At 56.2% G+C, this 275,083-nt stretch overlaps 4 protein-coding genes, 2 pseudogenes and 47 gene segments (V, D, J or C); 51 read left to right on the forward strand and 2 right to left on the reverse strand.

The window, feature by feature from the left end:
* The first annotated feature begins 979 nt into the window (after window positions 1–979).
* On the forward strand, window positions 980–1,454 carry LOC103305066 (immunoglobulin lambda variable 8-61-like). The segment is given in 2 exon segments: window positions 980–1,034; window positions 1,135–1,454. Coding segments are annotated over 2 exon segments (366 nt in total).
* Window positions 1,455–4,653: 3,199 nt separating this feature from the next.
* Window positions 4,654–5,266, forward strand: LOC129148197 (immunoglobulin lambda variable 8-61-like). The segment is given in 2 exon segments: window positions 4,654–4,708; window positions 4,809–5,266. Coding segments are annotated over 2 exon segments (504 nt in total).
* Window positions 5,267–7,052: 1,786 nt separating this feature from the next.
* LOC129148198 (probable non-functional immunoglobulin lambda variable 11-55) lies at window positions 7,053–10,374 on the forward strand. The segment is given in 3 exon segments: window positions 7,053–7,106; window positions 7,182–7,483; window positions 10,303–10,374. Coding segments are annotated over 3 exon segments (420 nt in total).
* Window positions 10,375–10,503: 129 nt separating this feature from the next.
* On the forward strand, window positions 10,504–11,030 carry LOC129148199 (probable non-functional immunoglobulin lambda variable 11-55). The segment is given in 2 exon segments: window positions 10,504–10,549; window positions 10,651–11,030. Coding segments are annotated over 2 exon segments (426 nt in total).
* Window positions 11,031–13,294: 2,264 nt separating this feature from the next.
* Window positions 13,295–13,928, forward strand: LOC129148200 (probable non-functional immunoglobulin lambda variable 5-48). The segment is given in 2 exon segments: window positions 13,295–13,340; window positions 13,441–13,928. Coding segments are annotated over 2 exon segments (534 nt in total).
* A 3,009-nt stretch (window positions 13,929–16,937) lies between these two features.
* On the forward strand, window positions 16,938–17,579 carry LOC129148201 (immunoglobulin lambda variable 1-40-like). The segment is given in 2 exon segments: window positions 16,938–16,983; window positions 17,110–17,579. Coding segments are annotated over 2 exon segments (516 nt in total).
* A 2,690-nt stretch (window positions 17,580–20,269) lies between these two features.
* Window positions 20,270–25,951, forward strand: LOC129147081 (immunoglobulin lambda variable 8-61-like). The segment is given in 3 exon segments: window positions 20,270–20,324; window positions 20,425–20,740; window positions 25,873–25,951. Coding segments are annotated over 3 exon segments (441 nt in total).
* A 450-nt stretch (window positions 25,952–26,401) lies between these two features.
* On the forward strand, window positions 26,402–26,876 carry LOC129148203 (immunoglobulin lambda variable 8-61-like). The segment is given in 2 exon segments: window positions 26,402–26,456; window positions 26,557–26,876. Coding segments are annotated over 2 exon segments (366 nt in total).
* A 2,354-nt stretch (window positions 26,877–29,230) lies between these two features.
* On the forward strand, window positions 29,231–29,857 carry LOC129148204 (immunoglobulin lambda variable 1-40-like). The segment is given in 2 exon segments: window positions 29,231–29,276; window positions 29,403–29,857. Coding segments are annotated over 2 exon segments (501 nt in total).
* A 2,664-nt stretch (window positions 29,858–32,521) lies between these two features.
* On the forward strand, window positions 32,522–32,996 carry LOC129148205 (immunoglobulin lambda variable 8-61-like). The segment is given in 2 exon segments: window positions 32,522–32,576; window positions 32,677–32,996. Coding segments are annotated over 2 exon segments (366 nt in total).
* Window positions 32,997–37,770: 4,774 nt separating this feature from the next.
* Window positions 37,771–38,249, forward strand: LOC129148206 (immunoglobulin lambda variable 8-61-like). The segment is given in 2 exon segments: window positions 37,771–37,825; window positions 37,930–38,249. Coding segments are annotated over 2 exon segments (366 nt in total).
* Window positions 38,250–41,598: 3,349 nt separating this feature from the next.
* On the forward strand, window positions 41,599–45,754 carry LOC129148207 (immunoglobulin lambda variable 7-46-like). The segment is given in 3 exon segments: window positions 41,599–41,644; window positions 41,728–42,036; window positions 45,414–45,754. Coding segments are annotated over 3 exon segments (696 nt in total).
* A 1,646-nt stretch (window positions 45,755–47,400) lies between these two features.
* On the forward strand, window positions 47,401–47,949 carry LOC129148208 (Ig lambda-2 chain V region-like). The segment is given in 2 exon segments: window positions 47,401–47,446; window positions 47,561–47,949. Coding segments are annotated over 2 exon segments (435 nt in total).
* A 4,921-nt stretch (window positions 47,950–52,870) lies between these two features.
* Window positions 52,871–54,570, reverse strand: LOC103300362 (zinc finger protein 280B-like). The gene has a single exon (XM_008157252.3). It carries the CDS (start codon window positions 54,562–54,564, stop codon window positions 52,969–52,971), a length of 1,596 nt encoding a protein of 531 aa, XP_008155474.3. The 5' UTR covers window positions 54,565–54,570; the 3' UTR covers window positions 52,871–52,968.
* Window positions 54,571–64,877: 10,307 nt separating this feature from the next.
* PRAME (PRAME nuclear receptor transcriptional regulator) lies at window positions 64,878–71,849 on the reverse strand. 4 transcript variants are annotated; one of them, XM_054712527.1, is made up of 6 exons: window positions 71,831–71,849; window positions 69,877–69,998; window positions 68,697–68,762; window positions 67,859–68,178; window positions 66,864–67,469; window positions 64,878–65,732 (listed from the first exon to the last, which is right to left on the reverse strand). In XM_054712527.1, the coding sequence occupies exons 3-6, from the start codon at window positions 68,730–68,732 to the stop codon at window positions 65,156–65,158; spliced, it is 1,539 nt and encodes a 512-aa protein (XP_054568502.1). In that variant the 5' UTR covers window positions 68,733–68,762; window positions 69,877–69,998; window positions 71,831–71,849; the 3' UTR covers window positions 64,878–65,155. The 4 variants fall into 4 exon arrangements, with proteins under 4 accessions (XP_054568502.1, XP_054568503.1, XP_054568501.1 ...); XM_054712528.1 differs by lacking the exon at window positions 71,831–71,849 and adding an exon at window positions 70,732–70,864 and having other exon boundaries at window positions 69,877–69,977; XM_054712526.1 differs by lacking the exon at window positions 71,831–71,849 and adding an exon at window positions 70,732–70,864.
* Window positions 71,850–76,733: 4,884 nt separating this feature from the next.
* LOC129148209 (immunoglobulin lambda variable 2-18-like) lies at window positions 76,734–79,090 on the forward strand. The segment is given in 3 exon segments: window positions 76,734–76,782; window positions 76,894–77,257; window positions 79,069–79,090. Coding segments are annotated over 3 exon segments (432 nt in total).
* A 1,507-nt stretch (window positions 79,091–80,597) lies between these two features.
* On the forward strand, window positions 80,598–81,588 carry LOC129148210 (immunoglobulin lambda variable 2-18-like). The segment is given in 3 exon segments: window positions 80,598–80,643; window positions 80,755–81,146; window positions 81,550–81,588. Coding segments are annotated over 3 exon segments (477 nt in total).
* Window positions 81,589–84,445: 2,857 nt separating this feature from the next.
* Window positions 84,446–87,318, forward strand: LOC129148211 (immunoglobulin lambda variable 2-11-like). The segment is given in 3 exon segments: window positions 84,446–84,491; window positions 84,604–84,995; window positions 87,292–87,318. Coding segments are annotated over 3 exon segments (465 nt in total).
* Window positions 87,319–89,080: 1,762 nt separating this feature from the next.
* Window positions 89,081–89,617, forward strand: LOC103300364 (immunoglobulin lambda variable 2-8-like). The segment is given in 2 exon segments: window positions 89,081–89,126; window positions 89,247–89,617. Coding segments are annotated over 2 exon segments (417 nt in total).
* A 1,478-nt stretch (window positions 89,618–91,095) lies between these two features.
* LOC129148212 (immunoglobulin lambda variable 2-14-like) lies at window positions 91,096–91,714 on the forward strand. The segment is given in 3 exon segments: window positions 91,096–91,141; window positions 91,252–91,610; window positions 91,709–91,714. Coding segments are annotated over 3 exon segments (411 nt in total).
* Window positions 91,715–97,093: 5,379 nt separating this feature from the next.
* On the forward strand, window positions 97,094–97,648 carry LOC103300365 (immunoglobulin lambda variable 2-14-like). The segment is given in 2 exon segments: window positions 97,094–97,139; window positions 97,251–97,648. Coding segments are annotated over 2 exon segments (444 nt in total).
* Window positions 97,649–99,714: 2,066 nt separating this feature from the next.
* Window positions 99,715–102,589, forward strand: LOC129148213 (immunoglobulin lambda variable 2-11-like; annotated as a pseudogene).
* Window positions 102,590–107,434: 4,845 nt separating this feature from the next.
* LOC129148214 (immunoglobulin lambda variable 2-18-like) lies at window positions 107,435–109,819 on the forward strand. The segment is given in 4 exon segments: window positions 107,435–107,507; window positions 107,619–108,035; window positions 109,442–109,496; window positions 109,810–109,819. Coding segments are annotated over 4 exon segments (528 nt in total).
* Window positions 109,820–109,983: 164 nt separating this feature from the next.
* On the forward strand, window positions 109,984–114,937 carry LOC129148215 (immunoglobulin lambda variable 2-14-like). The segment is given in 3 exon segments: window positions 109,984–110,029; window positions 112,819–113,216; window positions 114,815–114,937. Coding segments are annotated over 3 exon segments (567 nt in total).
* Window positions 114,938–115,164: 227 nt separating this feature from the next.
* LOC129148063 (immunoglobulin lambda variable 2-11-like) lies at window positions 115,165–115,956 on the forward strand. The segment is given in 2 exon segments: window positions 115,165–115,210; window positions 115,313–115,956. Coding segments are annotated over 2 exon segments (429 nt in total).
* A 1,682-nt stretch (window positions 115,957–117,638) lies between these two features.
* On the forward strand, window positions 117,639–118,178 carry LOC129148216 (immunoglobulin lambda variable 2-11-like). The segment is given in 2 exon segments: window positions 117,639–117,684; window positions 117,796–118,178. Coding segments are annotated over 2 exon segments (429 nt in total).
* A 4,860-nt stretch (window positions 118,179–123,038) lies between these two features.
* On the forward strand, window positions 123,039–125,028 carry LOC129148217 (immunoglobulin lambda variable 2-11-like). The segment is given in 3 exon segments: window positions 123,039–123,084; window positions 123,196–123,558; window positions 124,907–125,028. Coding segments are annotated over 3 exon segments (531 nt in total).
* A 1,787-nt stretch (window positions 125,029–126,815) lies between these two features.
* LOC103304677 (immunoglobulin lambda variable 4-3-like) lies at window positions 126,816–130,359 on the forward strand. The segment is given in 2 exon segments: window positions 126,816–126,858; window positions 129,920–130,359. Coding segments are annotated over 2 exon segments (483 nt in total).
* Window positions 130,360–133,747: 3,388 nt separating this feature from the next.
* LOC129148218 (immunoglobulin lambda variable 3-25-like) lies at window positions 133,748–134,222 on the forward strand. The segment is given in 2 exon segments: window positions 133,748–133,793; window positions 133,915–134,222. Coding segments are annotated over 2 exon segments (354 nt in total).
* A 3,402-nt stretch (window positions 134,223–137,624) lies between these two features.
* Window positions 137,625–138,395, forward strand: LOC129148219 (immunoglobulin lambda variable 3-9-like). The segment is given in 2 exon segments: window positions 137,625–137,670; window positions 138,013–138,395. Coding segments are annotated over 2 exon segments (429 nt in total).
* Window positions 138,396–140,537: 2,142 nt separating this feature from the next.
* On the forward strand, window positions 140,538–141,021 carry LOC129148220 (immunoglobulin lambda variable 4-3-like). The segment is given in 2 exon segments: window positions 140,538–140,583; window positions 140,699–141,021. Coding segments are annotated over 2 exon segments (369 nt in total).
* A 3,185-nt stretch (window positions 141,022–144,206) lies between these two features.
* LOC129148221 (immunoglobulin lambda-1 light chain-like) lies at window positions 144,207–148,033 on the forward strand. The gene is made up of 4 exons (XM_054712865.1): window positions 144,207–144,249; window positions 144,452–144,754; window positions 147,073–147,361; window positions 147,919–148,033. Exons 1-4 carry the CDS (start codon window positions 144,207–144,209, stop codon window positions 148,031–148,033), a joined length of 750 nt encoding a protein of 249 aa, XP_054568840.1.
* A 2,777-nt stretch (window positions 148,034–150,810) lies between these two features.
* Window positions 150,811–151,579, forward strand: LOC129148222 (immunoglobulin lambda variable 3-9-like). The segment is given in 2 exon segments: window positions 150,811–150,856; window positions 151,197–151,579. Coding segments are annotated over 2 exon segments (429 nt in total).
* A 2,129-nt stretch (window positions 151,580–153,708) lies between these two features.
* On the forward strand, window positions 153,709–154,830 carry LOC103305011 (immunoglobulin lambda variable 4-3-like). The segment is given in 3 exon segments: window positions 153,709–153,754; window positions 153,870–154,158; window positions 154,716–154,830. Coding segments are annotated over 3 exon segments (450 nt in total).
* Window positions 154,831–157,590: 2,760 nt separating this feature from the next.
* LOC129148223 (immunoglobulin lambda variable 3-9-like) lies at window positions 157,591–160,977 on the forward strand (annotated as a pseudogene).
* A 2,928-nt stretch (window positions 160,978–163,905) lies between these two features.
* On the forward strand, window positions 163,906–164,932 carry LOC129148224 (immunoglobulin lambda variable 3-25-like). The segment is given in 3 exon segments: window positions 163,906–163,951; window positions 164,103–164,452; window positions 164,816–164,932. Coding segments are annotated over 3 exon segments (513 nt in total).
* A 1,968-nt stretch (window positions 164,933–166,900) lies between these two features.
* On the forward strand, window positions 166,901–167,654 carry LOC129148225 (immunoglobulin lambda variable 3-9-like). The segment is given in 2 exon segments: window positions 166,901–166,950; window positions 167,290–167,654. Coding segments are annotated over 2 exon segments (411 nt in total).
* A 2,172-nt stretch (window positions 167,655–169,826) lies between these two features.
* Window positions 169,827–170,319, forward strand: LOC129148226 (immunoglobulin lambda variable 4-3-like). The segment is given in 2 exon segments: window positions 169,827–169,872; window positions 169,988–170,319. Coding segments are annotated over 2 exon segments (378 nt in total).
* A 3,470-nt stretch (window positions 170,320–173,789) lies between these two features.
* On the forward strand, window positions 173,790–176,705 carry LOC103300369 (immunoglobulin lambda variable 3-25-like). The segment is given in 4 exon segments: window positions 173,790–173,835; window positions 173,956–174,251; window positions 175,971–175,999; window positions 176,513–176,705. Coding segments are annotated over 4 exon segments (564 nt in total).
* A 913-nt stretch (window positions 176,706–177,618) lies between these two features.
* Window positions 177,619–178,367, forward strand: LOC103300368 (immunoglobulin lambda variable 3-9-like). The segment is given in 2 exon segments: window positions 177,619–177,664; window positions 178,003–178,367. Coding segments are annotated over 2 exon segments (411 nt in total).
* A 2,166-nt stretch (window positions 178,368–180,533) lies between these two features.
* LOC129148227 (immunoglobulin lambda variable 4-3-like) lies at window positions 180,534–181,009 on the forward strand. The segment is given in 2 exon segments: window positions 180,534–180,579; window positions 180,693–181,009. Coding segments are annotated over 2 exon segments (363 nt in total).
* A 3,340-nt stretch (window positions 181,010–184,349) lies between these two features.
* Window positions 184,350–187,589, forward strand: LOC103305020 (immunoglobulin lambda variable 3-25-like). The segment is given in 3 exon segments: window positions 184,350–184,392; window positions 184,592–184,894; window positions 187,267–187,589. Coding segments are annotated over 3 exon segments (669 nt in total).
* Window positions 187,590–197,727: 10,138 nt separating this feature from the next.
* Window positions 197,728–226,590, forward strand: LOC103304675 (immunoglobulin lambda-1 light chain-like). The gene is made up of 6 exons (XM_054712867.1): window positions 197,728–197,773; window positions 202,187–202,479; window positions 216,999–217,044; window positions 218,494–218,809; window positions 221,410–221,444; window positions 226,127–226,590. Exons 1-6 carry the CDS (start codon window positions 197,728–197,730, stop codon window positions 226,444–226,446), a joined length of 1,056 nt encoding a protein of 351 aa, XP_054568842.1. The 3' UTR covers window positions 226,447–226,590.
* Window positions 222,613–223,071, forward strand: LOC129148143 (Ig lambda chain C region-like). The segment is given in 1 exon segment: window positions 222,613–223,071. A coding segment is annotated over 1 exon segment (459 nt).
* A 2,252-nt stretch (window positions 226,591–228,842) lies between the features above and the next one.
* LOC129148228 (immunoglobulin lambda constant 1-like) lies at window positions 228,843–229,893 on the forward strand. The segment is given in 2 exon segments: window positions 228,843–228,855; window positions 229,555–229,893. Coding segments are annotated over 2 exon segments (333 nt in total).
* A 936-nt stretch (window positions 229,894–230,829) lies between these two features.
* Window positions 230,830–233,338, forward strand: LOC129148229 (Ig lambda chain C region-like). The segment is given in 3 exon segments: window positions 230,830–230,838; window positions 231,681–231,720; window positions 233,000–233,338. Coding segments are annotated over 3 exon segments (369 nt in total).
* A 502-nt stretch (window positions 233,339–233,840) lies between these two features.
* LOC129148230 (Ig lambda chain C region-like) lies at window positions 233,841–236,977 on the forward strand. The segment is given in 3 exon segments: window positions 233,841–233,888; window positions 235,139–235,178; window positions 236,520–236,977. Coding segments are annotated over 3 exon segments (408 nt in total).
* A 411-nt stretch (window positions 236,978–237,388) lies between these two features.
* Window positions 237,389–240,462, forward strand: LOC129148231 (immunoglobulin lambda constant 1-like). The segment is given in 3 exon segments: window positions 237,389–237,417; window positions 238,609–238,712; window positions 239,999–240,462. Coding segments are annotated over 3 exon segments (453 nt in total).
* A 2,829-nt stretch (window positions 240,463–243,291) lies between these two features.
* LOC129148232 (immunoglobulin lambda constant 1-like) lies at window positions 243,292–243,848 on the forward strand. The segment is given in 2 exon segments: window positions 243,292–243,298; window positions 243,510–243,848. Coding segments are annotated over 2 exon segments (327 nt in total).
* Window positions 243,849–245,057: 1,209 nt separating this feature from the next.
* Window positions 245,058–247,361, forward strand: LOC129148233 (Ig lambda chain C region-like). The segment is given in 3 exon segments: window positions 245,058–245,099; window positions 245,667–245,706; window positions 247,042–247,361. Coding segments are annotated over 3 exon segments (402 nt in total).
* A 2,408-nt stretch (window positions 247,362–249,769) lies between these two features.
* Window positions 249,770–250,957, forward strand: LOC129148235 (Ig lambda chain C region-like). The segment is given in 2 exon segments: window positions 249,770–249,839; window positions 250,524–250,957. Coding segments are annotated over 2 exon segments (390 nt in total).
* Window positions 250,958–251,395: 438 nt separating this feature from the next.
* On the forward strand, window positions 251,396–254,344 carry LOC129148236 (Ig lambda chain C region-like). The segment is given in 3 exon segments: window positions 251,396–251,424; window positions 252,652–252,722; window positions 254,012–254,344. Coding segments are annotated over 3 exon segments (420 nt in total).
* A 957-nt stretch (window positions 254,345–255,301) lies between these two features.
* On the forward strand, window positions 255,302–257,750 carry LOC129148237 (Ig lambda chain C region-like). The segment is given in 3 exon segments: window positions 255,302–255,328; window positions 256,105–256,213; window positions 257,431–257,750. Coding segments are annotated over 3 exon segments (456 nt in total).
* Window positions 257,751–275,083: the final 17,333 nt, after the last annotated feature.

Here is a 275,083-nt window from a genome sequence, read left to right on the forward strand (position 1 = left end):
AACTTAAATTGATCATGCCAGTTTTAATGCATAGATAATTGGCTAGTGATTCCAACATAAATACCATAAATCACAGTGTCATTTCCCCTCTGATGGACGCCAGTGTGTGTACTACCTTCCCCAACGACTGGAGACATGTTATCCCCTGCTCATCCCCTTCCATTTCTCCATCCCTCCCATTCTTCCTGCCCCTCAGGGAGAGGGACTGTTAAACTGTTCTGTGATGTTCACACCGATTTGCTCACACTCAGCATTGATCTAATTTCAGATCATGTGCTCTATGCTCCATTTTTTTACTTCAGATGGTAATTAGTTTCTCGCAATAACATGGTGACACTGTGACATTTTATATATAAAACCCTATTTAATTAGGAGACACACCATAGAAGTGATGGCTTCTTAGGACAAAAGAGAGTGGCCATCCGTGCCTGGCAGGGCAGCTGTCAGCATCAGGACCCCAACTCTGGTCCCCAAATCTCTTTTCCAGGGACAGGTATTAACACAGCTGTACAGAGGACACAACGCTGGAGGCAGGACTGACTGCTAAGATCCTCCAAAGAAGACAAGAAGGGGTATCGCTGAGGAAGGAAGCAGTGACCCAGGGAAGGAGTTGGATTTGGGGTGAACTAGATTGCTGGGGTCAAGAAAGTGGAGGACACCCCCACCTCATCGTTCAGCCTCAGACCCTCCAGGGAAGGAAGTTAGGGCTGAGGTCACCAGGACTCCAGGGCACTGACTTGGATTCAGAATCACCTCCTCCCTCAGTGTCTCAGTTAATGTGGAATCTATTGGTCTGTGTGAGGGCCCAGCATCTGCCCCTTCAAAATCCCCCAGGAGACAGCAGGGTGACCCTGGGCAGGACTAGAGGGGAAGCTGATTTGCATGAGGCACCTTCTCCCCTAATGGGGGTGGGAGGCATGAAAAGGCCCAGGACTCCCCACTGCAGCCCAGGAGCCTGAGGAGGCCACATCCTGTGAGTGTCCCCACCATGGTCTGGACGGTGCTTCTGCTCCAGCTCCTGGCGCACAGCTCAGGTCAGAGGAGGGGACTCTGCATCCTTGGGGGACACAGAACAGCAGGGTCTCAGGTGACCTTTGTCCCCCATAACCCCTGTCTCTCTCCTGTTGGTTTCAGGGGTGGATTCTCAGACTGTGGTGACCCAGGAGCCGTCCATGTCAGTATCTCCAGGAGGGACAGTCACACTCACCTGTGGCCTTAGCTCTGGGGCAGTCTCTACTAGTAAGCTCCCCAGCTGGTACCAGCAGACCCCAGGCAAACCTCCACGGATGATCATGTACAGGACAAACAACCGCCCCTCTGGGGTCCCTGCTCGCTTCTCTGGCTCCATCTCTGGGAACAAAGCCGCCCTCACCATCTCGGGGGCCCAGCCTGAGGACGAGGCCGACTATCACTGTGCTCTGTACATGGGTAGTTACAATTACACGGTGATGTAAACCCACGGGGAAGTGCAACCAAAACCTCCTCCTGGGCTCAGACTGGCTCAGCCTGAGATGCAGAAGGAAAGTGTGAGGGTGGAAATGGCCGTTCCTTTCTGCCCTTCTCTCTGAAAATCAGTAGAGAAAATATCATCAGGTGAGGATTAGCAACAACAACCAAATTACAAGTAAAACTGCCCAGGACCCAGTGACTCCACATCTGGGTGTATTTCCGAAGAAACAGGAAACACTGATATGAAGGAGTACCTGCACCCCATGTTCCCTGCCGCGCTCCTTACAATGGCCAAGCTATGGGAGCAACTCAGTGCCCGTCAGGAGAAGGAGGTGGAGAAGTGGTGGTAGCTCTATATAGTGGGACATTACCCGGCGATAAAAACAACAATGACATCCTATGGCACCATGGATGGGCCTAGAGGCTATTATGAAAGTCAAGTAGGTCAGACAGAGACAAACCAACCCCACATCATTCCACCCACATGTGGAGCCTAAAGAACAAAGGAAATAAATGAACAAAATTGAAACAGGCTCATAGATGCAGAGAACAGAGGGATGGTGGCCAGGGGAAAGGGGGATAGAGGAGTGAATGAAGACGCTGAGGGGAGGAAGAGGTACAAATTGGTGGCTATACAACAGCCGCAGGCATGTAAGTACAGCACAGAGAACACACTAACACTGTAGGAACTGTGCCTCTTCCATGTGGGTATTGGAAATATCAAGGGGACACGCAGTAAAGTATATGATTATCTATCCACCAGGTTACACCCATGAAACGAATACTAAGAACATTGACCGTAACTGTAACTCAGAAATAAAATTCAATAAAAAAGCAAAGCTTAAGTGTAGCTTCTGTGACCTGGGAGCATCAAGCAGCCCCTGCCACACCCTGCCCGCGCCCTGCTCCTGGCCTTGGCTGGGATGTGTGTTCTCTGGATCCCGCCCCCTCAGGGAAGCTGGGTATGGGTTTCCCTGGAAATTGCACTGTGAGGAGGGTGTGATCTCCAGGTTCCGGGACCCTCCCATGAAGGACACGGCTCTCAGAGGAGGCCCACGTCCCACAATTTATACTGATGACTCTCATTCTTTGCCTCTTGTCGTTGGGATGACATGAGAGGGATGCTGACTGACTTGGGCCTGGACTTTAGAAACTCAATTCCCATTGAATCAATGGAGCTCCTAACAAATATACTTGATGAGGCCACTGAAGATGAGAGAACAGGAAATGAGGACTTCTAAATCCCAGGAGGGAGAAAACCTTCTAAAAGGGGTAGTGTTTCATTCATAATAGTATTCATTTTATATCAACCCTTGTACTGAAGAAAAAAAAAATTACACGAATAGAAAAACACATTTTAACACCTCAAGAGCGTAAAGAAGGTATTGCCTGTGTAACCTTCAAGGATAAACCAGAAGCTACCGGACTGACCTGGAACACAGACATTTCTCCCTTGACATCATTAGAGTCTCCTGGCAAAGGCAGAGGCAAAAAGCCAAGACATGCCCACGGGGGCCCGGAATGTCACAACCGCCACAGACACAACAACCACGAACACAACCAGGAATTTCACCCTAAAGGATCCCCAGGTGGAATCACGACCAGGTAGGAACTGACGGGCTGTCTGAGGAACCTTAAGCCTCACACTTTGCTCCCAAGGCTGAGGCACCAGAAATGAACCCAGCGGCCAGGCAGACAGGGGGAAAGTCAACAAGCAGGGTTCCTTTAAGGGCTGGGAACGTAGCGTGTCATTTACTTTTGTGCAGGTCCTGAGTCCCCTGAGAAAATCACGGGTCACCCCAGCACCAGAGGTGGGACCTGCTCATTCTCCTGCCCTGGGGAGTGGCCTCAGGAAGACCACAGAGCCCCTCCAGGAGGGCTGGGGGGGAGGAAATGGGCTGGAGGACATGTGCTGTGGGACCAGCAGGGGGCGCTGGTGCACTGGGACTGAGAGCTCAGGGCTCTGGGCCAGGCAGGCTAGGCTCACACTCTACTGGCTCCTGCACACTTGGGCAGGCAGGTCCTCACTCAAGTGTGACCTCCCTGCACCTGGGCCCCAGGAGCCCCATGAGCCCTCAGCTCTGACACCCACACTTGTCTCATAGCCCACCCTCCCCTCATGGAGTCACTGTCCAGCCTGATTTACAGGCAAAGAGAGATAAGCAATCACACAACAAAAAATATCTTAGTTGAAGAAACATGACCTATGAGAAATTTAAATTGATCATTCCAGTTCTAATGCATAGTTCATTGGCTAGTGATTCCAAAACAAATACCATAAATCACAGTGTCATTTCCCCTCTGATGGACGCCAGTGTGTGTATTACCTTCCCCAACGACTAGAGACAGGTTATCCCCTGCTCATCCCTTACATTTCTCCATCCCTCCCATTCTTCCTGCCCCTCAGGGAGAGGGACTGTTAAACTGTTCTGTGATGTTGACACCGACTCGCTCACACGCAGCCTTGATCTCATTTCTGATCATGAGCTCCATGCTCGATTTTGTCATATCAGATGGTAATCAGTTTCTCACAATATCATGGTGACACTGTGACATTTTCTCCTCAAACCCTATTTAGTTGGAAGGCACACCCTATAAGTAATGGCTTCACAGGACAAAAGAGAGTGGCCATACCTATTGGCAGGGCAGCTGTCTGAGTCAGGACCCCCAACCCTGGTCCTTTGACCATTTCTCCTGGTTCAGGGACTAACAGGGCTGGACAGAGGACTCACCGCTGGAGGGAGGACTGACTGCTAAGATCCTCCAAAGAAGACAAGAAGGGATATCACTGAGGGAGGAAACAGTATTCCCAGGAATATGGTTGGATTTTGGGTGAACTAGATTGCTGGGCCAGGAGGGGGCATTCTACCACCTCATCCTTCAGCCCCAGACCCTCCAGGGAAGGAAGTTAGGACTGAGGTCACCGGGACTCCAGGGCACTGACTTGGTGAAAGACCGCAAAGCCCTCCCTCAGCGTCTCAGTTAATGTGGAGTCTATTGGTCTGTGTGAGGGCCCAGCATCTGCCTCTTTCAATAACTCCCCACCACCACCCCCTCAAGGGGACCTCAGGGTGACCCTGGGCAGGACTAGAGGGGAAGCTGATTTGCATGAGGCACCTTCTCCCCTAATGGGGGTGGGAGGCATGAAAAGGCCCAGGACTCCCCACTGCAGCCAGGAGCCTGAGGAGGCCACATCCTGTGAGTGTCCCCACCATGGTCTGGACGGTGCTTCTGCTCCAGCTCCTGGCGCACAGCTCAGGTCAGAGGAGGGGACTCTGCATCCTTGGGGGACACAGAACAGCAGGGCCTCAGGTGACCTTTGTCCCTCATAACCCCTGTCTCTCTCCTGTTGGTTTCAGGGGTGGATTCTCAGACTGTGGTGACCCAGGAGCCGTCCATGTCAGTATCTCCAGGAGGGACAGTCACACTCACCTGTGGCCTTAGCTCTGGGGCAGTTTCTAGTGGTAACTACCCGGGCTGGTTCCAGCAGACCCCAGGCAACCCTCCCCGCCTGCTCATCTACAACATAAACAACCGCCCCTCTGGGGTCCCTGCTCGCTTCTCCGGCTCCATCTCTGGGAACAAAGCCGCCCTCACCATCTCGGGGGTCCAGCCCGAGGACGAGGCCACCTACCACTGTCTCACGCACCTGGGCAGTAGTTTGCATTCACACGGCGATGCAGGCGCACGGGGAAGTGCAACCAAAACCTCCTTCTGGGCGCAGAGCGGCTGGGCTTTAGCTGCGGGGCCGCGGGACCAAGACATCGGTGGGCTCCCGCGTCCTCCCCCGGGACGCTCTTCCGAAGCCCCGGTCTGAGGTCCCCTCCTCTCTCCTGCGCGGGGAGCAGCAGACCTGCTGGTCGCGAGGGCTCCCGGGCTGACCTCTGACCTGGTGAGCTGGGACAGAGGTGACTGACGCTCAGGGGTGCCGCCCTGTTTCCTGGCTCCTGGCTTGTGCCATGACCTCCCTGACCTCCTCTGGACTCGACCTCCCCCAGTGCAGTCGGGAGGCTGATGGTCACAGTCACCTATGTCATCACAACCTGGGGACACGCGTGGCCCTCCGTCTGTCATGCCCTGGGCCTCAGCACCCTAGCTAGAGTGGCGCTCGGGGCAGTGTGGGACCCAGATGGGAAACCGGGTCCTGCACCTTCACTTCACAGAGTGCAGGGACAGATGTGATCACGTGATACGGGGGTCACATGACCAGAGGCCCCTGAGATCCAGCCCAGTCTGGATGCTGAGGCCTCATTGATTATCTCCTTTCTCTTCAGTCCTCCAGGGGAGAAAAATCTGCAAATAATATAATAGAAATTTGCTCAGGAAAGAAAAATCCCAGTATCTTAGGTTCCAGAAGGAGCGGTAAGGGCGGGATTAGAAAGGAGTGCTGAAGGCAAACCCATTTCTTCCCCAAGGACCACGTCCCTCGATGCCTCGTGTTCCTGTTTTATATTCGTCAAGTTCATGGTGTCCTGAGGCGTTTTGGTGCCACGCGACTGCGTGGATTGCATTTAAAATCATTTTTAAGCCCTAGCCCCGTGGTCGGCAAAAGGTGTGCCCAATGGGCAGTTCACAGGTAATGTGGCTGGAGATTTGCAAAGGCCTGTGGGTAAGCAAAGGGCTGTGGGTAAGCAAAGGCCTGTGGGTAAGCAAAGGCCTGTGGGTAAGCAAAGGCCGGAGTCTTCAAAGGGCTGGCGGCTCTGGGTTCTGCAGCCAGGCTGGCCATCTTTCCATGGTCACAGGCAGCTCCCTGGTGGGAAGGATGGGCCGCATTCCGGGGTGAGCTCCCGGGTCCCACCTGCCTTCTTCAACCAGAACAAAACCGCAGCGAGCAGAGCAGGGTCCACTTCTCCCTGGTGTTCTGGTCCTGCCCCACCCCCTGCTCTGGCAGGCGAGCACCCCTCCCCCTCCAGCTGCTCCTGTGAAGGACTGTGGTCCCTTCCGCTCAGCAACCAGAGCGCGCCCTCCTCTGAGCCCCCCGCAGGGACAGATCCACTTTGCTCTCTGTTCCCCTCCCTGTGTCTGCAGCTGCACAGCAGCCTCAGCTGTCCTGGGTCAGGGTTCCTGCGCCCGAATCAGGGGCGGTCCCCCAAGGCCGCACCTGGGTCGCCCCCTGGAGGAGGAGTCTCGGGTGCTGGAAGCACAGGGTTCAAGGACTCTGTGAAGCAGGCTCTGGGGCAGGCTGACAGCAAAGGGGCACCTGGGACCGGCAGAGGGCGCAGCAAGACCGGCTATGGGGGTGTCTGCAAAACAGGGGCTCCCAGCTGGGCAGCCCTCCAGGGACCCCAGGCCCCAGGGCTGGGCCCTTTGATTCCTGTGAGAACTGGGCCGGCCTGTGGTCTCTGGGCCTGAGTCCCCTGCACGTGGCTGTGTGCGGCCCAGCAGCTGCTTCCTCCCAGCCCCCTCCCGCCCTGGGGACACTAGTGCACCAGGCGGGCCTCCCTGGGCAATGGCCCCGGACCCCATCTGTGCCCCTGGGAAAAGGGCGGGGGGGGGCACATTTGCATGAGCAGCGCCCCCTCTGCGAAGCCAGCTGGGCGGGGATAAGAGAGCCTGGAGCCCGGAGCAGCTCAGCCTCCGCTCTGAGGACCGAGGATCAGCTGTGAGCACCATGGCCTGGGCCCCTCTGCTCCTCCTGCTCCTCGCTCACTGCACAGGTAGCCTCAGGCCTCAGGGACCCGGAGAAGCTGCCTCTTGACCTTCTTCTCACCCCCATGTGTCTGTGTCCGCAGGGTCCCTCTCCCAGCCTGTGCTGACCCAGCCGCCCTCCCTCTCTGCATCTCCGGGAGCCACAGCCAGACTCCCCTGCACCCTGAGCAGCGACCTCAGTGTTGGTGGTAAAAACATATACTGGTACCAGCAGAAGCCAGGGAGCCGTCCCCGGTATCTCCTGTACTACTACTCAGACTCCAGCAATGAGCTGGGACCTGGGGTCCCCAGCCGCTTCTCTGGATCCAAAGACGCCTCGACCAACACAGCGCATCTGCTCATCTCGGGGCTGCAGCCTGAGGACGAGGCCGACTATTACTGTCAGGTGTATAAGAGCGGTGCTAAGCACAGTGACACACACAGATGGGGAAGTGCGACAAAAACCCGACCTCCTGCCCCAAGCTCCTGACACATGTACGGAGGCAGCACATGCCTGACTGGTACCCACAGGCCCACGCCCCGGGTGTGGTTTAAGTGATGCTGTGAGCGGAGGTGCCACATACCCACAGAGGAGGAGAGCCAGGGGGCCAGACGCTGTTCAGCACAGAACACGCGGGACAGAGCCGCTGGCTTCCCTCGGAAGTGACCGCCTCACACAGTCCCGGGAACCGCTGGTCCGTTCCCGCAGACCATGGTGAAGGGATAGGCCAACCAAGGGGGCGGTGAGCACATGCGCCATGGGAGCCAGGATGGCACAGAGAGGCGGGCAGTCCACCTGGGAAAGGATGATGGGAAGAGCCGCATTCCCCGAAGATCCAGAGACGGGCTGGGTACGGGGGACCCATCAGCCGCCGGGAAAGCTTGGGAAACCGGCTGGTCAGTTTGCAAAGGCGCCTGGTCCTTCCCACGGGGGAGATGATACATCAGCTTAGCAGAGAAGTGACCCCTCCCCCTCTCTCCGTCTCTCTCTGTCTCCCTCTGCCCTGTGCTCTCACTCACACATTCCCTCTGCAGCAGCCGCCTGGGGCCCACGGACCACCGGGCCCCAAGGCTGAGCTTTCACACGGCAGAGTCTGGCGTTGGCCCCAGTTCTGGCCCCGATGAGGACAACAGTGGCCTTTTCGAAGGGGAATGGACTGAAATGGGACTCTGGGACCTGGGACAGCCAGCTAAAGCTCACCACGCCACAGTCCCTGTCCCTGGGTCCTGGGGTGTTTTCCTTGAAACAACACAGTTTCCACCGGCAAGGATTCCACTCTGACTCCTCCCCCTTTTTGTGTGAAATATTCATGATGACTCTTTAAAAGTTAAGATGAACTAAAATGTACAGCAATGTAACAAGGACAATGCCAGGCAAACACAGGCAGAACTGACAGCCCCTCTTCCATAGCAGCAAACCAACGGGCTGAAGGTGAAGTCCACCCGCATGACAACCCAGAGGCCCCGATATTTCTTAGGAAAGATCAGCTTCACCGCCGTGTGTGTGTGTGTGTGTGTGTGTGTGTGTGTGTGTGTATGCCTGTGTGTGTGTGTGTGTGTGTGTGTGTGTCCCTGTGTGTGTGTGTGTGTGTGTGTATCCCTGTGTGTGCCGTTGTGTGTGTATCCCTGTGTGTGTGTCTGTGTGTGACTCTGTGTGTGTGTCTGTGTGTGTGTCTGTGTGTCTCTGTGTGTGTGTCTGTGTGTCTATGTCTGTGTGTGTGTGTCTGTGTGTGTATGTCTGTGTGTGTGTGTCTGTGTGTCTATGTCTGTGTGTGTGTCTGTGTGTGTGTGTGTGTGTCTGTGTGTCTATGTGTGTGTGTGTCTCTGTGTGTGTTTGTGTCTGTGTGTGTGTGTGTGTGTGTGTCCGGCAGAGAGTAACCAGGGGATTATAGATCCTATGATTACAGCCCCCAAGCCTTGCTTGTTTCTCCAAAGGACAAAGCTAAACGCAGAGAATCCACCTTCTGGCCTGTGGTTCCTGCAGGAATCAGATTTCAGCAGAGACCAGGTCAGCCCCAGGGACCAGCCTCGGGGCCTGGATGTGCCCTGACTGCTTCCCGTCTAAAACGAATGGCCTCCTGCAGTCAGACTGTGAGTGCCTTGGTAGCTGTGCAGACTGCGCCCACACAGTGACCTTCTCAACCGACTACCAATGGTGCGCACCAACCGGAAATTACCGCATTTCTTATAAAAATCATTAGGAGGCTTGAAAATCAGCTGTTTTTACGGGACTGGACACCACTTTGGAGTCCAAAGAAATACCCCTGTCCCTTATGAGGTCTTTCTGAAGCATGATCTTAATTTCAAATTAAAATATGCAAAAACCTTCCAATGTGAGACTAAATCCAATCTATTTTCACTCATGACACTGTAAAATGTGTTTAAAGATTACTCTACTTTTTTACACTCATCAGTTCTCCTAAGGGTTTACTTTGTAATTGTTCTCAATTACAGCTTGTATTCAATATTACTTTGTATTAATTTCCGGTGTGTGTGGTAGCATAGGGTTAGGCAGATGTAGATTTACAGAGTTCCCCCAATATTCCCCGAACCCCATGGGCACCCCACACAGTTACTGCAATATTATTGGCTGTCTTTCCTACGCTGCTCATCCCACCCCCAAATTCTTTCCCAGCTTCCAACCTGTCCTTCCCCTCCCCTCTCACCCCGTCTTCTGAATCCCTTCGTTTCTGGCCGCCATCAGCCTGCTCGCCATACCTCTCCGTCCCTCTCTGCTTTGCTGGGTTGTCTACATGGTTCTTCACGTTCCCGGGTCTTCTCAGGCCTTTGCTCCCAGAGCCCCCTGCGCGCTCACCCCGTTAGCTCTGGCCCATACAGGGGCCACGTTTCCCACTCCTCTCGCCCAGCAGTCTAACAGTCCCTCGGGGCACGGGCTGCTAATGAATGTCCGTCACCTTGGGCCGCTGGAGGCTGAGGCCCATGGATGGTGGGGGAATGACAGGGACCTGGCCATCAGGCCTACATCCTACCACCATCCCACTGAAGAGACTGCAGTTGGGACAGTGAGCAGCAGGGGGCGCTGTGGGCCTGCCTCAGGATCCAGGTGCCCTCAGCTGTTCCATCCCCCAAAGTCCCAGGGCTGAGCCCTGGTGCCTGTGTTTGCTGCTGGGGGCTCAGGGGCTGTGTCCTCTGGGCTGGGCAGGGGCCCCTGCTCACAGGCCCGGGGAAGGCCCCAGCAGCTGCCTCCTCCCTCGTGTCTCCCAGGGGGACACTCTGAGACTCACCCTAGAGCTGTGGTCTGTGTACCAGCCCAGCTCAGGCTTCGGGGGCATCTAGGGTGGTGCAGGCTCTCCAGGAAGGAAACAAATTTGTGTGAGCGGCCCCTCCCCTGGGAGGCCCGGGAAGAAGATAAGAGAGGCCTGGACCAGGGGCTGCAGCTCAGGTCACAGCCGGGTTGTGAGCACCATGGCCTGGACTCCTCTGCTCCTCGCGCTCCTCTCTCTCTGCACAGGTAGGGCCAGGCCTGGGACCAGGCTTCTTCCCTTCCTGCTCAGTCTCCTGGGAACCTGCCCCTGGTCCCTGCCCATCACTGACCAGTGTCTGTGTCTGCAGGGTCCCTCTCCCAGCCTGTGCTGACCCAGCCGCCCTCCCTCTCTGCCTCTCCGGGAGCCACAGCCAGACTCCCCTGCACTCTGAGCAGCGACCTCAGTGTTGGTGGTAAAGACATGTTCTGGTACCAGCAGAAGCCAGGGAGCCGTCCCCGGTTTCTCCTGTACTACTACTCAAGTACGAATTTGGGTTCTGGGGTCCCCAGCCGCTTCTCTGGATCCAAAGACGCCTCGACCAACACAGCGCATCTGCTCATCTCGGGGCTGCAGCCTGAGGACGAGGCCGACTATTACTGTCAGGTGTATGAGAGCGGTGCTAAGCACAGTGACACACACAGATGGGGAAGTGGGACAAAAACCCGACCTCCTGCCCCAAGCTCCTGACACAAATACGGAGGCAGCACATGCCTGACTGGTACCCACAGGCCCACGCCCCGGGTGTGGTTTAAGTGATGCTGTGAGCGGAGGTGCCACATACCCACAGAGGAGGAGAGCCAGGGGGCCAGACGCCGTTCAGCACAGAACACGCGGGAGCAGAGCCGCTGGCTTCCCTCGGAAGTGACCGCCTCACACCGTCCCGGGAACCCTGGTCCGTTCCCGCAGACCACGGGGAAGGGATAGGCCAACCAAGGGGGCGGCGAGCACATGCGCCGTGGGAGCCAGGATGGCACAGAGAGGCGGGCAGTCCACCTGGGAAAGGATGATGGGAAGAGCCGCAATCCCCGAAGATCCAGAGACGGGCTGGGTACGGGGGACCCATCAGCCGCCGGGAAAGCTTGGGAAACCGGCTGGTCAGTTTGCAAAGGCGCCTGGTCCTTCCCACGGGGGAGAGAATACAATCAGCTTAGCAGAGAAGTGCCCCCTCCCCCCCTCTCCCTCTCTCTCTGTCTCCCTCTGCCCTGTGCTCTCACTCACACATTCCCTCTGCAGCAGCCGCCTGGGGCCCACGGACCACCGGGCTCCAAGGCTGAGCTTTCACACGGCAGAGTCTCTGGCGTTGGCCCCAGTTCTGGCCCCGGTAGGACAGCAGTGGCCTTTTCCACGGGGGAGCAGAGGGAGATGGGTCGCTGGGAGCCTGGGCAGCCAGCTAAAGCTCACCACGCCACAGCCTCCCCCACCCCCGCCCCGTCCATGGGTCCTGGGATGCTTTCCGTGAGACTCCGTGAAACAACAGTTTCCACCGGCAAGGATTCCACTCTGACTCCTCCCCCTTTTTGTGTGAAATGCTCATGATGACTCTTTAAAAGTTAAGACGAACTAAAATGTACAGCAATGTAACAAGGACAATGCCAGGCAAACACAGGCAGAACTGACAGCCCCTTTTCCATAGCAGCAAACCAATGGCATAAGGTGAAGTTCACTGCCATGTCTGTGTGTGTCTCTGTGTGTGTGTGTGTCTATGTGTCTCTGTGTGTGTGTGTGTGTGTGTGTGCGTGTGTGTGTGTGTCTCTGTGTGTCTCTGTGTGGGTGTGTGTCTGTGTGTGTGTGTGTGTCTGTGTGTGTGTGTGTGTGTGTGTGTGTATGTGTGTCTCTGTGTGTGTGTGTGTGTGTGTGTGTGTGTGTGTGTGTGTGTGTCCGGCAAAGAGTAACCAGGGGGTTAGATGATCCTATGATCACAGCCTCCAAGTCTTGCTTGTGCGAGGCTGTGCCCTGACTGCTTTGCATTTAAAATGAAATGACCTCCTTCAGTCAGACCTGTAAGTGCCTCTTTCAAAGCCCACCAGAATGTCTACCGTGGCAACCGACTTCCAATGGTGCGCACCAACCAGAAATTACCGTATTTCTTATAAAAATCATTAGAAGGCTTTAAAATTAGCTGTTTTTATGGGACTGGACACCACTTTGGACTCCATAAATACCCCTGTCCCTTCCCCTCACCTCTCACCCCGTCTTCTGAACCCCTTCGTTTCTGGCCGCCATCAGCCTGCTCTCCGTAACTCTCCGTCCATCTCTGCTTTGCTGGGTTGTCTACATGGTTCTCCACGTTCCCGGGTCTTCTCAGGCCTTTGCTCCCAGAGCCCCCTGCGCGCTCACCCCGTTAGCTCTGGCCCGTACAGGGGCCACGTTTCCCACTCCTCTCGCCCACAGCAGTCTAACAGTCCCTCGGGGCACGGGCTGCTAATGAACGTCCATCACCTTGGGCCGCTGGAGGCTGAGGCCCATGGATGGTGGGGGAATGACAGGGACCTGGCCATCAGGCCTACATCCCACCACCATCCCACTGAAGAGACTGCAGTTGGGACAGTGAGCAGCAGGGGGCGCTGTGGGCCTGCCTCAGGATCCAGGTGCCCTCAGCTGTTCCATCCCCCAAAGTCCCCAGGGCTGGGCCTTACTGCCTGTGTTTGCTGCTGGGGGCTCAGGGGCTGTGTCCTCTGGGCTGGGCAGGGGCCCCTGCTCACAGGCCCGGGGAAGGCCCCAGCAGCTGCCTCTTCCCTCGTGTCTCCCAGGGGGACACTCTGAGACTCGCCCTAGAGCTGTGGTCTGTGTACCAGCCCAGATCAGACTTCAGGGGGGGCCAGGGTGGTGCAGGCTCTCCAGGGAGGAAACAAATTTGTGTGAGCGGCCCCTCCCCTGGGAGGCCCGGGAAGAAGATAAGAGAGGCCTGGACCAGGGGCTGCAGCTCAGGTCACAGCCGGGCTGTGAGCACCATGGCCTGGACTCCTCTGCTCCTCGCGCTCCTCTCTCTCTGCACAGGTAGGGCCAGGCCTGGGACCAGGCTTCTTCCCTTCCTGCTCCGTCTCCTGGGAACCTGCCCTGGTCCCTGCCCCTCACTGACCAGTGTCTGTGTCTGCAGGGTCCCTCTCCCAGCCTGTGCTGACCCAGCCGCCCTCCCTCTCTGCATCTCCTGGAGCCACAGCCAGACTCACCTGCACCCTGAGCAGTGGCTCTGTCGTTGCGGGCTACCACATTGTCTGGTACCAGCAGAATCCGGGGAGCCCTCCCCGGTATCTCCTGAGGTTTAATGGTGACTCAGACAAGCACCAGGGCTCCGGGGTCCCCAGCCGCTTCTCTGGATACAAAGACACGTCGGCCAACGCGGGGCTCCTGCTCATCTCGGGGCTGCAGCCCGAGGACGAGGCTGACTATTACTGTGCGACTTACCACGGCAACAGCGGCACTCACACGGCGGCCCAGGGCCATGGGGAAGTGAGCCTCAAACCCTCAGGGGGCCCTTCCTGCCTGGGCTGTCACCCCTGCCCTGCCTGGAGCCGCGTCTCACTCAGGGAGACATCCCTTGTCGCTCGCTCAGGGGCCATCTCTTTTCCTGGGACCCAGGGCTGAGCAATGTTTACCGTCTCGTCCTTAGTGAACAAGTATCCACTGGTAGCATCTTCTCAGCCTGGTCATGTCCACACGGACAGACATCAGGTTATAAGGCTACGTAGCCCTCCAGGGGGCTGATGGGTAAGGAAGGAGGTGGCTCAACCTGACAGGGGCAGCAATGGAATGGTGGGGACCAGCTGGAATGGTAAGAAACATGAATCCTGCCCTGTTCACCGTGATTGCTCTGTTCCTTTTATAGGAGGCGCCTTCTGGCTGGGAGTTAAACATGGGACCCGGGAGCTCACCCCGGAATGCGGCCCATCCTCCCCACCAGGGAGCTGCCTGTGATCATGGAAAGGTGACCAGCCTGGTTGCAGAACCCAGAGCCGCCAGCCCTTTGCTTACCCACAGCCCTTTGCTTACCCACAGGCCTTTGCTTACCCACAGGCCTTTGCTTACCCACAGCCCTTTGCTTACCCACAGGCCTTTGCTTACCCACAGCCCTTTGCTTACCCACAGGCCTTTGCTTACCCACAGCCCTTTGCTTACCCACAGGCCTTTGCTTACCCACAGCCCTTTGCTTACCCACAGCCCTTTGCTTACCCACAGGCCTTTGCTTACCCACAGCCCTTTGCTTACCCACAGCCCTTTGCTTACCCACAGCCCTTTGCTGACCCACAGGCCTTTGCTTACCCACAGGCCTTTGCAAGTCTCCAGCCCCAATTACCCGTGAACTGCCCATTGGGCACACCTCTTCCTCTTGTCTACGTCCCCTGTAATCCTTGTCCTTCTACCCAATACAAGCAGCGGGCTTATGGGGGTGCAGAGCAGATGTCTGTGGGTGCCCTGCTGCTCTCCCAGGCTGCCGGCAGGACGGGAATCAACGCTCATATGATGCCTCCCTGTCTCCGCTGAACTGGCTCCTGTAGGGACAGGCAGCGCGGGCCCAGGGTCAGGCGTGCGTCCGAGGGTGGGTGGTCTGAGTGTTCGGGTGGGTCCCCGGGCCCGGCGTGAGCTGACTGCGGCCTGTTTCCCGCCGCTGTTGCCGCCTCCTGAGGCCCCGGGGACGCAGGCGTCTGTGGCTCCTGGGAGGCCGAGCAAACAGAATCTCCTCCACGGGGGAGGATGACTGGTGACCTCTCCGTGGGCCCCAGGCACCCCCAAAGGCTCCCTCAGCACCGAGGCAGGGTCGGCAGTCCCCACCTTTCGACTTCATCCCGGGCCATGCCGAGATGCCAGGGAGGCCGGGCACGCTCAGCGACTGGGGCCACTCACTGCAGCAGACCCACCCCATACGTTTGAATGCGGACAGGGGTTTGGGGGGGAGGGGGATCTTCTGAGAAGGGGAGGGCTCTGAAGGCTTCATGCTGCGAAACAGCTCTTGGGCGCTCCAGGGATGCGGGAAACGTGAAAGTTCGTCTGAAGGACTTACACGTCCCTTCTGAATCACAGGCAAACACGAGGCAATGCCAACGTTGTATTAAAAGCTCCATATCTGCGTTGGCCGGTGTGGCTCAGTGGATAGAGCACAGGCCTGCAGACTGAAGGGTTCCTGGTTGGATTCCCATCAAGGGTACATGCCCGGTTGCCGGCTTGATCCCCAGTAGGGGGCGTGCGGGAGGCAGCCGATCCATGATTCTCTCTCATCATGGATGTTTCTCTCTCTCTCTCACTCCCTCTCCCTTCCTCTCTGAACTCAATAAAAATATACTTAAAACATAAATACTAAAAGCTCTGTATCTGCTCCTTACCGGCCCCTGAAGCTGTGCTCTGAGAGAAAAACTAAAGCGGCACGAGGAGCACCCCGGTGGACGGGGCTGGCGGGGGGTGGGGCTGAGGGGCGGGGTGGGGAGGTGGGCAAAGAGGTGGAATCAATAGGGGTAATGTCCAATTTGGGGGATTTCCAAAGTAAGTAGGAGTGAGATGGACGTAGGCGAGGCCCCCAACGCTGAGATGCTCAGGTGTTCTCGGCCCTCGGGGATCCCCGATCGCACCTCTGGCTCCGACGTGGGCAGCACAACCTACCTGACCATCAGGGCCCCCAGCCTGAGGACGAGGCTCATGGCTGCCGTGCAGCGTCGGGTGGCAGCACCGAGGCTGGCAAAGAGGGGGCGAAGCTGCGAGGAGGTGCTCAGTGTGAGGACATGAAGTCCCCGGTGCCCTGGCTGAGCCCTCCTGTCGCCGTCCTCGGCGTGTGTTTCCTTACTCAGCAGCTCCTGCTCCAGAGCGTACGTGTGTCAGACTCAGTCTGCTCATGTGAACAATAGGAACCCCAGTATTTCCTTAGTGCCCTAACCGGACCATGTCTGTGGGAATACTGCCATCACATGGATTGTGTATATTTTAATATGTAATATATAAAAATGGATTTTTAAAAATATATATTTTAAATTAATTTCAGAGAGGAAGGAAAAGGGGGACAGAGAGAGAAAGAGCAATGATGAGACAGAATCAGTGATCAGCTGCCCCTGCACGCCCCCTGCTGGGGATTGAGACCAAACCTGGGAGCCAAACCAGCCAGGGTGAGGTCCTGTCTTTAGAGTAAGGAATAAGAGGGAGGGACAACTGCAGTAAAATCAGGGATCCCTGGGGGGTGAGAAGTCCCTGCCCTGAGAGCCAGGGGGTGGGAAAGGCAGGGCTGAATTCCAGAGCCTCAGTCTGTCCCTGCTCAGCTCCAGGTTAGCCATCTGCTCATAAGTGAACCTGGACCTTGGACCAGCAGGGGGCGCTGTGGGCCTGTCTCTGGGTCAGTGAGGGCCCTCAGCTGGGAAGCCAGGGTGGGGAACCTGCCCTGTGCCCTCTGCTCTGTGCTCACTGGGGACCAGCAGCTGTGACCTCCCAGGGCCCCACGAGAGGCCGCCCCTCCCCAGCCACACAGCGTTCACCACATTTATCCCCGGGGACCTCAGGGGGAGGGGGCATTTGCATGAAGGGTCCCGCTGGGCCCTCCCAGGAGGGACAGGATAAGAGAGACTGTGGGGGCCGCTCAGGTCTGAGGCTCAGAAGCAGAGCTTGGGCGTCTCCACCATGGCCTGGGCCCCTCTCCTCCTCGCCCTCCTTGCTCACAGCTCAGGTGACTGACTGAGGGAAGCGGGGCACGTGAGGATGGGGGCACCCGGATACACTGGTCCCTCCTCCTGAGCGCCCGCTGGGAGAGTGACCTCAGCCTCACTGTCTGTGTCTGTGTCCTTTGTTCCAGGGCCCGGGGTGCAGGCTCGGCTGACGCAGGAAGCCTCGCTGTCAGGGTCTCTGGGCCAGAAGGTCACCCTGACCTGCAAGGGGGACAGCAACAATGTTGGAACATATACTGTGGGCTGGTACCAGCAGGTCACAGGTGGGGCCCCCAAAACAGTGATGCTCGGAAGCTCCCGGCCCTCGGGGATCCCGGATCGGTTCTCTGGCTCCAAGTCAGGCAACACGGCTTCGCTGGACATCACAGGCCTGCAGCCCGAGGACGAGGCTATATATTTCTGTGCATCATGGGACAATGGCATCAGCAATCACACACTACTCCACCCCAACGGGGAACTGAGACAGAAACCCGCCCTGGTCCCCCTGATCGCCCATGAACGCCGAGAGACAGAAGCGGTGGCCGCGGCAGACCCTACAGTGTCCCACTCGAGAGTCACTCTGAGCACAGGCTCACTTTATTATTTTATTAATTTCTGAATCCTCACCTGAGCATAGTTTCCCATCAGTTATTAGAGAGAGAGGGAGACAGAGAGAAACATCGATGTGAGAGAAGCACATGGATGGGTTACTTCCTGTAGGAGCCCCGACTAGGGCCCCAGGTCGCAGAGGAGCCTGCAACCGAGGTACATGCCCTTGACCAGGATCGAACCCGGGACCCTTTGTCTGCAGGCCAACGCTCTATCCACTGAGCCACATCGGCTAGGGCACACAGGCCCGCTTTAAATAGGTAGTGAGAGGTGATCTCTCTCAAATTGTTTTTTATCCCAGCTTTATTGTGATGTAGTGTGCATGCCTTAAGTTATCTGGTTTAATGTGCACCACAGACCGGCATTCAGTGTATTTGCAGAGTGGTGTCAGCATCCCATATGCTAGTTGCAGGCGTTTTCCTTATCCTCAGACAAGGTCCCACGCGTCCTAATCACGCCCATCACACACTGCCAGTCCCGGGTGACTGCTGACCACTCTCTGGATTCACATGTTTCCTATGAGGTGCATTTCACATGGATGGAACTGGAAAATAGGTAGTCTTTGTGTTTTTTTAAATTATTTTTTAAAATATATTTTCATTGATTTCAGAGAGGAAGGGAGAAGGAGAGATAGAAATATCAGTGATGAGAGAGAATCATTGATTGGCTGCCTCCAGCATGGCCTCCACCGGGGTTGAAGCCCCCAACCCCGGCATGTGCCCTTGAACCTGTGACCCTTCAGTCCACAGGCTGACGCTCTATGCACTGAGCCAAACATTCTGAACAATGTTCTTGAGGCCCATCCACACTGGGACATGGGGCAACAGTCCAATTATTCTTCCTCCAATAACATTCCCATGTCTGAGCACAGCAGCGTTTGCTGAGGCTCCCTCTGCTGGGCACCTGAGGGTTTGCATCTGTGGCTGCTGTGCTCAGCGCTGCGGGGACCCGGGCGCCAGGACGGCTTGTGCTCTCAGGCGAAGTGTGTTCCCATTTCTCCTGGGAGACACTGAGGAGGGGGATGAGGAGACGTATGGTAACTTCACATGACAGCTCTGAGTCACTGGTGGACGTTTTCCAATATGGCTGCGCTGCTTGACGTTTGTCCCAGCAATGACCAGGGATCTGGTTTCTCCAAGGCCTCACCCACCAGGGTCTTTAGGGCTCAGGTCACAGGGCCCTGCGGGCCTGGGGCGGTGACGTCTCACTGCAGTTCTCACTGGTCCTTCTCCGAGGACCAAGGACGTTGAGCATCCTTCCCTGTGCTTCCTGCTCCCCTCAAGTCAGAGCATCCGAGGGTCTGCGGTGCTTTCCCTGAGTTCCTGCTGAGATCTCACAGCCAGGCTGTGCTCCTGTCTGCACAGCAGGAGCTCTGGAGGTCCTCAGGGACCATGGGGTGGGCGGCAGGAGGCCCGCCTTCTCCCGTGAGGACCAGGAGAGGGGAAGGTCGATGGGATCGGCCCTGATGGGCCCTGCAGCCTGAGGACTCACTGGAGCCCCCTGAGCGCGCCCTCTCCCTCACAAACTCGCCTTGTATTTTATCACACACACCCCCTCCTAGAGGTGTTGTTCTCGCCTGACTTCCAGGTAGAGACCTATGGACAGTCACAACCTGGACACATGAGATTGAAGAAACATGGCCGATGCGTACCTAGGACACAGAGTCACGGCCACTTGGGGATGGGAGACTCAGTTCCCACACCGAGGCCTGAGCCCGCAGAGCTCTGGGGTTCCCCATCGTGACCCGGATCCCTCTGCTCTTCCCCCTCCTCCCTCGCTGGACAAGCGGTTTCATTGGGGGACGGGAAGGATGTCAGTTTGGGACAAGTGCACTGCTTACCCCCTTACATCCCAATCCCCTGCTCACCCTCCCCTTCTTCCTGCCCCACAGAAGAATGGAAAGAGAGAGCGAGTGCTAAAATGTCCTATGGGATATTCATGCCAACTTGTTCACACACAACATTGGTCATAGTTTTGAAAAAGCTCCTATGTTCTTATATCAGGTGTGCGTAGGTATCCCATAATTCCATTTTCTGCTCAAAACGCCATTTAATATAAAACTACCCCATGTAACTGATGGCTTCTTAGAACAACAGAGAGTGGCCAACCCTGCCTGGCTCTACAACTGCACGGTGAGCACCCCAGCCCTGTCCCCCGACACTGCTAGTGGGACAGGGTCCAGGACTGAGTCGGGGAGACCCCAGGCCCTTCAGAGCCCAGACATGAGATCCCTGACATCCTCCTGACTCACCGCTGGAGGGAGTGGACTGCTAAGATCCCCAAGGAAGACAGAAAGGGGTTTCTGCGGAAGGATCAGTGTTCCCAGGGGTGGGTTGGATTGGGGTGAACTAGATTGCTGGGTCATGAGGGAGAGGACACTCCCACCTCATCCTTCAGCCTCAGACCTACCAGGGAAAGAAGATAGGACTGAGGTCACCAGGACCCCAAGGAAGCTGACTTGGTGACAGAGTCAACCCTCTCCCTCAGCGTCTCAGTCCCCATGAAGCCTGGACTGTCTGAGGGCCCAGCATCTATCTCTTTCGGGACTTTCCCCAGGAGACAGCAGGGTGACCCTGGGCAGGACTAGAGGGGAAGCTGATTTGCATGAGGCACCTTCTCCCCTAATGGGTGTGGGAGGCATGAAAAGGCCCAGGACTCCCCACTGCAGCCAGGAGCCTGAGGAGGCCACATCCTGTGAGTGTCCCCACCATGGTCTGGACGGTGCTTCTGCTCCAGCTCCTGGCGCACAGCTCAGGTCAGAGGAGGGGACTCTGCATCCTTGGGGGACACAGAACAGCAGGGTCTCAGGTGACCTTTGTCCCTCATAACCCCTGTCTCTCTCCTGTTGGTTCCAGGGGTGGATTCTCAGACTGTGGTGACCCAGGAGCCGTCCATGTCAGTATCTCCAGGAGGGACAGTCACACTCACCTGTGGCCTTAGCTCTGGGTCAGTCTCTACTAGTAACTACCCCGGCTGGTACCAGCAGACCCCAGGCAAGCCTCCCCGCCTGCTCATCTACAGCACAAACAGCCGCCCCTCTGGGGTCCCTGACCGCTTCTCTGGCTCCATCTCTGGGAACAAAGCCGCCCTCACCATCTCGGGGGCCCAGCCTGAGGACGAGGCCGACTATCACTGTAATTTGTACATGGGTAGTAACATTTACACGGTGATGTAAACCCACGGGGAAGTGCAACCAAAACCTCCTCCTGGGCTCAGACTGGCTCAGCCTTTGATGCAGAAAAAGCTGAAGTTGGAAATGGCCTGCACACCGTGGGAAGGGGGCTCCCTGGCCCCATTCTGTTATACAGGCATTCTTGGTCATGTGCCTCCGCAGTCTCTCCCAGGGCATGTGCATTTCGTCATGTGAATGGGCTTTCCCTGTTCCTCTCTGCCCATAGTTACAGGGACGGGCTCAGCTCCCAACCAAATCAACCTACAGTGAGACTCAGAGACCCCGCTGTGCGGCTGTGAGTCTCCTCTGACCCCAAAGGCATTGACGACACACCCCCATCATGAAATTGACTGTGGGGACAATGACATTTATTTTGGCCTCGACATGGAGCCTTCCTGGCGCTTGTTAGAAATGCCATTCCCATGTTAGAGCCACTGAGTCAGGGACTGGCGTTCTTGTCCCGGAATCTCCATGTGAACAAGCCCTGGGGGAGGGGGTGAGCATGAAGGCTGGGGTGTGGGGAGCACGGGGCTTGGTGGGAAAGTCTGTGCGGAGGATTCTCCGAAAGGTCAGGGGCCTCTGAGGGGACCTGGCCAAAGGCGGCAGCCCCTACCTTGACTTTCTCAAACACGTCCGCTCCCGGGTGCTCTGCTGGGGTCTCTCTGTTTGGTCTGTAAGACCGACCTTGTAGAAGCGCGTGCCTCTCAGGATAGCTCCCTGCTGATGCATCTAGAGGTTCATTACAGTTCACGCTGTTTTCGCACTAAAACGTCCATGAGGCAGCGAGCAGGACGGCTGTTACTCCTGAAGTAAGAGCCCCTTCGCTCTCTCCTTCACAGAACCCTGCGTCAGAGCGTCTGCTCAGCCCTCGCTCAGGGTCAGCGGGTCGGCCACGTCCCTGGGGAAGCCATTCTCCTTCTCCTGGTCCCTTCCTTCCTCCACGTCCAGCATAACCCGGAATCCACTAAAGACTGAAATGTAAACTTGAAATCAGAAAACTCCCCTCCAACAAATGTAGCCAGTAACATCTCTGACATTTGTGTTACCAACATTTTCTCTAATACATCTCCTCAGGCAAGGAAAGCAAAAGGAAAAATTAACCAATGGGATTCATCAAACTAAAGGGTTTTTCACAGCAAAGGAAACCATCAACACAACAAACAGACAGCCTCCAGTGACATAACGGAAGTACATGTTCACCAATGATCCTCCCATAGAGGGGTTCCTGTCCCTCATCTATAAAGAGCTCACACCGCTCAACACCAAGAGGAGAAAGCAAACCCACTAACAATCCACACAAACAATGGGCAGAGGACCTGATAGACTCCCCACAAAGAACACACTGATGACCAATGGACATGGGAAAACCATAGGAACTTGGACCCCTTACTTCACACAATACCAAAATTTATTCCATATGGATGATTGGTCCAAATGTGAAAATCATCAATAAATCTTCTAAGAAACCACGAAAGACTATTTTTATAATCTTGGCAAACAGAGGCACAAAAATCCCAAGATGAAAAAATAAAAAAAATAAAATAAAAATAAGGGGTATATTGCACTTCATGAAAAGCAAAAGCGGCTGCTTAACAAAGACACCCAGAAGAGAGGGAAAGGCAAGCTGCAGGTCGTAGAAAGAAAAAATCAAAGAAATTGAAACAATGGACGACCACTCGCTCTTCCTATTTCCCATCAGCCTCCTCTCCAGGAACCCACCAGGCGGTGCACACATTCTCTCAGAGGGGAGCACAGTGTGACAAGCTCAGAGCCTCAGACTGAAGGGGCTCCGGACTCTCGAGCCCCTTGCAAGGTTGCTTCCCCAGGAAACTTGTTCCTGGTTAGGGGAGCTGCTTTCTGAGCCCAGGACACAGTGGGAGGAGTGGGACAGAGCAAATTCCCACAATGCACCACACAGCCCTGCTCTGAGAAAAGTGGGTTGGAAAGGCAGGGCTGAATACCAGAGCCTCAGTCTCTCCTTGCTCAGCTCCAGGTTAGCCATCTGCTCATAAGTGAACCTGGACCCTGGAACACCAGGGGGCGCTGTGGGCCTGTCCCTGGGTCAGTGAGGGCCCTCAGCTGGGAAGCCAGGGTGGGGAGCCTGCCCTGTGCCCTCTGCTCTGTGCTCACTGGGGACCAGCAGCTGTGACCTCCCAGGGCCCCACGAGAGGCCGCCCCTCCCCAGCCACACAGCGTTCACCACATTTATCCCCGGGGACCCCAGGGGGAGGGGCATTTGCATGAAGGTCCCGCTGGGCCCTCCCAGGAGGGACAGGATAAGAGAGACTGTGGGGGCCGCTCCGGTCTGAGGCTCAGAAGCAGAGCTTGGGCGTCTCCACCATGGCCTGGGCCCCTCTCCTCCTCGCCCTCCTTGCTCACAGCTCAGGTGACTGACTGAGGGAAGCGGGGCACGTGAGGATGGGGGCACCCGGATACACTGGTCCCTCCTCCTGAGCGCCCGCTGTGAGAGTGACCTCAGCCTCACTGTCTGTGTCTGTGTCCTTTGTTCCAGGGCCCGGGGTGCAGGCTGGGCTGACGCAGGAAGCCTCGCTGTCAAGGCCTCTGGGCCAGAAGGTCACCCTGACCTGCAAGGGGGACAGCAACAATGTTGGAAGCTATGGTGCAGCCTGGTACCAGCAGGTCACAGGTGGGGCCCCCAAAACAGTGATGCTCGGAAGCTCCCGGCCCTCGGGGATCCCGGATCGGTTCTCTGGCTCCAAGTCAGGCAACACGGCTTCGCTGGACATCACAGGCCTGCAGCCCGAGGACGAGGCTATATATTTCTGTTCAACATGGGACCATGGCATCAGCAATCACACAGTGCTCCACCCCAACGGGGAACTGAGACAGAAACCCGCCCTGGTTCCCCTGGTCGCCCATGAACGCCAAGAGACAGAAGCGGTGGCCGTGGCAGACCCTACAGTGTCCCACTCGAGAGTCACTCTGAGCACAGGCTCACTTTATTATTTTATTAATTTCTGAATCCTCACCTGAGCATAGTTTCCCATCAGTTATTGGAGAGAGAGGGAGACAGAGAGAAACATCGATGTGAGAGAAGCACATGGATGGGTTACTTCCTGTAGGAGCCCCGACTAGGGCCCCAGGTCGCAGAGGAGCCTGCAATGGAGGTTCATGCCCTTGACCAGGATCGAACCTGGGACCCTTTGTTCTGCAGGCCAACGCTCTATCCACTGAGCCACATCGGCTAGGGCACACAGGCCCGCTTTAAATAGGTAGTGAGAGGTGATCTCTCTCAAATTGTTTTTTATCCCAGCTTTATTGTGATGTAGTGTGCATGCCTTACATTATCTGGTTTAATGTGCACCACAGTCCGGCATTCAGTGCATTTGCAGAGTGGTGTCACCATCCCAGATACTAGTTGCAGGCATTTTCCTTATCCTCAGAGAAGGTCCCATATGTACTAATCACGCCCATCACACACTGCCAGTCCCGGGTGACTGTTGACCACTGTCTGGATTCACATGTTTTCTATGAGGTGCATTTCACATGGATGGAAATGGAAACAGGGAGCTCTCTGTGGCTATTGTTGCTTTTAATTCTTTTTTAAAATACATTTTTATTGATTTCAGAGAGGTAGAGAGAAATAGAAACATCAATGATGAGAGAGAATCATTGATTGGCTGCCTCCAGCACGTCCCCCATTGGAGAGGGAGCCCAGAACCCAAGCATGTGCCCTGAACGGGAATCGAACCTGTGACCCTTCAGTCCACAGGCTGACGCTCTATGCACTGAGCCAAACATTCTGAACAATGTTCTTGAGGCCCATCCACACTGGGACATGGGGCAACAGTCCAATTATTTTTGACCAAATCATATTCCCATGTCTGAGCACAGCAGCGTTTGCTGAGGCTCCCGCTGCTGGGCACCTGAGGGTTTGCATCTGTGGCTGCTGTGCTCAGCGCTGCGGGGACCTGGGCGCCAGGCCGGCTTGTGCTCTCAGGCGAAGTGTGTTCCCATTTCTCCTGGGGAGACACTGAGGAGGGGGATGAGGAGACGTATGGTAACTTCACAGGACAGCTCTGAGTCACTGGTGGACGTTTTCCAATATGGCTGCGCTGCTTGACGTTTGTCCCAGCAATGACCAGGGTTCTGGTTTCTCCAAGGCCTCACCCACCAGGGTCACTACGGCTCAGGTCACACGGCCCTGCGGGCCTGGGGCGGTGACGTCTCACAGCCGTTCTCACTGGTCCTTCTCCGAGGACCAAGGACGTTGAGCATCCTTCCCTGTGCTTCCTGCTCCTCTCAAGTCAGAGCATCCGAGGGTCTGCGGTGCTTTCCCTGAGTTCCTGCTGAGATCTCACAGCCAGGCTGTGCTCCTGTCTGCACAGCAGGAGCTCTGGAGGTCCTCAGGGACCATGGGGCGGGCGGCAGGAGGCCCGCCTTCTCCCGTGAGGACCAGGAGAGGGGAAGGTCGATGGGATCGGCCCTGGTGGGCCCTGCAGCCTGAGGACTCACTGGAGCCCCCTGAGCGCGCCCTCTCCATCACACACTCACCTCATATTTTATCACACACACCCCTCCTAGAGGTGTTGTTCTCGCCTGACGTCCAGGTAGAGGCAGATGGACAGTCACACCCCGGACACACGTGCATGAAGAAACATGGCCTATGCCTACCTTGGACACAGGTTCAAGGCCACTTGGGGATGGGAGACTCAGTTCCAACAACTGGACCCAGATCCCTCTGCTCTTCCTCCTCCCCCTTCGCTGGACAAGCGGTTTCATTGGGGAAGGGAAGGATGTCATTTTGGGACAGATGCACTGCTTACCCCCCTCACATGCCAATCCCCTGCTCACCCTCCCATTCTTCCTGCCCCACAGCAGAAGGGAAAGGGAGACGGACTGTTACAATGTCCTATGTGATGTTCATGCCACCGTGTTCACACACAACATTGTTCAAATTTCTGAAAAAGCTCCTATGTTCTTATGTCAGATGTGTGTAGGTATCCCATAATTCTGTGGAGACACTGTCACATAATCTGCTCAAAACCCCATTTAATGTAAAACAACCCCAGGTACCTGATGGCTTCTTAGAACAACAGGGAGTGGCCAACGCTGCCTGGAGGTACAACTGCACGGTGAGCACCCCAGCCCTGTCCCCCAACACTGCTAGTGGGACAGGGTCCAGGACTGAGTCGGGGAGACCCCAGGCCCTTCAGAGCCCAGACATGAGATCCCTGACATCCTCCTGACTCACCGCTGGAGGGAGTGGACTGCTAAGATCCCCAAGGAAGACAGAAAGGGGTTTCCTGAGGAAGGATCAGTGTTCCCAGGGGTGGCGTTGGATTGGGGTGAACTGGATTGCTGGGGCCATGAGGGAGAGGAGACTCCCACCTCATCCTTCAGGCTCAGACACTCCAGGGAAGGAAGTTGGACTGAGGTCACCAGGACTCCAGCGCACTGACTTATGAATCAACCCCCTCCCTCAGCGTCTCAGTCCCCATGCAGCCTGGACTGTGTGAGGGCCCAGCATCTATCTCTTTCGGGACTTTCCCCAAGGGACAGCAGGGTGACCCTGAGCAGGACTAGAGGGGAAGCTGATTTGCATGAGGCACCTTCTCCCCTAATGGGGGTGGGAGGCATGAAAAGGCCCAGGACTCCCCACTGCAGCCAGGAGCCTGAGGAGGCCACATCCTGTGAGTGTCCCCACCATGGTCTGGACGGTGCTTCTGCTCCAGCTCCTGGCGCACAGCTCAGGTCAGAGGAGGGGACTCTGCATCCTTGGGGGACACAGAACAGCAGGGCCTCAGGTGACCTTTGTCCCTCATAACCCCTGTCTCTCTCCTGTTGCTTCCAGGGGTGGATTCTCAGACTGTGGTGACCCAGGAGCCGTCACTGTCAGTGTCTCCAGGAGGGACAGTCACACTCACCTGTGGCCTTAGCTCTGGGTCAGTCTCCACTAGTAACTACCCCGGCTGGTACCAGCAGACCCCAGGCAAGCCTCCACGCACGCTCATCTACAGCACAAACAACCGCCCCTCTGGGGTCCCTGCTCGCTTCTCTGGCTCCATCTCTGGGAACAAAGCCGCCCTCACCATCTCGGGGGCCCAGCCTGAGGACGAGGCCGACTATTACTGTGTTCTGTACAATGTTGGTGCTCTTTACACGGTGATGTAAACCCACGGGGAAGTGCAACCAAAACCTCCTCCTGGGCTCAGACTGGCTCAGCCTTTGATGCAGAAAAAGCCTGAAGGTGGAAATGGCCAGCACACCGTGGGAAGGGGGCTCCCTGACCCCATTCTCCTGTCCAGGGATGGTGGTCATGTGCCTCCTCAGTCTCTCCCAGGGCGTGTCCATCTCGTCATGTGACTCCTGCAAGAATGGGCTTTCCCTCTTCCTCTCTGCCCATAGTTACAGGGACGGGCTCAGCTCCCAGCTGGATCAACCTCCAGTGAGACTCAGAGACCCCCCTGTGCGGCTGTGAGTCTCCTCTGACTCCAAGGGCATTGACGACACAGCCCCGTCATGAATTCGACTGTGGGGACAATGACATTTATTTTGGCCTCGACATGGAGCCTTCCTGGCGCTTGTTAGAAATGCCATTCCCATGTTAGAGCCACTGAGTCAGGGACTGGCGTTCTAGTCCCGGAATCTCCATGTGAACAAGCCCTGCGGGAGGGGGTGAGCATGAAGGCTGGGGTGTGGGGAGCACGGGGCTTGGTGGGAAAGTCTGTGCGGAGGATTCTCCGAAAGGTCAGGGGCCTCTGAGGGGACCTGGCCAAAGGCGGCAGCCCCTACCTTGACTTTCTCAAACAAGTCCGCTCCCCGGGTGCTCTGCTGGGGTCTCTCTGTTTGGTCTGTAAGACCGACCTTGTAGAAGCGCGTGCCTCTCAGGATAGCTCCCTGCTGATGCATCTAGAGGTTCATTACAGTTCACGCTGTTTTCGCACTAAAACGTCAACGAGGCAGCGAGCAGGACTGCTGTTACTCCTGAAGTAAGAGCCCCTTCGCTCTCTCCTTCACAGAACCCTGCGTCAGAGCGTCTGCTCAGCCCTCGCTCAGGGTCAGCGGGTCGGCCACGTCCCTGGGGAAGCCATTCTCCTTTAATTGGTCCCTTCCTTCCTCCACGTCCAGCATAAACCCGGAATGCACTAAAGACTGAAATGTAACCTTGAAATCAGAAAACTCCCTTCCAACAAATGTAGGCAGTAACATCTCTGACATTTGTGTTACCAACATTTTCTCTAATACATCTCCTCAGGCAAGGAAAGCAAAAGGAAAAATTAACCAATGGGATTCATCAAACTAAAGGGTTTTCTCTCAGCAAAGGAAACCATCAACACAACAAACAGACAGCCTCCAGTGACATAACGGAAGTACATGTTCACCAATGATCCTCCCATAGAGGGGTTCCTGTCCCTCATCTATAAAGAGCTCACACCGCTCAACACCAAGAGGAGAAAGCAAACCCACAAACAATCCACACAAACAATGGGCAGAGGACCTGATAGACTCCCCACAAAGAACACACTGATGACCAATGGACATGGGAAAACCATAGGAACTTGGACCCCCTGCCTCATACAACACAGACAAGGTATTCCCCTTGAATGACTGGTACAAATGTGAAAATCAATCCAATAATGCTTCTCGGAAACCACGAAAGACCATTTCTATAATCTTGGCAAACAGAGGCACAAAAATCCCAAGATGAAAAAATAAAAAAAATAAAATAAAAATAAGGGGTATATTGCACTTCATGAAAAGCAAAAGCAGCTGCTTAACAAAGACACCCAGAAGAGAGTGAAAGGCAAGCTGCAGGTCGTAGAAAGAAAAAATCAAAGAAATTGAAACAATGGACGACCACTCGCTCTTCCTATTTCCCATCAGCCTCCTCTCCAGGAACCCACCAGGCGGTGCACACATTCTCTCAGAGGGGAGCACAGTGTGACAAGCTCAGAGCCTCAGACTGAAGGGGCTCCGGACTCTCGAGCCCCTTGCAAGGTTGCTTCCCCAGGAAAGTTGTTCCTGGTTAGGGGAGCTGCTTTCTGAGCCCAGGACACAGTGGGAGGAGTGGGACAGAGCAAATTCCCACAATGCACCACACAGCCCTGCTCTGAGAAAAGTGGGTTGGAAAGGCAGGGCTGAATACCAGAGCCTCAGTCTCTCCTTGCTCAGCTCCAGGTTAGCCATCTGCTCATAAGTGAACCTAGGCCCTGGACCAGCAGGGGGCGCTGTGGGCCTGTCGCTGGTCAGTGAGAGCCCTCAGCTGGGAAGCCAGGGTGGGGAGCCTGCCCTGTGCCCTCTGCTCTGTGCTCACTGGGGACCAGCAGCTGTGACCTCCCAGGGCCCCACGAGAGGCCGCCCCTCCCCAGCCACACAGCGTTCACCACATTTATCCCCGGGGACCTCAGGGGGAGGGGCATTTGCATGAAGGGTCCCTCTGGGCCCTCCCAGGAGGGACAGGATAAGAGAGACTGTGGGGGCCGCTCAGGTCTGAGGCTCAGAAGCAGAGCGTGGGCGTCTCCACCATGGCCTGGGCCCCTCTCCTCCTCGCCCTCCTTGCTCACAGCTCAGGTGACTGACTGAGGGAAGCGGGGCACGTGAGGATGGGGGCACCCGGATACACTGGTCCCTCCTCCTGAGCGCCCGCTGGGAGAGTGACCTCAGCCTCACTGTCTGTGTCTGTGTCCTTTGTTCCAGGGCCCGGGGTGCAGGCTGGGCTGACCCAGGAAGCCTCGCTGTCAGGGTCTCTGGGCCAGAAGGTCACCCTGACCTGCAAGGGGGACAGCAACAATGTTGGAAGCTATGGTGCAGCCTGGTACCAGCAGGTCACAGGTGGGGCCCCCAAAACAGTGATGCTCGGAAGCTCCCGGCCCTCGGGGATCCCGGATCGGTTCTCTGGCTCCAAGTCAGGCAACACGGCTTCGCTGGACATCACTGGCCTGCAGCCCGAGGACGAGGCTATATATTTCTGTGCATCATGGGACATTGGCATCAGCAATCACACACTACTCCACCCCAACGGGGAACTGAGACAGAAACCCGCCCTGGTTCCCCTGATCGCCCATGAACGCCGAGAGACAGAAGCGGTGGCCGTGGCAGACCCTACAGTGTCCCACTCGAGAGTCACTCTGAGCACAGGCTCGCTTTATTAATTTATTAATTTCTTAATCCTCACCTGAGCATAGTTTCCCATCAGTTATTAGAGAGAGAGGGAGACAGAGAGAAACATCGATGTGAGAGAAGCACATGGATGGGTTGCCTCCTGCAGGAGCCCACACCAGGGCCCAGGCCACAGAAGGCTGCAACTGAGGTACATGCCCTTGACCAGGATCGAACCAGGGACCCTTTGTTCTGCAGGCCAACGCTCTATCCACTGAGCCACATCGGCTAGGGCACACAGGCCCGCTTTAAATAGCTACTGAGAGGTGATCTCTCTCTAACTGTTTTTTATCCCAGCTTTATTGTGATGTAGTGTGCATGCCTTACGTTATCTGGTTTAATGTGCACCATAGACCGGCATTCAGTGTATTTGCAGAGTCGTGTCACCATCCCATATGCTAGTTGCAGGCGTTTTCCTTATCCTCAGAGAAGGTCCCACGCGTACTAATCACGCCCATCACACACTGCCAGTCCCGGGTGACTGCTGACCACTCTCTGGATTCACATGTTTCCTATGAGGTGCATTTCACATGGATGGAACTGGAAAATAGGTAGTCTTTGTGGCTGTTTTTTTAATTATTTTTTAAAATATATTTTTATTGATTTCAGGGAGGAAGGGAGAAGGAGAGATAGAAATATCAGTGATGAGAGAGAATCATTGATTGGCTGCCTCCAAAATGGCCTCCTCTGGGGTTGAAGACCCCAACCCTGGCATATGCCCTTGAACCTGTGACCCTTCAGTCCACAGGCTGACGCTCTATGCACTGAGCCAAACATTCTGAACAATGTCCTTGAGGCCCATCCACACTGGGACATGGGGCAACAGTCCAATTATTTTTGACCAAATCATATTCCCATGTCTGAGCACAGCAGCGTTTGCTGAGGCTCCCTCTGCTGGGCATCTGAGGGTTTGCATCTGTGGCTGCTGTGCTCAGCGCTGCGGGGACCCGGGCGCCAGGATGGCTTGTGCTCTCAGGCGAAGTGTGTTCCCATTTCTCCTGGGGAGACACTGAGGAGGGGGATGAGGAGACGTATGGTAACTTCACAGGACAGCTCTGAGTCACTGGTGGACGTTTTCCAATATGGCTGCGCTGCTTGACGTTTGTCCCAGCAATGACCAGGGATCTGGTTTCTCCAAGGCCTCACCCACCAGGGTCACTACGGCTCAGGTCACACGGCCCTGCGGGCCTGGGGCGGTGACGTCTCACAGCCGTTCTCACTGGTCCTTCTCCGAGGACCAAGGACGTTGAGCATCCTTCCCTGTGCTTCCTGCTCCTCTCAAGTCAGAGCATCCGAGGGTCTGCGGTGCTTTCCCTGAGTTCCTGCTGAGACCTCACAGCCAGGCTGTGCTCCTGTCTGCACAGCAGGAGCTCTGGAGGTCCTCAGGGACCATGGGGCGGGCGGCAGGAGGCCCGCCTTCTCCCGTGAGGACCAGGAGAGGGGAAGGTCGATGGGATCGGCCCTGGTGGGCCCTGCAGCCTGAGGACTCACTGGAGCCCCCTGAGCGCGCCTTTTCCCTTAAACACTCACCTGGTATTTTATCACACACACCCCTCCTAGAGGTGTTGTTCTCGCCTGACGTCCAGGTAGAGGCAGATGGACAGTCACACCCCGGACACACGTGCATGAAGAAACATGGCCTATGCCTACCTTGGACCCAGGTCACGCCACTTGGGGATGGGAGACTCAGTTCCAACAACTGGACCCATATCCCTCTGCTCTTCCTCCTCCCACTTCGCTGGACAAGCGGTTTTATGGGGAAGGGAAGGATGTCAGTTTGGGACAGTTGCACTGCTCACCCCCTTACATGCCAATCCCCTGCTCACCCTCCCGTTCTTCCTGCCCCACAGCAGAAGGGAAAGGGAGATGGACTGTTACAATGTCCTATGTGATGTTCACGCCAACTTGTTCACACACAACATCGTTCATAGTTCTGAAAAAGCTCCTATGTTCTTATATCAGGTGTGCGTAGGTATCACATAATTCCATTTTCTGCTCAAAACGCCATTTAATATAAAACTACCCCATGTAACTGATGGCTTCTTAGAACAACAGAGAGTGGCCAACCCTGCCTGGAGGTACAACTGCACGGTGAGCACCCCAGCCCTGTCCCCCGACACTGCTAGTGGGACAGGGTCCAGGACTGAGTCGGGGAGACCCCAGGCCCTTCAGAGCCCAGACATGAGATCCCTGACATCCTCCCGACTCACCGCTGGAGGGAGTGGACTGCTAAGATCCCCAAGGAAGACAGAAAGGGGTTTCCTGAGGAAGGATCAGTGTTCCCAGGGGTGGCGTTGGATTGGGGTGAACTAGATAGCTGGGGCCACGAGGGGGAGGACATTCCCACCTCATCCTTCAGGCTCAGAGCCTCCAGGGAAGGTTGTTAGGACTCAGGACACATGGACATCAGGGAGCTTACTTAGTGTATCAACTCCCTCCCTCAGCATCTCAGTCCCCATGCAGCCTGGACTGTGTGAGGGCCCAGCATCTATCTCTTTCGGGACTTTCCCCAGGGGACAGCAGGGTGGGCCTGGGCAGGACTAGAGGGGAAACTGATTTGCATGAGGCACGTTCGGCCCTAACGGGTGTGGGAGGCATGAAAAGGCCCAGGACTCCCCACTGCAGCCAGGAGCCTGAGGAGGCCACATCCTGTGAGTGTCCCCACCATGGTCTGGACGGTGCTTCTGCTCCAGCTCCTGGCGCACAGCTCAGGTCAGAGGAGGGGACTCTGCATCCTTGGGGGACACAGAACAGCAGGGCCTCAGGTGACCTTTGTCCCTCATAACCCCTGTCTCTCTCCTGTTGGTTTCAGGGGTGGATTCTCAGACTGTGGTGACCCAGGAGCCGTCCATGTCAGTATCTCCAGGAGGGACAGTCACACTCACCTGTGGCCTTAGCTCTGGGTCAGTCTCCACTAGTAACTACCCCAGCTGGTACCAGCAGACCCCAGGCAAGCCTCTCCGCATGCTCATCTACAGCACAAACAGCCGCCCCTCAGGGGTCCCTGACCACTTCTCTGGCTCCATCTCTGGGAACAAAGCCGCCCTCACCATCTCGGGGGCCCAGCCTGAGGATGAAGCCGACTATCACTGTAGTTTGTACATGGGTAGTTACATTTACACGGTGATGTAAACCCACGGGGAAGTGCAACCAAAACGTCCTCCTGGGCTCAGACTGGCTCAGCCTTTGATGCAGAAGGAAAGAGCAATGGTGGAAATGGCCAGCACACCATGGGAAGGGGGCTCTCTGAGCCCATTCTTCTGTCCAGGGTCAGGTGACTCCTCCGTCTCTCCCAGAGCGTGTCCCTCTTGTCATTTGACTCCTGCAAGAATGGGCTTTCCCTCTTCCTCTCTGCCCATAGTTACAGTGAAGGGCTCAGCTCCCAACTGGATCCACCAACAGTGAGATTCAGCAAACTCAGCAGTACCTATAAGACCCCTAATTTAAGGAGCAATAACACGATATCCTCGTTTATGAATTTGACTGTGGAGACCAAGTTAATGTGTATTTTGGCCTTGAAATGGGAGCATTGCCTGAGGGCTGTCAGAAATGAAATTCCCATGTTAGACCCACTGAGTCACAAACGTGTTGTTGTCCCGGAATCTCTCCGTCCACAAGCTCCCCGGGAGGTGGTTCCACAGGAAAGCTGGAGAAGCTCCTCTCCTCCTGTTGGTACCTTCCTTCCTCCGCGTCAAAGAATAACCTCCAAATGCTTAAAAGACTGAAATGTCAGACTCAAAACCATAAAACTCTGAATGAAATGCAGGTACTAAAATCTCTGGCCGTTATCTTACCTACATTTTTGCTAATATATCTCCTCAGGCAAGGAAAGCAAAAGGAAAAATTAACCAATGGGATTCATGAAACTAAAGAGTTTTTGCACAGCAAAGGGAACCGTCAACAAAACAAAAGACAACCTACTGAGTGGAAGCAGATATTCACCAATGATGCATCCCGTAAAGGGGCTCATGTCCCACAGTTATAAGCAGCACATACAACTCAACACCAAGAAGGGAAAGCAAACCCACAACACAGTCCAATTAAAAAATGGGCAGAGGACCTGCAGAGACTCCCAAACAGAATACACAGAAGCCAACAGACAGAGGAAAAGATACTCAATGTCAGTGATCGTCACAGAAATGGAAATGAAACCCACAATGCAATTCCATCTCACATGCTCAGAATGGCTGTCATGAAATCCACACACAAGTGCATTCCCACCAATAGTGCATGAGGGTTCGAAAAGGGAACCCTCATGCACTGTTGGTGGGAATGCAGGCTGGGGCAGTCACTCTAGAAAGCTGTATGGAGGGGCCTTACAGCATTACAGGCCAAACTGCCCCATTCCCCAGCGACTCCCCATCTGGGTATTGACCTGAAGAAACCCAAACTCTGATGTGGAGAACTGCAGGCTCCCTGTGTTCACTGCAGCATCATTTGCAATGGCCACGCCATGGAAGCACCCAGGTGCCCAGAGGGGCCTAGAGGGGATGGCGCTGTGTAACGTAGGTCAGACAGAGAAAAACACACACCATAACATTTCACTCATATGTGGAAGGTAAAGGATAAACAAAATAAGAAAAAAAAAAATTGATAGGAACTCAGAGTACAATCAGATGGTTTCCTGAGGGCAGGGGGTCTAGGAGGCTGAAGGAAAAAGTTGGAGGGAGTAAAGTACCAATTGCTGTTTCCCAAACAGACACGGGAATGCTGAAGCACAGCACAGGGACCTAGACAATGACCTTGTGGTAAGTCTGTGTGGAGCCAGGGGGGCCCAGGGATCCCAAGGGAACACTTTGTAAAGCACAGGATTGCACAACACTATGCTGTGCACCTGAACCCAACACAAAAGAATATTAAATGTAAAAAAGGTGAAAAATAAAAGGGTTTATTAAAGCAGAGGTCCAGCTGCTGTGGCCTGGGAGGCCTTAGGGAGCTGGGCATTGGTTTCCCTGGAAATTGCACTGTGAGGAGGGTGTGATCTCCAGGCTCAGGGACCCTCCCATGAAGGACACGGCTCTCAGAGGCCCACGTCCCCCAGTTTATCCCAGGGCCTCTCCTCCTTTCCCTCTTGTTGGTGGGATGACATGTGATCGATGTTCACTGACTTGGGCCTGGACCACAGAAACCCAATTCCCATTGAATCCATGGAGCTCCTAACAAATATACTTGATGAGGCAACTGAAGATGAGAGAACAGGAAATGAGGACTTCTAAATCCCAGGAGGGAGAAAACGTTCTAAAAGGGGTAGTGTTTCATTCATAATAGTATTCATTTTATATCAACCCTCGTACTGAGAAAATAAATACATCAGCAGATACACACATTTTAACACCTCAGGAGCCTAAAGAAGGTATTCCCCGTGTAACCTTCAAGGATAAACCAGAAGCTACAGGACTGACCTGGAACACAGACATTTCTCCTTGACATCATTAGAGTCTCCTGGCAAAGGCAGAGGCAAAAAGCCAAGACATGCCCACGGGGACCCGGATGTCACAACAGCCACAGACACAACAACCACAAACACAACCAGGAATTTCACCCTAAAGGATCCCCAGGTGGAATCACGACCAGGTAGGAACTGACAGGCTGACTGGGGAACCTTAAGCCTCACACTTTGCTCCCAAGACTCAGGCACCAGAAATGAACCCAGCGGCCAGGCAGACAGGGGGAAAGGCAACAAGCAGGGTTCCTTTAAGGGCTGGGAACGTAGCGTGTCATTTACTTTTGTGCAGGTCCCCAGTCCCCTGAGAAAATCACGGGTCACCCCAGCATCAGAGGTGGGACCTGCTCATTCTCCTGCCCTGGGCAGTGGCCTCAGGAAGACCACAGAGCCCCTCCAGGAGGGCTGGGGGGGAGGAAATGGGCTGGAGGACATGTGCTCTGGGACCAGCAGGGGGCGCTGGTGCACTGGGACTCAGAGCTCAGGGCTCTGGGCCAGGCAGGCTAGGCTCACACTCTACTGGCTCCTGCACACTTGGGCAGGCAGGTCCTCACTCAAGTGTGACCTCCCTGCACCTGGGCCCCAGGAGCCACATGAGCCCTCAGCTCTGACACACACACTTGTTTCATATCCCACCCCTCCCCTCATGGAGTCACTGTCCAGCCTGATTTACAGGCAAAGATAAGCAATCACACAACAAAAAATATCTTAGTTGAAGAAACATGACCTATGAGAAATTTAAATTGATCATTCCAGTTTTAATACAAAGATGATTGGGTAGTGATTCCAAAATAAATACCATAAATCACTGTGTCATTTCCCCTCTGATGGATGCCAGTGTGTGTATTACCTTCCCCAACGACTGGAGACATGTTATCCCCTTCTCATCCCCTTCCATTTCTCCATCCCTCCCATTCTTCGCACACCACAGGGAGAGAACTTTTAACCTGTCCTGTGATGTTCACATCAACTTGCTCACACTCAGTGTTGATCTCACTTCTGATCATGAGATCCATGCTCGATTTTGTTACATCAGATGGTTTCTCGCAATAAATGGTGACACTGTGACATCTAATCTAATAATAGACAAATATGCAAATTGACCGCACCTTCGCTACACCTAAGCCACGCCCACCAGCCAAGCCATGCCCACCAACCAATCAGGACGAGTATGCAAATTGCCCCAACAAAGATGGCGGCTGATTTGCATATCAAGACAGTGTCGAAAGAAGCCAAGAGCTGCAAAGGGGAGTAAAGCTTCGAAGAAGCAAGCAAGCCAGGGGGGCGGGGCGGGCGACAAGAGCGGAGCGGAGGCGGGGCCGGGGGCGAAGGGAAATGCGGGCGGGCAGGAGGAGAAGGCGGGGCTGGCGGCAAGGGCGGAGCGGAGGCGGGGCCGGGGGCGAAGGGAAACCCGGGCGGTCTGGAGGAGAAGGTGAGGCGGGTGATAAAGGCGGGCTGGAGGCGGGACCGGGGGCGAAGGGAAACGTGGGCGGGCTGGAGGAGAAGGCGGGCCGGTGACAAGGGCGGGGCGGAGGCGGGGCCGGGGGTGAAGGGAAACGCGGGCGGGCTGGAGGAGAAGGCGGGGCCGGTGACAAGGGCGGGGCGGGGCGGAGGCGGGCGACAATGGCAGAGCAAAGGGAAATGCGGGCGGGCTGGAGGAGAAGGTGAGGCGGGTGATAAAGGCGGAGCGGAGGCGGGGCCGGGGGCGAAGGGAAATGCGGGAGGGCCGGAGGAGAAGGCAAGGCGGGCGGCAAGGGAGGAACAGAGGCGGGGTAGAGTGCAGCAGGAAATCCCATTGCAGGAATTTTCCTGCAACGGGAAAGCTAGTTTTATATATAAAACCCTATTTAATTAGGAGACACACCATAGAAGTGATGGCTTCTTAGGACAAAAGAGAGTGGCCATCTGTGCCTGGCAGGGCAGCTGTCTGCATCAGGACCCCCAACACTGGTCCCCAAATCTCTTTTCCTGGGACAGGGATTAACACAGCTGTACAGAGGACACAACGGTGGAGGCAGGACTGACTGCCAAGATCCTCCAAAGAAGACAAGGAGGGCTTTCGCTGAGGAAGGAAGCAGAGACCCAGGGAAGGAGTTGGATTTGGGGTGAACTAGATTGTTGGGGTCAAGAAGGTGGAGGACTCTCCCAACTCATCCTTCAGCCTCAGACCCTCCAGGGAAGGAAGTTAGGACTGAGGTCACCAGGACTCCAGGGCACTGACTTTGCGCCAGAATCACCCCCTTGCCTTGGGGTCTCAGTTAATGTGGAGTCTATTGGTCTGTGTGAGGGCCCAGCATCTGCCTCTTCAAGATCCCCCAGGGGACAGCAGGGTGACCCTGGGCAGGACTAGAGGGGAAGCTGATTTGCATGAGGCACCTTCTCCCCTAATGGGGGTGGGAGGCATGAAAAGGCCCAGGACTCCCCACTGCAGCCAGGAGCCTGAGGAGGCCACATCCTGTGAGTGTCCCCACCATGGTCTGGACGGTGCTTCTGCTCCAGCTCCTGGCGCACAGCTCAGGTCAGAGGAGGGGACTCTGCATCCTTGGGGGACACAGAACAGCAGGGCCTCATGATGACCTTCATCCCTCATCATAACCCCTGTCTCTCTCCTGTTGGTTTCAGGGGTGGATTCTCAGACTGTGGTGACCCAGGAGCCGTCCATGTCAGTATCTCCAGGAGGGACAGTCACACTCACCTGTGGACTTAGCTTTGGGGAAGTCTCTATGGGTCACTCCTCTGGCTGGTTCCAGCAGACCCCAGGCAAGCCTCCCCGCCAGCTCATCTACGACACAAACAGCCGCCCCTCTGGGGTCCCTGACCGCTTCTCTGGCTCCATCTCTGGGAACAAAGCCGCCCTCACCATCTCGGGGGTCCAGCCTGAGGACGAGGCCGACTATCACTGTGCTCTGTACATGGGTAGTTACAATTACACGGTGATATAAACCCACGGGGAAGTGCAACCAAAACCTTCTCCTGGGCTCAGACTGGCTCAGCCTTTGATGCAGAAGGAATGAGCAATGGTGGAAATGGCCAGCACACCATTGGAAGGGGGCTCTCTGAGCCCATTCTCTTGTCCACGGTCATGTGCCTCCTCTGTCTCTCCCAGAGCGTGTCCGTCTCGTCATGTGACTCCTCCAAGAATGGGCTTTCCCTCTTCCTCTCTGCCCATAGTTACAGGGAAGCGCTCAGCTCCCAACTGGATCGACCTACAGTGAGATTCAGCAACCTCAGCAGTACCTATAAGACTCCCCTAATTTAAGGAGAATAACACGATATCCTCGTTTATGAATTTGACTGTGGAGACCAAGTTAATGTGTATTTTGGCCTTGAAATGGGAGCATTGCCTGAGGGCTGTCAGAAATGAAATTCCCACGTTAGACCCACTGAGTCAGAAACGTGTTGTTGTCGGAATCTCTCCGTCCACAAGCTCCCCGGGAGGTGGTTCCACATGAAAGCTGGAGAAGCTCCTCTCCTCCTATTGGTACCTTCCTTCCTCCGCGTCAACGAATAAACTCCAAATGCTTAAAAGACTGAAATGTCAGACTCAAAACCATAAAACTCTGAAAGAATTATAGGTTCTAAAATCTCTGACATTCATCTTGCCAACATTTTTCTCAATACATCTCCTCAGACAAGGAAAAGTAAACCAATGGGACTAAAGTTTTTTGCACAGCAAAGGAAACCATCAACACAACAAACAGACAGCCTCCAGTGACATAACGGAAGTACATGTTCACCAATGATACATCCCATAAAGGGGTTCCTGTCCCACATCTATAAAGAGCTCACACCGCTCAACACCAAGAGGAGAAAGCAAACCCACAAACAATCCACACAAACAATGGGCAGAGGACCTGATAGACTCCCCACAAAGAACACACAGACATGGGAAAAGATGCTCAACGCCACTAACCATCACAGAAATGTAAATGAAACCCACAATGCAATGCCACCGCACATGCTCAGAATGGTGTCATCAACTCCACACACAACAAGCGTTGGCACAGATGTGAAGAAAAGGGAACCCTCATGCACTGTTGGTGGGAATGCAGGCTGGGGCAGTCGCTCTAGAAAGCTGTATGGCGGGGCCTCACAGCATTACAGGCCAAACTGCCCCATTCCCCAGCGACTCCCCATCTGGGTATTGACCTGAAGAAACCCAAACTCTGATGTGGAGACCTGCATGCCCCCTGTGTTCACTGCAGCATCATTTGCAATGGCCACGCCATGGAAGCACCCAGGTGCCCAGAGGGGCCTAGAGGGGATGGTGCTGCGTAAAGTAGGTCAGACAGAGAAAAACAAACACCATACCATTTCACTCATATGTGGAATGTATGCTAAAAAACAAAATAAAGAAACACACAAAATAGAGTACAATCAGATGGTATCCTGAGGGCAGGGGGTCTAGGAGGCTGAAGGAAAAAGTTGGAGGGAGTAAAGTACCAATTGCTGTTTCCCAAACAGACACGGGAATGCTGAAGGGACCTAGACAATGACCTTGTGGTAAGTCTGTGCGGAGCCAGGGGGGCCCAGGGACCCCAAGGGAACACTTTGTAAAGCACAGGATTGCACAACACTATGCTGTGCACCTGAACCCAACACAAAAGAATATTAAATGTAAACTAAAGGTGAAAAATAAAAGGTTTTATTAAAGCAGAGGTCCAGCTGCTGTGGCCTGGGAGGCCGAGGTGCCCTCTTCCAAGCCATGTGGGTCCCCTGCGCCCTGCCTTGGCCTGGGTATTTATTCTCTGAATTCAGACACCCCAGGGAAGCTGGGTGTCTTTTTCCTGGAAATCACACGGTGAGGAGCTTCTGATCTCCAGGCTTTGGGCCCCACCCCAGGAAGGACAAGGCTCTGAAATTAGGGCTCACGTCCTCGGTTTCATACCCATCACCTCTCCTTCTTCCCTCTCTGCGTTTTGCTGTTGTTGTTGGGATGATACATGAGACATATTAACTGACTTGGACCTAAACCTTATAAACCCAATTCCCATGGAATCCATGGGTATCCTAAAGAATATACCCGAAAAGCCCAATGAAGTTTAGAGAACAGAAAATGTGGACTTTTAAACTGCCTAAGGGGAGGGGAAAAAAAACTCTAAAAAGGGGTAGAGTTTCATTCATATTAATATTCTTTTTATGTCACCCTTTGTATTGCTAATATAACATTCACGAAATTCACGAATACATGAGACCCAGCCACCCTGGATCAGTGGTTGAGCATTGACCTATGAACCAGGAGGTCATGGTTTGATTCCCTATTAGGGCACATGCTTGGGTTTGGGGCTCGATCCCCAGTGTGGGGTGTATAGGAGGCAGCCAATGAATGATTTCCTCTCATCATTGATGTTTCTATGTCTCTCTCCCTCTCTTTTCCTCTCTGGCATCAATAAAAATATAATTAAATTTTTAAAACAGAACCTACAGAAGTAATCAATGAACACAAGACATTTGTTCCCTGACATCGGTATAATCTCCTGGCAAAGGCGGAAAAAGCTAAGATGTCCACAGGGGGCTGGGACTCTGACAGAAGCCCCTCACAACAGCCACAGAGACAACATCAACAACAACCAGGAATTTTACCCTAAAGGATCCCCAAGTGGAATAATGACCAGGTAGAAACTGGCGGGCTTTCTAGGGAACCTTAAGCCTCAAACTTTGCTCCCAAGGCTCAGGCACCAGAAATGAACCCAGCGGCCAGGCAGACAGAGGGAAAGTCAACAAGCAGGGTTCCTTTAAGGGCTGGGAACGTAACGTGTCATTCACTTTTGTGCAGGTCCTGAGTCCCCTGAGAAAATCAAGGGTCACCCCAGCATCAGAGGTGGGACCTGCTCATTCTCCTGCCCTGGGCAGTGGCCTCAGGAAGACCACAGAGCCCTTGATTGTTGAAAGGAAAAAGGGCTACCATTCCTGCTGGAGAGTTCCCAGCACCATGCATAATTTCCGGAGGATGTCACCAGGGGTCGCTGTGGACCTTCTCAGAGCTGCCAGGCCTGAAGCCAACTCTAATGGTTCTAACTGAGTGGGCCCTGCGCCCATGCTCCTGGCCTGGGTGTGAGGTGACAGCAGGTGCTTCCCCTCAAGGGACAGACTCAGAGCCAACAGCCGCCCCGTCCTCCTCCTCACAGTGAAGCTGCCAATGGGGCCCAGGACCCAGAGCAGGAGGGTCCTGTGGGCGCACATTTGCATAATGACCAGCAAACACCCCTGTACCCAGGAGGCCGGGAGGAGATAAAGGGACACCGAGCCCAGCACGTGCCAGAGACCCAGGCACCTGGGAACGTCTCCACCATGAGCTGGACTCCCCTCCTCCTCCTCCTCCTCGCTCTCTGCCCAGGTCCAGGGCCATTTCAGAGACCAGCCTGTGGGGGGTCCCTCTGCCTTCATTCTTCATTCCTGATTGTGTCTGTTTTGTTTCAGGGTCCAGGTCTCAGGCTGTGGTCACTCAGGAGCCCTCAATGACTGTGTCCCCCGGAGCGACGGTCACTCTCACCTGCGGCTCCAGCACTGGAGCACTCACCGATGGCCACTACCCGTACTGGATGCAGCAGAAGTCTGGCCAGGCCCCCAGGACACTCATTTATAACACAAACAAGAAACACTCCTGGACGCCGGCCCGGTTCTCAGGCTCCATCCAAGGGGGCAAAGCTGCCCTGACCCTCGCAGGGGCGCAGCCTGAGGACGAGGCCGAGTACTACTGCTGGCTATACTTCAGTGGTGCTCGGCACAGTGAGCGACCCTGATGGGGAACCAGGACATAAACCCGAGCTTGGCCGAGTGTGGGTACAAACATCGTCCTGTGATATTGGCGTCACGTAACAGACATCTGAGCTCTCAGGGGAGCTTAAACCTTAACCATCCATAAAGAGACAGTGAGGGGAAGGGTCTGAATGGATTCCCTTCCTGTTTTAACCCTAAAATGAAGGGAATAGAGATGAGCAACTGAGGCCCAAAAAGCAGAATTCATTTATTTTATTTTATAGAAGAAACAATATCTGCTGGATCAGAACTAAGGACTAAGGTCAAACACATTTCCTCCAGATAAAAGCATCTCCAAAGTTCATTGCCAGCTACGAGCAAAGGAAAGAAACACTCCTCTCATATATAACTGAAGTTGTTTCAGTTTAATACTAGAGGCCCGTTGCACGAAGAGATTTGTGCAATAGGCCTTCCTTTCCTTGGCTTCCAGCACTGGTTTTCCTCTGGCACTCGGGACCCAGGCCTTCACTCCGGCCAGAGTCTGCCTCCTTTGTCTTTACTGTAGACCCCAGCAGGAGTCTGCCATCTTCGTCTTCGCTGCTTTGCTTCAGACCCCGGCCAGAGACTGCCGTCTTGGTGTTCGCTGAAGATTCCGGAGTCTGCAGTCTTCGTCTTTGCTGCGCCAGAGTGCCGCTCCTGTAGATCCTTTGGCCCCCCGCCCTCCCTCTCATAGCAGGTGTCCTGCCCTGCCAGGCCACTCTGCACCTGGAGCAGCTGGGCAGCTGCCATCTTTGTCCTTCTAATTTGCATATTCCCTCCTGATTGGCTGGTGGGTGTGGCGGAGTGATGGTCAATTTGCATGTTTTTCTTTTATTAGTGTAGATAATGCATACATTTAATAACTATATTGCATATATTTAAAATATATTGAAACATATACAGCCTTAGACGGTTTGCAGTGGATAGAGCGATGGATGGCCTGTGGAGCAACACAGCCCCATGAAGACACGGGGAGCACTCTGAGGAGATGGAGGCAGAAACTGGGTGATGCAGCTGCAAGCCAAGGAAGGCCCAAAATTGCTGGTGTGGCTCAGTGGTTGAACCTTGACCTATGAACCAGGAGGTCATGGTTCAATTCCTGGTCAAGGCACATGCCCGGGTTTCAGGCTCAATCCCTAATGTGGGGTGTGCAGGAGGCAGCTGATCAAGGATTCTCTCTCATCATTGATATTTCTCTCTCTCTCCCTATCTCTTCCTCTCTGAAATAAAAATATAATTTAAAAAAAATAAAAGTTTGGTAGAATTCAGAAATAAAATAAGCTTAGCATGAAGTTTTCATTTCTGGATGGTGTTTTACCTAACAAACTAAGTTTCCTTAATAACCATAGGACTATTATTTGGGTTATCAATTTTAAGTGAGTTTTGATCATTTTAACCCTTTGCACTCACTTGCTTTTTTCTCGATTCCTTTATTCTAATTTATTTTTTATTTTTTTTTTAATATATTTTTTACAGAGAGGAAGAGAGAGGGATAGAGAGTTAGAAACATCGATGAGAGAGAAACATCGATCAGCTGCCTCTTGCACACCCCCTACTGGGGATGTGCCCGCAACCAAGGTATATGCCCTTGACCGGAATCGAACCTGGGACCCTTCAGGCCGCAGGCTGACGCTCTATCCACTGAGCCAAACCGGTTTCGGCTCGATTCCTGTATTCTAATGCTAACCGTGTTGAATCACACTCGACATCCGAGTGCAAAAGGTTAATATTTACCATGGTTATGTAAGTTGTTAACATCAGGGGAGATTTGGTGAAGGTTGTGTGTACTATCTTTGCAACATTTCTGTGCATCTAAAATTACTCCAAAACAAAAAGTTGAAATAAGCCTATCTCATTCCCTTCCCCTGAATTTATTCACTAACACCTGTGTTGAACTAGATCCGAGGTCTGGCTATAAAACTTTCCACATTCAATCTTTGAGCGTTTGTATTTTCCAGGTAGTCTTCTCTAAATAAAAATATAAAAAGCTAGTGGCCCTGCACGTGAATACATGCACAAGTAGCTCCCTGCTGCTTGCCTCAGCTGGCCACCCCGCCCACGGCCACTCATAGCTCTCCGCTGCACGTAGCTCACTGCCCCGCCCTCCTACTGATCGGTCGGTATGTGACAGTGTCCCGACCAATTTGCATATTACCCTATTATAAGTATAGATCATTCTCACCTTATGCCTACTTTTCGTTGGTACAATGAACCCTAGCTGAAGCTAGGAATTGAAAATATATACCTTCTGATGAAAACTAGTCAAAGGAAGAGGCCCACGAGGAGGGCCCGCAAGAATTCCAAGTACAAGCTTCCCCGGTCTCCTCACAGTGGGGTAAGTCACGGACAATGGGAACTCCTCCTGACATCCATGTGCGACCCTCTGCACGGAGTACTGCCCACCAGGAAAGTTCACCCACGCTCGGTGTCCAGAGGCTTTTTGGGGAGGAGACTTGGTCATGTTGACCATTCACACAGATGACTTTAGTCTCCACCCATTTGGCCGTAAAACATTTAATCCTTGGTCTTTGGTCATTTTCTTTTCATTCTCTAACGTAAATTATTAAGAATAATTCTGACTAAAACCAGCTGTCTATTCAATGTAAGCCTCAAAATAAATAATGTCAACAGAGTCAGTTGGCCATGAAATCACTCCTTGAGTCATGCAAAACACTCAGATAAGAAATGAAGGCCTTGTAACAGTGACACTGACACTGGGGCAGGATTTCAACAACAACCAGAGGAAGATGTACCAACAGGAATGAGCCAAGAAGAGACGAGCAATGAATGCGGAATGGCCTGGGAAACAACAGCTGCGATGGTCAACAGTTACGTTCATAACTGAGAGGAGACCACACACTCTCAGCCCAAGAAGGCCATCAGGGGGCGCTATGGATCTTCTCAGTGGCCTTGAATATCAAGTGGCTCAAATGTAACGGACCCTGAACGGTTGCTCACTGGCCTGTAGAACAGCTTAGAGCAGCTGTTTCCTCCCACAGGGTAGACGCACAACCTCCACCCACCCCTGGCTTACCCGCTGACCGTGTAGCTGCTCCCAGGGCTGAGGACCTGGGTGGTGGATGGGAGTGGTGACAGGCTCAGATTTGCATAAGGCGACCCTCCAACACACCCCTTCATACAGCAGCTCAGTAGGAGATAAAGAGTCAGCAGAGAGCCCAGCCCCAGCTCAGAGCCAGGGGGCCCTTCTAACGTCTGCACCATGGCCTGCACTCCTGTCCTCCTCCTCCTCTTCCTCCTCTTCCTCACTCACTGCCCAGGTGAATATGGACCCCCGATACCAGCTTTGGGGGGGGGGTGTCACTCTGCCTTTATTCTTCATTCCTGATTGTGTCTGCTTTTGGTTTCAGGGTCCAGGTCTCAGGCTGTGGTCACTCAGGAGCCTGAAAAGACCGTGTCCTCAGGAGGGACAGTCACTCTCACCTGTGGCTCCAGCACAGGGGCTGTCACCGATGGCCACTACCCGTACTGGTTCCAGCAGAAGTCTGGCCAGGCCCCCAGGACATTCATTTACAACACGAACAACAGACACTCCTGGACGCCGGCCCGGTTCTCAGGCTCCATCCAAGGGGGCAAAGCTGCCCTGACCCTCGCAGGGGCGCAGCCTGAGGACGAGGCTGTGTACCACTGCTGGCTGGTGTACAGCGGTGCTCGGCACAGTGAGAGATGCAGATGGGGAACCAGGACATAAACCTCCGCTGGGGCCTGTGATAAGGGGATCACGTGACCAGACACACCAGCTCTCAAGTAGTAAATGTGGATCATCCATTGAAAAGTAAAGGGAAGGGTGCCCAGCTGGCATGGCTCAGTGGATGAGCATTGACCTATGAACCAGGAGGTCAGGGTTCGAGTCCAGGTCAGGGCACATGCCCGGGTTGTGGGCTCGATCCCCAGTGTGTGGTGTGCAGGAGGCAGCCGATGAATGATTTTCTCTCATCATTGATGTTTCTCTCTCTCTCCCCCTCTTCCATCCTCTCTGAAATAAATATATTTTTAAAAAAGAAATGATGCTATATAATTAATCTTGTTTTTATTTCTTTTTAATTTTTTAATCCTCACCCAATGAGTGAGAAAATTTTTTCCACTGGTTTTTAGAGAGAGTGGAAAGGATGGGGGAGGGAGAGAGAGAGAAAGAGACACAAACATCGATATGTCAGAGACACATCAATTGCTTGCCTCCTATTCGCATCCCGACTGGGGGTGGAGGATTGAACCTGAAACCAAGGTCCAATCCCTTGACTGGGAATCGAACCCAAGACCCTTTGGTCCATGGGCCAATGCTCTAACTGCTGAGCCAAACTGGCCAGGGCTAATTAATCTTTAATAAAATACTCCTGTTCCATGGTGTGGCTTTTGTGAAACCAGGGGGTGATGCCTGCTATTTTCCTTAGGAAGCTTTTGTTTGCATGTGGTGTGGATTAGTGTGACCCCCCTACTTAGGGCCTCGGACTCAAGTCAGGACAACTGTCTAAAGCAGCGGTCCCCAACCGGTGGTCCGCGAGGTCCAAAACGTTGGCAACCGCTGGTCTAAAGAACGCAGCCCCGTCCTCCCGAAGTTGTCCCTCAAAGGGCGCCCTTGTCAAATGAAGTTCACAATCCCAGTGGCAGTGTGCCCTGGAGAGAGAGTCTTAATGAGCCAGTTCGGAACAGGGACCGAGTCCAGCTGGGTCCCCCTCAGGGGAAACCACCGATGCGGAGGTCTGTCCGTCCTTACGTGTTCCTGACCATGTGCTCTGTGCCAGGCTCGCGTCTAGAGCTCAGAGCACAGCACTGACAAGACAGACGGGGTCCCATCCTCCTGGGGCTGACCCCTACAGGGAAGTGAGGGACAACCAGCCCATGAGAATAAGGCATATGGTGCGGTGTGACAAGAGGTGACATTGACAAGAAAGGGGTGGACAACAGGACGCCCTTAGAGGGTTTTAAGCAAGGAGGAGATAGAATCTGAGTTCAGCTTCTCCAAAAGATGAAATGGGAGGGGCAGAGTGAAGGCTCAGAGCCACTGAGAGAACTAAATACTCCCGACCAGAGCGAAGAGGGCCTGCAGGAGTGCATCTGCCCATTGGTGGTCTCACTATGGACACTAGAGGGGGCTGTGGGCCAGCGCCTGGGAGGCAAGCTCAGCTGTGACATGGTCCTTTATGCCTGGGTCCACCTGTCACTGATGTGGAGCAGCTCAGGGCTGCCATGATGGGGCCACATTGCTGAGCGCCCCTGGGAGGGGAGCTCATTTGCATGAAATGCCCACCCCCGATGGTGGAAGGAGCTAAAATGAGAGCGGTGCAGGCTGACTCTGTGCTGAGGGGGCTCGAGAAGCACAGCGGGGGCGTCTACACCATGGCCTGGGCTTCGCTCCTGCTCGCACTGCTGGCTCACTGCACAGGTCAGGGGGGACTCTCTGGGCTGCGGGGTGGGGAGTGGGAGTGAGAAAGACCACAATGCTCCTTCATGACCCCTGTCCCCGTTCTTGACCTTTGGTCTCTCACCTATTTTTCAGGGGCCACTTCCCAGACTGTGACTCAGCAAAACTCACTGATCACAAACCGGGGGGGGACGGTCATACTCACCTGTGGCTCCAGCGCTGGGGCCGTCACCACCAGTAACTATGCCAGCTGGGTCCAACAGAAGCCCTACCAGGTACCCAAGGGTATAGTAGGTGATACCACCAACCGGGTTCCCGGGGTTCCTGTCCGATTCTCCGGTGCCCTGGCTGGAGACAAGGCCACCCTCACCATCACGGGGACCCAGCCCGAGGACGAGGCAGAGTATTACTGTGCTCTGTGGCTCGGCAACCATTTGCACAGTGACAGATGCAGGCGGGGAAGTGAGACAGAAACCCCGGCTCAGTGTACCCTCCCTCGGCGGCTGCAGATTTCCCTTGAATAAAGTTTCCCTTACTATCTTTAAGTGTCAAGAATAAATTTTCTTTAACATTTTCAAATTTTGTTACTAGTAATTATTCTCAAATGAATATTTTCATACCTTTTTCTTTTATACTAGATTCATTTTGAGGGATCTAGTTTCAGATTAAAACATTTCATATGTTTACTATAGAAACAAAAAAATATATCCTTTTTTAGTAACTCATTTGTAATTTGAAAAGGATATATTTATATAAATGGACATGTCAGTGTATAACAAACACACCCCCTCAAAGCCCCAAGGAAAATTTTAATTCTCAGCAAAACTACACATTCAGACTAAAAACAGTCAGCCTGCAAATTTCTAAATCTTATAATTAAGTTACTATAAAAGTATGGAGAATTAAAACTTTAATAAAAATGAAAATTTGCATCAAAATATTTGGGATTCAGACAAAGCTATAAACAAAGTCAGGCAGTCTTAAATCCTTTAATACAGAAAAATGAACTTTTAAAATGTAAAGCCATAATAAAGAACAATCCTTTAAAAGTAGGTGTATAGCCAAAACCGGTTTGGCTCAGTGGATAGAGCGTCGGCCTGTGGACTGAAAGGTCCCGGGTTCGATTCAGGTCAAGGGCATGTACCTTGGTTGTGGGCACATCCCCAGTAGGGGGTGTGCAGGAGGCAGCTGATCGATGTTTCTAACTCTCTCTCTCCCTTCCTCTCTGTAAAAAAATCAATAAAAAAAATATATATATATATTTTTAAAGTAGGTGTATAAAAGCCCTGGCCAGGTAGCTCAGTTGGTTAGAGCATCATCCCAATATGCTAAGGGTGTGAGTTCAATCCCTGGTCAGGCACATATAAAACTCAACCAATGGGTAAGTGGAAGAACAAATAGATGTGTTGGGTGTTTCTCTCTCTCTCTCTCTCTCTCTCTCTCTCTCTCTCTCTCTCTCATCAATTAATAAATTTTTTAAAAAGCAGAAAAAGTAGGTATATAATGAATCAAGACCAAAAATAGAGAATAAAAACAAACAACTTGGGATAATAAATCAAGAATTGCTTCTGGGAAAAAGTAAATCAAAAGCATTGATAAAACTGTGGCAAACTAATGAGGGGAAAAGAAAATGCATTTCAATATTAGAAATAAGAAAGGGAATGACATTCTGAATACAGAGGATAATATTCACCCTCAAGTAGAACTATTTTTTGCTTCAAGAAAAGAAAGTTTCTAATAGAAAAGTTGTAAATCCAGCCAAGCAAAACCTTGGATCAGTAATGAAAAAGTAAATTATTAACTCAATAGATGGCATAAACTATCCAATAAAACTAATTAACAATTCTCTTTAAATATTCTAAAGATAGAAATTCATTAAGCAGTATACTCATTACTTTTCATGGTAAAGCATTTCTCATCGAAACCCAGAACAAGAAAGCCCATTTTCACATCTTTTTGAAGTTCTGGCCAATACAGTAAGATTAAAATTAAACACAGCCCTAACCGGTTTGGATCAGTGGATAGAGTGTTGGCCTGCGGACTCAAGGGTCCCAGGTTCGATTCCGGTCAAGGGCATGTACCTTGGTTGCGGGCACATCCCCAGTGGGGAGTGTGCAGGAGGCAGCTGATCAATGTTTCTCTCTCATCGATGTTTCTAGTTCTCTATCCCGCTCCCTTCCTCTCTGTAAAAAATCAATAAAATATGTTTTTTAAAAAACACACACACACACAATTGCCCTAGCCGGTTTAGCTCAGTGGATAGAGTGTTGGCCTTCAAACTGAAGGGTCCCGGGTTCCATTCCAGTCAAGGACACATGCCCGGGTTGTGGGCTCGATCCCCAGTTGGGGGCGTGCAGGAGGCAGCCAATCAATGGTTGATTCTCTCTCATCATTGATGTTTCTATCTCTCTCTCACACTCCCTTCCTCTCTGAAATCAATAAAAAATATATTTAAAAAAAGAAATAAACACAATTGGAGGAAAGGCAAAGCGTTTACATAGTAGTGCTAAAAAAATTAAACTAAACTATAAATATGCCATGTTACTAATGAAAAGACAAACAAAAATGTTTTTTCAAAATAACATTTTATTATAATAATTTTATTTAGAATTTTTGGCAACAATAATAAAATAAAATTTATCTGAAAGAACAAGCAAGCCAAATAGACATGGACATTCATGAGGGGTAATAACAAAATAGTAATCTTGAAAGCTATTCAATATATTTGTAAACAAAACAAAGTGGCATTGCTTTAAAAAATATAGCGATATCGATAGAAAACCAGAGAAAGCTCCTGAAGGAACTCAACTCACTATATTAATTTTCTTTTGGTTGCAGGCACAGAAATGGACTTGAGGAGCTCCATTCTAAGAGGGGAGCAAAGTCCTTAATAATGATCCCTTCCTAGTTTTCTGTGAAAACCTAGGAAATTTAACTAGATTAGAGAGGGAAGAGAGTAGAGGAGATATAAAGTGTCCCTTTAGGAGAAGAAAAGGGGTGGGGGCCGAATTTTATTGTCAGTGTCATTTTAAGAACTTTAATGAAACTCAATGAATCAAAGGAAATTCCAACAATTAATTGAGGTAGAAAGCCATGCAGGTATAGGGGAAGAGAATGCTAAGATAAAGAACAGCAGTTGCAAAGTCTTTGGATTAGGAAGAAATGTGATTTTCTTGAGGAAAAGCAAGGCCAGTGCGTCAAAAACAGTGCCTCAGTGGGGGAAACGGTAGAGTAGCATGGTACAGAATGAAAAAGAGAGAGGAGGTATATCAATGAAACCTTGGCAGTAGTAACGATTTGTACTCCTTAGGGGCATATTTTAGTGAAATAGCAAACAACAGTAACAGTTGATAAAACCAAGTAACCACACATAGAATAAAAACATTTCATATTTTTACCATTGAAACCGAATAAGACAGAGAAGTATGCAAAGTCTAAAGATCTAGTTATACCCAGAAGTTTCCACTTGACACCAGAACATGAGGCATACACACACACACACACACACACACACATACACACACACACACATTTTTCTACCCCTAAAGAAAGGAGTTCAGGCTAAAATTTTAGCAAAGTGCCTTGGCCCAAGCAAACAAATTGAAAAGGCCTAGTAAAATGTTCAAAGTGCAAATCCATCAATCAATTAGTCAAGCATTGAAGAAATACAACAAGAATCCACACCAAGGATATTATCTAAAACATGGACAATATACGCACAGCTACTTTACTGTCTAGTCCTTCAAACTCTTAAGAGGGACACTAAACCCTTGGTGATTATCACTTCTCAGGTTTTTGTGAAAGTTTACGGAATTTAAATAGATTGAGGAGGGAAGAAAGGAGTAAGGAGATATAAGGTGCCTTGAAGGAGAGAAAGCAAGGGGAAAAAAGATTTCCCTGGCTTGGATCTCTAGCCAGGATCCCAGATTCCTTGAGTGGAGCACAGAGGCTGCTAGGTACCTGGGCGAGGGTAGAAGAAGAAGGGCTGGCACTATTATGCACTGAGGGAGACTCAACCCTGGGAACCCACAGAAGCAGCCAAGGCTGCCAATGTTCAGAAATCAAACTCGGAGAGTATTCCACAGTTGTGTGAAAGGACCCTAGGAAATGGCAGGGGAAGGTCTCCTCATAGTATATTCACATAATAGATAGGTGGATAGATTAGAATAAGGGCAGTAACTCTACGACCTAATACTTATTGAAATAAAAGGAACATTACTTGCACATTGGAATGTGTTAAGTAAGACCCAAAAAGTATTAATTCCATAAAATGGGAAATTACACACACAAGACAATAATAACTGTTAACTGTAATACATTCATGCCCAACAAGGCAAGATACAAAACTGCAAACTTCACATGTTCAATTAGGGGAAGATACACGAACATAGAAAAATAGAAGGAAAAGCCCTATGACAAGCTTAATTTTAGGAAGCCACCTGGGCTATTTGTACCCACTGTACCTACTGTTCTTGGACAATGCCCATTCCAGCTTAACAGAGAACTAAACTGAGCTCAGTCCAGGAACTGGACAGATACAATTCGGCCCTTTTCAGTTAAAAATGACGGGTCCAGTACAGTTCAAACCATGGATGTCAGTGCTTCTTTGTCAGGGGAAACTTTACTTCTTTCCTGCTGTGGCTGTAAGGGACACGGCTCATTCTGACTAAAGGCCAGCCAGAAAGGAGGGCAGGGAACAAATCGAATTTCCTTGTGGGGTCACTCAACAAGAGGCCCATTGGCATCAGGCCCCATTCTATTAGCTTCCTCTGCTTAAGCCGATGATACACTGGTTGTTTGATGTCTGCAGGGGCCCCTCACCAAACATAGGCATTTTATTGTAATGACTTTGCCTCCTTGGATGTACTTGGGCTGGATAACGACACTGACACAGTATTCTTTCTGTCTTGGCTCCAAGACAAGTGAATGCGTGCCGCTCTCTCCATTGGGAAAAGAGCCTCTGCTCTCCATTGACTAACCTCCCACTTCCCGGTCCCATTCATGCCATAGCTTCTCCCTCAACTTCTCCACATCCGGATGTTCAGAGGCAGGTTATTTTAGGCCAGCACAACAGAGGCACTTCTGGGACTTCAGCAGTAAACAGGACCATGCCATACCAAAGCCATTCCAGTTTGACTAGAGTTAATATAATCTTCAAGGCATGTAACTCTACAGATTCTATACACAGAAAAAAGAGCGTTCACACCCACAAGTAACATAAAATAGAAAAATAATAAATAGATTTCTGGCTTTTCTTTCACATACATATACATACACAAGCACCTTTTATGTGTTAAGCCAGATACAGTCACAGAAAAAAGCAGTTAGTATGTTTTTTAAATAACATCTCAAAACTCGTATCAAATAACACTGAATTTCCTAAAAAACTCACAAATGACCCATTGGTTTCACTATTTTTAAGTTACTAATGTTTTGTATTTTTTTTATTTATGAGGTTTCTCACTTCCATTAAAGTACTTGCTTTAGATTTCCTGAAAATGGGATTAACCGTTGTTGTTGTTGTTTTAATCCTACTTTTAAGTCTAGAATGACGGTTCAGAATCAGACGTGCTCACAATAATGGATGCTACTTCCATTGACCCTGGTTGAAGAGGCTCCAGTGATACCTGAATAACAACTTTAGTTTCAGGAGGCAATCCTTCTAGCTGCTCAGGCTTCTTAAACATTTGATGACACCGGGTCTTGTGCTCCATTTTCTCCTTGAAAGTTAAAAACTGTAGCCGGCATTTGGAACACTGATGAATAAACTTTTCCCAGTGTCCTCTGTAATGATACATGTAAGGTGCTGCCAGTTTGAAAATTTTGAGACAAAACGGACAAAGCAAATTCTTAGTGTTTGCATGCCAGGTTCTGAAATGCGTTTCCACATCAGCAAAGGCTGACGATCTGTAACTGCAAACCTGGCACACATAGGGCATTTCGCCAGGCTTATGATTGTCCTTCATATGCTGTAGGAGAACCTGATCTGTTTCAAATGACAATTCACAAATTTTACAGACAGCAGAGGGCTCCTGGGCAGTGTGCACACTTTCAATGTGACGCTGCATCTGGAAGGGAGTGGGAAACGGCCGGTGGCAATGCTGGCAGGTGATGTGGTTTTTCCAGTTGTCATCTCCCTGCTTCTCAAGTTCCAAATGGTGCTTCACGTGATTCATAAACTTGACATTTTTTAGAACTTTCCTGCAGCTGAAGCATTTAAAGGTTGTGTGAGTCTTCTGTTCTGGCTGCCCATCTCCTTGATGCTGGCCGTAGTAAAAGTCATGAAGTAACACAATCAGATTTCCTTTCTTGAGATCGTCAGTCTTGTTTTGACTTGGTAGGCTCAAAAAATCTGTTTTTGTCAGTCTATTTTCTCCAACAGGATTTACAGTCTTGAAATGGACATTGCCCTTTGGAAAAGCTGTTGGGAAAGGTGCTCCGTTCTGAATAGGACTTAATGAGGTATGAACACCATGTGAGGGTGTGCTTTGCTGAGGAATCATTGTATGAAAGATTCCTGAAGAGGACACAACTGAAGACTGTCCCCCTGTGATTTTGTCACTGAGTTTAGGCCTTTTGGGATTTATGCTGTTTACTTCAGAAGTGCAAAGTCGCTTTGATGCCCCAGGACCTTTATTCAGACCTCCTACAGAAAGTGCTGATCCCACTGGCTGCTGCAATGAACTTGTGAATGTAATCAAAGGAGAACGTAACTCTGAAGAGCTATTAGGCACAACTTGTGGTGAATTACTTCTATAATCAGGTTCAGACAAAGGCTCAATAATAATAGGGCTATCTGATAATCTTGATTCAGACTCAGGAACTGGCAAGATAGTCACTGCTTCTGATGTAGGGGTCACATGACTTGCAGGCTGCAATCTGTGAGTAGTATCTTTTCTGAGCTTACCATACTTTTTTCTCCTTGAACATGAACCCGGGGTGACTCTGTTCAAGATGTGGGAAACGACTGGTTTTGAATGTGAAGTCACCCCAACAAAGATCAGCTCAGCATCTTCATTGACATGCTCCACCCCAACAAAGATCAGCTCAGCATCTTCATCTACTTGTTTGTTTTCTTCTATGCTGTTCTGTGGTTCTGGCTCTTGTTTTTCCTCACATACCGTATATGGTGGCCCCATTTTCTAACTTTTTTTATTCTTGAAGGGTGTGGCCACAAGTCTTAGTGTTTCCTTTATGTGAGCTGCCACCTAAGTACAAACAACACTACACATCAGTAAGTACAGAAAAAAATGTATCTCATTTAATTTTTTCCAAAACTCAAGCTAGTTATAAACATCCATTATTTTACAGATAAGGACACAGACTCAAAGAGAATAAATGACAGCTTCAAACTATGATCACAAGTCTGTGAGACTCTAGAATCATAATCATAGTTTTGTCCTGTGCTGATTATGAGCTCTTCTGTTGCCTCAACCTGCAAATGCCAATGGCAATCCCCTAGCGGTGGCAATCAAAAATGTTCTGTGGGAGAACTTCTTCCTTAAACTAACCTTCGAAAGATCACTTCCACATTCCTAGTAACTACCTTCTAGGTAATTCTACATTTATTCTCTAACATCCTCTCTATCAAAAAAAAACCTAAATCGAAAGTATTAATTTCTTCATAATACCATAAAACTCAGAAGATAATCTGACAAGTAATATGACGATTAGAATTATCTCAGGATGGACGTCTAAAGGCAAGAGAAGTTTGTGGTTCAGCTCAAGTTATATGTGGGTTTGGAAACAGAGCTAGCACAAAAATGTGTGACTCCTGAATTCTGGTTCTGTGTTCTTCCCAACAGAACTCTAATTTAGTGCATGTCTATTTCTGATGATGGTGCTATTAATTGCTTAGTCTCTAAGGATCAAAGAGCCTCACTGGATTCATTTTTACTCTCCTTCTACTTTATAAAACCTGTTCTAACCTCCCCTAGCTCCCATCAAATTAATCACAGAAATGTATTAGTGATTCTAAGTAACTTTTTAGAGCACTGTTCATACTAAATACATTTCATTTCCGTTTCTATTAAAGCACCTTCCCCCAACATCTAAGTTTAGGACCCCTGGTTACTTCATGTTTGTGCATCTGTAATAGGCTCCTAATTGTTCTGTCTTACCTCTCTAGCCTTCAAATTATACAGCACATCGCCACTATCTGACTCTTAAAATACCACTGTAATTATATTGTTCCTTTATTCCTAAATGGCTGGGGGGGGTGTTAATCCGCAACTGACAACATTTTTCCCATTGATTTTTAGGAAGAGAGGGAGGGAGGGAAGAAGAGAGAGAGAGAGAGAAAGAGAGAGAAAGAGAGAGAGAGAGAGAGAGAGACATCAATGTGAGAGAGAAACACATTGAATGGTCGCCTCCCACACGACTGCAACTGGGGCTGGGAATCCAACCTGCAACCCAGGTATGTGCCCTTGACCAGGATTTGAACCTGTGACCCTTTGGTCCTTGGGTGGATGCTCTAACCACTGAACAAAATTGGCCGAGGCTTTATTCCTAAATATCAAATGATTCCTCCAAACTCTTGGCAATATATTCTAGGTACTGTGGACTGAACTATATCCTCCTAAAGTTCATGCTCTAAACCCCAATGTGATTGTATTAGAGATGGGGGGGTCTTTGGGAGATAATTAGATTTAGATGAGGGCATGAGGGTGTGGCTCTCATGATTGGATTAGTGCCCTTAGAAGAAGAGACTAGAAAGCTTGCTTCCTCTCTATCCACTCTCCCATCTGAAGACACTGCTCTTCTCCCTTCCTCCATTAACCCCCACACATTTGTGCCTTAGAATTTAATATCAATTAAACACAGGTCCTTGGGGAAAACAGGAGCTTCACAGGATCCTTAAAACTGCAGTAAACGTTTGCATTCCATCCTAGGGCAACTAAGTAAAACAAAGATGAATTTTTCATCAATATTTTTGACAAATTTTTTCATAAGAAAGCTCAGAATGGTAGAGGAATGCACAAATAGGACCTAATCTAGCCTGGGAGTCCAGGATGAAAACAACTACTAAACCAAGGGTTGTTCTTTGTCAAAAGACATGACTATTTTAAAGAATGGACTAAGAGAAACATTAAGGATTTATAGACTCTCACCACCATTTTACTCTTGGTACCTCTCTGACCTCTTCTCCCACCATTTTAACATTCATTCACTGTAATCCAGTCACAGTGGCTTCCTTGCTGCTTCTTAAACATTCCTTTCAGACTTTCTGCCTAATCTCTTGTCTCCCAGATATCACCATGGGTAACATTTCTATCTCCTTCAAGTCCATGTCCAAACTTACCTTTCCAGGAGACTTACTCTTACTCTGAAATGATATCAACATACTAATCATCAGAGAAATGGGAATCAAAAATATGATCATGTATCACCTCATATTCATTAGGATGGCTACTATAAAAATAAACAGAAAATAACCACTGTTGGCAAAGACATGGAGAAACTGAAATCCTTGTCCACTAGGATTGGACTGTAAAATGGTGCAACCGTTATGGAAAACAGTACAGAAGTTCCTAAAAAGTTTAAAAATAGAACTACCATATGATCCAGCAATCCCACACATATATATATACATAGCCAAAAGAAATGAAAACAGGATCTTCAAGAGTTATTTGTACACTCATGTTCACAGCAGCACTATTCACAATAACCAAGAGGTGGGAGCAATCCAAATGCCCATCAACTGATGAACAAATTTTTAAAATGTGACATATACATACAATGGAATATTATTCAGCCATCAAAAGGAAAGTCTGTCACATGCTGCAACATGCATGAACCTTGAAGACATGTGGTAAATGAAATAGGCCAGCCACAAAAAAGACAAATACTGTATGATTCCACATATGTAGCATCTAAAGTAGTCAAAGCAACAGAAAAGATACAAATAGTAGAATAGCAGGATGAATACCAGGATCTAGGGAGAGAATGAAAAGGGGAGTTTGTTGTTTAATGAGCAGAGTTTCAATTTTGCAACATGAAAAAGTTCCAGAGAGCTGTTTCAAAAGACTGTGAATATACTTAACATTTAAAAATGGTTAAGGTGGTAAATTTTATGTTATAGGGTTTTCAGCACAATAAAAAAATTCATTAAACAATGGGCAAAGGATGCAAATAGACATTTCTCCAAAGAAGATATATATACATAGCCAATACGCACAAAAAATACTGCTCAACATGTTTAGTTATTAGGAAAATGTAAATCACAATTGGATACTACTTCACACCCACTATTGGCTATAATAAAAAAAGAGGAACAATAATAAGTGTTGCAGAAGTTGTGGAGAATTTGGAATCCTCATATATTGCTGGTGCAATTACTGTAAAATGGTGCAGCCACTTTGAAAAACTGTTGGCAGTATCTCAACAATCAAATATAGTTACCTTTTTTTTTAACTTCAGAGAGAGGAAGGGAAAGGGAGAGAGAGAGAGAAAACATCAATGATGAGAAAGACTCATGGATCAGCTGCCTCATGCGTACCCCCTACCAGGGATGGAGCCCACAACCTAGGCAGGTGCCCCAACCAGGAATAGAACTGTGACCTCCTGGTGCATGGGTCAATGCTCAACCACTGAGTCACACCAGCCAGGCAAAATACAGAGTTACCATATGATCCAGCAATTTTACTCCTAGGTATTTATTGCAAAGAACTGAAAACACAAATCCACACAAAAACTTGCACAACAATGTTCAACATCATTATTCATAGTAGCCACAGAGTGCTAACAATTCAAATGTTCATTAATTGATGGATGGATATACAAACTGTGGTAATACAATGGAATTATTATTCAGCCATTGAAACTAATAAAGCATCACGGTACATATATGATAGGAATGAACCCTGTAAACATGCTTAGTGAATAAAGCCAGACACAAAAGTCCACATAGGTTATGATTCCACTTACAATACATAAAACATCCAGAAAAGGCAAATCCATACAGACAGAAATAAACTAGTGGTTGTCATGGGATGGGGGGAAAAGGAATAAGGAAGGAAAGTAGGTTGAATTAAAAGAAAAATAAAATATCAGGTCCTAATCCCTGAAACATGTATATGTTACCTGATTTGGAAAAAGGATCTTTGCAGATGTGATCAAATTACAGGTTCTGAGATTGAAAAAATATCCTGGATTACACAAATGGGCCCACAATGCCATATATGTCCTTCAATTTTAAACCCTAAAGAGTGAATTTTACCATATGTGAATTATAGCTCAAAGAAAAAAAATACCTATCACCTCTCTCCCCCAGATCCCAGCAACTGATACTGAGACAGGCTAGTAAGCCAGGACAAGTGGAATAGGAAAACGGAGACAAACTGGCCCAGCAATTTACAGCCAGATACAGAAGGTCACCTCCTTAGAATTAACATCTAGGCCTCAGTTGTATTTCAGCTCCACGCCCAGAAAAGAAGCAAAACCAGGTGGGGGATGCCAGGACCAACTACAAAGACTAAGGACCCCCTGCCCTGAACTAACTAATCAGTAGAGACCATGACCTTGAAAGAACACACCTGGAAAACTGATGAATATTCCCTGACACCTCCCCTAAGATTCCTTCTTGCAAGAGAGATAAAAGCCTCAAGACAAAGGACTCGGTGTTGGCTCTCCCTCCCCAGAGTACTCCCTTGTCTTTCTCCTCCCCCTCCTCTTCCCCTACAGGCATGCGTCCCTAAACTGTAAGGGACCCCACTGGGCTTGCAACCAGGGAGCAATGGGCAGTGGCAGCTTGTCCTGAGCTAACCCCCTGACCCTGTCCCCAAGGCTCAGTTTCCTATGACTACTTAGTGAGCCAAAGCAGCCCAGCCTAGGCTCATTTCCCCACCATGTCCCTCTCCTTCTCCTCCTAGGCCCTTCCTTGTTTCCCTGTCCCCAGCTTTAATAACCGTCCTCTAAAAATCCCCTGGACTTGTATTGTGAAATCTTTTCTGCACAAAGCCAAGGACCTGCACACTACCAGCCAGCCCTAGGCAGACCCACTCAGGGCCAGGTCCCCTCTCCAGTAACAATACCAAATTCAAAGTCCCTTTATTTGGAAAATCAGAGGTAGAAGAAGAAATTCATAGAAGAAATAGGCTTAGAAAACAAGTTATAGAGATGAAGGAAGGGCCCTTGGAGCCTGGGAGTGAGGAAGGTGATGGTAATGTACCGTGGGGGTGGGGCGAGGGGAGAAGGGAAAGGGAAAGGCGTGGGCATGCTCTGGGAAGGGAGAGTGTGCTGCGTCTTCCATCCCAAGAGAAAAGGTTGGAACAGGGTACAAACAGGGGTGGTAGCCGCCTCCAAGATGGGCCCAAATGAATCCCACCTCCTGGCATTCACTCTCTTGTGTAGCCCTCTCCCACACTGTCACAGGGTTCGCCTGTGGGACTAAGCAAATACAGCGCAACCGGACTTTTGAAAGAGTCTGCACTTCTCTTAGGTGAAAGCTCGCTCTTGAATCACTCACTCTGGGGGAAGCCAGCTGTCATGACATAGAGAGCCTCATGGAAAGGCCCACAGAGTGAGGAACTGAAGCTCCTTGCCTACAGCCAAGTGAGTGAGCTTAGACCAGTGGTCGGCAAACTGCGACTCGCGAGCCACATGCGGCTCTTGGGCCCCTTGAGTGTGGCTCTTCCACAAAATACCACGTGCAGGCGCGCACGTACAGTGCGATTGAAACTTCGTGGCCCATGCGCAGAAGTCGGTTTTCGGCTCTCAAAAGACATTTCAATCGTTGTACTGTTGATATTTGGCTCTGCTGACTAATGAGTTTGCCGACCACTGGCTTAGACGAAGATCATCTGACAAAAGTCAGGTCCGCGGACACAGACAAAAACTTGACTACAACCTCATGAGAGACCCTGAGCCAGAGCCACCCAGCTAAGGCACTCTGGATTCCAGACCTTCAGAAACTATGATAATAAAGATTTATTTTAAGCTAGCAAGTGCTGAGATACACAGTGTTACACAGCAATCCATAACTAATTAAACAATCGGTCACAGGAAGCTGTATGAGCAAGTTGCTATAACTTACCTGTAACTTACCTGTAAACGTGACTACTGGCATAAAATAAATTTAGACGGCCTCCCTTACCCAGCCACATTCAATGACAGAAATAAAGCCCTTATGGAAAAGGGTATAGAATTAAACTAACCCCATGCAATCATTTTAACCAATACACATTCACCTTAAATGAACCACTTATTACTTTAATAGCTGAAATCTTACAGTATGTGTTATCAGTCCATTTTAGATGCATACTACGCTAAAAGAAATAGATTTACATAGCTTAAAACCTATGGTGCTCTTACTTTTCTTTTTCCTTTCAAGGGATCAAGTAAAATAATGTCATCCCTCCCTCCCCTTGTTTAAAGAAGCAGTTTATAAGGTTCCAAAATTACCTAAATCAATGACTGACCTGAATTTATCACACATATGCAGATTCAGATCGCATACACTCAGGAAACACTGTCTAAGTAGTACTGTTTAGCACGGAAGAGAAGACTTCCTCCTCTTACCTTGGGTGTGCACTGAAACTTCTAAGAATTTGACATTTTCCAGGCAGGAGAAGGTCCGATCCTTGAGGCAACCAGAGAAAGGGATTAAGGTTATTTACATGTTACAGACGTATTTTCTACCCGCTGTCCACCTCATACTGTCATTCAGCTGTTCCTCAAGCATCTCCCCTTTCACCAGAAAAGAGACTTCCTTTCTTCAAACCTATTCCTCAAAAAACTAAATTTTGGCCGAAACCGGTTTGGCTCAGTGGATAGAGCGTCGGCCTGTGGACTGAAAGGTCCCAGGTTCGATTCCGGTCAAGGGCATGTACCTTGGTTGCGGGCACATCCCCAGTAGGGGGTGTGCAGGAGGCAGCTGGTCAATGTTTCTCTCTCATCGATGTTTCTAGCTCTCTATCCCTCTCCCTTCCTCTCTGTAGAAAATCAATAAAATATATTTTTTAAAAAAAACAACTAAATTTTGAACTGTGTGTAGGCTTCCTATCATCATAGTGTTTCTTTTTCCACACTAGTTATTTTAACCTACATTTTAAATGCTTGTAAAAGGTTAACTGTCGCCCTTACTGGTTTGGCTCAGTGGATAGAGCGTCGGCCTGCGGACTGAAGGGTCCCAGGTTCGATTCCGGTCAAGGGCATGTACCTTGGTTGCGGGCACAACCCCAGTGGGGGGTGTGCAGGAGGCAGCTGATCGATGTTTCTCTCCCATCGATGTTTCTAACTTTCTATTCCTCTCCCTTCCTCTCTGTAAAGAATCAATAAAATATATTTTTTAAAAAAGGCTAACTGTCCCACATCACGCTTCTATAAAAGAAGTCCATCCACTTGTGAAGGGGGAGGACACAGAAGAGGTGGAACCTGGGCACTCGCTCATATGCCTAGGAGTGGATAACACACAAGTAATGCCCCGTGTGGAGTTGGTTATCTTGAAACAGGATAACAATCACCCCTGAGGGGAAACCACTCTGTTAACGGGATGACCACAGGGGACGCCCACCATCCTTCTCGGCACAGACCGTGTTGTTTGTACCGGGGGGCCCATGGGTCAACTGAGAGGGTGCGGGAACCGCACTGAGATTCTCCGGGAAAGAACCCGCGGAGACATCGACGCAATCCCTCGACCTCCCGTGTTTATCTGGGAGAGAAGTGCTGAAACCAGGGGCCCGCCAACTGCAAGGCCCCCCCAAAAAAGCGAACCCCTGGGAACGCGGGTGTGTGGGGTGGGGAAAAAGCCGAGACTTGTGGAGGGAATAACTTTTAAAAAGACGTGAATGGCTGCGTGGACTCGGTGCGGTTAAGAGGGAACCTGTTGATTTTAACATTGCTGTCACCTCAGAAATAAACTTATGGAAGGTTCTGGAAAAAAAAAAAAGAAAGAAAGAAAAAGAACAGAAAAAAGCCTGGGAACTGCCCAAAACAGGAGCCTCAAAACCCGCCCTGGCCGGGCTCTCAGGGGCGCCTCGTTAGGGCCCCAGACCCAGCAGCGAGGAGGGGGCGCCGGCGGAGGGGGCCAGGGCCCCTCAGACAGGAGGGAAGTGCCTCCGGCCCCGGGGGGCTCTGCACCTACAGTTGTTCCTCCGGGGGCGACGCTGGCCGCGAAACCGGTGTCGGGTTTTCACCGGAGAAAGCTCCACAGGAGACCCCGCCGAGCAGAGGGAGGGGCTCAGGCGCCCGGACAGGCCCTTTCTCAGGCCTGGGGGTGGGGGCCCCGCCAGGGTGGGGGAGGGGGGCCGGAGAGCGGCGCCTGAGGAGACGGGGGCGGCGAGTGTGTGGGAACCGGGTCCTGAGAGACGCGGGGCCCGGGACAGGCCGCTGGCAGCGCGAGGACCGGCGCGGCGGCCGACTCGTGCAGCCGCGGAGTCCCGTTCCTCTCCCCTCGGGGCCGCCCGGCCGCGCCACGCCCCGGCTTACCAGTCCCCGCGCCGCCCGCCGCGCTCCCGGGCGAAGCCTGAGGCGCCGCCGTCTCCTCAGGGCCCAGCGCCGCGGCCGCAGCCTCCGCGCGAGCGCCCCCGCGAGCACTGACTGGCAGCCAGGTGCGGGCGTGAGGCCGCGGCGCCGGCGCTGCGCTCTGATTGGCCGCGCGGGTGGGCCCGGCGCATGCGCGCGCTGGGCTCCGAGTGGGAACAGCTGAGGGCGCGCGGGCCGGCGGAGGGGCTGCGGCCGCGAAACACGGGTCCCTGGCGGGGTCTCGGCGGTCAAGGTTGGCCAGACGCCCAGGGTTCGGGGCGGGGAACAGGCTGCAGGTCCACCAGGGAATGGGCCTGCCCACCTGGCCTCCATCTCCTCGTCCTCAAGTGTGAAGTGTGCTCTGGCCCAGGAGACGCCGGCGCGGCCCTCTGCTAAGGAGCTTGGCCATGCTGCTGCCCTGGCCGCCCCTTCTCTCGTTGAGCCTGGGGCCAATCCAGTCCAGCCTGCAACCTGGTACAGCTCACAGCAAGCTAAGGATGAGCTTTAACTTTTAAAAAGATGTTTAGAGTGAGGGAGAGAGAGAGAGAGAGAGAGAGAGAGACAGAGAGAGAGAGAGAAACATCAATGTGAGAGCCAAAGCTGCCTCCTGCACACCCCCTACCTGGGATCCAGCCGGAAACTCCGGCATGTCCTTGACCAGGAATCCAACCGGCAATCTTTTCAGTGCAGGGGTCAGAGGTCCAACCAACTGAACCACGTCTGGGGGCGAGCTTTACATCAAGGGCTGAAAAACCCACAAAGAGGATATTGTCTTGGGACATGTGAAAATTAGATGAAATGCAAGTTTTGGTGTCCACAGGTTTTTTTAAAAATATATATTTTTATTGATTTCAGAGAGGAAAGGAGAAACATCAATGATGAGAATCATTGATTGGCTGCCTCCTGCATGCCCCGGACTGGGGATCAAGCCCGCAGCTGGGGCATGTGCCCTCAACCGGAATCGAACCCAGGACCTTTGAGTTCGCAGGCCGATGCTCTGTCCACTGAGCAAACCGGCTAGGGCAGTGGTGGGCAAACTCATTAGTCAACAGAGCCAAATATCAACAGGACAATGATTGAAATTTCTTTTGAGAGCCAAATTTTTTAAACTTAAACTTCTTCTAATGCCACTTCTTCAAAATAGATTCGCCCAGCCCATGGTATTTTGTGGAAGAGCCACACTCCAGGGGCCAAAGAGCCGCATGTGGCTCGCGAGCCGCAGTTTGCCGACCACGGGGGTAGGGAAAGCCCCCTTTTCATTGCTACCTGGGATGCTGCTGGATTAGTGAAACACTTAATAAAGCCAATTAGATGTTCAAATTTACTCAGCTGAATTTTACCAATGTAGATTTTAATTGATAATGTATTTTGGTGCAGAGAAATACAAGGAGGCAAATAAAAAACTTACAAGCATAAAATGGATCACATTGTATAAAATCCTATGAAGTGGACTAGAAAGGAAGATTAAAGGAGCAGCAGAAAAATTCTGACCACTAAAAAGAGCTCATTCTTGTATTTCTTAGATAATTCTGTGTATCAAAACGCTAAGCTATTTACATACTTCTGGATCTATACTTTTGTCTTGATTCAGGAGGAAGGGAGAGGGCAGGAGACAGAAACATCAATGATGAGAATCATTGGTCAGCTACCTCCTGCACGCCCCACTGGCTCTCCGTGGGGAGGAATAGGGCCTGGGCAGTGAGGGTCCCTGAGAACTTGTACTTCAGTGGCTCTCACTATCAGCCACTTAGTACGTTCCAGACGCCATGGATGCACCTTGTGTGTGCTGGCTGACGGAACAGGCACAGAGGTAGTGTGGAGAGACTGATGCACCAGAAAAAATAACCCAACAGGAAGTGCTAAATGGTGATGTGAACTCCTGGGACCCAACCTCATCCAGCCGAGAGTGTCTGGGCATCATGGATGCTCATTTGACCAGTAACTGCAGATTGGACAATTGGGTTAACATGTCATAGAGGACACCAGATGGTTAACACTCAGGTTCCCTTTATTACTGACATTTCTTCACAACCATTCAAACAAAGGTAACTCCCACATGTACTTCCCAAATCGGAATCCCTCCCCGCTAGAGATACAGATTCGTATGTCTAACATATCTCCCCAAAGAAACTATTAGCTCCCCCTGTCAACATTTCCCCCCACACTGAGTAGTCTGAAACTGAGGCTGCTGTGTTCCTTTAAGATACACTTATGTCTGGGCTTCAGTGTCCGAGTGCCCAGAATAAAGCCTGTGAGATGTGCACCCAGCTAGACAGACACATAACAGGGACACAGAATGGGCTCTGGGTCATAGAAGGTTCTATCGCCACAGCGAGGACAGGGGCTGGCACAGAGCCAGATCATGTCGGGCCGCCCCAACTTCTGCAGCAATTGCTTCAGCACGGCATGCACCTGGGCAAGTTTGCCCAGGTGGAGGGTGCCACTGGATTCCTCGTAACTCTCCAGGGGCGCAGCGTACAGCACGCGGGTCAGCTTGCTCAGCCCGACGGTGTGGCGCAGCAGGTCCTCCAGGACCGTCATGGAGATGGGGTTTTCACAGAAGCTCAGGGTCTTCAGCTGGGAGCAGTGGCTCAGGGCCGACAGGATGTCCATGAACTGGGGGTCCAAGATCCCACACTCATCCAACTCCAGGGCCTGGAGGGTGAGGGAGGCTTTCTCTATCAGAACTTGGAGCGGCCCCGACCTGATATGGGTCAGGTTGAGCCCGTTGAAACTCAGGCCTTTCAGCTGGCTGACGTTCAGGTGCCGGGACAGGTGTCTCAGGTCTCTTTCTAAAAACAGGCAGTTAGTGATGGACAGGGTCTGCAAGGGGCTCTTCAGGCACCTGGGGAGACACAGAGCAGTTAGTTCCGGGGGTGGAGCTGGTGGGCAGCGGGAGGTGAGGGTGGCCCAGGCCTTAAGGGAAAAGAGGCCCATCTCCCCAAACCTAAAGCTTTCCAGATAATGATCAACCCCAGGATGCTGCATGGTGCAGGCATTGAAGCAGCGCAGATTGGAGTGGCATCCTTCCCCCATCACTTATTTGCTGTGTGACTGGATCAAGTGAATGAAACCTCACACTGCCTCTGCTCCGCTGTCAAGCAGAGTGCATCATAACCCTCTGACTGCCCCCCCCCCCCCGCCCTCCGGAGTTTGTGAGGATGAATGAAAGCAAAGGTGGGAGGTGCTCAGAAAGGAGCCTGAATGCCTCAAGCAGGAGGGAGTCAGTAAATCTTAGTAATGGGAGACATGATCCTAAATGCCTTCAACTCTGGCTTCCTTCCAGCCGCAGCCTGGACCCTCCTCACTCTTATCTCTGAGCCCAATGAGGCTACTGGCAGACGCGCAGAAAGGACTCACCTGGGCAAGGTCTGCCAACACTAGTGGGGGCTGCCAGCCCGCGGGAACTTAGATCACTGCATCATCCACAAACCATCTATCCCTTTTCAGAGCTCCTCACTCCAGAGCCCTGCATTTCCCACGAATCCCCTCAGCTGGCGCCTAAGGCAACCCTTGGCAGACAGGCAATTGGAGGCAGGTTTGGAGTGAAGGGCTCCTATGGACCAACTGCTGAGTGCAGAGCTTAGCCCTGGAACCTCACCTCTGATGGCTTTCCCTTCGTCACTGCCACCCTCACCGGGCTCTCTTCCATCACCTTCACCCAGACATCCCTTCCTAAGGGAGGAATTCCCCAAGCTACCCTCACCCGGCCTCAAGTGCCATTACATCGATTCCTAGCAAGGAGTCTCTTTAATAGCATCTGTCCTAGTCCATACCTCCAACCTTTGTCTGGGGGGGAAGGGGGGGGAGGTGACAACATGCAAGAGGCAGAGCAGTGAACGTGACACTGACTGCGTGGACCAACTAGTAACACATACACTCCAGCAGGGCTGACGGCGGCACAGGAGACCCCGTCACTGTGGGCTGAGATGAAGGGGCTCGCTCTGGCCTGCGGAGAAAGCGCGCCCCCCCTCACCTGAGGATCTGGTCCAGGCGGCCTTTGAGGAAGGAGACAGAGTCCAGACAGAGCTCCTGGAGGCAGGGCAGGCTGCGGAACTGGGCGGTGACCTGGCCAATGCACTGCTCCTCCTGCTCCAAGGTGGTGCGAGAAGACGTAAGGATGTGGGAGAGGAGGAAGCGGCGCAGGTTGCCCATCTGGCCCAGGTACGGAGCGAACTTCTTCAGCGTGGACAGCTTCCAGGTACAATTCAGTTCCAGATCCTGGACAGAGTCGAGCTGCACCATGCTGAGGATGTTCATGTTTTGCTTGGACACGGCGAAGACCTTCAGCTTCTTACAGCACAGGTGCAGCGAACCTCTCCGCTCGGTGACTTTCTTGATGAGGTAGCTGAGGGACTCATCAGGGATCCCTTCCTTGAGGCAAAGGTCTACGAACACCTGCACGGGGGCCACGGGTGGACTCGGCCCCGCCCCGGGACTGTGCCCTTTCCCTCTCTTCCTCATGGGCAGGGGGGCCTCCGGCTCCAGCAGCGAGCACACGTCGGCTCTGGTTCCGGACCACACGGTCCAGAACTCCTGGTGAACTTTCTTCTGTAAATTCAGCAGCTGCAGCTTCCATCTCCTGCGGGGAAAACGGGAGGTGGACGGGGGTGCGTGAAGGTAACAGGGAATAAGACCATGACCGTGAGTCTAGGGATCTGGGCACCTGGGCCAGACACCTGAAGGGACTTTTACTCCACACCCCAGGTATCAGGTGCTCCTTGCACTACTGGGATCCTTCCTGGTCCCCATTCCTGGGACCTTTAAGTGCCACCATAGGGGGTGGCTCATGTTCCTCAGGTCACCCTCTGCATCCTAACCAGCCCTATACACCCAAAGCCTCTTCCCAGAATGACCGCAGCAATGGCTCCAAGGCCTCCCTGAGCTCTCCCTTAGGCCCAGCATGCTCCCTGGTCCCCGCTGTGTCTGCTCAGACCCCCAGGGTCCAACCAGGCTACTGAGTCCCGTCACCTGGGGCGAGTCTCCCGGGCAAGCAGGGCATCGAGCCCATCGAGCGCAGCCTGGAAAATCTCGTGGTCCGGCTGCCGATCCTTCATCAGGGCCCCCAGCGGCAGGCAGGGGAAGGGCCAGGCCTGCACCATCATCTTCAGGACCGTGCTGTGCTTCCCGGCAAAGGCCGCCATGAACAGTGGCGGGAAGAGCTCCCTGGGCAGCAACTCCAGAGCAGCGATGGCCGAGGCCTCGTCCTTCAGCAGGCTCTGGCAGGCCAGCTCCAGGAGTCTGCGCGGGGCCGGGAGGCTCATCCTGATGAAGCTGCCCTGATAGTGATCCTGGGAGACAGCCGGGAGCAAGGCATCCTTGTCAGGCTGAGCACGAGCAACCCCCGTCCCTCCACCCTTGAGGGGAACCAGCTGAGGGCCAAAGGCTCTGCCCTGGCAACAGGGGGAGCGACCTCCATTTACCCCGACTCCATTTTCTGCGTGGGGGCCACAAGGCCACAGCTCTGCCTCTGCCGGTGGCAGGACAGCATCTCGCCAGGCACCCGAGGAGGGGTAAGAACCCCGGCCCCCTCCCACTGCTACCCACTGGCAGCATTGAACTCTGCTGTGCAGGGAGTACTGGGAAAAAAGTGTCTGATTTCACTCAAGGACTGAAAACAAGTAGAATAAGGGGAAGCTCATGGCCAGCACAGCCTCTTTATCAGCTCCAACAAATAATCTAGACCAGTGGTCGGCAAACTGCGGCTCGTGAACCGCGGTTTGCCACTCTGTTGACTAATGAGTTTGCCGACCACTGACCTAACCGAATCCTACGTCCATTCATGAGAGAAAAAGAAACTGAAACCAACCTGGGAGGAGGCTTGATGGGGGCGTTTGCGCCACATCAAAATTCCCGAATGTCCGCGTTAAGACAGCTTTAGGCAGACAGCGGTACCATCCCCAAAGAAAAAGAAAGAAAAAACATTATTGAATATCAAATCGTGTCTTACACTTTGTTACCTAAATGCAAATCATGTGCCCATTCAGAGGAACCGAGCTACAACCGAGGGACCGTTGGTCTCCCAGGTTTTGAGGGTCAAGGCTTCCCCAAAGGAGGTCAGGCCAACATCACAACCAGGAGTTGGCCAGGGGAAGGGAGGGGCCGCTCGTTCGTAAGGGACAAGGGAATTACCCAAGACAGGGGAAAGTATGTTTTGTTCGGGAAATTCAAAGCTTTTGATCTGGAGATACCGGAGAATTAAAGGGGTAGTGGTTAAGAAGGAAACCAGGGGTCTTCAGAATGCTGTTTTCCCTCTCCGGTCTGTGCTGACTTGGGAGCCGCTTTCTGCATCAAACTACTCTGGAGTCATGGCCTTGACCTCTCCTCTCAGGGTCCTGGGCCCCGTCTGCCCTGACATAGCCATTCTCAGCGCAGCTGAGTCAGAAGTAACACCGGTGTGTGTGTGTGTGTGTGTGTGTGTGTGTGTGTGTGTGTGTGTCGGGGGGAGGAAGGGGTTAATAACTAGGTGTCCTAGTACCAACAGCATCTGTGTGCAGCCCCATGCTCCCAATGCCTGAGGTCGTCCTCTCTCCTGCCCCATCTCCAGCTCCGAGGGCCCCCCGACCTTCCTGGCTGCAGCCGGAGGACAAGCTGTGCGCTATTGCTGCTTTCTCTCCAGAGGCACCCCTGTCCCCCAGTGGTCCAAGCTCACGGGAAGGGAGACCAAAGCCTACTTGACACCAAACGTGAGCCAATCTGGGGGTCTGGCGGCAGCCCTGCTCCTTCACTCCGAGCAGAGCTTCCAGCGGTGACCGTGGCTTTGGGAAGGGGGTCCCTCACGCACCACAGCGTCTGCTCTTCTGCTTCCTATAGCAAGGCAGCGGGACAGATGCCTTCTGGGAGAAATGACTTGGGGATACAATAGCTGCTCCTGTTCCTCCTCCCCACGGGGGACCTGGGGATGCAGATCCACCTACTTCCTGGATGGTGAGAACGGAGGGGCCACGGGGCTTCTCCCGACCCCCAAGAGGGCTCAGGAACGGGCTCACCTGAAGATGTCTCCCTGCCACTGGGTGCAGCTCAGGCTGGCCCAGGTCCTCCAATGGTCTCCGAGGGCTTCTCTGGTCTCGGTCACCGTGTCCGCCCAAGCCTGAGAGTGAGAACCAAAAGGCTCCAAAAACAAGGAGACAGCAGGTTAACACGACTACTTCGGGAAACGGACAACGGGAGGCGCCCCTGGACGGCTGGGCATCGTCCTGTGCGCTGTGCACCCAAAGGCACATGGTGGGCGTGGCAGCGGCCAACCAATGTCTCTCTCTCTCAAATCGACTAAAAGAAATATATGTTAATCATATATTAAATGGTTAAATGGAAAGCACAAAACCCCTGGAGGCAGGATCCTCCCTTTCGGTGGGCATCACCTCTCACCTCCAACCCGACCAATGGTTCACCGGCGGGACCCGAGGGCAGCCTTGAGTGACAGGCCTTGTGCCCGGTGAGAAGCGGCCTTTCTCTACCCCGCCCCCCTCCCCCCCACCCCCCACCCCCACCCCGCAGCCACATCCCTGCCCTCCCCTGCCCCCGGGGCCCTGGCGCGTCCAGCGGGGCGCCTCCCTGGCCAGCGGAGCTGGAGCCACGCGTAGGGGGGTTGGGGGTGGGAAGGTGGGGGGGGGAAGGGGGGGGGGGAAGGTGGGGGGGGAGGGGGGCGGAGGGGGGGCGGCGCCTGAAGCTCAGAGCAGCGGCCTCGCGCGCGGGAGGCGCCTTTCCCTCAGGCCTCACTCCCCCCCCCCGCCCCCCGGGGGAGCCCCTTTCACACGGGACATGGGGGGGGTCGAGGGTCACGCGTGAGCAGCGCCAGGCCGCCCAGCGGGACGAGCAAGCGAAGGAGCGGAGAGTGAGCTTACGTCTCCCAGGCCGCGGGGCCTCGTGTCCGGCGCTGGCGGAGGGAAAGGAACAATGGCCGCGGGCGCTCGCTGCTCTCCCACCGGAAGCGGCGGCCCCGGCCAATCCTGCCTTCTGGTTCCTTCCTTCTCGGGCGAAGTCTCGCGAGATCCTGATCTCGTGAGCGGGGTCTCCGAAGGGGCCCAGAAGGGGTTTAACGGACAGAGAGACGATGGGGGAGGGGTGGTGCCTGTGGCCACGCCCAGCAGGCTGCCAGGGGGTGGGGAGGTGGGGGGGCTGCTTGGGGGGCCGGGTGGGTTGGGGGGTGAGGATGGGATAGGGTGGGGGTGGGGGGCCGGGTGGGTAGGGGGGTGAGGATGGGATAGGGTGGGGGTGGGGGGCCGGGTGGGTTGGGGGTGAGGATGGGATAGGGTGGGGGTGGGGGGCCGGGTGGGTTGGGGGGTGAGGATGGGATAGGGTGGGGGTCCGGGTGGGTAGGGGGGTGAGGATGGGATAGGGTGGGGGTGGGGGGCCGGGTGGGTTGGGGGGTGAGGATGGGATAGGGTGGGGGTGGGGGGGCCGGGTGGGTAGGGGGGGTGAGGATGGGATAGGGTGGGGGTGGGGGGCCGGGTGGGTTGGGGGGTGAGGATGGGATAGGGTGGGGGTGGGGGGCCGGGTGGGTTGGGGGGTGAGGATGGGATACGGTGGGGGTGGGCTGGGATGTAGAGAGAGAAAAAGGAGGCCCCGGACACCCCAACTCACGTCCCACTCTCCCCCGGGTCTGTTTTTCCGGGGACCCCTTCCCCTCCGCCCCTTTTCCCCTGCGGTTGTGGGGTGCTACTGTCGCCTCCCGGGGTCCCTGATTGAGGGTTCTCGCCCCCCCTTCCCACCTCCTTGTCTAGAAAAGGGCTCCCCGCCCTGGGCTGGTCCCATGTCCCCACGCCCTGGAGGCGGCCATTGCCGCCCCCCACCCCCCCCCCCCCCCGCAGAGGGGCGCCCAGCACAGCAATGAGCCTGTCCTCTCCCCAGGGGGCTCCTCAGTCCTCCCCGGGGTGGGTGGGCCAGCTCCTTCCGACGCCCCAGATCCCCAGACCCCCAGATCCCGGCGTCCGCCCTACTCACCTCCCCCAGGCCTCCAGGTGGTCGCAGCGGCCGCTCCCCGAGGCGAAGGGCTTCTCTTCTCTTCTCACCAGCACCCGCTTTGGACAAAGGTCCAACTGGGCCTGAAACAAAATGGGGCAGAGCTCCAAGGAGGGGGCCGCCAGCCACGCTGAGGGGAGCCCAGCCGGGGGTGCGCAGCCTCTCTCTCTCTGCGCTGCCTCCTACCCGGGGCTCTCCGGGCCGCCACCAGGGGGCGCTGGGGGCCGGGCGTCCTCAAGGGGCCAGGTTGGGGCGCCCCCTTTTGGAAAGTCTCTTTAGGAGAGAAAAGTGGGGCTTCCGGGGGATCCTTTCCCGGGGAGGAGGGGGGAGGCTAAGAGCAGAGCGGAGGCCCCGGCCTGTCACTCCAGCGGGCCTCGGGGGGCGGGGCTCCGTGGGGACTTTTGAAACCACGTCCTCACTCAGCCTCCTCCAACTGCGGGTCATTTCTGGAAGGGACCGTGGGCAGTGGACACTGTGTCCCCGTCATGCGAGGGACCCTGGATCTCTCAACGGCAGGCTCTGGGAAGTGGTGGTGGCTGAGAGCAACAAGCAGGGTGGTGAGGCTGGCCATGTGTGTGTGCGTGTGTGTGCATGCCTGTGTGCATCCTGTGTGCGCCTGTGTGCGTGTGTGCCTGTGTGTGTGCGTGTGTGCGTGCCTGTGTGTGCGCCTGTGTGCGTGCGTGTGTGTCTGTGTCTGTGTGCGTGCGTGTGTGTGTCTGTGCCTATGAGCCTGTGTGTGTCTGTGTGCATGTGTATGCATGTGTGCACCTGGGTGAGTGTGTGTGCGTGTGAGTGAGTGTGTGTGTGTGTGTGTGTGTGTGTATGTGTGAGTCTACCCTGCCGTCCCTCCAGGCACTCCTCATGCCTATGAGCTGGCAGAGTTTAAGGTTTCCAGCTACATGGATGAATGAATGAGTGCAAATGAGGCCATCGCATTGATCCCCAGCGGATCTGGGACGGTCCCTAGAGCAGAGCTGGTGAAAAACCTCCCTTTTTTCTCCTTGGAACTGGAGGTCCCGCTACCCCTCCCTCCCTCTCTAGCCTCCTTCAGCAAATATTTGTCCTTGAGTGGCTGCTCACGCCGTGCTCGGAGATACACACGGTATCTCCTCACAAGGCTTAGGATGAAAATAGAAAAACAAACCAGCCACCCGGAGACAAGAAGGCCGTTGTCCTCACGGGGCGATTGTAAGGAGGCCTCTGAAGAAGACAAAGGGGCCGGTGTGGGACGTTCCCAAGGCGGCAGCCTCCTGTCTGAGGCCGGAGCCGGCCGGAGCCTCTGGGGCTGAGAGGGCCCTGCTGTGGGCATGAGGACAGACCTCGCACTTTCTGAGACAGTCAAGTGCGTGGCTAATCTGAGAACATGAAGGAGACCGGGGCAGAGGGGCGGGTGATAAGCGACAGAGAGGATAGCGGGTGCATCTGTGGAACTCGGAATTAAAAGGGAATCCATGAACCTCAGAGGGAAGGCAGGGGAGGGGGGTGGGAAGAGATCAACCGATGAACTTGTCTGCATAGATGCATCACCCGTGGACCATGGGGTGGTGAGGGCCTGGGGGGAGGAGAGGATGGGAGCAGGCTGGAAGAGGTTAGTGGGGAAAAAAGAAGAACACGTGTAATACTTTCAACAATAAAGATTTATTTTAAAAAGGTAAAAAAATAAAAGGGAGTCTATTTGAAGATTGCCTGCCCTTATTTTCATGATCCCGTTGCTTGTCATACTTGCTGGGATTGATACACGAAAAAGATGAGGTCTGTATATTTGAAAGCAAAATGCAGGTCTCCCAACTGACTATATAATGCAACCCTATTTGTGTAACAGTAAATGTGAATATAACATCCACTTATTTCATTGCTTCAAGTCATGCCTCACAATGTTTACCGAATTCCTGGGCTACGCTAGGCCTGGATATGGAAGAGGGACTGAGAGTTACAGGGCCCGCCCTCCTGGGAGAGATGTAATTCATCTTTGTGAGCATCTCAGAAAAGCAGGTTAGTGCCCAGAAGGTGGTCACTAAAATGATCAGGTTGGTTTTCTTAAAACCCTTTTCTGTATTTTTTAAATGTTTTCTATCATTTTTTTCCTTGACTAGCAATGGAAATAGAGCTATTTTCATTTTGGAAATATTGAAAGGTACAGTCAACCTGCACTGCATTGTAATGGTCACCATGGAGACTTTAAAACCCTTCAGTGAGGGGAGGGAGGAGGGGGATGCTTTTGTAGGAGCTGTTTTGTGTGTGTGCAGCTGATAGAGGCTGAGTCTCAGCTAATCTGTGAGGGGATGAGAAAGAAATGAACTGAAAGAGGAAAATACTTTTTAATACACATATTTTTTAATTGATTTCAGAGAGAAAGGGAGAGGGAGAGAGAGAGATGTCAATGATGAGAGAGAATCATTGATCAGATGCCTCCTGCATGCCCCACACTGAGGATCAAGCCACAATCCAGGCATGTGCCCTTGACCGGAATTGAACCCAGGACCCTTCAGCCTGCAGGCCGACGCTCTATCCACTGAGCCAAACCAGCGAGGGCGGACTATGCTTTCTTCTATGATCACCTAAAGTAAGCCCGAAGGAGGAAGAACCTGCATTCTCGACCTAACCATGCGTGACTTGGTATAACGGTCATAGAGCGCTTACCAACGAATGGAAACTTAGTCTTGATTTTCTAGCCTGACGCACGCAAGGGTGCTGGGAACTTGAATGCGGCCTTAGTGATTCTCAGTGGACACACTGAGACAGGAAAGGACAAGCCGCTCGTCCAAAGCAGAGTGGACAACTCAAGAAGGAATTGAGCCCTAACCAGTTTGGCTCAGTGGACAGAGCGTCGGCCTGCGGAGTGAAGGGTCCCGGGTTCAATTCCGGTCAAGGGCATGTACCTTGGTTGCAGGCACATCCCCAGGAGGGGGTGTGCAGGAGGCAGCTGATTGATGTTTCTCTCTCATGGATGTTTCTAACTCTCTATCCCTCTCCCTTCCTCTCTGTAAAAAATCAATAAAATAGATATTTTTTTAAAAAAGAATGAATTCAGGGCTGTGGAGTCCTGGCGGGGGCTCCTTGCCCCCAGAGTGGGGTTTCTGTGAGTTGTGCTTCCATGACACCCAACACACAATAGGCTCCTGATTTGAAAACACGCACCTAAAATGGCCTCTGGACCCCGGTCTGCTGCAGGACCAAGCGGATGTGAAAGGTCTTGGAGAGAATTCCGGGTGGCTGCTCTGCGTTCCCTAGCCTGTGTGTCATGATTTGGGTGAACCACAGAGGAAGGGAGAGGAAGAGAGAGACAGAAACATCAATGATGAGAAAGAATCATTGATCAGCTGCTCCTGCACACACCCCACTGGGGACCGAACCCACAACCTAGGCATGTGCCCCACCAGGAATTGAACCATGACCTCCTGATTCATAGGTCGATGCTCAACCACTGAGCCACGCTGGCCCGGCTATATAAGGCATTTTTGAACAAAGGAGAAAATGGGGGGAAATGGGATATTAGATTTCAGCTGTGAGAACGGGCGGTTTGCAGGTAGTTGAGGAAGAACAGAACACACATGTCAGGAAAATTCAGACACAATGAGACCCAGGTTATCTAGCTAAGAGATAAGCTCTAGAATAACTTTGTCCATTCAAGAGGAAGCGGATGGCCAGAGGGAGATGGGCTGAGAGGGAGACAGAAGGGACCGGGGCCTGGTACTGAGCTGAATGGGAAAGGACAGAGATGGGAAGGAAGTCAACAGGGATTCCAGGGTCCCACTCTGCTGCCTTCCCCAGTGCTTGGGGTGCACCCTCTTGGGCCACCAGGGGGCAGCAAGAGCCTGGGTTGTGGGCAAGGTACTTGCTGTGGTTCATGCTGGCCCTCCAGGAAGTTTGAAGAGCTGCTTCCCTCTGAGGTCCTTGTGTCCCAAAACAGCTGTGCCCAACAGATCGCCTCTTACCCATTAGGGCTAATATGTCTAGGGCTCAGCTTCAGCCTCAAGCCACGGCAGAGACAGAGGATGGAGCCATGGGGAGGAGCCATGCTGACTAAGGGGGATGAGAGGGAGCTGAGGGCCATACTCAGTCCCAGCTCTGCCATTGGTGTCTGGGAAATGGAGCAACCGGATCTTTGTCAGCCAACCTGTCCTCCCCTTTGCACACACAGTGCAGGGGGGAAGTCCTGGGATTTCTCACCAGGAACCACCATGACGCCCACAAAAGAAAGGGTAGGGATCCGCCTGGCTGGCTCCTTTTCCGCATGCTGTCCTAGCTCAGTCTGATATTACTAAGAATATCTTACAGAGTTTGGTTCTTCCTTAAAAAATTATTGATTGATTTGAGAGAGAGAGAGAGAGAGAGAGAGAGAGAGAGAGAGAGAGATGTATATGTTGTTCCATATATCAATGCATTCATTGGTTGATTCTGACTGGGGATTGAACCTGAAACCATGGCACATTGGGACTATGCTGTAATCCAGGGGTCCTCAAACTTTTAAAACAGGGGGCCAGTTCACTGTCCCTCAGACCATTGGAAGGCCGGACTATAGTTTAAAAAAAAACTGTGAACAAATTCCTATGCACACTGCACATATCTTATTTTGAAGTAAAAAAAACAAAACGGCAAAAACACCCGCATGTGGCCCTTGGGCCATAGTTTGAGGACGCCTGCTAATCAATTGAGCTACCCAGCCAGGGCAAGAGTTTAATTCTTGATAAAGCTCTTCTTTCCAGGGATGCAGGCCTGTCTAGACTCCAGGTCAAGTCAGAGTGGAGGGAGGAGAGGCAGGTGCAGGAAATGGATTTGCATGGAGGCCCCTCCCTCCGTGAGGCAGGGGGAGGGGATAAGAGAGGTCTGGGGGAGCCAGGCTCAGGCTTGGGGTCTCAGAAGGCAGCGCTCTCAGGGCACCTCCACCATGGCCTGGGCTCTGCTCCTCCTCAGCCTCCTCTCTCAGGGCACAGGTGAGGCTCCAGGGAAGGGGCCCGGGGACACCTGGGCTCACTCTCTGCCTCCTCCTCAGGCTCCCCGGGCCCAGCACTTAGCTCACCAGAGTGTGTTGTTGCTCTTTTCAGGGTCCTGGGCCCAGGCGGCCCTCACTCAGCCTCCCTCCATGTCCGGGAACCCGGGACAGTCAGTCACCATCTCCTGTGCTGGAAGCAGCAATGACATCGGGCGTTATAATGAAGTATCCTGGTACCAACAGCAACCGGGCTCGGCCCCCAAACTCCTGATTTACGAAGTCACAAAACGGCCCTCGGGGATCCCTGAGCGCTTCTCTGGCTCCAAGTCTGGCAACACGGCCACCCTGACCATCTCTGGGCTGCAGGCTGAGGACGAGGCTGACTATTACTGCTGCTCATATAGGAGTGATGGCACTCTCCACAGTGGTGCAGGCTCATGGGGAAGTGAGACCAAAACCTCCTTGAACTCCCTCAAGTCCCTTCACTCCTCAACTCAGGCTTTCATTTGTTTATCCTTTGCTATTATCTTATTTTTAAATAATTGCAAACATAAACACAAATTTACAGATGATATAAAGAAATCCTCTATAATCTTTTCCCTGATTCACCACTTTTTAACATTTTACCATATTTACTTTTCAATTTGTTTTCTTATTTTCATCTCTCTCAGCGTATATGTTTATGAATGCATACATGTGAGCAGAGGTATATACACACACATGCGTATACATACATAACACAGACACAATGACATTCATTTTCTGAATCATTGGAGAGTAAGGTGTGTCCACCAGCACCTACTTTTAATATCTTTTTCCCCAGAATTCACATTCAATAACGTACATCATTTCAAGGTGTATCATTCAGTGGCTTTTATTATATTCACAAGTATGGGCATGCATCACACTCTGTAATTCCAGAACGCTTTCATTCCCCGGAAGCAGTCCCTCATTCATTAGCTGTCACTGCCAGGTTCCCTCTTCTTTCACTGACTCCCTCACAACTGTGGACACTGCCCATAGAAGGCATCACCCACGACATGGGCTTTTGTGTGTGATTTTTCTCGTTTATTGAAGGTTTTCAAGGCTCATTCATGCTGAAGCATACATCAGGACTTCATCCCTTAGCATGGCCGAATAATATTGCATCATATGGATAGGCCTCATTTTATTTATCCACGAATCGATTGATGGGCTCCTTTAATTGATCTGTCTCTTCTATCACAACCCAAGGGCAGAGAAATGGTTTTGGGACCGAGGGCATGAACACCTTAGGTTCACATCATTCACACGAGGAAATAAAATATAATTCTCACTCCCAGGGAAATCCGTAGGCTTCCTTTTCCTCTGCCTCTTAGAGCTTCTCATTCTTCGAGTCCATCGGGGTGGCCCCGGGAGGGTTTCCTGTTGAGTGGCATCTTCCCTTCTCTCGACCTGTTTGTGGGACATTTCCTGGATGAACTGGGGAGGGCAGGGAGGGGACTGGGCCTCAGCTTCATCACTGGGCAGGGGCTTCATCCGTGCACGGGCGCTTTCTCTCTCTTTTCCGGCGTCCGTCAAATGTTCTGCATGACTTTCCTCTACCTCCAAAGGCTAAAAGGACCGGGGTTCACCTTCTGCTTGTGGTTTGTCATAAAATGTCCTCCATGAACATTCACAATGTAAGAAGGAGTAACACATAGAAACCTCATCTACCTCTGGCTACATCTACTCACCCAAAATATGTCCATCCTTACCACTCCCCAAAGAGCCACTGTGCTGACATTGGGGTTAATCCCTCTATTATTTGCTTTTCATTCCTTCTCTGTACCTTCTCACAACTGCATCCTCAAACTACATAGTTTTGAAACAATGAGAATAAGCTAGCCCTAGCCGATTTGGCTCAGAGGATAGCGTGTTGGCCTGTGGACTGAAGGGTCTTGGATTTGATTCTGGACAAGGGCACATGCCCAGGTTGCAGGTTTGATCCCCAGTGGGCAGCCTGCAGGAGGCAGCGATCCATGATTGTCTCTCATCATTGATGTTCCTATCTCTCTCTCCCTCTCCCTTCTTCTCTGAAATCAATAAAAGGAAAGTGTGTGTGTGTGTGTGTGTGTGTGTGTGTGTGTGTGTGTGTGTGTGTGTGTTTTAAAGCAGGAGCTGTGGCCACCAGGCAGAGATTGGAGTCATGTAGCTACATCCATGGAATGCCAGCAGCCTGGCAGCTGGAAGAGCCAGGAAACAGACTCTCCCTGGAATCTCCAGGAGGAGCCAGCTCACCTGACACCCTGATTTCTGCTATTCTAAGCCCCGGGGGCATCTCCATTTGACAAGAGTTTTTCCTTCTTTGTGCAATATATTTTCTTCCAACTTTCTGAGAAGTCAGTCTGTCTTCGCCTAGTCCCATGTTCCTCATCCAGCCTTCCTGTTTGGGTTTTATTGAATGTTCCTCAGCCTTGAGCCAAGAGCTGCTTCATAAGCCATAACCTTGTGCCAAGTCCATGGTGGGACGTGCTAAATAGTCCTGAGATGAGCAGCGGGGCCACCTGGTGGGGCAGGCAACACATTCCATTCTAGAGGAAGCGGGTGGCCAGAGGGAGATGGGCTGAGAGGGAGACAGAAGGGACCGGGGCCTGGTACTGAGCTGAATGGGAAAGGACAGAGATGGGAAGGAAGTCAACAGGGATTCCAGGGTCCCACTCTGCTGCCTTCCCCAGTGCTTGGGGTGCACCCTCTTGGGCCACCAGGGGGCAGCAAGAGCCTGGGCTGTGGGCAAGGTACTTGCTGTGGTTCATGCTGTCCCTCCAGGAAGTTTGAAGAGCTGCTTCCCTCTGAGGCCCTTGTGTCCCAAAACAGCTGTGCCCAACAGATCACCTCTTACCCATTAGGGCTAATATGTCTAGGGCTCAGCTTCAGCCTCAAGCCACGGCAGAGACAGAGGATGGAGCCATGGGGAGAAGCCATGCTGACTAAGGGGAGTGAGAGGGAGCTGAGGGCCATACTCAGTCCCAGCTCTGCCATTGGTACCTCGGAAGTGGAGCAACCGGATCTTTGTCAGCCAACCTGTCCTCCCCTTTGCGCACACAGTGCAGGGGGGAAGCCCTGGGATTTCTTACCAGGAATCACCATGACGCCCACAACAGAAAGGGTAGGGATCCTCCTGGCTGGCTCCTTTTCCGCATGCTGTCCTAGCTCAGTCTGATCTTACTTAGAATATCTTACAGAGTTTGATTCTTTCTTAAAAAATTATTGATTTATTTCAGAGAGAGAGAGAAAGAGAGAGAGAGAGAAAGAGAGAGAGAGAGAGGTATATGTTGTTCCATATATCAATGCATTCATTGGTTGATTCTGACTGGGGATTGAACCTGAAACCATGGCACATTGGGACTATGCTGTAATCCAGGGGTCCTCAAACTTTTAAAACAGGGGGCCAGTTCACTGTCCCTCAGACCGTTGGAGGGCCGGACTATAGTTTAAAAAAAAACTATGAACAAATTCCTATGCACACTGCACATATCTTATTTTGAAGTAAAAAAAAAAAAAACGGCAAAAACACCCGCATGTGGCCCGTGGGCCATAATTTGAGGACGCCTGCTAATCAATTGAGCTACCCAGCCAGGGCGAGTTTAATTCTTGATAAAGCTCTTCTTTCCAGGGATGCAGGCCTGTCTAGAAACCAGGTCAAGTCAGAGTGGAGTGAGGAGAGGCAGGTGCAGGAAATGGATTTGCATGGAGGCCCCTCCCTCCGTGGGGCAGGGGGAGGGGATAAGAGAGGTCTGGGGGAGCCAGGCTCAGGCTTGGGGTCTCAGAAGGCAGCGCTCTCAGGGCACCTCCACCATGGCCTGGGCTCTGCTCCTCCTCAGCCTCCTCTCTCAGGGCGCAGGTGAGGCTCCAGGGAAGGGGCCCGGGGACACCTGGGCTCACTCTCTGCCTCCTCCTCAGGCTCCCCGGGCCCAGCACTGAGCTCACCAGAGTGTGTTGTTGTTCTTTTCAGGGTCCTGGGCCCAGGCGGCCCTCACTCAGCCTCCCTCCATGTCCGGGAACCCGGGACAGTCAGTCACCATCTCCTGTGCTGGAAGCAGCAATGACATCGGGAGTTATAACCTTGTGTCCTGGTACCAACAGCGCCCGGGCACGGCCCCCAAACTCCTGATTTATGGTGTCAGCAATCGGCCCTCGGGGATCCCTGAGCGCTTCTCTGGCTCCAAGTCTGGCAACACGGCCACCCTGACCATCTCTGGGCTGCAGGCTGAGGACGAGGCTGACTATTACTGCTGCTCATATACCAGCAGTGGCACTCTGCACAGTGGTGCAGGCTCATGGGGAAGTGAGACCAAAACCTCCTTGAACTCCCTCAAGTCCCTTCACTCCTCAACTCAGGCTTTCGTTTGTTTATCCTTTGCTATTATCTTATTTTTAAATAATTGCAAACATAAACACAAATTTACAGATGATGTAAAGAAATTCTCTGTAATCTTTTCCCTGATTCACCACTTTTTAACATTTTACCATATTTACTTTTCATTTTGTTTTCTTAATTTCATCTCTCTCAGCATATATGTTTATGTATGCATACATGTGAGCAGAGGTATATACACACACATGCGTATACATACATAACACAGACACAATGACATTCATTTTCTGAATCATCATCCACCAGCACCTACTTTTAATATCTTTTTGCCCAGAATTCACATTCAATAACGTACATCATTTCAGGGTGTATCATTCGGTGGCTTTTATCATATTCTCGAGTATGGGCATGCATCACACTCTGTGATTCCAGAACGCTTTCATTTCCCGGAAGCAGTCCCTCATTCATTAGCTGTCACTCCCAGGTTCCCTCTTCTTTCACTGACTCCCTCACAACTGTGGACACTGCCCATAGAAGGCATCACCCACGACATGGGCTTTTGTGTTTGATTTTTCTCGTTTATTGAAGGTTTTCAAGGCTCATTCATGCTGAAGCATACATCAGGACTTCATCCCTTAGCATGGCCGAATAATATTGCATCATATGGATAGGCCTCATTTTATTTACCCATTAATCAATTGATGGGCTCCTTTAATTGATCTGCCTCTTCTATCACAACCCAGGGACAGAGAGATGCTTTTGGGACCGAGGGCATAAACACCTTAGGTTCACATCATTCACACGAGGAAATAAAATATAATTCTCACTCCCAGGGAAATCCGTAGGCTTCCTTTTCCTCTGCCTCTTAGAGCTTCTCATTCTTCGAGTCCATCGGGGTGGCCCCGGGAGGGTTTCCTGTTGAGTGGCATCTTCCCTTCTCTCGACCTGTTTGTGGGACATTTCCTGGATGAACTGGGGAGGGCAGGGAGGGGACTGGGCCTCAGCTTCATCACTGGGCAAAGGGGCTTCATCCGTGCACAGGCGCTTTCTCTCTCTTTTCCGGCGTCCGTCAAATGTTCTGCGTGACTTTCCTCCACCTCCAAAGGCTAAAAGGACAGGGGTTCACCTTCTCCTTATGTTTTGTCATAAAATGTCCTCCATGAACATTCACAATGTAAGAAGGAGTAACACATAGAAACCTCATTTACCTCTGGCTGCCTGTACTCACCCAAAGCATGTCCATCCTTCCCACTCGCCAAAGAGCCACTGTGATGACATTGGGGTTAATCCCTCTATTATTTGCTTTTCATTCCTTCTCTGTACCTTCTCACAACTGCATCCTCAAACTACATAGTTTTGAAACAATGAGAATAAGCTAGCCCTAGCCGATTTGGCTCAGAGGATAGCGTGTTGGCCTGTGGACTGAAGGGTCTTGGATTTGATTCTGGACAAGGGCACAGGCCCAGGTTGCAGGTTTGATCCCCCGTGGGCAGCCTGCAGGAGGCAGCGATCCATGATTGTCTCTCATCATTGATGTTCCTATCTCTCTCTCCCTCTCCCTTCTTCTCTGAAATCAATAAAAGGATAGTGTGTGTGTGTGTGTGTGTGTGTGTGTGTGTGTGTGTGTGTGTGTGTTTTAAAGCAGGAGCTGTGGCCACCAGGCGGAGATTGGAGTCATGTAGCTACATCCATGGAATGCCAGCAGCCTGGCAGCTGGAAGAGCCAGGAAACAGACTCTCCCTGGAATCTCCAGAAGGAACCAGCCAATCTCTCACCTTGACTCCTGCTATTCCAAGCCCCTGGGGGCATCTCCATTTGACAAGAGTTTTTCCTTCTTTGTGCAATATATTTTCTTCCAACTTTCTGAGAAGTCAGTCTGTCTTCGCCTAGTCCCATGTTCCTCATCCAGCCTTCCTGTTTGGGTTTTATTGAATGTTCCTCAGCCGTGAGCCAAGAGCTGCTTCATAAGCCATAACCTTGTGCCAAGTCCATGGTGGGACGTGCTAAATAGTCCTGGGATGAGCAGCGGGGCCACCTGGTGGGGCAGGCAACACATTCCATTCTAGAGGAAGCGGATGGCCAGAGGGAGATGGGCTGAGAGGGAGACAGAAGGGACCGGGGCCTGGTACTGAGCTGAATGGGAAAGAACAGAGATGGGAAGGAAGTCAACAGGGATTCCAGGGTCCCACTCTGCTGCCTTCCCCAGTGCTTGGGGTGCACCCTCTTGGGCCACCAGGGGGCAGCAAGAGCCTGGGCTGTGGGCAAGGTACTTGCTGTGGTTCATGCTGGCCCTCCAGGAAGTTTGAAGAGCTGCTTCCCTCTGAGGCCCTTGTGTCCCAAAACAGCTGTGCCCAACAGATCGCCTCTTACCCATTAGGGCTAATACGTCTAGGGCTCAGCTTCAGCCTCAAGCCACTGCAGAGACAGAGGATGGAGCCATGGGGAGGAGCCATGCTGACTGAGGGGGATGAGAGGGAGCTGAGGGCCATACTCAGTCCCAGCTCTGCCATTGGTACCTCGGAAGTGGAGCAACCGGATCTTTGTCAGCCAACCTGTCCTCCCCTTTGCGCACACAGTGCAGGGGGGAAGCCCTGGGATTTCTCACCAGGAACCACCATGACGCCCACAACAGAAAGGGTAGGGATCCGCCTGGCTGGCTCCTTTTCCGCATGCTGTCCTAGCTCAGTCTGATCTTACTTAGAATATCTTACAGAGTTTGGTTCTTTCTTAAAAAATTATTGATTTATTTGAGAGAGAGAGAGAGAGAGAGAGAGAGAGAGAGAGAGAGAGAGAGGTATATGTTGTTCCATATATCAATGCATTCATTGGTTGATTCTGACTGGGGATTGAACCTGAAACCATGGCACATTGGGACTATGCTGTAATCCAGGGGTCCTCAAACTTTTAAAACAGGGGGGCAGTTCACTGTCCCTCAGACCGTTGGAGGGCCGGACTATAGTTTAAAAAAAAAAAACTATGAACAAATTCCTATGCACACTGCACATATCTTATTTTGAAGTAAAAAAAAAAAAAAACGGCAAAAACACCCGCATGTGGCCCGTGGGCCATAGTTTGAGGACGCCTGCTAATCAATTGAGCTACCCAGCCAGGGCGAGTTTAATTCTTGATAAAGCTCTTCTTTCCAGGGATGCAGGCCTGTCTAGAAACCAGGTCAAGTCAGAGTGGAGTGAGGAGAGGCAGTTTCAGGAAATGGATTTGCATGGAGGGCCCTCCCTCCGTGGGGCAGGGGGAGGGGATAAGAGAGGTCTGGGGGAGCCAGGCTCAGGCTTGGGGTCTCAGAAGGCAGCGCTCTCAGGGCACCTCCACCATGGCCTGGGCTCTGCTCCTCCTCAGCCTCCTCTCTCAGGGCACAGGTGAGGCTCCAGGGAAGGGGCCCGGGGACACCTGGGCTCACTCTCTGCCTTCTCCTCAGGCTCCCCCTGGCCCAGCACTGAGCTCACCAGAGTGTGTTGTTGCTCTTTTCAGGGTCCTGGGCCCAGGCGGCCCTCACTCAGCCTCCCTCCGTGTCCGGGACTCCTGGGACTTCAGTCACCATCTCCTGTGCTGGAAGCAGCAATGACGTCGGTGGTTATAACCTTGTGTCCTGGTACCAACAGCGCCCGGGCTTGGCCACCAAACTCCTGATTTACGAAGTCACAAAACGGCCCTCGGGGATCCCTGAGCGCTTCTCTGGCTCCAAGTCTGGCAACACGGCCACCCTGACCATCTCTGGGCTGCAGGCTGCGGACGAGGCTGACTATTACTGCTGCTCATACCGTTATGCAGGCAGTAGCACTCTGCACAGTGGTGCAGGCTCATGGGGAAGTGAGACCAAAACCTCCTTGAACTCCCTCAAGTCCCTTCACTCCTCAACTCAGGCTTTCATTTGTTTATCCTTTGCTATTATCTTATTTTTAAATAATTGCAAACATAAAGACAAATTTACAGATGATATAAAGAAATCCTCTGTAATCTTTTCCCTGATTCACCACTTTTTAACATTTTACCATATTTACTTTTCATTTTGTTTTCTTATTTTCATCTCTCTCAGCATATATGTTTATGAATGCATACATGTGAGTAGAGGTATATACACACACAAGCGTATACATACATAACACAGACACAATGACATTCATTTTCTGAATCATCCACCAGCACCTACTTTTAATATCTTTTCCCCCAGAATTCACATTCAATAACGTACATCATTTCAGGGTGTATCATTCGGTGGCTTTTATCATATTCTCGAGTATGGGCATGCATCACACTCTGTAATTCCAGAACGCTTTCATTCCCCGGATGCAGTCCCTCATTCATTAGCTGTCACTGCCAGGTTCCCTCTTCTTTCACTGACTCCCTCACAACTGTGGACACTGCCCATAGAAGGCATCACCCACAACATGGGCTTTTGTGTTTGGTTTTTCTCATTTATTGAAGGTTTTCAAGTGTCATTCATGCTGAAGCATACAACAGGACTTCATCCCTTAGCATGGCCGAATAATATTGCATCATATGGATAGGCCTCATTTTATTTACCCATTAATCAATTGATGGGCTCCTTTAATTGATCTGCCTCTTCTATCACAACCCAGGGACAGAGAGATGCTTTTGGGACCGAGGGCATAAACACCTTAGGTTCACATCATTCACACGAGGAAATAAAATATAATTCTCACTCCCAGGGAAATCCGTAGGCTTCCTTTTCCTCTGCCTCTTAGAGCTTCTCATTCTTCGAGTCCATCGGGGTGGCCCCGGGAGGGTTTCCTGTTGAGTGGCATCTTCCCTTCTCTCGACCTGTTTGTGGGACATTTCCCGGATGAACTGGGGAGGGCGGGGAGGGGCCTGGGCCTCAGCTTCATCACTGGGCAAGGGGGCTTCATCCGTGCACGGGCGCTTTCTCTCTCTATTCCGGCGTCCATCAGATGTTCTGCGTGACTTTCCTCCACCTCCAAAGGCTAAAAGGACCAGGGTTCACCTTCTCCTTGTAGTTTGTCATAAAATGTCCTCCATGGCAGCATTTGTTCTGAGTTCTTGTCTGTGGAGCTAAGGGAAGGAAAAGAATTCACGTGCATTTCCGTTTATTTTTCTAAATTCCCTCTGTTATGAAATGCATCATCCCCAAAGAAGCGTGTGAGAGATGAACATTCACAATGTAAGAAGGAGTAACACATAGAATCCACATCTACCTCTGGCTGCATCTACTCACCCAAAGCATGTCCATCCTTCCCACTCCCCAAAGAGCCACTGTGTTGACTTTGGGGTTAATCCCTCTAGTATTTGCTTTTCATTCCTTCTCTGTACCTTCCCACAACTGCATCCTCAAACCACGCAGTTTTGAAACAATGAGAATAGATTAGCCCTAGGTGGTTTGGCTCAGTGGATAGAGCCTTGGCCTTGGAACGGATTCTGGTCAAGGGCATATGCCCAGTTTGCAGGCTCAATCCTCAGTGCAGGAGGCAGCCGATCCATGATTGTCTCTCATCATTGATGTTTCTCTCTCTCTCCCTCTCGCTTCCTCTCTGAAATGAATAAAAATATTTTTTAAAAGAGAATAAGCTGCTAACCAGCGGAGTGAGGAAAGGAAAGGACAGTGTGCCCATCAGGGGCTGCCTGCCAGAGGCTCAGGCTCATACTTGGGCAGAGCTCCCCACAGATTTACTGCCCTCCTCCCAGCCCACCCCACCCCCTCCCCCTGAAGAAGACAGACACGGCCCAGAGGAAAGAGAAGGGATCCTAGAGTTGGGTCTGGTCTTGCCGGATGTGGGCCAGGCCCTGGCTCTCCAGCAGGATCTTGGCGGGGGCTGAGGGGCTGTAGATTTCCTGTTGCCTAGTTGAGCCCGGACTCCAGGAGAGTCAGAGAGCGCTCACTGGGTGACAGAAGAGACTAGTCTTGGCTGCTCAGGACACTGGCAGTGGCTCCTGGCAAGACAACGTTGGCGCAGACAAGCAAGTGCCAATCGGAATCCAGGCCGCACGCTCCCAGACATGGCCGGGCGGTGCCAGAGCTGCTTGCACCTGGGACACGCCAGCTTCCTCACAGAGGCCTCTTTCCACCCGTTGCCATCAGTGGGCGGTGACCATGAGGGCGTGGTGGGCAGAGCAAACTGTACTCATGAGGCCCCCAGGGTTCTCCTGATGCCCTCAGACCCAACTCTGCCTGGCTCCCCTCAGCCAGAGACGTGTGTCCACTGCTGCTGAGGACACACCCGTGCAGGGAGGGGCTGAGGGGCTGAGGGGCTGAGGGACTGAGGTGCTGAGGGGCTGAGGGGCTGAGGGACTGAGGGGCTGAGGGGCTGAGGGGCTGAGGGGCTGAGGGGCTGAGGGGCTGAGGGGCTGAGGGACTGAGGTGCTGAGGGGCTGTGGGGCTGAGGGGCTGAGGGGCTGAGGGACTGAGGGGCTGAGGGGCTGAGGGACTGAGGGGCTGAGGGGCTGAGGGGCTGAGGGGCTGAGGGGCTGAGGGACTGAGGGGCTGAGGGGCTGAGGGGCTGAGGGGCTGAGGGACTGAGGTGCTGAGGGGCTGAGGGGCTGAGGGGCTGAGGGGCTGAGGGACTGAGGTGCTGAGGGGCTGAGGGGCTGAGGGACTGAGGTGCTGAGGGGCTGAGGGGCTGAGGGGCTGAGGGACTGAGGGGCTGAGGGGCTGAGGGACTGAGGGGCTGAGGGGCTGAGGGGCTGAGGTGCTGGCAGCAGGGCTCTCCGGTCCTCACCAGCAGGAGGGAGAGAGGACCTGGACAGCCACCCGCTTCCGGAACAGCCCGCACTTCTAACGTGTCCTCCATCTCAGCTCATCACTTCACACTCCTCACTGGTTGGGAAGAACATGTGATGTTTCTGGTGGGAACCTTTGCAGACCAGGGACTGGGCTCTGTCAGGCCTGCGTCAGTTGCCACTTGTCAACATGCATCCTGGCTTCCGAGTGTGTGTTGTCTTTTTTGCCCTGTTCCTTGGTCTCTCGCCTAAAGCCCTGGCCCAAGGCAATAATGCTCAGCCTACTCTCAGTGAGTTTAGGAAGAGAACGTAGTTGTACAGCCGCTCCGTTGCAGCCACATTCATCGCATTCGTGGGTCGCTTCTTGCATGTGGCCTGACTGGAGATGGAACCTGAAACCTCGGCGTGTTGGGATGACACTCTAACCACTTGAGCGACCCGGCCAGGGCTTCCAATACCTTTGTTAAACAACATCCAACAAATGCACCCCAGGCTCAGACTCAGGACCCAGGCTCGGGCCAATGCACAGGCAGGGGGCGGGTCAACCCATCCTAAGAGGAGAAGCGGGGAGGTTTGAGGGGCGAGAAGTGCCCAACGTTGCATGTTGCCCCTGGAAACTGAGCGATGGGCCCTCTCCAGCCTGCCTTGGACCCTGTCCTCCCCTTCATCCCTCAGAGCAGGAAGTGGAAGTCCCAAGATTCCTCAGGAGCCACAATGGCTCTTACAACAGGAAGGAAGGGGGCATCCGAGATTGTCTCCATTTCCTGGGCCCTGTCACCGGCTCAGCCTATCCTGCCTCGGAAAATTCCACTCAGAGACTTTTCTAAAAAATATATTTTATTGATTTTTTACAGAGAGGAAGGGAGAGGGATAGAGAGTTAGAAACATCGATGAGAGAGAAACATCGATCAGCTGCCTCCTGCACACCTCCTACTGGGGATGTGCTGCAACCAAGGTACATGCCCTTGGCCGGAATCGAACCTGGGACCCTTCAGTCTGCAGGCTGATGCTCTCTCCACTGAGCCAAACCGGTTAGGGCCCGTTCAGAGACTTTTAACCCCCAGGGAGCTCTCTGCCCAGAGTGCAGGGTATCTAGACTCCAGGGCCAAGTCTATGGGGTGGAGATGCAGGTGCACCAGGCATATTTGCATGGAGGCCCCGCCCTCCTCAGAGGCACAGGGGAGAGGGGTTAAGAGAGGTCTGGGGGAGCCAGGCTTGGGGTCTTAGAAGGCAGAACTTTTGGGGCATCTCTGCTATGGCCTGGGCTCTGCTCCTCCTCAGCCTCCTCTCTCAGGGCACAGGTGAGGGCGCCTGGGAAGGAACCACGGGGCCATCCGGGCTGATGGAGGCCTCTGTCTCCTCTTTGAGACTCACCTGAGCCCCAGGACTGAGCTCACCAGAGTGTGTTGTTGCTCTTTTAGGGTCCAGGGCCCAGGCGGCCCTCACTCAGCTGCCATCAGTGTCCGGGAACCTGGGACAGTCGGTCACCATCTCCTGTGCGGGGAGCAGCAATGACATCGGGCGTTATAATTACGTCTCCTGGTACCAACAGCGCCCGGGCACGGCCCCCAAACTCATGATTTCCTACGTCAACGCTCGGCGCCCGGGGATCCCTGAGCGCTTCTCCGGCTTCAAGTCCAGCAACACAGCCTTCCTCATCATCTCCGGGCTGCAGGCTGAGGACGAGGCTGACTACCACTGCTTCTCCTATGTGGGCAGCAACACTCTCCACGGTGGTGCATGCTCATGGGGAAGTGAGACCAAAACCACCCAGGCGCCCGCCATGCTCTGAAGATGCTCCCCTCCCTGGGCAGGGGGCTCAGGCGGCTTGGCCTGGAGGATTCGTCCTCTGCCCCTTCCTCCCTTCTCTCCCAGAGCCTTGAGAATGCAGTGTGTTTTCTCAACTCTTCTCCCCTCTCCCAGGAAGCCCACAGGAGCTGGGGTTCACTGCCTTTTCTTGTGTTCTGTGCATCCAGAAGGCCCCTCATTCCAAAGCGTTCATTACAACAGCCACAGGGAGGCCCCTGCTGGGCTTGCTGGGTCCATTTCCCACAATCCTCTGGGAAATCCTCACTTCAAATCGCTGGGCCTCTCACACCTTTGCAGACCAACCTGGATCCAGTTCTCCACTAATGAAGTGAGAAAGACAATAAAGAAAGTTTTAATTTCCCTTTATTTGTCCCTCCCTCCATCCCTACCTCCCTACCTTCCTTCCTTCCTGCTTCCTTCCTTCCTTCCTTCCTTCCTTCCTTCCTTCCTTCCTTCCTTCCTTCCTTCCTTCCTTCCTTCCTTCCTTCCATTTCTGGATCGCAATACTTTCCATGACCAAGGAAGGTGTGAGGTGGGGATCTGAGGGAAAGGGTGTGTCCTCTCAGAACTGCCCTCTGCTCAGGTCCCTGCATGGCTCTCCCAGGAGACAAGGGTCCAGTCCGCTTAGTCATCAGGCCCAGCTGATGGGCTTCTGAGCAGACCAGTAACTCCCACCATCTCACTGTTACCTCACACTGAGGCCAGTATTATTTAAGCTGCCTTCTCTAGGGCTCGGCTTGCACCATCCGAGGCCACCAGGGGGCAGCGTTGTCTGCATTTGGGGAAGGTGCTGGCTGGGGTGCAGCCCTGACCTGTAGGAACTCTTCCTGGGTGCTTACCAGGACCTTGCCCTGAGTGGGTGGGCGGTGCAGGGGGATGTCCTGTATCCATTGTGTCCCAATGTTGCCACTTCTGGGGGTGGCAGGAAATGTGCCGGAGCCTCAGACTCTGCAGAGATTGGGACAAGGGACAGGTGAGGACTCATTTCAACTGAGGAACATCAAGGGAAGGAGGAGAAAGACTGGGAGAAACCAGCTTTGCCAGTGGATCCTGGGCAACAGAGTGACTGGAGTTCTAAAAGCCAACCTAGAGCCTGTCCTCCCTCCTCCCAGTGTCTCAGAGGGGAGTCCCCGTCCTCCTCAGCCAAGAACCGCATGGATGCCCAGGAGTAGGGACAGGGACCTCCAAGGTGGCCTCCGGTCCCTCTCCTGTGGTCTCAGTGGGTGCCGGGTGAGGAAAACATGTCCGGCATAACCTCTCAGGTCACCTCTGCTGTCTGGTGTGCAGAAGCCTCTAGATCAAGGGTCAGGTCAGAGTGGAGTGAGAAGAGGCAGGTGCAGGAAATGGATTTGCATGGAGGCCCCTCCCTCCGTGAGGCAGGGGGAGGGGATAAGAGAGGTCTGGGGGAGCCAGGCTCAGGCTTGGGGTCTCAGAAGGCAGCGCTCTCAGGGCACCTCCACCATGGCCTGGGCTCTGCTCCTCCTCAGCCTCCTCTCGCAGGGCACAGGTGAGGCTCCAGGGAAGGACCTGGGGACACCTGGGCTCACCCTCTGCCTCCTCCTCAGGCTCCCCGGACCCAGCACTGAGCTCACCAGAGTGTATTGTTGTTCTTTTCAGGGTCCTGGGCCCAGGCGGCCCTCACTCAGCCTCCCTCCGTGTCTGGGACTCCAGGGACTTCAGTCACCATCTCCTGTGCTGGGAGCAGCAGTGATATCGGTAGTTATACTTATGTCTCCTGGTACCAACACCGCCCGGGCTCGGCCCCCAAACTCCTGATTTATGGTGTCAGCACTCGGCCCTCAGGGATCCCTGAGCGCTTCTCTGGCTCCAAGTCTGGCAACACGGCCACCCTGACCATCTCTGGGCTGCAGGCTGAGGACGAGGCTGACTATTACTGCTGCTCATATACCACCAGTGCCACTCTCCACAGTGGTGCAGGCTCATGGGGAAGTGAGACCAAAACCTGCCCTGGGTCCGTCCGTGCTCTGAAGATGCTCCCCTCCCTGGGCAGGGGCCTCAGGCAGCTTGGCCTGGAGGATTCATCCTCTGCCCCTTCCTCCTGCCTCTCCCACAGCCTTGAGAGCACAGCGTGTTTTCTCAGCTCTTCTCCCATCTCCCAGGAAGTCCACAGGATCTGGGGTTCACTGCCTTGGCTTGTGTTTTGTGCATCCAGAAGGCCCCTCATTCCAAAGCGTTCATTACAACAGCCACAGGCAGCCCCTGCTCGGCTTGAGGGGTAGATTTCCCACAATCCTCTGGGTAACCCTCACTTCAATTCCCTGGGCCTCCCACACCTGCGCAGACCAACCTGGATCCAGGTCTCCACTAATGAAGTGGGAAGCACAATAAAGAAAAAGTTTAATTTCCCTTCCTTTGTTCCTCCCTCCCTCTCCCTTCCTTCCTTACCTTCCTCTTTCCCTTTCTTCATTCCTTGTCGGGCTCCCAATACTTCACATGACCAAGGAGTGTGAGGTGGGGATCTGAGGGAAAGGGTGTGTCCTCTCAGAACTGCCCTCTGCTCAGGTCCCTGAATGGCCCTCCTGAATGGAGGCACCTGCACGTGGAAGGTCATCACATTAAGATGAATCTTGCACTCACTCAGTTTCGCAACTGTGCCGCCCCCGCAGGCCGCCCGGCCCGGGGCGCTGGGGACGCCGCGGCGGCAGCGGCGCCCGGAGCCCAGCGGCCTACCAGCGCACATCCCTGCCGCGAGGCCCCCGCGCGCGCCTGGTTCCGCGGGCCGCGCGCCCCGCACACCGGACGGAGGCCCGGGCGCCCTCTCCGTGCACCTCCCGGCGCCACTAGACCTCAGTAGAGTTGACTGAATTCAAGGGATTAAGAAGAACAAATTGGGGAATTCGAAAAAGATGACGGCGGAGGTGAAGGCTGATGTGTTGCCTCGCATGGCAGTTTCGGAAATACAACTGGAACATGGACTAGTGAGGGTGGCGACTGCTGCTCGCGTCTCCCCAGACCGGGCGGCTGCTCCTCTCAGTCAGCACCGCAGCCGGGGCCATGGGCTCGTGGGCGCCGCAGCAGCGGACTCGGCGCAGCGGCTCTCTGTGAAGGAAGAGACCATCTTTCTGCAGGAGGGGCGCATCCGCGCCACCGACCTGGCCGAACTGCGCAGTGAGATCCTCGAGGCCCCGGAGGCCGCCAACACCGATTTGGAGGATTCTTAGGAGTTCTCATCTTACATTCAAGCCCTTTAAGCCATTTTGACAGAGGAGAATCAAGAAGGCGGCTAAGTTAAACAAAGGAACTGCGAACTCCGCCGCGCACAGCAATTTCAGGGGCACGAATGGAGGACAGAGCCTCTACCATCCAGAACTACAGGAGAGATGGCTGAATGGTAGATTTATAGCTAAGAGGGAAGAGGAAACCAGCGAAATCGGAGGGGATGAGGTGTGGAGGGGCGTGGGTCTGGTTGGTGGCGGGGGAAAGGGGCTTTTGTTCCAAACCTAGGGGAGATTAGCTCTCCATCACCCTGAAATCCAGCTTCTGGGGACCCGTGGGAGACCCAGATGCCTGCGGGGAGAGGCGGGACTCTTGCGGAGGTGCCAAGAGCCCCTGGGTCTGGGGGAGGCCGCGCTCCCCTGGGTCCGAGTGAGGCCAGGTGTCCATAGATCCAGTTGAGGCCTCGCGCACCTAGGCCCAGGTGAGGACACGTGCCCTTGGGTCTGGGAGAGGTCACGTGCCCCTGGGTCTGGGAGAGGCCACACACCCCTGGGTCCAGGTGAGACCATGTGTCCCTGGATCCGGATGAGGCCTCGTGCACCTAGGCCCGGGTGAGCCCAAGTGGCCCTGGGTCTGGGAGAGGCCAAGCGTCCCTGGGTCCGGGTGAGACCATGCGTCCCTGGATCCGGGTGAGGCCTCGTGCACCTAGGCCCGGGTGAGCCCAAGTGGCCCTGGGTCTGGGAGAGGCCAAGCGTCCCTGGGTCCGGGTGAGACCATGCGTCCCTGGATCCGGGTGAGGCCTCGTGCACCTAGGCCCGGGTGAGCCCAAGTGGCCCTGGGTCTGGGAGAGGCCAAGCGTCCCTGGGTCCGGGTGAGACCATGCGTCCCTGGATCCGGGTGAGGCCTCGTGCACCTAGGCCCGGGTGAGCCCAAGTGGCCCTGGGTCTGGGAGAGGCCAAGCGTCCCTGGGTCCGGGTGAGACCATGCGTCCCTGGATCCGGGTGAGGCCTCGTGCACCTAGGCCCGGGTGAGCCCAAGTGGCCCTGGGTCTGGGAGAGGCCAAGCGTCCCTGGGTCCGGGTGAGACCATGCGTCCCTGGATCCGGGTGAGGCCTCGTGCACCTAGGCCCGGGTGAGCCCAAGTGGCCCTGGGTCTGGGAGAGGCCAAGTGTCCCTGGGTCCGGGTGAGACCATGCGTCCCTGGATCCGGTTGAGGCCTCGTGCACCTAGGCCCGGGTGAGCCCAAGTGGCCCTGGGTCTGGGAGAGGCCAAGCGTCCCTGGGTCCGGGTGAGACCATGCGTCCCTGGATCCGGGTGAGGCCTCGTGCACCTAGGCCCGGGTGAGCCCAAGTGGCCCTGGGTCTGGGAGAGGCCAAGCGTCCCTGGGTCCGGGTGAGACCATGCGTCCCTGGATCCGGGTGAGGCCTCGTGCACCTAGGCCCGGGTGAGCCCAAGTGGCCCTGGGTCTGGGAGAGGCCAAGCGTCCCTGGGTCCGGGTGAGACCATGTGTCCCTGGATCCGGGTGAGGCCTCGTGCACCTAGGCCCGGGTGAGCCCAAGTGGCCCTGGGTCTGGGAGAGGCCACACACCCCTGGGTCCGGGCGAGACCATGTGTCCCTGGATCCGGGTGAGGCCGCGTGCACCTAGTCCCGGGTGAGCCCAAGTGGCCCTGGGTCTGGGAGAGGCCAAGCGTCCCTGGGTCCGGGTGAGACCATGTGTCCCTGGATCCGGGTGAGGCCTCGTGCACCTAGGCCCGGGTGAGCCCAAATGGCCCTGGGTCTGGGAGAGGCCACACACCCCTGGGTCCGGGTGAGACCATGCGTCCCTGGATCCGGGTGAGGCCTCGTGCACCTAGGCCCGGGTGAGCCCAAATGGCCCTGGGTCTGGGAGAGGCCACACACCCCTGGGTCCGGGTGAGACCATGCGTCCCTGGATCCGGGTGAGGCCTCGTGCACCTAGGCCCGGGTGAGCCCAAGTGGCCCTGGGTCTGGGAGAGGCCAAGCGTCCCTGGGTCCGGGTGTGACCATGTGTCCCTGAATCCGGATGAGGACTCGTGCACCTAGGCCCGGGTGAGGCCACGGGCCCCTGGGTCTGGGAGAGGCTAAGCGTCCCTGGGTCCGGGTGAGACCATGTGTCCCTGGATCCGGGTGAGGCCTCATGCACCTAGGCCCGGGCGAGGCCACGTGCCCCTGGGTCTGGGAGAGGCCAAGCGTCCCTGGGTACGGGTGAAGCCAGATCCTGGTTCCGGGTGAGGCCGTGTGCCCCTGGATCCATCCGGGTGAGGCTGGGTCCCAGGCCCGGGTGAGACCACGCGCCCCTTGGGTATGGGTGAGGCCACGTGCCCCTTAGTCCGGGTGACGCCGTGCCCCTGGATTCGGCCGAGACCAAACCAGAGGGAGTCGGACCTCCGTTACCGCCATTTGTCCACCATCCAGAGCTGGGGGGTCAGTGCTGACATGTACACATAAGGAACTACTGGACATTGAAATTGGGTCTCAAAAGAACTGGTGGTCCAGGGGGAAGCTCGCTACAGACTGATTCATTTGCCTGTCAGCATAACTATTATTGCTCGTCTCACATTCAGTGCTTATTAGTATATATCTAGTGACATATGATCTCGCTCATCTAGGGGAAATGATGAACAACATAGACTGAGGAACAAGAACAGAACCAGAAGCAAGGAGGCATTGATCGGACTATCGGGCCTCAGAGGGAGGATAGGGGAGGGTAGGGGGAGGGTGGGGGGGAGGGGGAGAGTTCAACCAAAGGACCTGTATGCATGCATATAAGCCTATCCAACGGTTAAGTTCAACAGGGGATTGGGGCATGCGTGGGGAGAGGGGTGGGATGGGAATGGGGGGATGAGGACAAATATGTGACACCTTAATCAATAAAGAAATTAAAAAAAAAAAAAGATGAATCTTGCAAGTCAGCTGCTTGGTTTTTCAAAATGTCTGTTGGCAGGATCCCCCATGCCTCAATGATCCCTAAAGTTTTTCACGATGATCCACGTCATTTCCAGCCACAATCCCAGTTAAAAGGAATCAAAAAGTACAAATACACCTAAGCATGAGGAAGAGAAGTCTTTCGTATGATTTTCTCCGTCTAAGTTATTGGTTGAAATGAGTCACTCCCCATGCAATCAGCATGTAGCTGGGATTAAATATTAGCGTCTTTAATTTATATGCTTGGCTTTATTGGCCATTAGTCATAGATGTGGTGGCTGTCATGCTTAGAATTTCTATGACATGTCTTATCACGTGGGCACCGTGTGCAGAATGAGTGTAAATGAGAACGGGGACCCCTGCAGCATGGGCTCTGAGTCCTTGTGGTCCTAATGGGACGAGGAATGAGAACAAGGTGGGACCTGGTGAAGGTCAGAGGTCTGCTTTCTGCAGGAAGGATGAGGATAACTGGAATGTGCCTGGGCCTCGCCATGGTTTCCCAGGAAACAAGGATTCAGTCTGCTTGGTCCACAGGCCCAGCTGATGGGTTTCTGAGCAGATCAGAGACTCCTACCATCTCACTGTTACCTCACACTGAGGCCAGTATGGTCTATGCTGCCTTCCCTGGGGCTTGCCTTGCATCATCCGAGGCCACCAGGGGGCAGCGTTGTCCGCACTTGGGGAAGGTGCTGGCTGGGGTGTAGCCCTGACCTGCAGGAAGGCTTACTGGTGCTTACCAGGCCCTTCTCCTCAGTGGGTGGCGGTGCAGGGGGAGGTCTTGTATCTTGAGTCCCAATATTTACACTTCTGGGGGTGGCAGGAAATGTGCCCGAACCTCAGACGCTGCGGAGACTGGGACAAGGGATACGTGAGGACTCATTTCAACTGAGGAGCATCAAGGAAAGGCAGAGAAAGCCGGGGAAAAACCAGCTTTGCCCGTGGTTCTTGGGCAACAGAGTGACTGGAGTTTTCAAAGACAACCTAGAGCCTGTCCTCCAGTCTTCCAAGTGTCTCAGAGGGGAGTCCCAGCATGTGGATGCCAAAGTAGGAGGGACAGGGACCTCCAAGGTGGCCTCTGGTCTCTCTCCTGTGGTCTCAGTGGGTCCCGGATGAGGAAACCTGTCCAACATAATCTCTCAGATCAGCTCTGCTATCTGGTGTGCAGAGGCATCTAGATCAAGGGTCTGGTCAGAGTGGGGAGAAGAGAGGCAGGTGCAGGAAATGTATTTGCATGGAGGCCCCTCCCTCTGTGAGGCAGGGGGAGGGGATAAGAGAGGTCTGGGGGAGCCAGGCTCAGGCTTGGGGTCTCAGAAGGCAGCGCTCTCAGGGCACCTCCACCATGGCCTGGGCTCTGCTCCTCCTCAGCCTCCTCTCTCAGGGCACAGGTGAGGCTCCAGGGAAGGAGCCCGGGGACACCTGGGCTCACTCTCTGCCTCTTCCTCAGGCTCCCCGGACCCAGCACTGAACTCACCAGAGTGTGTTGTTGCTCTTTTCAGGGTCCTGGGCCCAGGCGGCCCTCACTCAGCCTCCATCCGTGTCCGGGAACCCGGGACAGTCAGTCACCATCTCTTGTGCTGGGAGCATCAGTGATGTCGGTTATTCTAATTACGTCTCCTGGTACCAACAGCGCCCGGGCATGGTCCCCAAACTCCTGATTTATTCTGACAGCTCTCGGCCCTCAGGGATCCCTGAGCGCTTCTCTGGCTCCAAGTCTGGCAACACGGCCACCCTGACCATCTCTGGGCTGCAGACTGAGGACGAGGCTGACTATTACTGCTGCTCATATAGGTTTGGTAGCACTCTCCACAGTGGTGCAGGCTCATGGGGAAGTGAGACCAAAACCCGCCTTGGGCTCCCAGGCACCCTCCTTGCTCTGAAGAGCTCCCCTCCCTGAGCAGGGGGCTCAGGCAGCATTGCCTGGAGTATTCGTCCTGTGTTCCTTCCTCCCGCCTCTCCCAGAGCCTTGAGATCCCAGTGTGTATTCTGAGCTCTTCTCCCCTCTCCCACAAAATCCACAGGAGGCATGCACTCTGGTTTACTGTCTTTGCTTGTGCATCCAGAAGGCCCCTCATTCCAAAGCGTTCATTACAACAGCCACAGCGAGGCCCCTGCTGGTCTTGCTGGGTCCATTTCCCAGAATCCTCTGGGAAATCCTCACTTCAAATTCCTGGGCCTCCCACACCTGCGCAGACCAACCTGGATCCAGTTCTCCACTAATGAAGTGGGAAAGACAATAAAGAAAAAGTTTAATTTCCCTTCATTTGTCCCTCCCCCCTCCCTCTTTTCATTCCTGCCTTTCCTCCTTCCTCGTTTCCTCCCTCCCTTCCTTCTTCCTTCCTTCCTTCCTTCTTTCCTTCCTTCCTTCCTTCCTTCCTTCCTTCCTTCCTTCCTTCCTTCCTTTCTTTTCGGGCTCCCAGTACTTCCCATGACCAAGGAAGGCGTGAGGTGGGGATCTGAGGGAAAGGATGTGTCCTCTCAGAAATGCCCTCTGCTCAAGACCCTGAATGGTTCTCCTGGTGCAACCTGCTTGTTGAAGGCCATCCCATTGGATAGATCTTTCCAGAAGGCTGCTTGGTCCTTCAAGATATCTGCTTGAGGGAGCCCACATTCCTCAGGGATCCCCAAAGTTTTTCATGATGATCCAACTTATATCCAGCCGCAATCCCAGTTAAAAGGAATGAACAAGTACAAATATACCTAAATATGATGAAGTAATGTCTTTGTTATCATTTTCTTCATCTAAGTTATTGGTTGAAATGAGTCACTCCCCATGCAATCAGCATGAATCTGGGATTAAATATTAGTGTCTTTCATTTATATGCTTGGCTTTATTGGTCATTAGTCATAGTTGCAAGTGGCCCTTTTGCCTCCTGTGGTGGCTGTCATGCTTAGCATTTCTATGACATGTCTTGTCACGTGGGCACCCATGTGCAGAAGGACTGTGAAAGAGAACAGGGACTCCTGCAGCATGGGCTCTGAGACCTTGTGGTCCTAACAGGACGAGGACCAAGTACAAGGTGGGACCCGGTGAAGGTCAGAGGTCTGCTTCCTTAGGAAGGATGAGGACAACAGACATGTGCCCGGGCCTCCCATGGTTCCCCAGGAGACAAGGGTCCCATCCACTTGGTCCACAGGCCCAACGGATGGGCTTCTGAGCAGACCAGTGACTCCCACCATCTCACTGTTACTTCACACTGAGGACCTCATAGTAAAAGCTGACTTCTCTGGGGCTCCACTTGCATCATCCGAGGCCACCTGGGGGCAGCGTTGTCCGCATTTGGGGAAGGTGCTGGCTGGGGTGCAGCCCTGACCTGCAGGAACTCTTCCTGGGTGCTTACCAGGCCCTTCTCCTGAGTGGGTGGGCGGTGGAGGGGGATGTACTGTTTCCTTTGAGAGTCAATGTTTCCACTTCTGGAGGTAGCAGGAAATGTTCCCAAGCCTCAGACGCTGCAGAGATTGGGACAAGGGATAGGTGAGGACTCATTTCAACTGAGGAACATCAAGGGAAGGCAGAGAAAGCCGGGGAAAAACCAGCTTTGCCCGTGGTTCCTGGGCAACAGATTGACTTGAGTTTTCAAAGCCAACCTAGAGCCTGTCCTCCCTCCTCCCAGTGTCTCCGAGGGGAGTCCCCGTCCTCCTCAGCCAAGAACCGCGTGGATGCACAAAGAGGAGGGACAGGGACCTCCAAGGTGGCCTCTGGTCCATCTCCTGTGGTCTCAGTGGGTCCCGGGTGAGGAAAACATGTCCGACATAATCTCTCAGGTCAGTTCTGCTGTCTGTTGAGCAGAAGCATCTAGATCAAGGGTCAGGTCAGAGTAGGGAGAAGAGAGGCAGGTGCAGGAAATGGATTTGCATGGAGGCCCTCCCTCCGTGAGGCAGAGGGAGGGGATAAGAGAGGTCTGGGGGAGCCAGGCTCAGGCTTGGGGTCTCAGAAGGCAGCGCTCTCAGGGCACCTCCACCATGGCCTGGGCTCTGCTCCTCCTCAGCCTCCTCTCTCAGGGCACAGGTGAGGCCCCAGGGAAGGGGCCCGGGGACACCTGGGCTCACCCTCTGCCTCCTCTCAGGCTCCCCGGGCCCAGCGCTGAGCTCACCAGAGTGTGTTGTTGCTCTTTTCAGGGTCCTGGGCCCAGGCGGCCCTCACTCAGCCTCCATCCGTGTCTGGGAACCCGGGACAGTCAGTCACCATCTCCTGTGCTGGGAGCAGCAGTGATGTCGGTGGTTATAGCGATGTCTCCTGGTACCAACAGCGCCCGGGCTCGGCCCACAAACTCCTGATTCATGATGACACACAACGGCCCACAGGGATCCCTGAGCGCTTCTCTGGCTCCAAGTCTGGCAACACGGCCACCCTGACCATCTCTGGGCTGCAGGCTGAGGACGAGGCTATTACTGCTGCTCATATAGGAGTGGTAGCACTCTCCACAGTGGTGCAGGCTCATGGGGAAGTGAGACCAAAACCTGCCCTGGGTCCCCAGCTGCCCTCCTTGGTCTGATGATGCTCCCCTCCCCCCTCCCTGGTGTGGGGGCTCAAACAGTGTGACCTGGAGGGCTCATTCTCTACCCCTTCCTCCTGCCTGTCCAAGAGCCTTGAGAGCACAGCGAGTTTTTTCAGCTCTTCTCCCCTCTCCCAGGAAGTCCACAGGAGCTGGGGTTTACTGCATCCGCTTGTGTTTTGTGCATCCAGAAGGACCCGCATTCCAAAGCATTCATTGCAACAACCACAGGGAGTCCCCGCTTGGCTTGCTGAATCCATTTCCCACAATCCTCTGGGAAATCCTCACCTCAAATCCCTAGGCCTCCCACATTGTGCAGACCAACCTGGATCCAGTCCTCCACTAATGAAGTGGGAAAGGCAATAAAGAAAAAGTTTGAATTTACCTTCCTTTGTTCCTCCCTACCTCTCCCTTCCTTCCTTCCTTCTTTTCTTTCTTTTCAGGCTCCCAATACTTCCTATGACCAAGGAAGGTGTGAGGTGGGGATCTCAGGGAAAGGGTGTGTCCTCTCAGAACTGCCCTCCCCTCAGGTCCCTGAATTGGCTCTACTGATGCAGCCTGCATGTCAAAAGCCATTCCATTGGATGGGTCTTTCCAGTCAGCTGCCTGGTCCTTCAAGATGTCTGTTGGCGGGGACCCCATTCCTCAGGGATTCCCAACGTTTTCATGATGATCCAAATCATTTCCAGCCACAATCCCAGTCAAAATGAACCAAGAAGTACTAATACAACCTAAGTATGGGAAAGTGAAGTGTTTGTTATCATTATCTCCGTCTAAGTTATTGGTTGAAATGAGTCACTCCCCATGCAATCAGCATGGATCTGGGATTAAATATTAGTGTCTTTAATTTATATGCTTGGCTTTATTGGCCATTAGTCATAGATGTGGTGGCTGTCATGCTTAGCATTTCTATGACATGTCTTAGCACGTGGGCACACGTGTGCAGAATGATTGTAAATGAGAAAGGGGATCTCTGCAGGTTGGGCAGTGAGTCTCTGCGGTCCTAACGGGATGAGGACCAGGACAAGGTGGGACCTGGTGAAGGTAAGAGGTCTGCTTCCTTAGGAAGGATGAGAATAACTGGCATGTGCCCGAGCCTCCCCATGGTTTCTCAGGAAACAAGGATTCAGTCTGCTTGGTCCACAGGCCCAGCTGATGGGCTTCTGAGCAGACCAGTGACTCCCACCATCTCACTGTCACCTCACACTGAGGCCAGTATTGTCTAAGCTGCCTTCCCTGCGGGGCTTGCCTTGCATCATCCGAGGCCACCAGGGGGCAGCGTTGTCCGCATTTGGGGAAGGTGCTGGCTGGGGTTCAGCCCTGACCTGCAGGAAGTCTTCCTGGGTGCTTACCAGGCCCTTCCCCTGAGTGGGTGGGCGGTGGAGGGGGATGTCCTGTATCCGTTGTGTCCCAATGTTTCCACTTCTGTGTGTGGCATGAAAGGTGCCCAAGCCTTAGATGCTGCGGAGATTGGGACAAGAGACAGGTGAGGACTCATTTTAGGTGAGGAGCATCAAGAAAAGGTGGAGAAAGACTGGGAGAAACAGGCTTTGTGGTTCTTGGGCAACAGAGTGACTGGAGTTCTAAAAGCCAACCTAGAGCCTGTCCTCCCTCCTCCCAGTGTCTCCGAGGGGAGTCCCCGTCCTCCTCAGCCAAGAACCGCGTGGATGCGCAGGAGTAGGGACAGGGACCTCCAAGGTGGCCTCTGGTCCCTCTCCTGTGGTCTCAGTGGGTCCCGGGTGAGGAAAACATGTCTGACATAACCTCTCAGGTCAGCTCTGCTGCCTGGTGTGCAGAAGCATCTAGATCAAGGGTCAGGTCAGAGTGAGGAGAAGAGAGGCAGGTGCAGGAAATGGATTTGCATGGAGGCCCCTCCCTCATTGGGGCAGGGGGAGGGGATAAGAGAGGTCTGGGGGAGCCAGGCTCAGGCTTGGGGTCTCAGAAGGCAGCGCTCTCAGGGCACCTCCACCATGGCCTGGGCTCTGCTCCTCCTCAGCCTCCTCTCTCAGGGCACAGGTGAGGCTCCAGGGAAGGGGCCCGGGGACACCTGGGCTCACACTCTGCCTCCTCCTCGGGCTCCCCGGACCCAGCACTGAGCTCACCAGAGTGTGTTGTTGCTCTTTTTAGGGTCCTGGGCCCAGGCGGCCCTCACTCAGCCTCCCTCCGTGTCCGGGAACCCGGGACAGTCAGTCACCATCTCCTGTGCTGGGAGCAGCAGTGATGTCGGTGGTTATAGCGATGTCTCCTGGTACCAACAACGCCCGGGCTCGGCCCCCAAACTCCTGATTCATGACGATACACAACGGCCTACAGGGATCCCTGAGCGCTTCTCTGGCTCCTAAGTCTGGCAACACGGCCACCCTGACCATCTCTGGGCTGCAGGCTGAGGACGAGGCTGACTATTACTGCTGCTCATATAAGAGTGGGTTCACTCTCCACAGTGGTGCAGGCTCATGGGGAAGTGAGACTAAAACCTACCCTGGGTCCCCAGCTGCTCTCCTTGGTCTGATGATGCTCCTCTCCCTGGTGTGGGGGCTCAGGCGGCGGGGACTGGAGGATTTATCCTCTGCCCCTTCCTCTGGCCTCTCACAGAACCTTGAGAGTGCAGCGTGTTTTCTCAGCTCTTCTCCCCTCTCCCAGGAAGTCCACAGGAGCTGGGGTTTACTGCCCTGGCTTGTGTTTTGTGCATCCGGAAGGCCCCTCATTCCAAAGCATTCATTACCACAGCCACAGGCAGGCCCTGCTCAGCTGGCTGGGTAGATTTCCCACAATCCTCTGGGAAATCCTTACTTCAAATCCCTGGGCCTCCCACACCTGCGCAGACCAACCTGGATCCAGTTCTCCACTAATGAAGTGGGAAAGACAATAAAGAAAGTTTTAATTTCCCTTCCTTTGTTCCTGCCTCCCTCCCCGCTTCCTTCCTTCCCCCCCTTCCTCCCTTCCTTCCTTCCTTTTTTTCTTCCTTCCTTCCTTCCTTCCATCCTTCCTTCCTTCCTTCCTTCCTTCCTTCCTTCCTTCCTTCCTTCCTTCCTTCCTTCTTTCCTTCCTTCCTTCCTTATCGGGCTCCCAATACTTCCCATGACCAAGGAGTGTGAGGTGGGGATCTGAGGGAAAGGGTGTGTCCTCTCAGAACTGCCCTCTGCTCAGGTCCCTGAATGGCGCTCCTGAATGGGGGCACCTGCACGTGGAAGGCCATCCCATTACGATGGATCTTTCCAGTCCGCTGCCTGGTTCTTCAAGATGTCTGTTGGCGGGGGGCCCCCATTCCTCAATGATCCCCAAAGTTTTTCATGACGATCCAAGTCATTTCCAGCCACAATCCCAGTTAAAAGAAATTAACAAGTAATAATACCCCTAAGTATGCGGAAGTGAAGTCTGTTATCATTTTCTCTGTCTAAGTTATTGGTTGAAATGAGTCACTCCCATGCAATCAGCATGAATCTGGGATTAAATATTAGTGTCTTTAATTTATAAGCTTGGCTTTATTGGTCATTAGTCATAGTTGTTAAGTGGCCCTTTTGCCTCCTGTGGTGGCTGCATGCTTAGCATTTGTATGACATGTCTTAGCACATGGACACACGTGTGCAGAATGACTGTATATGAGAACGGGGATCCCTTCAAGATGAGCAGTGAGTCCCTGTGGTTCTAACGGGATGAGGATCCAGACAAGGTGGGACCTAGTGAAGGTCAAAGGTCGGCTCCTGTAGGAAGGACAAGGACAAATGGTATGTGCCTGGTCCTCATCATGGTTTCCCAGGAGACAAGGGTCCAGTCTGCTTGGTCATCAGGCCCAGCTGATGGGCTTCTGAGCAGACCAGTGACCCCTACCATCTCACTGTTACCTCACACTGAGGTCAGTATTGTCTAAGCTGCCTTCCCTGGGACTTGGCTTGCATCATCCAAGGCCACCAGGGGGCAGCATTGCCTGCATTTGGGGAAGGTACTGGCTGGGGTTCAGCCCTGACCTGCAGGAATTCTTCCTGGGTGCTTACCAGGCCCTTCTCCTGAGTGGGTGGCGGTGCCGGGGGATGTCCTGTATCCGTTGAGTCCCAATGTTTCCACTTCTGGAGGTAGCAGGAAATGTCCTCGAGCCTCAGACACTGGAGATTGGGACAAGGGACAGGTGAGGACCCATTTCAACTGAAGAGCATCAAAGGAAGGAGGAGAAAGACTGAGAAAAACCAGCTTTGCCCATGGTTCTTGGGCAACAGAGTGACTGGAGTTCTAAAAGCCAACCTAGAGCTTGTCCTCCCTCCTCCCAGTGTCTCAGAGGGGAGTCCCCGTCCTCCTCAGCCAAGAACCGCGTGGATGCCCAGGAGTAGGGACAGGGGCCTCCAAGGTGGCCTCTGGTCCCTCTCCTGTGGTCTCAGTGGGTCCCGGGTGAGGAAAACATGTCCAACATAATCTCTCAGGTCAGCTCTGCTGTCTGGTGTGCAGAAGCCTCTAGATCAAGGGTCTGGTCAGAGTGGGGAGAAGAGAGGCAGGTGCAGGAAATGGATTTGCATGGAGGCCCCTCCCTCCATGAGGCAGGGGGAGGGGATAAGAGGGGTCTGAGGGAGCCAGGCTCAGGCTTGGGGTCTCAGAAGGCAGCGCTCTCAGGGCACCTCCACCATGGCCTGGGCTCTGCTCCTCCTCAGCCTCCTCTCTCAGGGCACAGGTGAGGCCTCCGGGGAAGTCACCCGGGGACACCTGGGCTCACTCTCTGCCTCCTCCTCAGGCTCCCCGGGCCCAGCACTGAGCTCACCAGAGTGTGTTGTTGTTCTTTTCAGGGTCCTGGGCCCAGGCGGCCCTCACTCAGCCTCCCTCCGTGTCCGGGAACCCGGGACAGTCAGTCACCATCTCCTGTGCTGGGAGCAGCAGTGATGTCGGGCGTTATAATGCTGTCTCCTGGTACCAACAGCGCCCGGGCTCGGCCCCCAAACTCCTGATTCATGACGATACACAACGGCCTACAGGGATCCCTGAGCGCTTCTCTGGCTCTAAGTCTGGCAATACGGCCACCCTGACCATATCTGGGCTGCAGGCTGAGGACGAGGCTGACTATTACTGCTGCTCATATAAGAGTGGGTTCACTCTCCACAGTGGTGCAGGCTCATGGGGAAGTGAGACTAAAACCTACCCTGGGTCCCCAGCTGCTCTCCTTGGTCTGATGATGCTCCCCTCCCTGGTGTGGGGGCTCAGGCGGCGGGGACTGGAGGATTTATCCTCTGCCCCTTCCTCTGGCCTCTCACAGAACCTTGAGAGTGCAGCGTGTTTTCTCAGCTCTTCTCCCCTCTCCCAGAAAGTCCACAGGAGCTGGGGTTTACTGCCCTGGCTTGTGTTTTGTGCATCCGGAAGGCCCCTCATTCCAAAGCATTCATTACAACAGCCACAGGCAGGCCCTGCTCAGCTGGCTGGGTAGATTTCCCACAATCCTCTGGGAAATCCTCACTTCAAATCCCTGGGCCTCCCACACCTGCGCAGACCAACCTGGATCCAGTTCTCCACTAATGAAGTGGGAAAGACAATAAAGAAAGTTTAAATTTCCCTTCCTTTGTTCCTGCCTCCCTCCCCGCTTCCTTCCTTCCCCCCCCTCCTCCTCCCTTCCTTCCTTCCTTTCTTCCTTCCTTCCTTCCTTCCTTCCTTCCTTCCTTCCTTCCTTCCTTCCTTCCTTCCTTCCTTCCTTATCGGGCTCCCAATACTTCCCATGACCAAGGAAGGTGTGAGGTGGGGATCTGAGGGAAAGGGTGTGTCCTCTCAGAACTGCCCTCTGCTCAGGTCCCTGCATGGCTCTCCTGGAGGCACCTGCACGTGGAAGGTCATCCCATTATGATGGATCTTTCCAGTGGGCTGGTTGGTACTTCAAGTTGTCTGTTGGCAAGGGCCCCCATTCCTCAATGATCCCCAAAGTTTTTCATCATGATCCAACTCATTTCCAGCCACAATCCCAGTTAAAAGGAATCAACAACTACTAATACACCTAAGTAAGAGGAAGTGAAGTCTTTGTTATCATTTTCTCTAAGTTATTGGTTGAAATGAGTCACTCCCCATGCAATCAGCATGGAGCTGGGATGAAATATCAGTGTCTTTAATTTATAAGCTTGGCTTTATTGGACATTAGTCATAGTTGCAAATGGCCCTTTTGCCTCCTGTGGTGGCTGTCATGCTTAGCATTTCTATGACATGTCTTATCACATGGGCACACGTGTGCAGAATGACTGTATATGAGAACGGGGATCCCTTCAAGATGAGCAGTGAGTCCCTGTGGTTCTAACGGGATGAGGATCAGGACAAGGTGGGACCTAGTGAAGGTCAAAGATCGGCTCCTGTAGGAAGGACAAGGACAAATGGTATGTGCCTGGTCCTCATCACGTTTCCCAGGAGACGAGGGTCCAGTCCGCTTAGTCATCAGGCCCAGCTGATGGGCTTCTGAGCAGACCAGTGACCCCTACCATCTCACTGTTACCTCACACTGAGGCCAGTATTATTTAAGCTGCCTTCTCAGGGGCTCGGCTTGCATCATCCGAGGCCACCAGGGGGCAGCGTTGTCTGCATTTGGGGAAGGTGCTGGCTGGGGTGCAGCCCTGACCTGCAGGAACTCTTCCTGGGTGCTTACCAGGCCCTTTTCCTGAGTGGGTGGGCGGTGCAGGGGGATGTCCTGTATCCTTTGTGTCCCAATGTTTCCACTTCTGGGGGTGGCAGTAAATGTGCCCGAGCCTCAGACTCTGCGGAGACTGGGACAAGGGACAGGTAAGGACTCATTTCCACTGAGGCATCAAGGAAAAGCGGAGAAAGACTGGGAGAAACCAGCTTTGCCCGTGGTTCTTGGGCAACAGAGTGACTGGAGTTCTAAAAGCCAACCTAGAGCTTGTCCTCCCTCCTCCCAGTGTTTCTGAGGGAAGTCCCCGTCCTCCTCAGCCAAGAACCGCGTGGATGCCCAGGAGTAGGGACAGGGACCTCCAAGGTGGCCTCTGGTCCCTCTCCTGTGGTCTCAGTGGGTCCCGGGTGAGGAAAACATGTCTGACATAACCTCTCAGGTCAGCTCTGCTGCCTGGTGTGCAGAAGCATCTAGATCAAGGGTCAGGTCAGAGTGAGGAGAAGAGAGGCAGGTGCAGGAAATGGATTTGCATGGAGGCCCCTCCCTCCATGAGGCAGGGGGAGGGGATAAGAGAGGTCTGGGGGAGCCAGGCTCAGGCTTGGGGTCTCAGAAGGCAGCGCTCTCAGGCACCTCCACCATGGCCTGGGCTCTGCTCCTCCTCAGCCTCCTCTCTCAGGGCACAGGTGAGGCTCCAGGGAAGTCACCCGGGGACACCTGGGCTCACTCTCTGCCTCCTCCTCAGGCTCCCCGGGCCCAGCACTGAGCTCACCAGAGTGTGTTGTTGCTCTTTTTAGGGTCCTGGGCCCAGGCGGCCCTCACTCAGCCTCCTTCAGTGTCCGGGAACCCGGGACAGTCAGTCACCATCTCCTGTGTGGGAAGCAGCAATGACATCGGGCGTTATAATGATGTCTCCTGGTACCAACAGCGCCCGGGCACGGCCCCTAAACAACTGATTTATGTTATCAGCAATCGGCCCTCGGGGATCCCTGAGCGCTTCTCTGGCTCCAAGTCTGGCAACACGGCCACCCTGACCATCTCTGGGCTGCAGGCTGAGGACGAGGCTGACTATTACTGCTGCACATATACCAGCAGTGGCACTCTGCACAGTGGTGCAGGTTCATGGGGAAATGAGACCAAAACCCGCCCTGGGCTATCAGACGCCCTCCTTTCTCTGAAGATGCTCCCCTCCCTGGTGTGGGGGCTCAAACAGTGTGACCTGGAGGATTCATTCTCTGCCCCTTCCTCCCGCCTCTCCCACAGCCTTGAGAGCGCAGCGTGTTTTCTCAGCTCTTTTCCCCTCTCCCAGGAAGTCCACAGGAGCTGGGGTTCACTGCCTTGGCTTGTGTTTTGTGCATCCAGAAGGCCCCTCACTCCAAAGCGTTCATTACAACAGCCACAGGCAGGCCCTGCTCGGCTTGAGGGGTAGATTCCCCACAATCCTCTGGGAAATCCTCACTTCAAATCCCTGGGCCTCCCACACCTGCGCAGACCAACCTGGATCCAGGTCTCCACTAATGAAGTGGGAAAGACAATAAAGAAAGTTTTAATTTCCCTTCCTTTGTTCCTCCCTCCCTCCCTCTCACCCTTCCTTCCTTACCTTCCTCTTTCCGTTTCTTCATTCCTTCTATGTCGGGCTCCCAACACTTCCCATGACCAAGGAGTGTGAGGTGGGGATCGGAGGGAAAGGGTGTGTCCTCTCAGAACTGCCCTCTGCTCAGGTCCCTGAATGGCCCTCCGAATGGGGCACCTGCATGTGGAAGGTCATCACATTAAGATGAATCTTGCAAGTCAGCTGCTTGGTTTTTCGAAATGTCTGTTGGCAGGAGCCCCCATGCCTCAATGATCCCCAAAGTTTTTCACGATGATCCACGTCATTTCCAGCCACAATCCCAGTTAAAAGGAATCAACAAGTACAAATACACCTAAGTATGCGGAAGTGAAGTGTTTGTTATCATTATCTCCGTCTAAGTTATTGGTTGAAATGAGTCACTCCCCATGCAATCAGCATGGAGCTGGGATGAAATATTAGTGTCTTTAATTTATATACTTGGCTTTATTGGCCATTAGTCATAGATGTGGTGGCTGTCATGCTTAGCATTTTTATGACATGTCTTAGCACGTGGGCACACGTGTGCAGAATGATTGTAAATGAGAGCGGGGACCCCTGCAGCAGGGGCTCTGATTCTTTGTGGTCTTAACGGGATGAGGACCAAGGACAAGGTGCTACCTGGTGAAGGTCAGAGGTCTGCTTCCTTAGGAAGGATGAGGACAACTGGCATGTGCCCGGGCCTCCCATGGTTTCCCAGGAGACAAGGGTCCAGTCCGCTTGGTCCACAGGCCCAGCTGATGGGCTTCTGAGCAGACCAGTGATTCCCACCATCTCACTGTCACCTCACACTGAGGCCAGTATTGTCTAAGCTGCCTTCCCTGGGACTAGACTTGAATCATCTGAGTCCACCAGGGGGCAGCGTTGTCTGCATTTGGGGAAGGTGCTGGCTGGGGTGCAGCCCTGACCTGCAGGAAGTCTTCCTGGGTGCTTGCCAGGCCCTTCTCCTGAGTGGGTGGCAGTGGAGGGGGGTGTCCTGTATCCGTTGAGTCCCAATGTTTCCACTTCCAGGGGTGGCAGTAAATGAGCCCGAGCGTCAGACACTGGAGATTGGGACAAGAGACAGGTGAGGACTCACTTGAACTGAGGCATCAAGAAAAGGTGGAGAAAGACTGGGAGAAACCAGCTTTGCCAGTGGATCCTGGGCAAGAGAGTGACTGGAGTTCTAAAAGCCAACCTAGAGCCTGTCCTCCCTCCTCCCAGTGTCTCCGAGGGGAGTCCCCGTCCTCCTCAGCCAAGAACCGCGTGGATGCCCAAGGAGGAGGGACAGGGACCTCCAAGGTGGCCTCCGGTCCCTCTCCTGTGGTCTCAGTGGGTCCCGGGTGAGGAAAACATGTCCAGCATAACCTCTCAGGTCAGCTCTGCTGTCTCGTGTGCAGAAGCCTCTAGATCAAGGGTCTGGTCAGAGTGGGGAGAAGAGAGGCAGGTGCAGGAAATGGATTTGCATGGAGGCCCCTCCCTCCGTGAGGCAGGGGGAGGGGATAAGAGAGGTCTGGGGGAGCCAGGCTCAGGCTTGGGGTCTCAGAAGGCAGCGCTCTCAGGGCACCTCCACCATGGCCTGGGCTCTGCTCCTCCTCAGCCTCCTCTCTCAGGGCACAGGTGAGGCTCCAGGGAAGGGACCTGGGGACACCTGGGCTCACTCTCTGCCTCCTCCTCAGGCTCCCCGGGCCCAGCACTGAGCTCACCAGAGTGTGTTGTTGCTCTTTTCAGGGTCCTGGGCCCAGGCAGCCCTCACTCAGCCTCCATCCGTGTCCGGGAACCCGGGACAGTCAGTCACCATCTCCTGTGCTGGAAGCAGCAGTGACGTCGGTTATTCTAATGATGTCTCCTGGTACCAACAACGCTCAGGCACGGCCCCTAAACTCCTGATTTATGATGTCACACAACGGCCCTCGGGGATCCCTGAGCGCTTCTCTGGCTCCAAGTCTGGCAACACGGCCACCCTGACCATCTCTGGGCTGCAGGCTGAGGACGAGGCTGACTATTACTGCTGCTCATATAGGAGTGGGTTCACTCTCCACAGTGGTGCAGGCTCATGGGGAAGTGAGACCAAAACCTGCCCTGGGTCCCCAGCTGCCCTCATTGGTCTGATGATGCTCCCCTCCCTGGTGTGGGGGCTCAGGCGGCGGGGACTGGAGGATTTATCCTCTGCCCCTTCCTCTGGCCTCTCACAGAACCTTGAGAGTGCAGCGTGTTTTCTCAGCTCTTCTCCCCTCTCCCACAAAATCCACAGGAGGCATGCACTCTGATTTACTGCCTTTGCTTGTGCATCCAGAAGGCCCCTCATTCCAAAGCGTTCATTACAACAGCCACAGGAGGCCCCTGCTGGTCTTGCTGGGTCCATTTCCCAGAATCCTCTGGGAAATCCTCACTTTAAATTCCTGGGCCTCCCACACCTGCGCAGACCAACCTGGATCCAGTTCTCCACAAATGAAGTGGGAAAGACAATAAAGAAAAAGTTTAATTTCCCTTAATTTGTCCCTCCCTCCTCCCTCTTTTCATTCCTTCCTTCCTTTCCTCCCTCCCTTCCTTCCTCCCTCCCTTCCTTCCTTCCTCCCTCCCTTCCTCCCTTACTTACTTCCTTCCTTCCTTCCTTCCTTCCTTCCTTCCTTCTTTCCTTCCTTTCTTTCTTCCTTTCTTCCTTCCTTCCTTTCTTTTCGGGCTCCCAGTACTTCCCATGACCAAGGAAGGTGTGAGGTGGGGATCTGAGGGAAAGGATGTGTCCTCTCAGAAATGCCCTCTGCTCAAGACCCTGAATGGTTCTCCTGGTGCAACCTGCTTGTTGAAGGCCATCCCATTGGATAGATCTTTCCAGGAGTCTGCTTGGTCCTTCAAGATGTCTGCTTGAGGGAGCCCCCATTTCTCAGGGATCCCCAAAGTTTTTCATGATGATCCAACTTATATCCAGCTGCAATCCCAGTTAAAAGGAATGAACAAGTACAAATATACCTAAATATGGTGAAGTAACGTCTTTGTTATCATTTTCTCCGTCTAAGTTATTGGTTGAAATGAGTCACTCCCCTTACAATCAGCATGGATCTGGGATTAAATATTAGTTACATTAAATATTATAAATCTTTCATTTATATGTTTGGCTTTATTGGTCATTAGTCATAGTTGCAAGTGGCCCTTTTGCCTCCTGTGGTGGCTGTCATGCTTAGCATTTCTATGACATGTCTTGTCACGTGGGCACTCCTGTGCAGAAGGACTGTAAGTGAGAACGGGGACTCCTGCAGCATGGGCTCTGAGGCCTTGTGGTCCTAACAGGACGATGACCAAGGAAAAGGTGGGACCCAGTGAAGGTCAGAGGTCTGCTTCCCGCCAGAAGGATGAGGACAACTGACATGTGCCCGAGCCTCCCCATGGTTTCCCAGGAGACAAGGATCCAGTCTGCTTGGTCCACAGGCCCAGCTGATGGGCTTCTGAGCAGACCAGTGACTTCTACCATCTCACTGTTACCTCACACTGAGGACCTCATTGTCTAAGCTGCCTTCCCTGGGGCTTGCCTTGCATCATCGGAGGCCGCCAGGGGGCAGCGTTGTCTGCATTTGGGGAAGGTGCTGGCTGGGGTTCAACCCTGACCTGCAGGAACTCTTCCTGGGTGCTTACCAGGCCCTTCCCCTGAGTGGGGGGGCGGTGGAGGGGGATGTCCTGTATCCTTTGAGACCCAATGTTTCCACTTCTGGAGGTAGCAGGAAATGTTCCCAAGCCTCAGACGTTGCAGAGATTGGGACAAGGGACAGGTGAGGACTCATTTCAACTGAGGAACATCAAGGGAAGGCGGAGAAAGACTGGGAGAAACCAGCTTTGCCAGTGGATCCTGGGCAACAGAGTGACTTGAGTTTTCAAAGCCAACCTAGAGCCTGTCCTCCCTCCTCCCAGTGTCTCCGAGGGGAGTCCCCATCCTCCTCAGCCAAGAACCGCGTAGATGCACAAAGAGGAGGGACAGGGACCTCCAAGGTGGCCTCCGGTCCCTCTCCTGTGGTCTCAGTGGGTCCCAGGTGAGGAAAACATGTCCGGCATAACCTCTCAGGTCAGCTCTGCTGTCTCGTGTGCAGAAGCCTCTAGATCAAGGGTCTGGTCAGAGTAGGGAGAAGAGAGGCAGGTGCAGGAAATGGATTTGCATGGAGGCCACTCCTTCTGTGAGGCAGGGGGAGGGGATAAGAGAGGTCTGGGGGAGCCAGGCTCAGGCTTGGGGTCTCAGAAGGCAGCGCTCTCAGGGCACCTCCACCATGACCTGGGCTCTGCTCCTCCTCAGCCTCCTCTCTCAGGGCACAGGTGAGGCTCCAGGGAAGGACCCGGGGACACCTGGGCTCACACTCTGCCTCCTCCTCAGGCTCCCCGGGCCCAGCACTGAGCTCACCAGAGTGTGTTGTTGCTCTTTTCAGGGTCCTGGGCCCAGGCGGCCCTCACTCAGCCTCCTTCAGTGTCCGGGAACCCGGGACAGTCAGTCACCATCTCCTGTGCTGGGAGCAGCAGTGATATCGGTGGTTATATTTACGTCTCCTGGTATCAACAGCGCCCGGGCACGGCCCCCAAACTCCTGATTTATTATGTCAGCACTCGGCCCTCAGGGATCCCTGAGCGCTTCTCTGGCTCCAAGTCTGGCAACACGGCCACCCTGACCATCTCTGGGCTGCAGGCTGAGGACGAGGCTGACTATTACTGCTGCTCATATAGGAGTGATAACACTCTCCACAGTAGTGCAGGCTCATGGGGAAGTGAGACCAAAACCCGCCCTGGGCTCCCAGGCGCCCTCCTTGTTCTGAAGATGCTCCCCTCCCAGGTGTGGGGGCTCAAACAGTGTGACCTGGAGGATTCATTCTCTGCCCCTTTCTCCTGCCTCTCCCAGAGCCTTGAGAGCGCAGCGTGTTTTCTCAGCTCTTCTCCCCTCTCCCAGGAAGTCCACAGGAGCTGGGGTTCACTGCCTTGGCTTGTGTTTTATGCATCCAGAAGGCCCCTCATTCCAAAGCATTCATTGCAACAGCCACAGGCAGGCCCTGCTCAGCTTGCCGGGTCCATTTCCCAAAATCCTCTGGGAAATCCTCACTTCAAATCTATGGGCCTCCCACACCTGCGCAGACCAACCTGGATCCAATTCTCCACTAATGAAGTGGGAAAGACAATAAAGAAAGTTTTAATTTCCCTTTATTTGTCCCTCCCTCTTTTCCTTCCTTCCTTCCTTCTTTTCTTTCTTTTCAGGCTCCCAATACTTCCCATGACCAAGGAAGGTGTGAGGTGGGTATCTGAGGGAAAGGGCGTGTCCTCTCAGAACTGCCCTCCCCTCAGGTCCCTGAATTGGCTCTACTGATGCAGCCTGCATGTCAAAAGCCATTCCATTGGATGGGTCTTTCCAGTCAGCTGCCTGGTCCTTCAAGATGTCTGTTGGCAGGAGCCCCCATTCCTCAGGGATCCCCAACGTTTTCATGATGATCCAAATCATTTCCAGCCACAATCCCAGTTAAAAGGAACCAACAAGTACCAATACACCTAAGTATGGGAAAGTGAAGTGTTTGTTATCATTATCTCCGTCTAAGTTATTGGTTGAAATGAGTCACTCCCCATGCAATCAGCATGGATCTGGGATTAAATATTAGTGTCTTTAATTTATATGCTTGGCTTTATTGGCCATTAGTCATAGATGTGGTGGCTGTCATGCTTAGCATTTCTATGACATGTCTTAGCACGTGGGCACACGTGTGCAGAATGATTGTAAATGAGAGCGGGGACCCCTGCAGAAGGGGCTCTGATTCCTTGTGGTCTTAATGGGATGAGGACCAGGACAAGGTGGGACCTGGTGAAGGTAAGAGGTCTGCTTCCTTAGGAAGGATGAGAATAACTGGCATGTGCCCGAGCCTCCCCATGGTTTCTCAGGAAACAAGGATTCAGTCTGCTTGGTCCACAGGCCCAGCTGATGGGCTTCTGAGCAGACCACAGACTCCCACCATCTCACTTTTACCTCACACTGAGGCCAGTATTGTCTAAGCTGCCTTCCCTGCGGGGCTTGCCTTGCATCATCCGAGGCCACCAGGGGGCAGCGTTGTCCGCATTTGGGGAAGGTGCTGGCTGGGGTTCAGCCCTGACCTGCAGGAAGTCTTCCTGGGTGCTTACCAGGCCCTTCCCCTGAGTGGGTGGGCGGTGGAGGGGGATGTCTTGTGCCCGTTGAGTCCCAATGTTTCCACTTCTGGGGGTGGCAGGAAATGTCCCAGAGCCTCAGACGCTGCGGAGCCTGGGACAAGAGACAGTTGAGGACTCATTTCAGCTGAGAAGCATCAAGAAAAGGTGGAGAAAGACTGGGAGAAACCAGCTTTGCCCATGGTTCCTGGGCAACAGAGTGACTGGAGTTCTAAAAGCCAACCTAGAGCCTGTCCTCCCTCCTCCCAGTGTTTCAGTCGGGAGTCCCAGCATTCCTCAGCCAAGAACCGCGAGGATGCCCAAGGAGTAGGGACAGGGACCTCCAAGGTGGCCTCCGGTCCCTCTCCTGTGGTCTCAGTGGGTCCCGGGTGAGGAAAACATGTTTGACATAATGTCTCAGGTCAGCTCTGCTGTCTGTTGAGCAGAAGCATCTAGATCAAGGGTCAGGTCACAGTAGGGAGAAGAGAGGCAGGTGCAGGAAATGGATTTGCATGGAGGCCCCTCCCTCCATGAGGCAGGGGGAGGGGATAAGAGAGGTCTGGGGGAGCCAGGCTCAGGCTTGGGGTCTCAGAAGGCAGCGCTCTCAGGGCACCTCCACCATGGCCTGGGCTCTGCTCCTCCTCAGCCTCCTCTCTCAGGGCACAGGTGAGGCTCCAGGGAAGGGGCCCGGGGACACCTGGGCTCACCCTCTGCCTCCTCCTCAGGCTCCCCGCTGAGCTCACCAGAGTGTGTTGTTGTTCTTTTCAGGGTCCTGGGCCCAGGCGGCCCTCACTCAGCCACCATCCGTGTCCGGGACTCCTGGGACTTCAGTCACCATCTCCTGTGTGGGAAGCAGCAATGACATTGGGCGTTATAATTATGTCTCCTGGTACCAACAGCGCCCGGGCTCGGCCCCCAAACTCCTGATTTATGATGTCACAAAACGGCCCTCGGGGATCCCTGAGCGCTTCTCTGGCTCCAAGTCTGGCAACACGGCCACCCTGACCATCTCTGGGCTGCAGGCTGAGGACGAGGCTGACTATTACTGCTGCTCATTATCAAGCAGTGGTACTCTGCACAGTGGTGCAAGTTCATGGGGAAGTGAGACCAAAACCTGCCCTTGGCTCCCAGGCGCCCTCCATGCTCTGTAGATGCTCCCATCCCTGGGAATGGGGCTCAGGCTGAATGGCCTGGAGGTTTCATCCTCTGTCCCGTCCTCCCACCTCTCCTAGAGCCTTGAGAACGAAGCATGTTTTCTCAGCTCTTCTCCCCTCTAGGAAGTCCACTGCCTTGGCTTGTGTTTTGTGCATACAGAAGGCCCCGCATTCCAAAGCATTCATTACAACAGCCACAGGCAGCCTCTGCTCGGCTTGAGGGGTAGATTTCCCAAAATCCTCTGGGAAATCCTCACTTCAAATCCCTGGGCCTCCCACACCTGCGCAGACCAACCTGGACCCAGGTCTCCACTAATGAAGTGCGAAAGACAATAAAGAAAAAGTTTAATTTCCCTTAATTTGTCCCTCCCTCCCTCTCCCTTCCTTCCTTACCTTCCTCTTTCCCTTTCTTCATTCCTTCTTTGTCGGGCTCCCAACACTTCCCATGACCAAGGAGTGTGAGGTGGGGATCTGAGGGAAAGGGTGTGTCCTCTCAGAACTGCCCTCTGCTCAGGTCCCTGCATGGCCCTCCTGAATGGGAGCACCTGCATGTGGAAGGTCATCACATTAGGATGAATCTTGCAAGTCAGCTGCTTGGTTTTTCAAAATGTCTGTTGGCAGGAGCCCCCATGCCTCAATGATCCCCAAAGTTTTTCACGATGATCCACGTCATTTCCAGCCACATTCCCAGTTAAAAGGAATCAACAAGTACAAATACACCTAAGTATGGGGAAGTGAAGTGTTTGTTATCATTATCTCCGTCTAAGTTATTGGTTGAAATGAGTCACTCCCCATGCAATCAGCATGGATCTGGGATTAAATATTAGTGTCTTTAATTCATATACTTGGCTTTATTGGCCATTAGTCATAGATGTGGTGGCTGTCATGCTTAGCATTTTTATGACATGTCTTAGCACGTGGGCACACGTGTGCAGAATGATTGTAAATGAGAGCGGGGACCCCTGCAGCAGGGGCTCTGATTCCTTGTGGTCTTAACGGGATGAGGACTAAGGACAAGGTGGGACCTGGTGAAGGTCAGAGTTCTGCTTCCTTAGGAAGGATGAAGACAACTGGCATGTGCCCGGGCCTCCCATGGTTTCCCAGGAAACAAGGATTCAGTCTGCTTGGTCCACAGGCCCAGCTGATGGGTTTCTGAGCAGATCAGAGACTCCTACCATCTCACTGTTACCTCACACTGAGGCCAGTATGGTCTATGCTGCCTTCCCTGGGGCTTGCCTTGCATCATCCGAGGCCACCAGGGGGCAGCGTTGTCCGCACTTGGGGAAGGTGCTGGCTGGGGTGTAGCCCTGACCTGCAGGAAGGCTTACTGGTGCTTACCAGGCCCTTCTCCTCAGTGGGTGGCGGTGCAGGGGGAGGTCTTGTATCTTGAGTCCCAATATTTACACTTCTGGGGGTGGCAGGAAATGTGCCCGAACCTCAGACGCTGCGGAGACTGGGACAAGGGATACGTGAGGACTCATTTCAACTGAGGAGCATCAAGGAAAGGAGAGAAAGACTGAGAAAAACCAGCTTTGCCCATGGTTCTTGGGCAACAGAGTGACTGGAGATCTAAAAGCCAACCTAGAGCCTGTCCTCCAGTCTTCCAAGTGTCTCAGAGGGGAGTCCCAGCATGTGGATGCCAAAGTAGGAGGGACAGGGACCTCCAAGGTGGCCTCTGGTCCCTCTCCTGTAGTCTCAGTGGGTCCCGGGTGAGGAAAACATGTCCGGCATAACCTCTCAGGTCAGCTCTGCTGTCTGGTGTGCAGAAGCATCTAGATCAAGGGTCTGGTCAGAGTGGGGAGAAGAGAGGCAGGTGCAGGAAATGGATTTGCATGGAGGCCCCTCCCTCCGTGAGGCAGGGGGAGGGGATAAGAGAGGTCTGGGGGAGCCAGGCTCAGGCTTGGGGTCTCAGAAGGCAGCGCTCTCAGGGCACCTCCACCATGGCCTGGGCTCTGCTCCTCCTCAGCCTCCTCTCTCAGGGCACAGGTGAGGCTCCAGGGAAGGGGCCAGGGGACACCTGGGCTCACCCTCTGCCTCCTCCTCAGGCTCCCCGGGCCCAGCACTGAGCTCACCAGAGTGTGTTGTTGCTCTTTTCAGGGTCCTGGGCCCAGGCGGCCCTCACTCAGCCTCCCTCCGTGTCCGGGAACCCGGGACAGTCAGTCACCATCTCCTGTGCTGGGAGCAGCAGTGATATCGGTAGTTATACTTACGTCTCCTGGTACCAACAGCGCCCGGGCTCGGCCCCTAAACTCCTGATTTATTATGACAGCTCTCGGCCCTCAGGGATCCCTGAGCGCTTCTCTGGCTCCAAGTCTGGCAACACGGCCACCCTGACCATCTCTGGGCTGCAGGCTGAGGACGAGGCTGATTACCACTGTTGCTCATTATCAAGCAGTGGTACTCTGCACAACGGTGCAAGTTCATGGGGAAGTGAGACCAAAACCTGCCCTTGGCTCCCAGGCGCCCTCCATGCTCTGTAGATGCTCCCCTCCCTGGGCAGGGAGCTCAGGCACCGGGGCCTGGAGGATTTATCCTCTGTTCCTTCCTCCTGCCTCTCCCAGAGCCTTGAGATCCCAGTGTGTATTCTGAGCTCTTCTCCCCTCTCCCACAAAATCCACAGGAGGCATGCTCTCTGGTTTACTGCCTTTGCTTGTGCATCCAGAAGGCCCCTCATTCCAAAGCGTTCATTACAACAGCCACAGGGAGGCCCCTGCTGGGCTTGCTGGGTCCATTTCCCACAATCCTCTGGGAAATCCTTACTTCAAATTCCTGGGCCTCCCACACCTGCGCAGACCAACCTGGATCCAGTTCTCCACAAATGAAGTGGGAAAGACAATAAAGAAAAAGTTTAATTTCCCTTCCTTTGTTCCTCCCTCCTCCCTCCTTTCATTCCTTCCTTCCTTTCCTCCTTCCTCTCTACCTCCCTTCCTTTGTTCCTTCCTCCTTACTTCTTTCCTTTCTTTTCGGGCTCCCAGTACTTCCCATGACCAAGGAAGGTGTGAGGTGGGGATCTGAGGGAAAGGGTGTGTCCTCTCAGAACTGCCCTCTGGTCAGGTCCCTGAATGGTTCTCCTGGTGCAGCTTGCAGGAGAATGGCCATCCCATTGGATGGATCTTTCCAGATGGATGCTTGGTTCTTCAAGGTGTCTGCTGGAGGGGGCCCCCATTCCTCAGGGATTCTGAAAGTTTTTCATAACAATCCAACTCATATCCAGCCACAATCCCAGTTAAAATGAATCAACAAGCACTAATACACCTAAGTAAGAGGAAGTGGAGTATTTGTTATCATTTCTCCATCTAAGTTATTGGTTGATATGAGTCACTCCCCATGGAATCAGCATGAATCTGGGTTTAAATATTAGAGTTTTGCATTTATATGCTTGGCTATATTGGTCATTAGTCATATTTGCAACTGGCCCTTTTGCCTCCTGTGGTGGCTGTTATACTTAGCATTTCTATGACATGTCTTATTAAATGGGCACACGTGTGCAGAATGAATGTAAATGAGAACAGAGACCCCTGAAGCACTGGCTCTGAGGCCTTGTGGTCCTAATGGGACGAGGAACAAGGACAAGGTGGGATCCAGTGAAGTCAAGAGGTCTGCTGCCCGCAGGAAGGACGAGGACAACTGACATGTGCCCGTTCCTCATCATGTTTCCCCGAAGACAAGGGCCGAGTCCACTCGGTCCACAGGCCCAGCTGATGGGCTTCTGAGCAGACCAGTGACTCCCACCATCTCACTGTTACCTCACACTGAGGCCAGTATTGTCTACGCTGCCTTGCCTGGGACTAGACTTGAATCATCTGAGGCCACAAGGGGGCAGCGTTGTCCGCATTTGGGGAAGGTGCTGGCTGGGGTTCAGCCCTGACCTGCAGAAAGTCTTCCTGGGTGCTTACCAGGCCCTTCCGCTGAGTGGGTTGTGGTGGAGGGGGTGTCCTGTATCCTTTGAGTCCCAATGTTTCCACTTCTGGGGGTGGCAGTAAATGTTCCTGAGCCTCAGACGGTGCGGTGATTAGACAAGAGATACCTGAGAACTCATTTCAACTGAGGAGCATCAAGGGAAGGCGGAGAAAAACTGGGAGAAACCAGCTTTGCCCATGATTCTTGGGCAACGGAGTGACTGGAGTTCTAAAAGCCAACCTAGAGCCTGTCCTCCCTCCTCCCAGTGTCTCCGAGGGGAGTCCCCGTCCTCCTTAGCCAAGAACCGCGTGGATGCCCAAAGAGGAGGGACAGGGACCTCCAAGGTGGCCTCTGGTCCCTCTCCTGTGGTCTCAGTGGGTCCCGGGCGAGTAAATCATGTCCGACATAATGTCTCAGGTCAGCTCTGCTGTCTGGTGTGCAGAAGCCGCTAGATCAGTGATGGTGAACCTATGACACGCATGTCAGCACTGACACTCGTAGCCATTTCTGATGACACGCGGCCGCATGCGGAGGATGAAACATTTGCTGCTCCTGAGGATGAAACATTTGCGACTAGATCTTGCAGTTAGTTTTGTCCTCAAAGTGACACACTACCCGAGTTATGCTGAGTTTTTTTGGCGAAGTTTGACACACCAAGCTCAAAAGGTTGCCCATCACTGCTCTAGATCAAGGGTCAGGTCAGAGCAGGGAAAAGACAGGCAGGTGCAGGAAATGGATTTGCATGGAGGCCCCTCCCTCCGTGAGGCAGGGGGAGGGGATAAGAGAGGTCTGGGGGAGCCAGGCTCAGGCTTGGGGTCTCAGAAGGCAGCGCTCTCAGGGCACCTCCACCATGGCCTGGGCTCTGCTCCTCCTCAGCCTCCTCTCTCAGGGCACAGGTGAGGCTCCAGGGAAGGGGCCCGGGGACACCTGGGCTCACTCTCTGCCTCCTCCTCAGGCTCCCCCGCGCCCAGCACTGAGCTCACCAGAGTGTGTTGTTGCTCTTTTCAGGGTCCTGGGCCCAGGCGGCCCTCACTCAGCCTCCCTCCGTGTCCGGGAACCCGGGACAGTCAGTCACCATCTCCTGTGCTGGAAGCAGCAGTGATGTCGGTTATTCTAATGCTGTCTCCTGGTATCAACAACGCCCGGGCACCGCCCCCAAACTCCTGATTTATGATGTCACACAACGGCCCTCGGGGATCCCTGAGCGCTTCTCTGGCTCCAAGTCTGGCAACACGGCCACCCTGACCATCTCTGGGCTGCAGGCTGAGGACGAGGCTGATTATCACTGTTGCTCATTATCAAGCAGTGGTACTCTGCACAGTGGTGCAAGTTCATGGGGAAGTGAGACCAAAACCTGCCCTTGGCTCCCAGGCGCCCTCCATGCTCTGAAGATGCTCCCATCCCTGGGCATGGGGCTCAGGCTGCATGGCCTGGAGTTTTCATCCTCTGTCCCCTCCTCCCATCTCTCCTAGAGCCTTGAGAATGCAGCATGTTTTCTTAGCTCTTCTCCCCTCTCCCGCAAAATCCACAGGAGGCATGCACTCTGGTTTACTGCCTTTGCTTGTGCATCCAGAAGGCCCCTCATTCCAAAGCGTTCATTACAACAGCCACAGCAAGGCCCCTGCTGGTCTTGCTGGGTCCATTTCCCACAATCCTCTGGGAAATCCTCACTTCAAATTCCTGGGCCTCCCACAACTGCGCAGACCAACCTGGATCCAGTTCTCCACTAATGAAGTGGGAAAGACAATAAAGAAAAAGTTTAATTTCCCTTAATTTGTCCCTCCCTCCTCCTTCTTTTCATTCCTTCCTTCCTTTCCTCCTTCCTCCCTCCCTCCCTTCCTTCCTTCCTTCCTTCCTTCCTTCCTTCCTTCCTTCCTTCCTTTCTTTTCGGGCTCCCAGTACTTCCCATGACCAAGGAAGGTGTGGGGTGGGGATCTGAGGGAAAGGATGTTTCCTCTCAGAAATGCCCTCTGCTCAAGACCCTGAATGGTTCTCCGGGTGCAACCTGCTTGTTGAAGGCCATCCCATTGGATAGATCTTTCCTGAAGGCTGCTTGGTCCTTCAATATGTCTGCCTGAGGGAGCCCCCATTCCTCAGGGATCCCCAAAGTTTTTCATGATGATCCAACTTATATCCAGCTGCAATCCCAGTTAAAAGGAATGAACAAGTACAAATATACCTAAATATGATGAAGTAAAGTCTTTGTTATCATTTTCTCCGTCTAAGTTATTGGTTGAAATGAGTCACTCCCCATGCAATCAGCATGGATCTGGGATTAAATATTAGTGTCTTTCATTTATATGCTTGGCTATATTGGTCATTAGTCATAGTTGCAAGTGGCCCTTTTGCCTCCTGTGGTAACAGTCATGCTTAGCATTTCTATGACATGTCTTGTCACGTGGGCACCCGTTTGCAGAAGGACTGTAAGTGAGAACGGGGACCCCTGCAGCACGGGCTCTGAGGCCTTGTGGTCCTAAGGGGACGAGGAACAAGGACAAGGTGGGACCCAGTGAAGTCAAGAGGTCTGCTGCCCGCAGGAAGGATGAGGACAACTGGCGTGTGCCCGGTCCTCATCATGTTTCCCAGGAGACAAGGGTCCAGTCTGCTTGGTCCACAGGCCCAGCTGATGGGCTTCTGAGCAGACCAGTGACTCCCACCATCTCACTGTTACCTCACACTGAGGCCAGTATTGTCTAGGCTGCCTTCCCTGGGGCTCTCTTGGATCATCCTAGGCCACCAGGGGGCAGCGTTGTCTGCATTTGGGGAAGGTGCTGGCTGGGGTGCAGCCCTGACCTGCAGGAACTCTTCCTGGGTGCTTACCAGGCCCTTCCACTGAGTGGGTGGGCGGTGCAGAGGGAGGTCCTGTATCCGTTTAGTCCCAATGTTTCCACTTCTGGGGGTGGCAGGAAATGTCCTTGAGCCTCAGACACTGGAGATTGGGACAAGGGACAGATGAGGATTCATTTCAGCTGATGAGTATCAAGAAAAGGTGGAGAAAGACTGGGAGAAATCAGCTTTGCCCGTGGTTCTTGGGCAACAGAGTGACTGGAGTTCTAAAAGCCAACCTAGAGCCTGTCCTCCCTCCTCCCAGTGTCTCCGAGGGGAGTCCCCGTCCTCCTCAGCCAAGAACCGCGTGGATGCCCAAGGGGGAGGGACAGGGACCTCCAAGGTGGCCTCTGGTCCCTCTCCTGTGGTCTCAGTGGGTCCCGGGTGAGGAAAACATGTCCAACATAATGTCTCAGGTCAGCTCTGCTGCCTGGTGTGCAGAGGCATCTAGATCATGGGTCAGGTCAGAGTGGGGAGAAGAGAGGCAGGTGCAGGAAATGGATTTGCATGGAGGCCCCTCCCTCTATGAGGCAGGGGGAGGGGATAAGAGAGGTCTGGGGGGGCCAGGCTCAGGTTGGGGTCTCAGAAGGCAGCGCTCTCAGGGCACCTCCACCATGGCCTGGGCTCTGCTCCTCCTCAGCCTCCTCTCTCAGGGCACAGGTGAGGCTCCAGGGAAGGGGCCCGGGGACACCTGAGCTCACCCTCTGCCTCCTCCTCAGGCTCCCCGGGCCCAGCACTGAGCTCACCAGAGTGTGTTGTTGTTCTTTTCAGGGTCCTGGGCCCAGGCGGCCCTCACTCAGCCTCCATCCATGTCCGGGACTCCTGGGACTTCAGTCACCATCTCCTGTGTGGGAAGCAGCAATGACATTGGGCGTTATGACCTTGTGTCCTGGTACCAACAGCGCCCGGGCACGGCCCCTAAACTCCTGATTTATGATGTCACAAAACGGCCCTCGGGGATCCCTGAGCGCTTCTCTGGCTCCAAGTCTGGCAACACGGCCACCCTGACCATCTCTGGGCTGCAGGCTGAGGACGAGGACGACTATTACTGCTGCTCATACCATTATTCAGACACTCTCCACAGTGGTGCAGGCTCATGGGGAAGTGAGACCAAAACCCGGCCTCGGCTCTCACGCACCTTCCTTGCTCTGAAGATGCTTCCCCATCCTGCATACACAAGGGCCCAGAGAATCATATTCTCTCTCTCTCTCTCTCTCTCTCTCTCTCTCTCTCTCTCTCTCTTGCTCGCTCGCTCTTTCTTTCTCTCTCTCCCTTTATCTTTCTCTCCCTCTCTGCAATCAATAAAAATATATTAAACTAGAGGCCCAATGCACAAAATTCGTGCAAGGGGCTTCGGCCCTCATAGCGCCACCTTTTTCCGGAAGGTCATCTGGAAGGACATCCGGAAGATCGTTTGGCTGTCTGGCCTAATTAGGATATTAAATTTTTATTATTGTAGATGCTTTAGTCTCTACACCAGAGCAGAACATCTTGGATTTACTTCTAGAGAAACGACATTGTCATATTCATTTCCGTGTCCCCCATGCTCTCGCGCCAGGATGCCCTCCTCGGGGGTTGTTCCTCTACACGCCTGCTGCTGGAAGAAGAGCCACTGAGAAACGGCGACCGTGTTGCTGAGGGACTGAGGACAAAGAGTGAGAAGCTCTTTTCCTTTTCCTTTCGGGCTACCTGTACCTCATTCAGACACCGTAGCCAAGGAAGCTGAGCAGTGAAGGTTTTCGATAGGGACAGGAACAGAACACTGGGGACCAGCTGCAATGGTAAGAAATGTTCATCCGGCCCTGTTCTCCGTGATTGCTTTGTTCCTTTTAAAGGAGTCACCTTCTCACCTGGCTGGGAGTTACACACGGGACCCGGGAGCTCACCCCGGAATGCGGCCCATCCTCCCCACCAGGGAGCTGCCTGTGACCATGGAAAGATGACCAGCCTGGTTACAGAACCCAGAGCCGCCAGCCCTTTGCTTACCCACAGGCCTTTGCTTACCCACAGGCCTTTGCTTACCCACAGGTCTTTGCTTACCCACAGACCTTTGCAAATCTCCAGCCCCATTACCTGTGAACTGCCCATTGGGCACACCTTTTGCCTATGTCCCCTGTAATCCTTGTCCTTCTACCCAATACAAGCAGCGGGCTTATGGGGGTGCAGAGCAGATGTCTGTGGGTGCCCTGCTGCTCTCCCCGGCTGCCGGCAGGATGGGAATCAACGCTCATATGATTCCTCCCTGTCTCCGCTGGATCGGCTCCAGTGGGGACAGGCAGCGCAGGCCCATGGCTTGTCCGGTTACATTTTGGGTTGCGGCTCCCTTTTTTGTAGACTTCCCACTCCCTAGATGAATGGACTCCTCACCTGGAGGCAGTTCTGCTCAATGTCTGTCTCCCCCTCCACCTGGGCGATTTCCAAAATGGCTGCTTCTCTTCCACCAGGAAAGAGATGCCTGGTCGGCGTGTCCCCCTTTCTACAGGAATCCTCATCGTGTCCGTTTTCTGTGACAAGCCAATGCAGTGTCCACCTGGCACATACGTGTTCCTGGTGTGCGTCTCCAGTGCCAGGAATTGCCTGGCGTCTCCATGCGCCCAGGCTTAAGTACCGGAAACACTGGGCTGTGACCAGCGCTTCCCACTTTGCCAGAATTTTCCTGGTGTTGGCACTAAAAGTGCCCTATCTCAGCAAGACCCTCTTTCTCAGACACATTACCCTAGATGTTCACTGTGAATAGTAATGTCCTGGTTTTCCTGGGTGGGCTACGGGGTGCCCAGATTGAACACTATTTCAGGATGTGTGTGTGAGGGTGTGTCCTGTGGGAGATTGGCATTTGAGCCGGCCACTCAGGAGACAGGGTGCCATCCCCATGAGCGTGGGCTCATGCAACCCACTGAGGGTCTGAGTAGAACAAAAGGCAAAGGAGGAAGGAATCCACCAGACTTTTGTCTCACGGATTGAATAGGGACTGGCTCTCTAGCTTGCAGATAGCAGGCAGCTCAGGGGACCTCCCCGCCTCAAGAATCCATAATCGTGTGAGAGGCAATGCCTTCCAAAGGCTCATTCCTCCCAACATATATCCAGGGCGGGGCAAAAGTAGGTTTACAGCTGTTCCTATGGAATGGAACGAAGTAATCCTTTATAATGAAAGCGTAGTATGCAAATTGCCCCCTGGACCTGGGGGTCCTCTGGGAATTCTACCGGGGGCCGGGGCCTGCCTGGGGAAGGTAAGGGCGTACCTGGCCAGCAGCAGGCAGTGCTGGGGCCTCCAGTGAATAAATAATAACACAAGAATAAACTCCATGTCACATACTCACAGCTGTAAACCTGCTTTCTCCCCACCCCGTGTATTTTCTGAGTCAGGACAGACGGAGCCCTTGACAGAGCCGAGGGAATCAAGCCCGCCTTGGGGTGTCCCTACGTTCCTATTGGGGAGGTCACAGTGCGGGCGGCAGGAGAATCCTAGGATATCCATGGCCGCCTGGGACACAGGCGAGGACAACATCCGGGCTGGCTGGGCTAGCTGGGCTGAGGGAGAGCCAGTTACTGCTCTTCTCGGGGACCTCAGGCAGAGCTGGAGGTTTGTCATTCTCCATCAACGCTTTTTTTTTTTTTTTTAATAAATTTTTATTGGTCTCAGAGAGGAAGGGAGAGGGAGAGAGAGATAGAAACATCAATGATGAGAAACATTGATTGGCTGCCTCTTGTGTCCCAAAACAGCTGTGCCCAATAGAATAAGGTCATCTGAGAGGCACATAGCAATATCTCTGCCTCTGGCCCTGGGACCCTGGCCTCTCCCACCCCAGCATGACCTCTGGCCCCACAGGCTCCTCCCAGCCCCACAGCCCCGCCCTGAGGGTGAGTCCTCACCAGACAGGAGGCCTGAGGGTTGTCCACAGGCCCAGAGAGGAGGCCAGGGTGCTGGTTGAGGGGTCAGAACTATCTCTTTTTTAAAAGAAAATGTTTTTATTGATTTCAGGGAAAGTAGGGAGAGGGAGAGAGAGATAGAAACATCAATGATGAGAGAATCACTGATTGGCAGCCTCCTGCACACCCCCTAATGGGGATTGACCCCCTACAGGGCATGGGCCCTCACCTGGAATGAAATGGTATCTTCTGGTTCATGGGTCGATGCTCCAACATTAGGCCACCCCGGCCGGACAGAACTTTCTAAGTGGACAGCACAGGGCGCTCTAGGGAACCTGGTGCAGGCCCTGAGCATGGAGCCCTGGCACAGCCTCCTACACTGAGCCCTTTTCTGCTCAGCAGGGAGACCCCCCTGAACCCCAGGAGGAAGGAAGTGGATTTGCATGAGGCCCCGCCCCCCAGGAGTGGAGAGCCTTGAAGACCACCCCCAGCTGAGGGCTCAGAGCAGAGCCTGGAGCCTCACCATGGCCTGGACCCTGCTGCTGCCCCTGCTCACACTCTGCACAGGTGCTGCCCCAGGCTCAGCCCCAGGACCAGGGAGCAGCCTGGCCATGACCTTCAGCTCAGCAAGGGGACCCTGCGGGGTGTGGGCCTGTGGGACTGAGAGCCTCATGTCCACACTCACCTCCCCTCTCCTCTCCTCTCCTCTCCTCTCCTCTCCTCTCCTCTCCTCTCCTCTTCTTTTCTCTGCTCTCCTCTTCTCTCCTCTCCTCTCCTCTCCCCTCTCCTTTCCTCTCCTCTCCTTTCCTCTCCTCCCCTTTCCTCTCCTCCCCTCTCCTCCCCTTTCCTCTCCTCCTCTCCCCTCCCCTCCGCTCTCCTCTCCTCTCCTCTCCTCTCCTCTCCTCTCCTCTCTTACAGGTCCTGTGGCCTCTTCAGAAGTGTCTCAGCCCCCAGTAGTGTCTGTGACCCCGGGACAGACGGCCAGGATCACCTGCCAGGGAGAACTCGTAGAAAAAGCTTATGCAAGCTGGTACCAGCAGAAGCCCGGCCAGGCCCCCATGTTGGTGGTCGATAGCGATGAAAGCCAGACCTCAACGATCCCTGAGCGATTCTCTGGCTCTGACTCAGGGGACACGGACACCCTGACCATAAGCGGGACCCAGGCCCAGGATGAGGCGGACTATTACTGTCAGGTGTGGGACAGCAGTGGTAATGCTCACAGTGACACAGGCAGATGGGGAAGTGGGACAGAAACCTCCCCCTGTCACCCTCTCCTCCAGCCCTGAGCTCGGCTGCCCGTCTGTGAGGAGCGAGAGCAGGGCAGCTTCGGGCCCTTCGGACGATCCCACGTGGAGCCCCGTCACCACGGGTCCTGTCCAGGAGCAGGCGGCCATGGGGAGTGTGGGGGCATCGGACCTGCCCCGGGAGGGGCCTGGACACCGTGAGAGGGAACGTCTGTAACAGCAGCCACCTCAGCTCCACAGCGACCCCACCGTGTCCAATAGAACCCAGTTAATTGGGACCTGGGCTCCCAGCACATTCACCACCCGCAGAGTCAGGATGACAATGGGCCTTTGGACTTTAAATAAACATTGCTGCCCCTCCCTGGTGTGGCTCAGTGGGTAGAGTGACAGCCTGCAGACAAAGGGTCCTGGGTTCAGTTCTGCTCAAGGGCATGTGACCAGTTTGCGGGCTCAATCCCAGGAGGCAGCCAATCCATGAATATCTCTCATCTTTGTTGTTTCTATCTCTCACTCCCTCTCCTTCATCTCTAAAATCAATAGAAACATATTTAAATAAATAAATAAATAAATAAATAAATAAATAAATAAATAAATAAATAAATGCTGCTGGGAGTGTCCTTCTCCGCGGGAAGGTCATTCCCATGAACCTCCCGGGCAGGACGCTGTGCTGTGCGCAGAGACCTGGAGGGCAGGCTGACGATAAGGGATGTTTGTGGACGGGGCCCTGCTGTTCTCACAAAGGGGCACGTTGGCCTCACTGCCCCGCACAGACCCTGCCATGGAGGTCAGGTCGCCCGGGACGTACTAACAGGTCCCCTCCCACGGGGTCAGGAGCCCACAGCTCAGGGTGAGGACTGGGCAGCACGAATGGCCCGCAGGGCCCTGGGGAGACCCTGAGGTGTGGGTGTGAGGAGGGGCAGCATCGGGTGGGAAGGGAGAGGGAGCGGGTGCCCCCTCAGCGGGGAGCAGCAGGGGCGTGTCTGAGGCAGGGCCCTGGGCTCATGTCAGTTCCCTCTTCAGACCCAGCGCTGAGCAGTGGCCAGGGGTCCCTCTGTCTGTGCTCAGGAGTCACCCAGCGCCTCCCACTTCACTCCCATGTGCAGCGTCGCCAGCGTGTGGGGAGAATTAGTTACATTATATTCTAAGCAGTGCTAGGTGTGAACACTTAAATTTTTTCAAGATGTCAGGTTAAAGGAGCTTTTTTACCAAATATGCTTTACAAAGTCAAAGGCCTCCTCTCCCTGTCCTGACCCTGCTCCGCACTCAGTGGCCTTGGCCAGGTCAGAGGTCAATCCTGATCCACACTGTGAGCAGCCTCACCTGACACGGGCCCTAAACAGGACTTCATTCCCATGAGCCTTTGACACATGACCCCATGGTGTCAGCCATGCAGGGAGAGGGGCGTGTCCCCACCTCAGTCCACACACAGTTCCATGTTTCCCTGGAAACACCGATGCCAACACCGTGAGGATCTGAGCGCTGTTCACCCAGACTCAGGACGACGGACACCTGAATAGAGAACAGAGGGCAGGACAGGAGGGCTCAGGAAGCCTGGGGGAGTGGGAAGAAGGAAGGTGGAGCCTGGGGAGGGGCAGGGCAGGAGGTGGCTGAAAGGTCAGGCTCTGAGGTCAGTCTCCATTGGAGTCTTGACCCATCATCTCTGTCTGGGGGATTCTGGGAAAATCACTAACCTCCCAAGGACGCTCCCTCCTCATTGGCCGGGAGGAGAGGCTGGGACCCAGCAGAGGATGGTGTGGGCTCCTGTGATGCTGAGTGAGGGCCCAGGGACACACTCCCCACCTGTCAGCCTCCAGGGAGCTCTCAGAAGCAGTCATGGTGATGAACCAGCTGCACAGGGAGGTGACATTCACCCTGGGGACACCAGGGGGCGCTGTGGGTCCTGGTTTGGGGCCTTCAGAGGTCAGAGTCCCCTGGGCTGTGTCAAGTGCAAAGAGCAGGACTGGGCTCCTTTGAAGACCCTTCTGTGGGCCAACCAGCTCTGAGCAGTGAAACCCACACCTGCCCTCTGCCCTCAGGGGAGGCCCCGCAGGAGGCCCTGGGCTCAGGGCGGGGCCAGCAGCTGGGACAGAGCCTGGCTGGGCCCAGACCACAGATTTGCATCCCTGCTCCTCCCCCTGAGCTGCAGGCAGAGAGGATAAGACAGGGGCTGGCAGGGCCAGGGCCAGCTGGGCAGCCGCGGGCAGCGCTCAGGACCCTCCCACCATGGCCTGGCTTCCCTTCTGCCTCCTGCCCCTCGTCGTCTCCACAGGTCAGAGCGGCCACAGCCCCTGGGGTCCTGCCCACCATCCTCCCCCCAAGCTCAGTCCTCGGGGCGCCTGCACATCGGGGTGCACTGGGCATCGCTCTGTGTTTTCTGTCCGCAGGTCTCTGTGCTCCTCCTGTGCTCACCCAGCCCCCATCTGCCTCTGCCGCCCCGGGGGCCTCTGTCAAGCTCACCTGCACCCTGAGCCAGGAGCACAGCAGCTTCTATATTCACTGGTATCAGCAGAGAGCAGGACAGGCCCCTCGGTTCCTCATGCAACTTTACCGCAACGGGACCCACACCAAGGGGGACGGGATCCCCGATCGCTTCTCGGGCTCCAGCTCCGGGGCCGACCGCTACTTGACCATCTCTCCCCTCCAGTCTGAGGACGAGGCTGAGTACTTCTGTGGTGCAGACTATAACACTGGTGGCAAATTCGGGGGGTTCCACAGTGACTCAGACAAAGGGGAAGTGGGGCTAAAACCTCCCTCCCTCTGTCTGCTCCTCCCCGGGGACTCGGGGACCTGCTCCCTGTCCCTCTCCAGGATGCTGAGATGCTGACTCTTTCCCGTCAAAACCCATCACCCTCTCCCGCCCCCCAAGGCACCATGGGGAGAAGCAAACGGGGCCATGACTGGGGTCCTTGTGCCCACACTTACATTCTGACTCCCCTCGCCTGTGGGCAGGAAGCTGGGACCCACCACACCAGACCCCGAACACCAGGCCCCTGAGGGCGAGGGGGGCTGCGCTGACCAGGTTCCCAGGAGGCACCGGGCCTGGGCTCCCGTCCGGGGCTCTGCTCAGGGAGGAACAGAGACCTGGGGCTGCAGAGGTGACCTTGGACGTGGGCTGTTGTGTGTGCTGCTCCGTGGAGGGAAGCAGGGCCCTGGCAGGACGGGGCTGAGCAGGAAGCTCTGGTCCTCAGGGAGGCAGGACAGAGACCCTGACCCCGTGGGGGGAGGGGAGGCAGCCCTGGGCCCAGGAGGGAGTCAGGGCCTGTGGGGAGGGCTGAGGAGGACCAGCGTGGAGCAGGGCCTGGCTCCTCCCACTGTGCCAGAGCCTCAGCTTGTGGGGCCAGGAAGGGCTCCCCCTCTGCCCAGGCCTTTGAGAGATGGGACGGGATCCTGGCCACTGAGGATGGACAGGGAGCGGGAGGAGCAGGAGGAGATGGATCAGAGCTGACCCCGCAGTGACCTCTCTCAGCCCAGGCAGCTAGAGCCACGTGGTCGGAGGGCCATCCCCATCCCCCTCCCATGGGAAGGGCTGTTCCCTAAAGGGCTGTGGTGACTTCCTCCCTCACAAGCCCCGCGGGTCCCTCTGCAGGGCGGGTCCTACCCCTCACCCTGCAGGGAGGGGCCGGGAGGACAATCGGGGTTGAATGTGAACCCCAGTGTGGACCACACTCACCCAGGGCCTCCCGGGGCCTGGCTGCCCATAACGTGGGAGGGTCAGCAGTGGCCTAATGGACAGACAGAGGGATGCCCTGTGCCAGTGAGGACGGCGAGGGAAGGGGCAGAGGCAGGTGGTCCCTGCTGTGCTGAGTCGGGATCCAGCCCCTGAAGGCGCTCCCTGCACACGTCCCGGGTCATAGGGCGACATGGGGCCCCGGAGAGGCCCTCAGGACCCTCTGCTGTGGCCACGGGGTGACAGGGTCAGGGTCTCAGGGGCATCACGTCAGCCCTGGTGGGAAAGGGACGGATGGACCATGGGGAGAACTGTCCTTTCTTTGTCTGTTCCTTACCTGCGGCTTTGGCTTCAGAGGGGCCCCGTGATTCTGAGCCCAGAAAGTCAAGTTTGCATCAAAAGTTCTAGTGAGGCCTCAGTTATACTCAATAAAGCAGTTTCAAAAAGAAACATAGCCGGACCAGCCTGGCTCAGGGCTTGAGTGTCGACCTATGAACCAGGAGGTCAGGGTTCAATTCCTATCAAGGGCACATGCCTGGGTTGCTGGCTTGATCCTCTGTAGGAGGCGTGCAGGAGGCAGCTGATCCATGATTCTCTCTCATCATTGATGTTTCTATCTTTCTCCCACTGCCTTCTTCTCTGAAATCAATAAAAATAATAAATGAATAAATAAATAAACAAACAAACAAACGCTTGAGTGGCAGGTGGCCTTTGAGAGTCACTAGATGAAGCAGGTGACACCCTGGCCAGGACAGGAGGTGGTGCTGATGTGACTGACAGTGACAGGGAGGCAGGGCCAGAGTGAGAGGGAGCTGAGAGACCTCCCATCTCTCTCTCTCTCTCTCTCTCTCTCATTACTTTCCATTTAATTCTTCTGGTTATTTCTCCCTTATGCTCTTTGCTGTTGTTTTTCATTAACTATTCCTATCATTTTCTCTCTTTTCCTCTTCTTAGCATGTGTGTGTGTGTGTGTGTGTGTGTGTGTGTGTGTGTGTGTGTGTCTGGTTCTATGGGATTTTATCCCACGTGCGTCTTCATGGATCTACAACAGCATGAAGACACAACAACCTTCTATCCACTCTAGTGTCTCCCACATTTTGCCTTTATAACAGCACCCACCTCTCCTTCAAGGTGCCTTTCCCTGCCCTCACCTCCTGGCTCCACTAGTTGCATCTTCATTTCTAAAAGTCTTCATTTCAGAAATGACCTGTAGGATCAGAGACAGAATCCCGGAGCGTGTAGCCCCTGAGAGGGCACTTCTCACCGCCCTGAACCCCTGTAGATTCCTCCCAACTGTCCTTGCATTGAGCTCCTTCCTGTTCATGGCTGAGTCGTAGTCCATGGTCCTGGTGGACCAGAGTCTGCTGACCCTCCACCCAGCAAGGGCATCTCACTGTTCTCTGGGGACGTCATGCCCACGGGAGCTAGGAACACCCTCCTGTCCTTTCTCTGTGAGGATAAGTTGTCACTTCTCTGAAACAAATGACCAGTGTTCCTTGGGGGTGTGAGGCAGTGACAAGTAGAGCACTTTCAGCAGCTGCTCACTCTTTCCTGACTGTCTGCACCATTTCCCATGAGCAGCAGCCACGCGTGAGTGACCCCGGTTCTCCACACCCTCGCCCGCAGTGGGGGTCACCCCTTCTTTCACTGAAGCCGATCTGAGAAGCGGGCCCTGAGATCTCACGGTGTTTAATTGGCATTTCCCTAATGCCCAAGGATGGGCATCTTCTTCTGTGCTTGTTGCCATCAGTATGTCTTCTTCACCACATGGTTCTTCTTAACAACGACCCAGGTTCTAAATGGATCACAGAAGTGTTTTGTCTTCTTCCTGTTTGGTTGTGAGAGTTTATTTTATTCTCTGAACTCTAGGTGTCCATTGGGTATTTCGTTTGCAAATGTGTTGCCTTTGTTACCTGTTTCCTTGTTCTCTTTCAATAGTTTTTTTTTTTTTTTTTAAGCAAAATATTCCTTCTGTGAGGTTGTTCAGAATTACTCTATCCCTGAAGCATCCATCTGGTGTTATCAGAGGTTTCTGTTTAGTTTTGTTTTTGCCTCTCTGGGTCCCCAAGATTCTCCTATTATTTCTAACAAGAAAAGAGGTGACCTGACAGGCCCCTGACTCACCTCTCTGGGTCTGAGCATGGAGCCTGCCTCTCACGCGCAGCAGGACCACTGGTCACTGTCTCTATGAGCTCGACCCGCCCACATGGGTGATCTGATCCCTAAGGTGGAGGACCCAGCGTTCTCCGCAAGCACACGGAGGAGGTCAAGGGTCAGCCTAGGGTGTGTGTGCAGGGGCTGGGTCAGGGGTCAGCACTGTCTCCCTCAGCACCACGGAGAGCTCCCAGGAACCTGGGACAGGCTGGGAGGGAGGCTCCTATTTGAATTCCCATCAGCCCAGCTGCTCCCGCCCAGCTGGAGCCAGTCATGGAGGCCCCCAGGGAGGAGGTGATTTGCATGAGGAGCCCCTTGCAGAGCATAAGACAGGCCCAGAGGCCACAGGCCCAGCTGTGGGCTCAGAGGCTGAACCCGGGGTGTCTCCGCCATGGCCTGGACCCCTCTCCTGCTGCCCCTGCTCACTCTCTGCACAGGTGCTGCCCCCAGGACCTGAGCTGGACCGGCTCCAACCCGGAGCTCCGTCCAGGCACAGCCTCTGCGTGGAAGCTACTGGCAATGGGTCCTTATCCTCAACCCCCCTCTCCTCTCTTACAGGCTCTGTGGCCTCCTATGAGCTGACCCAGTCGGGCTCTTTATCAGTGGCCCTGGGAGAGACAGCCAGCATCACCTGCACTGGAGAATTACTGGATAAAAGATATACCCACTGGTACCAGCAGAAGCCTGGCCAGGCCCCTGTGCAGGTCATTTATAAGGATAGCGAGAGGCCCTCAGGGATCCCTGACCGGTTCTCAGGCTCCAGCTCCGGGAAGACAGCCACCCTGACCATCAGTGGGGCCCAGGCCGAGGATGAGGCTGACTATTTCTGCCTGTCTAGCCCCAGCGAAGGACATTTCTCACAGTGACACAAGCAGATGGGGAAGTGGGACAAAAACCACGTCCCGGTCTGTGTCACATGCTCCTCCAGCCCCAGGGGACTGTAGACAAAGCCATGAGCAGGCGTGGCCCAGGGCCCCATCTCAGCTCTCCAGGTGACCCTCCTCCCGCCTCAGGCCCCTCAGCAGGGGTGGCACAGAGTGGGTTCACTCTGACAGGACAGGGCTGCCCTGATGGTGTCTGGGCCTGGATGTGAGTGGGAGACAGAGGGCCTGGGTGTGAGTGGGAAACAGAGGACCTGGGTGTGAGTGGGAGACAAAGGGCCTGGGCATGAGTGGAGACAGAGGGCCTGGGTGTGATGGGAGACAGAGGGCCTGGGTGTGAGTGGGAGACAGAGGACCTGGGTGGAAGGACACACAGCGGGAGACATACAGACAGGGGTAAGGACCCTGCTTGTCCTTCCCATGGTAATGGGCCCCTCATTGTCCCATGTCGGAGTGTCTCCCCAGGTCTCCCAGCACATCTGAGCTCATGAAGCTCCAGATCTTGTCATCCTGGGTTCCTAACAACCAAACCGGAGCTGTGGGCACCGAGGAGTCCACCCGGGTCCCTGCTCAGGGCTGACCCACCTCACACCCCGCTGGGACCGGGCAGCTCCCAGCTGCGCCCTCCCCGGGAAGGGCTGCTCCCCCAAGGCCATGCCCCTCTCAGAGTGAGGCTCAGGCCCAGCGCCCACCTGAGGCCAAGGTCCCGAGTCTCTGCCTCAGCTCAGGACGTCCTCCCCGCGGATCCTCGGTTGCCACCCAATGGCAGGTCACCTCGTCTTGCCTCTCACGTTTCCTTCCCGAGGGCTCACCCCAAAACCCCGCTGCAGGCGAGTCTCCCTCGCCCATGGCTCCAGTGCTTGTAATTACCCACGAGATCTCAGCTCCACCTGTGAGAGCAGCTCCCACGGCCACAGAGAGTCGCCCAGGAGCCCGGAGGCCCGGGCGGAGTTCACACATGATCAGAGCCGCGCGTCCCTCCGTCAGACGGACCTGCTCCTCCTCAGGACGCCAGGCTGACAGGGGGGTGGGGCGGGGGGGGGGAGAAGGGCTTCCTCAGCGCTGGGCAGTGAGCACAAGGGGCACGCTGCTCGGGCCCCGCCGGGGGGTGGTGGGGGGGGTGTGAGCCCCGGTGCTGAGGGTCAACGGGTTTCCATTAATGTCACTGAATCTGTGTGACTTAGAACAGCAAACACATTATATATATACACACACTGATATTATATAGATACAAGTATTGTTCACTAAACAAGGAAATAAATATTCACCAAGTCTGCTGTCACATCACAATTTCCTGCTGGGACGCAGGAAAATAAGAGCCATAATAAGAAAAAAAAAATCAATCCATCACCCTGGCCAAGAAATTTCACAGAGGATGCACTTTGTAGACAAGGACTTCAAAAATCCAAATCCCATTTGTTCAGAAGGAAAAGAATGCCTGAACATGGTAACTGCAGACAAGAGAGGCAAAAACACAGCACCCAACTTAAAGGGTGGAAATGAAAACCACAGTGTCTGAGAGAAAATCACACGTGAGGAGTTGACAGAAGGTGGGTCACCGGAAAGGAGAAGATCAGTCAATTGGTGACATGGAAGAGAATCCATAGACAAGAGACAAAACCAGCGACAAAACAAGACACTGAGATCACTAACACAGGCCTCTGTGGGCTGCAGGACGACGTCAAGGAGCCTAATGTGCATGTGATTGCTGACTTTGAAGCACAAGAGATTCGGGGGAGGTAGGAAAATGTTTGAGGAAATAAATACTCGTCAGAGAGATTCTAAAGTCCATGAAACCCGGGATCCCACAGACCCAAGAACTCTGACAAGCCCCAAACACACACACACACACACACACACACACACACACACACACACACAGAAAACACCAGCACAATCCTGATCAAATTCCTTAAAACCGGCGCAGAAGAGAAAACCATAACAGCGTCAGGGACAAGGACACATTCCACAGAGAGGAACCCGGAGATCTGAGCAGGTCCCTCTTTGAAAACAGGGCAGACGAGGAGAGAGTGGAGCGACGCCCTGAGAAAACTAAAACCAAAAACAAAACCACAAAACGACACCCACTTCCGTGTCTTCACCAGTGAAAGTGTCTTTCAATGAAGAAGGGGAAGGAAAACTCTCTCAGACACACCGGCTCTGAGAGCCGTGACCCCGGCTGACCCAGCCCCTGTGCTGCTGTGACCTGCACCAGCGGCCAGCACCAGTGAGAGTCAGTCCTTCAGTCCTGTGTCCCCCCAGTCCCACCCCAGAACCCCCCACGCCAGAGATATGAGCAGTGATGCTTCGGGGGGGCCCGACACCCATCCTCCAAATGCACCCCTTCCTCCTTCCTGGGCGACCTGAGCCTCTGGCGCCTGGTCCTGAGACACGCCGTGGCCATAGACAGAACAGCCACCCTCCCCTGGGACCAGCAGCTCAGGGATCAGGGAGTCTCCCCCTGAGCAGGAGGCTCAGCATCTACACCTGGACACAGGACACCTGCCCCTCCAGCAGCCAGAGAGCAGCAGCCACCAGGGGGCAGCACAGACCGCCTCCAGCCTCCTGGCTCCTGGGAGGGCCTGGCCTGAGGGGTTCCAACCTTCACAGGGAAGACTCACCCCCCCCCACCCAGCCCTCACCTGCAGACAGAGCAGGGGTTCCTGCAGCCTCGCCTTGGGCACTGCTGGCCCTTCTGGCTGTGTCTGCCCCCGGGTTCCTGTGGGATTTGCCCGTTTCTACAGCTCAGGTCCAGGCCCTTCATTCCCCTCCAGCCACCTGTACCCCTTCCTGCTCCCCCTCCCCAGTGGCCACACCTCCCTCCAGCCCTGGGTCTGCCCCGGGCACCAGGCACAGGGGACACTGAGGCCCAGCCTCTAGGACCTGCCCTGAGGGCTCACCAAGCACAGACACGGACAGCCCCTCAGTGGCTGCTAGAACCCCAGGTGCCCTTAGCCAGGGGGGCACGTGTGCCAGTTCCGATGTGCACACACGGGGCCTGGGGCGGCCCCTGCACGGACCTCAGGCTCAGGCGCTCACCTCTCCAGGGACCTTCTCTCCGGGGCTCACACCTGCACACAGCCCTCCCCTCTGAGCTCTGCTGCAGCCAGGCCAGTGCAGGCCTGAGGCCAGGAACCATCTAAGTGCAGATGACCCCCCACAGGATGGCTCCAGAATAACCCAGAATCCCCTGGGCGAGGGCGGGGCTGCATGGGCTGCCCCTCCTTTCTGTGTCCCTGGGCTGAGCCCTCCTCAGAGCCCACAAGCTCCCAGCAGCCCCTGGGCCTGGCTGATTTGCATGCCCCCCAGCTGTCTCCAAGGGGATAAGAGAGGCTTGGGAGGGACCCTGCAGCCTGGGCCTCAGGGAGCAGAGTCAGGGCGCCCACCATGGCCTGGACCCCTCTCCTCCTCGGCCTCCTGGCTCTCTGCACAGGTGCTGCCAGGCTCCCCCCTCCCAGCCCCAGGGCCTGGAGCAGCCTGGCTGACTCTGAGCTCAGGGGCGCTGCCTGGGGGGCAGGAGGCTCAGACACTGTTGCTGACTCAGGGCTGGGGGGGCTGAGGCCCCTATGCTCACGGGCTCTGAGGGCTCCCCTGCAGCAAAAAGGGGAGGGCTCCTTGCTCAGAGGCTCCATCCAGGGGGCCCCAGGCCACCTGGGCTGATGGGGATGCGAGGGGCGCCCTGGGGCCTGGGACTCCCTGGGGCTCAGGAAGGTGAGGCTGGCAGGGGGTTCCTAGGAATGGGCCCTCACCTTGCTGCCTCCTCTTCCTCCTGCAGCCTCTGTGGCCTCCTACGAGCTGACACAGCCGCCCTCGGTGTCGGTGAACCTGGGACAGACGGCCAGGCTCACGTGTGGGGGAAACGGCATTGGAAGTAAAAATGCTTACTGGTACCAGCAGAAGCCCGGCCAGGCCCCCGTGCTGGTCATCTATGATGATAGCAACCGGCCCTCAGGGATCCCTGACCGATTCTCAGGCTCCAACTCGGGGAACACGGCCACCCTGACCATCAGCGGGGCCCAGGCCCAGGACGAGGCCGACTATTACTGTCAGGTGTGGGATGGTAATGATGCTCACAGTGACACAGGCAGATGGGGAAGTGGGACAGAAACCTCCCCGTGTCACCCTCTCCCAGCCCTGAGCTCGGCTGTCCGTCTGTGAGGAGCGAGAGCAGGGCACTTTCCTGCCCTTTGGAGGATCCCACGTGGAGCCCTGTCACCACGGGTCCTGTCCAGGAGCAGGAGGCCATGGGGAGTGTGGGGGCATCGGACCTGCCCCGGGAGGGGCCTGGACACCGTGAGAGGGAACGTCTGTAACAGCAGCCACCTCAGCTCCACAGCGACCCCACCGTGTCCCATAGAACCCCAGTTCACAGGGACCTGGGCTCCCAGCACATTCACCACCCGCAGTGTCAGGGTGACAATGGGCCTTTGGACTTTAAATAAACATTGCTGGCACTCCCTGGTGTGGCTCAGTGGGTAGAGTGACAGCCTGCAGACAAAGGGTCCTGGGTTCAGTTCTGCTCAAGGGCACGTGACCAGTTTGTAGGCTCAATCCCAGGAGGCAGCCAATCCATGAATATCTCTCATCTTTGTTGTTTCTATCTCTCACTCCCTCTCCTTCATCTCTAAAATCAATAAAAATATTTTTAATAAATAAATAAATAAATGCTGCTGGGAGTGTCCTTCTCCGTGGGAAGGTCATTCCCATGAACCTCCCGGGCAGGACGCTGTGCTGTGCGCAGAGACCTGGAGGGCAGGCTGACGATAAGGGATGTTTGTGGACGGGGACCTGCTGTTCTCACAAAGGGGCACGTTGGCCTCACTGCCCCGCACAGACCCTGCCATGGAGGTCAGGGCGCCCGGGACGTACGAACAGGTCCCCTCCCACGGGGTCAGGAGCCCACAGCTCAGGGTGAGGACTGGGCAGCAGGAGTGGCCCGCAGGGCCCTGGGGAGACCCTGAGGTGTGGGTGTGAGGAGGGGCAGCATCGGGTGGGAAGGGGGAGGGGAGCGGGTGCCCCCTCAGCGGGGAGCAGCAGGGGCGTGTCTGAGGCAGGGCCCTGGGCTCATGTCAGTTCCCTCTTTAGACCCAACGCTGAGCAGTGGCCAGGGGTCCCTCTGTCTGTGCTCAGGAGTCACCCAGCGCCTCCCACTTCACTCCCATGTGCAGCGTCGCCAGCGTGTGGGGAGAATTAGTTACATTATATTCTAAGCAGTGCTAGGTGTGAAAACTTAAATTTTTTCAGGATGTCAGGTGAAACGAGCTTTCCTGCCAAATATGCTTTAAAAGTCAAAGGCCTCCTCTCCCTGTCCTGACCCTGCTCCGCACTCAGTGGCCCTCACCGCGTGAGAACAGGGATCCTGATCTCACTGTTGGAAGAGGAGACGCATTCAAAGACCCCAACCAATCACGTGATTCCCAAGATGCTGCTGACATGTGACCCTGTGTGGTCGGCCATGGAGGCAGCAGAGGGAGAGTCCCCAACTCTGACCACACAGAGTCCGTGTTTCCCCGGGAGACACAGATTCTAACACTGTGAGGACCTGAGCTCTCTTCTGACCAGACACAGGGGGATGGGCCTCCTGAATATGGAAAAGGGGGCGGGACAGGGGGCTCAGGAGGCCTTGGGGGGATGGGAGGAAGGGGATCTGGAGCCTGGGGAGGGGCAGGGCAAGGAGGGGGTGAAAGGTCAGGCTCTAAGGTCAGTCTCCTGCATTGGAGTCTTGACCCATCATCTCTGTCTGGGGGATTCTGGGGAAATCACTAACCTCCCAAGGACGCTCCCTCCTCATTGGCCGGGAGGAGAGGCTGGGCCCCAGCAGAGGATGGTGTGGGCTCCTGTGATGCTGAGTGAGGGGACCAGGGACACACTCCCCACCTGTCAGCCTCCAGGGAGCTCTCAGAAGCAGTCAGGGTGATGAACCAGCTGCACAGGGAGGTGACATTCACCCTGGGGACACCAGGGGGCGCTGTGGGTCCTGGTTTGGAGCCTTCAGAGGTCAGAGTCCCCTGGGCTGTGTCAAGTGCAAAGAGCAGGACTGGGCTCCTGTGAAGACCCTTCTGTGGGCCAACCAGCTCTGAGCAGTGAAACCCACACCTGCCCTCTGCCCTCAGGGGAGGCCCCGCAGGAGGCCCTGGGCTCAGGGCGGGGCCAGCAGTTGGGACAGAGCCTGGCTGGGCCCAGACACCAGATTTGCATCCCTGCTCCTCCCCCTGAGCTGCAGGCAGAGAGGATAAGACAGGGGCTGGCAGGGCCAGGGCCAGCTGGGCAGCCGCGGGCAGCGCTCAGGACCCTCCCACCATGGCCTGGCTTCCCTTCTGCCTCCTGCCCCTCGTCGTCTCCACAGGTCAGAGCGGCCACAGCCCCTGGGGTCCTGCCCCCCATCCTTCCCCCAAGCTCAGTTCTCGGGGCGCCTGCACATCGGGGTGCACTGGGCATCGCTCTGTGTTTTCTGTCCACAGGTCTCTGTGCTCTGCCTGTGCTCACCCAGCCCCCATCTGCCTCTGCCGCCCCGGGGGCCTCGGTCAAGCTCACCTGCACCCTGAGCCAGGAGCACAGCAACTACTTTATTTGGTGGTATCAGCAGAGATCAGGACAGGCCCCTCGGTATTTGATGAAGGTTAACAGTGACGGAAGCACCAACAAGGGGGACGGGATCCCCGATCGCTTCTCGGGTTCCAGCTCTGGGGCCGACCGGTACTTAACCATCAACAACATCCAGTCTGAGGACGAGGCGGACTATTACTGTGGTGAGAGTCACACAATTGATGGCCAGGATGGTTAAGCCACAGTGACACAGACAGAGGGGAAGTGAGACAAAAACCTCCCTCCCCAGATGCTCCTCCCACAGGTCTGGAGGGCGGCCTCCCTGCCCCTCCCCAGGACCCAGAGCCCATGGCTCCCCTCCTTGCACCCCCTCATCTCACCCCTCCTCCCACTGAGAGCCCTGAGGAGAGGCCCGTGCAGGCACCACGTAGGTCCCTGGGACCAGACAGCAGGAGTGTCTTCACCCACAGGCCTGTGGGGACGATGCTGGGGACTTGATGGCCGTGTCCCCCAGCGCCCTCAGGCCTGCGCTCCACCCTGGGGCCTGGTCAGGGGAGGAGCCCAGATCTCGGGGTCCCGATGGAGATCTTGAAGACATAGCGCCTTCACTCTGGGTGCAGCATGGACTCCGACAGGGCCCTGCCAGGACCCAGCTGAGCAGGAGCATCTGGTCCTCAGGGAGGCAGGACAGAGACCCTGACCCCATGGGGGGGCTCAGCCCTGGGCCCAGGAGGGAGGCGGGGCCTGTGGGGAGGTCTGAGCAGGACCAGCGTGGAGCAGGGCCTGGCTCCTCCCGCTGCACCAGAGCCTCCGTGTGTGGGGCCCAGACAGGCCCCCCCTCTGCCCAGGCCTTTCCCAAGGTCGGGACCATGTCCACTGGGAGGGCAGCAGGGCATGGGGTGGGGGCAGGAGACTGAAGAGGAAATATGTGGGCTCCTTCCCGCTGGAGGGGAGTCCTGTGGGGGATCCCCCTCAACTGCATCACATGGGGAGTCCCGGGGAGGAGACAGGCTGGCCTTCTACCTGATTTTCTGGAATCTGAAATACAGCACCTTTCACACTCCCATACCGCCCAGGCTGCAGGGAGCCGCTGTGGACTAACTTGCCCAGGGCACTGGGCGCTGAGCTGAGCTGGGGCAGGAGGGAGGCAGGGCTGGTCCCCAGTGGCTGGTTCTGACATGAATGTGCAGGAACTGCCAGGAGCCTGGGGACCCTCCAGGGGGGAGAGCAGGAGGGGTTGGTCTCTGGGGATGGAGGGAACAGGGAGCAGGAGGAGCAGAAGGAGGTGGATCAGGTCTGACTCCACAGTGACCTCTGTCAGCCTAGGCAACTGGAGGCATAGATCCCAGGGCCACCCCTGTCCCCATTCCCGGTGAAGGGCTGTTCTTTAAAGGGCTGTGGTGACTTTGTCCCAAACAAGGCCCCACGGACCCTCTACCTCTCTTTTCTCTCTTTCTCTCTCTCGCTCTCTCCCTCTCTGGATTTTTCTCTCCCACTCCCTTCCTCTCTAAAATCAATAAAAATACATATATTTTAAAAAGCGTTCCTTCCTTCTCATTGTGGAGCGGTGTTCCCTGCTCTGGGTGGAGTGACATCTGTGACCCATCCACGCAGGAGGGGCAGAGGCCTCCGTGGTTTCCCACGTGGACATGGTGCCTGCGGGGCCATGACCTCTGTGCACAGTTGCCGGGGTTCTTGTTCCAGCATTAAGAAGGGTTCAGCAATCCTGAGAAAGGCTGTGCGTAGATTAAGTAAGAGTCCAAAGACGAAAGATAATTTTGAAAGGCATTGGGGGTCAGAGGAGCTTTAGCTAAAGGAGCTAAGTTCTCCTTGTCTCAGGACCCTTGCTTTTTATTAACACAATTCGTCCTAAGGCAAAGTGGAGATAATACACTTCAAAGGGGAGGGTTTAGAAGCTTTGTCAGAATGGGGAATAGCCTATGGCTGTTCAGGTGTTTGGCCAACAGGAGGCAATAACATGGAGATTAAGATGCCCTGAGCTGTCTGGCAGCAAACAATCATCCTATTCAGGTTTGGGGGAAATGCCTTTAGCCATTCCAACAGGTGATTACATAAGTGACTCAGCCCTTGTTGAGTCCCCAAGTTCCATCAACCTTTCCATGAAACTCTTGCAGTTATGACATGCTGGAACTGGCTTCTGGCACACAGAGTCTCTGTGAGCACAGTCCTCCTCTGACAGGAGGGCCCGGAGCACAGCTGCTGGGCTGTGTGCTGAGTGCGAGTCTCAGTCCCCGAGAGGCTGGGAAGCGCTTTCCCACAGTCACCGGACCATTTCCCATTCCCACCGCCCCTGCACCCACCATCCCTTCCTCCCGCCGCTGGGGCACCGGGTCCCTGTGTCACGGGAGCCCCCTGACCCGGGGGTGGTCGTGTCTCACTGTGGTTTTCGCTGGTGTTTCCCCAGCAGCTAAGGATGGACGCCCTCCCTGTGCTCATGGCCTCCACACACCCTCTTCCTGACGCACCTGCTCTTGGGTCCCGCCTGTGTCCTCATGGGCTGTGATCCTTTGGCTAAATTTCATGTTCTTCCCGTCCTCTCTGCACTGGTCCTTCACTGGGAATGGGGTTAACACATATTTCTCTTCTCTCTGCTGCCTGTTCCTTTAGGAAGCTTTGCACAGCCAAGGAGATGGCTCTCAATGAGTCTCAATGGACTGATTGTCTCTTTCGTGAATCCTGCTTCTGATGTGATCACAGAATTCTGGCCTGGCCTTGGGTCTCAGAGATTTCTCTTATTTCTCCTCAAACAACCAATAACAAGGTCGCCTGAGAGGCACATGAGCAACTTCTCTGCCTCTGGCCCTGGGACCCTGGCCTCTCCCACCCCAGCATGACCTCTGGCCCCACAGACTCCTTTAGCCCCCCAGCCCCGCCCTGTGGGTGAAACAGGAGGCCTGAGGGTCATCCATATTCCAAGAGAGGAGGCCAGGGTGCTGGGTCAGGGGTCAGAACTATCTCTTTTTTAAAATATGTTTCTATTCATCTCAGAGAAAGTAGGGAGAGGGAGAGAGAGATAGAAACATCAGTGATGAGAGAATCACAGATTGGTTGCGTCCTGCACACCCCCTAATAGGGACTGACCCCCTACTGGGCATTGAACCTGACCTGGAATCTAATCAGGTCCTCCTGGTTCATGGGTCGATGCTCAAACATTGGGCCACACCGGCCAGACAGAATTTTCTAAGGGGTCAGCACAGGGCGCTCTAGGGAACCTGGTGCAGGCCCTGAGCATGGAGCCCTGGCACAGCCTCCTACACTGAGCCCTTTTCTGCTCAGCAGGGAGACCCCCCCTGAGCCCCAGGAGGGAGGAAGTGGATTTGCATGAAGCCCCGCCCCCCAGGAGTGGAGAGCCTTGAAGACCACCCCCAGCTGAGGGCTCAGAGCAGAGCCTGGAGCCTCACCATGGCCTGGACCCTGCTGTTGCCCCTGCTCACACTCTGCACAGGTGCTGCCCCAGGCTCAGCCCCAGGACCAGGGAGCAGCCTGGCCATGACCTTCAGCTCAGCTCAGGGGACGCTGCGGGGTGTGGGCCTGTGGGACTGAGAGCCTCATGCCCACACTCACCTCTCCTCTCCTCTCCCCTCCTCTCCCCTCTCCTCCCCTCCCCTCCCCTCCCCTCTCCTCTCCTCTCCTCTCCTCTCTTACAGGTCCTGTGGCCTCTTCAGAAGTGACTCAGCCCCCAGCAGTGTCTGTGGCTCTGGGACAGACAGCCAGGATCACCTGCCAGGGAGAACTCGTAAAAAAATATTATGCAAGCTGGTACCAGCAGAAGCCCGGCCAGGCCCCCATGCTCGTCATCCATGCTGAGAAAAACAGGACCTCAACGATCCCTGAGCGATTCTCTGGCTCTGACTCAGGGGACACGAACACCCTGATCATCAGCAGGGCCCAGGCCCAGGACGAGGCCGACTATTACTGTTTAGAGTGGGATGACAGTGCTAAAGCTCACAGTGACACAGGCAGATGGGGAAGTGGGACAGAAACCTCCCCGTGTCACCCTCTCCCAGCCCTGAGCTCGGCTGCCCGTCTGTGAGGAGCGAGAGCAGGGCAGCTTCGGGCCCCTTCGGACGATCCCACGTGGAGCCCTGTCACCACGGGTCCTGTCCAGGAGCAGGAGGCCATGGGGAGTGTGGGGGCATCCGACCTGCCCCGGGAGGGGCCTGGACACCGTGAGAGGGAACGTCTGTAACAGCAGCCACCTCAGCTCCACAGCGACCCCACCGTGTCCAATAGAACCCAGTTCACAGGGACCTGGGCTCCCAGCACATTCACCACCCGCAGTGTCAGGATGACAATGGGCCTTTGGACTTTAAATAATCGTTGCTGCCCCTCCCTGGTGTGGCTCAGTGGGTAGAGCAATGGCCTGCAGACAAGGGGTCCCAGGTCTGAATCTGCTCAAGGGCATGTGACTCAATCCCAGGAGGGCTGTGCAGGAGGCAGCCAATTAATGATTCTCTCTCATCATTGATGTTTCTCTCTCTCACTCCCTCTCCCTCCATCTCTAAAATCAATAAAATATATATTTTAAAAATAAATAAATAAATAAATGCTGAGGTGCGCTGAGACCTGGAGGGCGGGCTGACGATAAGGATGTTTGTGGACGGGGCCCTGCTGTTCTCACAAAGGGGCACGTTGGCCTCACTGCCCCGCACAGACCCTGCCATGGAGGTCAGGTCGCCTGGACGTACTAACAGATCCCCTCCCACGGGGTCAGGAGCCCACAGCTCAGGGTGAGGACTGGGCAGCACGAGTGGCCCGCAGGGCCCTGGGGAGACCCTGAGGTGTGGGTGTGAGGAGGGGCAGCATCGGGTGGGAAGGGAGAGGGGAGCGGGTGCCCCCTCAGCGGAGAGCAGCAGGGGCGTGTCTGAGGCAGGGCCCTGGGCTCATGTCAGTTCCCTCTTTAGACCCAGCGCTGAGCAGGGGCCAGGGGTCCCTCTGTCTGTGCTCAGGAGTCACCCAGCGCCTCCCACTTCACTCCCATGTGCAGCTTCGCCAGCGTGTGGGGAGAATTAGTTACATTATATTCCCAGCAATGCAAGGTGTGAAAACTTAAATTTTTCAGGATGTCAGGTGAAACGAGCTTTCCTGCCAAATATGCTTTAAAAGTCAAAGGCCTCCTCTCCCTGTCCTGACCCTGCTCCGCACTCAATGGCCTTGGCCAGGTCAGAGGAGCAATCCTGATCCACACTGTGAGCAGCCTCGCCTGACACGGGCCCTAAACAGGACCTCATTCCCATGCCTTTGACACATGTCCCTGTGGTGTCGGCCATGGAGGGAGAGGGACGTGTCCCCACCTCAGTCCACACACAGTTCCATGTTTCCCTGGAAACACAGATGCCAACACCGTGAGGATCTGAGCGCTGTTCACCCAGACTCAGGACGACGGACACCTGAATAGAGAACAGAGGGCGGGACAGGAGGGCTCAGGGGGACTGTGGGAGGGGGAAGAAGGAAGGTGGGACCTGGGGAGAGACAGGGCAGGGAGGGGGCTGAAAGGTCAGCCTCTGAGGTCAGTCTCCTGCATTGGAGTCTTGACCCATCACTCTGTCTGGGGGATTCTGGGAAAATCACTAACCTCCCAAGGACGCTCCCTCCTCATTGGCCGGGAGGAGGGGCTGGGCCCCAGCAGAGGATGGTGTGGGCTCCTGTGATGCTGAGTGAGGGCCCAGGGACACACTCCCCACCTGTCAGCCTCCAGGGAGCTCTCAGAAGCAGTCATGGTGATGAACCAGCTGCACAGGGAGGTGACATTCACCCTGGGGACACCAGGGGGCGCTGTGGGTCCTGGTTTGGGGCCTTCAGAGGGCAGAGTCCCCTGGGCTGGGTCAAGTGCAAAGAGCAGGACTGAGCTCCTGTGAAGACCCTTCTGTGGGCCAACCAGCTCTGAGCACTGAAACCCACACCTGCCCTCTGCCCTCAGGGGAGGCTCCGCAGGAGGCCCTGGGCTCTGGGCGGGGCCAGCAGCTGGGACAGAGCCTGGCTGGGCCCAGACAACAGATTTGCATCCCTGCTCCTCCCCCTGAGCTGCAGGCAGAGAGGATAAGACAGGGGCTGGCAGGGCCAGGGCCAGCTGGGCAGCCGCGGGCAGCGCTCAGGACCCTCCCACCATGGCCTGGCTTCCCTTCTGCCTCCTGCCCCTCGTCGTCTCCACAGGTCAGAGCGGCCACAGCCCCTGGGGTCCTGCCCCCTATCCTCCCTCCAAGCTCAGTCCTTGGGGCGCCTGCACATCGGGGTGCACTGGGCATCGCTCTGTGTTTTCTGTCCGCAGGTCTCTGTGGTCCTCTTGTGCTCACCCAGCCCCCATCTGCCTCTGCCGCCCCGGGGGCCTCGGCCAAGCTCACCTGCACCCTGAGCCAGGAGCACAGCAGCTTCAGTGTTCGCTGGTATCAGCAGAGAGCAGGACAGGCCCCTCGGTTCCTCATGCGACTTTACAGCAACGGGACCCACACCAAGGGGGACGGGATCCCCGATCGCTTCTCGGGCTCCAGCTCTGGGGCCGACCGCTACTTGACCATCTCCCCCCTCCAGTCTGAGGACGAGGCGGACTATTACTGTCAGTCATGGGACAGCAGTAGTAAGGCTCACAGTGACACAGGCAGATGGGGAAGTGGGACAAAAACCCCATCTCTGTCTGTGTCACAGGATACTTCAGCCCCAATAGACAACACCTTGAGCAGGCCTGTCCCAGGGCCCAGATTTCAGCTCCCCAGGTGCCCCTCCTTCCACCTCAGGCCGCTCAGCAGGGGTGGCACAGAGTTGGTTCACTCTGACAGGATGGGGCTGCCCTGATGGGGTCTGGGCCTGGGTGTGATGGGAGACAGAGGGCCTGGGTGTGAGTGGGAGACAGAGGCCTGGGTGTGAGTGGGAGACAGAGGGCGAGGGTGTGAGTGGGAGACAGAGGGCCTGGGTGTGAGTGGGAGACAGAGGCCTGGGTGTGAGTGGGAGACAGAGGGCCTGGGTGTGAGTGGAGACAGAGGGCCTGGGTGTGAGTGGGAGACAGAGGGCCTGGGTGGAAGGACACACAGCGGGAGACATACAGACAGGGGTAAGGACCCTGCTTGTCCTTCCCATGGTAATGGGCCCCTCATTGTCCCATGTCGGAGTGTCTCCCCAGGTCTCCCCGCACATCTGAGCTCATGAAGCCCCGGATCTTGGCAGCCTGGGTTCCGAACAACCAAACCGGAGCTGTGGGCACCGAGGAGTCCACCCGGGTCCCTGCTCAGGGCTGACCCACCTCACACCCCAGCTGGGACCTGGCAGCTCCCAGCTGCGCCCTCCCAGGGAAGGGCTGCTCACCCAAGGCCATGCCCCTCTCAGAGTGAGGCTCAGGCCTAGCGCCCGCCTGAGGCCAAGGTCCCGACTCTCTGCCTCAGCTCAGGACGCCCTCCCCGCGGATCCTCGGTTGCCACCCCATGGCAGGTCACCTCGTCTTGCCTCTCACGTTTCCTTCCCGAGGGCTCACCCCAAAGCCCCGCTGCAGGCGAGTCTCCACCGCCCATGGCTCCAGGGCCTGCAGTTATCCACGAGATCTCAGCTCCACCTGTGAGAGCAGCTCCCCTGGCCACAGAGAGCCGCCCAGGAGCCCGGAGGCCCTGGCGGAGATCACACAGGATCAGAGCCGCGCATCCCTCCGTCAGAGGGACCTGCTCCTCCTCAGGACGCCAGGCTGACAGGCTGACTGGGCGGCGGGGGGGGGGGGGGGGGGGGGGCAGAAAGGGCTTCCTCAGCGCTGGGCAGTGAGCACAAGGGGCACGCTGCTTGGGCCCCGCGGGGGGGGGGGGGGTGAGCCCCGGTGCTGAGGGTCAACACATTTCCATTAAGATCACTGAATCTGTGTGACTTAGAACAGCAAACTCATTATATATATACACACACAGATATTATATAGATACAAGTATTATTCACTAAACACGGAAATATTCACCAAATGTGGTGTCACATCAAAATATGAGCCATAATAAGCAAAAATAAAATAAAAATAAAAAATAAATCCATCACCCTTGCCAAGAAATTTCACAGAGGATGCACTTTGTAGACAAGGACTTCAAAAATCCACATCCCATTTGTTCAGGAGGAAAAGAATGCCTGAACATGGTAATTGCAGACAAGAGAGGCAAAAACACAGCACCCAACTTAAAGGGTGGAAATGAAAACCACAGTGTCTGAGAGAAAATCACACGTGAGGAGTTGACAGAAGGTGGGTCACCGGAAAGGAGAAGATCAGTCAGTTGGTGACATGGAAGAGAATCCATAGACAAGAGACAAAACCAGCGACAAAACAAGACACTGAGGTCACTCACACAGGCCTCTGTGGGCTGCAGGACGACGTCAAGGAGCCTAATGTGCATGTGATTGCTGACTTTGAAGCACAAGAGATTCGGGGGAGGTAGGAAAATGTTTGAGGAAATAAATACTCGTCAGAGAGATTCTAAAGTCCATGAAACCCGGGATCCCACAGACCCAAGAAGTCTGACAAGCCCCAAACACACACACACACACACACACACACACACACACACACACACACAAAACACCAGCACAATCCTGATCAAATCCCTTAAAACAAGCACAGAAGAGAAAACCCAAACAGTGTCAGGGAGAAGGACACGTTCCACAGAGAGGAACCCGGACATCTGAGCAGGTCCCTCCTTGAAAACAGTGCAGACGAGGAGAGAGTGGAGCGACGCCCTGAGAAAACTAAAAGCAGAAACAAAACCACAAAACGCCGTCCACTTCCGTGTCTTCACCAGTGAAAGTGTCTTTCAATGAAGAAGGGGAAGGAAAACTCTCTCAGACACACCGACTGTGAGAGCCGTGACCCCGGCTGACCCAGCCCCTGGGCTGCTGTGACCTGCACCAGCGGCCAGCACCAGTGAGAGTCAGTCCTTCAGTCCTGTGTCCCCCAGTCCCACCCCAGAACCCCCCACCCCAGGGATATGAGCAGTGATGCTTCGGGGGGGGGCCCGACCCCCATCCTCCAAATGCACCCCTTCCTCCTTCCTGGGCGACCTGAGCCTCTGGCGCCTGGTCCTGAGACAGGCCGTGGCCATGGAGAGAACAGCCACCCTCCCCTGGGACCAGCAGCTCAGGGATCAGGGAGTCTCCCCCTGAGCAGGAGGCTCAGCATCTACACCTGGACACAGGACACCTGCCCCTCCAGCAGCCACAGAGCAGCGGCCACCAGGGGGCAGCACAGACCGCCTCCAGCCTCCTGGCTCCTAGGAGGGCCTGGCCTGAGGGATTCCAACCTTCACAGGGAGGACTCACCCCCCCTCCCACCTGCAGACAGAGCAGGGGTTCCTGCAGCCTCGCCTTGGGCACTGCTGGACCTTCTGGCTGTGTCCCCCCGGGTTCCTGTGGGATTTGCCCGTTTCTCCAGCTCAGGTCCAGGCCCTTCATTCCCCTCCAGCCACCTGCACCCCCTTCCTGCTCCCCCTCCCCAGTGGCCACTCCTTCCTCCAGCCCTGGGTCTGCCCCGGGCACCAGGCACAGGGGGACACTGAGGCCCAGCCTCTAGGACCTGCCCTGAGCGCTCACCAAGCACAGACACGGACAGCCCCTCAGTGGCTGCTAGAACCCCAGGTGCCCTTAGCCAGGGGGCCCCGTGTTCCGGTTCCGATGCACACACACGGGGCCTGGGGGGGCCCCTGCACGGACCTCAGGCTCAGGTGCTCACCTCTCCAGGGACCTTCTCTCCCGGGCTCACACCCGCACACAGCCCTCCCCTCTGAGCTCTGCTGAGGCCAGGCCAGCGCAGGCCCGAGGCCAGGAACCATCTGATTGCAGATGTCCGCCCACAGGATGGCTCCAGAATAACCCAGAATCCCCTGGGCGAGGGCGGGGCTGCAGGGGCTGCCCCTCCTCCCTGTGTCCCTGGGCTGAGCCCTCCTCAGAGCCCACAAACTCCCAGCAGCCCCTGGGCCTGTCTGATTTGCATGCCCCCCCAGCTGTCTCCAAGGGGATAAGAGAGGCCTGGGAGGGAGCCTGCAGAGTCAGGGCGCCCACCATGGCCTGGACCCCTCTCCTCCTCGGCCTCCTGGCTCTCTGCACAGGTGCTGCCCGGCTCCCCCCTCCCAGCCCCAGGGCCTGGAGCAGCCTGGCTGACTCTGAGCTCAGGGGCGCTGCCTGGGGGGCAGGAGGCTCAGACACTGCTGCTGACTCAGGGCTGGGGGTTCATCCCCCTGTGCTCACGGGCTCTGAGGGCTCCCCTGAAGCAGAAAGGGGAGGGCTCCTTGCTCAGAGGCTGCATCCCCGGGAACCCCAGGCCACCTGGTCTGAGGGGGATGCGAGGGGCGCCCTGGGGCCTGGGAATCCCTGGGGCTCAGGCAGGCGGGGCTGGCAGGGGTTCCTGGGAATGGGCCCTCACCTTGCTGCCTCCTCTTCCTCCTGCAGCCTCTGTGGCCTCCTACGAACTGACGCAGCCGCCTTCGGTGTCAGTGAACCTGGGACAGACGGCCAGGCTCACGTGTGGGGGAAACAGCATTGGAAGTGAAAATGTCCACTGGTACCAGCAGAAGCCCGGCCAGGCCCCCGTGCTGGTCATCTATAAGGATAGCAACCGGCCCTCAGGGATCCCTGACCGATTCTCAGGCTCCAACTCGGGGAACACGGCCACCCTGACCATCAGCGGGGCCCAGGCCCAGGACGAGGCTGACTATTACTGTGAGGTGTGGGATGGTAATGATTCTCACAGTGACACAGGCAGATGGGGAAGTGGGACAGAAACCTCCCCGTGTCACCCTCTCCCAGCCCTGAGCTCGGCTGCCCGTCTGTGAGGAGCGAGAGCAGGGCAGCTTCAGGCCCCTTTGGAGGATCCCACGTGGAGCCCTGTCACCCCGGGTCCTGTCCAGGAGCAGGAGGCCATGGGGAGTGTGGGGGCATCGGACCTGCCCCGGGAGGGGCCTGGACACCGTGAGAGGGAACGTCTGTAACAGCAGCCACATCGGCTTCACAGAGACCCCACCGTGTCCAATAGAACCCCAGTTCACAGGGACCTGGGCTCCCAGCACATTCACCACCCGCAGTGTCAGGATGACAATGGGCCTTTGGACTTTAAATAAACATTGCTGGCACTCCCTGGTGTGGCTCAGTGGGTAGAGCAATGGCCTGCAGACAAGGGCTCCCGGATCCGATTCTGCTCAAGGGCATGTGACTGGTTTGTGGGCTCAATCCCAGGAGGGCTGTGCAGGAGGCGGCCAATTAATGATTCTCTCTCATCATTGATGTTTCTATGTCTCACTCCCTCTCCCTCCATCTCTAAAATAAAGAAAATATATATTTTAATAATAAATAAATAAATGCTGCTGGGAGGTCATTCCCATGAACCTCCCGGGCAGGACGCTGTGCTGTGCGCAGAGACCTGGAGGGCGGGCTGACGATAAGGGATGTTTGTGGACGGGGACCTGCTGTTCTCACAAAGGGGCACGTTGGCCTCACTGCCCCGCACAGACCCTGCCATGGAGGTCAGGTCGCCCGGGACGTACTAACAGGTCCCCTCCCACGGGGTCAGGAGCCCACAGCTCAGGGTGAGGACTGGGCAGCAGGAGTGGCCCGCAGGGCCCTGGGGAGACCCTGAGGTGTGGGTGTGAGGAAGGGCAGCATCGGGTGGGAAGGGGGAGGGGAGCGGGTGCCCCCTCAGCGGAGAGCAGCAGGGGCGTGTCTGAGGCAGGGCCCTGGGCTCATGTCAGTTCCCTCTTTAGACCCAGCGCTCAGCAGGGGTCAGGGGTCCCTCAGTCTGTGCTCAGGAGTCACCCAGCGCCTCCCACTTCACTCCCATGTGCAGCGTCGCCAGCGTGTGGGGAGAATTAGTTACATTATATTCTCAGCAGTGCAAGGTGTGAAAACTTAAATTTTTCAGGATGTCAGGTGAAACGCGCTTTCCTGCCAAATATGCTTTAAAAGTCAAAGGCCTCCTCTCCCTGTCCTGACCCTGCTCCGCACTCAATGGCCTTGGCCAGGTCAGAGGAGCAATCCTGATCCACACTGTGAGCAGCCTCGCCTGACACGGGCCCTAAGCAGGACCTCATTCCCATGTGCCTTTGACACATGACCCCGTGGTGTCGGCCATGCAGGGAGAGGGGCGTGTCCCCACCTCAGTCCACACACAGTTCCATGTTTCCCTGGAAACACCGATGCCAACACCATGAGGATCTGAGCGCTGTTCACCCAGACTCAGGACGACTGACACCTGAATAGAGAACAGAGGGTGGGACAGGGGGCTCAGGGGCCTCCGGGGGAGGGGGAAGAAGGAATGTGGGGCCTGGGGTGGGGACAGGGCAGGGAGGGGCTGAAAGGTCAGGCTCTGAGGTCAGTCTCCTGCATTGGAGTCTTGACCCATCACTCTGTCTGTGGGATTCTGGGAAAATCACTAACCTCCCAAGGACGCTCCCTCCTCATTGGCCGGGAGGAGAGGCTGGGCCCCAGCAGAGGATGGTGTGGGCTCCTGTGATGCTGAGTGAGGGCCCAGGGACACACTCCCCACCTGTCAGCCTCCAGGGAGCTCTCAGAAGCAGTCATGGTGATGAACCAGCTGCACAGGGAGGTGACATTCACCCTGCGGACACCAGGGGGCGCTGTGGGTCCTGGTTTGGGGCCTTCAGAGGTCAGAGTCCCCTGGGCTGGGTCAAGTGCAAAGAGCAGGACTGAGCTCCTGTGAAGACCCTTCTGTGGGCCAACCAGCTCTGAGCACTGAAACCCACACCTGCCCTCTGCCCTCAGGGGAGGCCCCGCAGGAGGCCCTGGGCTCTGGGCGGGGCCAGCAGCTGGGACAGAGCCTGGCTGGGCCCAGACAACAGATTTGCATCCCTGCTCCTCCCCCTGAGCTGCAGGCAGAGAGGATAAGACAGGGGCTGGCAGGGCCAGGGCCAGCTGGGCAGCCGCGGGCAGCGCTCAGGACCCTCCCACCATGGCCTGGCTTCCCTTCTGCCTCCTGCCCCTCGTCGTCTCCACAGGTCAGAGCGGCCACAGCCCCTGGGGTCCTGCCCCCCATCCTCCCCCCAAGCTCAGTCCTCGGGGCGCCTGCACATCGGGGTGCACTGGGCATCGCTCTGTGTTTTCTGTCCGCAGGTCTCTGTGGTCCTCTTGTGCTCACCCAGCCCCCATCTGCCTCTGCCGCCCCGGGGGCCTCGGCCAAGCTCACCTGCACCCTGAGCCAGGAGCACAGCAGCTACACTATTCGCTGGTATCAGCAGAGAGCAGGACAGGCCCCTCGGTTCCTCATGCGACTTTACAGCAACGGGACCCACACCAAGGGGGACGGGATCCCTGATCGCTTCTCGGGCTCCAGCTCTGGGGCCGACCGCTACTTGACCATCTCCCCCCTCCAGTCTGAGGACGAGGCGGACTATTACTGTCAGTCATGGGACAGCAGTGGTAATGCTCACAGTGACACAGGCAGATGGGGAAGTGGGACAAAAACCCCGTCTCCATCTGTGTCACAGGATACTTCAGCCCCAATAGACAACACCTTGAGCAGGCCTGTCCCAGGGCCCAGATTTCAGCTCCCCAGGTTCCCCTCCTTCCACCTCAGGCCGCACAGCAGGGGTGGCACAGAGTGTGTTCACTCTGACAGGATGGGTCTGCCGTGATGGGGTCTGGGCCTGGGTGAGTGGGAGACAGAGGGCCTGGGTGTGAGTGGGAGACAGAGGCCTGGGTGTGAGTGGGAGACAGAGGGCCTGGGTGTGAGTGGGAGACAGAGGGCCTGGGTGTGAGTGGGAGACAGAGGCCAGGGTGTGAGTGGGAGACAGAGGGCCTGGGTGTGAGTGGAGACAGAGGGCCTGGGTGTGAGTGGGAGACAGAGGGCCTGGGTGGAAGGACACACCGCGGGAAACATACAGACAGGGGTAAGGACCCTGCTTGTCCTTCCCATGGTAACGGGGCCCCTCATTGTCCCATGTCGGAGTGTCTCCCCAGGTCTCCCTGCACATCTGAGCTCATGAAGCTCCAGATCTTGGCAGCCTGGGTTCCTAACAACCAAACCCGAGCTGTGGGCACCGAGGAGTCCACCCGGGTCCCTGCTCAGGGCTGACCCACCTCACACCCCAGCTGGGACCTGGCAGCTCCCAGCTGCGCCCTCCCAGGGAAGGGCTGCTCCCCCAAGGCCATGCCCCTCTCAGAGTGAGGCTCAGGCCCAGCACCGCCTGAGGCCAAGGTCCCGACTCTCTGCCTCAGCTCAGGACGCCCTCCCCGCGGATCCTCGGTTGCCACCCCATGGCAGGTCACCTCGTCTTGCCTCTCACGTTTCCTTCCCGAGGGCTCACCCCAAAGCCCCGCTGCAGGCGAGTCTCCACCGCCCATGGCTCCAGGGCCTGCAGTTATCCACGAGATCTCAGCTCCACCTGTGAGAGCAGCTCCCCTGGCCACAGAGAGCCGCCCAGGAGCCCGGAGGCCCTGGCGGAGATCACACACGATCAGAGCCGCGCACCCCTCCGTCAGGGGGACCTGCTCCTCCTCAGGGCGCCAGGCTGACGTGGGGAGGGGGGGGGGGGGGGGGGGGGAAAGGGCTTCCTCAGCGCTGGGCAGTGAGCACAAGGGGCACGCTGCTCGGGCCCCGCTGGGGCGGGGTGAGCCCCGGTGCTGAGGGTCAACACGTTTCCATTAAGATCACTGAATCTGTGTGACTTAGAACAGCAAACTCATTATATATATACACACACAGATATTATATAGATACAAGTATTATTCACTAAACACGGAAATATTCACCAAATGTGGTGTCACATCAAAATATGAGCCATAATAAGCAAAAATAAAATAAAAATAAAATATCAATCCATCACCCTGGCCAAGAAATTTCACAGAGGATGCACTTTGTAGACAAGGACTTCAAAAATCCACATCCCATTTGTTCAGAAGGAAAAGAATGACTGAACTAGGTAAGTGCAGACAAGAGAGGCAAAAACACAGCACCCAACTCAATGGGTGGAAATGAAAACCACAGTGTCTGAGAGAAAATCACACGTGAGGGGTTGACAGAAGGTGGGTCACCGGAAAGGAGAAGATCAGTCAGTTGGTGACATGGAAGAGAATCCATAGACAAGAGACAAAACCAGCGACAAAACAAGACACTGAGGTCACTCACACAGGCCTCTGTGGGCTGCAGGACGACGTCAAGGAGCCTAATGTGCATGTGATTGCTGACTTTGAAGCAGAAGAGATTCAGGGGAGGTAGGAAAATGTTTGAGGAAATAAATACTCGTCAGAGAGATTCTAAAGTCCATGAAACCCGGGATCCCACAGACCCAAGAACTCTGACAAGCCCCAAACACACACACACACACACACACACACACACACACACACACACACAAAACACCAGCACAATCCTGATCAAATCCCTTAAAACCAGCACAGAAGAGAAAACCATAACAGCGTCCGGGAGAAGGACACGTTCCACAGAGAGGAACCCGGAGATCCGAGCAGGTCCCTCCTTGAAAACAGTGCAGACGAGGAGAGAGTGGAGCGACGCCCTGAGAAACCTAAAAGCAGAAACAAAACCACAAAACGCCGTCCACTTCCGTGTCTTCACCAGTGAAAGTGTCTTTCAATGAAGAAGGGGAAGGAAAACTCTCTCAGACACACCGACTCTGAGAGCCGTGACCCCGGCTGACCCAGCCCCTGGGCTGCTGTGACCTGCACCAGCGGCCAGCACCAGTGAGAGTCAGTCCTTCAGTCCTGTGTCCCCCAGTCCCACCCCAGAACCCCCCCACCCCAGGGATATGAGCAGTGATGCTTTAGGGGGCCCGACCCCCATCCTCCAAATGCACCCCTTCCTCCTTCCTGGGCGACCTGAGCCTCTGGCGCCTGGTCCTGAGACAGGCCGTGGCCATGGAGAGAACAGCCACCCTCCCCTGGGACCAGCAGCTCAGGGATCAGGGAGTCTCCCCCTGAGCAGGAGGCTCAGCATCTACACCTGGACACAGGACACCTGCCCCTCCAGCAGCCAGAGAGCAGCGGCCACCAGGGGGCAGCACAGACCGCCTCCAGCCTCCTGGCTCCTGGGAGGGCCTGGCCTGAGGGATTCCAACCTTCACAGGGAGGACTCACCCCCCCCTCCCACCTGCAGACAGAGCAGGGGTTCCTGCAGCCTCGCCTTGGGCACTGCTGGCCCTTCTGGCTGTGTCTGCCCCCGGGTTCCTGTGGGATTTGCCCGTTTCTCCAGCTCAGGTCCAGGCTCCTCATTCCCCTCTAGCCACCTGCACCCCCTTCCTGCTCCCCCTCCCCAGTGGTCACACCTCCCTCCAGCCCTGGGTCTGCCCCGGGCACCAGGCACAGGGGGACACTGAGGCCCAGCCTCTAGGACCTGCCCTGAGCGCTCACCAAGCACAGACACGGACAGCCCCTCAGTGGCTGCTAGAACCCCAGGTGCCCTTAGCCAGGGGGCCACGTGTGCCGGTTCCGATGCGCACACACGGGGCCGGGGGGGGGCCCCTGCACGTACCTCAGGCTCAGGTGCTCACCTCTCCAGGGACCTTCTCTCCCGGGCTCACACCCGCACACAGCCCTCCCTCTGAGCTCTGCTGCGGCCAGGCCAGCGCAGGCCCGAGGCCAGGAACCATCAGAGTGCAGATGACCCCCCACAGGATGGCTCCAGAATAACCCAGAATCCCCTGGGCGAGGGCGGGGCTGCAGGGGCTGCCCCTCCTTCCTGTGTCCCTGGGCTGAGCCCTCCTCAGAGCCCACAAACTCCCAGCAGCCCCTGGGCCTGTCTGATTTGCATGCCCCCCCAGCTGTCTCCAAGGGGATAAGAGAGGCCTGGGAGGGACCCTGCAGAGTCAGGGCGCCCACCATGGCCTGGACCCCTCTCCTCCTCGGCCTCCTGGCTCTCTGCACAGGTGCTGCCCGGCTCCCCCCTCCCAGCCCCAGGGCCTGGAGCAGCCTGGCTGACTCTGAGCTCAGGGGCGCTGCCTGGGGGGCAGGAGGCTCAGACACTGCTGCTGACTCAGGGCTGGGGGTTCATCCCCCTGTGGTCACGGGCTCTGAGGGCTCCCCTGAAGCAGAAAGGGGAGGGCTCCTTGCTCAGAGGCTGCATCCCCGGGAACCCCAGGCCACCTGGTCTGAGGGGGATGCGAGGGGCGCCCTGGGGCCTGGGAATCCCTGGGGCTCAGGCAGGCTGGGCCGGCAGGGGGGTCCTGGGAATGGGCCCTCACCTTGCTGCCTCCTCTTCCTCCTGCAGCCTCTGTGGCCTCCTACGAACTGACGCAGCCGCCCTTCGGTGTCGGTGAACCTGGGACAGACGGCCAGGCTCACGTGTGGGGGAAACAACATTGGAGGTAGATATACTTACTGGTACCAGCAGAAGCCCGGCCAGGCCCCCGTGCTGGTCATCTATAGGAATAGCAACCGGCCCTCAGGGATCCCTGACCGATTCTCAGGCTCCAACTCGGGGAACACGGCCACCCTGACCATCAGCGGGGCCCAGGCCCAGGACGAGGCTGACTATTACTGTGAGGTGTGGGATGGTAATGATGCTCACAGTGACACAGGCAGATGGGGAAGTGGGACAGAAACCTCCCCGTGTCACCCTCTCCCAGCCCTGAGCTCGGCTGCCCGTCTGTGAGGAGCGAGAGCAGGGCAGCTTCAGGCCCCTTTGGACGATCCCACGTGGAGCCCTGTCACCACGGGTCCTGTCCAGGAGCAGGAGGCCATGGGGAGTGTGGGGGCATCGGACCTGCCCCGGGAGGGGCCTGGACACCGTGAGAGGGAACGTCTGTAACAGCAGCGACCTCAGCTCCACAGCGACCCCACCGTGTCCAATAGAACCCCAGTTCACAGGGACCTGGGCTCCCACACATTCACCACCCGCAGTGTCAGGGTGACAAAGGGCCTTTGGACTTTAAATAAACATTGCTGGCCCTCCCTGGTGTGGCTCAGTGGGTAGAGCAATGGCCTGCAGACAAGGGCTCCCGGATCCGATTCTGCTCAAGGGCACGTGACTGGTTTGTGGGCTCAATCCCAGGAGGGCTGTGCAGGAGGCGGCCAATTAATGATTCTCTCTCATCATTGATGTTTCTACCTCTCACTCCCTCTCCCTCCATCTCTAAAATCAAGAAAATATATATTTTAAAAATAAATAAATAAATGCTGCTGGGAGGTCATTCCCATGAACCTCCCGGGCAGGACGCTGTGCTGTGCGCAGAGACCTGGAGGGCAGGCTGACGATAAGGGATGTTTGTGGACGGGGCCCTGCTGTTCTCACAAAGGGGCACGTTGGCCTCACTGCCCCGCACAGACCCTGCCATGGAGGTCAGGGCGCCCGGGACGTACTAACAGGTCCCCTCCCACGGGGTCAGGAGCCCACAGCTCAGGGTGAGGACTGGGCAGCACGAGTGGCCCGCAGGGCCCTGGGGAGACCGTGGGGTGTGGGTGTGAGAAGGGGCAGCATCGGGTGGGAAGGGGGAGGGAGCGGGTGCCCCCTCAGCGGGGAGCAGCAGGGGCGTGTCTGAGGCAGGGCCCTGGGCTCATGTCAGTTCCCTCTTTAGACCCAGCGCTGAGCAGTGGCCAGGGGTCCCTCTGTCTGTGCTCAGGAGTCACCCAGCGCCTCCCACTTCACTCCCATGTGCAGCGTCGCCAGCGTTGGGGTGAATTAGTTACACCCTCCCTCTTCAGCACTAAGTTTGAAAGCACATACGTTTGTGCAGGACATTCGGTGGAAATCGTTGTCCTGTCGATTGTGTTTCGCCAAATTAAAGGTTTTCCCTATTCTGACACTGGTCCAGCCTCATGGCCTTCACCGCGTTAGAACAGGGATCCTGATCTCACTGTTGGAAGAGGAGACACATTCAAAGACCCCAACCAATCACGTGATTCCCAAGATGCTGCTGACACGTGACCCTGTGTGGTCGGCCATGGAGGCAGCAGAGGGAGAGTCCCCAACTCTGACCACACAGAGTCCGTGTTTCCCCGGGAAACGCAGATTCTAACACTGTGAGGACCTGAGCTCTCTTCTGACCAGACACAGGGGGATGGGCCTCCTGAATATGGAAAAGGGGGCCGGACAGGGGGCTCAGGAGGCCTTGCGGGGAGGGGAGGAAGGGGATCTGGAGCCTGGGGAGGGGCAGGGTAGGGAGGGGGTGAAAGGCCAGGCTCTGAGGTCAGTCTCCTGCATTGGAGTCTTGACCCATCATCTCTGTCTGGGGGATTCTGGGAAAATCACTAACCTCCCAAGGACGCTCCCTCCTCATTGGCCGGGAGGAGAGGCTGGGCCCCAGCAGAGGATGGTGTGGGCTCCTGTGATGCTGAGTGAGGGCCCAGGGACACACTCCCCACCTGTCAGCCTCCAGGGAGCTCTCAGAAGCAGTCATGGTGATGAACCAGCTGCACAGGGAGGTGACATTCACTCTGGGGACAGCAGGGGGCACAGTGGGTCCTGATTTTGGACCTTTAGAGGTCAGAGTCCCCTGGGCTGTGTCAAGTGCAAAGAGCAGGACTGAGCTCCTTTGAAGACCCTTCTGTGGGCCAACCAGCTCTGAGCAGTGAAACCCACACCTGCCCTCTGCCCTCAGGGGAGGCCCCGCAGGAGGCCCTGGGCTCAGGGCGGGGCCAGCAGCTGGGACAGAGCCTGGCTGGGCCCAGACACCAGATTTGCATCCCTGCTCCTCCCCCTGAGCTGCAGGCAGAGAGGATAAGACAGGGGCTGGCAGGGCCAGGGCCAGCTGGGCAGCCGCGGGCAGCGCTCAGGACCCTCCCACCATGGCCTGGCTTCCCTTCTGCCTCCTGCCCCTCGTCGTCTCCACAGGTCAGAGCGGCCACAGCCCCTGGGGTCCTGCCCCCCATCCTCCCCCCAAGCTCAGTCCTCGGGGCGCCTGCACATCGGGGTGCACTGGGCATCGCTCTGTGTTTTCTGTCCGCAGGTCTCTGTGCATCTCCTGTGCTCACCCAGCCCCCATCTGCCTCTGCCGCCCCGGGGGCCTCGGTCAAGCTCACCTGCACCCTGAGCCAGGAGCACAGCAGCTACACTATTGAATGGTATCAGCAGAGAGCAGGACAGGCCCCTCGGTACATCATGTACCTTACGAGTTCTGGAAGCCACACCAAGGGGGACGGGATCCCCGATCGCTTCTCGGGCTCCAGCTCCGGGGCCGACCGCTACTTGACCATCTCCCCCCTCCAGTCTGAGGACGAGGCTGAGTACATCTGTGGTGCAGACTATACCATTGGTGGACAATATGGATAACCACAGTGACTCAGACAAAGGGGAAGTGGGGCTAAAACCTCCCTCCCTCTGTCTGCTCCTCCCCGGGGACTCGGGGACCTGCTCCCTGTCCCTCTCTAGATGCTGAGATTCTCACTCCTTTCTGTCAAAACCCATCACCCTCTCCCGCCCCCCAAGGCACCACGGGGAGAAGCAAACGGGGGCCATGACTGGGGTCCTTGTGCCCACACTTACATTCTGACCCCCCTCGCCTGTGGGCAGGAAGCTGGGACCCACCACACCAGACCCCGCAGACCAGGCCCCTGAGGGCGAGTGGGGCTGGGCTGACCAGGTTCCCAGGAGGCACCGGGCCTGGGCTCCCGTCCGGGCTCTGCTCAGGGAGGAACAGACCTGGGGCTGCAGAGGTGACCTTGGACGTGGGCTGTTTCGTGTGCTGCTCCGTGGAGGGAAGCAGGGCCCTGGCAGGACGGGGCTGAGCAGGAAGCGCCTGGTCCTCAGGGAGGCAGGACAGAGACCCTGACCCCGTGGGGGGCGCAGCCCTGGGCCCAGGAGGAAGGCAGGGCCTGTGGGGAGGTCTGAGCAGGACCAGCGTGGAGCAAGGCCTGGCTCCTCCCTCTGCGCCAGAGCCTCCACGTGCGGGGCCCAGACAGGCCCCCCTCTGCCCAGGCCTTTGAGAGACGGGGCGGGACCCCGGCCACTGAGGACATGACAGTGCATGGTGCTGAGAGACCCTGAGATCCCCCCGGATGCAAGCTGTGGGTGATGCACCTCAGATACGTTAGGGCGCGTTCATTTCCTCTGGAGCTTTCCTGGGATCTGAAGACATAAAAGCCCCTCCCCACCCCCACAGCTCGGAGTCCTCATGGATCCACCAGACAAGCCACAGTGACCCTGACCCTGGGCGCTGGCCTGAGCTGGGGCAGGAGGAATGTGTGTGTGTGTGGGGGCGGGGGGGGGGGGTTCCATGTGATTTTATACCACAAGTAGGTTCATGTTGCCACCACAGCTGTCAGGATACGGAACATTCCGTCACCCAGGGTCCCGCCTGTGGGCCTCTTATAACACAGTCTGCTTTCTCCCGCGGAGATCTCCTCCCCCGCCCCAAACCCTGTGCAATCACTAATTAATTATCCATTTCCAAAATCTGATCTTTGTGGAAATGATATCTAGAAGTGAAAATAGCCCGACTGGCGTGTCTCCGTGGTTGAGCATCGACCCATGGACCAAGAGGTCACTGATTGGATTCCCAATCAGGGCACATGCCCTGGTTGGGGGATTGATCCCCATTCAGGGGACATGCAGGAGGCCGCCTATGTCATCAATGTTTCTATCTCTCTATTCCTCTCCCTTCTATCTAACGATCAATAAAAACCTTTTAAAATAAATAAATAAATAGATATCCTACTATATTTAGCCTTCTGTGATTGTTTGGTTTTTTGTGTTTTGGGGTTTTTTTTTCACCTCCTCCCCAGTAGACTCCTCAGAACTGTTGTCACATGAGAGTCTCTTCCTGTTAGGGCTGAGTAGTATGCCCTGGTCCGGGTGGGACATAGCCTGTCTACCCATCCACCCGGGAAGGGCACCCGGGTTTTTCTCACGCTGGGAAATGTGCCCACGGGCACCATGAACCTTTGTGCATCGTTTCTCTGGGAACAAGTTGTCCCTTGTCTGGAATAAACGCCCCAGCGCACAGCTGCTGGGCCTGTGCCCACTGCGGCTTTAGTCTGTAAGAAGCTGCCGAACTCTGTCCAGCATGTCTGTCCCATTTCACTTCTCCCCCCCCCCCACACCCTACCCTCGGCCCCCCTGTGCACCAGTCAGTCACTGGGGAGGTGGTTTGCAGGGATTTTCTCTCCCTTACTTGCTGGGGGGGAGGGGGGGGGGAGGGGTGTTCATCCTCTTTAGAAATATTTGTAAAGCAAAAGATATTTTGATGAGGTTCAATGTATTAATCTTTCCTTAAACAAATCATGCTTCTGGCATCATCAAAAAATTCTTGCCGAAACCAGTTTGGCTCAGTGGATAGAGCGTAAGCCTTCGGACTAAAGGGTCCCAGGTTCAATTCCTGTCAAGGGCATGTACCTTGGTTGCAGGCACATCCCCAGTGGGGAGCGTGCAGGAGGCAGCTGATCGATGTTTCTAACTCTCTATCTTTCTCCCTTCCCCTCTGTAAAAAATCAATAAAATATATATTTTTAAAAAATTCTTGCCTAGCCCTACCCGCGTTGGCACAGTGGATAGAGCGTTGGCCTGCAGATTGAAGGGTCCCAGGTTCGATTCCGGTCAAGGACACACGCCTGGGTTGCGGGCTTCATCCCCAGTGTGGGGTGTGCAGGAGGCAGCCGATCCATGATTCTCTCTCATCATCGATGTTTCTATCTCTATCTCTCCCTCTCCCTTCCTCTCTGAAATCAATAAAAACAATATTTTTAAGAAATTCTTGCCTAGCCCTAGATGCCAAAGATTTCCCCTGCTTTCTTCCTAAAAAAAAAAAAAAAAAAAAAGTGGGCGGGGATTGCCTGAGAGAAACAGGAGCAATTTCTCTGTATGTGAACCAGGAACGCCCGGCCTCATTCACACCAGTGTGACCACTGTCCCTACAAGCCCCTGCTCCAGGCACTCGCTGCCCCCAACCCCTGTGGGTGACCTCCTCACCAGAGAGGAGGCCCAGGACTCAGCCTGAGGTGTGCTGGCAGGTGCTGGGTCAGGGGTCAGCCCTGCCTCACTCAACACCACAGAGAGCTGGAGGTTGGGGGGTGGGTAACCTTGTGAATCAGGCCCAGGCCAAGGCTGAGCCCTTTCTACTCAGCAGGGGTGTGTGACCAACAGCCCCAAGAAAGAAGGAAGTTGATTTGCATGAAGATCCCTGCCCCCTTCCAGAGGATAAGAGAGACCCTGAGGCTCCCTTCCCAGCTGAGACTCGAAGGCAGAGCGCAGGGCAGTCCTACCATGGCCTGGACCCTTGTCCTGCTCCCCCTCCTCTCTCTCTGCACAGGTGCGTCTCACCCCCACCCCGTCCTGCCTGCAGGCTCAGCCCCCACAGGACCCTCAGCTGGTCCTGCTCCACAGCCTGAGCTCAGCCTCAGGGTGGGACCCCCTGGAAATGGATCCTTTATCCTCAAGCCCCCCCCACTCCTCTCTTACAGGCCCAGTGGTCTCCTACGAGCTGACCCAGCCACCCTCCGTGTCAGTGGCCCCGGGAGAGACGGTCAAGATTACGTGCTCCGGAGATTTACTAGGGAAAAAATACGCATCTTGGTTCCAACAGAAGCCGGGCCAGGCCCCCGAGCTGATCATTTATAAGTATAGTGAGCGGCCCTCAGGGATCCCTGACCGGTTCTCAGGCTCCAACTCGGGGAACACGGTCACCCTGACCATCAGCGGGGCCAGGGCTGAGGACGAGGCCGACTATCACTGTCAGTCATGGGACAGCGATGGCATTCCGTACAGTGACACAAGCAGATGGGGAAGTGGGACAAAAATCCCGTCCCCATCTGTGTCACACGTTCCTCCAGCCCCAGGAGACTGGAGACAAAGCCATGAGCAGGCCTGGCCCAGGGCCCCATCTCAGCTCCCCAGGCGCCCCTCCTCCCGCCTCAGGCCGCTCAGCAGGGGTGGCACAGAGTGGGTTCACTCTGCCAGGAAAGGGCTGCCCTTTTGTTTTCTGGGCCTCGGGGTGACCTGGGGACAGAGGGCCTGGGTGGAAGGACAGGCAGAAGGCGATATCCATGCATGGCCATTGTCCCCACATTTCCATACGGTGATCACTGGGTCAATTCTTCACCCAACGGGCTCACCCATGTCAAACCTGTCCATGTCCCTGTCCCTGTCCCTGTCCCTGTCCCTGCCGCCATCCCAGCAGCATTTCCTGGAGGCCCCTCGAGGTGCTACGCAGCTGCCAAAGAACCCAACTGATGACCTGGAAATCCCCCTTACGGTGCCTGATAACACATCACTCCTGCCCCCAAAGCTCTGAGGTGAACACATCACATTGGAACTAAACGAGTTTGAAATCACAGACACCTGAGTCTCTCACTATCCTTCATCCTCAGACAAACCAGACCCTCCCCAAGTGCACTGACTCTGCTCCCCAAACTCACCTCCTGCCACTGGTTCCATCTCCCCTCCCGATGGCAGCTCCGAGGTCCCCTCCAGAGAGGCCCCCCCGCCTCTCAGCACACCGTCCCTGGGTGTCATTGGTGTCCTGTCCCTACTAATTACCTGAACACACCACAACTGCTCACTTATTTCCCTATCATTATTCATTGACTAACGGATTGGCTTGTGCTCATTATTTCCCTCATTTGCCAGGAACTCTTAGATGCAAAACACACACATGACATGCGGAGGCAAGAACAGACAGGAGCCTGTGTTTCTCCTGCAACAGTGAGTCTGGAGTTAGACGGTGGGTCTCCAGATGCTCCCACATCCCCTGAGGCCCCGGATCTCCCCACTTTCTGACCCACTCTCCCTACGATGGGGCTCTACCTCCATTCCTGTAGCAGACAGACTTCAAGATGGCTGCTGCTGCTCCAGCTCTCACACCCGGTCCCAGAGGCCAGGCCCTGTGCACATCCAGGCTGCTTTGTTCCTTCGCAAGAGAAAAAGTTGGTGGGAAAGAAGCCCAGCTGAGTGACACCCCCCATGGGCCAGTGCTGGGTACTGAGCCTGCAACCAAGGTACATGCCCTTGACCAGAATCAAATCTGTGACACTTCAGTCCACCGGCCGATGCTCTACGTCACTGAGCCACACTGGACAGGGTAACTGCCCTATTGTGACCTGCACCAGCGGCCAGCACCAGTGAGAGTCAGTCCTTCAGTCCTGTGTCCCCCAGTCCCACCCCAGAACCCCCCACCCCAGGGATATGAGCAATGATGCTTCAGGGGGGACCCGACCCCCATCCTCCAAATGCACCCCTTCCTCCTTCCTGGGCGACCTGCACCTCTGGCGCCTGGTCCTGAGACAGGCCGTGGCCATAAACAGAACGGCCACCCTCCCTGTGACCAGCAGCTCAGGGATCAGGGAGTCTCCCCCTGAGCAGGAGGCTCAGCATCTACACCTGGACACAGGACACCTGCCCCTCCAGCAGCCAGAGAGCAGCGGCCACCAGGGGGCAGCACAGACCGCCTCCAGCCTCCTGGCTGCTGGGAGGGCCTGGCCTGAGGGGTTCCAACCTTCACAGGGAGGACTCACCCCACCCTCCCACCTGCAGACAGAGCAGGGGTCCTGCAGCATCGCCTTGGGCACTGCTGGACCTTCTGGCTGTGTCCCCCCGGGTTCCTGTGGGATTTGCCCGTTTCTCCAGCTCAGGTCCAGGCCCTTCATTCCCCTCCAGCCACCTGCACCCCCTTCCTGCTCCCTCTCCCCAGTGGCCACACTTTCCTCCAGCCCTGGGTCTGCCCGGGCACCAGGCACAGGGGACACTGAGGCCCAGCCTCTAGGACCTGCCCTGAGCGCTCACCAAGCACAGACACGGACAGCCCCTCAGTGGCTGCTAGAACCCCAGGTGCCCTTAGCCAGGGGGCCCCATGTTCCGGTTCCGATGCGCACACACGGGGCCTGGGGCGGTCCCTGCACGGACCTCAGGCTCAGACGCTTACCTCTCCAGGGTCCTTCTCTCCCAGGCTCACACCCGCAAACAGCCCTCCCCTCTGAGCTCTGCTGAGGCCAGGCCAGCGCAGGCCCGAGGCCAGGAACCATCTAAGTGCAGATGACCCCCCACAGGATGGCTCCAGAATAACCCAGAATCCCCTGGGCGAGGGCGGGGCTTCAGGGGCTGCCCTCCTCCTTGTGTCCCTGGGCTGAGCCCTCCTCAGAGCCTACAAGCTCCCAGCAGTCCCTGGGCCTGGCTGATTTGCATGTCCCCCAGCTGTCTCCAAGGGGATAAGAGAGGCCTGGGAGGGACCCTGCAGCCTGGGCCTCAGGGAGCAGAATCAGGCGCCCACCATGGCCTGGACCCCTCTCCTCCTCGGCCTCCTGGCTCTCTGCACAGGTGCTGCCCTGCTCCACCCTCCCAGCCCCAGGGCCTGGAGCAGCCTGGCTGACTCTGAGCTCAGGGGTGCTGCCTGGGGGGCAGAAGGCTCAGGCCCCCCTGCTGGCTCAGGGCTGGGGGTTCATCCCCCTGTGCTCACGGGCTCTGAGGGCTCCCCTGCAGCAGAAAGGGAATCGCTCCGTGCTCAGAGGCTGCATCCCTGGGAGCCCCAGGCCTCCTGGCTGAGGGGGATGCAAGGGGCGCCCTGGAGCCTGGGAATCCCTGGGGATCAGGCAGGCGGGGCTGGCAGGGGTTCCTGGGAATGGGCCCTCACCTTGCTGCCTCCTCTTCCTCCTGCAGCCTCTGTGGCCTCCTACGAGCTGACGCAGCCGCCCTTGGTGTCGGTGAACCTGGGACAGACGGCCAGCCTCACGTGTGGGGGAAACAATATCGGAAATAAATACACTCACTGGTACCAGCAGAAGCCCGGCCAGGCCCCCGTGCTGGTCATCTATAGGGATAGCAACCGGCCCTCAGGGATCCCTGACCGATTCTCAGGCTCCAACTCGGGGAACACGGCCACCCTGACCATCAGCGGGGCCCAGGCCCAGGACGAGGCCGACTATTACTGTCAGGTGTGGGATGGTAATGATGCTCACAGTGACACAGGCAGATGGGGAAGTGGGACAGAAACCTCCCCGTGTCACCCTCTCCTCCAGCTCTGAGCTCAGCTGCCTGTCTGTGAGGAGCGAGAGCAGGGCACTTTCCGGCCCTTTGGACGATCCCACGTGGAGCCCTGTCACCCCGGGTCCTGTCCAGGAGCAGGAGGCCATGGGGAGTGTGGGGGCATCGGACCTGCCCCGGGAGGGGCCTGGACACCGTGAGAGGGAACGTCTGTAACAGCAGCCACCTCAGCTCCACAGCGACCCCACCGTGTCCAATAGAACCCCAGTTCACAGGGACCTGGGCTCCCAGCACATTCACCACCCGCAGTGTCAGGGTGACAATGGGCCTTTGGACTTTAAATAAACATTGCTGCCCCTCCCTGGTGTGGCTCAGTGGGTAGAGTGACAGCCTCCAGACTGAAGGGTCCTGGGTTCGATTCTGCTCAAGGGCATGTGACTGGTTTGTGGGCTCAATCCCAGGAGGGCAGGGCAGGAGGCAGCCAATTCATTCTCTCTCATCATTGTTCTATCTCTCACTCCCTCTCCTTCCATCTCTAAACCCAATAAAAATATATTTTAAAAATAAATAAATAAATAAATAAATAAATGCTGGGAGTGTCCTTCTCCGTGGGAAGGTCATTCCCATGAACCTCCCGGGCAGGACGCTGTGCTGTGCGCAGAGACCTGGAGGGCAGGCTGACGATAAGGGATGTTTGTGGACGGGGACCTGCTGTTCTCACAAAGGGGCACGTTGGCCTCACTGCCCCGCACAGACCCTGCCATGGAGGTCAGGGCGCCCGGGACGTACTAACAGGTCCCCTCCCACGGGGTCAGGAGCCCACAGCTCAGGGTGAGGACTGGGCAGCAGGAGTGGCCCGCAGGGCCCTGGGGAGACCCTGAGGTGTGGGTGTGAGGAGGGGCAGCATCGGGTGGGAAGGGGGAGGGGAGCGGGTGCCCCCTCAGCGGGGAGCAGCAGGGGCGTGTCTGAGGCAGGGCCCTGGGCTCATGTCAGTTCCCTCTTTAGACCCAGCGCTGAGCAGTGGCTGGGGGTCCCTCTGTCTGTGCTCAGGAGTCACCCAGCGCCTCCCACTTCACCCCCATGTGCAGCGTCGCCAGCGTTGGGGTGAATTAGTTACATCCTCCCTCCTCAGGACTAAGTTTGAAAGCACATACGTTTGTGCAGGACATTCGGTGGAAATCGTTGTCCTGTCGATTGTGTTTCACCAAATTAAAGGTTTTCCTATTCTGACACTGGTCCAGCCTCATGGCCTTCACCGCGTTAGAACAGGGATCCTGATCTCACTGTTGGAAGAGGACATGCATTCAAAGACCCCAACCAATCACGTGATTCCCAAGATGCTGCTGACACGTGACCCTGTGTGGTCGGCCATGGAGGCGGCAGAGGGAGAGTCCCCAACTCTGACCACACAGAGTCCGTGTTTCCCCGGGAAACACAGATTCTAACACTGTGAGGACCTGAGCTCTCTTCTGACCAGACCCAGGGGGATGGGCCTCCTGAATATGGAAAAGGGGGCGGGACAGGGGGCTCAGGAGGCCTTGTGGGGAGGGGAGGAAGGGGATCCGGAGCCTGGGAGGGGCAGATTAGGGAGGGGGTGAAAGGCCAGGCTCTGAGGTCAGTCTCCTGCATTGGAGTCTTGACCCATCATCTCTGTCTGGGGGATTCTGGGAAAATCACTAACCTCCCAAGGACGCTCCCTCCTCATTGGCCGGGAGGAGAGGCTGGGCCCCAGCAGAGGATGGTGTGGGCTCCTGTGATGCTGAGTGAGGGCCCAGGGACACACTCCCCACCTGTCAGCCTCCAGGGAGCTCTCAGAAGCAGTCATGGTGATGAACCAGCTGCACAGGGAGGTGACATTCACCCTGGGGACACCAGGGGGCGCTGTGGGTCCTGGTTTGGGGCCTTCAGAGGTCAGAGTCCCCTGGGCTGTGTCAAGTGCAAAGAGCAGGACTGAGCTCCTGTGAAGACCCTTCTATGGGCCAACCAGCTCTGAGCAGTGAAACCCACACCTGCCCTCTGCCCTCAGGGGAGGCCCCGCAGGAGGCCCTGGGCTCAGGGCGGGGCCAGCATCTGGGACAGAGCCTGGCTGGGCTCAGACCACAGATTTGCATCCCTGCTCCTCCCCCTGAGCTGCAGGCAGAGAGGATAAGACAGGGGCTGGCAGGGCCAGGGCCAGCTGGGCAGCCGCGGGCAGCGCTCAGGACCCTCCCACCATGGCCTGGCTTCCCTTCTGCCTCCTGCCCCTCGTCGTCTCCACAGGTCAGAGCGGCCACAGCCCCTGGGGTCCTGCCCCCCATCCTCCCCCCAAGCTCAGTCCTCGGGGCGCCTGCACATCGGGGTGCACTGGGCATCGCTCTGTGTTTTCTGTCCGCAGGTCTCTGTGCATCTCCTGTGCTCACCCAGCCCCCATCTGCCTCTGCCTCCCCGGGGGCCTCGGCCAAGCTCACCTGCACCCTGAGCCAGGAGCACAGCACCTACAATATTGGCTGGTATCAGCAGAGAGCAGGACAGGCCCCTCGGTTCATCATGCGACTTTACAGCAACGGGACCCACACCAAGGGGGACGGGATCCCCGATCGCTTCTCGGGCTCCAGCTCCGGGGCCGACCGCTATTTGACCATCTCCCCCCTCCAGTCTGAGGACGAGACCGAGTATTACTGTGGAGTGGGCTATAGCATTGGTGGACAATCCGGACAACCACAGTGACACAGACAAAGGGGAAGTGGGGCTAAAACCTCCCTCCCTCTGTCTGCTCCTCCCCGGGGACTCGGGGACCTGCTCCCTGTCCCTCTCCAGATGCTGAGATGCTGACTCCTTCCTGTCAAAACCCATCACCCTCTCCCACCCCCCAAGGCACCACGGGAGAAGCAAACGGGGGCCATGACTGAGGTCCTTGTGCCCACACTTACATTCTGACCCCCCTCGCCTGTGGGCAGGAAGCTGGGACCCCCCACACCAGACCCCGCACACCAGGCCCCTGAGGGCGAGGGGGGCTGCGCTGACCAGGTTCCCAGGAGGCACCGGGCCTGGGCTCCCGTCCGGGCTCTGCTCAGGGAGGAACAGACCTGGGGCTGCAGAGGTGACCTTGGACGTGGGCTGTTTCGTGTGCTGCTCCGTGGAGGGAAGCAGGGCCCTGGCAGGACGGGGCTGAGCAGGAAGCTCTGGTCCTCAGGGAGGCAGGACAGAGACCCGGACCCCGTGGGGGGCGCAGTGCGGGGCCCAGGAGGGAGGCGGGGCCTGGGGGGAGGTCTGAGCAGGACCAGCGTGGAGCAGGGCCTGGCTCCTCCCGCTGCGCCAGAGCCTCCGCTTGTGGGGCCCAGACAGGCCCCCCCTCTGCCCAGGCCTTTGAGAGACGGGGTGGGACCCCGGCCACTGAGGATGGACAGGGAGCAGGAGGAGCAGGAGGAGATGGATCAGGCTGACCCCGCAGTGACCTCTCTCAGCCCAGGCAGCTAGAGCCACATGGTCGGAGGGCCATCCCCATCCCCCTCCCATGGGAAGGGCTGTTCCCTAAAGGGCTGTGGTGACTTCGTCCCTCACAAGCCCCACGGGTCCCTCTGCAGGGCGGGTCCCACCCCTCACCCTGCAGGGAGGGGGCCGGGAGGACAGTCGGGGTTCAATGCGAACCCCAGTGTGGACCACACTCACCCAGGGCCTCCCGGGGCCTGGCTGCCCATAACGTGGGAGGGTCAGCAGTGGCCTAATGGACAGACAGAGGGACGCCCTGTGCCAGTGAGGACGGCGAGGGAAGGGGCAGAGGCAGGTGGTCCCTGCTGTGCTGAGATGGGAACCAGCCCCTGAAGGCGCCCCCTGCACACGTCCCGGGTCATAGGGCGACATGGGGCCCCGGAGAGGCCCTCAGGACCCTCTGCTGTGGCCACGGGGTGACAGGGTCAGGGTCTCAGGGGCATCATGTCAGCCCTGGTGGGAGAGGGACGGATGGACCATGGGGAGAACTGTCCTTTCTTTGTCTGTTCCTTACCTGTGGCTTTGGCTTCAGAGGGGCCCCGTGATTCTGAGCCCAGAAAGTCAAGTTTGCATCAAAAGTTCTAGTGTGGCATCAATTATACTCAATAAAGCAGTTTCAAAAAGAAACATAGCAGACCAGTGTGGCTCAGTGGCTTGAGTGTCGACCTATGAACCAGGAGGTCAGGGTTCAATTCCTGTCAAGGGCACAGGCCTGGGTTATGGGCTCGATCCCTAGTAGGAGGTGTGCAGGAGGCAGCTGATCCATGATTCTCTCTCATCATTGATGTTTCTATCTCTCTCCCACTTCCTTCTTCTCTGAAATCAATAAAAACAAACAAACAAACAAACAAACAAACAAACGCTTGAGTGGCAGGTGGCCTTCGAAGAGTCTCTAGATGCAGCAGGTGACACCCTGCCCAGGAGGGGAGGTGGAGCTGATGTGGCTGACAGTGACAGGGAGGCGGGGCCGGAGTGAGAGGGAGCTGAGGAGGGACCTTCCATCATGCTCTGTCTTTCTCTCTCTCTCTCTCTCTCTCTCTCTCTCTCTGTCTCGTTACTTTCCATTTAATTCTTCCATTTCTCTCTCCCTTATGCTCTTTGCTGTTGTTTTTCATTAACTCTTCCTTTCATTTTCTCTCTTTTCCTGTTCTTAGCGTGTGTGTGTGTGTGTGTGTTTGGTTCTATGGGATTTTATCCCACGTGCAGCTTCATGGACCCACAACACCATGAAGACACAACAACCTTCTCTCCCACTAGGGTCTCCCACATTTTACCTTTATAACAGCACCCACCTCTCCTTCAAGGTGCCCTTCCCTGCCCTCACCTCCTGGCTCCACTAGTTGCGTCTTCATTTCTAAAAGTCTGCATTTCAGAAATGGCCTGTAGGATCAGAGACAGAATCCCGGAGTGTGTAGCCTCTGAGAGGGCACTTTTCACCTCCCCGAACCCCTGTAGATTCCTCCCAGCTGTCCTTGCATTGAGCTCCTTCCTGTTCATGGCCGAGTCGTAGTCCATGGTCCTGGTGGACCAGAGTCTGCTGACCCTCCACCCAGCAAGGGCATCTCACTGTTCTCTGGGGACGTCATGCCCACGGGTGTTAGGAACACCCTCCTGTCCTTTCTCTGTGAGGATAAGTTGTCACTTCTCTGAAACAAATGCCCAGTGTTCCTTGGGGGTGTGAGGCAGTGACAAGTAGAGCACTTTCAGCAGCTGCCCACTCTTTCCCGACTGTCTGTACCATTTCCCATGAGCAGCAGCCACATGTGAGTGACCCCGGTTCTCCACACCCTCGCCCGCAGTGGGGGTCACCCCTTCTTTCACTGAAGCCGATCTGAGAAGCGGGCCCTGAGATCTCACGGTATTTAATTGGCATTTCCCTAATGCCCAAGGATGGGCATCTTCTTCTGTGCTTGTTGCCATCAGTATGTCTTCTTCACCACATGGTTCTTCTTGACAACGACCCATGTTCTAAATGGATCCTGGTAGTGTTTTGTCTTCTTCCTGTTTGGTTGTGAGAGTTTATTTTATTCTCTGAACTCTAGGTGTCCATTGGGTATTTCGTTTGCAAATGTGTTGCCTTTGTTACCTGTTTTCTTGTTCTCTTTCAATAGTTTTTTTTTTTTAAGCAAAATATTCCTTCTGTGAGGTTGTGCAGAATTACTCTATCCCTGAAGCATCCATCTGGTGTTATCAGAGGTTTCTGTTTAGTTTTGTTTTTGCCTCTCTGGGTCCCCAAAATTCTATTTTTTGAACCTGAAAAAAGGTGACCTGACAGGCCCCTGACCCACCTCTCTGGGTCTGAGCATGGAGCCTGCCTCTCACGCGCAGCAGGACCACTGGCCACTGTCTCTATGAGCTCGACCCGCCCACATGGGCGATCTGATCATCAGAGTGGAGGACCCAGGGCTCTCCCCAAGCCCACAGAGGAGGTCAAATGTCAGCCTGGGGTGTGTGTGCAGGGGCTGGGTCAGGGGTCAGCACTGTCTCCCTCAGCACCACGGAGAGCTCCGGGAACCTGGGGCAGGCTGGGAGGGAGGCTCCTATTTGAATTCCCATCAGCCCAGCTGCTCCCCACCCAGCTGGAGCCAGTCATGGAGGCCCCCAGGGAGGAGGCGATTTGCATGAGGAGCCCCTTCAGAGCATAAGAGAGGCCCAGAGGCCACAGGCCCAGCTGTGGGCTCAGAGGCTGAACCCGGGGCGTCTCCGCCATGGCCTGGACCCCTCTCCTGCTGCCCCTGCTCACTCTCTGCACAGGTGCTGCCCCCAGGACCTGAGCTGGACCCGCTCCAACACTGAGCTCCTCCAGGCACAGCCTCTGGGTGGAACCTACAGGTAATGGGGCCTCAACCTCAACCCCCCTCTCCTCTCTTACAGGCTCTGTGGCCTCCTATGAGCTGACCCAGTCGGACTCCTTGTCAGTGGCCCCGGGAGAGACAGTCAGCCTCACCTGCACTGGAGATTTACTGGATAAAAAATATACTTCATGGCACCAGCAGAAGCCCGGCCAGGCCCCCGTGGCGCTCATTTACAAGGATAGTGAGCGGCCCTCAGGGATCCCTGAGCGATTCAAAGGCTCCAGCTCCGGGAAGACAAATACCCTGACCATCAGCAACGTCCTGGCCGAGGACGAGGCGGACTATTACTGTCAGTCATGGGACAGCAATAGTAATGCTCACAGTGACACAGGCAGATGGGGAAGTGGGACAAAAACCACGTCCCGGTCTGTGTCACATGCTCCTCCAGCCCCAGGGGACTGTAGACAAAGCCATGAGCAGGCCTGGCCCAGGGCCCCATCTCAGCTCCCCAGGCGCCCCTCCTCCCGCCTCAGGCCGCTCAGCAGGGGTGGCACAGAGTGGGTTCACTCTGCCAGGAAAGGGCTGCCCTGATGGTGTCTGGACCTGGGTGTGAGTGGGAGACAGAGGGCCTGGGTGTGAGTGGGAGACAGAGGGCCTGGGTGTGAGTGGGAGACAGAGGGCCTGGGTGTGAGTGGAGACAGAGGGCCTGGGTGTGAGTGGAGACAGAGGGCCTGGGTGTGAGTGGGAGACAGAGGGCCTGGGTGTGAGTGGGAGACAGAGGGCCTGGGTGGAAGGACACACAGCAGGAGACATACAGACAGGGGTAAGGACCCTGCTTGTCCTTCCCATGGTAATGGGCCCCTCATTGTCCCATGTCGGAGTGTCTCCCCAGGTCTCCCAGCACATCTGAGCTCATGAAGCCCAGATCTTGGCAGCCTGGGTTCCTAACAACCAAACCTGAGCTGTGGGCACCGAGGAGTCCACCCGGGTCCCTGCTCAGGGCTGACCTACCTCACACCCCGCTGGAACCGGGCAGCTCCCAGCTGTGCCCTCCCCGGAAGGGCTGCCTCCCCCAAGGCCATGCCCCTCTCAGAGTGAGGTCAGGCCCAGCACCGCCTGAGGCCAAGGTCCCGAGTCTCTGCCTCAGCTCAGGACGCCCTCCCCGCGGATCCTCGGTTGCCACCCCATGGCAGGTCACCTCGTCTTGCCTCTCACGTTTCCTTCCCGAGGGCTCACCCCAAAGCCCCGCTGCAGGCGAGTCTCCCTCGCCCATGGCTCCAGGGCCTGCAGTTACCCACGAGATCTCAGCTCCACCTGGGAGAGCAGCTCCCACGGCCACAGAGAGCCGCCCAGGAGCCCGGAGGCCCGGGCGGAGCTCACACATGATCAGAGCCGCGCGTCCCTCCGTCAGAGGGACCTGCTCCTCCTCAGGGCGCCAGGCTGACGGGGGGAAGGGCTTCCTCAGCGCTGGGCAGTGAGCACAAGGGGCACGCTGCTCGGGCCCCGCCAGGGGGGTGAGCCCCGGTGCTGAGGGTCAACGCGTTTCCATTAACGTCACTGAATCTGTGTGACTTAGAACAGCAAACTCATTATATATACACACACAGATATTATATAGATACAAGTATTATTCACTAAACACGGAAATATTCACCAAATGTGGTGTCACATCAAAATATGAGCCATAATAAGCAAAAATAAAATAAAAATAAAAAATAAATCCATCACCCTTGCCACGAAATTTCACAGAGGATGCACTTTGTAGACAAGAACTTCAAAAATCCACATCCCATTTGTTCAGGAGGGAAAAGAATGACTGAACATGGTAACTGCAGATAAGGGAGACAAAAAACAGCTCCCAGCTCAATGGGTACAAGTGAAAACCACAGTGTCTGAGAGAAAATCACACGTGAGGGGTTGACAGAAGGTGGGTCACCAGAAAGGAGATCAGTCAGTTGGTGACATGGAAGAGAATCCATAGACAAGAGACAAAACCAGCGACAAAACAAGACACTGAGATCACTAACACAGGCCTCTGTGGGCTGCAGGACGACGTCAAGGAGCCTAATGTGCATGTGATTGCTGACTTTGAAGCACAAGAGATTCGGGGGAGGTAGGAAAATGTTTGAGGAAATAAATTCTCCTCAGAGAGATTCTAAAGTCCATGAAACCCAGGATCCCACAGACCCAAGAACTCTGACAAGCCCCAAACACACACACACACACACACACACACACACACACAGAAAACACCAGCACAATCCTGATCAAATCCCTTAAAACCAGCACAGAAGAGAAAACCCAAACAGTGTCAGGGAGAAGGACACGTTCCACAGAGAGGAACCCGGACATCCGAGCAGGTCCCTCCTTGAAAACAGGGCAGACGAGGAGAGAGTGGAGCGACGCCCTGAGAAACCTAAAAGCAGAAACAAAACCACAAAACGCCGCCCACTTCCGTGTCTTCACCAGTGAAAGTGTCTTTCAATGAAGAAGGGGAAGGAAAACTCTCTCAGACACACCGACTCTGAGAGCCGTGACCCCGGCTGACCCAGCCCCTGTGCTGCTGTGACCTGCACCAGCGGCCAGCACCAGTGAGAGTCAGTCCTTCAGTCCTGTGTCCCCCAGTCCCACCCCAGAACCCGCCACCCCAGGGATATGAGCAGTGATGCTTCAGGGGGGGCCCGACCCCCATCCTCCAAATGCACCCCTTCCTCCTTCCTGGGCGACCTGAGCCTCTGGCGCCTGGTCCTGAGACAGGCCGTGGCCATAGACAGAACAGCCACCCTCCCCTGGGACCAGCAGCTCAGGGATCAGGGAGTCTCCCCCTGAGCAGGAGGCTCAGCATCTACACCTGGACACAGGACACCTGCCCCTCCAGCAGCCACAGAGCAGCGGCCACCAGGGGGCAGCACAGACCGCCTCCAGCCTCCTGGCTCCTGGGAGGGCCTGGCCTGAGGGATTCCAACCTTCACAGGGAGGACTCACCCCCCCTCCCACCTGCAGACAGAGCAGGGGTTCCTGCAGCCTCGCCTTGGGCACTGCTGGCCCTTCTGGCTGTGTCTGCCCCCGGGTTCCTGTGGGATTTGCCCGTTTCTCCAGCTCAGGTCCAGGCCCTTCATTCCCCTCCAGCCACCTGCACCCCCTTCCTGCTCCCCCTCCCCAGCGGCCACACCTCCCTCCAGCCCTGGGTCTGCCCGGGCACCAGGCACAGGGGACACTGAGGCCCAGCCTCTAGGACCTGCCCTGAGCGCTCACCAAGCACAGACACGGACAGCCCCTCAGTGGCTGCTAGAACCCCAGGTGCCCTTAGCCAGGGGGGCACGTGTTCCGGTTCCGATGCGCACACACGGGGCCTGGGGCGGCCCCTGCACGGACCTCAGGCTCAGGCGCTCACCTCTCCAGGGACCTTCTCTCCCGGGCTCACACCCGCACACAGCCCTCCCCTCTGAGCTCTGCTGCGGCCAGGCCAGCGCAGGCCTGAGGCCAGGAACCATCTAAGTGCAGATGACCCCCCACAGGATGGCTCCAGAATAACCCAGAATCCCCTGGGCGAGGGCGGGGCTGCAGGGGCTGCCCCTCCTCCCTGTGTCCCTGGGCTGAGCCCTCCTCAGAGCCCACAAGCTCCCAGCAGCCCCTGGGCCTGGCTGATTTGCATGCCCCCCAGCTGTCTCCAAGGGGATAAGAGAGGCCTGGGAGGGACCCTGCAGCCTGGGCCTCAGGGAGCAGAGTCAGGGCGCCCACCATGGCCTGGACCCCTCTCCTCCTCGGCCTCCTGGCTCTCTGCACAGGTGCTGCCCGGCTCCCCCCTCCAGCCCCAGGGGCTGGAGCAGCCTGGCTGACTCTGAGCTCAGGGGCGCTGCCTGGGGGGCAGGAGGCTCAGGCCCCGCTGCTGGCTCAGGGCTGGGGGTTCATCCCCCTGTGCTCATGGCCTCTGAGGGCTCCCCTGAAGCAGAAAGGGGAGGGCTCCTTGCTCAGAGGCTGCATCCCCGGGAGCCCCAGGCCACCTGGCTGAGGGGGATGCGAGGGGCGCCCTGGGGCCTGGGAATCCCTGGGGCTCAGGCAGGCGGGGCCGGCAGGGGGTCCTGGGAATGGGCCCTCACCTTGCTGCCTCCTCTTCCTCCTGCAGCCTCTGTGGCCTCCTACGAGCTGACGCAGCCGCCCTCGGTGTCGGTGAACCTGGGACAGACGGCCAGGCTCACGTGTGGGGGAAACAGCATTGGAAGTAAAAATGCTTACTGGTACCAGCAGAAGCCCGGCCAGGCCCCCGTGCTGGTCATCTATAGGGATAGCAACCGGCCCTCAGGGATCCCTGACCGATTCTCAGGCTCCAACTCGGGGAACACGGCCACCCTGACCATCAGCGGGGCCCAGGCCCAGGACGAGGCCGACTATTACTGTCAGGTGTGGGATGGTGATGATGCTCACAGTGACACAGGCAGATGGGGAAGTGGGACAGAAACCTCCCCGTGTCACCCTCTCCTCCAGCCCTGAGCTCGGCTGCCCGCCTGTGAGGAGCGAGAGCAGGGCAGCTTCAGGCCCCTTTGGACGATCCCACGTGGAGCCCCGTCACCCCGGGTCCTGTCCAGGAGCAGGAGGCCATGGGGAGTGTGGGGGCATCGACCTGCCCCGGGAGGGGCCTGGACACCGTGAGAGGGAACGTCTGTAACAGCAGCCACCTCAGCTCCACAGCGACCCCACCGTGTCCAATAGAACCCCAGTTCACAGGGACCTGGGCTCCCAGCACATTCACCACCCGCAGTGTCAGGATGACAATGGGCCTTTGGACTTTAAATAAACATTGCTGCCCCTCCCTGGTGTGGCTCAGTGGGTAGAGCAATGGCCTGCAGACAAGGGCTCCCGGATCCGATTCTGCTCAAGGGCATGTGACTGGTTTGTGGGCTCAATCCCAGGAGGGCTGTGCAGGAGGCGGCCAATTAATGATTCTCTCTCATCATTGATGTTTCTATCTCTCACTCCCTCTCCCTCCATCTCTAAAATCAAGAAAAAAATATATTTAAAAATAAATAAATAAATGCTGCTGGGAGTGTCCTTCTCCGTGGGAAGGTCATTCCCATGAACCTCCCGGGCAGGACGCTGTGCTGTGCGCAGAGACCTGGAGGGCGGGCTGACGATAAGGGATGTTTGTGGACGGGGCCCTGCTGTTCTCACAAAGGGGCACGTTGGCCTCACTGCCCCGCACAGACCCTGCCATGGAGGTCAGGTCGCCCGGGACGTACTAACAGGTCCCCTCCCACGGGGTCAGGAGCCCACAGCTCAGGGTGAGGACTGGGCAGCAGGAGTGGCCCGCAGGGCCCTGGGGAGACCCTGAGGTGTGGGTGTGAGGAGGGGCAGCATCGGGTGGGAAGGGGGAGGGGAGCGGGCCCCCTCAGCGGGGAGCAGCAGGGGCGTGTCTGAGGCAGGGCCCTGGGCTCATGTCAGTTCCCTCTTTAGACCCAACACTGAGCAGGGGCCAGGGGTCCCTGTGTCTGTGCTCAGGAGTCACCCAGCGCCTCCCACTTCACCCCCATGTGCAGCGTCGCCAGCGTTGGGGTGAATTAGTTACACCCTCCCTCCCAGCAGTGCAAGGTGTGAAAACTTAAATTTTTTCAAGATGTCAGGTTAAAGGAGCTTTTTTACCAAATATGCTTTATAAAGTCAAAGGCCTCCTCTCCCTGTCCTGACCCTGCTCCGCACTCAATGGCCTTGGCCAGGTCAGAGGTCAATCCTGATCCACACTGTGAGCAGCCTCGCCTGACACGGGCCCTAAGCAGGACCTCATTCCCATGTGCCTTTGACACATGACCTTGTGGTGTTGGCAATGGAGGGAGAGGGGCGTGTCCTCACCTCAGTCCACACACAGTTCCATGTTTCCCTGGAAACACCGATGCCAACACCGTGAGGATCTGAGCGCTGTTCACCCAGACTCAGGACGACGGACACCTGAATAGAGAACAGAGGGCGGGACAGGAGGGCTCAGGGGGACTGGGGGAGGGGGAAGAAGGAATGTGGGGCCTGGGGAGGGGCAGGGCAGGGAGGGGCTGAAAGGTCAGCCTCTGAGGTCAGTCTCCTGCATTGGAGTCTTGACCCATCATCTCTGTCTGGGGGATTCTGGGAAAATCACTAACCTCCCAAGGACGCTCCCTCCTCATTGGCCGGGAGGAGAGGCTGGGCCCCAGCAGAGGATGGTGTGGGCTCCTGTGATGCTGAGTGAGGGCCCAGGGACACACTCCCCACCTGTCAGCCTCCAGGGAGCTCTCAGAAGCAGTCATGGTGATGAACCAGCTGCACAGGGAGGTGACATTCACCCTGGGGACACCAAGGGGCGCTGTGGGTCCTGGTTTGGGGCCTTCAGAGGTCAGAGTCCCCTGGGCTGAGTCAAGTGCAAAGAGCAGGACTGAGCTCCTGTGAAGACCCTTCTGTGGGCCAACCAGCTCTGAGCACTGAAACCCACACCTGCCCTCTGCCCTCAGGGGAGGCCCCGCAGGAGGCCCTGGGCTCAGGGCGGGGCCAGCAGCTGGGACAGAGCCTGGCTGGGCCCAGACAACAGATTTGCATCCCTGCTCCTCCCCCTGAGCTGCAGGCAGAGAGGATAAGACAGGGGCTGGCAGGGCCAGGGCCAGCTGGGCAGCCGCGGGCAGCGCTCAGGACCCTCCCACCATGGCCTGGCTTCCCTTCTGCCTCCTGCCCCTCGTCGTCTCCACAGGTCAGAGCGGCCACAGCCCCTGGGGTCCTGCCCCCATCCTCTCCCAAGCTCAGTCCTCGGGGCGCCTGCACATCGGGGTGCACTGGGCATCGCTCTGTGTTTTCTGTCCGCAGGTCTCTGTGCTCTGCCTGTGCTCACCCAGCCCCCATCTGCCTCTGCCGCCCCGGGGGCCTCGGTCAAGCTCACCTGCACCCTGAGCCAGGAGCACAGCACCTACTATATTCACTGGTATCAGCAGAGAGCAGGACAGGCCCCTCGGTACCTCATGTACATTAACAGTGACGGAAGCACCTCCAAGGGGGACGGGATCCCCGATCGCTTCTCGGGCTCCAGCTCTGGGGCCGACCGCTACTTGACCATCTCCCCCCTCCAGTCTGAGGACGAGGCGGACTATTACTGTGGTGTACCTGCAGGTAGTTACTCACAGTGACACAGGCAGATGGGGAAGTGGGACAGAAACCTGCCCCCGGGCCTGGTGCTCACGCTCACCCGCTGTCTGAGCAGCTGAAGGTCAGGCCTCAGGGTCAGGAGTCCCCCCTGGGCCTGGCCCGGCCCCTGCAGCGCTGGGGACTCAGCGGGTCCTCTGTCCTCTCGGGGCCTCTGTTCCTGTTGATGGAAATGGTGGATAAGGAGAGAACAACCTCCCTTCCCGGGCTCCTCCCACAGGTCTGGAGGGCGGCCTCCCTGCCCCTCCCCAGCACCCTGAGCCCATGGCTCCCCTCCTTACACCCCCTCATCACGCCCCTCCTCTCGCTGAGAGCCCTGAGGAGAGGCCTGTGCGGGCACCACGTAGGCCCCTGGGACCAGACAGCAGGAGTGTCTTCACCCACAGGCCTGTGGGGACGATGCTGGGACCTGCCTGCCCCGGAGGTAAACACCTGAGGGAGGGATGGGGCTGTGATGGCCGTGTCCCCCAGCGCCCTCAGGCCTGCGCTCCACCCTGGGGCCTGGTCAGGGGAGGAGCCCAGATCTCGGGGTCCAGGCGGAGACCTGGAAGACACGGCAGTGAACCCCTTCACTCTGGGTGCAGCATGGACACTGACAGGGCCCTGGCAGGACGGGGCTGAGCAGGAAGCTCTGGTCCTCAGGGAGGCAGGACAGAGACCCTGACCCCGTGGGGGGCACAGCCCTGGGCCCAGGAGGGAGGCGGGGCCTGTGGGGAGGTCTGAGCAGGACCAGCGTGGAGCAGGGCCTGGCTCCTCCCGCTGCGCCAGAGCCTCCGCTTGTGGGGCCCAGACAGGCCCCCCCTCTGCCCAGGCCTTTCCCAAGGTTGGTCAGGACCATGTCCACTGGGAGGGCAGCAGGGCATGTGGCGGGGGGAGACTGAAGAGGAAATATGTGGGCTCCTTCCCGCTGGAGGGGAGTCCTGTGGGGGATCCCCCTCAACTGCATCACAAGGGGAGCCCAGGGGAGGGGATGGGCTGGCCTTCTGCCTGGTTCTCTGGAATCTGAAATACAGCACCTTTCACACCCCACACCACCCAGGCCGCAGGGAGCTGCTGTGGACTCACTGGCCCGGGTCCCTGGGCACTGAGCTGAGCTGGGGCAGGAGGGAGGCAGGGCAGGTCCCCAGTCACTGGTTCTGACATAAAGTTCCGGGAGCTCCCTGGCCCTGGGTGACCCCCCAGGGGGTAGGAGTGAAGCAGGGGCTGGTCTCTGGGAAGGGTGGGGACAGGGAGCAGGAGGAGCAGAAGGAGATGGATCAGGGTTGACCCCGCAGTGACCTCTGTCAGCCCAGGCGGCTGGAGGCACAGGGTCCCAGGGCCACCCCAACCCCGTCCTTGTGAAGGGCTGTTCTGTAAGGGCTGTGGTGACTTTGTCCCAAAAAAGGCCCCACCAGACACTCTGCCTCTCTCTCCTCTCTCTTTCTCTGGATTTTTCTCTCCCACTCCCTTCCTCTCTGAAATCAATAAAATTACATATATTTTAAAAAGCGTTCCTTCCTTCTCATTGTGGAGCAGTGTTCCCTGCTCTGGGTGGAGTGACGTCTGTGACCCATCCACGCAGGAGGGGCAGAGGCCTCCGTGGTTTCCCACGTGGACATGGTGCCTGCGGGGCCATGACCTCTGTGCACAGTTGCCGGGGTTCTTGTTCCAGCATTAAGAAGGGTTCAGCAATCCTGAGAAAGGCTGTGCGTAGATTAAGTAAGAGTCCAAAGACGAAAGATAATTTTGAAAGGCATTGGGGGTCAGAGGAGCTTTAGCTAAAGGAGCTAAGTTCTCCTTGTCTCAGGACCCTTGCTTTTTATTAACACAATTTGTCCAAAGGCAAAGTGGAGATAATACACTTCAAAGGGGAGGGTTTAGAAGCTTTGTCAGAATGGGGACTAGCCTATGGCTGTTCAGGTGTTTGGCCAACAGGAGGCAATAACATGTAGATTAAGATGCCCTGAGCTGTCTGGCAGCAAACAGTCATCCTATTCAGGTTTGGGGGAAATGCCTTTAGCCATTCCAACAGGTGATTACATATGTGACTCAGCCCTTGTTGAGTCCCCAAGTTCCATCAACCTTTCCATGAAACTCTTGCAGGTATGACATGCTGGAACTGGCTTCTGGCACACAGAGTCTCTGTGAGCACAGTCCTCCCTCTGACAGGAGGGCCCGGAGCACAGCTGCTGGGCTGTGTGCTGAGGGCGAGGCTGAGTCCCTGAGAGGCTGGAAAGCGCTTTCCCACAGTCACCCGACCCTTTCCCGTTCCCACCGCACCTGCACCCACCATCTCTTCCTCCCGCCCCTGGGGCACCGGGTCCCTGTGTCACGGGAGCCCCTGACCCGGGGGTGGTCATGTCTCGCTGTGGTTTTCGCTGGTGTTTCCCCAGCAGCTGAGGATGGACGCCCTCCCTGTGCTCATGGCCTCCACACACCCTCTTCCTGACGCGCCTGCTCTTGGGTCCCGCCTGTGTCCTCATGGGCTGTGATTCTTTGGTTAAATTTCATGTTTGTCCTGTCCTCTCTGCACTGGTCATTCACTGGGAATGGGGTTAACACGCATTTCTCTTCTCTCTGTTGCCTGTTTCTTTAGAAAGCTTTGCACAGCCGAGGAGATGGCTCTCGATGAGTGTCAATGAATGAATCTTTCCTTTGGGGAATCGTGCTTCTGATGTCATCACAGAATGCTTGCGTGGCCTTAGACCTCATTAAATCAATAACAAGGTCGCCTGAGAGGCACATGAGCAATTTCTCTGCCTCTGGCCCTGGGACCCTGGCCTCTCCCACCCCAGCATGACCACTGGCCCCACAGGCTCCTCCCAGCCGCCCAGCCCCGCCCTGAGGGTGAGTCCTCACCAGACAGGAGGCCAGGGTGCTGGGTCAGGGGTCAGAACTCTCTCTTTTTAAAAAATATGTTTTGATTCATTTCAGAGAAAGTAGGGAGAGGGAGAGAGAGATAGAAACATCAGTGATGAGAGATTTACTGATCGGTTGCCTCCTGCACACCCCTAATGGGGATGGACCCCCTACTGGGCATGGGCCCTCACCTGGAATCAAACTGGGACCTCCTGGTTCATGGGTCGATGCTCCAACATTGGGCCACACCGGCCGACAGAGCTTTCTAAGTGGACAGCACAGGGCGCTCTAGGGAACCTGGTGCAGGCCCTGAGCATGGAGCCCTGGCACAGCCTCCTACACTGAGCCCTTTTCTGCTCAGCAGGGAGACCCCCCTGAGCCCCAGGAGGAAGGAAGTGGATTTGCATGAGGCCCCGCCCCCCAGGAGTGGAGAGCCTTGAAGACCACCCCCAGCTGAGGGCTCAGAGCAGAGCCTGGAGCCTCACCATGGCCTGGACCCTGCTGCTGCCCCTGCTCACACTCTGCACAGGTGCTGCCCCAGGCTCAGCCCCAGGACCAGGGAGCAGCCTGGCCATGACCTTCAGCTCAGCAAGGGGACACTGCGGGGTGTGGGCCTGTGGGACTGAGAGCCTCATGCCCACACTCACCTCCCCTCTCCTCTCCTCTCCTCTCCTCTCCTCTCCTCTCCTCTCCTCTCCTCTCCTCTCATCTCCTTTCCTCTCTTACAGGTCCTGTGGCCTCTTCAGACCCGACTCAGCCCCCAGCAGTGTCTGTGGCCCTGGGACAGACGGCCAGGATCACCTGCCAGGGAGAACTGGTAGAAAAAGCTTATCCTGTGTGGCTCCAGCAGAAGCCCGGCCAGGCCCCCGTGCTGGTCATCTATGGTGACAAAAACAGGACCTCAACGATCCCTGAGCGATTCTCTAGCTCTCACTCAGGGGACACGGACACCCTGACCATCAGCGGGGCCCAGGCCCAGGACGAGGCCGACTATTACTGTTCGGTGTGGGACAAGAATGCTAAAGTGCACAGTGACACAGGCAGATGGGGAAGTGGGACAGAAACCTCCCCGTGTCACCCTCTCCCAGCCCTGAGCTCGGCTGCCTTTCTGTGAGGAGCGAGAGCAGGGCAGCTTCGGGCCCCTTTGGACGATCCCACGTGGAGCCCTGTCACCCCGGGTCCTGTCCAGGAGCAGGAGGCCATGGGGAGTGTGGGGGCATCGGACCTGCCCCGGGAGGGGCCTGGACACCGTGAGAGGGAACGTCTGTAACAGCAGCCACCTCAGCTCAAGAGCGACCCGACCGTGTCCAATAGAACCCCAGTTCACAGGGACCTGGGCTCCCACACATTCACCACCCGCAGTGTCAGGATGACAATGGGCCTTTGGACTTTAAACAAACGTTGCTGCCCCTCCCTGGTGTGGCTCAGTGGGTAGAGTGACAGCCTGCAGACAAAGGGTCCTGGGTTCAGTTCTGCTCAAGGGCACGTGACCAGTTTGTGGGCTCAATCCCAGGAGGCAGCCAATCCATGAATATCTCTCATCTTTGTTGTTTCTATCTCTCACTCCCTCTCCTTCCATCTCTAAAATCAATAAAAATATATTTTAAAAATAAATACTGCTGGGAGTGTCCTTCTCCGTGGGAAGGTCATTCCCATGAACCTCCCGGGCAGGACGCTGTGCTGTGCGCAGAGACCTGGAGGGCAGGCTGACGATAAGGGATGTTTGTGGACGGGGCCCTGCTGTTCTCACAAAGGGGCACGTTGGCCTCACTGCCCCGCACAGACCCTGCCATGGAGGTCAGGGCGCCCGGGACGTACTAACAGGTCCCCTCCCACGGGGTCAGGAGCCCACAGCTCAGGGTGAGGACTGGGCAGCAGGAGTGGCCCGCAGGCCCTGGGGAGACCCTGAGGTGTGGGTGTGAGGAGGGGCAGCATCGGGTGGGAAGGGAGAGGGGAGCGGGTGCCCCCTCAGCGGGGAGCAGCAGGGGCGTGTCTGAGGCAGGGCCCTGGGCTCATGTCAGTTCCCTCTTTAGACCCAGCGCTGAGCAGGGGCCAGGGGTCCCTCTGTCTGTGCTCAGGAGTCACCCAGCGCCTCCCACTTCACCCCCATGTGCAGCGTCGCCAGCGTTGGGGTGAATTAGTTACACCCTCCCTCTTCAGGACCAAGTTTGAAAGCACATACGTTTGTGCAGGACATTCGGTGGAAATCGTTGTCCTGTCGATTGTGTTTCACCAAATTAAAGGTTTTCCTATTCTGACACTGGTCCAGCCTCATGGCCTTCACCGCGTTAGAACAGGGATCCTGATCTCACTGTTGGAAGAGGAGATGCATTCAGAGACCCCAACCAATCACGTGATTCCCAAGATGCTGCTGACACGTGACCCTGTGTGGTCGGCCATGGAGGCAGCAGAGGGAGAGTCCCCAACTCTGACCACACAGAGTCCGTGTTTCCCCGGGAAATGCAGATTCTAACACTGTGAGGACCTGAGCTCTCTTCTGACCAGACACAGGGGGATGGGCCTCCAGAATATGGAAAAGGGGGCGGGACAGGGGGCTCAGGAGGCCTTGGGGGGAGGGGAGGAAGGGGATCCGGAGCCTGGGGAGGGGCAGGGCAGGGAGGGGGTGAAAGGTCAGGCTCTGAGGTCAGTCTCCTGCATTGGAGTCTTGACCCATCATCTCTGTCTGGGGGATTCTGGGAAAATCACTAACCTCCCAAGGACGCTCCCTCCTCATTGGCCGGGAGGAGAGGCTGGGCCCCAGCAGAGGATGGTGTGGGCTCCTGTGATGCTGAGTGAGGGCCCAGGGACACACTCCCCACCTGTCAGCCTCCAGGGAGCTCTCAGAAGCAGTCATGGTGATGAACCAGCTGCACAGGGAGGTGACATTCACCCTGGGGACACCAGGGGGCGCTGTGGGTCCTGGTTTGGGGCCTTCAGAGGTCAGAGTCCCCTGGGCTGTGTCAAGTGCAAAGAGCAGGACTGAGCTCCTGTGAAGACCCTTCTGTGGGCCAACCAGCTCTGAGCACTGAAACCCACACCTGCCCTCTGCCCTCAGGGGAGGCCCCGCAGGAGGCCCTGGGCTCAGGGCGGGGCCAGCAGCTGGGACAGAGCCTGGCTGGGCCCAGACACCAGATTTGCATCCCTGCTCCTCCCCCTGAGCTGCAGGCAGAGAGGATAAGACAGGGGCTGGCAGGGCCAGGGCCAGCTGGGCAGCCGCGGGCAGCGCTCAGGACCCTCCCACCATGGCCTGGCTTCCCTTCTGCCTCCTGCCCCTCGTCGTCTCCACAGGTCAGAGCGGCCACAGCCCCTGGGGTCCTGCCCCCCATCCTCCCCCCAAGCTCAGTCCTCGGGGCGCCTGCACATCGGGGTGCACTGGGCATCGCTCTGTGTTTTCTGTCCGCAGGTCTCTGTGCTCTGCCTGTGCTGACCCAGCCCCCATCTGCCTCTGCCGCCCCGGGGGCCTCGGTCAAGCTCACCTGCACCCTGAGCCGGGAGCACAGCAGCTACATTATTTGGTGGTATCAGCAGAGAGCAGGACAGGCCCCTCGGTATTTGATGAAGGTTAACAGTGACGGAAGCACCAACAAGGGGGACGGGATCCCCGATCGCTTCTCGGGTTCCAGCTCTGGGGCCGACCGGTACTTAACCATCAACAACATCCAGTCTGAGGACGAGGCGGACTATTACTGTGGTGAGAGTCACACAATTGATGGCCAGGATGGTTAAGCCACAGTGACACAGACCGAGGGGAAGTGAGACAAAAACCTCCCTCCCCAGATGCTCCTCCCACAGGTCTGGAGGGTGGCCTCCCTGCCCCTCCCCAGGACCCTGAGCCCATGGCTCCCCTCCTTGCACCCCCTCATCTCGCCCCTCCTCCTGCTGAGAGCCCTGAGGAGAGGCCCCTGCGGGCACCACGTAGGTCCCTGGGACCAGACAGCAGGAGTGTCTTCACCCACAGGCCTGTGGGAACGATGCAGGGGACCTGCCTGCCCAGGACGGAAACACCTGAGGGAGGGCGGGTGATGGCCGTGTCCCCCAGCGCCCTCAGGCCTGCGCTCCACCCTGGGGCCTGGTCAGGGGAGGAGCCCAGATCTCGGGGTCCAGGCGGAGACCTGGAAGACACGGCAGTGAACCCCTTCACTCTGGGTGCAGCATGGACTCCGACAGGGGCCTGACAGGACAGGGCTGAGCAGGAAGCTCTGGTCCTCAGGGAGGCAGGACAGAGACCCTGACCCCGTGGGGGGCGCAGCCCTGGGCCCAGGAGGGAGGCGGGGCCTGTGGGGAGGTCTGAGCAGGACCAGTGTGGAGCAGGGCCTGGCTCCTCCCGCTGCACCAGAGCCTCTGCTTGTGGGGCCCAGACAGGCCCCCCCTCTGCCCAGGCCTTTCCCACAGTTGGTAGGACCATGTCCACTGGGAGGGCAGCAGGGCATGGGGGGGAGACTGAAGAGGAAATATGTGGGCTCCTTCCTGCTGGAGGGGAGTCCTGTGGGGGATCCCCCTCAGCTGCATCACACGGGGAGCCCAGGGGAGGGGACAGGCTGGCCTTCTGCCTGGTTCTCTGGAATCTGAAATACAGCACCTTTCACACCCCACACCACCCAGGCCGCATGGAGCCGCTGTGGACTGACTCGCTCCGGGCCCTGGGCGCTGAGTTGAGCTGGGGCAGGAGGGGGCAGGGCAGGTCCCCAGTCACTGGTTCTGACATAAAGGTCCGGGAGATCCCTGGCCCTGGGTGACGGAAGGAGTGAAGTAAGGGCTGGTCTCTGGGAAGGGTGGGGACAGGGAGCAGGAGGAGCAGAAGGAGATGGATCAGGGTTGACCCCGCAGTGACCTCTCTCAGCCCAGGTGGCTAGAGGCACAGGGTCTCAGGGTCACTCCCGTCCCTGTCCTTGTGAAGGGCTGTTCTGTAAGGGCTGTGGTGACTTTGTCCCAAAAGAGGCCCCACCAGACACTCTGCCTCTCTCTCCTCTCTCTTTCTCTGGATTTTTCTCTCCCACTCCCTTCCTCTCTGAAATCAATAAAATTACATATATTTTAAAAAGCGTTCCTTCCTTCTCATTGTGGAGCAGTGTTCCCTGCTCTGGGTGGAGTGACGTCTGTGACCCATCCACGCAGGAGGGGCAGAGGCCTCCGTGGTTTCCCACGTGGACATGGTGCCTGCGGGGCCATGACCTCTGTGCACAGTTGTCGGGGTTCTTGTTCCAGCATTAAGAAGGGTTCAGCAATCTGGTGAAAGGCTGTGCGTAGATTAAGTAAGAGTCCAAAGACGAAAGATAATTTTGAAAGGCATTGGGGTCAGAGGAGCTTTAGCTAAAGGAGCTAAGTTCTCCTTGTCTCAGGACCCTTGCTTTTTATTAACACAATTTGTCCAAAGGCAAAGTGGAGATAATACACTTCAAAGGGGAGGGTTTAGAAGCTTTGTCAGAATGGGGAATAGCCTATGGCTGTTCAGGTGTTTGGCCAACAGGAGGCAATAACATGTAGATTAAGATGCCCTGAGCTGTCTGGCAGCAAACAATCATCCTATTCAGGTTTGGGGGAAATGCCTTTAGCCATTCCAACAGGTGATTACATATGTGACTCAGCCCTTGTTGAGTCCCCAAGTTCCATCAACCTTTCCATGAAACTCTTGCAGTTATGACATGCTGGAACTGGCTTCTGGCACACAGAGTCTCTGTGAGCACAGTCCTCCCTCTGACAGGAGGGCCCGGAGCACAGCTGCTGGGCTGTGTGCTGAGGGCGAGTCTCAGTCCCCGAGAGGCTGGGAAGCGCTTTCCCACAGTCACCCGACCCTTTCCCGTTCCCACCGTCCCTGCACCCACCATCCCTTCCTCCCGCCCCTGGGGCATCGGGGTCCCTGTGTCACGGGAGCCCCCTGACCCGGGGGTGGTCGTGTCTCGCTGTGGTTTTCGCTGGTGTTTCCCCAGCAGCTGAGGATGGACGCCCTCCCTGTGCTCATGGCCTCCACACACCCTCTTCCTGACATGCCTGCTCTTGGGTCCCGCCTGTGTCCTCATGGGCTGTGATTCTTTGGCTAAATTTCATGTTCTTCCCGTCCTCTCTGCACTGGTCCTTCACTGGGAATGGGGTTAACACACATTTCTCTTCTCTCTGCTGGCTGTTCCTTTAGGAAGCTTTGCACAGCCAAGGAGATGGCTATCGATGAGTGTCAATGGACTGATCATCAGTTTCGTGAATCCTGCTTCTGATGTGATCACAGAATCCTGGGCTGGCCTTGGGTCTCAGAGATTTCTCTTATTTCTCCTCAAACAACCAATAACAAGGTCGCCTGAGAGGCACATGAGCAACTTCTCTGCCTCTGGCCCTGGGGTCCTGGCCTCTCCCACCCCAGCATGACCTCTGGCCCCACAGGCTCCTCCCAGCCCCCCAGCCCCGCCCTGAGGGTGAGTCCTGACCAGAGAGGAGGCCAGGGTGCTGGGTCAGGGGTCAGAACTCTCTCTTTTTAAAAAATATGTTTTTATTCATTTCAGAGAAAGTAGGGAGAGGAAAAAGAGATAGAAACATCAGTGATGAGAGAATCACTGATTGGTTGCCTCCTGCACACCCCTAATGGGGATGGACCCCCTACTGGGCATTGAACCTGACCTGGAATCTAATCAGGTCCTCCTGGTTCATGGGTCGATGCTCCAACATTGGGCCACACCGGCCGGACAGAGCTTTCTAAGTGGACAGCACAGGGCGCTCTAGGGAACCTGGTGCAGGCCCTGAGCATGGAGCCCTGGCACAGCCTCCTACACTGAGCCCTTTTCTGCTCAGCAGGGAGACCCCCCTGAGCCCCAGGAGGAAGGAAGTGGATTTGCATGAGGCCCCGCCCCCCAGGAGTGGAGAGCCTTGAAGACCACCCCCAGCTGAGGGCTCAGAGCAGAGCCTGGAGCCTCACCATGGCCTGGACCCTGCTGCTGCCCCTGCTCACACTCTGCACAGGTGCTGCCCCAGGCTCAGCCCCAGGACCAGGGAGCAGCCTGGCCATGACCTTCAGCTCAGCTCAGGGGACGCTGCGGGGTGTGGGCCTGTGGGACTGAGACCCTCATGCCCACACTCACCTCCCTTCTGCTCTCCTCCCCTCTCCTCCCCTCCTTCCCTCTCCTCTCCTCTCTTACAGGTCCTGTGGCCTCTTCAGAACCAACTCAACCCCCAGCAGTGTCTGTGGCCCCAGGACAGACAATCAGGATCACTTGCCAGGGAGAACTCGTAAAAAAAAAGTATGCAATCTGGTTACAGCAGAAGTCCAGCCAGGCCCCCGTGAAGGTCATTTATGGCGACAAAAACAGGACCTCAACGATCCCTGAGCGATTCTCTGGCTCTGACTCAGGGGACACGGACACCCTGACCATCAGCGGGGCTCAGGCCCAGGACGAGGCCGACTATTACTGTTCGGTGTGGGACGACAGTGCTAAAGCTCACAGTGACACAGGCGGATGGGGAAGTGGGACAGAAACCTCCCCGTGTCACCCTCTCCTCCAGCCCCGAGGACCGCACACCCAGCCCTGAGCAGGCTCAGCCCAGGTCCCACTTCCGAGGCCCCCGAGCTGCCCCCTCCTCAGCCTCAGGCAGCTCCTCAGAGGGAGGGACAGGGTGGCTCAGGGAGGGACCGGCTCCCTGGTGTGTCTGGGCCGCAGTGTAATCCCTGAGGGAGGGCCTGAGCCAGGACAGACTGACAGGACCCTGTGACCAGAACAACGGCCCTTGAATGTGTGCACAGTGGCGACTGGACCACGTTCTGGATGAATCCCCGGACCCTCCCCGCCCAGCTGAGCTCCCAGAGCCCAGCTCCCTGGCAGCCCAGGACTCTGAACAGAGCCACCTGGCCTGGGACACACCGCCCACCGCTGCGGGGCGCCCCTGGGGTCACAGCTGGGCCCTCGCTGGGAGGCCCCCTGGGGCAGGGCAGTGCCTCTCCCAAGGTCATGCCCTCTCTGTGACTGTGACTCAGGCCCAGTGCCCGCCTGATGCCAAGGCCCCAGGCCCCCTCCGTTCAGAAGGCCCTGGCAGCCGCCAGTGGAGGCCTCAATGTCACCCCTTTGCAGTCCCCAAGGCTGGCCCCACGCTTCCTCCCAGAGGGGTCGCCTGGAGGAGGGTCTCCCCATCAGAGCGTTTAGGGACCCCAGAGAGCAAACAAGAGCCCAGCGGGCAGAGCGCTGAGAGGACAGAGCTGCGGGGGACCCTCTGGGGTCTGCAGACGCTCCTCACAGCACAGAGGAGCCTGGGAGGGGGACCCACCTGAGGCCAGGAGGCGCCTCCAAGGACATTAGAGGGCACATCCCACAGAGCCAGCACCCAGCCCCGCAGTGCCCGCCCCAGCCAGAGGGGGCGCTCCTGAGGGAGGCATCAGGCAGACTCCTCAGAAGAGCTCTGGCTCCGTGAGGGCAGAATGAGCCCCAGACTAGGGTCTGCCCCGGTGGCCTCTGGGAACGGGGGAGGCAGCGCAGCTGAGACAGGAGTGATCTGTGTCCACGGAGTTTCCCGCATCCCAGCATGAGGACCACTAACAGGGAGAAGGCCGGGCATCCTCCTCCGAGGAGAGAGCCACCTGCCTCTGCAGACAGGGGCTCTGCCCAGAGCCCTGATGGAGCTGAGGGCTCCACCCACAGTGCCTCCCCCTCACCCCCTTTCTCCCTTTAGACCCAGCGCTGAGCAGTGGCCAGGGGTCCCTCTGTCTGTGCTCAGGAGTCACCCAGCGCCTCCCTCTTCACCCCCATGTGCAGCGTCGCCAGCGTTGGGGTGAATTAGTTACACCCTCCCTCTTCAGGACTAAGTTTGAAAGCACATACGTTTGTGCAGGACATTCGGTGGAAAACGTTGTCCTGTCGATTGTGTTTCACCAAATTAAAGGTTTTCCTATTCTGACACTGGTCCAGCCTCATGGCCTTCACCGCGTTAGAACAGGGATCCTGATCTCACTGTTGGAAGAGGAGACGCATTCAAAGACCCCAACCAATCACGTGATTCCCAAGATGCTGCTGACACGTGACCCTGTGTGGTCGGCCATGGAGGCAGCAGAGGGAGAGTCCCCAACTCTGACCACACAGAGTCCTTGTTTCCCCGGAACCTCAGATTCTAACACTGTGAGGACCTGAGCTCTCTTCTGACCAGACACAGGGGGATGGGCCTCCTGAATATGGAACAGAGAGCAGGACAGGGGGCTCAGGAGGCCTTGGGGGGAGGGGAGGAAGGGGATCCGGAGCCTGGGGAGGGGCAGGGCAGGGAGGGGGTGAAAGGTCAGGCTCTGAGGTCAGTCTCCTGCATTGGAGTCTTGACCCATCATCTCTGTCTGGGGGATTCTGGGAAAATCACTAACCTCCCAAGGACGCTCCCTCCTCATTGGCCGGGAGGAGAGGCTGGGCCCCAGCAGAGGATGGTGTGGGCTCCTGTGATGCTGAGTGAGGGCCCAGGGACACACTCCCCACCTGTCAGCCTCCAGGGAGCTCTCAGAAGCAGTCATGGTGATGAACCAGCTGCACAGGGAGGTGACATTCACCCTGGGGACACCAGGGGGCGCTGTGGGTCCTGGTTTGGGGCCTTCAGAGGTCAGAGTCCCCTGGGCTGTGTCAAGTGCAAAGAGCAGGACTGGGCTCCTGTGAAGACCCTTCTGTGGGCCAACCAGCTCTGAGCAGTGAAACCCACACCTGCCCTCTGCCCTCAGGGGAGGCCCCGCAGGAGGCCCTGGGCTCAGGGCGGGGCCAGCAGCTGGGACACAGCCTGGCTGGGCCCAGACACCAGATTTGCATCCCTGCTCCTCCCCCTGAGCTGCAGGCAGAGAGGATAAGACAGGGGCTGGCAGGGCCAGGGCCAGCTGGGCAGCCGCGGGCAGCGCTCAGGACCCTCCCACCATGGCCTGGCTTCCCTTCTGCCTCCTGCCCCTCGTCGTCTCCACAGGTCAGAGCGGCCACAGCCCCTGGGGTCCTGCCCCCCATCCTCCTCCCAAGCTCAGTCCTCGGGGCGCCTGCACATCGGGGTGCACTGGGCATCGCTCTGTGTTTTCTGTCCGCAGGTCTCTGTGCCCCTGTGCTCACCCAGCCCCCATCTGCCTCTGCCGCCCCGGGGGCCTCGGCCAAGCTCACCTGCACCCTGAGCCAGGAGCACAGCAGCTACACTATTCGCTGGTATCAGCAGAGAGCAGGACAGGCCCCTCGGTTTCTCATGCGACTTTACAGCAACGGGACCCACACCAAGGGGGACGGGATCCCTGATCGCTTCTCGGGCTCCAGCTCCGGGGCCGACCGCTACTTGACCATCTCCCCCCTCCAGTCTGAGGACGAGGCCGAGTATTACTGTGGAGTGGGCTATAACACTGGTGGCAAATTCGGGGGGTTCCACAGTGACTCAGACAAAGGGGAAGTGGGGCTAAAACCTCCCTCCCTCTGTCTGCTCCTCCCCGGGGACTCGGGGACCTGCTCCCTGTCCCTCTCTAGATGCTGAGATGCTGACTCTTTCCTGTCAAAACCCATCACCCTCTCCCGCCCCCCAAGGCACCACGGGAGAAGCAAACGGGGGCCATGACTGAGGTTGTTGTGCCCACACTTACATTCTGACCCCCCTCTCCTGTGGCAGGAAGCTGGGACCCACCACACCAGACCCCACAGACCCGGCCCCTGAGGGCGAGTGGGGCTGGGCTGACCAGGTTCCCAGGAGGCACCGGGCCTGGGCTCCCGTCCGGGCTCTGCTCAGGGAGGAACAGAGACCTGGGGCTGCAGAGGTGACCTTGGACGTGGGCTGTTGCCTGTGCTGCTCCGTGGAGGGAAGCAGGGCCCTGGCAGGACGGGGCTGAGCAGGAAGCTCTGGTCCTCAGGGAGGCAGGACAGAGACCCTGACCCCGTGGGGGGAGGGGAGGCAGCCCTGGGCCCAGGAGGGTTGCGGGGCCTGGGGGGAGGGCTGAGCAGGACCAGCGTGGAGCAGGGCCTGGCTCCTCCCGCTGCGCCAGAGCCTCCGCTTGTGGGGCCCAGACAGGCTCCCCCTCTGCCCAGGCCTTTGAGAGACAGGACGGGACCCCGGCCACTGAGGATGGACAGGGAGCTGGAGGAGCAGGAGGAGATGGATCAGGGCTGACCCCGCAGTGACCTCTCTCAGCCCAGGCAGCTAGAGCCACATGGTTCTAGGGCCACGGCAGTGGCCCCTCCCTGTGAAGGGCTATTCCCTAAAGGGCTGTGGTGACTTCGTCCCTCACAAGCCCCACGGGTCCCTCTGCAGGGCGGGTCCCACCCCTCACCCTGCAGGGAGGGGCCGGGAGGACGGTCGGGGTTGAATGTGAACCCCAGTGTGGACCACACTCACACAGGGCCTCCCGGGGCCTGGCTGCCCATAACGTGGGAGGGTCAGCAGTGGCCTAATGGACAGACAGAGGGACGCCCTGTGCCAGTGAGGACGGCGAGGGAAGGGGCAGAGGCAGGTGGTCCCTGCTGTGCTGAGACGGGAACCAGCCCCTGAAGGCGCTCCCTGCACACGTCCCGGGCCATAGGGCGACATGGGGCCCCGGAGAGGCCCTCAGGACCCTCTGCTGTGGCCACGGGGTGACAGGGTCAGGGTCTCAGGGGCATCACGTCAGCCCTGGTGGGAAAGGGACGGATGGACCATGGGGAGAACTGTCCTTTCTTTGTCTGTTCCTTACCTGCGGCTTTGGCTTCAGAGGGGCCCCGTGATTCTGAGCCCAGAAAGTCAAGTTTGCATCAAAAGTTCTAGCGTGGCCTCAGTTATACTCAATAAAGCAGTTTCAAAAAACACAAATAGCCTGATCAGTGTGGCTCAGTGTTTGAGTGTCGACCTATGAACCAGGAGGTCAGGGTTCAATTCCTATCAAGGGCACATGCCTGGGTTGCTGGCTTGATCCTCTGTAGGAGGTGTGCAGGAGGCAGCTGATCCATGATTCTCTCTCATCATTGATGATTCTATCTTTCTCCCACTGCCTTCTTCTCTGAAATCAATTAAATAATAAAAATAAGAAAAATAAATGCTTCAGTGGCAGGTGGCCTTCAGAGAGTCTCTAGATGAAGCAGGTGACACCCTGCCCAGGACGGGAGTTGGAGCTGATGTGGCTGACAGTGACAGGGAGGCGGGGCTGGAGTGAGAGACAGCTGAGGAGGGACCTTCCATCATGCTTCGTCTCTCTCTCTCTCTGTCTCTCTCTCTCTCTCTGTCTCTCTCTCTCTCTCTGTCTCTCTCTCTCTCACTTACCATTTAATTCTTCCATTTCTTTCTCCCTTATGCTCTTTGCTATTGTTTTTCATTAACTCTTCCTTTCATTTTCTCTCTTTTCCTGTTCTTAGCGTGTATGTGTGTCTGTGTGTGTGTGTGTGTGTGTGTGTGTGTGTGTGTTTGGTTCTATGGGATTTTATACCCAGTGCGGCTTCATGGACCCACAACACCATGAAGACACAACAACCTTCTCTCCCCACTAGGGTCTCCCACGTTTTGCCTTTATAACAGCACCCACCTCTCCTTCAAGGTGCCCTTCCCTGCCCTCACCTCCTGGCTCCACTAGTTGCGTCTTCATTTCTAAAAGTCTTCATTTCAGAAATGGCCTGTAGGATCAGAGACAGAATCCCGGAGTGTGTAGCCTCTGAGATGGCACTTTTCACCTCCCCGAACCCCTGTAGATTCCTCCCAACTGTCCTTGCATTGAGCTCCTTCCTGTTCATGGCCGAGTCGTAGTCCATGGTCCTGGTGGACCAGAGTCTGCTGACCCTCCACCCAGCAAGGGCATCTCACTGTTCTCTGGGGACGTCATGCCCACGGGAGCTAGGAACACCCTCCTGTCCTTTCTCTGTGAGGATAAGTTGTCACTTCTCTGAAACAAATGCCCAGTGTTCCTTGGGGGTGTGAGGCAGTGACAAGTGTAGCACTTTCAGCAGCTGCCCACTCTTTCCCGACTGTCTGTACCATTTCCCATGAGCAGCAGCCACACGTGAGTGACCCCGGTTCTCCACACCCTCGCCCGCAGTGGGGGTCACCCCTTCTTTCACTGAAGCCGATCTGAGAAGCGGGCCCTGAGATCTCACGGTATTTAATTGGCATTTCCCTAATGCCCAAGGATGGGCATCTTCTTCTGTGCTTGTTGCCATCAGTATGTCTTCTTCACCACATGGTTCTTCTTGACAACGACCCATGTTCTAAATGGATCCTGGTAGTGTTTTGTCTTCTTCCTGTTTGGTTGTGAGAGTTTATTGTATTCTCTGAACTCGAGGTGTCCATTGGGTATTTTGTTTGCAAATGTGTTGCCTTTGTTACCTGTTCTCTTGTTCTCTTTCAACAAAATTTTTTTTTTAAGCAAAATATTCCTCCTGTGAGGTTGTGCAGAATTACTCTATCCCTGAAGCATCCATCTGGTGTTATCAGAGGTTTCTGTTTAGTTTTGTTTTTCCCTCTCTAGGTCCCCAAAATTCTATTTTTTGAACCTGAAAAAAGGTGATCTGAGAGGCCCCCAACCAACCTCACTGGGTCTGAGCATGGAGCCTGCCTCTCACGCGCAGCAGGACCACTGGTCACTGTCTCTATGAGCAGGCCCCGCCCACATGGGCGATCTGATCATCAGAGTGGAGGACCCAGCATTCTCCCCAAGCCCACAGAGGAGGTCAAGGGTCAGCCTGGGGTGTGTGTGCAGGGGCTGGGTCAGGGGTCAGCACTGTCTCCCTCAGCACCACGGAGAGCTCCGGGAACCTGGGGCAGGCTGGGAGGGAGGCTCCTATTTGAATTCCCATCAGCCCAGCTGCTCCCCGCCCAGCTGGAGCCAGTCATGGAGGCCCCCAGGGAGGAGGCGATTTGCATGAGGAGCCCCTTCAGAGCATAAGAGAGGCCCAGAGGCCACAGGCCCAGCTGTGGGCTCAGAGGCTGAACCCGGGGCGTCTCCGCCATGGCCTGGACCCCTCTCCTGCTGCCCCTGCTCACTCTCTGCACAGGTGCTGCCCCCAGGACCTGAGCTGACCGGCTCCAACCCTGAGCTCTGTCCAGGCACAGCCTCTGTGTGGAAGCTACTGGCAATGGGTCCTTAATCCTCAACCCCCCTCTCCTCTCTTACAGGCTCTGTGGCCTCCTATGAGCTGACCCAGTCGGGCTCCTTGTCAGTGGCCCCGGAACAAATGGCCAGCATCACCTGCACTGGAGAGATTCTGGATGAAAAATATACTTCCTGGCACCAGCAGAAGCCCGGCCAGGCCCCCGTGGCGCTCATTTACAAGGGTAGTGAGCGGCCCTCAGGGATCCCTGACCGATTCAAAGGCTCCAGCTCCGGGAAGACAGCCACCCTGACCATCAGTGGGGTCCGGGTTGAGGACGAGGCAGACTATTACTGTCAGTCATGGGACAGCAATAGTAATGCTCACAGTGACACAGGCAGATGGGGAAGTGGGACAAAAACCACGTCCCGGTCTGTGTCACATGCTCCTCCAGCCCCAGGGGACTGTAGACAAAGCCATGAGCAGGCCTGGCCCAGGTCCCTAATCTCAGCTCCCCAGGCACCCCTCCTCCCACCTCAGGCTGCTCAGCAGGGGTGGCACAGAGTGGGTTCACTCTGACAGGAAAGGGCTGCTCTGATGGTGTCTGGACCTGGGTGTGAGTGGGAGACAGAGGGCCTGGGTGTGAGTGGGAGACAGAGGGCCTGGGTGTGATGGGAGACAGAGGGCCTGGGTGTGAGTGGGAGACAGAGGGCCTGGGTGTGATGGGAGACAGAGGGCCTGGGTGTGATGGGAGACAGAGGGCCTGGGTGTGAGTGGAGACAGAGGGCCTGGGTGTGAGTGGGAGACAGAGGGCCTGGGTGTGATGGGAGACAGAGGGCCTGGTGTGAGGGAGACTGAGGGCCTGTGAGTGGGAGACAAAGGGCCTGGGCATGAGTGGAGACAGAGGGCCTGGGTGTGATGGGAGACAGAGGGCCTGGGTGTGATGGGAGACAGAGGGCCTGGGTGTGATGGGAGACAGAGGGCCTGGGTGGAAGGACACACAGCGGGAGACATACAGACAGGGGTAAGGTCCCTGCTTGTCCTTCCCATGGTAATGGGCCCCTCATTGTCCCATGTCGGAGTGTCTCCCCAGGTCTCCCAGCACATCTGAGCTCATGAAGCCCAGATCTTGGCAGCCTGGGTTCCTAACAACCAAACCTGAGCTGTGGGCACCGAGGAGTCCACCCGGGTCCCTGCTCAGGGCTGACCCACCTCACACCCCGCTGGGACCGGGCAGCTCCCAGCTGTGCCCTCCCCGGAAGGGCTGCCTCCCCCAAGGCCATGCCCCTCTCAGAGTGAGGCTCAGGCCCAGCGCCCACCTGAGGCCAAGGTCCCGAGTCTCTGCCTCAGCTCAGGACGCCCTCCCCGCGGATCCTCGGTTGCCACCCCATGGCAGGTCACCTCGTCTTGCCTCTCACGTTTCCTTCCCGAGGGCTCACCCCAAAGCCCCGCTGCAGGCGAGTCTCCCTCGCCCATGGCTCCAGGGCCTGCCATTACCCACGAGATCTCAGCTCCACCTGTGAGAGCAGCTCCCACGGCCACAGAGAGCCGCCCAGGGAGCCCAGAGGCCCTGGCGGAGCTCACACACGATTATAGCCCTGAATCCCTCCGTCAGAGGGACCTGCTCCTCCTCAGGGCGCCAGGCTGATGCGGGGGGGGGGGGGGGGGAAGGGCTTCCTCAGCGCTGGGCAGTGAGCACAAGGGGCACGCTGCTCGGGCCCCGCCGGGGGGGGGGGGGAGGGGGGGCGGTGAGCCCCGGTGCTGAGGGTCAACGCGTTTCCATTAAGATCACTGAATCTGTGTGACTTAGAACAGCAAACTCATTATATATATACACACACTGATATTATATAGATACAAGTATTATTCACTAAACACGGAAATATTCACCAAATGTGGTGTCACATCAAAATATGAGCCATAATAAGCAAAAATAAAATAAAAATAAAAAATAAATCCATCACCCTTGCCAAGAAATTTCACAGAGGATGCACTTTGTAGACAAGAACTTCAAAAATCCACATCCCATTTGTTCAGAAGGAAAAGAATGACTGGACATGGTAAGTGCAGACAAGAGAGGCAAAAACACAGCACCCAACTCAATGGGTAGAAATGAAAACCACAGTGTCTGAGAGAAAATCACACGTGAGGGGTTGACAGAAGGTGGGTCAACTGAAAGGAGAAGATCAGTCAGTTGGTGACATGGAAGAGAATCCATAGACAAGAGACAAAACCAGCGACAGAACAAGACACTGAGATCACTAACACAGGCCTCTGTGGGCTGCAGGACGACGTCAAGGAGCCTAATGTGCATGTGATTGCTGACTTTGAAGCACAAGAGATTCGGGGGAGGTAGGAAAATATTTGAGGAAATAAATACTCGTCAGAGAGATTCTAAAGTCCATGAAACCCGGGATCCCACAGACCCAAGAACTCTGACAAGCCCCAAGCACACACACACACACACACACACACACACACACACACAGAAAACACCAGCACAATCCTGATCAAATCCCTTAAAACCAGCACAGAAGAGAAAACCATAACAGCGTCAGGGACAAGGACACGTTCCACACAGAGGAACCCGGAGATCCGAGCAGGTCCCTCCTTGAAAACAGGGCAGACGAGGAGAGAGTGGAGCGACGCCCTGAGAAACCTAAAAGCAGAAACAAAACCACAAAACGCCGCCCACTTCCGTGTCTTCACCAGTGAAAGTGTCTTTCAATGAAGAAGGGGAAGGAAAACTCTCTCAGACACACCGACTCTGAGAGCCGTGACCCCGGCTGACCCAGCCCCGGTGCTGCTGTGACCTGCACCAGCGGCCAGCACCAGGCAGAGTCAGTCCTTCAGTCCTGTGTCCCCCAGTCCCACCCCAGAACCCCCCACCCCAGGGATATGAGCAGTGATGCTTCAGGGGGGACCCGACCCCCATCCTCCAAATGCACCCCTTCCTCCTTCCTGGGCGACCTGAGCCTCTGGCGCCTGGTCCTGAGACAGGCCGTGGCCATGGAGAGAACAGCCACCCTCCCCTGGGACCAGCAGCTCAGGGATCAGGGAGTCTCCCCCTGAGCAGGAGGCTCAGCATCTACACCTGGACACAGGACACCTGCCCCTCCAGCAGCCACAGAGCAGCGGCCACCAGGGGGCAGCACAGACCGCCTCCAGCCTCCTGGCTCCTGGGAGGGCCTGGCCTGAGGGATTCCAACCTTCACAGGGAGGACTCACCCCACCCTCCCACCTGCAGACAGAGCAGGGGTTCCTGCAGCCTCGCCTTGGGCACTGCTGGCCCTTCTGGCTGTGTCTGCCCCCGGGTTCCTGTGGGATTTGCCCGTTTCTCCAGCTCAGGTCCAGGCCCTTCATTCCCCTCCAGCCACCTGTACCCCTTTACTGCTCCCCCTCCCCAGCGGTCACACCTCCCTCCAGCCCTGGGTCTGCCCCGGGCACCAGGCACAGGGGACACTGAGGCCCAGCCTCTAGGACCTGCCCTGAGCGCTCACCAAGCACAGACACGTGCAGCCCCTCAGTGGCTGCTGAAACCCCAGGTGCCCTTAGCCAGGGGGCACGTGTTCCGGTTCCGATGCGCACACACGGGGCCTGGGGCGGCCCCTGAGGGACCTCAGGCTCAGACGCTCACCTCTCCAGGGACCTTCTCTCCCGGGCTCACACCCGCACACAGCCCTCCCCCCTGAGCTCTGCTGGGGCCAGGCCAGCGCAGGCCTGAGGCCAGGAACCAACTCAGTGCAGATGACCCCCCACAGGATGGCTCCAGAATAACCCAGAATCCCCTGGGCGAGGGCGGGGCTGCAGGGGCTGCCCCTCCTCCCTGTGTCCCTGGGCTGAGCCCTCCTCAGAGCCCACAAGCTCCCAGCAGCCCCTGGGCCTGGCTGATTTGCATGCCCCCCAGCTGTCTCCAAGGGGATAAGAGAGGCCTGGGAGGGACCCTGCAGCCTGGGCCTCAGGGAGCAGAGTCAGGGAGCCCACCATGGCCTGGACCCCTCTCCTCCTCGGCCTCCTGGCTCTCTGCACAGGTGCTGCCCGGCTCCCCCCTCCCAGCCCCAGGGCCTGGAGCAGCCTGGCTGACTCTGAGCTCAGGGGCGCTGCCTGGGGGGCAGGAGGCTCAGGCCCCACTGCTGGCTCAGGGCTGGGGGTTCATCCCCCTGTGCTCACGGGTCTGAGGGCCCTGAGGGCTCCCCTGAAGCAGAAAGGGGAGGGCTCCTTGCTCAGAGGCTCCATCCAGGGAGCCCCAGGCCACCTGGTCTGAGGGGGATGCGAGGGGCGCCCTGGGGCCTGGGAATCCCTGGGGCTCAGGCAGGCGGGGCCGGCAGGGGGTCCTGGGAATGGCCCTCACCTTGCTGCCTCCTCTTCCTCCTGCAGCCTCTGTGGCCTCCTACGAGCTGACACAGCCGCCCTCGGTGTCGGTGAACCCGGGACAGACGGCCAGGCTCACGTGTGGGGGAAACAGCATTGGAAGTAAAAATGTCCACTGGTACCAGCAGAAGCCCGGCCAGGCCCCCGTGCTGGTCATCTATAAGGATAGCAACCGGCCCTCAGGGATCCCTGACCGATTCTCAGGCTCCAACTCGGGGAACACGGCCACCCTGACCATCAGCGGGGCCCAGGCCCAGGACGAGGCCGACTATTACTGTCAGGTGTGGGACAGTGGTAATGCTCACAGTGACACAGGCGGATGGGGAAGTGGGACAGAAACCTGCCCTCCAGGCCTGGTGCTCACGCTCACCCGCTGTCTGAGCAGCTGAAGGTCAGGCCTCAGGGTCAGGAGTGCCCCCTGGGCCTGGCCCGGCCCCTGCAGCGCTGGGGACTCAGCGGGTCCTCTGTCCTCTCGGCCTCTGTTCCTGTTGATGGAAATGGTGCATTAGGACTGCTCTGAGCTCCGGGCTATGGGCAGGCTGATAGACACAACAGCTTTAGAAACTCCTCCCACATCCCAGAGGCATCAGCTGTCCTGTGAGCACAGACAGGGCCCCCTGGAAGCCCCTTCTTCTCGGGCACCCCCACATTTCCCTGGCTGTGAGGACCCCCAGAGGCCCCAAGACCCGGCCCCTGCTCTCTGGGTTTCTTCCTGTCCTGAGGTGTCACATGATGAGGGAGGAAGTGCAGACACTCCTGCGGGTCCCGCCTGGGGACTGTCTCCTGGCAGGGTGACTGGACACCAATGGGTCCTCCCTGCCGGTCACTATGGAACCGGACCAGCCATGGGCCCGCGCTGCCTGTCCCCACTGGAGCCGATTCAGCGGAGACAGGGAGGAATCATAGGAGCGTTTATTCCCATCCTGCGGGCAGCCGGGGAGAGCAGCAGGGCACCCACAGACATCTGCTCTGCACCCCCATAAGCCCGCTGCTTGTATTGGGTAGAAGGACAAGGATTACAGGGGACGTAGGCAAAGGGTGTGCCCAATGGGCAGTTCACAGGTAATGTGGCTGAAGATTTGCAAAGGCCTGTGGGTAAGCAAAGGCCTGTGGGTAAGCAAAGGCCTGTGGGTAAGCAAAGTCCTGTGGGTAAGCAAAGGGCTGTGGGTAAGCAAAGGGCTGTGGGTAAGCAAAGGGCTGTGGGTAAGCAAAGGGCTGTGGGTAAGCAAAGGCCTGTGGGTAAGCAAAGGGCTGGCGGCTCTGGGTTCTGTAACCAGGCTGGTCATCTTTCCATGATCACAGGCAGCTCCCTGGTGGGGAGGATGGGCCGCATTCCGGGGTGAGCTCCCGGGTCCCGTGTGCACCTCCCAGCCAGGTGAGAAGGCGCCTCCTTTAAAAGGAACAGAGCAATCACGGTGAACAGGGCAGGATTCATGTTTCTTAGAGTTCCAGCTGGTCCCCAGTATTCTGTTTCTGTCCCTGTCACTAACATTTTGCCATTTGGTCATCTGTCGAACCCAACACCACCCAGGTCCTGTCCTCCGCTCCCCTCCCCGCTGGTGAACCCCACTCACCTCCCAGCGTCTCCTTTCTGGGCCAAGCGCTCTCTCAACCACCTCTGAGGTCCGGCCAGGTCAGCCAGGAGGGGGACGTGGAGGAATGGGGGATGGGTCACCACAGGGGCCCTCAGGAGCCGGTTCAGGACCAGAGGCGCACGCAGCAGCTCACGTCCCCACAGGGCTGCGTGGAGGGCAGGAAGCTGGGGAGATCAGCAACCGCCACCCCGAGTGTCCTCAGCCTCAGGTGGGCAGGGAGGGGCCAGAGGTGTGTCTGAGCCCCCCTGCGTCTCACCGGTCCCTGCCCAGCAGCGCCTTCCTGGGGACCCTCGGGCAGTGGATGTGCCCAGCTGCTCCCAGACCTCCCGACTGGCCACCTGCAAACCCTCCTCATCAAACAGCGACCCCCACTCCATCCCACGCTCCACACCTCAGTCAGGAACAGGCCTGCAACCCAGAGCCCCCCTGGCCACTGCTCACGTGTGTCCTGGATCACGCCTCACTCTCCCGCAGGGCAGGGCCTGACCCAGCGCCCCGCACCCCCACTCACAGATTCCCTCTCCTGTCCTGACGCGGCTGGCTTCGCTCCCTTTGTTTACACCCTTTGGTGGGTGACCTGAGCCCTCCCTGCCTGGCGGAGGAGGTCAGGGGTCACAAAGAGAAGAGCGAGTCCCCCTCTCCTGGGACCAGCGGCCCCCGGACCAGGGAGTCTCCACCTGAGCAGTGGGTTGTGCATCTCCCCCTGGGCAGAGGTCAGCCCTGCACCTCCACAGCCAGGGCGGAGCCGCCACCAGGGGGCGCCAGAGAGTCACCGGGCAAAGCCACCTGCAGATGGGGTGGGCCAGGCATCAGGGGCCCTCACTGGGCCAGGGCAGAGGGTCAGTGATCTTAACCTAAAGCCTAAAGGGAAAGGACAGGCAGTATCCCCCTTGACACGGACGCACCATTCTGCTGGGCCCTTGGCCGGGAAGCCCTGGGCCTCCTGTGTCCAGGACCTGACACCCCACAGGTGCTCCGTGACCCGGTCTTGACCTCGTTGTATAATGAGGTCACTTTTATTCCTGAATATAGTCCCCCAGCGGGACTTGGGGAGACGCATTCCCTGAAGCGCCACTCCGCGTGGCAGCTGGCTCCCATTCCCTACCCCGCAAAGGTTCCCTTTACCTCCGACCTGTCCCTGCCCCGACTGCAAAATGGGGAGACTGAGGCGGCGCGCCTGCGATCTGCCTGAGGACTCACAGCCCAGGGCAGACACTGACCGCACCGTGAGGGCTTTTCGGAGCTCCATGGGGCCAGTGGTTGGGCATGGAGCTGTGACCTATCAGTCAGGAGGTCACGGTCCAATTCCTGGTCAGTGCGCTTGGACCGTTGGGGACTAGATCCCTGGTAGTGGGTGTGCAGGAGACAGCCCATCTGTTCCCCTCTCGTCATTGATGTTTCTCTCTCTGTGCCCCTCCCTTCCTCTCTCTGAAATCAATAAAACCAGATTTAAAAAAACAACAACAAAAAACAGAAAACTCCGTGTGTTGTTGACAAGGGATCAATGTTCTTCGGTCTCTGAGTCCCAGGCGCTGCGATGAAGCAGGACTCGCCCCTAAGTGTGTGATGTCACCTGCAGGGTTCCTTCAGCCAATGCAGGCCCCCTCCGCCTCCCCTCGGAGCCCTGCTGTGGCCGATGTCACCCCAGACCATGGGACCCGAAGGGTGGGAACTGCAGGGGCTGCCCTACCTCCCTGTGTCCCTGGGCTGAGCCCTTCTCAGAGCCCACAAGCTCCCAGCAGCCCCTGGGCCTGGCTGATTTGCATGCCCCCCAGCTGTCTCCAAGGGGATAAGAGAGGCCTGGGAGGGAGCCTGCAGCCTGGGCCTCAGGGAGCAGAGTCAGGGCGCCCACCATGGCCTGGACCCCTCTCCTCCTCGGCATCCTGGCTCTCTGCACAGGTGCTGCCTGGCTCCCCCCTCCCAGTCCCAGGGCCTGGAGTAGCCTGGCTGACTCTGAGCTCAGGGGCGCTGCCTGGGGGCAGGAGACTCAGGCCCCACTGCTGGCTCAGGGCTGGGGGTTCATCCCCCTGTGCTCACATCCCCCTGTGCTCATGGGTCTGAGGGCCCTGAGGGCTCCCCTGCAGCAGAAAGGGGAGGGCTCCTTGCTCAGAGGCTCCATCCAGGGAGCCCCAGGCCACCTGGGCTGAGGGGGATGCGAGGGGCGCCCTGGGGCCTGGGAATCCCTGGGGCTCAGGCAGGCGGGGCCGGCAGGGGGTCCTGGGAATGGGCCCTCACCTTGCTGCCTCCTCTTCCTCCTGCAGCCTCTGTGGCCTCCTACGAGCTGACACAGCCGCCCTCGGTGTCGGTGAACCCGGGACAGACGGCCAGGCTCACGTGTGGGGGAAACAGCATTGGAAGTAAAAGTGTCCAGTGGTACCAGCAGAAGCCCGGCCAGGCCCCCGTGCTGGTCATCTATAATGATGATGTTCGACCCTCAGGGATCCCTGACCGATTCTCAGGCTCCAACTCGGGGAACACGGCCACCCTGACCATCAGCGGGGCCCAGGCCCAGGACGAGGCCGACTATTACTGTCAGGTGTGGGACAGTGGTAATGCTCACAGTGACTCAGGCGGGTGGGGAAGTGGGACAGAAACCTGCCCCCGGGCCTGGTGCTCACGCTCACCCGCTGTCTGAGCAGCTGAAGGTCAGGCCTCAGGGTCAGGAATCCTCCCTGGCCTGGCCCGGCCCCTGCAGCGCTGGGGACTCAGCGGGTCCTCTGTCCTCTCGGCCTCTGTTCCTGTTGATGGAAATGGTGCATTAGGACTGCTCTGAGCTCCGGGCTATGGGCAGGCTGATAGACACAACAGCTTTAGAAACTCCTCCCACATCCCAGAGGCATCAGCTGTCCTGTGAGCACAGACAGAGCCCCCTGGAAGCCCCTTCTTCTCGGGCACCCCCACATTTCCCTGGCTGTGAGGACCCCCCAGAGGCCCCGAGACCCGGCCCCTGCTCTCTGGGTTTCTTCCTGTCCTGAGGTGTCACATGATGAGGAGGAAGTGCAGACACCCCTGCGGGTCCCGCCTGGGGACTGTCTCCTGGCAGGGTGACTGGACACCAATGGGTCCTCCCTGCCGGTCACTATGGAACCGGACCAGCCATGGGCCCGCGCTGCCTGTCCCCACTGGAGCCGATTCAGCGGAGACAGGGAGGAATCAGATGAGCGTTTATTCCCATCCTGCCGGCAGCCTGGGAGAGCAGCAGGGCACCCACAGACATCTGCCCTGCACCCCCATAAGCCAGCTGCTTGTATTGGGTAGAAGGACAAGGATTACAGGGGACATAGGGAAAAGGTGTGCCCAATGGGCAGTTCACAGGTAATGTGGCTGGAGATTTGCAAAGGCCTGTGGGTAAGCAAAGGCCTGTGGGTAAGCAAAGGGCTGTGGGTAAGCAAAGGGCTGTGGGTAAGCAAAGGCCTGTGGGTAAGCAAAGGCCTGTGGGTAAGCAAAGGCCTGTGGGTAAGCAAAGGCCTGTGGGTAAGCAAAGGCCTGTGGGTAAGCAAAGGTCTGTGGGTAAGCAAAGGCCTGTGGGTAAGCAAAGGGCTATGGGTAAGCAAAGGCCTATGGGTAAGCAAAGGGCTGTGGGTAAGCAAAGGGCTGGCGGCTCTGGGTTCTGCAACCAGGCTGGTCACCTTTCCATGATCACAGGCAGCTCCTTGGTAGGGAGGATGGGCCGCATTCCGGGGTGAGCTCCCGGTCCCGTGTGCACCTCCCAGCCAGCTGAGAAGGCGCCTCCTTTAAAAGGAACAGAGCAATCACGGTGAACAGGGCAGGATTCATGTTTCTTACCATTCCAGCTGGTCCCCAGTATTCTGTTTCTGTCCCTGTCACTAACATTTTGCCATTTGGTCATCTGTCGAACCCAACACCACCCAGGTCCTGTCCTCCGCTCCCCTCCCCGCTGGTGAACCCCACTCACCTCGCAACCCCTCCTTTCTGGGCCAAGTGCTCTCTCGCACCTCTGAGGTCCGGCCAGGTCAGCCAGGAGGGGGACGTGGAGGAATGGCGGATGGGTCACCACAGGGGCCCTCAGGAGCCGGTTCAGGACCAGAAGTGCACGCAGCAGCTCACGTCCCCACAGGGCTGCGTGCAGGGCAGGAAGCTGGGGAGATCAGCAACCGCCACCCCGAGTGTCCTCAGCCTCAGGTGGGCAGGGAGGGGCCAGAGGTGTGTCTGAGCCCCCCTGCGTCTCACCGGTCCCTGCCCAGCAGCGCCTTCCTGGGGACCCTCGGGCAGTGGATGTGCCCAGCGGCTCCCAGACCTCCCGACTGGCCACCTGCAAACCCTCCTCATCAAACAGTGACCCCAGTGCTGACAACAGTCTCCAAACTCAGACGCCACCCCACCTGACACTTCTCAGCCCCATTCAGGGCCCGCGAGGGCACAGAGAAGCTGCTCAGACCGACATCCGGGTCCCAGACCATCACGGCGGAGCCGAGAAGATTATCCCGGGACCCAGGCCTCAAACACAGAATCCAGTCTTTATCAGGGGTGTAGTTCTCCATCTGTAACGCAGACCACCATTCTATAACCCAAATGTCCAGGTGAGACACCAAACCACACCCCGGGGCAAAGACATCCCTCCCTGGCTGGAACGACCCTCCCAGAACCCAGATCTCTATCCGGGGCTCAGACCTACATCTGGGTCCCAGACCATCATGGCGGGTCCGAGGAGATTATCCCGGGGCCCAGGTCTCTAACACAGAATCCAGTCTTGTATCAGGGGTGTAGTTCTCCATCTGTACCCCAGACCACCATTCCATAACCCAGATGTCCAGGTGAGGTACCAGACCGCCTGCCGGGGCCCAGACCTCCCTCTCTGGCCCGAACTGCCCTCCTAGGACCCAGACCTCCATCCGGGGCTCAGACCTACATCCAGGTCCCAGACCATCATGGCGGGTCCGAGAAGATTATCCCGAAGCCCAGGTCTCTGACACAGAATCCAGTCTTGTATCAGGGGTGTAGTTCTCCATCTGTAACCCAGACCACCATAACATAACCCAGATGTCCAGGTGAGGTGCCAGACATTGCCTCCCTCTACTGCTGGTCTCTGCTGCCCCCTACTGGAATCTCTCCTTCCGGGCTGCCCTTCCCGCAGCTGCACCTGGAGAGTCAGAGGTTCAAGCACTGACATTTCCCAAAACCCCCAGTTCCAGGTTGGCCCCACCCCATGTCCCAACCATGCACATCCTCCCAGGTCTCGCTGGTCCCAGGACATGGTCTTCACACCAGGTTGCTGTGTGTCTTAGGAAGGAAACTCTCCCTCTCTGTGCCTGTTTCTCATCAGCAGAAGCTGGAGGACCCCCACCAGGTTGGGGAGTCCCTGTTCTCTAGAGGACCAGCGGTAATCTCCCCCCATTTGCTGGAGGGGGGCTGCATTCCCAGGGTCTCCCGAGGAGCCAGCGTCTTCTCTGTCACCTCCTGGGGACCCCTCAGAGGGACTCAGAGATTTCAGAACCATTGTCATACCCCTAGGTGGACCCTGGGACACCCTCTCCCAGACCCCATGGGAAAGACAATGACATTCTCAAGGTGAGATGAGAGGGACCAGCGGCTTAAGTTTGGGAATGCAGGGGAGCGGAGAGCTGGGGAGACCTGGGCCAGGGAGAGGAGCCCACACCCTCAGGCAGGGTCTCTGGGGCCTATGGGGTGGAGGATGAGCAGGAGACTAGGGAGGGGGAAGGGAGCAGGCCTGGGTGGGCCAGAGCTGCAGCTGTACCCGCTGGGAAAGCCCAGCCCATCCCTCGAGGGTCCCCAGGGTCCAGCCAGACCCGGATTTCCGACCGCAGCCACCGCAGGAGGATGTGGTCTGTGGTGGTGTCTGGCCAGGGACCATGGCAGGTGCAGGGGTGGGGGAGAGGGGCAGCTGGAGATGTTGCATTTAGGGACAGTTCCTTCTTCTCCCCAAGCCCTGGGGCTGTCCCCGGGGCAACCACACGTTCTGGGCAGTGAGTGATGGGAAGGGAACAATTCCAGTGGAACCCCTGGTCCGCAAGGTACCAGGAGCCCAAGGTCAGAGGCTGGAGTGAGCCAAGCACCAAAATGGGGAGGAGCTGCACTGGATCGGGGGGGGGGGGGGAGGAGGAGGGCCAGGCACTCACACCCTGTCACTGTTCGGTGCCTTGACCATCTCCAAGGCCAGGGGAGGGGGTGTTGTGCAATCCAGCCCTCAGCCCTGGACCTCATCCCCCAGACGCTGCCTGAGCTGTGTGCAGGGAGTGGGAAGATCCAGCCTGGGGTTCCTTGAAAGCTGCTCTGATGAGTTTGGTCAAACCGTTAAGTCCTGATCACCATCAACTTGACTTCTTCCTTCCTGCTCATTATTGCCCTTGTCAAGAGCAGTAGAGGGTCTGAGAATTTTGGCTCTACTTGCAAGCTGAAAAGCAAGCCTGCCGTAGGTTCCCGGATGCTGGCAGGAGACACGAGACTCCTGGGTCAGAGACAAAGGCCACTTTGTTGCTCATAGTTCATTACTCAAGTAGCCAGAGTATCAGCAGCATCAAGAATATTACTCGGCATATCAGCATCCCACATCAGTCCTCTGAGCGCCCCCCCAAGATGATGTAAAGAGGCCCAGGTGACAGCTGCACATCCAAGCTTGGGGACCCCCAAATCTTTCATACCGGCCGGTAAGCACAGGTTGCTCCGGAGGGAGGCACCCTCTCTACAAGCAACCTTGAAAAGATGGTCCAACACAAGGGCAATCGGTGCCTTTGCTCACGAGACGTGCAGATCCAGAGAGACCCTCAGACAGTGGTCTCCCAGCAACCATCGTCCATACCAACAAACTGCAGTCCCAGGCTATGCGTTGCCGCTTCCCATGGAAACATCTGGATTGATTTTCACCAAGGGCAGCAGGAGAGTTCATGAGTATCTGACGCAAACCATGGGCCAGGCAACTCGTCAAGGGACCTCCCAGGAAAGTCAAGGTTGGTGGGGGCTGGGGCCCCCTTTGGAGTTGCTGAAGCAGAAAACCGGGAGCCCTAGGGGCGGCAGCTCCGGAGCTGAGCGGATGTATGAAGGATCCTGTGGCCCCAAAGGCAACTGGAAAGCAAGAGGGCGGGTTCTGGGTGTGACAGGCAGGAACCTACCACCCGAGTTCTCCCAGACACCAACAGTGTGAGCCCACGGAGACCCACAAAGCACGCCCCGGAGCTGTGCCAGGGCCAGGCCTCGTGGCCCGGGGGGCACCCAAGAAGTACGGAATCTGCTTGAACAGCCATGTCCTCATCTGTAAAAGGGGAGATCGCCGTAGCCCAGCAGGGAGCAGACCCCGTTGTCAGGGCCACGTAACAGCGCCACTCTCATCGGCACATTATCTGTTGTTCCTGGGCTCCCAACAAGCCCCGACCCCAAGCACCTGGACAGCCCGCCCCGCCTGCACCCTGCCCAGCACAGCCCACACCTTGCCCCCCCCCCTGGGAGCAGGGCACAAGCCTTCCGGGTGGAGGAGGGCTGGAAGCGCAGGGACAAGCTCACCTCTAGATTCCAGCTCACCCTGCACCCTGCACCCTGGAACCGCCATGGGTCCTGCATTCACCTTCTTGGGCCTCCGTTTTCTCGCCTGTAGGACAGGGACACTTGGCTCAAGGACACACCAAGAACTGCTCTGAAGCCCAAAGTAAGAGAGGAGGACGGGGAACCGGCATTGGTTCAACGCCTGCTCTGTGCTGGCGCTCAGCAGATGCGTGATCCCGTTCATCCTCCCGCCCTCCTGCTGCAGAGGCGCTCTCCCCAGTTCACAGACGAGGAAACTGAGGCCCGGAGGTGACCTGGGTCTGGGTGGTTCCAACATTCCTGAGCTTGACGTTACTCCTGGAGTGAGGAGGATAGATGACTGCCTGCTGGACCCTTGCCTAGCCCAGGAGCTCACCAAACTTACCAGGCTTGGCCAAACCAGCCAAGGAAGGGCCGGGCTTGACTGGCAGGCGTGGAGTGTGCAGGGGCCCAGCCTGGGGGCCTGGACAGAACAGCAGCCCCAGGCCCACCCCCAAGGAATTCAATTCCTCATCCCCTGGGCACTTGGCTGCCCTCCAGGTCCAAGGTAGATGCTCTGTAACCCAGAGCTGCCCTTGGGGAACCGGGGAAAGAGGGCAGGCGCAGGTGTGCCCCACCCAGCACCCCAGGGGCGGGGCCAGCAGGGTTACTGTGGGAGATGGTTGAGCTCTGATTCCAACCACAGCAGAGCAGTTGCAGATGCCACTCTGAGGAGGATTCCCCCGGGGTAACCACCCGGGAGAGGACCCGCACGGGGGCAGGTACCGGAGAAGGCCCAGGCAGAAGATGGGGCCATTCGGGCCAGGGCACTCGGGGATGGCCGCTGCCAGTGAGGACCAGGGGCACCTGCCAACAGCACCCATTTCACAAATATGGAAACTGAGGCCCAGAGGTGACCGAGGTCTGGATGGTTTCAACATTCCTGAGCTTGATGTTACTCCTGGAGTGAGGGGGATCGATCACGCCCTGCAGGAGCTCACGCTGAAGATCAGGCTGGAGGTGCCCTTGACCCTGAAGGCAGATGGGGCCCCGGACCGGCCATGTGGGCCATGAGGACTCCAGGGAGCAGAGCCCTGGCCCCAAGCAGCACTGGCCCCTGATGCCGCTGGGCCTGGCCGTGGCCACCCATGGCTGCTGCCCCTGCCAGCAGCACCTCAGAGCAGGGTCCAGGCCCCCAAGACCCGGCGGGAAGCAGCCCTGAGTCTGAAGGACAGGTAAGGAGCCCATGCGCCTTGGGGGAAGATGTGGACGAAGGGAGGGTCGGTGGAGAGTGGGGACCTGGGTAGACGCCGGCTTCATTGAAGAGTTGGCATTTTGTCCATTGTGGATTTATTAGCGTTGATTTTTATGTTTAGTATTTTATTAAAATGTATTCATCTCAATGAGTGAGGCTTTGGGCACCCCTTAAATTTCTCACCTTGCTTTCCTCGCCCTGGTCCTCTGGGAGGCAGGGGCAGGATGTACCCATCATTTTAGGGGCAGGCCCTCCCTCTCAGGATCCCCGTAATGCCCTGATGTCATTCCTGTCTTCCATACATTGATAGAGGCCAGAGAGGGGGCTGCAGCCTCGGAACAGGAAGGAGTCCCAGGACTGGATGCTGTGACCTCGAATCCCGGTCAAGGGCACATGCCCAGGTTGCAGGCTCGATCCCCAGGGTGGGGAGTGCAGGAGGCAGCCGATCCATGATTCTCTCTCATCCTGGATGTTTCTCTCTCTCTCCCTCTCCCTGTGCCTTTCTCTCTGAAATCAATAACAATATCTTTTTTTAAAATCCCCTCTGGCATTGGCCAGTGCATTGGAAATGACGGTAGCAGGGGTTGATGGGAAGAACGGCTCTCTCATAGACTGTTCATGGGAGTCTAAGATGTACAACCGTTCTAGCAACATATACGTCATAAAGGAAAGTGTGTTTATTTGTATTGTATAATTCCACTTCTAGGAACTCATCCTTTGGGGGTGGGGAATAACCAAAGATATAACCAAAGGTTTACAAACAAAAATGATGAGCCCGACATTGTTAATGATGGGAGAGAAGCTCAGCATCCCACAGAAAGGGTGGGAATCATGACAGCATGGAGCATCCATCATGTGGAATCTTGCACAAAACTAAGTTTCTGAAGCATCTTGAGTAATATGGCAAATTCCATTTTTAAAAGGATGTCTAGGGTGCCAAATATAAAGAATGCTCCCAATTGGGCTTATTATTATTATTAGTAGTAGTAGTAGTAGTAGTAATATTGATTTCAGAGAGGAAGAGAGAGGGAGAAAGAGAGAAACAGCAATGATGAGAGAGAACCTTTGATCGGCTGCCTCCTGCATGCCCCCCCACACACACACTGGGGATTGAACCCGCAACCCAGGCACGTGCCCTTGACCAGAATCGAACCCGGGACCCTTCAGTCTGCAGGCCGACGCTCTATCCACTGAGCCAGACCAGCCAGGGCGCTATTGGGCTTTTTCATATGAGTGCATTTCCCAAGGCTTGTCAGAAAATGTAGAAAAAATGTCAGCGTATGTTTCTGGCCGCTGGGATTTCGCCTAATTTTAATGTTTGCTTCACAATTCTCTATCGTTATTAAACATTCACAAGCTTTATTTCATGTTTTATCTCCTAAAATAATGTTAATACAAGAGTAACGTGTTGTTAAAGAAAGATGACGCACAGAGGTCTAGGGAGGTAAAACGGAGCGTTTCTGCCTGCCATTTCTCCACATCTTGCCCTAAAACCCATTGGACAGCCACTGTCTGTGTTGCCAAATGAGCAAAAATGAGAATGTGTTTGTTTATTTGATCATGGATCAAACTTATTTTCCTTTCCTCTTTTTATTGCCTGGTTTTATTTCTTTTGCGAATTTACCGGCCGTAATTTTACCCGCTGTTGGTGTTTTGTTTTGTGTTTCCATTTAGTTGGTTGGGTGTTCTTACAGATCTGTAGAAACTCTTCCCATATTTGAGAGACCAACCGCCTTGTTCAGTCTCTATGCTGGAAATATTTTTCCCTGGATTGTTGTATGCCTCTTGCTCATGGGGTCTTTTGCCGTAAAGCCATTTCTAATTGTGACCTGTCAGAGTGGTGTGATTTTTTTCTTTGTGGTTTCTGTGGTCTGTGACAAGCATGGCAGAGTCATCTTTATTTCAGTATCATAAGGTCAGTGTTCTATTTTACGCTGGTATTTTCTGTGTTTTGGGGGGTCGTTTGCTTGTGTTTTCTTCTGCTGGAGTTTATGTTGATGTCGGTGAGGACATAACCTTCTTTATTTTCCAAATGGGGAGCCGGTCGTCGAATGTTGGTTGAATGTCAACGCGCCTTCTATCCAATACTAACCCGTCGGTTTATCGCCTTCTCCCTACGGTTCTACTGACCTCATGATCTAATCCCATACCCACCGCACCCTGTGTTAATGGTCGTAGCTGTACAGGATGTTTGGTAGAGAAAGAACCCATCGTTATAATGTATTTTTTCGAAACAGCCCAGCCCATTCTCTGTCATCCTTCTCACTGTTGGGTTTTAGGAACAATTCGCTCGTTGTCGTAATCCGCTTTCGGTGCCTGTAATTTGGAGGAATGTGCCGGTTGGTTGGAGAAGGACCGGCGTCTTTGCAACGCCCGGCATTTCCCTCCAGGAACGCGGTCGGCCCCTGCGCACTCACTCTGCTATGATGCCTTTCGGCCCGTTGTCTCAGACTTCACCTCTGCCGACCTTGCACATTTTCTGTTAAGTTTATTCCTAAGGCTTTGAAAGATCATGTGGACTGAAGCTGTAAAATGTCCCCCAGTTCATGTCTTAAATGGTTGCTGCTTGTGTAGAAGGGAAAACGACTGATACTCGCATGTGGCCCTTGTATTGGGCCACTTCACTGAACTCAGATTAGTTCTAAGAGTTGTTCCTCTGAGTCCTTGAGCTTTTTTTTTTTTTTTTAAAGTAGACTCTCTCATCACCAGCAAAGAACAACGTTCTCTCTTTTTTCCTATTACTTACACCTCCCCCATCTCGTTTCATTGGCGAGAATCTGTAGAATATGCTGGAAAAGGGAGCGTGCTTTTTCAAAGCATCTGCCTCTAAGTATGAAGGTCGCTGGAGATTTGGGGAGATACCCTGTATGGAGTTGAGGAAGTTTCCTTAGATAATCAACCTGATACGAGGCTGCACGTTTGCTTTAAGTCAGAAGCAAGGGTGGAATTTATATTAATATTATATGAAATGTTGTTTCACACAATCTTACGTGCGCATCTTACATGCACCCATGACCCAGTGACCCTGCTGCTCAGGTGGGAAATGCTGGCCCCAGGGCAACGAGCTCGCTTCCCAGATAGATAAACCACCTGGGGAGGTAACATCAGATTAGGCAAAGCCTGAGGACTCCTGCCATCCTGACTCGCAGAGTGTGACTTGGGTGTTTCTGTTTATTTGTGGATCTTAATGGGCTTCTGTTTTCCGGTGGATGTCTAAAACCGAGGGTGATTCGATGAGGGGAACGTATGGTGGGTTGACTCCAGGCTTGGAGAGAAGCCAGCTGAATGGGGGCGAAGTGTGAGGAGAGTCTATGGGGCCTGTGGAGTTTGAGGTGCCTGCAGGACATTCCAGAAGAGCACCTGTGAACCTAAAGCCACAGAGAGAGGTCCGGGCTGGAAAATAGGGAAGGGAGACCCCTAGACAGTTGTTGGAGTGCACAGTGTGGGGTCAGAGGCAGAGGGAGAGGGAGAGCACAGGCAGAACGGGATTCGGGGGGTGTGGGGTCAATCGTCATGGGAGAGAGAAAGAGCAAGAGTGGGTGGTGTCCGGCACCAAGAGGAGGACAGTCACCAGAAAGAGGAACCTCTGGCAGAGATATCCAGGGACTGAGGCGGGACTTCGGACTTGACCAGGATGAGGGTCTTGTTGGCTTTGACCTGAGAGGTTCCAGGAAAGATGGAGTGAGGGCCAGAGGGGTCCCAATCGTGTCCCAGCACATGAAACAGTTGGGAGCATTGTTGGAAGAATGGACTGATAATGGATGGATGGACGGACGGATGGACGGACGGACAGATGGACGGAGGGAGGAATGGATGGATGGACTGATGGATGGATGGATGGAATGATGGACGGATGGACTGATGGACGGATGGATGAACGGATGGATGGATGGATGGATGGATGGATGGATGGACGGACAGACTGATGGAAAGACAGTGGTCTGAGAGATCAGAAAAGGCTTCATGAAAGAGGTGGACTACACTGTGTCTCAGTGTATGGAGACAAAGGGGGAGGGGATCTCCACATGGAAGCACCATTAGTCGGGAATGACCCAGTGTCCATAGGCCTGGGGAGAGGTTCACTTGGCTGGAACATGGGGAATTGTGGGGAAGGAACACTCAGAGGCCCCAGGAGGAGGCCAGGAGGTCTGAGCTACACCACCCAGCCCTTGAGGGGACAAGGCGCTCAGAATCTTGGTCAGCACTGAGGATTGGGCGGCGACCAGGACAGCCTTGTGGGGCGGGAGAACACACTGGGTCACTCCAAGGTATGGGTGCCACCTGCCTTGGATGGGGTGCTGGGCATGGGGATGCCTGTGGGCTATGGAGTCACCCAGGGATGCTCCAGCCTCTGGGGGGCTGCCTGGCCACCCGCCCCGCCCCAGAACACAGCTGCAGCCCTGCATCCGTCATGCCCGGCGGGTTCCTGTGCCAGACTGGCCCCCGGGGGACAGGCCCCAGGTGCTGGTCCGGCGGGTTTTAGTCCGAGCCTCAGTCACTGTGGTATGTTTTCGGCGGCGGGACCCAGCTCACCGTCCTAGGTAAGTGGCTCTCAGCACCTTTTCCAACCCATCCCACCGCTCTGCTGTCTCGGGCAAGTCACTGCTCTCTCTGGGGCTGCTTCCTTCTGCCCTCTCAGCCTTACGCTCCGACCCCCACTTTCTCCATGGGCTCTGGGGAAGGCAGGTTGGTCTCGGGGTAACCAGCAGGGAGGACCTCAATAGCAGAACCCCAATAGCCCCCCAGAGTCCTGGGGTGGGCCTAGGAAAGGGGCTCCTTCACCTCTCCAGGGCAGATGCCCTCAGGGGGGCCAAGGCTGGTTCTGACCAGGGTCAGTGGGTCAGCCTTAGTGACAGTCCTAGTCCCGATGGTCTGGGCTGAGGGCTCGACGCGCTCCAGCCTGGGAGAGCCGCACAGGAGGCGGGGGCAAGGCTGGGGCTAGGACCTGGCCTGCAGGGGCACCAAGGGCAGCCGGAGGAGAGGCTTTGGAGGGCGAAGAGGAGGGTCTGGCTCACTCTGGGCTGAAGCACTCAGAACCTCTATTGGGTCGCGAGGATGGGGGGACGGTCACGGAGACACGAGTGAGATGGGGTGAACTGGCCCCTCAGGAGCCCGGCCCTCTCAGGATGGAGGTCAGAAAGGAGTGTGTCCCATGGGGCAGAGACTCACTGACCCTGGAGCCCCATAATTCCTGGGACCCAGGTATCCCATCAGCCCAAGGGGCAGCCTCCCGCAGGGTGTTAGAGTCAAGAAATGATGAATGGGGGACTCGGAGCCACCACCCAGTGGCCGTGTCAATCTTGGGTGGTCAGAGGTGCCTAGGGGGCTGTGGGGCCTCTGTGCTCCTTGTCGGGGGGATCAGTGTCATGAACGCAGCGAGATGAAAGGTCTTGGCATCCGGGGACCAGGCACAGGGAGACAGGCAGAGCCAGAAGGAGCCCCTAGGCTTTGGCTCCAGGGACCCGGCCCTCACTGGAGAGCCAGGTGCCCCAAGGAGTCAGGGGTCCCGGCCCCACTGTGTGCTGGCTCAGGCTTGGGCCTCTCCACACGCTGTTGGGGTCATCCTGGCCGGCTGGGAGCAGACCCCAGATCTCAGAGGAGGCCGGGGCACCAGAAGCGTGAGTGAGGTGGGGCCTGAGGCTGGGCTGAGGGCCCGAGAGGTCAGGGTGAGACTGCACACTCAGACTCAGGAGACTAGGAGCAGGGAGCACAGCCTGCCCAGGTAACACTCGGGGAAAGTGAGGCTACGGATGGAGGCGCTTAACCAGGTTCCGTGGGAGTGATGACTTGGAAGAGGAGAGTGGGGGCTGGGAGGGTGGGGGCTGTCTGCTGTCCAGGGGCTGAGTAGAAAGAGGGGACAAAAAAGGAAGGAAGGTCCTCAAGGTGAGCAAACACCACGGTCCCAGTCACAGAGGCCGTCCGTCGGGTAGTGGAGACCCTAATACTGGGCTCTCCCCCTGCCTCTTACATCCCTTTCTCTGTCCACACAGGTCAGCCCAAGTCGGCACCCTCAGTGTCTCTGTTCCCGCCCTCCGCTGAGGAGCTCAGCAAGAACAAGGCCACCCTGGTGTGTCTCATGAGTGACTTCTACCCGGGCAGCGTGACGGTGGCCTGGAAGGCAAATGGCACCCCCGTCACCCAGGGCGTGGAGACCACCAAGCCCTCCAAGCAGAGCAACAACAAGTACGCGGCCAGCAGCTACCTGAGCGTGTCCAGCCAAGACTGGAAATCCGCCAGCGCCTACAGCTGCCAGGTCACGCACGACGGGAAGACCGTGGAGAAGACAGTGGCCCCCTCAGAGTGTTCCTAGGACCTGGGTCCCCACTTCTGGGGACACTTCTCCGTCAGACTCTCCCTTCCCCCACTCTCCACTGAACCCCTGAGGCTCCTGGCCTGGTCCGTTCTGACTGGGCTGGTCTCCATCTCTCCCCGTTTCCACTTCTCCTAAATAAACTCCTGGTCATTTATCATCTGACATGTCGCATGTGTGTTCTGTAGTCTGCATGGGTCTCTAGGTTGAAGGGTCAGTAATAACGGGCAGGACGGGAATGACATGACATGGATCTACCTGAGGTCCACTCGACTCACCCACCAGGGACCTAAATCAGCTCTGAGTGCCAGTGGGAGGGGGTTTCCAGGGCAGGAACTTCTCCTGGGGGGCCGGCCCCTGGGAGGCAGTCCTTGTCACCTGGAAAGGGACAAAGGCTGAGTGACAAAGATGTGATTACCCTGAGGGGCAATCAAGGAAAACTGAAGAGGGTCCCAGGAGGGCAAGGTGGGCTACAGATGCAGATATTGGGAAGGAAATCATGGAGGAAGGCTGTGGTCATTGGGAACAGACATTGAACTTCCCTGTTCCATCATGGAGCCCAATGGGAGAGCCATTACCAGGTGGGGGTTCATGGTTGGCCCATCAGCATGGAGTCATGGAAAGCGTTGATCAGTGCCTCCCATGGTGCCTTTGTCTAACTCTGCCAATGCCCGTTAGCTAAGGAAGACACTGACTGGTCCTGGAGCAGAGAGGCAGTTTCATATCATAGAGCCTAACATTCCGCCATCACGTCCTCCCCGCTTACCCGCTCAGGGAGCCTGGAACACCCTTCAAGGCATGGTTCCTGGTGCTGGGAACATGGGCTGAGGATGAGGCACAAGGAAGCTCAGTTTATGTTTTCATGGGCCTGAGTCAAGGTCAGGCTCAAGGTGACCCTAGCAGGGGGCATGGACCTCCATCATCATGAGTCTCAACACCTCAAGTCAGATGAGGGTGAGCTTCCTTATGGTTGGTTTAAGGATGGAGCAGGTGATGTCAGCCTGCACAAGAAAGGTGTGAGGGGGCATGAGTGTTGACCTTGATGGAATAGAAAGGGCACCGTCCTGGGCACCAATTGGGCATCCTGTGATGTCCCAGGGAGGGTGTATCCACTGGAATTCAGAAGCCGAGTAAGGGCAGGTGAGACCAGCTCAAAGCAGGGGAAGTGTGGCCTGTGGGTTACAGCAAGGTCAAGCCTTCCCGGGACACAGCACTCCACACCACTCCACCCCTGGGCCCCTTGCCCCTCGCTCACTGTGCCCTCAGCCCTGAGTGCAGCTGGTGTCAGAGACACGCACTCCAGGCCCCTGAGACGGGGAGACTGACTAATTTGTCAATTTTTTACGTACGTATTAGGAAAACCTACGTTATTATGTAATGGAATTTGAGCTCTATAGGGACACCACTGTGCCGGAATTAGTCCATTCTATCCAGATTTTAGTGTATTTACTTGGTTGTATCTTAGGTGTTGTTTACATATAAGAACAGAATAAGGTTCCGCATTGTGAGGTTGGGTCTGTGAGTATTCCCCAAATCACTCCAGCTTTTCCATGCCAGGAATGGCTGCAAGGGCTGAGCTGCTGGCCTTGGGGACTCTCCCACAACCAGGATGCGGTCCCCAGCCCCCACGAGCTGTATCTGGGTGGGTCTCTCCTTCTCATGTTCCTGCAAAATGGTTTTGGCGTCAGAAGCTTAACGAGGTCCAGGTTGGACTTTAGCAAAATTGCCTCCCAGGATGGTTCCCCACTTTGCATCCAAGGACCCCTATCGAATAGACCTCCTTTGAGTGACAGCCGCTGCTTGGATGTCCAATGACTTGGTCCCTCAGACAGGAAGGAATGCATCATGGGATAGTTCAGATTCGCCGTCCTCCTCCTGTGAGTGCCCCACGTGTGCATGAAAGGAGTCCGTCCAGCAGATCTTTCTCCACCTGGCAGTGTGTTTCTCACCCTACAAAGATGAAGGAATGGGGACTTTTCTCTTTGGTCTCCAGTGTACAGGACGATGGTCTGTTCCCTGCCATCCTCCCGCGGTAACAATGGCCGCTGAGTGGCTTGGGAAACTCTAGCAGGTGAACGTATCTTCCGTGTGAAAGCACCACGGGTATCCTCTAGGGATGGCAACAAAGTGGCTGCGAAAGATGGACATTTGGCCATTGGGAGCCTCTTAGGAAGCTTCTGTGCGTCCAGACATGACCCCAGGGATCCCTATGGTTCCTGGTTACAAGAAGCCAGCATGCTGTAGCTCCCCCTGTGCCTAGGGCCCGAGGCCATGGAACCTCACTCAGGTGAACTAGACGCCCTCCAAACTCATCCCAAATCCCAGGAGACCGCAGTAGAAACACCTGTCAGGCAGCATGTTCCTTTGGGAGAATCGCTTCCACCAAATGTGCTGCTGTACAACTCGCTGTGTCATCCATCCACCCTACAATCTGCTGAGGTGGTGGCGGGGGGACAGTGAGTGCGCCCCTGGCAGAGCAGACACGAGCCAGGGGCAGTGGCCCAGGCTTCCTCCAGCACAGCTGCATGTGGGGGCCCAGGGGTGGGGCAGGGCCTCCCAGAGAGAGGTTTTTGTACGAGCCTGTGTCACTGTGTAGGGTGTTCGGCGGAGGGACCCAGCTGACCGTCCTAGGTGAGTCTCTCCTTACCCCTCTTTCCCTGCTCCCCTACAAAGTTTGGGCCATTTTCTGCAAGTTTTGCTATTTTTCTGGGGGTTCTCTCAGGTTGTGGCCAAGCTGTCACCCAGGATCCCGGCTCTTGGGAACCTGGGCTCTTTGGGCCCCTGGTCTTACTGTCTTATTTGGTCACCCTCAGCCATTCACCTCTGACCCTAAAGACAGAGGAATGGACAGGATGCCCTGTGTGTGGATTCTTCCGTCTGTCTGTGAGGGTCAGGCTGGATTCTAGAGGGGCTCTTTTCTGTCATCCCCTGATCAGTTCCCGTGGGACAGGATTATTTCAGGGGGTCATTAGTGGCCCCCGTCTTAAGAGAAAGAGAAGGTAAGGAGCATTGAGGAGGTAACCTTGTGCAAATTTTAGGGTGACCCAGTACCCTCTGGGCCAAGGATAGAGACACACAGGTCAGAGGTTCAGGGCAGTTCTCAGGGACTGTGGGCTCTTGAACAATGTCCAGGAATGGTGCTGGGGTGCAGGGCTCCCCGGGGCCTGCATAGAGCTGCCATGCAGAGTCCTGACCAGCCTCGCCCCAGGGAACCCTGCAGGAGGAAGGACACAGCGGGTAGGAGGAGGTGCAGGAGGAAGGGTCATGGAATGACAGGTATGAGGACAAAGTGGCCTTTGGTCTCAGCAGGAAGAATATCCTCTGAGAAGGAATCGCAGGATCTATAGCATGAAAGTTCTAATGATCTGAGCAATTAGTGGGGATGCCATTGACTATAGAATGAGCACGACCCAACGACAGACAGACAGACAGACATTTTGTTCATCAGAAAGAGATGCAACCCAGTTTAGACAGGGATGAGGAGACATAGATTTGGGGTGAGAAACTGACCCCCTAGGCTGATGCTCCAAAGCCCCAGCACAAAGGATCAGGTCAGAGCTGTGCATTGATAGACCCAGCAGGAGGTCAGAGGGCTCAGAGCATCTTCTGTGGGACAGACTGACAGACACAGACAGGCCCAGTCAGATACCAGCAGAAGGCAGACCCAAGAGCGTGACAGTCAGATGTGTGGGTGGCAGAACGGGACCCACAAGGAAGGGAGATGGCAGGTGTCCAGGCTCAGGGTTTCTCAGGAAAATGGGGAGTTGAGCTAGAAACACCCCAAACTGCTCTGCCTGGCATGGATGTCATCCCCCGACAAGCCCCTGCCCTTGGGGTCCTGATGGTCCTCAGGACACTGTCCCCACAGGAAGACCGAGGTCAGGAGCTTTCAGGATGGACCCTGAGCCTCTCCCCTCCTGCCCCTCCCGCACCCACAGGTCAGCCCAAGTCGGCACCCTCGGTGTCTCTGTTCCCGCCCTCCGCTGAGGAGCTCAGCAAGAACAAGGCCACCCTGGTGTGTCTCATGAGTGACTTCTACCCGGGCAGCGTGACGGTGGCCTGGAAGGCAAATGGCACCCCCGTCACCCAGGGCGTGGAGACCACCAAGCCCTCCAAGCAGAGCAACAACAAGTACGCGGCCAGCAGCTACCTGAGCGTGTCCAGCCAAGACTGGAAATCCGCCAGCGCCTACAGCTGCCAGGTCACGCACGACGGGAAGACCGTGGAGAAGACAGTGGCCCCCTCAGAGTGTTCCTAGGACCTGGGTCCCCACTTCTGGGGACACTTCTCCGTCAGACTCTCCCTTCCCCCACTCTCCACTGAACCCCTGAGGCTCCTGCCCTGGTCCGCTCAGACTGGGCAGGTCTCCATCCCTCCCCGTTTCCACTTCTCCTAAATAAACTCCTGGTCATTTATCATCTCACATGTCTCATGTGTGTTCTGTGTGTGAGATAGGTCTCTAGGTTAAGAAAAAAGTGTAGGTGAGTCAAGACATGAGATTCCATGTACCCATCCTTAACTCAGCCAACCAATCAGGGACCTGAACCAGTTCTGCGTGCCAGTCGGAGCCAGGACCCAGAGCAGGAACTTCTCCGATGGGGCCGCCACCTGGGACACAGTCCCTTTTAACAGTGATGAGGGTCCCAGGAGGGCAGCCGTGGGCTACAGATGAAAATACTGGGGAAGGAATCCATTGAGCCCAGTCAATGCTCTTAGGAAGAGACATTGAACCCAATGGGGAGACCCATTACCCGCTGGGCCTTTCTTGTTGGTCCGTCACCACAGAGTCATGGAAAGCTATGAACAGTGCCTCCCATGGTGTATTTGTCACAGTGTGCCAATGCACGTTAGCTAAGCAACGACACTGACTAGTCCTGCAGCAGAGAAACAGTTAAATATCATGTGGCCTGACAATGCCCCCATCATGTTCATTCCTCCTACCAACTCAGGGAGCTCTGAGACACTCTTCAAGGGATGGTCACTGGTGCTGGGATCATGGGGTAAGGATGAGGCACAAGGAAGCTCCGTTTATGTTCTCATGGGCCTGGGTCAGGTTCAAGGTGACCATAGCAGGATCATGGACCTCCATCATGAGGAATCTCAACATCTGATGTCAGATCAGGGTGAGACTTTTTATGGGTGGTGGAAGGACGGAGCAGATGATGTCAGCATCTTAGGTGGAGGGGACATGGGAATTGACCTTGAAGTATTAGAAAGGGCACCGTCCTGGGCATAGATGGGTATCCAGGGATGTCCCAGGGAGGGCATATTCACTGGAATCCAGGAGCCGAGAAAGGAAAAGTGAGACCAGCTCAGAGCAGGAGGAGTGTGGCCTGTGGGTTACAGCAAGGTCAGCACCCCTTGACACAGCACCCCCACACCACTCCAACCTTGGGTGCAAAGGCTGGGGACACCCCAAGATCAACCTTAAGGACAGGCTGACCATTCTAAAGAACCTCCCTGACATTACCCTCAACAGTGCCAATCTAGGCTGTCGATAGAGAAGATCAGCCTGAGCCCCTGATTTGATGGCTGGGGACAAAGGAAGTTGCCAGAAGATTCTGAACACAGGCCAACCTGCCTTTCCCTGGAAGGGGTGGGAGGGAGAGAGGGATTCAAGGCCACCGTCCCCTCATGCTCTCTCCCTAGGATTAGGATTTTTTGGACGTAAGCGAGATGTGCCACCCGTTCCCATGGAACCTCCCTCACAGTGAAATAAACGGCCCCCAAACTCATCCCAAATCCCAGGAGACCGCAGGGGAAAGCATATCAAACACCAAGTTCCTTTGGGAGAATTGTTTCCACCAAAACTCGCTGTGTCATCCATCCACCCTACAATCTGCTGAGGTGGTGGAGGGGGACAGGGTGTGTGCCCCTGGCAGACCAGACACTACCCTGGGGCAGTGGCCCAGGCTTCCTCCAGCACAGCTGCACGTGGGGGCCCAGGGGTGGGGCAGGGCCTCCCAGAGAGAGGTTTTTGTATGAGCCTGTGTCACAGTGTATTGTGTTCGGCGGAGGAACCCAGCTGACCGTCCTAGGTGAGTCTCTTCTTCCCCCTCCTTCCTTGCTCCCTGAGTAGTTGGGGCAATTTTCTGTGAATTTAGCTCTTGGGGGGGGGGGTCTTGTCTCAGCCTGTGGCCAAGCTGTCACCCAGGATCCCGGCCCTTGGGAACCTGGGCTCTTTGGGTCCCTGGTCTTACTGTCCTATTTGGTCACCCTCAGCCATTCACCTCTGACCCAGAGACAGAGGAATGGACAGGATGCCCTGTGTGTGGATTCTTCCGTCTGTCTGTGAGGGTCATGCTGGATTCTAGAGGGGCTCTGTTCTGTTTCCCCCAGAGGGGCTCTTGTGGCACCAGATTTATTTCTGGGTGTCAATACGGGCCCCCAACTCAAAGAGAATAGAGGATAAGGACTATGGAGAGGGAAACTACCTGAAAATTCTAGGGTGCCCGGGATCCTTCAGGGCCAAGGTTAGAGATGCCCAGGTCAGAGGTTCAGGGCAAGTCTCAGGGACTGTGGGCTCTTGAACAATGGCCAGGAGTGGTGCTAGGGTGCAGGGCTCACCAGGGCCTGCAGAGTCCTGACCAGCCTCGCCCCCAGGGAACCCGGCAGAAGGAAGAACCCAGGGGGGAACAGGAGGTGCAGGCGGAAGGGTCATAGAATGACAGGTATGAGGACAAGGTGGCCTTTGGGTCACTGTGGGACAAACAGACTTGCTCAGGGAAATGCAGAATCCATGTCATGAAAGCTCTAATGATATGAGCAATTAGAGGGGATTCCATTGACTGTAGAATGAGAGTGACTTAAGCACAGACAGACTTATCTTTCATCAGAAAAATATACTACCCAGTTTAGACAGGGAGCAGGAGACATAGATTTGAGGGTGAGAAACTGACCCCTTGGGCCGAAGCTCCAAAGCCCCCAGCACAAAGGAGCAGGTCAGAGGTGTCCACACTTGACCCAGCAGGAGGTCAGAGGACTCAGAGCATCTTCTGTGGGACAGACTGACAGACACAGACAGGCCCAGTCAGATACTAGGAGAAGGCAGAGCCAGAGGGTGACAGTCAGATGTGTGGGTGGCAGAACGGGGCCCACAAGGACAGTGATGGCAGGTGTCCAGGCTCAGGGATTCTGAGGAAAATGGGGAGTTGAGCTAGAAACACCCTAAACTGCCCTGCATGGCATGGACGCTCACCCCTGAGGGCAGGGTCCTGATGGTCCTCAGGACAATGTCCCCACAGGAAGACCGAGTCAGGAGCTTTCAGGATGGACCCTGAGCCTCTCCCCTCCTGCCCCTCCCGCACCCACAGGTCAGCCCAAGTCGGAACCCTCAGTGTCTCTGTTCCCGCCCTCCGCTGAGGAGCTCAGCAAGAACAAGGCCACCCTGGTGTGTCTCATGAGTGACTTCTACCCGGGCAGCGTGACGGTGGCCTGGAAGGCAAATGGCACCCCCGTCACCCAGGGCGTGGAGACCACCAAGCCCTCCAAGCAGAGCAACAACAAGTACGCGGCCAGCAGCTACCTGAGCGTGTCCAGCCAAGACTGGAAATCCGCCAGCGCCTACAGCTGCCAGGTCACGCACGACGGGAAGACCGTGGAGAAGACAGTGGCCCCCTCAGAGTGTTCCTAGGACCTGAGTCCCCACTTCTGGGGACACTTCTCCGTCAGACTCTCCCTTCCCCCACTCTCCACTGAACCCCTGAGGCTCCTGCCCTGGTCCGCTCAGACTGGGCAGGTCTCCATCCCTCCCCGTTTCCACTTCTCCTAAATAAACTCCTGGTCATTTATCATCTGACATGTCTCATGTGTGTTCTGTGTGTGAGACGGTTCTTTGGGTTCAATTAATGGCAGTATAGTCATAGCATGAGATTCTGACTCCCATCGTTAACTCAACCAAACAACCGGGGACAAGAATCAGCTCTGCGTGCCAGTCGGAGCCAGGACCCAGAGCAGGAACTTCTCCGATGGGGCCGCCACCTGGGACACAGTCCCTTTTAACAGTGATGAGGGTCCCAGGAGGGCAGCCGTGGGCTACAGATGAAAATACTGGGGAAGGAATCCATTGAGCCCAGTCAATGCTCTTAGGAAGAGACATTGAACCCAATGGGGAGACCCATTACCCGCTGGGCCTTTCTTGTTGGTCCGTCACCACAGAGTCATGGAAAGCTTTGAACAGTGCCTCCCATGGTGTATTTGTCACAGTGTGCCAATGCACGTTAGCTAAGCAACGACACTGACTAGTCCTGCAGCAGAGAAACAGTTAAATATCATGTGGCCTGACAATGCCCCCATCATGTTCATTCCTCCTACCAACTCAGGGAGCTCTGAGACACTCTTCAAGGGATGGTCACTGGTGCTGGGATCATGGGGTAAGGATGAGGCACAAGGAAGCTCCGTTTATGTTCTCATGGGCCTGGGTCAGGTTCAAGGTGACCATAGCAAGGTCATGGACCTCCATCATGAGGAATCTCAACACCTGATGTCAGATCAGGGTGAGACTTTTTATGGGTGGTGGAAGGACGGAGAAGGTGATGTCAGCATCTCAGGTGGAGAGGACACGGGAGTTGACCCTGAAGGATTAGAAAGGGCACCGTCCTGGGCACAGAATGGGCATCCAGTGACGTCCCAGGGAGGGCATATCCACTGGAATTCAGGAGCCGAGTATGGGCAGGTGAGACTCACTCAGAACAGGGGGCACATGGCCTGTTGGTTACAGCAAGGTCAGGCATCCCCCGTGACACACACACCCAACCACTCTGGTCCTGGCATAAAGCAGGGGACACCCCCAGGTCACCATAAAGGACAGGCTGACAATTCTAAAGGACCACCCTGACATCACCCTCAACAGTGCCAATCTAGGCTGTCGATAGAGAAGATCAGCCTGAGCCCCTGATTTGATGGCTGGGGACAAAGGAAGTTGCCAGAAGATTCTGAACACAGGCCACCCTGCCTTTCCCTGGAAGGGGAGGGAAGGACAGAGGGAACAAAGGCCACCCTCCCCTCATGCTCTCACCCAGGGATTAGAGTTGTTTGGACATAAGAGAGATATGCCACCTGTTCCCATGGAACCTCCCTCACAGTGAAATAAACGCTCCCCCCCCCCCCCAAACTCATCCCAAATCCCAGGAGACCGCAGAGGAAAGCATATCAAACACCAAGTTCCTTTGGGAGAATTGCTTCCACCAAATGTGCTGCTGTACAACTCGCTGTGTCATCCATCCACCCTACAATCTGCTGAGGTGGTGGAGGGGGGACAGTGAGTGTGCCCCTGGCAGACCAGACACTACCCTGGGGCAGTGGCCCAGGCTTCCTCCAGCACAGCTGCAGGGGGGGGCCCAGGGGTGGGGCAGGGCCTCCCAGAGAGAGGTTTTTGTACGAGTCTGTGTCACTGTGTTGGGTGTTCGGCGGAGGAACCCAGCTGACCGTCCTAGGTGAGTCTCTCCTTCCCCCTCCTTTGCTGTTCTCCCAGAGGATTGGGCTGTTTTCTGTGAGTTTTGCTCTTTTTTTGGGGGGGTCTTGTCTCAGCCTGTGGCCAAGCTGTGACCCAGGATCCCAGCCCTTGGGAACCTGGGCTCTTTGGGTCCCTGGTCTTACTGTCCTATTTGGTCACCCTCAGCCATTCACCTCTGACCCAGAGACAGAGGAATGGACAGGATGCCCTGTGTGTGGATTCTTCCGTCTGTCTGTGAGGGTCATGCTGGATTCTAGAGGGGCTCTGTTCTGTTTCCCCCAGAGGGGCTCTTGTGGCACCAGATTTATTTCTGGGTGTCAATACGGGCCCCAACCCAAAGAGAATAGAGGATAAGGACTATGGAGGGGGAAACTACCTGAAAATTCTAGGGTGCCCGGGATCCTTCAGGGCCAAGGTTAGAGATGCCCAGGTCAGATGATCAGGGCAGGTCTCAGGGACTGTGGGCTCATGAACAAGGGCCAGGAATGGTGCTGGGGTGCAGGGTTCCCCGGGGCCTGCATAGAGCTGCCATGCAGAGTCCTGACCAGCCTCGCCCCAGGGAACCCTGCAGAAAGATGGACACAGCGGGTAGAGGAGGTGCAGGCAGAAGGGTCATGGAATGACAGGTATGAGGACAAGGTGGCCTTTGGGTCTCTGTGGGACAAACAGACTTGCTCAGGGAAATGCAGAATCTATGGCATGAGAGCTCTAGTGATAAGAGCATTTGCGGGGATGCCATTGACTATAGATGAGAGAGACACAAGAGCAGACAGACAGACTTCTGATTCTTCAGCTAAAAGTGTGCACTGTTAGAGAAGTTACAGGAGAGATGGATTTGGGGGTGAAAAACTGACCCCTTGGGCCGATGCTCCAAAGCCCCCAGCATAAAGGATCAGGTCAGAGGTGTCCACACTTGGACCCAGCAAGAGGTCAGAGGGCTCAGAGCATCTTCTGTGGGACAAACAGACTGACAGACGCAGACAGGCCCAGTCAGATACTAGGAGAAGGCAGGGCCAGAGGGTGACAGTCAGATGTGTGGGTGGCAGAACGGGGCCCACAAGAACAGGTGATGACAGGTGTCCAGGCTCAGGGTTTCTCAGGAAAATGGGGAGTTGAGCTAGGAACACCCCAAACTGCCCTGCATGGCATGGACTCTCACACCCAGAGAGGCCCCTGCCCTCAGGGTCCTGATGGTCCTCAGGACACTGTCCCCACAGGAAGACCGAGGTCAGGAGCTTTCAGGATGGACCCTGAGCCTCTCCCCTCCTGCCCCTCCCGCACCCACAGGTCAGCCCAAGTCGGAACCCTCAGTGTCTCTGTTCCCGCCCTCCGCTGAGGAGCTCAGCAAGAACAAGGCCACCCTGGTGTGTCTCATGAGTGACTTCTACCCGGGCAGCGTGACGGTGGCCTGGAAGGCAAATGGCACCCCCGTCACCCAGGGCGTGGAGACCACCAAGCCCTCCAAGCAGAGCAACAACAAGTACGCGGCCAGCAGCTACCTGAGCGTGTCCAGCCAAGACTGGAAATCCGCCAGCGCCTACAGCTGCCAGGTCACGCACGACGGGAAGACCGTGGAGAAGACAGTGGCCCCCTCAGAGTGTTCCTAGGACCTGAGTCCCCACTTCTGGGGACACTTCTCCTTCAGACTCTCCCTTCCCCCACTCTCCACTGAACCCCTGAGGCTCCTGCCCTGGTCCGCTCAGACTGGGCAGGTCTCCATCCCTCCCCGTTTCCACTTCTCCTAAATAAAGTCCTGGTCATTTATCATCTGACATGTCTCATGTGTGTTCTGTGTGTGTGAGGAGTCTCTTGGTAAAATAAAGGGCAGGATGGTTATGACATGTGATTCCATCTACCCTTCATTAGTGCAACCACGCTACCAGGGACCGGAATCAGCTCTGAGTGCCGGTGGGAGCTGTGACCCAAAGCAGGAACTTCTCCTGCGGGTCCAGCCCTGGGAGGCAGTCCTTTTTCACTTTGAAGGGACAAGGGCTGAGCAATAAAAATGTGGGTACCCTATGGACGGATCAGGGAGAAAGGAAGAGGGTCCCAGGAGAGGGGCTACAGATGGAAATACTGGGAAGGAAATCATGGAGCCAAGGCTGTGGAACAGACATTGAACTTCCCAGTCCATCATGGAGCCCAATGGGAGAGCCATTACAGGTGAAGGTTTGTGGTGGGTTCCTCACCACAGAGTCATGGAAAGCTTTGAACATGCCTCCCATGGCCCATTTGTCAAGCTTTGCCAATGCACAGTAGCTAAGCAACCACACTGACTAGTCCTGTGTCAGAGGAGCAGTTTAGTATCACAGAGCCTGACAATGCCCCCATCATGCTCACACCCCTTACGCACTCAGGGAACCCGGAACACTCTGCAAGGCATGGTCACTGGTGCTGGGAGCATGGGCTGAGGATGAGGCACAGGGAAGCTCAGTTTATGTCCGCATCGTCTTGGGTCAGGCTCAGGCTCAAGGTGGCCCTAGCTTGGGCCTGGGACCTCCATCATGAAGATCTCAAACCCTGAAGTCAGATCAATCTGAGATTTTGGGGGTTGGTTTACGGATGAAGAAGGTGATGTCAACATCTCAGGTGGAGGTGACACGGGAGTTGACCTTGAAGGAATAGAAAGGGCACCCTCCTGGGCACAGAATGGGCATCCAGTGACGTCCCAGGGAGGGTATATCCACTGGAATTCAGGAGCTGAGTAAGGGCAGGTGAGACCAGCTCAGAGCAAGGGGTGTGGCCTGTGGGTTACAGCAAGGTCAGGCCTCCCCCGTGACACAGCACCCCATGGGAGCGAAGGCAGTGGACACCCGCAAGGTCATCCTAAAAGACAGGTTGGCCATCCTACAGGACATGCCCCCCCACCCCGACATCACTCAGAACACTGCCAATCTAGGCTCTCCTTAGGGAAGACAAGCCTGAGGGCTTGATCAGATGGCTGGGGACATGGGAAGTGGGCAATACTCTGTACACAGGCCAACCTGCCTTTCCCTGGAAGGGGAGGGAGGGAGAGAGGGAATACCGGCTACCCTCCCCTCGTGCTGTCACCAAGGGATTAGGGACTTGAGACGTAAGAGAGATGTGCCATCCATTCCCATGAGTCCTCACTCCCAGTGATAAAAATAGGCTCCAGAGTCATCCCACATCCAGGAGACCATAGCGGTAAAGAGCCCATCAGACACCCTATCCCTTTCGGAGACTTGCTTCCAACAATCCCGCTTCTGTACAACACGCTGTGTCTTCTATCCTGTCATCTGCTGTGTCATGGGGGGGCAATGTGTGTGCCCCTTGCAACCCTGACAGCAGCCTGGGGCAGTGGCCCAGGCTTCCTCCATCACAGCTGCAGGTGGGGGCCCAGGGGTGGGGCAGGGCCTCCCAGAGAGAGGTTTTTGTACGAGCCTGTGTCACAGTGTGCTGTGTTCGGCGGAGGGACCCAGCTGACCGTCCTAGGTGAGTCTCTCATTCGCTCTTCTCCCCTCCTCCCCCAGCAGTTTGGGCCATTTTCTGCTGGTTTTGCTATTTTTCTGGGGGTTCTCTCAGCTTGTGGCCACGTTTTCACCCAGGATCCTGGGCTTGTGGGACAGTGAGCTCTTCCTTTCCGCCTTCTTACTGTCCTATTTGCATCCACTGGCCTCTAGTAGCCCTTTCGCTCTGTCCCCAGAGACAGAGGAATGGACAGGATGCCCTGTAGACGCTTCTATCTGTCTGCCAGGGTCATGCTGGATTCTAGACAGGCCTGTTCTGTCTTCCCCTGCTGGGTTCCTATGGCACGAGATTGTTTTGGGGGGTCCATAGTCATGCTGTCTTAAGGGGAAGAAAGGATAAGGAGCTCTGAGGGAGTCAACTCGTGCATATTTTAGGGTGATCCAGTACCCTCTGGGTCAAGGCTAGAGACGCACAAGTCAGAGGTTCAGGGCAGGTCTCTGGGACTGTGGGCTGATGAACAAGGGCCAGGAATGGTGCTGGGGTGCAGGGCTCCCCGGGGCCTGCATAGAGCTGCCATGCAGAGTCCTGACCAGCCTCGCCCCAAGGAACCCTGCAGGAGGAAGGACACAGGGGGGAGGAGGAGGTGCAGGAGGAAGGGTCATGGAAACACAGGTATGAGGACAAGGTGGCCTTTGGTCTCTGCAGGACGAACATCCTCTTGGAAGGTAACGTACAATTATTGGCTTAAAAGCTCCAGTGATATGACTGATTAGCAGGGACTCCATTGACTGTAGAATGAGAGACCCAGGGACAGACAGAAATTTTGTTCATCAGCAAAACTCATACTCACTTAAGAGAAAGTACAGGACAGATAGATTGGAGCGGGGGGGGGGGGGCGCAGAAACCTGAGGGCAAAAACCCTAAGACTCCAGGACAAAGGATCAGGTCAGAGATGTGCACAGATAGACCCAGCAGGAGGTCAGAGGGCTCAGAGCATCTTCTGTGGGACAAACAGACTGACAGACACAGACAGGCCGTCAGATACCAGGAGAAGGCAGAGCCAAAACAGTGACAGTCAGATGTGTGGGTGGCAGAACAGGGCTAAAAGGATCTCAGGAAAATGGGGAGTGAGCTAGGAACACCCCCAAACTGCCCTGCATGGCATGGACGCTCACCCCCAGAGAGGCCCCTGCCCTCGGGGTCCTGATGGTCCTCAGGACACTGTCCCCACAGGAAGACCGAGGTCAGGAGCTTTCAGGATGGACCCTGAGCCTCTCCCCTCCTGCCCCTCCCGCACCCACAGGTCAGCCCAAGTCGGCACCCTCAGTGTCTCTGTTCCCGCCCTCCGCTGAGGAGCTCAGCAAGAACAAGGCCACCCTGGTGTGTCTCATGAGTGACTTCTACCCGGGCAGCGTGACGGTGGCCTGGAAGGCAAATGGCACCCCCGTCACCCAGGGCGTGGAGACCACCAAGCCCTCCAAGCAGAGCAACAACAAGTACGCGGCCAGCAGCTACCTGAGCGTGTCCAGCCAAGACTGGAAATCCGCCAGCGCCTACAGCTGCCAGGTCACGCACGACGGGAAGACCGTGGAGAAGACAGTGGCCCCCTCAGAGTGTTCCTAGGACCTGAGTCCCCACTTCTGGGGACACTTCTCCGTCAGACCCTCCCTTCCCCCACTTTCCACTGAACCCCTGAAGCTCCTGCCCTGGTCCATTCAGACTGGGCAGGTCTCTATCCCTCCCCGTTTCCACTTCTCCTAAATAAACTCTTGGTCATTTATCATCTGACATGTCTCATGTGTATTCTGTGTGTGGGATGGGTCTTTGGGTTCAATTAAGGGCTGGCAAGTCATGATATGAAATTCCATCTACCCATCCTTAACTCAGCCAAGCAACTAGGGACCTGAATCAGCTCTGAGTGCCTGTGGGAGACGGAACCTAGAGCAGGAACTTCTGCGGGGCCGGCCCATGAGAGGCAGTCCTTTTTTACTGGGAAGGGACAGGAGCTGCGTGGGAAAGATGTGGGTACCCTGAGGGGCGATCAAGAAAAGATGAAGAAGGTCCCAGGAGGGCAGGGTGGCCTATCGATGGAAATGTTGGGAAGAAAATCATGGAGCCAAGGCTGTGGTTGTTGGGAACAGACAATGAACTTCCCTGTTCATCATGGAGCCCAATGGGAGAGCCATTACCAGGTGAGGGGCTCATGGTTGGCGCCGCACCATAAAATCATGAAAAGCTGTGCACAGTGCCTGCCATGGTCCATTTGTCACACTTGGACAATGCCCGTTAGCTAAGGAAAGACACTGACTGGTCCTGGAGCAGAGAAGCAGTGTAATATCATGGAGCCTAACATTCCCCCATCACGTTCATTCCTCCTACCCACGCAGGGAGCCTGGGACTCATGGTCACTGGTGCTGGGAACATGGGCTGAGGATGAGGCACAGGGAAGCTCAGTTTGTGTTCGAATCGTCTTGGGTCAGTGTCAGGCTCAAGGTGACCCTAACTTGAGCCTGGGACCTCCATCATGAAGGTCTCAAACCCTGAAGTCAGATCAACCTGAGTTTTGGGGGGTTGGTTTAAGGACGGAGCAGGTGATGTCAGCATCTCAGGTGGAGAGGACACAGGACTTGACCTTGAAGGACTAGAAAGGGCACCGTCCTGGGCACAGAATGCGCATCCAGTAATGTTCCAGGGAGGGCATATCCACTGGAATTCAGGAGCTGAGTAAGGGCAGGTGAGACCAGCTCAGAGCAAAGGGTGTGGCCTGTGGGTTACAGCAAGGTCAGGCCTCCCCGGTGACACAGCACTCCACACCACACACTCCCACCGAAAGGATGCCAGGGGACACCCCCAAGGTCACCCTAAAGGACAAGTTAGCAAAGGATACAGACCCACCGGAATATCACCAGGTCTATCCCAATTTAGGCTGTCCCTAGGGACGATAAGCCAGAGGTCTTGATCAAATGGTTGGGGACATAGGAAGTTGCCAGTAGACTTTCTACACAAGCCAACCTGCCTTTCTCTGGAAGGGGAGGGAGGGAGAGGGACTACGCACTGCCCTCCCCTCATGCTCTCACCCAGGGATTAGGGGTGTTTGGACATAAGAAAGATGTGCCACACGTTCCCATGGAACCTCCTCGCAGTGACAAGCATGGCTGCCATACTCATCCCACATCCCAGGGGAGCAGAGTGGAACCAAACACCTAATGCCTTTGGGAGAATTGCTTCCAAGAATGCTATTGCCATGCAATGCACCGTGTCCTCTATCCTGTCACCTGCTCGTCTGAAAGGGGGGACAGTGTGTGTGCCCCTTGCAGACCAGACACCACCCTGGGGCAGTGGCCCAGGCTTCCTCCAGCACAGCTGTGGGGGGCAAAAAGGGGGGCTCAGGGGTGGGGCAGAACCTCCCAGAAAGAGGTTTTTGTATGAGCCTGTGTCACAGTGTTATGTGTTCGGCGGAGGGACCCAGCTGACCGTCCTAGGTGAGTGTCTCCTTCCCCCTCCTTCCCTGCTCCCCTTCAAAGTTTGGGCCGCTTTCTGCTCTTTTTGCTCTTTTTCTGCTCTTGCCTCAGCCTGTGGCCCCCACGAGCTTTGCCCCACGATCCCCACCCTTGGGGACCTAAGCTCTTCCCATCCCTGTTCTTACTGTCCTACTTGGTCACCCTCAGCCCTTCACCTCTGACCCCAGAGACAGAGGAATGGACAGGATGCCTTGTGGATTCTTCCATCTGTCTGTGAGGGTCATGCTATTCCTGTTGGGCTCTGTTCTGTCTTCCCCTGATGGGCTTCTGTGGGACAAGATTTTATCTGCAAGTCACTGGTGGCCCCTGTTTTAAGGGGAAGAGAGGAAAAGAAGTACTGAGGGGTAACTGGGTGAAAATTTTAGAATGAGCCAGATCGCTCAGGGCCAAGGCTAGAGATGAGCAGGTCAGGGATTGAGGGAAGGTCTCCAGGACTGTGGGCTGATGAACAAGGGCCAGGAATGGTGCTGGGGTGCAGGGCTCCCGGGGCCTGCATAGAGCTGCCATGCAGAGGCCTGACCAGCCTCGCCCCAGGGAACCCTGCAGGAGGAAGGACACAGGGGGAGGAGGAGGTGCAGGAGGAAGGACACAGGGGGAGGAGGAGGTGCAGGAGAAGGACACAGGGGGGAGTAGAAGGTGCAGGAGGAAGGGTCAGGGAATGACAAGCATTGGGGTCAAGGTGACTTTTGGGTCTCTTTAGACTTGCTCAAGGAAATGCAGAATCTATGTCATGAAACCTCTAGTGATAAGAGCATTTGTGGGGATGCCATTGCCTGTAGATGAGAGAGACACAAGAGCAGACAGACAGACTTCTGATTCTTCAGCAAAAGTATGCACTGTTTGAGAAGTTATGGGACAGATGGATTTGGGGGTGGAAAACTGACACCTTGGATCAATGCTCCAAAGCCACCAGGACAAAGGATCAGGTCAAAGGTGTCCACACTTGGACCCAGCAGGAGGTCAGAGGGCTCAGAGCATCTTCTATGGGACAGACTGACAGACACAGACAGGCCCAGTCAGATACCAGGAGAAGGCAGAACCAGAGGGTGACAGTCAGATGTGTGGGTGGCAGAACGGGGCCACAAAGACAGTGATGGCAGGTGACCAGGCTCAGGGTTTCTCAGGAAAATGGGGAGTTGAGCTAGGAACACCCCAAACTGCCCTGCATGGCATGGACGCTCACAACCAGAGAGGCCCCTGCCCTCGGGCTCCTGATGGTCCTGACCCCACAGGAAGACCGAGGTCAGGAGCTTTCAGGATGGACCCTGAGCCTCTCCCCTCCTGCCCCTCCCGCACCCACAGGTCAGCCCAAGTCGGCACCCTCGGTGTCTCTGTTCCCGCCATCCGCTGAGGAGCTCAGCAAGAACAAGGCCACCCTGGTGTGTCTCATGAGTGACTTCTACCCGGGCAGCGTGACGGTGGCCTGGAAGGCAAATGGCACCCCCGTCACCCAGGGCGTGGAGACCACCAAGCCCTCCAAGCAGAGCAACAACAAGTACGCGGCCAGCAGCTACCTGAGCGTGTCCAGCCAAGACTGGAAATCCGCCAGCGCCTACAGCTGCGAGGTCACGCACGACGGGAAGACCGTGGAGAAGACAGTGGCCCCCTCGGAGTGTTCCTAGGACCTGGGTCCCCACTTCTGGGGACACTTCTCCGTCAGACTCTCCCTTCCCCCACTCTCCACTGAACCCCTGAGGCTCCTGCCCTGGTCCGCTCAGACTGGGCAGGTCTCCATCCCTCCCCGTTTCCACTTCTAAATAAACTCCTGGTCATTTATCATCTGACATGTCTCATGTGTGTTCTGTAGTCTGCATGGGTCTCTAGGTTGAAGGGTCAGTAATAACCGGCAGGACCGGAATGACATGACATGGATCTACCTGAGGTCCACTCAACTCACCCACCAGGGACCTGAATCAGCTCTGAGTGCCAGTGGGAGGGGGTTCCCAGGACAGGAACTTCTCCTGGGGGACCGGCCCCTGGGAGGCAGTCCTTGTCACCTGGAAAGGGAAAAGGGCTGAGTGACAAAGATATGATTACCCTGAGGGGCAATCAAGGAAAACTGAAGAGGGTCCCAGGAGGGCAAGGTGGGCTACAGATGTAGATATTGGGAAGGAAATCATGGAGGAAGGATGTGGTCATTGGGAACAGACACTGAACTTCCCTGTTCCATCATGGAGCCCAATGGGAGAGCCATTACCAGGTGAGGGGCTCATGGTTGGCCCATCAGCATGGAGTCATGGAAAGCGTTGATCAGTGCCTCCCATGGTGCCTTTGTCTAACTCTGCCAATGCCCGTTAGCTAAGGAAGACACTGACTGGTCCTGGAGCAGAGAGGCAGTTTCATATCATGGAGCCTAACATTCCCCCATCACGTTCATTCCTCCTACCCACTCAGGGAGCCTGGGACTCATGGTCACTGGTGCTGGGAACCTGGACTGAGGATGAGGCACAGGGAAGCTCAGTTTATGTTCACATCGACTTGGGTCAGTGTCAGGCTCAAGGTGGCCCTAGCTTGGGCCTGGGACCTCCATCATGAAGATTCAAACTCTGAAGTCAAGATAACCTGAGATATTGGGGGTTGATTTAAGGATGAAGCAGGTGATGTCAGCATCTCAGGTGGAGAGGACACATGAGTTGACCTTGAAGGACTAGAAAGGGCACCATCCTGGGCACAGAATAGGCATTCAGTGACGTCCCAGGGAGGGCATTACCAATGGAATTCAGGAGCTGAGTAAGTGCAGGTGAGATCAGCTCAGAGCAGGAGGCATGTGGCCTGTGGGCTACAGCAAGGTCAGGCCTCCCCGGTGACACAGCACCACCACCACTCCCTGACACACACTCACCGTAAGGATGTCAGGGGACACCCCCTAGCTCACCCTAAAGGACACGTTGGCAAAGACTACAGTCCCACCCAAACATCCCCAGGTCTATCCCAATCTAGGCTGTCCCTAGGGACCATAAGCCAGAGGTCTTGACCAGATGGTTGGGGACATAGGTTGGGATAGAATCTTACACAGCCCAGCCTGCCCTTCCTGGAAGGGGATAAAGGGAGAGAGGGAATACAGGCCGCCCTCCCCTCATGCTCTTACCCTGGGATTAGGGGTGTTTGGACGTAAGAGAGATGGGCCACCCGTTCCCATGGAACCTCCCTCACAGTGAAATAAACGCCCTCCAAACTCATCCCGAATCCCAGGAGACCACAGTGGAACAGCCTATGAGACACCACGTTCCTAGGGAGAATTGCTTCCATCAATGCTACCGCCGTGCAATGCACTGTCATCTATCCTGTCACCTGCTGCTTGGTGGGGGATGGAGGGGGACAGTGGTGCACCCCTGGCAGACCAGACACTACCCTGGGGCAGTGACCCAGGCTTCCTCCATCACAGCTGCAGGTGGGGGCTCAGGGGTGGGGCAGAGCCTCCCAGAGAGAGGTTTTTGTATGAGCCTGTGTCACTGTGTTGGGTGTTCGGCGGAGGGACCCAGCTGACCGTCCTAGGTGAGTCTCTCCTTCCCCCTCCTTCCTTGTTCCCGGAGCAGTCGCGGCAATTTTCTGCTAGTTTTGCTCTTTTTGGGGGGTCTTGTCTCAGCCTGTGGCCAAGCTTTCAACTAGGTTCCCAGCCCTTGGGACCTGAGCTCTTCCCATCTCCATTCTTACTGTCCTCTTTTGCTACAAGTCACCATCAGCCGTTCATCTCTGACCCCTGACTGTGGAATGGACAGGATGCCCTGTGCTTTCTTCGATCTGTTTGCCAGGACCGTGCTGGATTCTAGACGGGCTCTGTTCTCTCTTCCTCTGAGGGCTCCTATTGTACCAGATTTCTTTCTGGGGGTCAATGGTTGCCCACATCCTAAGGGGACGGGAGGATAAGCAAGCCTGAGGGGTTAACCACGTGAACATTGTAGGGTGACCAAGACTAGAAACGCCCAGGTCAGAAGTTCAGGGCAGGACTCTGGGACTGTGGGCTCATGAACAAAGTCCAGGAATGGTGCTGGGGTGCAGGGCTCCCCGGGGCCTGCATAGAGCTGCCATGCAGAGTCCTGACGAGCCTCGCACCAAGGAAGCCTGCAGGATGAAGGACACAGGGGGAGGAGGAGAAGGTGCAGGAGGAAGGGTCATGGAATGACAGGTATGAGGACAAGGTGGCCTTTGGGTCTCTGTGGGACAAACAGACTTGCTCAGGGAAATGCAGAATCTATGGCATGAGAGCTCTAGTGATATGCGCAATTTGGGGGAAGCCATTGACTGTAGATGAGAGAGACCCAAAGACAAACAGACTTCTGATTCATCAGCAAAAAGTGTGCACTGTTAGAGAAGTTACGGGAGAGATGGATTTGGGGTGAAAAACTGACCCCTTAGACCGATGCTCCAAAGCCCCAGCATAAAGGATCAGGTCAGAGATGTGCACTGATAGACGCAGCAGGAGGTCAGAGGGCTCAAAGCATCTTCTGTGGGACAAACAGACTGACAGACACAGACAGGCCCAGTCAGAAACCAGGAGAAGGCAGAGCCAAGACAGTGACAGTCAGATTTGTGAGTGGCAGAACGGGGTCGACAAGGAAGGGAGATGGCAGGTGTCCAGGCTCAGGGTTTCTCAGGAAAATGGGGAGTTGAGCTAGGAACACCCCAAACTGCCCTGCATGGCATGGACGCTCAACCCAAAGAGTCTCCTGTCCTCGGGGTCCTGATGGTGCTCAGGACACTGTCCCCACAGGAAGACCGAGGTCAGGAGCTTTCAGGATGGACCCTGAGCCTCTCCCCTCCTGCCCCTCCCGCACCCACAGGTCAGCCCAAGTCGGAACCCTCAGTGTCTCTGTTCCCGCCATCCGCTGAGGAGCTCAGCAAGAACAAGGCCACCCTGGTGTGTCTCATGAGTGACTTCTACCCGGGCAGCGTGACGGTGGCCTGGAAGGCAAATGGCACCCCCGTCACCCAGGGCGTGGAGACCACCAAGCCCTCCAAGCAGAGCAACAACAAGTACGCGGCCAGCAGCTACCTGAGCGTGTCCAGCCAAGACTGGAAATCCGCCAGCGCCTACAGCTGCCAGGTCACGCACGACGGGAAGACCGTGGAGAAGACAGTGGCCCCCTCAGAGTGTTCCTAGGACCTGAGTCCCCACTTCTGGGGACACTTCTCCGTCAGACTCTCCCTTCCCCCACTCTCCACTGAACCCCTGAGGCTCCTGCCCTGGTCCGCTCAGACTGGGCAGGTCTCCATCCCTCCCCGTTTCCACTTCTCCTAAATAAACTCCTGGTCATTTATCATCTGTCATGTCTCATGTGTGTTCTGTAGTCTGCATGGGTCTCTAGGTTGAAGGGTCAGTAATAACGGGCAGGACGGGAATGACATGACATGGATCTACCTGAGGTCCACTCGACTCACCCACCAGGGACCTGAATCTGCTCTGAGTGCCAGTGGGAGGGGGTTCCCAGGGCATGAACTTCTCCTGAAGGACCAGCCCCTGGGAGGCAGTCCTTGTCACCTAGAAAGGGACAAAGGCTGAGTGACAAAGATGTGATTACCCTGAGGGGCAATCAAGGAAAACTGAAGAGGGTCCCAGGAGGGCAGGGTGGGCTACAGATGCAGATATTGGGAAGGAAATCATGGAGGAAGGCTGTGGTCATTAGGAACAGACATTGAACTTCCCTGTCTATCCGGGAGCCCAATGGGAGAGCCATTACCAGGTGAGGGGCTCATGGTTGGCCCATCAGCATGGAGTTATGGGAAGCGTTGATCAGTGCCTCCCATGGTGCCTTTGTCTAACTCTGCCAATGCCCGTTAGCTAAGGAAGACACTGACTGGTCCTGCAGCAGAGAGGCAGTTTCATATCATGGAGCCTAACATTCCCCCATCACGTTCATTCCTCCAACCCACTCCGGGAGCCTGGAACATCCTTCAAGGCATGGTTCCTGGTGCTGGGAACCTGGACTGAGGATGAGGCACAGGGAAGCTCAGTTTATGTTCGCATCGTCTTGGGTCAGGCTCAGGCTCAAGGTGGCCCTAGCTTAGGCCTTGGACCTCCATCATGAAGGTCTCACACCCTGAAGTCAGATCAAAATGAGATTTTGGGGGTTGGTTTAAGAATGGAGCAGGTGATGACAGGCCTCAGGTGGAGTAGACACGGGAGTTGACCTTGAATGACTAGAAAGGGCACCGTCCTGGGCACAGAAAGGGTACCCAGTGACTTCCCAGGGAGGGTATATGCGCTGGAACTCAGAAGCTGAGTAAGGGCAGGTGAGACCAGCTCAGAGCAAGGGGTGTGGCCTGTGGGTTACAGCAAGTTTAGACCTCCCCCATGACACAGCACCCCCACCACTCTTCCCCACCGAAAGGATGTCAGGGGACAACCGAAAGGTCACCCTAAAGGACACGTTGGCAAAGACTACAGTCCCACCCAAACATCACCAGGTCTATCCCAATCTAGGCTGTCCCTAGGGACGATAAGCCAGAGGACCTGATCAAATGGTTGGGGACATAGGAAGTTGCCAGGAGACTTTCTACACAAGCCAACCTGCCTTTCTCTGGAAGGGGAGGGAGAGAGAGGGACTACGCACTGCCCTCCCCTCATGCTCTCACCCAGGGATTAGGGGTGTTTGGACATAAGAAAGATGTGCCACACGTTCCCATGGAACCTCCTCGCGGTGACAAACATGGCTGCCATACTCATCCCACATCCCAGGGGAGCAGAGTGGAACCAAACACCTAATGCCTTTGGGAGAATTGCTTCCAAGAATGCTATTGCCATGCAATGCACCGTGTCCTCTATCCTGTCACCTGCTCATCTGAAAGGGGGGACAGTGTGTGTGCCCCTTGCAGACCAGACACCACCCTGGGGCAGTGGCCCAGGCTTCCTCCAGCACAGCTGTGGGGAGCAAAAGGGGGGGCTCAGGGGTGGGGCAGAACCTCCCAGAAAGAGGTTTTTGTATGAGCCTGTGTCACAGTGTTATGTGTTCGGCGGAGGGACCCAGCTGACCGTCCTAGGTGAGTGTCTCCTTCCCCCTCCTTCCCTGCTCCCCTTCAAAGTTTGGGCCGCTTTCTGCTCTTTTTGCTCTTTTTCTGCTCTTGCCTCAGCCTGTGGCCAAGCTTTCCCCCACGATCCCCACCCTTGGGGACCTAAGCTCTTCCCATCCCTGTTCTTACTGTCTGACTTGGTCACCCTCAGTCCTTCACCTCTGACCCCAGAGACAGAGGAATGGACAGGATGCCTTGTGGATTCTTCCATCTGTCTGTGAGGGTCATGCTATTCCTGTTGGGCTCTGTTCTGTCTTCCCCTGATGGGCTTCTGTGGGACAAGATTTTATCTGCAAGTCACTGGTGGCCCCTGTTGTAAGGGGAAGAGAGGAAAAGAAGTACTGAGGGGTAACTGGGTGAAAATTTTAGAATGAGCCAGATCGCTCAAGGCCAAGGCTAGAGATGAGCAGGTCAGGGATTGAGGGAAGGTCTCCAGGACTGTGGGCTGATGAACAAGGGCCAGGAATGGTGCTGGGGTGCAGGGCTCCCCGGGGCCTGCATAGAGCTGCCATGCAGAGGCCTGACCAGCCTCGCCCCAGGGAACCCTGCAGGAGGAAGGACACAGGGGGAGGAGGAGGTGCAGGAGAAGGACACAGGGGGGAGTAGAAGGTGCAGGAGGAAGGATCATGGAATGGCAAGCATTGGGGTCAAGGTGACTTTTGGGTCTCTTTAGACTTGATCAAGGAAATGCAGAATCTATGTCATGAAACCTCTAGTGATAAGAGCATTTGTGGGGATGCCATTGCCTGTAGATGAGAGAGACACAAGAGCAGACAGACAGACTTCTGATTCTTCAGCTAAAAGTATGCACTGTTAGAGAAGTTACAGGAGAGATGGATTTGGGGTGGAAAACTGACACCTTGGATCAATGCTCCAAAGCCACCAGGACAAAGGATCAGGTCAGAGATGTCCACACTTGGACCCAGCAGGAGGTCAGAGGGCTCAGAGCATCTTCTATGGGACAGACTGACAGACACAGACAGGCCCAGTCAGATACCAGGAGAAGGCAGAGCCAGAGGGTGACAGTCAGATGTGTGGGTGGCAGAACGGGGCCACAAAGACGGTGATGGCAGGTGTCCAGGCTCAGGGTTTCTCAGGAAAATGGGGAGTTGAGCTAGGAACACCCCAAACTGCCCTGCATGGCATGGACGCTCACAACCAGAGAGGCCCCTGCCCTCGGGCTCCTGATGGTCCTCAGGACACTGTCCCCACAGGAAGACCAAGGTCAGGAGCTTTCAGGATGGACCCTGAGCCTCTCCCCTCCTGCCCCTCCCGCACCCACAGGTCAGCCCAAGTCGGAACCCTCAGTGTCTCTGTTCCCGCCATCCACTGAGGAGCTCAGCAAGAACAAGGCCACCCTGGTGTGTCTCATGAGTGACTTCTACCCGGGCAGCGTGACGGTGGCCTGGAAGGCAAATGGCACCCCCGTCACCCAGGGCGTGGAGACCACCAAGCCCTCCAAGCAGAGCAACAACAAGTACGCGGCCAGCAGCTACCTGAGCGTGTCCAGCCAAGACTGGAAATCCGCCAGCGCCTACAGCTGCCAGGTCACGCACGACGGGAAGACCGTGGAGAAGACAGTGGCCCCCTCAGAGTGTTCCTAGGACCTGAGTCCCCACTTCTGGGGACACTTCTCCTTCAGACTCTCCCTTCCCCCACTCTCCACTGAACCCCTGAGGCTCCTGCCCTGGTCCGCTCAGACTGGGCAGGTCTCCATCCCTCCCCGTTTCCACTTCTAAATAAACTCCTGGTCATTTATCATCTGACATGTCTCATGTGTGTTCTGTAGTCTGCATGGGTCTCTAGGTTGAAGGGTCAGTAATAACCGGCAGGACCGGAATGACATGACATGGATCTACCTGAGGTCCACTCGACTCACCCACCAGGGACCTGAATCAGCTCTGAGTGCCAGTGGGAGGGGGTTCCCAGGGCAGGAACTTCTCCTGAAGGACTAGCCCCTGGGAGGCAGTCCTTGTCACCTGGAAATGGGAAAAGGGCTGAGTGACAAAGATGTGATTACCCTGAGGGGCAATCAAGGAAAACTGAAGAGGGTCCCAGGAGGGCAGGGTGGGCTACAGATGCAGATATTGGGAAGGAAATCATGGAGGAAGGCTGTGGTCATTGGGAACAGACATTGAACTTCCCTGTTCCATCATGGAGCCCAATGGGAGAGCCATTACCAGGTGAGGGGTTCATGGTTGGCCCATCAGCATGGAGTCATGGAAAGCGTTGATCAGTGCCTCCCATGGTGCCTTTGTCTAACTCTGCCAATGCCCGTTAGCTAAGGAAGACACTGACTAGTCCTGCAGCAGAGAAGCAGTTTCATATCATGGAGCCTAACATTCCCCCATCACGTTCATTCCTCGTACCCACTCCGGGAGCGTGGAACATCCTTCAAGGCATGGCTCCTGGTGCTAGGAACATGGGGTGAGGATGAGGCACAGGGAAGCTCAGTTTATGTTCGCATCGTCTTGGGTCAGGCTCAGGCTCAAGGTGGCCCTAGCTTAGGCCTTGGACCTCCATCATGAAGGTCTCACACCCTGAAGTCAGATCAAAATGAGATTTTGGGGGTTGGTTTAAGAATGGAGCAGGTGATGACAGGCCTCAGGTGGAGTAGACACGGGAGTTGACCTTGAATGACTAGAAAGGGCACCGTCCTGGGCACAGAAAGGGTACCCAGTGACTTCCCAGGGAGGGCATATGCGCTGGAACTCAGGAGCTGAGTAAGGGCAGGTGAGACCAGCTCAGAGCAAGGGGTGTGGCCTGTGGGTTATAGCAAGTTTAGACCTCCCCCATGACACAGCACCCCCACCACTCTTCCCCACCGAAAGGATGTCAGGGGACAACCGCAAGGTCACCCTAAAGGACACGTTGGCAAAGACTACAGTCCCACCCAAACATCACCAGGTCTATCCCAATCTAGGCTGTCCCTAGGGACGATAAGCCAGAGGACCTGATCAAATGGTTGGGGACATAGGAAGTTGCCAGGAGACTTTCTACACAAGCCAACCTGCCTTTCTCTGGAAGGGGAGGGAGAGAGAGGGACTACGCACTGCCCTCCCCTCATGCTCTCACCCAGGGATTAGGGGTGTTTGGACATAAGAAAGATGTGCCACACGTTCCCATGGAACCTCCTCGCGGTGACAAACATGGATGCCATACTCATCCCACATCCCAGGGGAGCAGAGTGGAACCAAACACCTAATGCCTTTGGGAGAATTGCTTCCAAGAATGCTATTGCCATGCAATGCACCGTGTCCTCTATCCTGTCACCTGCTCGTCTGAAAGGGGGGACAGTGTGTGTGCCCCTTGCAGACCAGACACCACCCTGGGGCAGTGGCCCAGGCTTCCTCCAGCACAGCTGTGGGGGGCAAAAAGGAGGGGCTCAGGGGTGGGGCAGAACCTCCCAGAAAGAGGTTTTTGTATGAGCCTGTGTCACAGTGTAATGTGTTCGGCGGAGGGACCCAGCTGACCGTCCTAGGTGAGTGTCTCCTTCCCCCTCCTTCCCTGCTCCCCTTCAAAGTTTGGGCCGCTTTCTGCTCTTTTTGCTCTTTTTCTGCTCTTGCCTCAGCCTGTGGCCAAGCTTTCCCCCACGATCCCCACCCTTGGGGACCTAAGCTCTTCCCATCCCTGTTCTTACTGTCCTACTTGATCACCCTCAGCCCTTCACCTCTGACCCCAGAGACAGAGGAATGGACAGGATGCCTTGTGGATTCTTCCATCTGTCTGTGAGGGTCATGCTATTCCTGTTGGGCTCTGTTCTGTCTTCCCCTGATGGGCTTCTGTGGGACAAGATTTTATCTGCAAGTCACTGGTGGCCCCTGTTTTAAGGGGAAGAGAGGAAAAGAAGTACTGAGGGGTAACTGGGTGAAAATTTTAGAATGAGCCAGATCGCTCAAGGCCAAGGCTAGAGATGAGCAGGTCAGGGATTGAGGGAAGGTCTCCAGGACTGTGGGCTGATGAACAAGGGCCAGGAATGGTGCTGGGGTGCAGGGCTCCCGGGGCCTGCATAGAGCTGCCATGCAGAGTCCGGACCAGCCTCGCCCCAGGGAACCCTGCAGGAGGAAGGACACAGGGGGAGGAGGAGGTGCAGGAGGAAGGACACAGGGGGAGGAGGAGGTGCAGGAGAAGGACACAGGGGGAGGAGGAGGTGCAGGAGGAAGGGTCATGGAATGGCAAGCATTGGGGTCAAGGTGACTTTTGGGTCTCTTTAGACTTGCTCAAGGAAATGCAGAATCTATGTCATGAAACCTCTAGTGATAAGAGCATTTGTGGGGATGCCATTGCCTGTAGATGAGAGAGACCCAAGAGCAGACAGACAGACTTCTGATTCTTCAGCTAAAAGTGTGCACTGTTAGAGAAGTTACAGGAGAGATGGATTTGGGGTGGAAAACTGACACCTTGGATCAATGCTCCAAAGCCACCAGGACAAAGGATCAGGTCAAAGGTGTCCACACTTGGACCCAGCAGGAGGTCAGAGGGCTCAGAGCATCTTCTATGGGACAGACTGACAGACACAGACAGGCCCAGTCAGATACCAGGAGAAGGCAGAACCAGAGGGTGACAGTCAGATGTGTGGGTGGCAGAACGGGGCCACAAAGACAGTGATGGCAGGTGTCCAGGCTCAGGGTTTCTCAGGAAAATGAGGAGTTGAGCTAGGAGCACCCCAAACTGCCCTGCATGGCATGGATGCTCACACCCAGAGAGGCCCCTACCCTCGGGCTCCTGATGGTCCTGACCCCACAGGAAGACCGAGGTCAGGAGCTTTCAGGATGGACCCTGAGCCTCTCCCCTCCTGCCCCTCCCGCACCCACAGGTCAGCCCAAGTCGGCACCCTCGGTGTCTCTGTTCCCGCCATCCGCTGAGGAGCTCAGCAAGAACAAGGCCACCCTGGTGTGTCTCATGAGTGACTTCTACCCGGGCAGCGTGACGGTGGCCTGGAAGGCAAATGGCACCCCCGTCACCCAGGGCGTGGAGACCACCAAGCCCTCCAAGCAGAGCAACAACAAGTACGCGGCCAGCAGCTACCTGAGTGTGTCCAGCCAAGACTGGAAATCCGCCAGCGCCTACAGCTGCCAGGTCACACACGACGGGAAGACCGTGGAGAAGACAGTGGCCCCCTCAGAGTGTTCCTAGGACCTGGGTCCCCACTTCTGGGGACACTTCTCCGTCAGACTCTCCCTTCCCCCACTCTCCACTGAACCCCTGAGGCTCCTGCCCTGGTCCGCTCAGCCTGGGAAGGTCTCCATCCCTCCCCGTTTCCACTTCTCCTAAATAAACTCCTGGTCATTTATCATCTGACATGTCTCATGTGTGTTCTGTAGTCTGCATGGGTCTCTAGGTTGAAGGGTCGGTAGTAACGTGCAGGACGGGAATGACATGACATGGATCTACCTGAGGTCCACTCAACTCACCCACCAGGGACCTGAATCAGCTCTGAGTGCCAGTGGGAGGGGGTTCCCAGGACAGGAACTTCTCCTGGGGGACCAGCCCCTGGGAGGCAGTCCTTGTCACCTGGAAAGGGAAAAGGGCTGAGTGACAAAGATGTGATTACCCTGAGGGGCAATCAAGGAAAACTGAAGAGGGTCCCAGGAGGGCAAGGTGGGCTACAGATGTAGATATTGGGAAGGAAATCATGGAGGAAGGATGTGGTCATTGGGAACAGACACTGAACTTCCCTGTTCCATCATGGAGCCCAATGGGAGAGCCATTACCAGGTGAGGGGCTCATGGTTGGCCCATCAGCATGGAGTCATGGAAAGCATTGATCAGTGCCTCCCATGGTGCCTTTGTCTAACTCTGCCAATGCCCGTTAGCTAAGGAAGACACTGACTGGTCCTGGAGCAGAGAAGCAGTTTCATATCATGGAGCCTAACATTCCCCCATCACGTTCATTCCTCCGACCCACTCAGGGAGCCTGGGACTCATGGTCACTGGTGCTGGGAACCTGGACTGAGGATGAGGCACAGGGAAGCTCAATTTATGTTCACATCGACTTGGGTCAGTGTCAGGCTCAAGGTGGCCCTAGCTTGGGCCTGGGACCTCCATCATGAAGATCTCAAACTCTGAAGTCAGATAACCTGAGATATTGGGGGTTGATTTAAGGATGAAGCAGGTGATGTCAGCATCTCAGGTGGAGAGGACACATGAGTTGACCTTGAAGGACTAGAAAGGGCACCATCCTGGGCACAGAATAGGCATTCAGTGACGTCCCAGGGAGGGCATTACCAATGGAATTCAGGAGCTGAGTAAGTGCAGGTGAGATCAGCTCAGAGCAGGAGGCATGTGGCCTGTGGGCTACAGCAAGGTGAGGACTCCCCGGTGACACAGCACCACCACCACTCCCCGACACACACTCACCGTAAGGATGTCAGGGGACACCCCCTAGCTCACCCTAAAGGACACGTTGGCAAAGACTACAGTCCCACCCAAACATCCCCAGGTCTATCCCAATCTAGGCTGTCCCTAGGGACCATAAGCCAGAGGTCTTGACCAGATGGTTGGGGACATAGGTTGGGATAGAATCTTACACAGCCCAGCATGCCCTTCCTGGAAGGGGATAAAGGGAGAGAGGGAATACAGGCCGCCCTCCCCTCATGCTCTTACCCTGGGATTAGGGGTGTTTGGACGTAAGAGAGATGGGCCACCCGTTCCCATGGAACCTCCCTCACAGTGAAATAAACGCCCTCCAAACTCATCCCGAATCCCAGGAGACCACAGTGGAACAGCCTATGAGACACCACGTTCCTAGGGAGAATTGCTTCCATCAATGCTACCGCCGTGCAATGCACTGTCATCTATCCTGTCACCTGCTGCTTGGTGGGGGATGGAGGGGGACAGTGGTGCACCCCTGGCAGACCAGACACTACCCTGGGGCAGTGACCCAGGCTTCCTCCATCACAGCTGCAGGTGGGGGCTCAGGGGTGGGGCAGAGCCTCCCAGAGAGAGGTTTTTGTATGAGCCTGTGTCACTGTGTTGGGTGTTCGGCGGAGGGACCCAGCTGACCGTCCTAGGTGAGTCTCTCCTTCCCCCTCCTTCCTTGTTCCCGGAGCAGTCGCGGCAATTTTCTGCTAGTTTTGCTCTTTTTGGGGGGTCTTGTCTCAGCCTGTGGCCAAGCTTTCAACTAGGTTCCCAGCCCTTGGGACCTGAGCTCTTCCCATCTCCATTCTTACTGTCCTCTTTTGCTACAAGTCACCATCAGCCGTTCATCTCTGACCCCTGACTGTGGAATGGACAGGATGCCCTGTGCTTTCTTCGATCTGTTTGCCAGGACCGTGCTGGATTCTAGACGGGCTCTGTTCTCTCTTCCTCTGAGGGGCTCCTATTGTACCAGATTTCTTTCTGGGGGTCAATGGTTGCCCACATCCTAAGGGGACGGGAGGATAAGCAAGCCTGAGGGGTTAACCACGTGAACATTGTAGGGTGACCAAGACTAGAAACGCCCAGGTCAGAAGTTCAGGGCAGGACTCTGGGACTGTGGGCTCATGAACAAAGTCCAGGAATGGTGCTGGGGTGCAGGGCTCCCCGGGCCTGCATAGAGCTGCCATGCAGAGTCCTGACGAGCCTCGCACCAAGGAAGCCTGCAGGATGAAGGACACAGGGGGAGGAGGAGAAGGTGCAGGAGGAAGGGTCATGGAATGACAGGTATGAGGACAAGGTGGCCTTTGGGTCTCTGTGGGACAAACAGACTTGCTCAGGGAAATGCAGAATCTATGGCATGAGAGCTCTAGTGATATGCGCAATTTGGGGGAAGCCATTGACTGTAGATGAGAGAGACCCAAAGACAAACAGACTTCTGATTCATCAGCAAAAAGTGTGCACTGTTAGAGAAGTTACGGGAGAGATGGATTTGGGGTGAAAAACTGACCCCTTAGACCGATGCTCCAAAGCCCCAGCATAAAGGATCAGGTCAGAGATGTGCACTGATAGACGCAGCAGGAGGTCAGAGGGCTCAAAGCATCTTCTGTGGGACAAACAGACTGACAGACACAGACAGGCCCAGTCAGAAACCAGGAGAAGGCAGAGCCAAGACAGTGACAGTCAGATTTGTGAGTGGCAGAACGGGGTCGACAAGGAAGGGAGATGGCAGGTGTCCAGGCTCAGGGTTTCTCAGGAAAATGGGGAGTTGAGCTAGGAACACCCCAAACTGCCCTGCATGGCATGGACGCTCAACCCGAAGAGTCCCCTGTCCTCGCGGTCCTGATGGTCCTCAGGACACTGTCCCCACAGGAAGACCGAGGTCAGGAGCTTTCAGGATGGACCCTGAGCCTCTCCCCTCCTGCCCCTCCCGCACCCACAGGTCAGCCCAAGTCGGCACCCTCGGTGTCTCTGTTCCCGCCCTCCGCTGAGGAGCTCAGCAAGAACAAGGCCACCCTGGTGTGTCTCATGAGTGACTTCTACCCGGGCAGCGTGACGGTGGCCTGGAAGGCAAATGGCACCCCCGTCACCCAGGGCGTGGAGACCACCAAGCCCTCCAAGCAGAGCAACAACAAGTACGCGGCCAGCAGCTACCTGAGCGTGTCCAGCCAAGACTGGAAATCCGCCAGCGCCTACAGCTGCCAGGTCACGCACGACGGGAAGACCGTGGAGAAGACAGTGGCCCCCTCAGAGTGTTCCTAGGACCTGAGTCCCCACTTCTGGGGACACTTCTCCGTCAGACTCTCCCTTCCCCCACTCTCCACTGAACCCCTGAGGCTCCTGCCCTGGTCCGCTCAGACTGGGCAGGTCTCCATCCCTCCCCATTTCCACTTCTCCTAAATAAACTCCTGGTCATTTATCATCTGTCATGTCTCATGTGTGTTCTGTAGTCTGCATGGGTCTCTAGGTTGAAGGGTCAGTAATAACCGGCAGGACGGGAATGACATGACATGGATCTACCTGAGGTCCACTCAACTCACCCACCAGGGACCTGAATCTGCTCTGAGTGCCAGTGGGAGGGGGTTCCCAGGGCATGAACTTCTCCTGAAGGACCAGCCCCTGGGAGGCAGTCCTTGTCACCTGGAAAGGGAAAAGGGCTGAGTGACAAAGATGTGATTACCCTGAGGGGCAATCAAGGAAAACTGAAGAGGGTCCCAGGAGGGCAGGGTGGGCTAGAGATGCAGATATTGGGAAGGAAATCATGGAGGAAGGCTGTGGTCATTGGGAACAGACATTGAACTTCCCTGTTCCATCATGGAGCCCAATGGGAGAGCCATTACCAGGTGAGGGGCTCATGGTTGGCCCATCAGCATGGAGTCATGGAAAGCGTTGATCAGTGCCTCCCATGGTGCCTTTGTCTAACTCTGCCAATGCCCGTTAGCTAAGGAAAGACACTGACTGGTCCTGCAGCAGAGAGGCAGTTTCATATCATGGAGCCTAACATTCCCCCATCACGTTCATTCCTCCTACCCACCCAGGGAGCCTGGAACATCCTTGAAGGCATGGTTCCTGGTGCTGGGAACATGGGGTGAGGATGAGGCACAGGGAAGCTCAGTTTATGTCCGCATCGTCTTGGGTCAGGCTCAGGCTCAAGGTGGCCCTAGCTTAGGCCTTGGACCTCCATCATGAAGGTCTCACACCCTGAAGTCAGATCAAAATGAGATTTTGGGGGTTGGTTTAAGGATGGAGCACGTGATGTCAGGCCTCAGGTGGAGTAGACCCGGGAGTTGACCTTGAATGACTAGAAAGGGCACCGTCCTGGGCACAGATTGGGCATCCAGTGACTTCCCAGGGAGGGCATATGCGCTGGAACTCAGGAGCTGAGTAAGGGCAGGTGAGACCAGCTCAGAGCAAGGGGTGTGGCCTGTGGGTTACAGCAAGGTCAGGCCTCCCCGGTGACACAGCATCCCCACCACTCCCCCCCAACGAAAGGATGTCAGTGGACACCCCCAAGGTCACCCTAAAGGACATGTTGGCAAAGACTACAGTCCCACCCAAACATCACCAGGTCTATCCCAATCTAGGCTGTCCCTAGGGACGATAAGCCAGAGGACCTGATCAAATGGTTGGGGACATAGGAAGTTGCCAGGAGACTTTCTACACAAGCCAACCTGCCTTTCCCTGGAAGGGGAGGGAGGGAGAGGGACTACGCACTGCCCTCCCCTCATGCTCTCACCCAGGGATTAGGGGTGTTTGGACATAAGAGAGATGTGCCACGTGTTCCCATGGAACTTCCTCGTGGTGACAAACATGGCCACCATACTCATCCCACATCCCAGGGGAGCAGAGTGGAACCAAACACCTAATGCCTTTGGGAGAATTGCTTCCAAGAATGCTATTGCCATGCAATGCACCGTGTCCTCTATCCTGTCACCTGCTCGTCTGAAAGGGGGGACAGTGTGTGTGCCCCTTGCAGACCAGACACCACCCTGGGGCAGTGGCCCAGGCTTCCTCCAGCACAGCTGCGGGGGGCAAAAGGGGGGGCTCAGGGGTGGGGCAGAACCTCCCAGAAAGAGGTTTTTGTATGAGCCTGTGTCACAGTGTTATGTGTTCGGCGGAGGGACCCAGCTGACCGTCCTAGGTGAGTGTCTCCTTCCCCCTCCTTCCCTGCTCCCCTTCAAAGTTTGGGCCGCTTTCTGCTCTTTTTGCTCTTTTTCTGCTCTTGCCTCAGCCTGTGGCCCCCACGAGCTTTGCCCCACGATCCCCACCCTTGGGGACCTAAGCTCTTCCCATCCCTGTTCTTACTGTCCTACTTGGTCACCCTCAGCCCTTCACCTCTGACCCCAGAGACAGAGGAATGGACAGGATGCCTTGTGGATTCTTCCATCTGTCTGTGAGGGTCATGCTATTCCTGTTGGGCTCTGTTCTGTCTTCCCCTGATGGGCTTCTGTGGGACAAGATTTTATCTGCAAGTCACTGGTGGCCCCTGTTTTAAGGGGAAGAGAGGAAAAGAAGTACTGAGGGGTAACTGGGTGAAAATTTTAGAATGAGCCAGATAGCTCAGGGCCAAGACTAGAGATGAGCAGGTAAGGGATTGAGGAAAGGTCTCCAGGACTGTGGGCTGATGAACAAGGGCCAGGAATGGTGCTGGGGTGCAGGGCTCCCCGGGGCCTGCATAGAGCTGCCATGCAGAGTCCGGACCAGCCTCGCCCCAGGGAACCCTGCAGGAGGAAAAACACGGGAGGGAGGAGGAGGTGCAGGATGAAGGGTCATGGAATGACAAGCATTGGGGTCAAGGTGACTTTTGGGTCTCTTTAGACTTGCTCAAGGAAATGCAGAATCTATGTCATGAAACCTCTAGTGATATTAGCATTTGTGGAGATGCCATTGACTGTAGATGAGAGAGACACAAGAGCAGACAGACAGACTTCTGATTCTTCAGCAAAAGTATGCACTGTTAGAGAAGTTACGGGAGAGATGGATTTGGGGGTGGAAAACTGACCCCTTGGGTCAATGCTCCAAAGCCCCCAGGACAAAGGATCAGGTCAGAGATGTGCACAGATGGACAGAGCAGGAGGTCAGAGGGCTCAGAGCATCTTTTGTGGGACAAACAGACTGACAGACACAGACAGGCCCAGTCAGATACCAGGAGAATGCAGACCAGAGTGTGACAGTCAGATGTGTGGGTGGCAGAGCGGGGCCACAGGACGGTGATGGCAGGTGTCCAGGCTCAGGGTTTCTCAGGAAAATGGGGAGTTGAGCTAGGAACACCCCAAACTGCCCTGCATGGCATGGATGTCACCCCCAGAGAGGCTCCTGCCCTCGCGGTCCGGATGGTCCTCAGGACACTGTCCCCACAGGAAGACCAAGGTCAGGAGCTTTCAGGATGGACCCTGAGCCTCTCCCCTCCTGCCCCTCCCGCACCCACAGGTCAGCCCAAGTCGGCACCCTCAGTGTCTCTGTTCCCGCCCTCCACTGAGGAGCTCAGCAAGAACAAGGCCACCCTGGTGTGTCTCATGAGTGACTTCTACCCGGGCAGCGTGACGGTGGCCTGGAAGGCAAATGGCACCCCCGTCACCCAGGGCGTGGAGACCACCAAGCCCTCCAAGCAGAGCAACAACAAGTACGCGGCCAGCAGCTACCTGAGCGTGTCCAGCCAAGACTGGAAATCTGCCAGCGCCTACAGCTGCGAGGTCACGCACGACGGGAAGACCGTGGAGAAGACAGTGGCCCCCTCAGAGTGTTCCTAGGACCTGAGTCCCCACTTCTGGGGACACTTCTCCGTCAGACTCTCCCTTCCCCCACTTTCCACTGAACCCCTGAGGCTCCTGCCCTGGTCCGCTCAGACTGGGCAGGTCTTCATCCCTCCCCTTTCCACCTCTCCTAAATAAACTTCTGGTCATTTATCATCTGACATGTCTCATGTGTGTTCTGTAGTCTGCATGGGTCTCTAGGTTGAAGGGTCAGTAATAACGGGCAGGACGGGAATGACATGACATGGATCTACCTGAGGTTCACTCGACTCACCCACCAGGGACCTGAATCAGCTCTGAGTGCCAGTGGGAGGGGGTTCCCAGGGCAGGAACTTCTCCTGGGGGGCCGGCCCCTGGGAGGCAGTCCTTGTCACCTGGAAATGGGAAAAGGGCTGAGTGACAAAGATGTGATTACCCTGAGAGGCAATCAAGGAAAACTGTAGAGGGTCCCAGGAGGGCAAGGTGGGCTAGAGATGCAGATATTGGGAAGGAAATCATGGAGGAAGGCTGTGGTCATTGGGAACAGACATTGAACTTCCCTGTTCCATCGTGGAGCCCAATGGGAGAGCCATTACCAGGTGAGGGGCTCATGGTTGGCCCATCAGCATGGAGTCATGGAAAGCGTTGATCAGTGCCTCCCATGGTGCCTTTGTCTAACTCTGCCAATGCCCGTTAGCTAAGGAAGACACTGACTGGTCCTGGAGCAGAGAGGCAGTTTCATATCATGGAGCCTAACATTCCCCCATCACGTTCATTCCTCCGACCCACTCCGGGAGCCTGGGACTCATGGTCACTGGTGCTGGGAGCCTGGGCTGAGGATGAGGCACAGGGAAGCTCAGTTTATGTTCACATCGACTTGGGTCAGGCTCAGGCTCCGGGTGGCTCTAGCTTGAGCCTGGGACCTCCATCATGAAAGTCTCAAACCCTGAAGTCAGATCAACTTGAGATTTTGGGGGTTGGTTTAAGGATGGAGCAAGTGATGCCAGCATCTCAGGTGGAGAGGACACAGGAGTTGACCTTGAAGGACTAGAAAGGGCACCATCCTGGGCACAGAATGGGCATCCAGTGAATTCCCAGGGAGAGCATATCCACTGGAATTCGGGAGCCAAGTAAGGGCAAGTGAGATCAGCTCAGAGCAGGGGGCATGTGGCCTGTGGGTTACAGCAAGTTTAGGCCTCCCCCATGACACAGCACCCCCCCCCACCACCACTCCACCCCTGAAAAGGATGCATGGGACACCCTAAGCTCACCCTAAAGGACACGTTGGCAAAGACTACAGTCCCACCCAAACATCACCAGGTCTATCCCAATCTAGGCTGTCCCTAGAAACCATAAGCCAGAGGTCATGATCAGATGGTTGGGGACATAGGTTGGGATAGAATCTTACACAGCCCAGCCTGCCCTTCCTGGAAGGGGATGGAGGGAGAGAGGGAATACAGGCCGCCCTCCCCTCATGCTCTCACCCTGGGATCAGGGGTGTTTGGATGTAAGAGAGATGGGCCACCCGTTCCCATGGAACCTCCCTCACAGTGAAATGAACGCCCTCCAAACTCATCCCGAATCCCAGGAGACCACAGTGGAAACAGCCTATGAGACACCACGTTCCTAGGGAGAATTGCTTCCAACAATGCTACCCCCGTGCAGTGCACTGTCATCTATCCTGTCGCCTGCTGCTTGGTGGAGAGGGCGGGTGGGGGTGGGGGACAGTGGTGCGCCCCTTGCAGGCCAGATACCAGCCTGGGACAGTGGCCCAGGCTTCCTCCATCACAGCTGCAGGTGGGGGCTCAGGGGTGGGCAGGGCCTCCCAGAGAGAGGTTTTTGTACGAGTCTGTGTCACTGTGTTGGGTGTTCGGCGGAGGGACCCAGCTGACCGTCCTAGGTGAGTCTCTCCTTCCTCCTCCTTCCTTGTTCCCTGAGTAGTCGGGGCAATTTTCTGCTAGTTTTGCTCTTTTTGGGGGGTCTTGTCTCAGCCTGTTGCCAAGCTTTCAACCAGAATCCCAGCCCTTGGGACCCTGAGCTCTTCCCATCTCTATTCTTACTGTCCTGTTTGGCTCCAAATCACCATCAGCCGTTCACCTCTAAACCCAGAGACTGAGGAATGGACAGGATGCCCTGTGCTTTCTTCTATCTGTTTGCCAGGACCGTGCTGGATTCTAGACGGACTCTGTTCCATCTTCCTCTGAGGGGCTCCTATTGTACCAGATTTCTTTCTGGGGTCAATGGTTGCCCACATCCTAAGGGGACGGGAGGATAAGCAAGCCTGAGGGGTTAACCACGTGAACATTGTAGGGTGACCAAGACTAGAAACGCCCAGGTCAGAAGTTCAGGGCAGGACTCTGGGACTGTGGGCTCATGAACAAAGTCCAGGAATGGCGCTGGGGTGCTGGGGTCCTGACCAGCCTCGAACCAGGGAAGCCTGCAGGAGGAAGGACACCGGGGGGTGGGGGAGAAGGTGCTGGAGGAAGGGTCATGGAATGACAGGTATGAGGTCAAGGTGGCCTTTGGGTCTCTGTGGGACAAACAGACTTGCTCAGGGAAATGCAGAATCCATGTCATGAGAGCTCTAGTGATCTGAGCAATTTGCGGGGAAGCCATTGACTGTAGATGAGAGAAACCCAAGGACAGACAGACTTCTGATTCACCATCTAAAAGTGTGCACCGTTAGAGAAGTTACAGGAGACATAGGCCCCAGCACAAAGGATCAGGTCAGAGGTGTGCACACTTGGACCCAGCAGGAGGTCAGAGGGCTCAGAGCATCTTCTGTGGGACAAACAGACTGACAGACACAGACAGGCCCAGTCAGATACCAGGAAAAGGCAGAGCCAAGACGGTGACAGTCAGATGTGTGGGTGGCAGAACGGGGCCCACAAGGACGGTGATGGCAGATGTCCAAGCTCAGGGTTTCTCAGGAAAATGGGGAGTTGAGCTAGGAACACCCCAAACTGCCCTGCATGGCATGGATGCTCACCCCCAGAGAGGCCCCTGCCCTCGGGCTCCTGATGGTCCTTAGGACAATGTCCCCACAGGAAGACCGAGGTCAGGAGCTTTCAGGATGGACCCTGAGCCTCTCCCCTCCTGCCCCTCCCGCACCCACAGGTCAGCCCAAGTCGGCACCCTCAGTGTCTCTGTTCCCGCCCTCCGCTGAGGAGCTCAGCAAGAACAAGGCCACCCTGGTGTGTCTCATGAGTGACTTCTACCCGGGCAGCGTGACGGTGGCCTGGAAGGCAAATGGCACCCCCGTCACCCAGGGCGTGGAGACCACCAAGCCCTCCAAGCAGAGCAACAACAAGTACGCGGCCAGCAGCTACCTGAGCGTGTCCAGCCAAGACTGGAAATCCGCCAGCGCCTACAGCTGCGAGGTCACGCACGACGGGAAGACCGTGGAGAAGACAGTGGCCCCCTCAGAGTGTTCCTAGGACCTGAGTCCTCTCTCCCTCCAGGATCCCCAGCACCCATTCTCTCTTCTCCCTGCACCTCATCAGCTCTCAATAAAATATTCTCATTGTCAATCAGATGTCATGCTCTCTCGGTCATTTTTGTTTCTGGACTTTGGTCTTGAACTCAACTATCCTCAAAGGTGAAGACGATCCTTTGACCCCGTGGGAAAGGATGCATGCAGTGAAATAGTCTTTATGTTTCCCTGAAGGGGTTTCCCTCTCACCCAGAATTGCCCAGAGAATGTTCTAGAACAAGCTATAGGGGCTGCAGACCCCAGGAGAGGGCACTTCTCATACCTTCCCTAAAATTGCTTTTCTCCTGTGGACCATGTCCACCCCCGAGGCCCACTCTCCTTGGTCCCCATGGAAACCAGGATAGTGCCTGAGCTCCCTTCCCCCAAAATCCTCATTCACATGCCTTCCGTGGCTCCCTACCCCTTCTGGAAATTCTCCATCCTCCCAGTCTAGACCATTCCTTCTCCTTTAAGCCCCCTTCCCCCTGCCCCTGTCTCATCACTGCCGTGTGCCCTGACCCTTAGCCCCTCACTGTTCCACTCACTACAGAACCCTCGGTTCCTGGACCCTGGCCACTCACCTGAACTATTTCCCCGGGACCACCTCTCCCATCTGGGTCTCAGCTGTGGTCAAGGCCGGTGGAGTTAGTGGCCAGCTCTGCTCCCTTTCAACCCCTCGGAGGCCAGCCCACCACTGACCCCACCACAAGCACGAACATCACAGTAGCCATGGGCGGCGGATGGGGCCACTAGTTTAAGGTCAAGAATATGGCCCGGCCGGCGTGGCTCAACGGTTGAGGGCCGACCTATGAACCAGGAGGGCATGGTTCGATTCCCGGTCAGGGCACAGGCCCGGGTTGCGGGCTCGATCCCCAGTGTGGGGAGTGCAGGAGGCAGCCCATCCATGATTCTCTCTCATCATTGATGTTTCTATCTCTCTGTCCTTCTCCCTTCCTCTCTGAAATCAATAAAAATATTAAAAATAATAATAATAATAAATAAAGTCAAGAATATGATTCCGGGAATAAGCCGTGTGCATGACTCTGAACTGATTCGTCTTCTTGGGAACCTAGAATGGGGCCCGAGAACCCGGGGTCTTAGAAGCTGGCCCAGATTGGGGACCCAGTTAAAAACGTGGATTAGCTGTTAACCAGTTAAAAATGCGGATTTTATAAAGAAAACACGATAATTTCAAGAGAAACATCAAAAGTGCTTTATTCAAAGTAATGTCCATCGCTGGCCACACATTTCCCCCATCTTTCAGGTCATTTGTGGATACCGTCCCCATGGTTTTGAGGCAGACCATTCAGAGACCCCATTTTCCACTTCTTCGTACATTTTGAAGTGCTGCTCAGACAGTGCGTGTGCCATCGATCGGAACAAGTAGTCATCTGAAGGAGCAATATAACCAAATAGCATACATATCAAATCAAATATATATCAACATATGTGTGACTCCATCTATTGGGAAAGATCCGCATTATTAACCGGTACACCTGGTAGATCATGTGTCCATCATCTCCGGGTTGTAAACAGGACTTCGCACTCCTTCCACCGGACATTCCCCAAGGAGCCAGAGACACAGCTCCTAGGGTCCCTGGATGTGACGGGACCCTCAGACACTCCCTCCTACCCCCTCCACCATGGGGGACGGATGGAGGGAAGGTCACCCCTCAAGGAAGTGGAGTTGCAGGTGGGGAGGGGGCCACCCTCCCGCACCCTCCCATGGGCCAGATCGGCCCCCACGACAAGGAGGCTGGACTTGGGGCCTCCCGTGCAGCTGCAGGTGGGCCCGGGCAGGGGCGGTGAGGGCGAGAGGGGGTTTATGTTCAAGGCTGTGTCACTGTGGGCTGCGTTCGGCAGAGGGAACCTATCTGACCATCCTGGTGAGTCTCTTCCTCCCCCTCCTCCTTGGAGGCGAGCGGAATTTGGGCCCATTTTTCTCTTCTTGCCATCCAGCGTGGGCCTAGGCTCTGACTCGCGCTGGAATTCCGCGTCCTGCCCCTTTCTGTCTGCCCACCTCAGCCCCCTGGACCGTTTGGCTTCCGAGGCACCTGGTGAGGAGGAGAGGAAAGGGGGCCAGGGACCCTGCCTGGCCCTCCTCGCAGCTCTCGCTCCAGGGGACCGTCTCTTCCGGGCTCTGAGTTTGAAGGAGTCTTCATTTTTCCTTGAAGGGGCGTTTACTCTCACCCGGAAATACCCAGAGGACACAGCAGGGCAGAAGGTCAGGCAAACACGATAATTTCAAGGATAGGTGTCCTGTGCCCTTGTCTCTGATGACTACTCCTGTGTGTGTGTGTGTGTGTGTGTGTGTGTGTGTGTGTGTGTGTGTGTGTTTTAAATATATTTTTATTGATTTCCGAGAGGAAGGGAGAGAGAGAGAGAGAAACATCAATGAAGAGAGAGAATCATGGATCAACTGCCTCCTGCACGCCCCACACTGGGGATGGAGCCTGCAACCCGGGCATGTGCCCTGGCCTGGAATCGAACCAGGACCTCCTGGTTCAGAGGTTGATGCTCTACCACTGAGCCACGCCGGCCGGGCCCTATTCCTTTATTTTGTTTTGTTTTGTTTTTCTTTCGATTTCATTGTACATTGATTTCAGCAGTACGGCTTAGTGGTTAGACAACCATATAGTTTACGTAGTGTTCCCCTGGATGTTTCCAGTACCCCGATTGGCACCACGCGTAGTTACCACATATTATTGACTCTGTTCCCTCGGCTGTACCTCACATCCCGTGGCTATCCTGTAACTATCAATGCGTGCCTCCGTTCTGTTTGTGTTTTCTTTAGATTCCACATTTAAGTGAATTCCTGTGCTATTTGCTTCCTCTGACTCGTTTCACTTAGCCCCGTGGTCGGCAAACTCATTAGTCCACAGAGCCAAATATCAACAGTACAACGATTGACATTTCTTTGGAGAGCCAAATTTTTTAAACTTAAATGCCTTCTAACACCACTTCTTCAAAATAGACTCTCCCAGGCTGTGGTATTTTGTGGAAGAGCCACACTCAAGGGGCCAAAGAGCCACATGTGGCTCGCGAGCTGCAGTTTGCCGGCCACGGACTTAGCATAACGCCCTCTAGGTCCGTCCATGCCGTCGCAAAAGGTAAGACTGTATTCATTTTTATGGCTGAGTCATATCCCATTCACCCACTCTACTGATGAGCACTTGGGTTGGTTCGGTTTCCTGGCCGTGGTAAATAACGCTTCGATGAGCACAGGGGTGCACCTGTGCTTTTGAATTCGCGTTTTGGGTTTCTTTGGGTAAATCCCGGAAGTGGAATCTCTGGGTCGTAAGGAAGATTCATTTTTGATTTTTTGAGGGCCCGAGTGGCTTCACCCATCTGCATTCCCACCAACAGTGCACAAGGGTTCCCTTTGCTCCGCATCCTGGCCAATCCCTGCCGTCTGGGTTTGTGGAGGATGGCCATCCTGACGGGTGGGGTGGGATAGCTCACTGTGGTTTTAACTTGCCCCTCTCGGCTGATGAGTGACAGTCAGCATCCTTTCACATGTCGGCCGGCCATCCGCATGTCCTCTTTGGAGAAGTGCCTACTGAGGTCCCTGCCCATTCTGTCATGGGGTTTTCTGGTGTTGAGTAGTCTGAGGTTGTTATGCATGTTGGACATGAACCCCTTATCAGATGTGTCATTGGCGAATGTGTTCTCCCGTGTCGTAGGCTGTCTCTTCGTGTTGTTGATGGTTTCATTGCTGGGCAAAAACCTTCTAGTCCCATTGGTTTATTTATTCTTCTGTTTCCCTTGTCCGGGGAGATGAGGCAGAAGGAAAAATATTGCTATGAGAAATGTCAGAGATTTTACTGCCTGTGTTTTCTTCTGGGATCTTAATGGTTTCAAGGCTTACTTTCAAGTCTTCGATCCATTTTGAGTTTATCCTTGCAAATGGTGCAAGAAGGTGATCCAGTTTCTTTCTTTTTTTTTTTTTTTTTTTTTTGCAAGTATCTGTCCAACTTTCCCAGCACCATTTATTGAATAGGCCATCTTTACCTCATTGCTTGCCTCCCTTTGTCAAATATTAATTGGCCATAAAGGTGTGGGTTGATTTCTGAGCTCTCTGTTCTGTTCGATTCGTCTATATGCCTGTTCTTATGCCAGTACCAGGCAGTTTTGATTACTATGGCCTTGAAGTATAGTTTGATATCAGGTAGTATGGTACCTCCAACTTTATTCTTCTTTCTCAATATTACTGAGCTTATTTAGGGGTGGTTTTTTTATGATTCTATATGAATTTTTGCATTATTTTTTCTAGTTCTGCAAAATATAACATTGGCATTTTGATAGGAATTGCATTGAATCTACAGATAGTATGAATATCTTAATGATGTTAATTCTTCCTATCCATAAACATGGTATATGATTCCTTTTTTTTTTTTTTTTTTTACGAAGGGCCGATCAGTGGTTCTCTCTCCTCATTGATGTTTCTCTCTCTCTCCCTCTCCCTTCCTCTCTGAAATCAATAAAAATGTATTTTCTTTAAAAAAAAATCAGTGTCAGGGCACTTGGGAGAGGGGTGGTGAGAGTGTCTCCTCTTCGCGGGGACCTCACCTTGGTTGGGGTTCTGGGAGGCGAGGGTCGCCTCTGGGTTCAACACCAGAAAGTCCGACCCAGCTGGTGGCTTCCCTGGCCAGTCCCCGCCCTTCCCGGTCCCAGCTGCTCCCCGTCGGGTGCAGGAATTCTTAGCAACACCTGCAGGCAAGGCAAGCTCTCTGAGGGAACAGCACACAGAGCGGGGGCTTGGGGTTCAGGAAAAGGGGGCCCGGTGCTGGGCGACAACACCCACTTGCAGGAAACTCCCAGGGAGCACAGCAGGCCGGACAGCACGCGGCCAGGGAGAGCCCCAGGCTGCTTCCCCCTCTCCCACCCTGACCCCCATGCCGGGAGGGCCCCCCCAGACGCCCTGGCCGGCAGTCATGACCCCCTCGGGCCCCACTCCTCTGTGAGGGGCGGTCTCTCGTTCCAGCCCAGCGTCCAGGCCGTTGAGGCTCAATGTGAGGGCCAGTGCGCCGCCCACCCCCCCCCCAGGCTGTCATGGACCACGGACGTGCCCTGCAGGGAAGAAGTAACCCAGAATCAGGGGAACGCCTGGACACGGGTGGCCCCTCTGACAGACCACCAAGGCTTTTATCTCCCTCTCAGAACGAAATGGCCCAGCCCTGGCCGGTGTGGCTCAGTGGATAGAGCGTCGGCCCGTGACCCAAAGGCCCCGCATTCAATTCTGGTCAAGGGTATGTACCTCAGTGGCAGCTTGATGCCCAGTACGGGTCCCTCATAGACCCTCATAGACCCTGGGGCTGGACAGGGGGCCAGTGACCAGGAGGGTCACCCTGGCGCTGCCCTGCCCAGCTCAGAGCCAGGGCAGCCGTGGGAGTGACGGCCCAGGGCGCCAGGCGGGTCCAGGCTGGGCCACCCCTCCTGGATTGGAGGAGAGGCAGGGCTGGGGGCTTCTCCGGCAGGCGGGCAGGGGGAGGACCCGGGGCCCGGGAGCCTGGCTGCCCACCGGCTGTGGCCCAGCACCTGTGAGACCTGGTGGCACGGCCTCCTGAGTCTGGCCTCGGGAAAGGTGGGGTGGCCTGGGGTTGACCTTGGGGCCAGAAGCCTGGGTGCCCCCCACCAGTGTGGCCCTGTACCCCTGTGGGCCACGACATGGGCAGGCTGCTTCCGGCCCGGAAACACTTTCCCTGTCGCCCACAGAAGGGCATAAGCCGGCGGGACTGACCATGGGCTTGTGTCTGAATCCCTCCCCGTCACTCCGGCCTGCCTGGGGCGGGCACCGGGGCTGTAGGCCAGGTTCACCGTGGTGGGCACCTGAGGGCCGGACTCATCTCCCCCAGCCTCTCAGGGAAGCCGTTGGGGGCCGGGCGGGGCCTTGTGGAGCCTCTGGTGCCTGCTGCCCAGGGTGGGCTCCTCCCCAGCGCTGCCCAGGGGTCTTCTCTCTGTGCAGCCCCCTAACTCCTGGGCCTCCCTGGCGGCCAGGGCTGGGAGGCACTGAGTCTGATGGGGGAGGGACCTGTGGCTTCCTCTACTGCCAACTGAGACATCAGAGCCTAGAATAGTCTCCAGCAGAGGGGCCCTGGGGGAGGGGTGGGGAGGTGACAGCTCAGAGCCCTGGGGGAGGGGAGGGGAGGTGACAGCTCAGAGCCCTGGGGGAGGGGCAGGGAGGGGAGGTGACAGCTCAGAGCCCTGGGGGAGGGGAGGGGAGGGGAGGTGGCAGCTCAGAGCCCTGGGGCAGGGAGGGGAGGTGACAGCTCAGAGCCCTGGGGGAGGGGAGGGGAGGTGAGGTGACAGCTCAGAGCCCTGGGGGAGGGGAGGGGAGGGGAGGGGAGGTGGCAGCTCAGAGCCCTGGGGCAGGGAGGGGAGGTGACAGCTCAGAGCCCTGGGGGAGGGGAGGGGAGGGGAGGTGGCAGCTCAGAGCCCTGGGGCAGGGAGGGGAGGTGACAGCTCAGAGCCCTGGGGGAGGGGAGGGGAGGGGAGGTGACAGCTCAGAGCCCTGGGGGAGGGGAAGGGAGGTGAGGTGACAGCTCAGAGCCCTGGGGGAGGGGAGGGGAGGTGAGGTGACAGCTCAGAGCCCTGGGGGAGGGGAGGGGAAGGGAGTTGGCATCTCAGGGCCCGGAGGGAGGCCTGGGAGCTCCGAGGAGCAGAGCTGAGCGACTCTCCCTCTGTTGCAGAGACCTGGAACCCCGTGGTGACCGCCTGAGTGTGGGCCCCCCCCGCCCCGATCCCGGCACCTCTGGGAAGGCCGGCACAGTGTGTGGCACGGTGCCCGCGGGCCTGGGGGCTGGCCTGGGCCCCCTCCGTTCTCGCCCAGGCCTAGCCTCTGTCCTGAGATCTGCAACAGCGCCCAGCAGTGTGGCCCCGCCAGGCCCGTGGGAAGGGGTCCCGCCCCCCATCTGTGTGTCCTGAAGACAGACTCACCAGGACACAGACCAGCAGAGCGAGGGCCCCAAACAAGGCGAGGCCCTTCCCAGCACAAAGGTCCCAGCCAGGCCCCGCCGCCGCCCGGTGAACACAGCCCCAGGGTGTCCTGGGAGCAATGGCCGCCCACTCAGTGCCGGTGGTTTAGTGACACGACACAGCACGACAGGGACCTCTCTCAGGGCGGCTCCCTTCCTCCCAACACATCAGCCTCTTTGGGGGTCTCTGTCACCCCAGCCCATCTGAGGCCAGATGACACACCCCGTTCTTCCCAAGCGGCACCCACAGAGCCGGCCGCTGGTCCCCCTCACCCTCACCAGAACCCTGCCGGGCCGGGTCCCCAAGAGGCCCTTGTGGGGACTGGCTCCCTTGGGGTGACCTGGGAGAACCCCTGTCCTATGCGGGGCCACCTCGCAGAATTGCAGGGGGGCCGTCAGCAGTGGGTCGGGCAGGGCCAGGCTTTGGATCGGCTTTTCTGAGAAGCCAGTGGGTCACCTGGGATCACAGCGAACCCCATCCTGGTTGGCCAGGAAGCCAAGGTGACCGTGTGCCCTGGGACACGGGCCGGAGCTCCGGGGTCCGCTGGCCTGCGTTTCCCGGACATCCCCCGTCCCCGCCTGCTCCCTGGTGTCATTTTTGTTGTTGTTGTAGTTAATTCTCACCAGAGGATGCTTTCCCATTGATGGTTTTGTTTTTTAGAGCGAGTGGAAGGGAGAGGGAGAGACAGAGAGAGACACATCGATGTGAGAGAGACACATGGATGGGTTGCCTCCTGCACGCACCCCGGCCAAGGCCAGGGATTGAGCCTGCAACCGAGGCACGTGCCCTTGACCGGAATCCAACCCGGGACCCTTCGGTCCGCAGGCCAGCGCTCTATCCACTGAGCCACACCGGCCAGGGCTCCTGGTGTAACTAATAAGAATGCCCCTTCTGCTCCCGGAAATGTGCAGTTTGGGAGGTCGGTTTTGGCCGCCCAGGCTCAGAGTAACGGATGGCTGACTGACGAAACGCTGCTCCGTGTCCTGGGCGAGAACGGAGGAGGCCCAGGCCAGCCCCCAGGCCCGCGGTCACCGTGCCAGACACGGTGCCGGCCTTCCCAGAGGCGCCGGGACAGGGGCGGCCACACTCGGGCGGTCACCACGGGGTTCCAGGTCTCTGCAGGCCCTGGCTGAGCCCCTGGGTGTGAGCTCACGCCATCCCAGCCCATGAGAGGCCCAAGTGTGACCCTTATGCCATCTCCCACCCAGTAACACCCCTCCCCCCTGGTGTGCGGGGGGCCAGCAAGGGCCTGGTCCCTGGGGAAATTGGCAGAAATCAGGAAATGTCTCGGGGTACCCAGGCCAGGGGCCAGGGGCAGGCTGGGGAACTCCTGTGGCCAGGATCCCAGGGCTGGGGTCCCCATTGCCTCCGTGCCCACTCCGGGGTGCTCACCACGACCCACCGGGGCACCTGCCATGGGTCCCTTCCCCCTCCAGTCGCCCCTTTGTGGTGCCACCCTCTTCCCGTGGCCACACCAGCAGCCCAGAGGCCTCCTGCACCTCAGCCTCTGGCCTGGGACACAGGTCAGGGCTGATGTCACCGAGTGTCCACTGTGCCCAGGGCTGTGCTGGGGACCGGAGCCCGGACCCCCCAGGTCCTCAGTGGGACGGGCAGTCCCTGCCCACCCAGGGCCCAGCCCGCGAGGGGAGATATCGGGGTCTCCTGTCACCCTGGGAGGAGAGAGGACCTGCAGGCAGACCTGGCCTGGCTCCCCACAGAGGGCTGGGGGGCCGAGAATATTCTGAGGGAGGGACCTGGGCAGAGCGGGCTGGAGAGAGCGGGACCCTCGACCAGCCAGGGAGCCCCGTCCTCAGGTGCCCTGGTCAGAACGGGGCTTCGGCTCCATCCAGTGTGGACCGAGGTCCGACATGGATGAGGCCCCAGTGTAGACCTACTCAGAGCCAAGTGACCCACTTAGCATCTCTCTCTGAGTACCTACTGGGTGCGGGCTCGCAGCCCTGCTCAGAGCACCCAGGTTTGGGGGACATGGGGATCCACCCAATAGACTGGTGCCGTGGTTCTCAACCTTCCCAATGCCGCGACCCTTTAATACAGTTCCTCATGTCATGGTGACCCCCAACCATGAAATTATTTTCGTTGCTACTTCATAACTGTAACTTTGCTCCTGTTAATGAATCGTAATGTTAATATCTGTATTTTCCAATGGTCTCCACAGGTTGAGAACCGCTGCTGTAGAGCCTAAGACCATCGGAAAACACAGATATTTACATTACGATTCATTAACAGCAGCAAAATTACAGTTATGAAGTAGCAAGGGAAATCATTTTATGGTTGGGGGTCACCACATGAGGAAGTGTGTTAAAGGGTCACGGCATTAGGAAGGTTGAGAACCACTGCGCTAGTGAATGGTGCCCTGCAGGAGACGGGGTCACCAGAGGAGAAAATGGAGTCACGGGGGAGGGGGCCGGGGTCCCACAAGGGGTGACATCCAGGCAGCTGGGGCGGCCGGGGGCCAGGTCCCTGCAGCGGGGGCTGTTGGCCTGGGGCCTCAGTTTCCCCCTGTGCAGGTGGCTGATTAGGGAACCTCCCTCCCTGGGGGAGGACGGCCAGATGGAAAATGGACGTTTGCTGGTCCCTGCGGTTGACGGTTATCGCTGGCTGTCCCAGCCCCAGCCGCCTCAGGCCAGCACCCCGGCGCCCTCGGACCTGGCACCCTCGCCCCAGTGCAGCTGGCCTGGCGAAACCAAGAGTTTCTGATGCTCGAAATAGCTGGGAAACCCCGGCCGGCCCAGCCCGCAGCAGGTGCCCCCGCTGCCCGGGGTGGGGGTGAGGGGGGGGTCTCCAGCTGTGGATGCTCCCACCGGCCCAGCTGGAGAAGGGCCCACAGCCCAGCCCCAAGGCCACCAAGCCCGTGCGTCCAGGCCCGAGCGGGGCAAGGCCTCGAGGTCACGGTCGATCGGCCGTCAGGAGAGGCACCGGCGGGTCCAGAAGCTGGTGTGTGTGCGGGTCGTGCTCAGAGCGTGGGACACGGTCAGGCCCTTGGAGCTCGGACGTGTGGGCAGGGCTGGCCAGGGCTGGGTGCGGGTCGCACCTCCACCATCGTCCCCAGGCCCGGGCCTCCTCAGGGGTCTGGGCCAAGTCCGGGGGGGGGGGGGGGGGCAAGACCCGTGGGCCCTCACAGTCACTGTCCTGGGAGCCGGGGCTCTGGGGTAATAACAAGAACCCAGAAGCTCACTGTCCCCCAAAGACTTCACAAGGGCCTCCCCGGTGGACAGGACGTCAGACGGGTCCGCCACTTGCCTATCTGTCCATACATGTGCCTGTCCATCTGTCCATCACCCACCCACCATCCATACTCCCGTCCATCCACCCACGAGCCTCCCCGAGGCTGGGCGCCTGGCCGGCGTGGCGCTCTCCGCTGCCATGTCCCGGGCAGAGCGGGGCTGGCCCAGTCAAGGCCAAAGTGGGGTCTGGAATGTGCTTGCTCACCATGCGAGGAGGGGGCGCCAGGCCTGGGTGCCCCGGGCTGGGTCTAGAGGGCAGAGCCAGGGCGGTGGGAGGTGTGACAAGGGGGTCAGTGTGGGAACGCCTGACACCCCTGCCCGAGAGTGACCAGGTTCCCCAAGCACCCCAGTTACAGGCTCCCCTTTAAGCTGACCCTCTCCTTCTTGCCTCTTCTCCCTGTCAGAGGGGTCCCCAGGTCATCCAGGGCTCCAAGGTCCCCAAAGGAGTGGAGATGGGGGGCCGGGCGCCCAGTCACAGTTGCCTGGCTCCCCCCGACACACACACTGGTGAGACTTCACCAGCTCGTTCTTGGGGGACACTGCCTACAGCTCCCCAGCCCAGGGAAGCCAGGAGCCATGAGCGGTGCAGTGTCTGCTGGGCAAGTGCCCCACCCGAGAGCCTGGGGCATGTGGCCCCCTCAGCCGTGATCAGTCGGATCAGCAACTGCTGCTCACCCACTCCCACCCCTCAGCTCCCCTGCCCAGGTCGGGTCCTGGGGTGCAGCCAGCTCAGGGAGACTCCCCCCTGCTCAGCCCAGAGCTCAGGGTGCAGACAAGACCCTCCCCGCCACAGGCATCAGTGGAGAGGACAGAGGTGGGGGACACGGGGGCCCTGGGCAGTCAGCAAAGGCAGTCTGGTGGCAGCAGCAACCTGAGCCTCAAAACAGGGTCTGGGGGCTGGACCCCGGGGCTGAGGGACGGAGGGAGGGAGGGCCTGGGGGGTCAGCAGGAGCAAAGGCATGGAGGGACTGCGGCACCCCTCAGCTGGTACATACAGCCCCCCCCCAACCCCCACTATCCCTCCAGCTCAGCCAGCCCAGACCCAACACCCTGCTTCCCACCCAGAAAGCCCGTGCCCTCGGGCCAGGCCCGTCCTGGAGAGGAAGGACAAGCGGACATAGATAGCGAGGGGGCAGCAGAGGATGCTGGGGTGCAGGCCCAGGGTGAGGCCCCGGGGCTGCCCAGGAGTCTCCGGGTGGGAGTGTGGTCTGTGCCACAGGCAGGGCTGAGGAGCAGGGACAGGGTCAGAGCAGGGACAGGGTCAGAGGAGGCAAGGCCGAGCTGGAGGCCCTGGATGCCTCAGCGTTGACCAGATCTGTGATTCTCGAAGTTGCTGCACCTGAGGCACTACTGAGCGGCCTGCTGCCCCCGTGCCTCTTAGAAAACGCGGGCATTCAGCTGCCCGGCTGAGCCACTCCATATTGTGAGCTGGCAGCCAGGATCATCGTCCCGTTCCACAGGCAGGAAAACTGAGGCTCACCACGATTCACATCCCAAAGAGCAAGACAGAATCGGCTCCGGGGTGTCCCAGCGTCCAGCCGGGGTCCTCCCACCTGAGGGATGGGGAAGCCGAGGCCGGCAGAGCGTGGGACCTGCCTGGGTGGGACCAGCCGAGGGGTGGCCTGTGTGGAGAGCTGCCCTCTGTGCTCACGTGGGGTGACCTCCCCCCGTCATTCCCCAGCCCTCACCCCATTTCAGGGGGGCGGAAAAGAGGCCCAAGAGCGGACCCCGTGGCCACCCCTTCGCCCGACGACCGGGAGGAGGAAAGGCTGGCTGGCCGCGGGCCCGGGGCAGACCCAGCAGTGGGAGCCCAGACCTCAGAGCAGACTGGGAAGGGCCCCCACCCACACACAGTCCTGACCTTGAGGGATTTGCTTCCCCTCCATGAGCCTCAGTTTCCACCCCCACAGGGTGGGTTTGAAGGTTAAAGACGATGCCTGTGGCCAGCCTGGCCCAGCCTGAACCTCACCACCCACCCCCCCCCCCCCCCCCCAGCCATTGCTGTCATCTCCTGCGCTCCTGCTGGGGCGGCCTCCGACATGCTGTGTGACCCTGGGCAAGTTCCTTCCCCTCTCTGAGCCCCAGCCTTCTCCTCTGCTCAGGGGGGAGCTGGGGGAGGGGTCCTGAGGGCCAGAACCTATAGGAAAACTGTAGGATTCCCGGGTAAAGGGGTTGATCGGGAAGGCCCTGGACCTGATGGACAGCGAGGCCTGAGGTGGGAGCAGGCTGGGGGCCGGTGGGGGCGAGGAGGGAGGCGGGGTGCCGGCCCGGCCTGCAGCTGGCCACCCCTGGGAATCCCCAGGCTAAAGTTAACCCCGCGCTGGTTGAAACCAGAACTCGGGGCGACAAAAGGGGAGAAGGAAGGGGAAGGGAAACCGAGCCCGTGGCCAGCAGGGCGTGGGACCAGCGACAAACAGGGCCAGCTGGGGTGCAGGGGGCGCACGGGGCGGTTTCAGAGCCGGCCCCGGATGTTTGTGCAGCTCGCAGGTGGGGGTACAGAGCCCTCCCCCACCCTGCCCCCCTCCGGGCCTGGCGGGGGGCCTGGTGCTGCCCCCTGGCTGCCTCCCCACGTCCTCCCCAGTCCCATCCTGCGTCCTGGAATCCCCAAGGGCCGCACCTCGAGGGATCTCAGAGCCACACTGGCCGCCTCCTGGTCAGCGGGGTCCCAGGGAGGGGATGCCCGGGGTCACAGAGCGAGTGGACGCAGAGGGAGGGCCGCGCCCTGAGCCCCGGCCCCAGCCCCTTCTTGCCGCTGAATGAGCCGGTGTGTTGGCGAGCGGGGCGCACAGGCATCCGGACTCCCCGGGACCCCGGGACTCGGAGGGGCCTCGGGGAGACACATCCAGCCTCGCGGGAGGGAATGTGTCCCCTGTGTCCTCGGCCCGGGAAGGTGCCCCCCCCTTCACCCCTTGACCCCAGCAGCCCCACGGAGATGCCTCACGGTGCGTGTCTGGCAGCGATACGCTGCTGAGGGCCTAGTGCCCCCAGCCCCCAGGGGCCTTGGAGACGGGCCATGGGCAGATCCCAGAGTGGGGGACAGTGGGGTCCCGGCAGGTGACGAGGGACGGTCTCGCCCGAGTGTGGGAACCCCTTTCACGTCCCGCGTGATTCAGGGTTCCGGTTCAGGGTTCGGGTTCTGGAGAAGGCCGCACACAAATGAAAAGAGACTTTAGAAAAGATTTAATTTGGGGAATGGGGGCCAGGGGGTAGTCCACCTCTAGTGGGAGGACGACTCCTCGCTCTGGCTTTTCCATCCCTTTTATTCAGATTAAAATGATAGGATACACCCACGTGCCCCAGGCAGGAAACTCCAATCAAAGCCAATCAGTGAATGTAGGACTCACAGGTGGGGCTGCTTTAACTACCAATTAATTAGCTCTGACCCTTTAATCCAGGCGTCCTCAAACTACGGCCCGCGGGCCATGTGCGGGTGTTTTTGCCGTTTTGATTTTTTACTTCAAAATAAGATATGTGCAGTGTGCATAGGAATTTGTTCATAGTTTTTTTTTAAACTATAGTCCGGCCCTCCAACGGTCTGAGGGACAGTGAACTGGCCCCCTGTCTAAAAAGTTTGAGGACCCCTGCTTTAGAGCAATTAAGGTTGACCAGCCCTCCGGATTCCCTGCCCACAGCTCTCTATTGTTAAAACGATGATCGGCTTCCGGCACCCGAGGGCCTGGGAGTGAGGGCGAGCTTTGCTCTATTTCATCCCGCACACGCCTCCCTGTTCTCCGGGTTCTCAAACAGCGAGTGTCACTTTATCATCAGAAAACAAAAGAACAAACTGATTTCAGATCCACGACCCCCGAACCTCCGTGAACTTGATGTGTGTGACCCCCGGAGAGGCCTGCCCCCGTGACGGGTGTGCGGACGCCCTGAGAGCTGTGTCCCCCTCCGATCCCCGACCCCCGTCTGCTGCCTGGGCTGCCTGGGGCAGGAACGGCAGGTCACGCTGTGTTCTTATCTGGCACCTGTCACTGGGGTGGCCGTGTACAGTGATCACACCCTTGGTGTGCGATGTGGGACGCAGGCTTTTCCTCTCACTGAGCACACTGAGCCCGATGCCCTTCCCATCCGACAGAGATCACCGCACGCCTGCCACATGCGTGACCGGGCCCGGGCTGCGCTGCTGACAGAGCGCCGTCTCTCCCGGGAGGGGCCGTGCGGGACACGCGCGTGGAGGGCGGTCATTAGAGGCCCGATGTGGATTCTTGCTCCTTCGTGTTGTCCTGTCCAGATCCGGGAAGCTCTCCCACAGCTCCCGCTCCACACGGAGGCAGGGGGCGGGGGGGGGGCAGGGGGGGGGCAGGGGGCAGGAGGCAGGAGGCAGGGGGCAGGGGGCAGGGGGCAAGAGGCAGGGGGCAGGGGGCAGGGGGCAAGAGGCAGGGGGCAGGGGGCAGGGGGCTGGGGGCAGGAGGCAGGGGGCAGGGAGCTGGGGGCAGGAGGCAGGGGGCAGGAGGCAGGAGGCAGGAGGCAGGGGGCAGGAGGCAGGGGGCAGGGGGCAGGGGGCAGGGGGCAGGAGGCAGGGGGCAGGGGGCAGGGGGCAGGGGGCAGGGGGCAGGGGGCAGGGGGCAGGGGGCAGGGGGAAGTGTCTGGGCCATTGAGCAGGAGAAGGAGGCCTCCAGGCATTTAGCAGAGCGGGTTGGAGGCAGGCAACCCCGTTTCAATACCGTTAACAACAGGCGTGAGCAATTGCACACCAAGCCCTTCTGCAAACAGTGAGGCAAACCTCCCACGTATACAGCGGTGGGCATGGATGAGGCGGCCCGGGCTGGCGGGAGCAGGGAGGAGGGAAGGGCGTGGGACGCGGCCCAGGGAGTCGCCACCAGCTCCCGGGACCGGTCGCAGCCCGGCGTGGCAGCGGGGGCACCTGGCTGACAAATGCCTCCACTGTGCAGGTGACCGTTCGCCCTGACCGTCTCTCTCCTCGTGTTCTGGTCCCGTCGATGTTGCTGACACGCATCGCCACGTGCATGTCCGTGTGGGGAGCCTGAGGGCACATTCCCAAGTCCCTCCTCGAGGCCTGCGTAACGAGTGGCCGGAGCGGGTTAGAAACGGCGCTGGAATCTCGCTCCCCGTTACCTGGTCTGTGGACTCGTTCTAATGACATCGGATACCTGCCCTTCCTCTCCTTACGGTCATGAAACCTCTGTTCAAAGACGCTCTCCGCTCGAGGGCATGGCCCACCCTCCCTTCCATGATGACAGGTGGACAGGCCCAGACCCCGTGGTTCACTCCTCACTTTCTCCCCCAGAAAAATACAACTTTTCACACCATTCAGGGAGTCCAGTGCTGTGACCTGGAGCCCCAAGGGGCAGGAACTCAGCCACCTCTGCAGCCTGGCTGCTCCCTGCCTCAGGTTCCCCCTCCAGAACCCTGGCTGACAGAGGGAAAGCTCCTTCCAGGTCTGCAGGCTCTTTCTCCATCTCACCCCCAGCCCAGTTCTGGGAACTTCAGGGCTCTCAGTAAACTGAGGGAGGGAGGGAGGGAGGGAGGGAGGGAGGGAGGGAGGGAGGGAGGGAGGGAGGGAGGGAGAAGTGGGTGGATGGGCATGTGCACGGGTAAATAACTGATGGATGGATGAACGGATGAGTGGTTGGGTAGATAGATGAGTGGGTGGGTTGGTGGGTGAGTGAGTGGGTGGGTAGTTGTATGGGTGGGTAGATGGGTGAATGGACAGATTAATAGCTGGGTGGGTGGATGAGTGGATGGGTTGGTGGGTGAGTGGGTGGGTGGGTAGTTGTATGGGTGGGTAGCTGCATGGGTGAATGGATAGATGAATAGTTGGGTGGGCGGATAAGTGGGTGGGTTGGTGGGTGAGTGGGTGGGTTGGTAGTTGTATGGGTGGGTAGATGGGTGAATGGATAGATGAAGAGCTGGGTGGGTGAGTGAATGGATAGGGAGATTGGTGATGATTGATGGCTGTGTGGGTGGATGGGTAGGTGTGTGGACAGACGGATGGATGAATAGATAGATGGGTGAGTGGGTGGATTGGTGGGTGCCGGAGTGGATGAGTAGTTGGGTGGTGAGTGGATGGACGGTTGTTTGGGTGGGGTGGGGGAGGAGGGGGAGATCCTGATCATGAGAAACACAGAACCTTGGTTCCTGGGGAGAAATGCTGAACCCAACACGTGGGTTCCAACCCCAGACCTGACGCTGACCTGAGTATGACCTTGGACCATTTCCTTCATGTCTCTAAGCCTTGTCTCCCCATGAAGAGGAAGTTGGTCCTGCCCTGCCCACCTCACAGTGGCTGGAAGGACACACATCCATGAGACGCGGTGGGACCCCTAGAGAGCGCCTCGGGGGCACCCCTGGTGCTGGGCCCCCTTGCGAGGCTGGGTCCCAGTGTGTGGTAACCGTCTGAGCGTGGAACCCAGACGGACCTGAGTCCGAGTCCTGGCTCCACCACTTTCCAAGCAAACAGCCTTGGCCTGGTGACACCTTCGCGCTGTCCTCCTCTGTCACGTGGAGGCGATGACGGTGGCAGCCATCCCTCGGGGCTGTGAGGGGACAAGCGGGTAATTCCAGAAAGCGCTCCGCACAGCACCGGGCAGGGGTGCAGCGATGGATCTTCACAGAGAAGAGACCCAACCCCCGTGCCCGCAGTAGCGTGCCCGGAGGCCACGAGGGGTTCCGGGACACCCAGCCCAGGAGTGTGTCCCGTGAATGTGCGCCGTGCGGAGAGCTCAGGGCTCTGTGCAGAGAGGCCGCGACCCAGAGACTGTCAACCATCGTCACCCAACCCAGGGCCCTTGTCAAGGACCCGAGACCCGCCCGAGAGCATCCGGGGGCTCGGGGGGCAGCAAAGCTCGGCCATTCGTCCCGGTGGCAGACCCTCCCTGCGGGGAGCGGCGGCCTGGCCCCAGCTGATGGCCCCCTCCTGGGAGCAGCGTGCACAGGCAGGGGCTGCAGGAGTTGGGGGAACAGCAGGGCCACCATTGGGATCAAGCAGCAGGATTGTGGGGGCATTTCAACTTTCTGTTTAAATGTTTGTTTATTTATTATCATTTTTATTTTTTTAATATATTTTTATTTATTTTTTACAGAGAGGAAGGGAGAGGGATAGAGAGCCAGA

Source organism: Eptesicus fuscus, chromosome 23 (genome assembly GCF_027574615.1).
Source record: "Eptesicus fuscus isolate TK198812 chromosome 23, DD_ASM_mEF_20220401, whole genome shotgun sequence".
Classification (NCBI taxonomy): Eukaryota; Metazoa; Chordata; class Mammalia; order Chiroptera; family Vespertilionidae; genus Eptesicus; species Eptesicus fuscus.

Coding starts and splice junctions, on each gene's coding strand:
- PRAME (XM_054712527.1), bottom strand. CDS start 68,732: ATGTGGCGCAAACGCCCCCATCAAGCCTCCTCCCAG. Junction 68,179..68,696: donor CCCATCAAGCCTCCTCCCAG/GTTGGTTTCAGT, acceptor GCTGTCTCCCAG/GATCACTATCAGGGCAGCTT. Junction 67,470..67,858: donor GCCCGGGAGACTCGCCCCAG/GTGACGGGACTC, acceptor TTTTCCCCGCAG/GAGATGGAAGCTGCAGCTGC.
- LOC103300362 (XM_008157252.3), bottom strand. CDS start 54,564: ATGGGGCCACCATATACGGTATGTGAGGAAAAACAAGAGCCAGAACCA.
- LOC103304675 (XM_054712867.1), top strand. CDS start 197,728: ATGGCCTGGACCCCTCTCCTGCTGCCCCTGCTCACTCTCTGCACAG. Junction 217,045..218,493: donor GACCCAGCTCACCGTCCTAG/GTAAGTGGCTCT, acceptor CTGTCCACACAG/GTCAGCCCAAGTCGGCACCC. Junction 221,445..226,126: donor GACCCAGCTGACCGTCCTAG/GTGAGTCTCTCC, acceptor CCGCACCCACAG/GTCAGCCCAAGTCGGAACCC.
- LOC129148221 (XM_054712865.1), top strand. CDS start 144,207: ATGGCCTGGACCCTGCTGTTGCCCCTGCTCACACTCTGCACAG. Junction 144,755..147,072: donor TGACAGTGCTAAAGCTCACA/GTGACACAGGCA, acceptor TTCTGTCCGCAG/GTCTCTGTGGTCCTCTTGTG. Junction 147,362..147,918: donor GAGGCGGACTATTACTGTCA/GTCATGGGACAG, acceptor GTGTCTCCCCAG/GTCTCCCCGCACATCTGAGC.